Source organism: Somniosus microcephalus, chromosome 1 (assembly GCF_052327205.1).
Source record: "Somniosus microcephalus isolate GS21.2 chromosome 1, FLI_Smic_1.0, whole genome shotgun sequence".
Lineage (NCBI taxonomy): Eukaryota > Metazoa > Chordata > Chondrichthyes > Squaliformes > Somniosidae > Somniosus > Somniosus microcephalus.
In genome coordinates this window covers 381297288-381517907 of record NC_140987.1, presented here as the reverse complement: position 1 = coordinate 381517907, position 220620 = coordinate 381297288, and the positions used below count along the sequence as shown (strand labels likewise).

At 45.1% G+C, this 220620-nt stretch overlaps 4 protein-coding genes across 9 annotated transcripts; all 4 read left to right on the top strand.

Moving 5' to 3' along the window:
- The first annotated feature begins 9419 nt into the window (after positions 1-9419).
- Positions 9420-114590, top strand: hdac8 (histone deacetylase 8). Of its 6 annotated transcripts, none has more exons than XR_015079423.1 (12): positions 9420-9641; positions 30983-31035; positions 35398-35528; positions 47416-47557; positions 56853-56888; positions 60956-61068; positions 80330-80407; positions 80507-80615; positions 94295-94467; positions 96300-96394; positions 101662-106579; positions 111333-114590. XR_015079423.1 is itself a non-coding variant. In XM_085996192.1 (12 exons), exons 1-12 carry the CDS (start codon positions 9516-9518, stop codon positions 111353-111355), a joined length of 1179 nt encoding a protein of 392 aa, XP_085852318.1. In that variant the 5' UTR covers positions 9421-9515; the 3' UTR covers positions 111356-114590. The 6 variants fall into 6 exon arrangements, 4 of the variants coding, with proteins under 4 accessions (XP_085852318.1, XP_085852315.1, XP_085852322.1 ...); XR_015079424.1 differs by having other exon boundaries at positions 96296-96394; XM_085996192.1 differs by having other exon boundaries at positions 9421-9641; positions 80513-80615; positions 106474-106579.
- A 9433-nt stretch (positions 114591-124023) lies between these two features.
- On the top strand, positions 124024-131648 carry cited1 (Cbp/p300 interacting transactivator with ED-rich tail 1). Its single transcript, XM_085996184.1, has 2 exons — positions 124024-125838; positions 128522-131648. Exon 2 carries the CDS (start codon positions 128548-128550, stop codon positions 129022-129024), a length of 477 nt encoding a protein of 158 aa, XP_085852310.1. The 5' UTR covers positions 124024-125838; positions 128522-128547; the 3' UTR covers positions 129025-131648.
- A 6948-nt stretch (positions 131649-138596) lies between these two features.
- Positions 138597-148923, top strand: rps4x (ribosomal protein S4 X-linked). Its single transcript, XM_085996179.1, has 6 exons — positions 138597-138751; positions 140546-140726; positions 141378-141475; positions 143452-143623; positions 147056-147213; positions 148747-148923. The coding sequence occupies exons 1-6, from the start codon at positions 138725-138727 to the stop codon at positions 148846-148848; spliced, it is 738 nt and encodes a 245-aa protein (XP_085852305.1). The 5' UTR covers positions 138597-138724; the 3' UTR covers positions 148849-148923.
- A 56405-nt stretch (positions 148924-205328) lies between these two features.
- Positions 205329-214365, top strand: LOC147125027 (protein ripply2.1-like). The gene is made up of 3 exons (XM_086008412.1): positions 205329-205408; positions 212896-212966; positions 213983-214365. The coding sequence occupies exons 1-3, from the start codon at positions 205361-205363 to the stop codon at positions 214197-214199; spliced, it is 336 nt and encodes a 111-aa protein (XP_085864538.1). The 5' UTR covers positions 205329-205360; the 3' UTR covers positions 214200-214365.
- Positions 214366-220620: the final 6255 nt, after the last annotated feature.

Below are 220620 nucleotides of genomic sequence, written 5' to 3'. Positions count from 1 at the left end.
AGCACCCGGAGAAAACCCACGCAAACACGGGGAGAATGTGCAAACTCCAGACAGTCGCCCGAGGCCGGATTCGAACCCAGGTCCCTGGCGCTGTGAGGCAACAGTGCTAACTTGAGTTTGTAACAGGTAGACATTCGACTATGGTCGCATGGAATATCTCCACAGGGTCCACTGCAGGTGCTTCCTCTACCGTAGGCAACGGTAGGCGCGACAGCCCATCAGCGTTTCCATGCTGTTTCGTACCCTTGTACTCTATGTCGTACTGATGTGCCCCTAGAAAAAGTGACCATCTTTGCAGCCGTTGCGCCGTCATCACCAGAACGCCCTTCTTTGGGTTAAAAATGGAGACCAGGGGCTGATGATCAGTCAGTAGGGTGAATTTCTGCCCATGCAGATAGTGATTGAACTTCTTCACCCCCCACACCAGGCTGAGGGCCTCCCTGTCAATCTGGGCATAATTACGCTCGGCTGAGGCTAACGAGCGCGACGCAAAGGCTAACCGAATCGGTAGTGTTCGATTGTAGTGGGCCAATACTTCTTTTGAAATGATTAGTCATTTACATTTCTGAAAGGCACGCTTACACTCATCACTCCATTTCCATGTTACTCCAGTTTGCAGCAGGGCGTTCAGTGGGTGCAGAATTGTAGATAAATTCAGCAAGAACTTATGGTAGTAGTTCACCAACCCGAGGAACGACCTCAGTTGCGACACATTTTCCGGTGCTGGAGCCTTGACAACAGCCTCAATCTTGTCCGGCGACTTATGCAACCCTTCCTCATCAATCATGTGGCCACAATACGAGATTTCTCTCCTGAAGAACTCGCATTTGGGGCGGTTGGCTCGTAGCCCATATTCCTGTAATCTAGTGAGCACCTGCTCCAGGTGTTCACTGTCACTTTCGCCCGTAACCAGGATGTCGTCCAAATAACACTGGGTCCCCGGGATCCCTTGCAGGACTTGTTCCATCGCCCTCTGCCAAATAGCCGGGGCTGATGCTACCCCGAATACCAGTCGATTGTACTGGTAAAGTGTTTATCGTGAGGTATTTCCTAGATGCTTCTTCCACCTCCATTTGTAGATACGCTTGGGCCACATCAATCTTTGTAAAGCGTTTCCCTCCAGATAGTGAGGCGAAAATATCTTCTATCCGTGGAAGTGGATATTGTACTGTGTGCAGGACTGGGTTCACAGTTACCTTGAAGTCCCCACAGATGCGAACCTTCTTCGGCTCCCCAGGCGTGCTGCTCAATGATTTCTTCATTACAGGAATGATGGGTGTGGCCCACTCGCTCCAGTCCACCTTGGACAGCGCACCCAAACGCTCCAGACTCTCCAGCTCTGCTTCAACGGCTGGGCGGATCGCGTAAGGTACCGGTCTGGCCTTAAAAAATTTTGGGTTCACGTTATCTTCGATTTTTATCGTTGCGGTTACTCCTTTTAGAGTGCCAAGTCCTTGTTGGAACACCTCTTTCGCGTCAGTTAGAATTTTTGACAGTCGTCCAGGTGTGACGTCATCATCCTTTTTATCAGTCACAGTTAGCGCCTGAATGGAATGCCAATCCAATTGTATTTTTCGGATCCATTCACGTCCCAATAGTGGTGGTCCTCCATCCGGTAGTATATATAGATACAGTTTCTGTGTTTCCTTGCTGTTGTATTCAACTGGCACCCTTATTTTTCCTCTGGGGTAGACCTTTTGCCCCATGTATGTCTTCAATACAATGGACGTGTCCTTCAAGGGTATGTGTGAGAATAGCCGCTCATAGTCTCGTCGATTCATGACAGTTAGGGCTGATCCTGTGTCCAATTCCATCTTCACTGGGGACCCTGCTATCATGAGGGTGACCCAAATGGTTCGGTGATCCTCCTTTGCGATCACGTTGTGTAACTTTAGACAACTTAGTCTCCTGCTCCCGGAGTCCTTATCACTCTCCTGATCTTCCGAACTGCTGTCTGTCAATTTCTTTACTTTCTTGTACTTGTCCTTAGTATTTCTTGTAGTGTTGGTTTTCTTTCCCGACCTGCAGACTCTTGCTATGTGTCCCATTTTCCCACATTGCCTGCATACTTTGTCCTTAAACCAGCAGTCCTTCTGAACATAAGAACATAAGAAATAGGAGCAGGAGTAGGCCAATTGGCCCCTCGAGCCTGCTCCGCCATTCAATAAGATCATGGCTGATCTGATCCTAACCGCCAATCCACTATGACAGGACTATCTCCTGAATCTAACAGAATTAGACACACGAAACAGGAGCAGGATCAGGCTACACGGCCCCTGGGCCCGCTCCGCTACCCACAGGGCCATGACCGATCCGCACCTAAACTCATGTCCAATTTCCTGCCCGCTCCCCGTAACCCTCAATTCCCTTTTCTTCTAGGAAACTGTCTATTTCTGTTTTAAATTTATGTAATGATGTAGCTTCGACAGCTTTTTGGGGCAGCATATTCCATGGACCTACCACCCTCTGAGTGAAGTAGTTCCTCCTCATCTCAGTTTTGAAAGAGCAGCCCCTTATTCTAAGACTATGCCCCCTAGTTCTAGTTTCACCCATCATCTGGAACATCCTCCCCGCATCCACCCGATCCAACCCCTTCACAATCTTATATGTTTCAATAAGATCGCCTCTCATTCTTCTGAACTCCAATGAGTAGAGTCCCAATCTACTCAACCTCTCCTCATATGTCCATCCCCTCATCCCCGGGATTAACCGAGTGAACCTTCTTTGTACTGACTCGAGAGCAAGTATGTCTTTTCTTAAGTATGGACACCAAAACTGTATGCAGTATTCCAGGTGCGGTCTCACCAATACCTTGTACAACTGAAGCAATACCTCCCTATTTTTATATTCTATCCCCCTAGCAATGAAAGCCAACATTCCATTGGCCTTCTTAATCACTTGCTGCACCTGCATACTAACCTTTTGAGTTTTGTGCACCAGGACCCCCAGATCCCTTTGTACTTCAGTACTTTCCAGTTTCTTGCCATTAAGATAATAACTTGCTCTACGATTTTTCCTGCCAAAGTGCATAACCTCACACTTTCCAGTATTGTATTCCATCTGCCAAGTCTCTGCCCACTTACTTAGCCTGTCTATGTCCCCTTGCAGGTTTTTTATGTCCTCCTCTCTCACTACTTTCCCTCCCATCTTAGTATCATAGAAACATAGAAGATAGGAGCAGGAGTAGGCCATTCGGCCCTTCGAGCCTGCTCCGCCATTCAACGAGATCATGGCTGATCATCCAAACCCTAGAACCCGGTCCCTACACCGACAGCCATCCCACCCAAGCCCTATCCCCGTAACCCCACATATTTAATCCCCCCTAACACTAAGGGTCAATTTTTATCATGGCCAATCAACCTAACCCGCACATCTTTGGACTGTGGGAGGAAACCGGAGCACCCGGAGGAAACCCACGCAAACACGGGGAGAATGTGCAAACTCCACACAGACAGTCACCCGAGGCCGGATTTGAACCCGGGTCCCTGGCGCTGTGAGGCAACAGTGCTAACCACTATGCCACCGTGCTGCAAACTTTGATATGTTACACTCGGTCCCCTCCTCCAAATCGTTAATATAGATTGTAAAGAGTTGGGGACCCAGCACTGACCCCTGCGGAACACCACTGGTTACTGATTGCCAGTCTGAGAATGAACCATTTATCCCAACTCTCTGCCTTCTGTTAGATAGCCAATCCTCTATCCATGCCAGAATATTACCCCCAATCCCGTGATTTTTTATCTTAAGCAATAATCTTTTGTGTGGCACCTTGTCAAATGCCTTTTGGAAGTCTAAATACACTACGTCCACTGGTTCACCTTTATCCACCCTATATGTTACTTCCTCAAAGAACTCCAGCAAATTTGTCAAACATGACTTCCCCTTCATAAAACAATGCTGACTTTGTCTTATTAAACTATGATTATCCAAATGTCCTGTTACTGTCTCCTTAATAATGGACTCCAAAATTTTACCTACCACAGATGTTAGGCTAACCGGCCTATAGTTTCCAGCCTTCTGTCTACTGCCCTTTTTAAATAAGGGTGTTACATTAGCAGTTTTCCAGTCTGCTGGGACCTTTGCTGAGTCCAGGGAGTTTTGGAAGATTATTACCAATGCATCCACAATCCCTACCGCCACTTCCCTCAAGACCCTTGGATGTAAGCCATCAGGTCCAGGCGATTTATCCGCCTTGAGTCCCATTATTTTACCGAGTACCACTTCCTTAGTGATTTTGATCGTGTTTATCTCCTCCCCCCCCCTATAGCCCCCTGCTTGTCCAGTGTTGGGATATTCTTGGTGTCCTCTACTGTAAAGACTGATACAAAATATTCATTCAGTGTTTTTGCCATCTCCATATTTCCCACCATTAATTTCCCGGTCTCATCCTCTAAGGGACCAACATTTACTTTAGCCACCCTTTTTCTTTTTATATAACTATAAAAACTCTTACTATCTGTTTTTATATTTTTTGCTAATTTACTTTCATAATCTATCTTCCCTTTCCTAATCAATCTTTTTGTTATTTTTTGCTGTCTTTTAAAGTTTTCCCAATCCTCTATCCTCCCACGAGATTTGGCTACCTTATATGCCCTTGTTTTTAGTCGAATACTATCCTTAATTTCTTTACTTAGCCACGGATGGCTGTCTTTTCTTTTACACCCTTTTCTTCTCAGTGGAATATACTTTTTTTGGAAGTTGTAAAATAACTCCTTAAATGTACACCACTGATCATGTATCGTCTTACCCTTTAATCTATTTTCCCAATCCACTTTGCTCAATTCTGCTCTCATACCTTCATAGTCTCCTTTATTCAAGCTTAGCACGCTTGTTTGAGATACAACCTCCTCACCCTCTAATTGAACATGGAATTCAACCATGTTATGGTCACTCATTCCAAGGGGATCCTTTACTAGGACATTATTAATTAATCCTGTCTCGTTACACAGGACCAGATCTAAGGTTGCTTGCCCCATGGGTTGTTCTGCCGCAGCGATAGCACTTTTCTGCTCCATACGCCATTTCGTTAGCGCTGTATTCCTGTGGTTTCTGTTGTATTTCCGCAGCTCCCCGTGCTGCTGCTTCGTAGGATACTGCCACGCTGAAAGCCTATTCTAGCGTCAGGTCCTTTTCCGAAAGTAGTCGTTTCTGGGTTCCTTCACTCTGGAGCCCGCAGACAAACTTATCCCGTAAGGTGTCTGCCAGTCCTGCTCCGAACTGGCAGTGCTTCGATAACTTGCGTAGTTCCGTAAGATAGTCAGCATTGCTCTCATCTTTGTGCTGGTTTCTTTTATGGAACTTGAATCTTTCTGCTATCAGCAGCGGTGTAGGGTTTAGGTGTTCCTGTAAGATATTAACAATCTCTTCAAAACTTTTCTCCATTGGTTTAGCTGGGGTAATTAAATTCCGCAATAGGCCGTACGTTCTCGCGCCCATCAAATTTAATAATACCGACGCCTTCTTTCCATCGGCCACCTCATTTGCCGTGCAGTACACTTCAATTCTTTCCACGTACGTGGTCCAGTCTTCTACCTCGTTGTCGAAAGCAGTGATACTGCCACTTTTCGGCATCTTGGGTGATTTAAAATGGCGCCTCCCGTGCTTTTTCTTCTTCACCAATGGATTAAAATGGCGCCTCCCGCGCTTTTCCTTCTTCCCCTTGCTGCCACGCTGCTCCTAGCGTTCTGCAGGGTAATGGCGGCGACCCGCGGCTTCGGCGCGTCTCACTTTTCCTTCCCCTTGTTTTATTTTCGCTACGCTGCCCGGTTCTTGAGCACCGACCGCGCCCTGTGCGCCCCACCCTCTCTCTCTCTCTTTTCCTCCCGACGACGCTGCACGGCCCCTTTGCAGAGCCGCTCAATCGAGCTCGAGCCCGCCGCAGTCCGGAAGGGTCAGCGCACTACCTGCTACCAGCACGATTTGCTGGAACACCTTGACTGGGGAGCCAAGCCCAGCTCTCCACAGCCTCTCCTGCAACTCTCCGAACTCCGAGGGATCCTTGGGCGGTTGCCCGCGGTCGACGCCCGTTGCTCTGACTTCGACCTCCAAGAAGCTTCTTCTCAGGGAAAGATCCCCGTGAGGTGATGCAGTACTGCAGGTGAGTTCGAACCTGTTCGTCGCCACTGTAGTGTCCGCGCCTTAATAATACACGGACTGCAGGAGAACAATAAAACAGGTATTTACTGAACGGAGGGTAACTTAAGACTGAAGTACAGAAGCCTGCTATGGCTTTATATACAGGGGTGGTCACTGCCGGTACTGCAGTATAGAATCAGTTCTTCTCTTAAAAGTACATACACAACAGGCGCCATTGACAGGGAGGCCCTCAGCCTGGTGTGGGGGGTGAAGAAGTTCAATCACTATCTGCATGGGCAGAAATTCACCCTACTGACTGATCATCAGCCCCTGGTCTCCATTTTTAACCCAAAGAAGGGCGTTCTGGTGATGACGGCGCAACGGCTGCAAAGATGGTCACTTTTTCTAGGGGCACATCAGTACGACATAGAGTACAAGGGTACGAAACAGCATGGAAACGCTGATGGGCTGTCGCGCCTACCGTTGCCTACGGTAGAGGAAGCACCTGCAGTGGACCCTGTGGAGATATTCCATGCGACCATAGTCGAATGTCTACCTGTTACAAACTCAAGTTAGCACTGTTGCCTCACAGCACCAGGGACCCGGGTTCGAATCCGGCCTCAGGCGACTGTGTGGAGTTTGCACATTCTTCCCGTGTTTGCGTGGGTTTTCTCCGGGTGCTCCGGTTTCCTCCCACAGTCCAAAGATGTGCGGGTTAGGTTGATTGGCTATGATAAATTGACCCTTAGTGTTAGGGGATTAAATACGTGGGGTTACAGGGATAGGGTGGGATATGTGTTGGTGTAGGGGTTACGGGGATCGGGTGGGATATGTGTCGGTGCAGGCTCGATGGGCCGAAATGGCCTCTATCTGCACTGTGGGGTTTCTGTGTGTGTGTGTGTGTGTGTGTGTGTGTGTGTGTGTGTGTGTGTATAGAGAAGGAAACCCGAAATGACCCGACACTGTCTCGGGTCTATGATTTGACGGTGAAGGGATGGCCAGCACATGGCGACTCACTGTTGCCAGCATTCTCGCCAAGGAGAGAACAGCTGTCAGTGTGCCGGGGGACCTTGATGTGTGGATCCCGAGTGGTAATTCCACCCAAGTTGAGAGATAGAGTGCTCAATGAGCTTCATGAGGGTCATCTGGGAGGGGTAAAAATGAAGAGCCTAGCCAGGGCGTTTGTGTGGTGGCCGGGAATCGATAAAGAAATCGAGGATATGACCAAATGCACAGGATGCCAGAAGGTCCAAAACTCTCCACCACAGGCCCCGCTACATCCATGGGAGTGGCCCTCATCTCCATGGCAACGGGTACACATTGATTTTGCTGGTCCATTTATGGACTCAATGTTCCTAATCGCTGTGGACGCCCATTCGAAATGGCCAGAGGTCATCAAAATGTCCTCCACCACCACGGAGAAAACTATTGCAGTCCTACGGACCATCTTCACCAGGAATGGCTTGCCAGAACAGATTTGCTCCGACAATGGGCCACAGTTTGTGTCCGAGGCTTTCCGGAGGTTTCTGAGGAATAATGGGGTGAAACATTACACATCTGCCCCATATCATCCAGCCACAAATGGATTGGCTGAGAGGTTTGTTCAGACCTTTAAAAAGGCAATAAAGGCAATGCATAATGACGACATACCACTACAACACAAGGTGGATAATTTCTTGTTTGCTTACCGGAATGCGACACATGCAGTCACCAACCAAACTCCAGCCATAATGTTCTTCAACCGAAGGCTAAGATGTCGCCTGGATTTGCTCAAACCAAACGTAAGGCGAGATGTTGAGGATAAGCAATTCCAGCACATAAATGAGAAGCCAACCAGGAGCTTCAAGATAGGGCAACCAGTCTTGGCCCGCGACTACCGAACAGAAAAATGGCAGCCAGGAACGATATGCACACAGCAGGGACCACTAATGTACACAGTGGACGTTGGAGAGAGCATAGTGAGATGCCATGCTGACCAGATTCTAGAGTCACAGGAACAAGCCAAACCCATACCACGAGCAGGTGCACCTGGTAATCAACCCGAAGTACAGATTGCGTCTACCTCAGAAGCAGTGGTATTGGAAGCTGACGAACCAACCAATGACAATGAGCCAGAATCAACTCCGCCGCAAGAACAGGATACTCGAGAAAGGCACTATCCAGTCAGGATCAGGAAGCCTCCTCAAAGACTGAACTTATAAATGATTATTTCAGTTGATGTATATAGTACCGAGAAAATTGTAATTGTAATTAGTTATTATTTAGTTGTTTAATGAATGTTATGTACTGTTTATCTAAAAGGGGAGGAATTGTTGTGTATGTACCTTTAAGAGAAGAACTGATTCTATACTGCAGTACCGGCAGTGACCACTGTTGGATCCATGGTTCAGTGGATATGCTGTTATTAAATAATCACACGGATGCTGTACATTAACAATAAACAGGTCTTTACTGGAGGAGGGTAGTCTCAAGACTGGGGGTACAGAGGCATGCGCAAAGCTTATATACAGGTGTGGTCACTGCCGGTACTACAGTATACAGGAGCTGTAAAAGTAGTTCTGACTTAAAGGCACATACACTACAACCACCCCTGTATATAAAGCCATAGCAGGCTTCTGTACTTCAGTCTTAAGTTACCCTCTGTTCAGTAAATACCTGTTATTATTGTTCTCCTGCAGTCCGTGTATTATTGATACTCGGACACTACAATCTCCAGAGGAACCATCGCCCTCACCAGTACTCAGAACAGAATACTGGTTCATAATTTTTAATGTTAAAAAATCAGAATTTTCCACAGAAACATGCTCCTGCACTCTCATAGAAAGGTACTGCCAATTTTGTGCCTTTAACATTTGGATTTCATCCTCAGCCTTTCGTGTCATTTCCCCCCCCCCCACCAATAACATTGAAGGAATATTGTGTATACCTACTAAAGTTACAAAGCCTGTTAACTACTTGTTTCCGTGTCAGAGCTGTTACTGCGTTGCTGGCTTTTTGGAACCTGTCAGCTCTTGTTAGTTTTCTAGGTCACAATTTAGGGATTTTTAGCTCACCCATTCAAATTCTGGACAGGCCCTACTTAGGTCTGCAGTAGTGGAAGTCAGGGCGTAGGAAACTAGTGATGAAGAAAATTGAGAGAAGAGAATTAAATACCGAATATCCTTGAAAGAAAAATAAATAAATGACTGAAAAAGAGGCGAATATATAGTAATGACATTGAGGCTGCAGGATGCATAGACTCCATTTGTCTTTTTGTAACATCTTCCTGGCCCATTGATGCGTTAGTTCCCCTTACTCCTCCTTTCCTTGGTGAGGGTGACGGAACTCTGCTTTTTCAAGATAACCTGCGGCTGCGTCAGGCGGAGGCACCCGGACCCTTTTACAGATTGTGCGAGGGCGGACGGGTTTCTGGGTTGCACAGGACCGGCGGTCGGTTGGAGATGGAACCGGAGGCTGAGGCTGAGGCGGGTTTGGAGTCACCCGCCGCCGCTACTACCACCACCACCTACATTTACACTCCCGCCTACATCAAGAGATGCGACTCCCTTTCCAAGGTCACCAGCCGGGTAAGGCGAAAGGCCCACGGAGGAGACCATAGCGCTCATCTCTTTAGCCTCCCCCCCACCCCGCCCCCTCAAAAAAAAATTAGGGCGGTTAAAAAAACTGCAAATCCGAAATAAAAACAGGTCGTGCTAGAAATACACAGCAGGCCCATCAGTATCTGAAGACAGAGGCTGACAGACCCGTTACCAGAAATGTCAGAGACACGGAGTCATGACTCTGTTAATTCGCCTTCTCTGACGTTCAGCTAGATAGGGAAAGTTATAACCCGACCCATTTCATACCTTAGAACGGGGTGGTTTTCATCCCAGGGAATATCCATGCTCCCTGAATCGACCTTTTTAAAAAAAAGTTTGAAGCTCACTGACACTGAAGCAAATTCACGTTACAGCAATGATAATAATCAACTTTATTGTCATTGTTAGTGCACAAGTGCAGTACAACGAAATGTAGGCTTGCGGCTCCCAAGAGTGTACATTTTGATTAAGACATTTAACATTCAACATTAAGCTGCTGAAATACCAGATTATAAACCAATAAGTGGTCATCTTAAAAACAAGTTCTCCTTGGCCAATCTTATAGAATTACTTTGAAGGAATAAGAGAGCATAGATGAAGGAAATGCAGTGAATATGATTAATGTGGATTGCACCATAAAGTATGGGTCCAGCTGGTCTTTTCCTGTCCTTAATTTTTCTATTTGTATGATGCTCCTCCTGCACTATGTGGGAAATCAGGGACACTTCCTGTGTCCCTGACGACCATGTGTGCGGGAAGTGTATCCAGCTGCAGCTACAGGCAGATCGCATTGTGGCGCTGGAGCTGCGAATGGATACATACTGGAGCATTTGCGATGCTGAGGACGTCATGGATAGCACATTTCATGAGTTGGTCACACTGCAGGTAAAGGCTGCACAGGCAGGAAGGGAATGGGTGACCGCCAGTCAGAGTAGTAGGCGCAGGCAGGTAGTGCAGGGGTTCCCTGTGGCCATCCCCCTCTCAAACAGATATACCGCGTTGGATATTGTTGAGGGAGATGGCTTATCAGGGGAAGGCAGCAGCAGCCAACTTTCTGGCACCATAGTTGGTTCTGCTGCACAGGACAGGAGGGAAAAGAGCAGGAGAGCTATAGTGATAGGGGATTCTATTGTAAGGGGAATAGATAGGCGTTTCTGCGGCTGCAAACGAGACTCCAGGATGGTATGTTGCCTTCCTGGTGCAAGGGTCAAGGATGTCTCGGAGCGGCTGCAGGGCATTCTGGAAGGGGAGGGAGAACAGCCAGTTGTCGTGGTGCCTATAGGTACCAACAATATAGGTAAAAAATGGGATGATGTCCTAAAAGCTGAATATAGGGAGTTAGAAAGTAAATTAAAAAATAGGACCTCAAAGGTAGTAATCTCAGGATTGCTACCAGTGTCACTGCTAGTCAGAGTAGAAATAGAAGGATATCTCAGATGAATATGTGGCTAGAGGAATGGTGCAAGGGGGAGGGATTCAAATTCCTGGGACATTGGAACCGGTTCTGGGGGAGGTGGGACCAGTACAAACTGGACGGTTTGCACCTGGGCAGGACTGGGACCGATGTCCTAGGGGGAGGGTTTAAACTAAAATGGCAGGGGGTTGGGAACCTGTGTAGGGAGACAGAGGAAAGGGAAGCAAGGATAGAAGCAAAAGACAGGAAGGAGAAAAGCAAAAGTGGCAGTCAGAGAAATCAAGGTTGTAACTCCAACATGGCTACAGTAAATAATAATTCTAAAAGGTCTAAGAGTGTTAAAAAAACAAGCCTGAAGGCTTTGTGTCTTAATGCGAGGAGCATTTGTAATAAGGTGGATGAATTAGCTGCGCAAATAGATGTAAACGAATATGATATAATTGGGATTACGGAGACATGGCTCCAAGGTGACCAAGGCTGGGAATTCAACATCCAGGGGTATTCAATATTCAGGAAAGGCAGGCAAAAAGGAAAAGGAGGTGGGATATCATTGCTGGTTAAAGAGGAGATTAACACAATTGTAAGGAATGATATTAGCTCTGATGATGTGGAACCTGTATGGTTAGAGCTGAGAAATACCATGGGGCAGAAAACGTTAGTGGGAGTTGTATACAGACCCCCAAACAGTAATGCTGAGGTTGGGGATGGCATTAAACGGGAAATTAGAGATGCGTGCAATAAGGGCACAGCAGTTATCATGGGTGACTTTAATCTACATATAGATTGGGCTAACCAAATTAGTAACAATACTCTGGAGAAGGAATTCCTAGAATGTATACGGGATGGTTTCCTGGACCAATATGTCGAGGAACCAACTGGGTATTATGTAATGAGAAAGGATTAATTAGCAATCTTGTTGTGCGAGGCCCCTTGGGGAGGAGCGATCATAATATGATAGAATTCTTCATTAAGATGGAGAGTGATGTACAGGAAACTTTCGATTAACCAGCCCCTAAATAACCGGAACGCTCTATCCACTGGCAAAATTCAGGAGTCGGTTCAGGTAACTTTTTTTAGTTTTAGTTACTTTTTTTACTCTATTTGTTGCTTTGCAAGGGTGTAGCTGAAGCTGTTGCTAAGCTACAGAGACGCTTGCAACTTGTGCCGATGGTTTGTTGCTTTATACGGAACTCTGAACTCCGTATCTTTTACTATAGCGTTCGGTTATCCGGAATTGTTGATGAACCAGCAACACGTCGGTCCCGTCTGTGCCGGATACCAGAAAGTTTCCTGTATTTGACTCGGAGACTAGGGTCCTGAATTTAAATAAAGGAAACTACGATGGTATGAGGCGCGAGTTGGCTAGGATGGATTGGGGAACGTTACTTAAAGGGTTGATGGTGGATAGGCAATGGCAAACATTTAAATATTGCATGGATGAACTACAAAATTTGTTCACCCCTGTTTGGCATAAAAGTAAAACAAAAAAGGTGACTCAACCGTGGCTAACAAGGGAAATTAGGGATAGCATAAGATCCAAGGAGAGGACATATAAATTGGCTAGAAAAAGCAGCAAACCTGAGGATTGGGAGCAGTTTAGGAATCAGCAAAGGAAGACAAAGGGATTAATTAAGAGGGGGAAAATAGAGTATGAGAGTAAACTTGCAGGGAACATAAAAACTGGCTGTAAAAGCTTCTCTAGATATGTGAAGAGAAAAAGGTTGGTGAAGTCAAACGTAGGTCCCTTGCAGTCAGGATCAGGGGAATTTATAATGGGGAACAAAGAAATGGCAGACCAATTAAATACATACTTTGGTTCTGTCTTCACAAAGGAGGACACAAATAACCTCCCAGAGATGTTAGGGAACATAGGGTCTAATGAGAGGGAGGAACTGAATGAAATCAGTATTTGTAGGGAAATGGTGTTAGGAGAATTAACGGGATTGAAGGCCGATAAATCCCCAGGGCCTGATAATCTATATCCTAGGGTACTTAAGGAAGTGGCCCTAGAAATAGTAGATGCATTGCTGGTCATCTTCCAAAATTCTTTAAATTCTGGAACAGTTCCCATGGATTGGAGGGTAGCTAATCTAACCACACTATATTTAAAAAAGGTGGTAGAGAGAAAATGGGGAATTATAGACCGGTAAGCCTGACATCGGTAGTAGGGAAAATGCTAGAGTCCATTATAAAAGATGTAATAGCAGAGCACTTGGAAAACAGTGACAAGATCGGACAAAGTCAACATGGATTTACAAAAGATAAATCATGCTTGACTAATCTACTGGAATTTTTTGAGGATGTAACTGGTAGAATAGATAAGGGAGAACTAGTGGATGTGGTGTATTTGAACTTTCAGAAGGCTTTTGATAAAGTCCCGCATAAGAGATTAGCGTGCAAAGTTAAAGCACATGGGATTGGGGGTAAGGTACTGACTTGGATAGAGAACTGGTTGGCAGACAGGAAGCAAAGAGTTGGAATAAACAGGTCTTTTTCCAAGTGGCGGGCAGTGACTAGTGGGGTACCGCAGGGATCGGTGCTCGGACCCCAGTTATTCACAATATATATTAATGATGATCTGGACGAGGGACCGAGATGTGATATCTCCAAGTTTGCAGACAACACAAAGCTGGGTGGGCGTGTGTGCTGTGAGGACGATGCCAAGAAACTCCAGTATGATTTGGACAGGTTGGGTGATTGGGCCGGTGCATGGCAGATGCAGTATAATGTGGATAAATGCGAGGTTATCCACTTTAGTGGCAAAAACAGGAAGGCAGATTATTATCTGAACGGCAATAGATTGGGAAAAGGGGAAGTGCAACGAGACCTGGATGTCCTTGTGCACCAGTCGCTGAAGGTAAGCATGCAGGTGCAGCAGGCGGTTAAGGCAAATGGTATGTTGGCCTTCATAGCGAGAGGGTTTGAGTACAGGAGCAAGGATGTCTTGCTGCAGTTGTACAGGGCCTTGGTGAGACCACACCTTGAATATTGTGTGCAGTTTTGTTCACCTTATCTGAGGAAGGATGTTCTTGCCATGGAGGGAGTGCAGCGAAGATTCACCAGACTGATACCTGGGATGGCAGGAATGATGTATGAAGAGATATTGGGTCGATTGGGCTTGTATTCGCTAGAGTTTAGAAGAATGAGAGGGGATCTCATTGAAACTTAATAAAATTCTAACAGGACTAGACAGACTAGATGCAGGAAGGATGTTCCCGATGGCGGGGGAGTCTAGAACCAGGGGTCACAGTCTAAGGATAAGTGGTAAGCCATTTAGGACTGAGATGAGGAATTTCTTCACCCAGAGAGTAGTGAACCTGTGGAATTCTCTACCACACAAGGCAGTTGAGGCCAATTCATTAAATATATTCAAGAAGGAGTTAGATATATTTCTTAAGGCTAAAGGGATCAAGGGATATGGGGAGAAAGCAGGGACAGGGTACTGAATTTGGATGATCAGACATGATCTCATTAAATGGTGGAACAGGCACGAGGGGCCGAATGGCCTACTCCTGCTCCTATCTTCTATGTTTCCATGATATTGCTGCTCTTGTCCTTCTCCGTAGTAGAGGTAACCGGTTGGAGATGTCAAAAAAATCTTGGCGAGTTGCTGTTCTGCACCCTGTAGCTGCAGCCACAGTGATCTGGTGATGGAGAGGCTGGATATTGAGTTGAATGGCAGGGGTGCCGATCAAGCAACCTGCTCTATCCCAGATGGTGTTGAGCTTCTTGATTGTTGCTTTAGTTGCACCCATCTGGCTGAGTGTTCAGTATCCTATCGCACTCCTGCCCAGCCTTGCAACTGGTGGAAAGACTTTAAGGGGTCAGGAAGTGAGCCAGGTGTTGCAGAGTACACAGCTTCTGCTCTGCTTTGGTAGCCATGGCTGGTCCAGTTAATTACGTGGTGAACAATGATCCACAAGGTACTACTGATGAGGGACTCTGTGATGGTGCTGCTGCTGCAGGTTAATGGAGATGTCTTTGTTTTTCCATTGCTTGAGTTAATCATTACATTAACTGGCACTATCAACCCAGGCTTGAATGTTGTCCAAGTCCTGCTGTCGGCTGGTATTGGCTGCTTCGTTATCAGAGTAGTTGTGAATGGAGCTGAGCACTGAAATCATCAGCGGACACGCCTACTCCTGACCTTATGACGAGGGAATGTTACTGATGTAGCTACAGAAGATGCTTCCCTGAGGAAAACCTGGAATAATGTTCTGGAGCTGTGATAATCGGCATCCAACAAACACAAGTATCTTCCTTAGTGTCTTCCCTTTTAGCCTCATTGACCTCATTTTTGCAAGGACTCCTTTGTGCCATATTCACTTAAATTATGCTTCGTTGTTGAGGGCAGCTACTCTCTCCTCTCCTGGCATTCAGTTCTTCCATCCATGTCAAGATTAAGGCTGCATTGAGGTCTGGAGCCAAGTGCTTCTGGTGGAACCCAAACCGAGCGACAGTGAGGAAGTTAATTGGTGAGTAGGTGTCGCTCGATGGCACTCATATATGACATACAAAAATACGCAATTCTGAAACCACTAATTCAACTGGTATTACAACTAATTTGCCTGACACACAATCCTAAATAGCTTATCTGCCTCTGGGAGTTCACCTTTTGTGAATTGTATCTTCACTTCATAGGAACACCATAATATAAATGAAACCAAATTCCCTTCCAGGCTAAATAGGTAAAAATCTCAAATGTTATACCAGTGGCGACTTTACAGACTGTGGTCCGTTTTATATGCTATATATCATTCTATATAATCATGAATAGGTTTATTTTTATAATATATTGACCATACACAACTAAATCTAAAGGTTGTCTTCGTTGCATCGTGGGTACGACCAAGTCAATGTTTGAAGCAGTTTAAAATATAAAAACAGGAAGTTGCACAGGTAACTTGTCCAATTGCAAGAATTAGGAATTTTTGGGTATAAGCTTCAAGCATTGCAGAATCTGGGAGACTTGGTTCTCATGAAAAGTGTATCCCCAGAGGACAAGTAAAGTAACTGGCGCATTTATGAATCCCCCCCCCCCCTTTCCTTTTGTTTCTCTCTCACACCTGGCAGCTATCTTTTGCCCTGCCAGTACACTTTACACCTAATCACAGCCTATTACCATCTCGTCTAGCTTCTAATCTCTTTTACTTCTTTTGGTTCTTTTATTCTTTTGTCCGATCGCAGCCCTGCCTTCGATCTAGTTCCTTTTCTCTCCAGTTTTGAAGAAGGGTCAAACCCGAAACGTCAACTCAAATTTCTCTCCACGGATGTTGCCTGACTTGCTGAGTTTTTCCAGCATTTTCTGTTGTTATTTCGGATTTCCAACATCTGCAGTATTTTGCTATCCAACAGAGATTGTTGGTTTGACTTGGCGATTGCGATTCACTTCTGAAGAATCAGTTATACAAGGTTTCATTTCAACTCCACACCAATTAGTGCAGATTTGTAGTTGCGGGATTGGAATGATTTCTGGCCAAATATCTATCCAACCCATTTTCATTTTCTTGGTGTCATCCTTGGCTCAGTGGTAGCACTCTCACCACTGAGTTAGAAAGTTGTGAGTTTGAGCCCCACTTCACAGATACTTGAGCACATAAACCAGGCTGACACTTTAATACATTTTTGAGTAAGTGCTGTACTGTTGGAGGTGCTGTCTTACAGATAAGGTATTAAACCAACTCTGTCCTAACAGGTGGACATAACTGATCTCACTATTTGAAGAAGCGCAGGGAAGTTCTGGTGTGCTGGCCAACATTTATCCCTCAACCAACACCACCAAAAACAGATTATCTGGTCATTCATCTCTGCTGCTTTTAGGACCTTGCTACGTGCAGATTGACTGCTGCATTTCCCTACATTCCAACAGTGATATACTTCAAAAGATCTTCATTGGTTGTGAAGTGCTTTGGGACGACCTGAGAATGTGAAAGATATTATATAATACAAGTTTTTTTCTACTTTGTGAAGCAAGCAAATTCACAGAAAATTCGGTGCCAATTTTTAACAGTAACGCCATGCTCGGTAATCTTGCTGAGTCTATCGCGATTTCCTCCTTTCTTTCCCTCGGCTTGCTTCCCTCCACAAATTGTTTGGACCTCTTGGCTACTGGCACCATTTTAGAATGTGTAGGGGGTTTCTCTTGCTCTTTCTGGTCTCCTGCCAGGCTTCGTGCAATAATTACCCTTGAGTGGTTCGACCCACTCCCCCCTACGGTTCTAGACCTTGGACTTAGGTGCAGAGAACAGTAGTGCAGAGAAAGAACTCAATAGACCAGGTTGAATAGCACGAAATGGATGCTTTTATTTTTAAACAGTTTGAAGCATTACAAAATACATATCATAGGCACAGATTAAAGTTACTACAATCATGCACAAATTTATGAACTTGACTCTATGGAAATGGGGAACACACGGCACATCGAAAAAGGGGAAACACATTACGATTTCCCTTAACTCCCTCCCCTATACCTAAACTAAGTTTCGACCTGGGGAACTTGGGATCATGCTCACCACTCTCGAAATCGCGAGAAAGGGGGGTTCGCAGCCTTTTTGGCACCGCTTTCCGTCGTCACGTGGATTTGGAAACTTCTGGCGCAGTCGATATTCTCTCCTCCCTCGAGGCGGTGGGGTAGACCCAGCCTCGATGAGCGCTCGTTAAGGTTGAGATCCACCAAGTCAATTTGGGTTCATGGAGCAGACCCAGATGCAGGCTATGCACTTGGGAGAATCTTGTGGCATCGATCGCCGGTTCTCCAGAGGGTTTCTTCTCCGTCGGCCTGGGTCGTCGATGATCTCCCGACCCCAGTACCCGGGCCACCCTCGTCGTCTTCTCGTCGTGGCCGAGCCTTGTTTGGCTGAACACCGACCACGTTGTCCTTTTACCGAAACCGTCCGTCTTTAAAAAGACGAAAACGTTTTCATCGATCTGCCGAAGTGGAAGAGGCGCCGATCCGGGCACCGTCCGCCCTTCGTTCGTTCCTCGTAGAAGAAAGTTCTTGAAGAAAATGGAAGCCTGAAGTCGCCCAACAAGAAAGCCGTGGCAGTGAAGAAGAAGTTGTTCAAGTAACCCGGAGTCCGAAGTTTTTTAGATGGACTTTCAATCCATAGTTATACTCTTTTGGGACAGTCTTATCTCCCGCCAAATCATAGTCCTGTCTTTGTATTAATTTTGGCGGGCAGAAATCTCTGCAGGGGCGCTTTGTCTTGTAACGGAGCCGGTGATAACTTAAACTGGCCTTCCTGGCCGATAATGTCTTTCAATGTCTTTTGCATTGTCACCGTGGCTCGGTTCGCATATTGATCGGTCCGGACATTTTCCTTGATGGCTGCTAAACGGTTTTTCCTTTGTACGATAAATGGGTATAAGTGTTTTTACATTGTCCGCCCATATCTTGATGGGCCCCATCCTGTACTTATAATCCATTGAATATGTATGCTGTTGCTCTGAGTTTCGGTTCCCAGAGATTGGCTTTCGTGGGCTCACTGTCTTCAATCCACAAGCCTGTCTGGCTTGCAGTAACAGAAATAAAATGGTTCATAAACTGATCACGGGGCCTGGCGGCCATTTTGTATGCCCTTTTATCAAAGGTTTTTCTGTGCAAGCTTACTTTGGTCAATAAACAGTCTTAATTTTATCCAGTTTTCTTGCGTGATTTTTGCTGAAAATTGCGAATCTTACAGGCCCCCCTGTGATACTGATAGCTTGCTTAAAGTATCAATAATCCTTGATGAGCAAATTTTCCCTGATTCCCCACATCCAAACATTCCTGGCACTTAACTATCTATGCCCCTCACGACACATGCAGTTCCCATTTCCGGAGAAAAATGAAAATTACCTCATGCACATTTGGAATCATAGACAGCAAATCTTAAACTATAACACCTTCACCTGTCAGATGGGCAGGGGTTGATACCCTTTTGCGCCATCTGCATGCATCTTTTATTAATCCAAAAAAACTTAAGAACAACTAATAACATGACAATACTTATTTCCTTATAACCCAAAACAATCAAAAAAAAAAAAAAAAAATTTTTTTTTTTTTTTTTTAAATGGAGGGACGCTTAATCTTATACTAGCAGCTTAGAGTGGGGTATCTGCTTCCCCCATCTGCACATAGCGTTCTCTCCATTCTCCTGTGTTCTCGTGCCTCTGGAGGCGTTTGCCTCTTTTGCAATGCACGAAGAGCAAAAATATCACAATCAAAACCTGACATACTACTAGGATATGGGATGCTATTCTAATCCAGGCGGGGACCTCTATGTTGGTGAACAAGTCCCACCATGGTGGGATGGTTATATCTAATATGTCTTTTCCTATCTCTAAAGTCTTCTGCTCCAGTGTATAGAAATGTTTCTGCGAAACTATAACGGCTTTTAAAACCTTGGTGAGGTGTTCGGGAAGAGGGGGAATGACATAACCAAAATGCGCGACAAATCGTTGTAAGTCTGTGAAATTCTCTTTGATAGTGATGTGTACAGTGGAGGGCGCAGGAATGGGAACAATTCGTTGTTGTGCCACTTGAACCTCGGCCCTGGGTTTGAAACAGAAACTGCTATCACCGACCGAACACCACTCGTGTTGTCCATATCGGTACTGAGGCGCTGCAGTGGTGACGCAGTATGTCCCACCCCCGATATATGCGACCTGTGGGGGCACATGGTCCTCTGCCATTGCCTCCATGGTGCAATTCACCGGCTTCGCGCTAGCGGTTCTGAACCCGCACTGTGGTTTCAAAAAGGCATTCAAGTGCTGGGGACACAGGATGATGTGTGCTCCCCGGCTCCGACATCCCGAGAGGTCGGTGCCTGTCATCGTACGCTCCCATCTGATGACGTAAGGCGGGACCACTGCGTAACGAATGTGTGCGCCCCCCTGAATGACTCCAATGTTCTCTACTCTGTATACCGGGGCGGGCTTTGCTGCGGGACCCAACACCGGCATTCTTACTACTATTCCCATAATAGTGTGATTCGAATGTCCGCAGTCCACTGGAACTGGGTATGCTTCTGCGGCTAGTCTGAGCTGGCACGGGCTTAATGCATTCTCAAAAGGGTGGAGCGCTTGCAAGTGCTTGTTGCTGATCCAGGACGGGACCAAACCCTGTTTTAAATCCTCAAGATTACTGCGGCCCTCGCCCAATAACCACGCCCCGTACAGCACACAGGCCTCGTTTTGCGCAGCTTGATCGGACGCATTCCGATCCTCCTTAATGAGTGCATTTACCGTTCTCGCGTGTTTCTCCAGCTCAGCAATTATGTCCTTAAAGTGTAGTGTCATGGCCTGGTCCTCATGCAACTCAGAACCCACGACCTTGTTTTCGTCTGTCAATATGTTCCTTAACTGGGCTTTTAAACCGTTGATCTGTGTCTGCAGTTCCACGTTATCTAGAGCGTTGACAACAGATGTCCCGGTACTAAAAGCAGTGAATATGTCATTTACAGTACCCCTTCTTTGCCTCCCGACTCGATCCAAAACTTCTGGCGGTGTGGTGTATAATTTGTCTCTGTCGATGTCGGCAAAATCAAATTCGTAAAATTGTCTAAACATACTGGTTAACAGGACCTGGTATAATTGTTCCGTTTCTTTGGGACACCACTCCGGCAATCTTACCTCAGTGAGATTTAAAATCACTGAGGCCACCGCGTAGTGTACCCCTTGGTACAGCACCTGACCGGTGGGTACCAATACTAAACCGTTCCCGGGTCCCCTGGTGGTGGTTGGGCACCCTCCTTTCTGGGCTAGTGCTACCGGAAGCGTGGGCAGGGGCTTGCGTGGGCGGGTGATGAGTTCAGTGGCGTTCACCGGAATAGGGGAGTATGGGGCTCCGCACGCTCGAGTGCTAACATCCCATCTCATCCCCTTCCCTTCATCCTGCCACTGCCTCTGGAAGAAGATGGACACGCCCTTGGGGCAGACGCGTCTCGAACCCCACATACAGACATATATTCCCTCATCCGGTTCCCACCATTTGTCCCAACACACACGTAATTGTCCGTGAGTTCCCGTAATAGTCCGATGGGTATTATTACCCAGTCGCTCCCACTCGACCGTAGAGTTTCTCATGTCCTTTCCCAGCTTTCGTAGCCACCACCATCGCCTTGGTGGTACGTTCCCATTGCACACCAGACAAATCCTCTTTCCCACGGTGACGCTGACTCTGGGCGCTAGGATCCTCACTCGAGGGCACGTTAATGAAGTCTCTTGGTAGGCAAAACCGAAATTGCTGGAATATTCCGTAGAATTCGTTCCCAGCCAACCTGGCCATCTCCCTTGGTGGAAGTAGGTGGCGGTTTCCTCTACCTCTCGCTCCCCCGTCCCATCCGTTGCGATGGGGGCCGTGTCCCCGGAGCACCCGAAAATGATGACGTCCTTGGTGCGGCCTCGGTAGGCCCACCCGCACCCGATCGCCATGAACGCGACGACAATCCTTTCCATCGTATCCCAGGTTTCTGTAACCAACAAAATGATGTAGCCGGGCTCCCGATAGGTGCTGGCCTAAATTAATTGGACGCGCGGGTTCCTGGACCCCGCTCCCTAACAAACACACATACCGGGCAGACTTCAAAATTGTACTCTTAACACCATATACTTTACATTCCTTAAACTATGACCATAATTACCTATCTTAACTTATGTACAGCGCCGCCCTCCGTGGGGCGGCTTTCCGAATCCCTGTGAGGTCTGTCGTGTGCCACACCCTGCGGTGGGGCTGCATTGATCTTTGGCCTTGATCCCCCGCAGCCTGTCGCTGCTGAACGGGGATCATGTCTTCCTGGGGCTGCTTTAAACCGTGGTTGGGGAGGATGGGGAGAATCTGGCCAAAATTTTCTGGGCTGGGGCGCTCGAGCTGACCTACGAGGGGCTGCTTTGGGTTGGGCTCCCGGGGCCGATGGACCTGGGGTCGTGACTGTTACCGTCACAGCCTGTGGTTCCTCCACAGCTGCCGGCTCCAGCTCCCCTTCCTCAGGCTCCGCCCCCCCGGGGTCGGGATCTGTGGCTTCCGACTCCACCTCACCTGTCCCTACAGGTAACGAGTCTTCACCCCCACTCCCTACCTCCCCCAAGCTTGAGTCGAGGGCGGGACTGCCGTCCTCTGACTCTTCCTCCTCCGTGATTGGGTCTAAAGCGAGGTTGAGCTGTTCGGGCTCTCCCCTGCCTAAATCCCATTCAAAAGATGAGACCTCCCACTCCAATGGGATGGCCTCTCCCTTCACGCAGGCTACTGCTCCAGCCTGTGTGGTCTGTGACTCTGTTACAGGCTGAGGATCTTTGTTCTCAGACCTGGTCCCCTTTGGTGGCCCTGGTGTACCCGGTTTAAACAGTTTACACTGGTTGATGTGAAACCATTTGGTACGTCGGGGCGTCTTCACTGCATAAACCATGGGGCTGGCTTTGTCTACAATGCTGTATGGCCCCATGTACAGTGGTTCAAAACTCCCTACCCTGGCGTAGTTTCGGACCATGACCTGGTCCCCGACTACCCACTCTTGTTGTTTCCGAGGTTCCAACAACAGTTTATTTCCCTGGTGCTGTCTTCCCATGTTCCCAGCCGCCTGCCCATAAATCTGTCTCAGGCGCTCCAAGAGGGTTTGGGCGAATTTGTCCCGTTTCACCTCTCGGAGCTGGCCCTCAGTGAGCACCGGGGCTAGCACATGGGTGGGTGTTCGCATGATCCTTCCAGTCATTAACTCGTGCGGGGAATACCCCGTGCTTTTGGACTGGCTGGCTCGGATCCCCATGAGGACTAAAGGCAGGACCTCCGCCCATTTCTGGGGCGAGCCCATTGTCTCTTTCCTCAGCTTTTCCTTGAGGGTCCGATTCATACGCTCAACAATCCCGGATGACTGGGGATTGTATGCTACGTGCCACTTTCCCTCAATGCCCAAGAGCCTGAGGGCGTTCTGCATTACTTGACCGGTGAACTGACTCCCTTGGTCGGACTCTACAAAACGGGGGAGTCCCCACCGTGAGAACACTTCCCGAATCAAGATCTTAGCAGTACCCAGTGCCGTAGCTGTTCTGCACGGGAAGGCTTCTACCCATTTGGTGAACACATCTACCAGGACAAGGCAGTACTTATAGCCTCCCTGGGCGGCGGGCAGGGGCCCTATGTAGTCGACCTGAATCGACTGCCATGGTCCCTCTACCCTCCTGATGTGCCCCATGGGCACCTTCCTTTTGTGGGGGTCTGGGTTGTTAGCAGCACACACAAGACAGCTTGCGCAGAACTCGCGGACATCGTCCCGAAGTCCCGGCCACCATCCCGCCTGTTCCACCCGTTGCCAGGTGACCTCAGGTCCGGGGTGTCCCGCTCCTGGACCCTCGTGGGCCAATTGCAGGAATTCCCTTCGGTGCTGCTGCGGCACAACCCACTGCTCCTTTCGGAACAGCATACCTTCCTTGACTGTGAGGGCTGCCGTACTGTACGGACCTTCTACCTGTTTGCCCTCTGTGATGGCTTTTAGGACTGCTTTTAGGGCGGGATCCAGGGTTTGGACGGTCTTTAGGTCTGGGGGCGGTGTCACCCCTGTGTTCCCGGGAATTCCCTCCCTGCCTTGGATCGCCGCCACGGGTCCGGGTTCGTATGGGTCCCAGAGAATGCCGCTGCGGGCACCCTCCCTGGCTAGCGCATCCGCCTGCTGGTTGCCCTGACTGCGGGGTTCTGTAATGGAGTGAGCCTTCACCTTATGGATGAACACCTCTCCTTTCTCCCCCACAGCTGCTAGGATCTTCTCCAGCAAGGGCTTAACTGTTAAAGGCCGCCCGTCCGCGGAGGTGTACCCGCGTCGGGACCAGATGGCGAGGTACTCCGTACACGAATTGCACGTGAACATGCTGTCTGAGCAAATCGTGTATGGGGTTGGGAAAATCTCGGGGTGGGTAACCACGTACGCCACCGCGGACAGTTCAGCCTGCTGCGCGCTCATAGTGCTGGGGAGCTTAATTGCCAGGGCAATGTTTGCCGCAGGGTCATAAACTCCACACCCTGTGAGTCGCTTGCCGTCAGCTACAGTGCTAGAACCGTCTACGTAGATCTCGCGGCCCGTGGGATGTATCCCGGCCCGTAAACCTATGTTAACTTCCCATACCCCTTCTACGGAACATTGATGGGCTGTCCCGGGATATGCCATATTGGCTGCGAGCCTTGGCGCGCAGAGGCCTTTAACTTTGAGATCCATCTGGGAAAGGAGGAGGGTCCAGCGCGCAATCCGAGCGCTGCTTACGGTCCCATCCTTAATCCTCCCGTCCAGAAGCATCTTCGTGGGGGTGTGATGGGTGAGGAGCGTAATGGGAGAGGTCCCTGTGAAGATCACTGATCTGTTCACAGCCCAATGCGTGGCCAGGAGATGCCGTTCGCAATTGGAGAAACTCCTCTCCACATCCGTGAGCACCCTGGAGGAATAAACTACTGGTCTTAGCTTGCCGTGCCGCTCTTGGAGCAGTACTGCGCTCAGGCTGTCCCCACTAGCGGCTACCTCCAGAAAGAACTCCTCTCCCCCATCTATGGCCCCTAGGGCTGGCGCGGTCTGCAGATCTCTTTTCAACTTCTCGAATGCTGCCTGGCACCCCTCGTCCCAAGACCACTCGACTCCCTTGTGTAAGAGTCGAAGTAGCGGGGCCGCTGTGGCAGCATAGTCCTCGATGAAATCTCTGCAGTACCCGGTCAATCCCAAAAAGGACCTTACACCCGTTACTGTGTTGGGAATCGGCAGATCTTGTATAGATTCCCGTCTGGCCTTATCTATGGCTCTTTCCCCAGCGCGGATGGCCAGACCCAGGAATTTAACTTCCTGCTGGCCGATCTGCGCTTTCTTTGGGTTTACTTTGAAACCCTTCCTTTCTAACAGTTCCAACAATTCGGCTAACAGTGGGCCGTGCTGCTCCCTTGTATCTGTGAACAGGAGTAAGTCGTCCACATACTGCACTATCTGGTTGGGCTGGCTGAACTCTTTCAAACTCCCCGCCATACACTGATGGAAAATGCTGGGGCTGTTGTGAAAACCCTGTGGTAAGCAGTTCCAGGTGTACTGTTGCCCTTTGAAAGTAAAGGCAAACTTGTACTGGTCCTCCCGCCGCAGCGGAATGGACCAAAAACCGTTCGAGATGTCCAGCACCGTGAATGTGGTCGCCGATGCTGGAATACTCCCTATTAAGTCTGCAACTGCTGCTACCGTGGGCGCGCAGGCTGGGATATTACTATTGAGGACTCTATAGTCCACCGTGGCTCTCCACGAATTGTCCGGTTTCTTTACCGGCCATAATGGGGAGTTCACGTGGGTGGCTATCGTCCTCAATACGCCCTGCTGTACCAATGAAGATATTGCTGTCTCCATGTCGGGTTCTGCCTCCTTGGGGAAATTATACTGCTTTTGGGGTCGGATCATGGGGTCCCCGTCTACGCTGACTTCGAACCCAGTGACTCTCCCGCAGTCGTGCTTGTGGGTGGCGAACGCGGTCAGATTTTCTGACACACGCGCCTGCAAGTCCGTTGGGACGTTTGTTATCATGAGCTCGAGATCGTAACCTCCTGATGGCTTCATAGTGCACAGGGCCCCCTTTTCTTCCTTCCCCGGGATTACGACTACCTTACCTAAACCGCCCTCGGCTCCCCAGAGACAGTGATTTCTCAGGTCCACGAGGATCCCGTGTTCCACCAAGAAATCAGCCCCGAGGATGCCTTTCCCCCCCCCCCTCTTTCCACTTCAATAGGATGCACGTCCATGTGGTGTGGAGCGCTCCCAACTGAATGGAGAGCGGGAGGGAGTGCGCGCCAGCCTGTGCTCTACCCGTGAAACCCGCTACTAAATATGGAGCCTGGGCGGACAGAGGTGAGGCAAAAGGTTTGTCCGTGTGGATCAAGGTACACGAAGCTCCCGTATCCAACAGGTAACTACCCCTTTGTTTCTCCACCTCCATCTCCACCACAGGTCTTCTCCAAGCGTCATAGCGGAGCGGACACAAGTAGATGGGCTGCGCGGGCGTCAGTCATTTAGGTGTTTCGGCTGGGGTCTCGGGGGCGATAGGGCTGTTAGCAACCGCTACCTTCCCCTGCCAGGTCATCAGAGACCGCATAGTCTCCAAGACTGACTCGATCGCAGCGGGGTCCACAACCGCACCACCCCCTTCATTCGGGGCAAAAGCTACGGTTGGGTTCTGGACTGGTGTTGGGGCAGCGGCCTGCACTTGTGGTTGTGCTGGTGTTGGGGAAACTCTCGGGCCGTTGGCGACTCGGGCTTGGGCTCGATCTTGGGCTGCGGCGAACTCTCTCTCCCTCTTATCCTTCCAAGGATTCCTACAGTCCTTGCGCCAATGACCCTCCTTCCCACACCCGTAACAACTGCTATTTGCTTGGGGATGGCGATTTCCCTCCTGACGCCATTCCTTTTTAGCAGAGGCTGCGGGTCTCACCTCATGCACCTTTCCTTTCACAACAGGCGTTTTCTTGCCCTTGTTGTTTCTATAACTGATCGTGAGCTGATCTAGTACTACTTCCTCCGTGGAGCGGGCGTTAGTGGGGTCAAACCATGCTTTGGCCTGTTCCTTCACTACTGGCAGGCAACCTGCTACCAGGCACCGAAGCCAGTGAGCCCTTTGTTCGCCATCCAGCCCGGCCCGGGCCGGCCCGCCCGGGCAGCTGCGCCGATACACTGGCCACAACCTGTCGGCGAAAACCCGTGGGGGTTCTCCCTCTAGCTGCACTGTCTTTTCTAAACGGAGGAACGGAGTTCCGTCCCCCTCTCCCATGATCTCCAGAATCTCATCCCGTAGCAACTCATAGTCCCTGTGCCCTCTCTTGCTCTCGTCAGGGAGACACTGGAGGAGCGAACTGTCCAGGGAGAACAGCAGCATTTTAGACTGTTCAACCCCGTCGCAGTCATTGACTGCTGCGGTCTGCTCCACGTCCCTGAAATGCACGGAGGGATCTCCTGACTCGGAGAGTTTTGGGATGTGACTTATCATCTCTCTTAGCTGTCGTGCGCTATGAGGCATTATGATCTGACTCTCAAGGGGTCCGTCATCGCCATTTTCTTCATTTGGACCGATCCTCCGGTGTCTCGTTGGACACATTGGCGCCGACCCCGACTCTACTGTCTGGGGTTGCTCTACCTCAGGGCTCTTTTCCTCTACCGTCTCCGTCTCCTGTCCCGGAGTCCAAGACTCCTCATAGGCAGGAGGCGCAGAAGGTTCGGGGGTTGGTACCCCAACTGCCTCTTGTGGAATCGGTCTTTTGGATTCCTTGGCTAGCAACAGCTGACTCGCTGGTGGATTTATGAGACACACCAACCCGTTTGCCTTCGCTAGGGCCTTTCTCAGGTCCTCTAGCTCCCGGCGGCAAGTGCTGTGGTCGGTGTTCTCAGATCTATCCTCCATGGCCATTTTATATGCTGCCCTGGCTCCCAGGAGCTTTTCCTCTTGGGCATCTACTTGTTTGGCTAGACGGGAACACCTCTCTCTCATTCTACCTTCACTGGCCTTGGCCTCCACGACCTGACATTTTAAATATTCTACCCGGGTTTCGTGGCAGCGAATTACAGAGCGGCGTTCCTGGTTCAGCGCGTCAAGCGATTCAATCAGTTTTTGACCTCCCGCAACCTTTTCCTCCACGCCTTTAAGCAAGCCGTTGATCTGGACTGTCTGTGCTGCAACTACCTGGTCCAAAAGCTGGACTTGCTTCTTGTAGCACATCAGCCAGACCGCCTTTTCTACAGATTTCTTATGCTCTCTACCCGCTGTCCACTTGATGGCTGCGTCTAGCGGGCGCCTATCCCTTAGCAGATCAGATATCCATTGTTTTGTGAGGTTGACTTTTCCGAAAACATAATCTGCTATTCTTTCATCCATCACATTTCGTCTATTCAGATCTTGATCTAACACACTACTTTCCTGCTGCCAAGGTCCTGCCGCGGTCGCCATTTCTGTAGGGGGTTTCTCTTGCTCTTTCTGGTCTCCTGCCAGGCTTCGTGCAATAATTACCCTTGAGTGGTTCGACCCACTCCCCCCTACGGTTCTAGACCTTGGACTTAGGTGCAGAGAACAGTAGTGCAGAGAAAGAACTCAATAGACCAGGTTGAATAGCACGAAATGGATGCTTTTATTTTTAAACAGTTTGAAGCATTACAAAATACATATCATAGGCACAGATTAAAGTTACTACAATCATGCACAAATTTATGAACTTGACTCTATGGAAATGGGGAACACACGGCACATCGAAAAAGGGGAAACACATTACGATTTCCCTTAACTCCCTCCCCTATACCTAAACTAAGTTTCGACCTGGGGAACTTGGGATCATGCTCACCACTCTCGAAATCGCGAGAAAGGGGGGTTCGCAGCCTTTTTGGCACCGCTTTCCGTCGTCACGTGGATTTGGAAACTTCTGGCGCAGTCGATATTCTCTCCTCCCTCGAGGCGGTGGGGTAGACCCAGCCTCGATGAGCGCTCGTTAAGGTTGAGATCCACCAAGTCAATTTGGGTTCATGGAGCAGACCCAGATGCAGGCTATGCACTTGGGAGAATCTTGTGGCATCGATCGCCGGTTCTCCAGAGGGTTTCTTCTCCGTCGGCCTGGGTCGTCGATGATCTCCCGACCCCAGTACCCGGGCCACCCTCGTCGTCTTCTCGTCGTGGCCGAGCCTTGTTTGGCTGAACACCGACCACGTTGTCCTTTTACCGAAACCGTCCGTCTTTAAAAAGACGAAAACGTTTTCATCGATCTGCCGAAGTGGAAGAGGCGCCGATCCGGGCACCGTCCGCCCTTCGTTCGTTCCTCGTAGAAGAAAGTTCTTGAAGAAAATGGAAGCCTGAAGTCGCCCAACAAGAAAGCCGTGGCAGTGAAGAAGAAGTTGTTCAAGTAACCCGGAGTCCGAAGTTTTTTAGATGGACTTTCAATCCATAGTTATACTCTTTTGGGACAGTCTTATCTCCCGCCAAATCATAGTCCTGTCTTTGTATTAATTTTGGCGGGCAGAAATCTCTGCAGGGGCGCTTTGTCTTGTAACGGAGCCGGTGATAACTTAAACTGGCCTTCCTGGCCGATAATGTCTTTCAATGTCTTTTGCATTGTCACCGTGGCTCGGTTCGCATATTGATCGGTCCGGACATTTTCCTTGATGGCTGCTAAACGGTTTTTCCTTTGTACGATAAATGGGTATAAGTGTTTTTACATTGTCCGCCCATATCTTGATGGGCCCCATCCTGTACTTATAATCCATTGAATATGTATGCTGTTGCTCTGAGTTTCGGTTCCCAGAGATTGGCTTTCGTGGGCTCACTGTCTTCAATCCACAAGCCTGTCTGGCTTGCAGTAACAGAAATAAAATGGTTCATAAACTGATCACGGGGCCTGGCGGCCATTTTGTATGCCCTTTTATCAAAGGTTTTTCTGTGCAAGCTTACTTTGGTCAATAAACAGTCTTAATTTTATCCAGTTTTCTTGCGTGATTTTTGCTGAAAATTGCGAATCTTACAAATGTATAAATAGGGTAGGGTATAATATTTGCAGCACCAATTTCACTAAAAAAAACATTTGCCGTGCTTTTTTGACAAATGGCATTTTTTTGAGTGGAAATGTTGCTGCAGCATTGGTGCCATTGTGCTGCCCATGTAATACGGTGCTGAAATTTGGTTATCAGTCCCAATCCAAAAGGATGAGTAAATCTTGGGTAGCATTCTATGGCATTAATGGATTCCAGGTTGTAATATGAACTGATGATGTAATTCCACTGTTATACCACTGACTTATGTGCAGCAGGATTTTGTTAGGCATTTAAATTGGGATGAGAGATTTGAGAAAAGTAATGGGAGAGATGGTGAACAGTGCCACATGGAGAGAAGGGACACAAATGACTTTCTAATCTGCAGTTAGAATGTAACTGTGATATGGTAAGTTTAAGATTAACATTTTACTTTTTCTCGCCAATTACCCAACCTCCCCTCCCCCCACCAGCTCATATCCTGAGGACATTGGCTCCTCTGGAATATGGTTCCAAGGTATTGGGCACTCTCCAGTCCTTTGACCATGGGGGGAGGGGAAGCATTACAGTTGAGCCCAATCCTGCCCTTGCCCAAGGTTCATGTGCTTGCACTGTGCAGCAAGTTTATTGGATGGTGGGCAGGAGCAGGAACTGGAGCTGATTTTATTTTCAGTCCAGAGATGCTGAAGCCAATTGCAGTGCTGTCCTGACTAAGATCATCCAATTCAACATACCCATATTTTGAAAATAAAATATACTTTAGGTACTCGATTCATGCCATTCCTTTACCCAGAGTCAACACAAATTATCTGCCCTTTGTTCCATGGCGTTTCTGCTCCTGAACTGGCTGTATGGAAATGACTGCGTGTGACCATGGGGCACTTGCTGTTTAAAAATCTTTTCCCAGCCCTTCCCATGGCGAAATCCCTGGCATATACAGGAAACTTTGGTTTATCCGGAGGTTATATGCCCGGAATACTTGATCTAACGGCAAAAATCAGGAGCCGTTTTACATATGTTTTTTTAGTTCTCGTTGCTTTTTTTTTCCCAGTCAAGCACTGCAAGGTCTGTAGCTATAGCAACAGCTTCAGCTACAGACGCTTGCAGCTGCAGCCGATTGTTTGAAGCTGTTGCTAAGCAACAGGGTTTGTTGATTCACACGGAGCTTCTCAGTTTTGTATGTTTAAACATTAACTCTGGTATGTCTGGCACTTTTGATGTTACGGCACCAGCTCGGTCCCGTCAGTGCCGGATATCAGAAAGTTTCCTGTACTTGGTTCCCTGACAGAATGGACAGGATCTTGAATTTCTGTGTAAGGCATTGGAAGCACAAACCCGTGGTCAGCACACTCAATGTACTGCTTGGTTGCTGTTGGAAGCCTGTACATAGTGTTGTATATTGTTGATCTTCACTTCTTATCCCTTTTTTCTTCTAGGCCAGTATGGTCCATTCTCTGATTGCCTCTTATGGATTGCTGAAATACATGAGGTACAGCCATGTTATTTACCAGAAATATCTTTGCAGTCATCAAACGTCATGTTTACTATATTTCCATCCACCCGCCTTGGCTCCATATCCCTCAATATCCTCAATACCCTTGGCTAGCAAAAGTCTACCGATCTCAGATTTAAAATGATTAATTGAGCTAGTATCTACTGTTTTTGTGGGAGTGTGTCCCACATTTCTACCACCCTTTGCGTGTAGAAGTGTTTCCTAACTTCTGTATGAATGGCCTGGCTCTGATTTTAAGGTTATGCCCCCTTGTCCTAGACTCCCCATCAGCAGAAAAAGTTTCTCTCTATCCTATCAATTCCTTTCAAAATCCTATAAACTTCAATCAAGTGAGTCCTTAACCTTCTATATTCCAAGGATTACAAGCCTAGTTTATGTAATCTCTCCTCACAACCTAATCCTTGGCGCTCTGGTAACATTCTGGTGAATCTGCGCTGCACTCTTTCCAAGGCCAATATATCTTTTCTAAGGTGCAGTGCCCAGAACTGTACACAATACTCCAGATGTGGTCTAACCAGGGCTTTGTATAGTGGACATTTGGTTTAGAAATCCTAAATTACTGACATGGCAAACTTTTGCTCCAGTGGCATGAATATGGACTATCCCCATTTGAACTCTACTTTAAATGTCTGCTCCCAGGGTGGGTCCTCTGTCTTAAAATATGAAAATGAGAAAAGGAGAGTAAGAAGTTGGAGTGTGGGTGAAAAGAAGTGTACAGATCCCTTTGTTTGTATTTCATGAAGTTTGCTCATTCCATTTTAGTGAAAGTGCTGTTATGTGATTGAAGAGGAAACTTGCTGAAGTCAAAGCTTGCTTCTCATTTTACTCATGCAGGACAAAGCAGCCCGTTTGATTGGCACCCCATCCACCACCTTAAACATTCACTCCCTCCACCACTGGCGTACCGTGGCTGCCGTGTGTACCATCTACAAGATGCACTGCAGCAACTCGCCAAGGCTTCTTCGGCAGCACCTCCCAAACCTGCAACTTCCTCCACCTAGAAGGACAAGGGCAGCAGGCGCATGGGAACAACACCACCTCCAAATTCCCCTTCAATTCACACACCATCCTGACTTCGAAGTATATCGCCGATCCTTCATCGTCACTGCGTCAATATCCTGGAACTCCCTCCCTAACAGCATTGTGGGAGTACCTTCACCACACGGACTGTAGCGGTTCAAGAAGGCGGCTCACCGCCACCTTCTCAAGGGCAACTAGGGATGGGTAATAAATGCTGGCATTGCCAGCAACGCTCAGATCCCATTAGCAAATTTAAAAAAAACTCAGATTATCAGATCAGATTGGAATCAAACACCTAACTTTTTTTCCCAACTTCCCCGTTTCTTCTCAGTTCTCTAAAAGGTGCTGACTGAGGCTGTGATGGGTTTCATAGATGATGGTTGCGCTCTGTTTTACAAACAATGGCGGACAGGAAAAGACCCTCTGGTCCATCTAGCCTGTCCCACACAATTGTGATACTTTGTGTATCACAATAAATACACTCTCTACCCCACCCAAAAACTATGTGATCTCCTGGGAGTGGCAAAAAACAGGTAATACCCAGGCCAATTTGGGAGAAAAAAATCTGGGAAATTCCTCTCCAATGCGCCCCCAGCACCTACCCGGTGATTTAAAAAAAAATATTCCTTCCTGGGATGTGGGCGTCACTGGCAAGGCCAGCAATTATTGCTCATCCGTAATTGCCCTTGAGAAGGTGGTGGTGAACCGCTGCCTTGAACCGCTGCAGTCCATGTGGTGAAGGTACACCCACAGTGCTGTTACGGAGGGAGTTCCAGGATTTTGACCCAACGATGATGAAGGAATATTTCCAAGTCAGGATGGTGTGTAACTTGATGGGGAACTTGCAGGTAATGGTGTTCCCGTGCGCCTGCTACCCTTGTCTTTCTAGGTGGAAGAGGTCGCGGGTTTAGGAGGTGCTGCCAAAGAAGCCTTGGTGAGTTGCTGCAGTGCATCTTGTAGATGGTACACACTGCAGCCACTTTGCGCCGGTGGATGGAGTGAATATTTAAGGTGGTGGATGAGGTGCCAATCAAGCGGGCTGCTTTGTCCTGGATAGTGTTGAGCTTTTTGAGTGTTGTTGGAGCTGCACTCATCCAGGCAAGTGGAGAGTATTCCATCACACTCCTGACTTGTGCCTTGTAGATGGGGGAAAGGCTTTGGGGCGTCAGGAGGTGAGACACTCACTGCAGAATACCCAGCCTCTGACCCGCTCTTATTGCCACAGTATTTATGTGGCTGGTCCAGTTAAGTTTCTGGTCAACGGTAACCCCCCCCCCCCCCCAGGATTTTGATGGTGAGGGATTCGGAGATGTTAATGCCGTTGAATGTCAAGGGGCGGTGGTTAGACTCTCGCTTGTTGGAGATATTCATTGCCTGGCACTTGTGTGGCACAAATGTTACTTGCCACTTATCATCCCAAACCTGAATGTCGTCCAGGCCTTGCTGCATGTGAGCATGGACTGCTTCATTATCTGAGGAGTTACGAATGGAACTGAACACAATACAATCATCAGCGAACATCCCCAGTTTTGACCTGATGATGGAGGGAAGATCATTGATGAAGCAGCTGAAGATGGTTGGGGCTAGGATGCTGCCCTGAGGAACTCCTGCAGCAATATCCTGGGGCTGAGATGATTGACCTCCAACAACCATCTTCCTTTGTGCTGGGTATGACTCCAGCCAGTGGAGTTCCCCCCCCCCCCCCCCCCCCCCCCCCCAATTCCCATTGACTTCAATTTTACTAGGGCTCCTTGATGCCAGTCGGTCAAATGCTGACTTGATGTCAATGGCAGCCACTCTCACCTCACTTCTGGAATTGAGCACTTTTGCCCATGTTTGGACCAAGGCTGTAATGAGGTCTGGGGGCTACATTAGCCTCCTTCCAGTCTACGGGAATCATCCCTGAGCGCAGTGAGCTATTAAAAATACGGGCAAGGGTCTCGCACAGCAAGTGTCCTATCTTCCTGAGGACCCTCGGGTGGATATTATCCGGTCCGGCTACTCTATCTATTTTCAGGTTCTTAATTCTATCTAAAACAATATGTTCATCTATGATAATATCCCTAGTTTTATTATTATCATCATTAAATTCTAACAGTCGAGTATCGTCTTCAAGAGTGAAGACTGATGGGAAGTACTCATTTAATATTTCCGCCATACCCAGTGAGTCCTTAATAACCTGTCCTTGAGCATCCTTCAATGGCCCAATGCAGTCTTTGACAGTTCTCTAAACATAACTGAAAAATCTTCCCCCATTACTTCCACAATTGTCTACAATCCCCTTTTCTAATATCCTTTTAGCTGATCTAATAGCAGCCTTTGTTTTCTTTAGCTGTTCCTTGTACTTAACTCTGTTTTATTTGAGTATTAGATGCCTATAGTTTGTAGAAATATTTTTGTTTACACCTTACTTGTCTTTGTACATGACCAGTCAGCCACCTTGGCTTTTTCTTATCACACTCCCTTCTTTTGACTTTGGGTACATATTTGTCTTCCACATTTTTTATCTTAAAAACTTTCCAATTGTATTCTACATTGGTATCACCACCACCACCCAGTAGGGTTATCCAATTAACCCATTCCAAATCGTCTGCCATTTTAGCAAAGTTTGCACTTCTGCTATCTGGTACAAGTTGTAGACCTTCAGTATCTTTGGTTCTACCAGCCAATTGAAACCGTATATTGTTTCCTCACCTAACTGTCTATACTTCATGTGTGAACCTAGGCAGTGAGCATTGGCAGGCCCTCACCTGACACATATACATTTGTGCTTCCAGCAGGTCATTGAGGTAGGATCAGCAGTGAGAACCCTGGCTAACTATTTTGTTCCCCATCCCTGACTTGGGGGCACTGATGCCAATTGTAGCCCTTATTAAGAACAGCTAATTCAGCACAGACCAAACTGGGACCTTCCTGGTTTGCATAGCTCATTACCACACCGGTAATTGTGTTTACGCATTGAGCATTGAGTTCAGTCAGGCAGCTAACTTTAGTGTTTCCACCCTTTCCAAAAATATATAGGTTTTAATGGTATGTGCTGATTTAGTTGGAACGCATGTTTTATTCGGTATTTGGCTTTGTATTACCATCTACCCAGTTGACAGTACTTTCTATTATGCTGCAATTCTGTCACTGTACTTTGAAAATATTGAACACCTATTAAGGATGACACACAAGTGTCCTCCCATCCAGACAGTCATTGAGGCTGAGGGTCAAACCCCAGAAGCTAATTCATATTTTAGTGAAGAATTAGGTTCCTGTATAATTGTTCCAGAAGGTGTAAAATCATAAAGTTGATGTTTTTATCATTTCCAACAGGGTAGTCAAACCCCGAGTAGCTTCAATGGAGGAAATGGCAATGTTCCATACGGATGCTTACCTGGAACATTTACGGAAAATCAGCGAGGATGGCGACGACGATGACCCTGAGTCTGTAGAGTATGGATTAGGTGAGCAGTCTGTTGCCACTTTTTTTTTCCTTTTTGTTTGTGATTTTATCCTTGTGAAGGATTTTCACCATCAAGAACTTCTAGGTATAACAGGTCAGATGTAGAGAAAGTAATCTCCACTCTGCCCTAATCTCAATGGTTCACCGTTACTGCACTAATGTGACTTTTGCATTTCCCACCCTAGCCATCTAGTATCTCTGAGTGATACTGTCAACTTAATACAGAATAGTACTTTATGGTGATAATAAGTGAAAGTAAGGACAGCTTTGTGCTTTGAGTTTATGACCACAAAGGACCAGGTTGAGACTGCTGAAGTCCTTCACTTAGGAACCTTGACATTGAGGAGACATTTCACCCCAGTAGTTTGGGCTGGGTTAGGACAAAAGAGTAAAAGGACAGTTTTATAATCCACTGTGCCAAAATGAATGAGGTATTGCATTAGTGTACATTATGGTGCAGCGCTTCTTTCCAACTATTTTCCCATTTTTCCTGTAGTTTTCCTCGACTACTTATCAACTTCCACCAAGTGAAAAGAGTGACCTACTCCAAAGCTCCACCTAAGCTGTTCTGAAACTAATCTTTAGAATGTATGCCAGATTCTCTTAACCAGTGTTCCTTCTCTTGGTCTCTGCTTGGCAACTTCCTGCTCCACTGTATGACTGAGCTCAGGAACTTAGGGTTGTGGGGAGAGTGAGCACAGGGATGAACTCTGTGCCACAGTCTGTTGGTGTTCTTCTGCTATGCTTCTTGACATATTGGTGATTCTGTGACTTTAGTGCCACAACAAACTGAGGTAAAGCATTTCGATGTTATGAAAGTGGCAGTTCATCTTTTTCCATGAATTGGCCGTAGGTTTTTAAATCTTTTTTTGCCTCTCCCAAGAGATTATATGGTTACTGGTGGGTGGGGAATTGGGGATTGTGTTGCCTAGTTGCAACATGGCTAAATCGGACAGACTCAATGGATCAGCTGGTCTTATTTGACTGTCTTTTCAAAAATGTATTTCATGCTCTAGTTGCTCTGCAGGCTTTTTCTTTTGATTAAGTCCGTATGTTTTAAGAGTTGAATTCAGATAAATGCAAAGCTGCTTTGCCAGGAAATGTACTGCTTGGATCCAACTTTCTGGAAACTGTAGATACATTAAAGATAATTTCACTTTCTTTGTCCCACAGTGCACTACTCATTCAATAACTTGGTCTACAACCAAAGCTGAAAATGCTGAACGGAAATAATTCACACACAAGTAATGGGAGTGGTGTATGGAAAGGGGTTTAGTCCATTGGAATTTCGCATAAAGGAAGTGAATGGGAAGGGGTCTGATATGTTGAAATTGTATCCAGTGGGAATGAATAGATAGGACTTTGGTCCATTTATCAGGTTGCAGATGGAAACCTGCATGTACTGGTTCCAAATGCCTCCTGCTCCTTTCTGAAAGGGGAGTAAAGCTTTTGAATCATCTCTAGGTGCTAGGTCCACATAATCTAAAAACATTCTATTAGGTTATTGCTGTTTCCAAATAGCTGTGCCTGATCTGTGTACGAGTTGTACTTGGAAACAAATAGCTGATCAAGCATTCATCTCCTGAACCTCTTGAGTTTCAGAAAACCTTTTTGAACATTACTGCTCAGGTAGTTTATAGATAACATTGTTTCATTTTGCAGTGATCCAAGATATATGCTGCTTTTGTAAACTGTTAGTGTCTGAGTAATGGTCAGTTGGGCAAAGTATAATCCCAGCGGGTAATTGATTTAGGTTAGACATTTGACATTTAATAATCTATGCATTCGTCTGTTACATCAGAGCTGATTTGAATGAAGAATTTAAGAGCTGGAGAGAGGCCATTTGAAAGAATTTTTGAGAATACAGTTCCTTGCGCGCTATTGTAACCCTATTGTCAAACCATATAGAGTTTATCATCCTCCTGCAGCTGTTGTGCATTGCTTGTTCCAATACTAATTAGAAGTTACCATTATAAATGCTGATTTAGAAAACAAACCTTCCTTCAAATGCATTCACAGAACTGAAGAACATTCCTATTGGCTTGCCCAAATGCAAATATATTACTGTCACAAGCCACTAGATGGCATTAGGTGCCAGTCTTGGGAAAGAGCCACGTGTCGCCTGCCTCATTTTTGCTATATATATTTATTAAAGGATAATATTGAAGGAGACTGTAGCTTCTAAGGTTACCTCTTTTCATGTTAATTTCAGAGCATAGAATTTTTTTAAGTTACCAGTATAGAGAAATTAATATATTTGAGCTTTGTGCCACACCTGTTGAGATTCAAAGTTTGCATTGGGTGGAAGCACAAACTTGTGACTAAGCTAATGCTCGTGATTCCAAGGCCGGTTTTATGACTGATCCAGAGTAGCACAGATTCCTTAGCTCAGCGCTGGCTGATGTCTCTATAGAAGTGGTGTGAGAGTAGTTAAAGGGAGGTTACTTGCATCACCCAATAGTCTTAATATTTTATGTGTTTCTCTCCTTTCCTGTGGAGTGGCACCCGACCTTGCCTTGATGTCTCTGCGAAGTTCTAGGATCAAGATGCTGCTGGGCATGAAGTCATGATGTTGTATTGTGTAGTGCACTGTTGTGTCAAGACATTTTACTCCTGGTTCACCACCATGACTTTTTTTTGAATAAACTGTAGCAAAATTTACACACCGACTTTTGTGTGTCATCAAGGTTCGCAAACCAGCTGCATCACCAGATACAAAAGCAGAATCAGAATACCTTATTCCACAACCAAACGCAAAACTATACACTATTATGGTGTTAGGAGAAGCACTCTGTTTTAACCTTGGTTAGCACTATCTATTGTCCTGTGCCATGGAGAGGTTGGATGAGGCATTTGAGAAACTAGAGAAAGATGCGTGTTCAGGGCTAGGGCTGGGGGGAACCTTGGAGGAAGTTTGGTCCAGTGGGCATGTGGGGGAAGCGGCAGAGGCAGTTGAACGGGTGGTCTCAATCTTAGTGACAAAGAAGTCCATGAGCTTGTCGCACTTGTTGGAGGTGAGGGGGAGGAGGCAGGGGAGAGGGGTTTAAGAAGATGGTTTGCAGTAGAGAAAAGAAGCCGGGAGTTATCTTTGCATTCCAGGATGATCCTGGAATAGTGAGCAGTTTTGGCAGATGAGAGCAGGAGACCCGATAGTGCTTTATGTGGAATAGCCAGATCTGGCGATGAATGGCTAAACCAGTTGTCCGCCATATATGTTCAAGTCTGCGTCCCTTGGACTTAAGGGAGAGGAGATGAGGGCCATACTGGGGGAACAGCCAGGGTGAGAGAAAGTAATGGTTTTAATGGGGACTAGGGCATTAAAGGTGGAGGTGAGATGTGGTTGAGCAGATCGTTAGCTGCAGAAATGTCGTGGTGAATGGAGGGCCAAAGGTTGGACAGCTTGGATTTTGAAAATGCAGTGGTAAGTGAATAATTGGTAGAGGGTTTTATCCAGGGGCGGACACAGAAGGAAGTAGGGTTGGGAGGGAAATGTGGGTGATCAGAGGAAGTGATCAGAGATGGCCTTATCTGTGATTGACACAATGGGAGTAGCAAAGCCACACGATAATGACAACGTCAAGGGGGTGGCCGTGAATATGGGTTTGGGGCGTTTATAAGGAGGGAGAGATTAAGGGAGGATAGGAGAGCAGTGAACTCAGAGGAGAGAGAGCATGGTGAGTAGAGATGGAGGTCAAAATCACCGAGGATGTGAAGTCACTTGGTGCAGAGGCTGAGGGAGGAAAGCGGTGAAGATATCTCGGTGAGAAAATTGTCATGGTACTTAGGTGGGTGGTAAGATTGAGGCTTTTAAATGAGAGGCGAGAGGGGTGGAACAAGGTGAGATGCTCAAAGGAGGAGAAGCTGCCAGAGGAGTAGGGAGACAGACCAAGGTTTAATTTGGTGATAAGAGCCACACCACCACCACCACAGTCTGGACGGCACAAGTGGTGGAAGGTATAGCCAGGCAGGGAGACTTCATTTAGGGGGAAGGTGTCATCACCTCTCAGCCAGGTTTCTGTCAAGGCCATGATGTTGATACAATCATCCACAATAAGCTCATGGCTGGCAAGGACCTTGTTCACAAGTGAACGGACGTTCTGGCCGGAGGTGCGGAGAGGAGCAGTGATAGCTGATCCAGTGGCGGAGTTCACAGGGTCAGCATTGGGAGGGGTAAGTGGGACGGGAAGGAGGTAGGAAAGATTTTCCCTAACGGGCACGCTGGACAGGAAAGTCAGTGAGCAAGTAGGATGGGGCAGTTGGGATTGCTGCTCATAAGGAGGCAGCAATGAGTGCCTCGATGGGCCCTTCGGAGGATGCCAAGAGAGATACAGAATTACCTAAGAGGGAGTCAAGCCTGGGAGGGCAGCAGGCGAGTAGGAAGGTCAAGGAGTGCAGAGTATCCGATGGGGGGATAAATGAAAGGAAGCATGACAACAGGAGAGAGGGGTCTTGGAGGGGTAAAGAGAAAAGAAAAAAAAGGGAGTAAAAAGTGGAAATAGTGCTGGGCTCGGGTCCTGAGTGGCAGCCAAAACGCGCACGCAAATAGATACAGGGAAACTCAAGTTACGTAGACCTGGTTACAGAGTAAGATTGGGATACATATATCCTGGTAGTAAACAAGGAATAGAGAGGAGACAATGGCCCAGAAATTCGGGTCGGGGGCTTCCCGCGGGTGCAAGCCTCCGACCTGCACTTACCTTGCACGCCGGCCGTTGAGCTGTGAGCCCCCGTGGAATTGCGATCCTGGGCCTCCTCCAACTGCCGGCGCGCAGTGCTTGCGTATCCCAGGGGCGCAGTTAGTTCGATGTGGGCCATGGAGAGCCAATGGTAGCAGGGAATGCTTCATTCATAAGTTTGACAGGAAGGGCTGTCAAACCTATAAATACTATAAGCCCCAAAACATCACTAAAACCTCAAATAATTTTTTTTAAAACATCACATTTTTAAAATAAACTATAAATTACATGAAATAACTCTTTTAAACAATAATTTAAATTTTTGAAAAATTAATTACATTTTCTAACGGGGCTAAAAATAAACTTACCTTTCTTTAAAGTATTTAAAAATAATAAACCTGTGGAAAAAATGTTTTAATTTTAATTAATTCACCACTTACCTTGTTAAAAGCAGGCCTTGCGACTGCTTTTTACATGTCTAACTTCTGGAGACTTACCTTCCCGGAGAAACCTGGGAAAAAAACGTAAGTTCAATGTGCACGCGCTGCCTCTCCCGCGCACACGTTCCACCTTTTTACCCCTTCTTTCAGGGGAACGAAAGTGCTGGTTTCCCGCACATGCGCAGTGCATGCACGAAACCGGCACTTCCATTGGGCTTACGGGTGAGTACCCCATGTGTACTCACCCGTGGAGACCCGAATTTCTGGGCAAATAGGCGGGAGCCCAGAGTTAAAGTCAGAGGTCCCATAGTGGGATAAAGTTGACATAGGTAGGGTGGAGTCAGCATGGAGCATCGACGAACTTGTGTCCAGGTTCAGAGACAGGTGTGGCGAGCCAGTGAGTCCAGAAGCTATTTGAAGTATTTCCATGGGAATGAAGATCTAGGAGGTGTGCAGAATCAGTTGCAGGGTAGAAAAACGGTGGGGCAGTTGGAGGTTGCCATAAGATCCTGAAGCAGCGGAGAAATGTACTTCAGCCCAGGTGAGCGAATCTCTGGCCAGGAACCAGACTAGGTGAAGCTGAAAAACCAGTAGGACCAATGGAACAGTCACAGGCTCAGCAGGTAACAACAGTGGTGGGGGATAGGCTGTAAACTAGACAAAGTTACTTTAAAATTTAAGCAACTGAGCAGCAGATCAGAGACACAGCAGCTGGGTCTTACAGTGTAGTCCAGTGTAAAAGTGTAGCCTTGATGTCCAGAGAAGGCCAGGAATTTGAGAAAAGATCCAGTGCTCACTGAGAAAAACAGAGCAGATGTGGCTGGAGGATGGGCAGTGGGCACTTTAAACTCGCCATTAACTTGTAGTTAGGGTTAAATTGCAACCATTATTAGAGCCAGGGGAACTTAAACAGTGGAAGAGAGGAGACTGGGGAGAAAGGGCAAAGGCGGTGGGTGGCCAAGGATAGAGGTGCACAGTAAGGAGCTCCCTAGGGAGCTGACTGGCCAGGAGCCATCTTGAGGGACCCCGGACAAGTTGAATACTATCATATAGTGCAACATTATGTCACTGAGGGTTTTCAATTTCAACTATTCTGTTGTGGAATGACACTGAGAAGAGGCAAGGGATCGCCCCATAATTTGTGGGAGGAAGAGAGAACTGGAAACGGTTGTCCGTGAGCAGTTTTTGTGCCATCTAGTAGCTAGGACAGTGAAATGTTGACAGAGGCCTGTGAGCAGCTTTTTAAAAAATTCATTCATGGGATGTGGGCATCGCTGGCAAGGCCAGCATTTATTGCCCATCCCTAATTGCCCTTGAGAAGGCGGTGGTGAGCCGCCGCCTTGAACCGCTGCAGTCCATGTGATGAAGGTACTCCCACAGTGCTGTTAGGGACGGAGTTCCAGGATTTTGACCCAGTGACGATGAAGGAACGGCGATATACTTCCAAGTCAGGATGGTGTGTGACTTGGAGGGGAATTTGGAGGTGGTGGTGTTCCCATGCGCCTGCTGCCCTTGTCCTTCTAGGTGGAAGAGGTTACGGGTTTGGGAGATGCTGCCGAAGAAGCCTTGGTGAGTTGCTGCAGTGCATCTTGTAGATGGTACACACTGCAGCCACGGTACGCTGGTGCTGGAGGGAGTGAATGTTTAAGCTGGTGGCTGGGGTGCCAATCAAGTGGGCTGCTTTGTCCTGGATGGTGTCGAGCTTCTTGAGTGTTGTTGGAGCTGCACTCATACAGGCAAGTGGTGAGTATTCCATCACACTCCTTACTTGTGCCTTGTAGATGGTGGAAAGGCTTTGGGGAGTCAGGAGGTGAGACACTCGCCACAGAATACCTAGCCTCTGACCTGCTCTTGTTGCCACAGTATTTATGTGGCTGGTCCAGTTAAGTTTCTGGTCAATGGTGACCCCCCAGGATGTTGATGGTGAGGGATTCGGCGATGGTAATGCCGTGTTGGAGGTGGTTTGGAGAAACTAAGCTTCTTTCAATTGAACAGAAAAGGTTAAGAGGCAATCTGCTAGAAGTGTTCAGAATTCCTAAGGCTATTTCCACTGGTCAGTAAGTTGGTAACTGGAGGGTATAAATTTAAGATCGTCGCCAAAAGAACGCAGGGAATGATTAGGGCAAGTATTTTTATGCGGACAGTTAGTATATAGTATACCCTAGCAGAAACAGTAGTGGAAACTGAATATATAATGTCGCTTTTAAAAAGGCAATGGATAAATATTTGAAAAAAAAATTAAAAGGTGTGGGGATGGGTTAAGTGCATAGCTGTTTCAGAGTCACCACAAGTCCAATGGGCTAAATGGCTTTCTTCTATGCTGTAAAACTGATGATTCTATGATGGGAATATCAGTAAATAGTTCTCATGGCAGAATGTAGGTTGATTTCCTACTTGATTGGCAACAACCTCAAAATCAAAAATGACCCTTACTACGCGAGAGCGAGAACTTTACCTTGAAAGTAATGTTTATCTTGATAAAAAGGGAGAAAATAGAATGAGAGTAAACTAGCAAGAAATATAAAAACAGATTGTAAGAGCTTCTACAAGTATATAAAAAGGAAGAGAGTAGCAAAAGTAAGTGTTAGTCCCTTAGAGGCTGAGACAGGTGAAATTATAATGGGCAATAAGGAAATGGCAGAGATTTAAAACAAATATTTTGTATCTGTCTTCACAGTAGAAGACACAAAAAGCATACCAAAAATAGTGGGGAACCAAGGGGCTAATAAGACTGAGGAACTTAAAGTAATTAATATCAGTAGAGAAAAGGTACTTGAGAAGCTAATGGGACTAAAAGCCGACAAATCCCCTGGACCTGATGGCCTACATCCTAGGGTTCTAAAAGAGGTGGCTGCAGAGATAATGGATGCATTGGTTTTGATCTTCCAAAATTCCCGAGATTCTAGAACGGTCTCAGCGGCTTGGTAGGTAGCAAATGTAACCCCGCTATTCAAGAAAGGAAGGAGAGAGAAAACAGGGTACATACAGGCCAGTTAGCCTGACATCAGTCATCAGGAAAATGCTGGAATCCATTATTAAGGAAATGGTAACAGGACACTTAGAAAATCATATGATTTGGCAGAGTCATCATGGTTTTATGAAAGGGAAATCGTGTTTAACAAATTTATTAGAGTTTTTTGAGGATGTAACTAGCAGGGTAAATAAAGGGGAACCAGTGGATGTAGTATATTTGGATTTCCAAAAGACATTCGATGAGGTGCCACATAAAAGGTTGCTACGCAAGATAAGGGCTCATGGGGTTGGGTAATATATTAGCATGGATCGAGGATTGGTTAACGGACAGAAAACAGAGAGTAGGGACAAACGGGTCATTTTCCAGTTGGCAGACTGTAACTAGGGTGCTGCAAGGATCAGAGCTTGGGCCTCTGCTATTTACAATCTATATTAATGACTTAGATGAAGGGACTGAGTGCATGTATCCAAGTTTGCTGGCGATACAAAGCTAGGTGGGAAAGTAAGCTGTGAGGAGGACACAAAGAGCCTGCAAAGGGATATAGACAGGTTAAGTGAGTGGGCAATAAAGTGGCAGATGGAGTATAATGTGGGGAAATGTGAGGTTATTCACTTTGGTAGGAAGAACAGAAAAACAATATTTTTTAAATGGTGAGAAACTATAAAATGTTGGTGTTCATAGAGTTTTAGGCGTTCTCATACAGGAAACACAAAGTTAGCATGCTTACCTGCAAGCAATTAGGAAGGCAAATGGCATGTTGGCCTTTATTGCAAGGGGGTTGGAGTACAAGAGTAAGGAAGTCTTACGACAATTGTACAGGGCTTTGGTGAGACCACACCTGGAGTACTGTGCACAGTTTTGGTCTCCTTATCTGAGAAAGGACATGCATGCCTTGGAGGCGGTGCAACTAAGGTTCACTAGATTGATTCCTGGGATGAAAGGGCTGTCCTATGATGAGAGATTGTGTAGATTGGGCCTATACTCTCTGGAGTTTAGAAGAATGAGAGGTGATCTCATTGAAACATATAAGATTCTGAGGAGAATTAACAGGGTAGATGTTGAGAGATTGTTTCCCCTGGCTGGAGAGTATAGAACCAGGGGGCATAGTCTCAGGATAAGGGGTCGGCCATTTAAGACTGAGATGAGGAGGAATTTCCTCACTCAGAGGGTTGTGAATCTTTGGAATTCTCTGCCCCAAAGGGCTGTGGATGCTGAGTCTTTGAGTAGATTCAAGGCTGAGATAGATAGATGTTTGGACTCTAGGGAAATCAAGGGATATTGTGGGAAAGTGGAGTTGAAGTCGAAGATCATCCATGATCTTATTGAATGGCAGAGCAGGCTCAAAGGACCATATGGCCTACTCCTGCTCCTATTTCTTATGTTCTTATATCATAATGAGGCTGGAAGCCTCAGATTAACTGTGGCCAGCCAAGGATCCCGGGACTTGGGATTCCCGGCAGCTGCAGCAAGGCGGGGACAGTCTCTGGGAGCAATCATTGTGGGCCGAGAGCAGCAGGAGTGCTCTTCTCGGCCCCACCAGCAGCCCCCGCCCCTACCTGGTCCTGCGGCCTCCTGTCCAGCCTGTCAACCAGGCTAACTTCTCGGCGGGGAACCTGCAGATGACGTCACACTTCGGGTTTCCCACGTTCTACTAACTCCCCCGCTCCCGGCGGGCCTAAACTTCAAAATTCTGACCATAGTATTTTTTTTAATGATCATGATCAACAAGTGAGCAGACAACAGAAGAAAATAACTTGTTTATCTCTGCCATTGCATTGGTAATCAATGATACAAATCAACCTCTTCCACACTACCCAATATTTCCAGCTCCTATGGAATTTTGGTACTCAAGAAGTTAACCTCGTCTTACTGCACTACCTAGAAAAAGGCTGACTGTCACAAACACAGCCTCTCATGGTTTCCAAAAAGTAATGAGTTTGTGAAAAGCACTGTCTCCTGTCTGTCTGTGTCAGAAGAGGATCCTCAGCTTTGCTCGGGCTGCCAAGCCTTTCTCCTGTTGCTAGGTGTTACGCAGCCTTAGACTGTGCCTCGCAATAACTCTATAGATAAGGATTAGTGTCAGTCAGGTTGTCTGAAAGCTGGGACCATTCCAGCATAGAGGAATTTGAGCTCACAGAACTCTCATTATCTTTCACGTAAACCTGATCTAACAAAGGACCTTCTGTGGAACTGTTAGCAGCCAATATTAGGAAAGGACAAAGGCAACCAGACTGGTGTTTCCTACCCTGAAATCCCTACTCTCTGGCTCCCAATTGGCTTTGGAAGGGGGGAAAAAAGCATTTCTGTTGCTTTCTGTGGTAGAAACAAAGGCCTCGTGCTCTGGTGTTCAATGAACTAGAATGAAGTATGCAGGGGGTGATGCAGGGTATGCTGTCTGGATGTAAATCTGCAGTATTGTTCACATCCTTCCTATTTTAGGTTAAGCTGACATGCTGAAGTATAATACGCTCTTTATTTAAATTATAATTTTCCTCTGTTTTTCCATGTTTTTGTGAATCATTCTGTGCTGAAGTACGGCCAAGTGACCTGTTTCTAATCCTGTACTATTGTGCACCTGGTAATGAGGAGATACCCACACAACCTCGGGTAACTTGATCTTCCCCTCACTCACTCTCTCTTTCCTATGGACTGCCAAAGACCCATAAGGGATTTTAGAATAGTAAAGGACAACATTCAAATCCTTTTTAAACCTTTTTTAAAAATAATAACCTGTAAATGATTTTGGCCCACTGACAGTGTGTGGTGTGGGCTGACCCAAGAAAGGTCTTTAAAAAGAGGGAGACTCAGCCTTTGGCAAAAAAATTACAGTACATTGAAATTCAGGCTGATGTGAGGCATTAGCTGATGTTTTGAATCTGAAGAAAGACAATTATCTCAAGATGAGTTGCATTTGGAGCTCTTTAAAGCAGAGCAACTTCATGCACTCTGCATGATAATATAGTTACTGGGAGTTGTGCAAAAGTGATGTAGGTTTGACTTGCACTCTGATTTTTTTATTTCTTTCCCACGAACTTCCTCTCTGGAGGAGGGAATTGGAAGGATTAGTTGCTCTGGGGAAAATCAGTTACTCCAGGAGGCTTAAGTGTTCTAGTCTGATACAATGTATCTCCCAATGGTTAGTTGATGAGCAGCAGAGACCCAGGAGCAGATTGTATGAGGGTTTCTTTCAGCTCAGGAAATGGCATGTGGCATTGGAGAGGCTGAAAAAGGAAGAGGAAATGGCTTTCTTGACAGCTCGGTGAGTTTATACAGTGAATAGCAATATACAGAGTGTGATTCAATTATCCGTCTGTGCTGAATTAACTAATCTCTGCTCAAGCAATGGTAGAGGTGCTACAATTCGCTTCAACGCCTTTGGGTTATGAAAGGAAAAGTCTGTCAGGGTTCCTGCACCTGGTTGTTATCCAGATCTGAAACTGCGTGTGTCTGGATGTTGTTTGCGGACAGAATTGGACTCAGTTGTGATTTGTCCTGCAGTTGAATAGCTGGATGCCATGCATTTTCAAAGCTTGCATCTGAGTAATAGCCACTTGAGTGAGTGGCCATGGAATCATACCTAAGCAAGGACAACACACTCAGGAAAGCAGAGAAATGGTGGCTGAAGGTGAGAAAAAAAAATAAGAGAGAGAGGATAAACTGATGTTAGAAAAAACTGTCTATTCTGTGGCTAGGTCCTGTATGTCTGGGTTGCCCATAGTTCAGGTTTCCTGTCAGCCATTGACTTGGTTTAACTATTCTTTCTGTTTGATCACCTTTCCCCATTTCTATATTTTTCAGGTTATGATTGCCCTGCAACAGAAGGAGTGTTTGATTATGCTGCAGCGGTAGCTGGGGCCACTCTTACAGCAGCACAGTGCCTGATGGACAAAAAATATCAGGTGGCAATAAACTGGCCTGGGGGATGGCATCATGCAAAGAAGTAAGTGCCTGGAAAATAATTTCTTCACCCAGTAAAATAAGGGTTTAAACAAAAAATTTAAAAATTACATATTTCAAAATAACATGATTAAATTTGTTCATTGAATTGTCTTTTGTGTCTTTTAATGCCTTCACTGAAGTTTTTACTTGAAGGCCTTGACCTTTTCCAAAAGCCTGGGCATATACTTGATATTTTCTTCAGAGTTGTGATGCTATGTGCTGAATTTGGATTGTTCAGCCTGAACTCTGAACATGTTCAGTGTACCTCATTTCTCAGGATTCATCAGTACAGTTCAGTCAGCTGTATTGCTGAAATAATTTTTGTTACAGCCTAGCATTTTCTGCCCAATAGCTGTTCTTGAAAAAATTTTGAAATACACGAGGATGAATTTCAAAAGCTGTACTAAAATAAAATTTATAAGCTTTTAAAAAGATACTTTAAAAAATGTATTTAATTAAGGGTGGTGTAGCCCTTATATCTTTATCACACCTTGGTGTGTCTCCCTACTTCTCTGGCAACCTCTCCTTTGAGCATTTTACTTTGTTCCACCCCTCACATCTCTCTTTTAAAACCCTTATTCTGTACCACCCACCCATATGGCAATCTCTGACCACTTCCTTACATCGCTCTCTACCCATATTCCCCTTCCCCCTCCTTAACCCACTTTTCAGATCCGACCCTGGAAAAAACTTTTCCTCAAGTCCCTTACCACTGCACTTTATAATTTCCAACTACCTAGCCTTTGGCCTACAATTCTACATGACATCTCTGCAGCTACTGACTTACTAAATCACACCCTCTTCACCACCATTGATGCCCTTGTCCACACTAAAATCATTAGACTCTCTCACCATAGTCGTTCCCCCTGGCCTCATCCTTGAACATCTTTGGCAGATATTTGGTCTCGTCATCCATCACCCGATTTGGCTAGATCATATAAAGCACTACCAGGTCCTGCTTTCCATCATTAAAACCGCCCATTATTCTAAGTTCATCCAGGATGGCAAAAATAACACCAGGCTTCTCTTCACCACCACTAACAATCTTCTCAAACCACCCTCTCCTGTCTCCTCTTCCCTCACCTCCAAAGATAAATATGAGGAGCTCATGGACTTCTTTGTTAAAAAGATTGACAACATCTGTTCAACTGCTTCTGCTTTCAATTCCCCCTCTCCCCCAAGCCCACCGGACCTTACTTCTCTGTTTTCCCTCTGCCCTAACCCTAAATTTGCATATTTCTCTAATGTCTCCCCCTTGCCCTTTCAAAGCTCATCTTGTCAATGAGACCAATCTTCTGCTTTCTCGACCCTATTCCTACTAAATTGCTGCTAACCCAACTTTCCTTCTTGGCTCCCACGCTAGCGGATTAAGTTACCGGTTCTCTCTCCTCCGGTATTGTCCTCCTTTCCTTCAAATCTACCATCATCACCCCTCCCCACAAAAAAACCCTTGACCCCTCCGCCCTTGCAAACTATCACCCCATCTCCAAACTCCCTTTCCTCTCCAAAGTTCTTGAACGTGTGTTGTCGTCTCCCAAGTACGTGCCCATCTTTCCCAGAACTCCCTTGTTTGAATCCCTCCAATTGGGCTTCCGCCCCTGCCACGCTATTGAAACTGCCCTCGCCAAGGTCACAAATGACATCCTAATTGACTGCGACAAAGGTAATCTATCCCTTCTCATCCTTCTGGACCTGTCTGCAGCCTTTGACATGGTTGACCACAAAATTCTGCTCCAATGCCTCTCCACCGTCATCCCAGCTGGATGGGACTGCACTCTCCTGGTTTCATTCCTATCTTTCCAGCCATAACCATAGAATCACCTACAATGGCTTCTCTTCCTGATACCGCACTGTCGCCTCTGGTATCCCCCAAGGATCTATCCTTGGCCTCCTCCTATTTCTCATCTACATGCTGCCCCTTGGTGACATCATCCAGCAACACAACATGAGTTTTCACATGTACGCTGATGATACCCAGCTCTACCTCTTCCGAACCCTCCACTGTCTCTATACTATCAGACTGCTTGTCAGACATCCAGCACTGGATAAGTAGAAATTTTCACCAATTAAATATCAAGAAGACCGAAGCCATTGTCTTCAGTTCACACCACAAACTCCATTCCCTTTCCACTGATTCGATCTCTCTCCCCAGCAACTGCCTAAGGCTGACCATGTCTGTTCGCAACCTTGGTGTCATATTTGATCACATATTGAGCTTCCTACCTCCTATCCATTCTATCACTAAGACTGCCCATTTTCACCTTCGTAATATCGCCTGTCTCCGCCTTTGCCTTTACCTCAACTTATCTGCTGTTGAAACCCTCATCCATGCCTTTATCACCTCTAGACTTGACTATTCCAATACACTCCTGGCCGACTTCCCTAATTCTACCCTCCATAAACTCGAGGTCATCCAAAACTCTGCTGCCTGTGTGCTAACTCGCACCAAATCCCGCTCACCCATCTCCCCTGCGCTTGTTGACCTACATTGGCTCCCAGTTAAGCAACGCCTCGATTTTAAAATTCTCATCCTTGTTTTCAAATCCCTCTATGGCCTCACCCCTCATAATCTCTGTAATCTCCCTAGACCTCTGCACTCCTCCTATTCTGGCCTTTTGAACATCATCAATTTTAAATGCTCCACTATTGGTGGTCGTGCCTTCAGTTGCCTAGGTCCTAAGCTCTGGAATTCCCTCCCTAAATCTCTCCGCCTCTCCACTTCTCTTTCCTCCTTTAAGACGCTCCTTAAAACCTACCGCTTTGACCAAGCTTTTGGTCATCTGTCCTAACATCTCCTTATATGGCTCGGTGTAATTTTTTTTTTTTTGTTAACACTCCTGTGAAGCGCCATGGGACAAATTTGTTACGTTAAAGGCGCTATATAAATATATAAGTTGTTGATTCTTAATTGCCCTCTGAAGTGACCTAGCAAGCCACTCAGTTTCCGGGCAACTAGGGAAGGGCAACAAATGCTGGACTTGCCAGCAATGCCCACATACCAAGAATGAATTTTTAAAAAAGACACTGTTTGTTTGATTCTCCTATACACTGATATATACCATGTGTGTGACTCTCCTGTATACTCCATGTAATTCCCTCGTACACTGTTGTATACTGTGTGATTTCCCTGTACAGTAATGTATACTATGTGTGTGATTCCCTTGTACACAGATATGCACTGCATGCAATTTCCTGGTACGTTGATATACACTCCCATGTGTATGATTTGCCTATAAACTGATGTATGCTGTGTGTTTAATTCCCCTATATACTGTATGTCATTCCCAGTACACCGATGTCTGATTCCTATGTATGCTGAAATGCACTGTATATGTGATTTCCCCTTCGTCAGTACAATATCAATACTTAGTGTCTAAGATTTTTTTCAAGTCAGCCATTAACGGCTCATACCCACATCAGTTTCTTCCTGCATGAGACATCCAGATGGAAATACTAAGATTTACATATCAAAGAAAACAATCAACAGCAAAACACTAAAATATAATTGTAAGTCTCTGATGACACTAAATTCCTTCAAGCCATTCATTCCGATAGATACTTTTCTCATAAATCTTATCTCCAATTTATTTTGCAACGTTCCCCTGCTGAAAGGTGGACAAGCAAACTCCTTTTTGGACTCTGCCATTTCCAATCACTGGTGGGAAACAAAATTCAAAAGAATTACTGAACGATACATGCGTGCAAATATGGAGCAATGAAGTAAAAGGAACAAGAAACCTTTCCTTAGTTACAAGGATATTCACAAATTAGTTGAGTTTCACTGTTGTGATGTGAGACATTATTCTGCCTCGTTGACCTTGTTTGTAGATACAAATGAAGAGCTGCATTGTTACTGTTGAGCATCATGCAGTATTACTGCTTTTCACATGTTAGGAGAGCTTGGATATAGTTTGATAGTCTCCTATGGAAAATATACAGCATTCTGTTTTTTTTTGTTAAGGCTTGACTTAGTGTCCATTGTGCAGAGTGTGGGATAGACTCCTTTTCAAGCTCACCTGACTCCCAAACCCTTTCCACCATCTACAAGGCACAAGTAAGGAGTGTGGTGGAATACTCTTCACTTGCCTGGATGAGTGCAGCTCCAACAACACTCAAGAAGCTCGACACCATCCAAGACAAAGCAGCCCGCTTGATTGGCACCCCATCCACCACCTTAAACATTCAGTCCCTCCACCACTGGCGTACCATGGCTGCAGTGTGTACCATCTACAAGATGCACTGCAGCAACTCGCCAAGACTTCTTCGACAGCATCTCCCAAACCCACGACCTCTACAACCTAGAAGGACAAGGGCAGCAGGCGCATGGGTACACCACCACCTCCAGGTTCCCCTCCAAGTCTCACACCATCTTGACTTGGAAGTATATCGCCGATCCTTCATTGTCGCTGGGTCAAAATCCTGGAACTCCCTCCCTAACAGCAGTGTGGGAGTACCTTCACCACATGGACTGCAGCGGTTCAAGAAGGCGGCTCACCACCACCTGCTCAAGGGCATCTAGGGATGGGCAATAAATGCTGGCCTTGCCAGTGACGCCCACATCCCATGAACGAATTTTAAAAAATGCTGGTCAGTGCTCCATTGATTAGTTGCTTGGCAAATCAGCTGGACAAACTATAGTCAAGGTAAAATCTATTAAAAAAAATAAATAAATACAGACATAGCTGAGTGGGTAGTCTAAAGCAGTGGTTTGCAAACTTCTTTTGAGCCAGTTCCCAACTTTTTCAGCCCCACCAAACAATTTGTAACCTTTCATGCCATTCTAGCTAACAATACTAGTACCAGAAAGTATCCAAAAAGTTTCCTTTTTCCAACACCTTCACAAATTTATTTCTCGCTCCTAATTCTCTTCTGTTTTTCTCCTTCCTCCTTTGCTTCTCTTCTTCTGCCCCTCTTATTCAGTCCTCTTTTCCTCTCTCACCTTCACTTCTCTTGCCTTCTCTCTGCTTCTTTACTTTTACAACATTACACCATTTCCTTGTTCTTTTACTTTTCTTCTTTTCCTTCCTCTCTAGCTTGTCTTTGGAACATTTCATTCCCAGTTCCCGGCTGTGTTCACATTTCTGCATGGCAAAACTGGGAGGGGGGGGGGTGGCACAAAGATAAAGTACAAAAGCAGAGGATTGGGTAACTGAAAAAACAGAGTGGTCGGAAGGGAGTGCAGCACAGAAAATACAGAGAACAAGAGGCAGAATGTCATTGAAGAAGCATACAAGTTGGAGGATAACAGGCCTCTGAAGAACAGAGATTGGGGGTGAGTAGATTATTGAAAAAACTGAGGGAAGAGGTAGGAGTCAGCATTGATGAAGGAAGCAAAAAGAACAAACATCTACGTGGCTTTGCTGATGGCAGGAGCTTGAAAAGAACCAATTTAACACTATCACAGTACCAGACCATCTATCTTACTAACCTTATCTTACTACACACTTACTGTTTGTTATGCTTATTTCTTCTGTGACAATTTGGCCATACCTGGCATGATAATTTTCTCATGCTCTGGGTACCCTTCCAACAGTAGGTGGTGGTGGTGTGCCTCTTTCCATCTCTCAGCTGACCCAGTCCTCAATGCTGGCCCGCTTCTCCCTTGTCCCAGGCCACCTCCTTCCTGCTTCCTAATCCAAGACTCGTTTAACTCCGGCTTCCTTCCTCAGGCACTCCTGGACTTCCTGCTGTTGTTTATTTGGCCATGCTGGCCATTCACGCTCCCTGACCCAAAACCTCTCTCTTAATGTTACCTGGATCCTACTGCTAGCCCCAACCCTAACCTTGCCACTCTGTCTCGATACCAGGACCCACCTGCTTATTCATGGTCTTTTCACTCTGACTCCACCTCCACTCTGCTTTTCTTTGTTCACAGCTCTAAAGGACAAAGACACAGCAGGTGAGAGAGACATCATGGCAGGCAGACAGCTTGGCATATGGAAAGATATAGTTTGGGTAATAGAGGGCGATTGGAATAGATAGAGAGATCAGTAAAGAAACTGAGAGCAAGAAATCAGATGGGCAGAGATCATGGAGGACCAAAATCAGGGGTTGATGGAGAAAGATCTTGCAACAAAAAGCCAAGCATGGAGAAAGAGATTTGGGGGTGGGGTTGGAGGTTGAAGTGGATAGACAAAAATACAGCAGGAGTAAGACAGTGGATATAGAGAGTGCTGTCAGACAGAGGGAGAGAGAAAGATCTGGAAGATGAGACAGATCCAAGGGGCATAGATTACATTGAGGACGAGAGACAGATCGCATAAAGAATAAAGGGAGCTATCTGGAAAGGAGAGAAAAAGATAGACAGACCAGGGTGACGGAATGAGCCAGAAACAAAGATCAGAGATTAAGAGGACTTGCTACGAGCAATACCATGAGAGACCTATTAGTTCAATTTAAAAATATTGGGATAATTTCTGCATAACTCACCTGCCATAACTTTGGTGGAAGACCGAGCGGGATAGCGTAAATTGCTGTTTTTAGCTATTTATGCATTTTCTCTGGGGGTTCTACTGATGATCTGCTGGAGAAGTCCAGTGGTAATTCGAGGTGAGTGTTCATTCTGCCTTCACCAAGTGCCATTTGAACAGTAGATGTTTACAGCACAGAAAGAGGCTAATTGGCCCATCATGTCTGTGCCAGCTCTTTGCTAGAGCAATCTAAAACCATTCCCACTGCTCCACACACTCCCACAGCCCTGTATCTTCCTCGGTTTCAAATATTTACCCAATTTTCTTTTAAAAGATGTAATGGTCTCTGCCTCAGCCACTCCAGTGGCAAAGCATCGCATGCTCTAACAACCTGCTGGACAATCTGAGCAACATCCAAATTCAGACACATTTAGACCAGCATTTTGCAAACTACATTGCTTACCTGTGGAAGGGGCTCATCAGTGGGCTTCTCCTGGTGAGAAAAAAATTGTGATTGATGCAGGTAGATGTAATGTTCACATTGCTACTGTGCTGTTATATAGAGTCTACAGCACAGAAACAGGCCATTTGGTCCAACTGCTCTATGCTGGCATTTATGCTCCACATTAGCCTCCTCCCACCCCTCTTCATTTAACCCTATCAGCATATCCTTCTGTTCCTTTCTTCCTCGTGCTTATCTAGCTTGCTCTTAAATGTATCTGTGCTATTCGCCTCAACTTACTCCTTGTGGTAGTTCATTCCACATTCTTACCACTCTGGGTAAAGAAGTTTCTACTGAATTCACTTTTGGATTTATTAGTGACTATCTTACATTTAAAACCTCTAGTTCTGGTCTCCCCCATAAGTGGAAACATTTTCTCTGCATCTGTCCTAGTAAACCCTTTCATTATCCTATAGACCTCTATCAGGTCACCCCTCAGCCTTCTCTTTTCTAGAGAAAAGAGCCCCAGGCTGTTCAGCCTTTCCTGATAAGTATATCCTCTCAGTTCTGGTACCATCCTTGTGAATCTTTTTTGCAGTGTCGCAATACCCTTTTTGTAACATGGAGAACAGATGCTATTGCTCCCAGTGGCATCAAAAAAAACCAGCTCCTTTGTTGGGTCTTGGCAACTCCAAAGGCAGCACCTATCTTACAGTGTTCCTGCCGAGATCAGGGTTGCCATCTACAAGAGTATTATATGGTACATGTGCTATTGACTGTTGTCCTAGAGTTTTTCACTCCATTGCCTTTGGAGTTTAGGAGGCATTTGAGTTTTCTCTTGGAAGCTTTACTTGTAATAAGTTGGGTAGAATCCATAACGGTAACAGTTGTACGTGTTCTGGTGGAAGGAAATGGTTTAATTGGCTGAATGTGGTTGTAACATGAGTGATGCTAAGTTATGCACTAGAAAGGAAAGCTGTTGGAAAAGATAGAAAAACATTTGTGGGAAGAGAGTAAAGCACTAGCACGGGTTAGACAGAAAGGGTAGAGTGAGTGAAATGACATGCAGATTTTAAAAAGTGATAATTATATCGCACCTTATTATGTCTCGCAAACGTCCTAAAGTACTTCCCATAATTTAAACTACTTTGAAATTGTGTTTACTTGAAAATATAGTGACTGTTGTAACGTAAGCGAGTGAGGCAGGATTTTTACCAGTGTTTTGGGATCACGTTCTGTGATTCTGTCTCTTTCCGTGAAACCCATAAATCAGTAGTCTTAATGATTTGACTACAAAAGAGCAAAAGCTACTGACAGCACTAGTAATAGGAAGTGTCTCCAGCTGTCCAGGAGATTGGCTTGTTTAATGTCAACAAGTGCACCTTTTCCACTGCTTTACAAATAAAATGGAGGATTACAGAAATCTGCAGAGGAGCCCTGTACTTGTGATTATTCAAAGTAATTGTTTTTTTTTTTAAAGTTAGGTCACATCTAAAGACTCTATTACATTAGCAGAACATAACTGCGCAGATCTCGTTGACTGTATTTGTAAATGACATTGCCTTCATTCTAGGAGCAGTTTTCTGGTCAATAGCATCAAAAACTGATCAAGTAAAATGTCTTGATTGAAATGAAGACATGCAATATGATCATTACACTACATATACACATAAATGGATCTTTGTACTCCAATTACTGTTCTGTGTGCTTACAAAGGGTGGTGTGGAAGTTAAAATAGACAGGAGAGTGATGCACTCTCCCAAACCAGGTTTTTAATAGTACTTGGGTAAAAGCATCTTCAGAGTGAGTATTTACAATTTACGCAGCATTACTCCAAGTGACCTTCCCCTTTGACAGTAGAAGTTGTAGTTTTGAAAGTTTAATTTTGTCTGAGATGTTTATTGTCACTACTGCAAGGGTTGGAACCAGAATTGGCCTGCTGAGAGGAAGTGTCTCTGATGGCAATAATTCAGTCATCCAATCCTGCCTCATCGAGGGTAGTCACCAATGACAACATGTTCTTTATCAACACATCATAACTACTGGTTTAATCTTCAGGAAGGGTAAAAAAAAATCTTGCCCCTGCGTAATCAAGCAGTTACTGAAGTGACTTCCTATGATCTTCAGTAGAAATTCCTTAGTAGGAATAGTTCCTCGGGCTGTGTACTCCATATGGCTCCTTTTTTTCTTTAATGGGGGTAGGGTGCATAGCAATTAGCTTTTATTATACCCTGACATGGTCTGTTTCTCAGGCACGCTTTAACTATTTCAAGAAGATCCCACTTGTGTGTCAAAGCTATGTTTATTAAATTTTCAAGTGTAGCAGAGTAAGATACTAGACACACAGTTGGGGGTGGTTGTCAGAGGCAAAATCTATACCTTTTGCCGAAAATTTAAAAAAGGGTTTCACTTCAGTGGATAAAGTGTTTTTACATCTTTTTTAGGTTCGGAGGTGAATTTATGTGCTCGTCAAAGAGAGGGTTAGTCCTGGAAAACGCAACACTCTTCCTACCAACAGCAGTTTGCATTTTTTAAGCATTCCTCACACAAGGAAAATTATCTCTGAGCACCTGACAGGGCATGAGGAAGAGAGGGAGGGAAACAAACGTCTTTGAGGAGGGCAAAGCACAGTGGAAGAGGAGGCTTTTTTTAGGAAGTTTTTGAAAGCAGGAAGGAAGCTGGTAAGATGTAGAGATGTAGGTAAAACAATATAGCGGGCATGGGCATAGAAAGAACAGCCACCAATAGCGGAGCAGAGAAAGGTATGAGGAGTAAGATGGGGTCAACAACAACAACTTGTATTTATATAGCACCTTTAACATAGTCAAACGTCCTAAGGCGCTTTACAGGAGTGTTTTAAGACAAAAAATTTGGCAATGAGCCACAAAGAGAAATTAGGGCAGATGAGGTAGGTTTTAAGGAGTGTCTTAAAGGAGGAAAGAGAGGCAGAGAGGTTTAGGCAGGGAATTCCAGAACTTTGGGCCTAGGCAGCTGAAGGCACGGCCACCAATGGTTGAGTGATTATAATCAGGGATACTCAAGAGGGCAGAATTAGAGGAGCGCAGATATCTCAAGGGGGGTGGGGGGTGTTGTGGGGCTGGAGGAGATTACAGGGGCGAAGCCATGGAGGGACTTGAAAATAAGGAAGAGAATTTTAAAATCAAGACATTACTTAACCGGGAACCAATGTAGGTCAGCGAGCACAGGGGTGATGGGTGAATGGGACTTGGTGCGAGTTTTGGACGACCTCAAGTTTACGTAGGGTAGAACGTGGGAGGCCAGCCAGCATTGGAATAGTCAAGTCTAGAGGTAACAAAGGCATGGATGAGGGTTTCAGTAGCAGAAGAGTTTATCAAAATATTGGATTTTCACCCAGATTCTGACAGTGCAGCGCTCCTTCAGTCCTGCACTGAAGTGTTATCCTGGATTATGTGCTCAGGTCTTTGAAGTTGTGCTTGAGCCCACAATCTTCTAACTTGGGTGATGTAACCGTACTCCATCAAGGTGTCAATTCCTTTGAGAAGAGGGAAAGGGGTAAAAGCAGTAGGAAAAGAGGGGGAAATAAATTCACAGGACCCTGTGTTGTGTCAGCAGTGTTTCCAAGTTTGAAATCATTCATCATGGTGGGCCACACAGACATATGTTAGAAATAGAATTAGCAGCTTGAGAAACAGAAATACAGAAAATAATTTAACTTGTGACAAGAGGAAATCTTTTTGTGGATTATTTTTCATGTCCCATCACTTAGTAATTCTATTCAGATTGATTGTGGTTGTGAACTTAACATTCTGTAGACTTCAGTTGGTGTACTGTCAGCAAGATGGCAGAAACAGATCTGACCTTTTAGTTTGGACACTCACAGACCATCTTCTCATTTGAAGCAGTGGAAGGCGAGTGCTTCTTTCGTGATAACAATTGTGGCTTCTTAATATTCTTGAACTGCAGAAGTGTTTTAAACTGCTTTTTATGTTCTTTACATTGTTGAATTCTACTTTATAATAACAGTATTAATATACAATATGGGTATCCTGGCATAGTCATTTTCTCATTTACGAGAGGGAAAGTAGAGTAATTCATTTTGGGAGTTCCTTATCAACCTCCCAGCAGATGGCTAAAGAGTCACATTGGCAGGAACATGTGAACAGGTTGTTTCCCACTCTCATTGGGGGTTAGTGCGTGACACGGGGGGGGCTAAAGAGGGTGAGAAAATAAGAACTGGGATATGGGAAGAGAAGAAAATTAGATAAATACCACAGAACTATTTTCTGGGATTGAGGTTGGTAAGGTTTCCAGGAATCGTGCTGTGGTAACTCTTCAAGAGCATTGCGATTATTGATCCTTGGGATAACGAGTTTTTCAAATGTTAATCTTATCGTCAAGAATTACTATCCTTCACTAGGGCTAGACTATATAATGTAGAGTGGCAGTTAATTTGGGTTGTATCCAAAATCAGTCACATCAGAGGAGCATAAAATCAATAGAATTATGTGCCTAAGTTAGGCAGCTATAGGTGGTCATTTCAAGTCACATTTTTTTTCTTAAATTAAACTTCTGTAAAAGACACTAAGAGGTGTATGCACCAATGATTCTGAACATGCCACCAATGATTTATATATTTATTCCCACCCCTCTCCTGTGGGAGGATGTACTGTGACGAGGTCCATAGGCTGTATGAGGTTTGGTGTTAAGAACAAGGCATATTAAACATGACCACTAAAGTGAAGGAAACCATAAGTACGGGACTTCTAAACTTCAGTAAGCTAATTAGGCTTTTGGAGCCTGAGATAAACTGACTGGGGTGGACTTCCATATTTATTTGCCCCCAGAGACATGTGTAACGGGGTGTAAAGCAAATACTCGGTGTAAAAGATGGAGGAAACTCGGGCGTAAGTCTGTTACGCGTGTAATTGTGCTACGTCCGATTTCCTCTATCTGTTATGCCTCCAAAGGTAATGTCTCCGCTAAAGAGCTGTAAATGCAGATTAAATTTTATTGCTATTTTTTGAGAATTAAATTTTTTTTATCCTCACTGAGACCTGTAGAGTATTTTAGGTTTCTTAGAATGCATTTTTATGGCATCAGTATAAGTCACATTAAAAATTGAAAAGCTTCCACGATTGCATGTTCTTAAAGATGCACTGTGCCTAATATGCATGAATGATAGTTAGATAGCAAGAAGGAGGAATACATGGGCCTGAATTTTAATAGTTTGGCAGGTTGGGAGCGGCTGGTCGGGAAACCCGGGAAAACGGGTTTCCCACAGGCCCTGCTGAATTTAACGGCAGGGCCTGATTTGCATTGGAAACCTCTCTTTTCCACCCGCAGCCGGCCAGATTGAGAGGCTGGCTGGCTGCGGGCGGGTAGGCCTGTAGAACCAGGCTGCAGAGAGGAGGGAGGGAGGGATCGGGTGGGGGTCGGGGGGAGCACAGGGAAGGCCGTAGGAGTTGGGTGGGGTTGTGGGGGGGCCAATCAGGGGCCGGAGCAGCAGATCGGGGCAAGGGGTGGTGTTGGGACCGATCGGAGGAGCGGGATGGGGGTCGGGACCGATTGGAAGTTGGGGCGGGGGGGTGTGTCCGGAGCAGATCGGGTGCCGGATCGGGGGTGGGGTGGGGGATTGGGACCGATCGGATGACCGGGGTAAGGAGGGCCAGAGCAGATCAGAGGCCGGAGTGGCAGATCTGGGAGAGTGTTGGAACCGGTCAGAGAAGCGGGGAGGTGGGGCTCCGGAGTGTCGGCGGGGGGGGTGGGAGACAGACGACATCGGTGGGCTGGGGGGTGGAGGCTCGTGGGGGTAGGGTTAGGCAAGGACGCTGCATCCAGGAGCAGTCCTCACCTTCCATCAGCTAGTGGGTTTCACAAGGCTTGCAAAACCCAACCAGCTGCAGTTAAATTTAAAATGGAGGTTAAATCCGAGGCACGCAGCCTCATTATAATATTTAAATGGACGATCCGGCTCCTGGGAGCAGAGTGGCTGCCTACCTCCGTTAAAATTGGAAATGGGCGGGTTCTGGTCGGGATTTAGATTTTTAACACTTTAACTTCCCACACGACCCCAACCCACCCGTTTTTTGGCCTAAAATTTCCCCCATGGTGTGAGTTTAACGCTTTCCGCAGCTCCGATTGTTTCCACTGATTTCCGCTTGTTTACGTTCCGGCATATGTTAATGCGATTGGCAGGAAATTGGGATATAAATAGACACTGGAAAATTGGGTGCACGAATGGGTGTAGTTTCGGATGCAACTTCCCGATTATACCCCCACAGGAAATTCCAGCCCATTGTGTCAGTTCATGGGATGGTTCAGGATGCCAGTGCAGCCTCCTCTGGAAAAGTGATGAAACTTATCACTTTTGTCCTTGTTCCAGAAAACATTTGGAAGTCCAAAGTTGTTATCTAGGATTTACTCACTGTGGTTTACCAAGATTTTTTATTTTTTAAGACCACAAAAAATAGGCATATTCCATTCTGTAGATGCATAATCTGTTAATATCATTGTGAGAAAAGCCACCATGTTCTCATATCTACCTGTTTCTGTTTTTTTCCTGAAGAGATGAAGCATCTGGGTTTTGTTACTTGAATGATGCTGTGCTTGGCATTTTAAAACTGCGAAAGAAGTTTGATCGAGTTTTATACGTAGATCTGGATCTACATCACGGCGATGGTAAGATTGAATTTTCCAATTCATCTTAATTGCAACAGGGACGAGCGGATCTCCTGTGACATTGCTGATGGTAAATTGAAGGATATTCTGTTTTATAAGGACAGGAGCATTAATACACACGAATTGTACTTGTCTGCTGCCAAACTGAAGCTGTGTGTAATCCAGTGTGTTCTCTAGGACCACAAAGTTTTAATTGCTGTGCCTTCCTGGGGTCAGTTAGAGGTTAATTGCTTTTAGGAAGATATTGAGAATTAAAAGTCAGAAATGACTGACTTGCAAGGGTGACAAAGTGTGATACCTGACGCAAGACAGATACATCTCAAAACTTTTATCTATATCTGTAACAGTTTAAAGATCTTGCATGTGCACAAACTTCCTGCCTGCAAAGATTGACTTCCTCTTGTCACATTTTTATCACACATTCTGAATCAACTTTTTCCCACTATAAATTTCTATGTTAACATTTAGAATGGATTTTTGTATATGTAAACTTGTCACTCTGATTGCATCATCTGGTCACCGGGTTACCATAAAACACACAAACTGTTTTCAGAGCATTTTTTCATCTTCAAATTTTTTCCTCAGTAACTGAAATTTCTAATATCCAAAATAAAGGTTTAAACAAAATACATTTAAGGAATTGTATATTTCATAATAACATGACCCCAAACTTGGGGGTGTGGCAAACTGCTGTGATGATATCAATTGACTGCAACAGGACATAGAAAGGCTAGCAGAATGGGCAGACAAATGGCAGGTGGAATTTAATACAGAGAAGTGTGAGGTGATGCATTTTGGCAGAAGGAACAGGGAGAGGCAATATACACTTAATGGCACAGTTTTAAAGTGTGTGCAGAGACAGAGAGACCTGGGAGTTGATGTGCATAGGTCCCTGAAGGTGGCAGGACATATTGAGAGAGTGGTTAACAAAGCATATGGGATCTTGGGCTTCATAAATACAGGTATTGAGTACAAAAGTAGAGAAGTTATGCTGAACCTTTATAAAGCGCTGGTTAGGCCACAACTGGAGTATTGCATCCAGTTCTGGTCACCACACTTTAGGAAGGATGTGAAGGCCCTTGAGAGGGTGCAGAGGAGATTTACCAAATGGTTCTGGGGATGGGGGAATCTTAGCTACAAGGACAGGTTGGAGAAGTTGGATTTGTTTTCATTAGAGCAAAGGTGGTTTGATAGAGGTGTACAAGATTATGACGGGTTTGGATAGGCTAGACGGGGAAAGGCTGTTCTCACTAGTTGATGGTACAAGGACTAGGGGACACAGATTTAAGGTTTTGGGCAAGAGATACAGGGGGGACGTGAGGAAAAGCTTTTTTACGCAGCGAGTGGTGATGACCTGGAATTCGCTGCCAACGGAAGTGGTGGAAGCGGAGACACTCAATGTTTTCAAGGGGAGACTGGATAGGCACTTGAGGGAAATAAACTTGCAGGGCTACGGGGATAGAGTGGGGAAATGGGACTGGCTGGATTGCTCTACAGAGAGCTGGCGCAGACTCAATGGGCTGAATGGCCTCCTGTGCCATTATGACTCTATGATTACATTATTTAATGAATTGTCTTTTGATGCCTTCACTAAAGTTTTTACTTGAAGGTCTCAGCCTCTCCCAAAAGTCTGGGCTTAGACTTGATCTGTTTGCCCAGAGCTGTGACTGAGCTGAACTTGGATTATGTGGTACAAGTATGTGTAGTGTACATAACTTCCCAGGATTCATCAGTACCACTGTCAAATATATTAATGGAATATTTTCCTTTAGCTTCTAGCACTTCAATAATTTTGAAAATACAAGAGGACAAATTTCAACAACTTTATTGATAAAATATATATATTTTTTTTAAAGAGGCTATAAATGTCTCTGCATAACAGGATAGAAAAATGACTGTTTTAATTAAACACCTATTATAGTTACATTTGTTCTACAAACTTTAAAAAAGGTGTAAGCTGAGGGGGCGGGAGAGAGAGAGTAGGACTTTATTTAATGTTAATTCCATTTTCAAAAAATCTATAATTTTGAAACCAACTAATGATCTCACCTAGGTTTTGTTGACAGTTAGCAAAGGTCAGTGTTGATCGCTTGCACCTGTGAGACATGGGGGAGTAGAGATGGATGAGAGAGAGAGAGAGAAAAGTGGAGAGAAAGGCAGTTCAATACAAATTTAAATCTTGTAAACAAAGCTTCTTAAAAAAACATTGTCTGAAACTGCTGTGGTGTATGAATAGCACTATTCTGGGCATGCTCCATCTGGATCTAATCTGCATTCCTAGAAGCTTGTGTGTTGTTTAGATTTAACCCCTTGTGATCTGAATTTAATTTATCAGCATCATTTTAATCTAAATTAATCCAAAAAATCCCTCCTGGGCCAAAGAGTCAAAAATGTTGAAATGTGACAGTGATTATTACAAAGTATGAGGATGAAGGACGAGAACTTAAAAATGAGGATGATTTAAATCTTGGAGGGAAGGAGGTAGATTTACAAAATTAATTTATTCATTGGTTTGCATGTGCAAGCCAGACTATAGCCTTCAGGCAACTGGAGTGATGCATTAGTTCTGACAAATAAAAGCACGGCACATTTGGATTTTTGTGAAATAGAATAAACGATCAAAGATATAAAAGTACACATCATAAATAATTGGGGTTTTCTCAATAGACCCAAATTTATCGTCTTTCTTCCCAGTACCTGCCCCCCAACCCGAATCTCAACTTGATCTTTGAACACATCAGAAGAATTTTATTAGAAAAATGTGATATTCAGAGATTCATATTCCTGAAAGATAGCATGATGGCCTACCTAGGAATTGCTGTGTTTTTGTAAAGTACTTCCTGGAGTTCCTATTGAAAACCTTGCTGGGTGGTCATCTGTCAGTCTGAAAGAAATCAAAAGAGTTTTTACAAATAATTTAGCAGTAAATGCACTTTAAAAATGTAGTTCACCAGTGAGATCAGTGTCATGATTTATAGCAGTCGGATAGGTTTATCAAGACTATTCAAATGCGCCTGGCTTGAATTAGTAGAATTACTGCTTTATAATTTGGATGCACAGTGCAAACGATGGCACCTAAAGTATTATCAAAATTGAATACCTCACAAGAATAAAGAAATTTATGTCACTTTTTCAGTTTTCTCTTTTTTCTCAATGCAGTGTCTCATATTAGGATAAATTCCTTGGGTTTGGGGAGCCCTTTGTACCTCCTCACCCAATTGACTGTTCTTCATCTGTGGGTCTAGACAGCAAGCCTGAGATTTGCCATTGGCATGATTTTAATGCCATTGTTAACTTAGCATAAATAGGTTATTGCAGATGTAAAAATAACCAATAGGAAAATCTAGGCTTGAGTTTCTACTGGCTATTCTTCCATGGGAGCATCACAGCTGAGACCAGTTAACTCAATGTCACCGGAGGATTGAACCTGGGACCTTCCTAATATGTATGGCTCAAAACTATATTGGGTAATTCATTTACACACACAGCGGCCTAGAAATTCGGTATGGCCCCGCCAGGTCTTTTGCGCCCGAAATTTTGCGCTCGCCAGGATTCCCGTAGCGCCCGCCTAAAATTCAGTTGCGATGGGCCAAGACGGCGGCGGGCGCTATTGCAGGGTTTGGCCGCCTCGCTAGGGGCGATGAATGTCACTTTCAGGCGTCCAGCTGCCGCTGCGGCACCCGATGCGGTGCGGCAGGCTGGGGTACTGCAGGCCTCCTCCTTCTCTTAAGGAGGAGCTGCCTGCAGCCGTCAGATCGCCGGTGGATTCCCCCTGCAAATGAGCCCGGCACCACGGAGAAGTGCCGGGCTCGCGGGACTCAGACATCAATGCCGCGGGGGGGTGGTGCAGGAGTCCGGGGAGGGAGGTGCGGGCAGGCGGCCGCCGGGAAAGCGGCCGGCCGCCGCTCCACCTTTATGCGCTGGCCTTTCGGAGCTGCAAAACCCCGTTTCACAAACGCTGTTTGCGGCTGCCACGGGCGAGGCGGCCGCAACTGAATTTGGCCATCGGGCCGGAATAGCATTGCAACCGGGGCGCTGCGCACACCGATGACGTCATCGGTGCCGGCGCGGCACTACCGGCTAACGCCGATGTTAGGGTCCATCTGAATTTCGGGCGATAAAAAACTTCAGGCGCAAACCACTTTATAGCCAATAAGTGGGCGCAAACGCAACTGAATTTCTAGGCCAGCCATTGGTGGAACTGGTGCCGTATGCCACATTTATGCTGCATCATCTGAATGTCATCCAGGACTAGTGGCTACCCTGCTGGCTATTAACAAGACAGGCAGATTACTATTAGTTACCCACATCAAGGTATGTGCATTCACATACACAATTTATTTCTCATAAACTGTAGGCATCAAGGAGCAGATGCCACTATGGGACCATGGTGGTTTCAACAGTTTATATTGCTGGATTTGCTTGAAATTGGGAGGGATTCAGGATGCACTATTTACACTGGCTGTCAGATTTCAGAAGGCCTCAAGTTCAGTCCTAACTGATTGCCGGGAGCTTTAATCTGCTAAAAGCAATGTTGAATTAGGCACGAAGTTTTAATCACCCGCCTATTAGTTTTGGATTTATGCATAAAATGGGTTTATTTCGTAAATAGAGATAAACTGAAATAACCACAGTTTCACAGAGGGTGATCAGAACTGAGTAACTCACAAGGGATAGAGATAATCTAACAATAAATATAATCTACAATACAATATAGGTGAAGAAAAATTACCTTTTGTAGTTATATACCATTGAGTGGGAGGATGTCCTTGAATATGGTTACACCTGTTATAGATCTTGGAAACATTAATCACAGAGTCATACAGCACAGGAAGAGGCCCTTCGGCCCATCATGTCCGCGCCGGCCATCAAGCCCTATCTATTCTAATCCCATTTTCCAGCACTTGGTCCGTAACCTTGTATGCTATGGCATTTCAAGTGCTCATCTAAATGCTTCTTGAATGTTGAGGGTTCCTGCCTCTACCATCCTTTCAGGCAGAGAGTTCCAGACTCTAACCACCCTCTCGGTGAAATTTTTTTTCCTCAAATCCCCTCTAAACCTCCTACCCCTTACCTTGAAACTATGCCCCCTGGTTATTGACCCCTCTACTAAGGGGAAAAGTTCCTTTCTATCTACCCTAGCTATGCCCCTCATAATTTTGTACACCTCAATCAGGTCCCCCCTCAGCCTTCTCTGCTCTAAGGAAAACAACCCCAGCCTGTCCAGTCTCTCTTCATAGCTGAAGCGCTCCAGCCCAGGTAACATCCTGGTGAATCTCTCCAATGCAATCACATCCTTCCTATAGTGTGGCGACTAGAACTGCACACAGTATTCCAGCTGTGGCCTAACTAGCGTTTTGTACAGCTCCATCATAACCTCCCTGCTCTTATATTCTATGCCTCGGCTAATGAAGGCAAGTATCCCATATGCCTTCTTAACCACCTTATCTACCTGTCCTGCTGCCTTCAGGGATCTATGTACATGCACACCAAGGTCCCTCTGATCCTCTGTCCTTCCTAGGGTCCTACCATTCATTGTGTATTCCCTTGCTTTGTTAGTCCTCCCAAAATGCATCACCTCACACTTTTCAGGCTTAAATTCCATTTGCCACTGTTCTGTCCATCTGACCAACCCGTCTATATCGTCCTGTAGCCTAAGGCTTCCCTCCTCGCTATTTACCATTCCACCAATTTTCATGTCATCTCAAATCAAATCAAATCAAATCAACTTTTATTGTCATTGTTAGTGCACAAGTGCAGTACAACGAAATGTAGGCTTGCGGCTCCCGAGAGTGTACAATTTGGATTAGGACACTTAAACATTTCAACATACATTTGTACATATATATTAGCATAAATATGACCATAATAAAGTGCATCGGCAGATGTGCAGGCTTTAGTGTTTATTTGTGGAGTTCAGTAGGATGACAGCCCTGGGCAGCACGGTGGCATAGTGGTTAGCACTGTTGCCTCACAGCGCCAGGGACCCGGGTTCGAATCCGGCCTCGGGTGACTGTCTGTGTGGAGTTTGCACATTCTCCCCGTGTTTGCGTGGGTTTTCTCCGGGTGCTCCGGTTTCCTCCCACAGTCCAAAAATGTGCGGGTTAGGTTGATTGATTGGCTATGATAAAAATTGACCCATAGTGTTAGGAGGATAGGGTGGGATATGTGTTGGTGTAGGGGTTACGGGGATCGGGTGGGATATGTGTCGGTGCAGGCTCGATGGGCCGAAATGGCCTCTATCTGCACTGTGGGGTTTCTGTGATTTCTGTGAAAGAAGCTGTTCCTAAATCTGGTCGTACGGGTGCGAATGCATCTGTAGCGTCTTCCAGATGGTAGGAGGGCGAACAGACTGTGGCTGGGGTGGGTAGGGTCTTTGATGATGGACCGTGCCCTCCGTAGGCAGCGTTTCTGATATATATGTTCTATGGTCGGTAGCCGGGTGCCGGTAATGCGTTGGGCAGTTTTGACTAACCGCTGCAGGGCTTTCCGGTCATGGGAGCTACAGCTGCCGTACCATACCGTGATACAGTTTGTCAGGATGCTCTCTATAGTGCAGCGGTAGAAGTTAGAGAGGATCGGGGGTGACAGATTACATCCCTTCAGCCTCCTCAAGAAATATAGGCGCTGCTGGGCCTTCTTCACCAGAGAGGAGGTGTTGAGGGACCAGGAGAGGTCTTCCGTGATGTGGACTCCGAGGAACTTAAAGCTGGCCACCCTTTCCACCTCCGCCCCATTGATGTGGATGGGGGTGTGACTTCCGCCTTTGGACTTCCTGAAGTCCACGATTATTTCCTTTGTTTTCTTGGTGTTAAGGGCCAGGTTGTTGTCGGCGCACCACTTCACGAGATGCTGGACCTTCTCCCTGTAGGCTGACTCATCGTTGTTGGTGATCTGGCCTACTACCGTGGTGTCATCTGCAAACTTGATGATGGTGTTGGAACCATTAACAGCCACACAGTCGTGGGTGAAGAGGGAGTAGAGGAGGGGGCTCAGCACACATCCTTGTGGGGCCCCCGTGTTCAGGGTCGGGGGGGGCGGGGAGGTGTGGTTACCTAATTTGACAGACTGGGGTCTGTTTGTTAGGAAGTCCAGGGTCCAGTTGCAGAGGGAAGTGTTCAGGCCAAGAGTTTGGTGGCCAGCTTGTTGGGGACGATAGTGTTGAATGCTGAGCTGTAGTCTATAAACAACATTCTGATGTAGGTCTCCTTACCATCTAGGTACCATCTGCGAACTTACTGATCATACCTCCTTACTGATCATATCTAAATCATTAATGTATACTACAAACAGCAAAGGACCCAGCACCGATCCCTGCAGGACACAGGCTTCCAGTCACAAAAACAACCTTTGACCATCACCCTCTGCCTCCTGCCACTAAGCCAATTTTGGATCCAATGTGCCAAATTGCCCTGGATCCCATGGGCTCTTACCTTCTTGACCAGTCTCCCATGCGGGACTTTGTCAAAAGCCTTACTGAAGTCCATGTAGACTACATCAACTGCACTACCCTCATCCACACACCTAGTCACCCCCTCGAAAAATTCAATCAAATTGGTTAGACATGATCTCCCCTGGACAAAGCCATGCTGACTATCCTTGATTTATCCTTGGCTCTCCAAGTGGAGACTAATTCTGTCCCTCAGAATTTTTTCCAATAATTTCTCTACCACTGATGTTAGGCTCACTGGCCTGTAATTCCCTAGTTTATCCCTACTACCCTTCTTGAATAATGGTACTACGTTAGCTGTCCTCCAGTCCTCTGGCACCTCCCCTGTGGCCAGAGAGGTTCTGAAAATTTGTGTCAGAGCCCCTGCAATCTCCTCCCTTGCCTCACACAGCAGCCTGGGATACATCTCGTCTGGGCCTGGGGATTTATCCACTTTTAAGCCTGCTAAAACCGCTAGTACCTCCTCCCTCACAATACTAATTTGTTCAAGTATATCACAATCCCCCTGCCTGATTTCTATGCCTACATTGTCCTTCTCCATAGTGAACACAGATGCAAAATATTCATTTAAAACCTCACCCACATCCGGCTCTGCACACAGATTGCCACTTTGGTCCCTAATGGGCCCTACTCTTTCCCTGGTTATCCTCTTTCCCTTAATATACTTATAAAACACCTTGGGATTTTCCTTTATTTTGCCTGCCAGTGTTTTTTCATGCCCCTTCTTAGCTCTCCTAATTTATTTTTTAAGTACCCCCCTGCACTTTCTATTCTCCTCTAGGGCTTCCACTGATTTTAGTCCTTTGTATCTGCCAAAAGCCTCCCTTTTTTTCCTAATCCATTCTTGTATATCCCTTGACATCCAGGGTTCCCTGGGCCTGTTGGTCCCACCCTCGACTTTTACGGGAACATGTTGGCGTTGTACTCTCTCTATTTTTTTCTGAAAGACTCCCACTGCTCTGATGTGGATTTTCCTCAAATAGCTGATCCCAATCCACTTTGGCCAGATCCTGCCTTATCATATTAAAATCGGCCTTCCCCCAATTTAGAACCTTTATTTACGGTCCATCTTTGTCCTTTTCCATGACTACTTTAAATCTCACCGAATTATGGTCACCGTCACCAAAATGCTCTCCTACTGACACTTCTACCACTTGCCCGGCTACATTCCCTAGAATTAGGTCCAGTACCGCCCCCTCTTTTGTTGGACTTTCTACATGTTGGCTCAAAAAGCTCTCCTGGATGCACTTTAAGAATTCCGCACCCTCTAAGCCTTTCACACTCTGACTATCCCAGTTAATATTGGGGAAGTTGAAATCCCCTACTATTATTACCCTATTATTTCTACACTTCTGAGATTTGCCTATATATCTGTTCCTCTATCTCCCCCTGACTGTTTGGGGGCCGATAGTACACTCCCAGCAAAGTGTTTGCCCCCTTTTTGTTTTTAAGTTCTACCCCTATGGCCTCATTAGAGGAACCTGCTAAGATAGCATCCCTCCTTACAGCAGTAATTGACTCCTTAATTAATATTGCGACACCTCCTCCTATTTTACACCCCCCTCTGTCTCGCCTGAAGATTCCATACCCCGGAATATTGAGCTGCCAGTCCTGCCACTCCCTCAACCATGTCTCTGTGATAGCAACAATATCATACTCCCATGTGTTCATCAACACCTTCATTTCATCTGCTTTACTCGCAAGACTCCTTGCATTAAAATAAATGCCATCCAGCCTTGCCATACTCCCTTGTGCCGTTACATATTTACTCTGCCTTCCAGGCTGACTTGTTTTTTCCTCTATATTTGGCTGTGCATCACCCCCTACTATAGCTCCACTCTGTATCCCATCCCCCTGCCAAGTTAGTTTAAACCCCCCCCCCCCCTCCCAACAGTACTAGCAAACCTCCCTGCAAGGATGTTGGTCCCGTTCAGGTTCAGGTGCAACCCGTCCAACTTGTACAGGTCCCACCTTCCCCAGAAGCAGACCCAGTGATTGAGGAAACTAAAGCCCTCCCTCCTGCACCAACTCTTTAGCCACACATTCATCTGCTCTATCCTCCTATTCCTATACTCACTAGCACGTGGCACCGGGAGTAATCCAGAGATTACGACCTTTGAGGTCCTGCTTTTTAACCTGCTACCTAGCTCCCTAAATTCTTGTTGCAGGACCTCATCCCTCTTCCTACCTATGTCGTTGGTACCAATGTGAACCACGACCTCTGACTGTTCGCCCTCCCCCTTCAGAACGCCCTGCAGCCGTTCAGTGACATCCTTGACCCTGGCACCAGGGAGGCAACATACCATCCTGGAGTCACGTCTGCGGCCACAGAAACGTCTTATCTGTTCCCCTTACAATAGAATCCCCTATGACTATTGCTCTTCTACTCTTTTTCCTCCCCTCCTGTGCAGCTGAGCCACTCGTAGTGCCATGGACTTGGCTCTTGCTGCATTCCCCTGAGAAACCATCTCCCCCAGCAGTATCCTAAACGGAAAATCTGTTGGAGAGGGAGATGGACCCAGGGGACTCCTGCACTACCTTCCTAGTTCTTTTACTCTGTCTGGCGTTCACCCATTCCCTGTCTGCCTGTGCACTCTTTACCTACGGTGTGACCACCTCATTAAACGTGCTATCCACGAAGATCTCAGCTTCGCGGATGCTCCACAGGTACTCCAGCTGCAACTCCAGCTCCAAAACGCGGATTTCGAGCAGCTGCAGCTGGAGACACTTCCTGCACATGTTTTCGCCCTGGACACCAAAAGTGTCCCTGACTTCCCACATAGCACAGGAGGAGCACTCCACGCTGCTGAGCTGCCCTGCCATGTCCTACCCTTAACTTACTCCCTTTACTTCCTTTAAATTAAAGAATGTTAAATACACTAGGACATTGGAGGCGGAGGTGCTATAGTGTAAACACTATGGGCTGGATTTTCATTCAGAAGTCGGGAAGGAGGCGGGACTACAACTTTCGGGTTTTAGTCCCGCCTCCATCGAGATGCGGCCAATCCACGCAATTTTCCCTTGATTGACCTTGTTGAACCCGCTCAGCAGGCCAATTAAGGGCCACCCGGCAACAGGTGATGTCACAGACTGAAATTTCATCTGTCAAGACATGTTGACAGATGAAATATCAGTGTTTCACAGCTGTTTGAAGCTGTCAAACACTGACAGTCTTACTTCTAACCTGAGTCCTTCTACGCAGACTCAGTTAGCAATCTCGCCAGCGCTGAAGGCTGTCACTTTTGACAGCTCGCGGCCATTCTGCTTTCTGTGCTGGCTGAATGATGGACTCCCGAAGCCTAGAGGAAGGAAGGCTGTAAAAGTAAGTACAGGTAATTTAAACTTCTTTAGACACTCCAAACACACTTACCTTTGCACTCATGCACCCATCACTCACCTGAACACCGACATCTCGACCCCTCCAAGTCCTTCAACCCGACGGCCCGCCTCTTCTAACCTGGCGTGGTTTGGAGCCGTCGGGAATCCCACACGACACCCTTCAAAATAGGGATTAGGCTAAAAACTGCCTGTTAACTACCTGTTAACAGGCAGTTAATTGGCACTAATTCTTTCCCGCCTCGGGTCGGCGGGTCCCAGTGCGGGGCGGGTACCCGCCTTCTTTGAAACTTACGTGGAGGCGGGATAGTGTCGGGACCCCCGATTTCGGGATTTTTGCCCCCCCCCGCACGCCTAAAAGCCCGCCTCACAGCACACTGAAAATCGACCCCTATGTGACGTATGTTTGCACTATCTGAATTTCAGCCAAAAAGACTGCAGAGCCGAACAGGACATGACCTGCCTTCCTAGGCCCTAGAAATGTCGGGATTTAATTCATTTGAAGTTAAGGAGACGCTATCCCTCACTTTTGGCTGTACTAAATTTATCAAGAAATTATCCTGTTAAATTTACCCTTTAGAGCTTGGGATGCTCAGAAACTAAATTAGAAGTGTTTCTGGTGATGCTGTTAATGGATAGAAGCTCTAATGAACCATAAAGAAAATGTAGGGTATTGTGAGATGGTCCAAGACCCACAGAGTTATAGCACCCATTCTCAAACCCATGATTTCACCATCTATATAGTGAGTTTCTATCTTGGCATTGTCGTTGGGATACCAGATGAGAATTAGAGAGAGTCACCTGGTCTGGTTTTGCACATATCCTTGCTAGAATCACAAGAATGGCATTAGAAGTCTGGAAATAGATGTCTTGATCTGTTTTTCCTTTGGGGAATGCTGGAAAGCAAAGACAGCTAAAGAGGCTTGGAAATTAAAGTACCTTAAAGTGGTGTAAAATAACGCAATCACCGGTGAGATTAATACTGTTTTAGAAAATTACCTTATCTGATGGAATGTACTGAGAATATGGGACGGGGGAGTTAACTGGCATTGATTTATATTCTATACTGGACATAGAATTTCACTGCAAATTATTTCATGATAAACCTATTTTTGTGTTGTAATCTATGACTTTATAAGAATATCATCATGTATTAATGACAATCAGCACACTGATAATTATCATTAACAACAACCAGAACCAGTGCTAAAATTGACCAATCTGAATAAACACCACCACTCAACATATAGGCCTCGATTTTCCTGGAGCTGTCAGGCGGGGTTTCAGGTGTGGGGGGGGGGGGGGCGGTAAATCGCAAAATAGGGGGCCACAACTCCCCCACACCCCCCCCCCCCCCCCCCGCCTGATTCCCCGCCCCGTCCGACTTTCGCCCCAGCGTTTCAATGCGACCCGAATCAGACCCGCCCGCAGCAGGCGGGACTGGTCGTCGGGAGCCTAATCAGCAATAATTGGCATCTTTAATGCCATTTTAAGGGGCCCTTGCAATTTTCAGCCTTCCCCACGTAAACCACGCCTGGTGGGAACACCGCTGATGAAACCTGGCGTGAACAATGTCTGCTTGCTTACTTTCAGCTGCAGGTCAATCCGGGAAGACGAGATTTAATCATACAGCATTTGTAGTGTAAGGGGTTTTCCTGAGAGATGTCCCTGAGGTTTCTCTCTCTAGAGGCCTCTCTCTCTTGCACAGTAAAACCTTGAGTGGTTCGACCCACTCGCCCCTTAGATTCTATACTCTGGACTTTGGGGCAGGAACTACAATGTAGAGAAAACTCTTGTAGACCAAGTTTGATGAAACAAAATGAAATTTTATTGCATAAGGAAAAATATCAAATCAAATGCAAGCAGATAAGGGAGTACATGGGAGGGAAAAACACAAAACAAATCATAACGACACAGTACTAACTAAGGCAAATACAGGCATCTTATACTCTACAAAGATCACCATGAAATAAGGAAACACACGGAACATCGAGGGACAACAACTCATGTTAATTGTACCCTTAAATCCACCCCCTTATTAAACCTATCTAGATCTGATTGTGACGGGCCAGAAACATGCTCACCAATCCCACTCGGAAGTGCAAGGTTTTGAACTCAAGTCTGTGCTTTGGTCCCTTCAGGCGCTCCGTCTCCTCGTGGATCGTGGCACCCCTGCGAGCTGCGCCACACCTCTCTCCTGAGGTGGGGGTTGGGGCGGCTGGACACCGGCGGGCCTGGATGTCGGCGGGGTCGAGGATCGTCGGCTCGACCCTGGTCAGAGGAGCCTTGGGCTGGCTCCCATCGCTTCTTCAGTTTGTTTTTATCTCTTCTCCCGAGCCGGGGTGGCTGGAAGGTTTCTTCTCTTGGGGTTTTATTTTTTGTTTCTTCTCCCAAGTTGGGTCGATGGCCTCTCGTTCCGGCAACGGCCCAGGGATGGTCGATGATCTCCCGATGTGTTTCCCCGGGGCGGGACGCCGGCTTCGAGACGGCCTTCTTGATGTTGGCTTGGTTCTTCTTCCTCCTCCGATGGTGGAGAGGAGTTTGCTGATCTTCTCCCGAAGCGACTCCTCTTCACCCACCAGTTCTCTCTCCGAAGCTGTGTCTGTGCTCAAGCCCTCCTTTCTCCAAGTCAGTGCTTCTTCTTCTGAGTGTTCGTATTCAAGCTTGCCCCAACTGCCGAAAAGTCTTCCAGATATACCTTTCTTCCAGAAACTTCCGTCTCCCGCCCAAAATCAGGTTAGTCTTTGTTTAACTTTTGGCGGGCTGGGAGCACAGCGGGGTAGTTATTATATTTTAAAATGTTTTCGATGGCTGGTAAAGGCCCATCTCTGGTCTGGAATGACCTTCATTGTTTTTAATGTCCTGCTGATCTCGTTATCTAGTCCTGGGTGCTGTTCTCATGAATATGAAATTGTCCCCTTTTGTCTGGGTCAACATTTAGATGGCCTCTGTCTCCAGGCCGATCTTGACTGGATCTGCATCTAATCCATATGTATACGTGTAGGTCTGGTTTCGTTCTCTCAGAAACGGCTTCCAGAACTTGCTGTGGGTTGAATCCACAAAACTGTCTGAGGTTGCGCAGGAACCATTTTAAAGTGTCCCAATAAGCTGGTCACATGGTATGGCGGCCATTTTGTATGCCCCTTTTTCTGGGCTTCTTTTAAAACAGTCTTTAAAATCACGGCCTCTTCTGCCATTTGACCCTTATTAATATAAAGTCCAATTTTGCGAATCCTACAGTAGGTTGCAGGACCTTGTTGTTTGAGGCTTGGGGCAACTTGTTCAAGGCTTAGGCACAGCTGTGGAAGGTTGGAGGCTCACACACTTCTCCAGTGTGAGTTTCTGGGAAGCCCCTCTCACCACCCTCACTCAGCGCTTCCTCAACGGAGGCATCTGCCAGAAGCATGGGAGGCCTTTTGCTCCTTCCCTTCTTGGCATTAGAGGATCTCCAACAGCAGAGGCGGCAGCAGCAGATCCAGCAACAACAGCAGCAGCAGGAGCAACAGGCTGCGGCTCACCCACCTGAGGCAGCACAGGCCAGAAAGGGCCAGCGCATGGAAGGCCGTCAGTGCAGGAGATACTCCCCAAACAGGGTCTACAGACACAGGGTGAGCTACCTCAACATGACTGAGCAGCAGTGCCAAAGGCGGCTCCGACTTTCGCAAGAGGTAGTGACTGACATCTGCGCAATGCTGCAGCAAGTCCTGGAGCCCAGAGCACCAGGTAGACACTCCTTACCAGTGGCCATCAAAGTCACCACCGCACTCAACTTTTTTGCCTCAGGCTCCTTCCAGGGATCAGCAGCAGACATCAGCGGCATCTCCCAGGCGGCCGCACACACTTGCATCACTCAGGTAACCGATGCCCTCTTTGCTCTCACGCACAATCACATCCATTTCACCAGGGATCGCGCAAGTGTGAGGGCGCGAACGCTTGGATTTGCTCAGCTGGCAGACTTTCCAAGGGTGCAGGGCGTCGTTGACTGCATACATGTGGCCCTTAGGGCGCCCCATCGCAATCCAGGAGTTTTTGTCAACCGCAAGGGCTTCCACTCCCTTAACGTTCAGCTGGTGTGTGACCACAAGAAGGAGATTTTGCATGTTTGTGCCAGGTACCCTGGCAGCTGCCATGACTCCCTCATACTGCGCCAGTCTGCTGTGCCTCCGCTATTCAGTCCGCCAAACGAACTTCAGGGATGGCTACTTGGAGACAAGGGATATCCCCTGCGGACTTGGCTAATGACACCGTTGAGGAGACCAGCCAACGAAGCTGAGGAGCGCTACAACTCCAGCCACATTTCCACCAGATGCATTATCGAGCAAACCATCGGATTGCTGAAGATGCGCTTCAGGTGGAGCCCTACAGTACTCATCAGCCAGGGTCTCCAAAATCGTTGTGGTTTGCTGTGTGCTTCACAACATGGCACAGCGTCGTGGCTTGCAGATTCCGCAGGACCAAGAGGCTCCTCACAGAGCTGCCTCGGATGAGGATGATGATGCTGAGGAGGAGGAGGAGGAGGCCGGAAACGAGCATCCTGCAGAGGCCCATCAATTTGCGGCACCAGTACGCGAGAACATTGCTGGCCGGAATGTAAGGAACGCACTCATCTGGCCAAACACTGTAGCCTCGCTGCTTCTTACCTGGCCATGGACAGTGGCCCATCCCTGCGCAATTCTACCTATTTGACCAGCTTGCTGACATCTGCAAGTAATCCTAACGGCCTCAATGTAAAATCCCTATTCGCCAAATGACAGACGCCACAACTGCAGCAGTTGCCATCAGATTTTTTATGTACAAGAAACTGATGGCATTAAAAGTATATACAAAACCTTTCACCCAAGTGTCTACCCTTGTGATTAGTGGTGCTTTATTTTTCTCTTACGCGTGCTCCTAAATAGTGGTACCCCTGTGGCTTCAGCAGATGTGGAGGCCCCTTGCTCACTTTCCTGCTGCTCCTGTCTCGACACCTTTGGCGGGCGTCCTCTGGGGTGGCGAGCCTGTGAGGGCTCGCCAGCAGTCTGCTGCTCCTGCGACTGTGCAGGGGTTATCTCACTTGGGTGTGGACTCCGGTGGGGCTCTGACCGAGGGCTCAGAAGTGTCATGGAAGTGTGAGCGCGTGGAGAGGAGCCCCCACTTCCTTGAGGTGTGCCAACAACCTCCCTCTCGTGGGTCAGCTCCCCCTCAGTGCCTGCAAGTGGCTGGAGAGCACCTTGCTGCACATCAGGGGGGCCATGGGGACCCGTCTCTGCACTGGAAGTCCTGCTCAGAGGGACTTCCATGAAGGTCTGGTTTCAGTGCTCAATAGATGCCCATCGCTCCTCAAGAGATGTCATTCTATTCTGAGCACTCACCATGTTTTCCATACCCTGGCAACTAAGTTCCTCCTTGGCCGTAGCCCTCCTCTCCTTGGCCGCAGCTCTCCTCTCGGCGGTAGCTAACCTTACCACGGAGGAAGCCATCCTTTCCGTGGTGATGTGTTCATGCGTCAATGACTCCAATAACGCTCTGCTCATGTTCGCCATGGACTCCTCCATTCGCTCCACACTCGCAGCGACCCTGGAGACAAAACCTGCCAGAGACTCCTGCATCTGTGCATGGAGATCCATCACCTCTTCTCTTGCGGATGGACCCAGAGGCATAGGGTCGACATGCAGCTGAGCTGAGCTGGCAGAGTCCTGCGCCCTCCGACGAGGACTCTCCACTGCTGTCCCTGTCTCCACAATCTGCTGATGCTCACTTGTGAGCTGTGAAACACCAGGTGACAACACTACTCTATGTCCCGAAGGCCCCCCCGAGGTGTGAGTGTCTGCGCTGGTGCTGGGTGCGCTTACTTCTGCTGACGCTGCGCCCTCGGAGGTTGGAGCTTCCTCTGAGGAGTCTGGCTGCACAGCCTCTTCCTCCTCGACAGTAGGGACAGGGGCTCTGGATGGTCCTGTGGGGGAGTAAAGGAAAGAGTTAGAGATGTGATGCCAAGGCTACATGCACATTGGATTTTGCAGATGCTCATAAGTCCAAATGATAGCTTCAGAATCGTAACAGCGACTCATGCTATGTCAATGAGAGAGATGGAAAACTATTCTGTCACTAGCTTGCGGGCTTGCTCCTGCCTCTCCTTCCGCAGCCACGTCAGCCCCGACAATCTCCATCACTCCTTCCTCCCAGGGGGTCAGGTGGGCGATTGAGGGTGGGCCTACTCCAGTCCTGGCTCACTCTCTCCTGTTGTGAGCTCTCTTTTCCTGCAATGAGGGAGACAAGTGGAGTTTGAGTGAGAGTGCAGGAGTGAGTGTAGAGATTGCATAGCATAGATACTTAGAAGGAGACAAAGATGGTGTGAGGCTGCAAGACCAAGGGCCCTCCCTATGTGTTGTCAGTTGTGTTCCAAGCATCAGAGTGAGAGGCAGTGTGAGGGCTGCATGGTGGAATAGTTATATGAATGAGAGCATAGAGAGAGAGGGAATGGGTAAGGGTGCATGGATGTGACTGTGAAGTGGGATGTGGAGGAAGAGAGTGCTGAAGCTGAGTGCTGTTGGGGAAAGGCAATGGGGATCAGGTTGAGGGTGATGGAAACTTCAAACTTACTTTTCCTGTACGGTGAAGGTCATGGAATCTCTTCCTGCACTGCATCCAGGTTCTTCGCGTGACTCCCTGAGAGTTCACCTCTGCTGCCACCTCCATCCAAGCAGCCCTGGTCTCATTGGGAGGCCTCTTCCTCCCTGAGCTAGGGAAGAGGACCTCCCTGTGGGCCCTAACCCCATCCACTAATGTCTGCAGTGAGGTCTCGTCAAATTTGGCGACAGCTCAGGGTCTGCCACTGGCAACAGCTGCTGCAGGCTCCTCTGCCATTCTGGACGGCTCGCTGGGAAGCCCGCAGAGGTTGAAAAGCTTGCTGTAGACTTTAAAAGCAACACGAATGATGACATCATACTGTGGGGCTTTCTGACTGGAAATAGTCAATTAGCAAGGGTGCCCACACGCTGGAAATTAATTGGCCAATTGTGCGAAAATTGCATCCAGCTGGCAGACCCATTTAGATTCGTGTCGGAACCCGACATGCAGGGAACCCAACAATTCCCCGCACCTGCGGGAAAATCGGCCCCATAAAGTTAAAAACATGTTATAAAAGATATCAGGGAGTGATTTCAATTTTATAATTTAATCTTGGTGTTCAAATGATGGTTGTAAACTGTTTAACTTTCCTTTCATGTTTTGACATCTGACCCCTCAGTCTGTTACTCATTCCTATGAAATAAAGGGAGGAGAGAAAGATGGGATTAAGAGAGAGAGATAAAGGAGACAGAGAAAGAGTTTTTTAAAGTTATAATTTTTTTTTTTTTTTTTTTTTTTAACTCCAACAATAATTAAAATCTGAAGGAATGAGACTCCACACTTTTAAAAGTACGTTTTCATTGCCGGAGGGGTTTGGCAGTAATTAAGACTTAGCACGCCGTTAAAAATTCACTTACACTTGAATGGACAAGCCCCAACTTTTTCTGGCATGTTTAGTGCATATTTAGGGTAAGTACCACAACTTCATGCCCTTCCATGTGTTTGAATGCTGAGTCTCAGCGAGATACCGGTATAGCGAAACTTCTGGAGGAGCAGGACAACTTGGACACCAACTTCCTGATTTCCACATTTAACTGCGCATGTGCTGACACCAGAAGTTGTTGTCCGAGTTACTCCATAATAACGGCAAGTGCTGATTGCCTCACCGTTATTCTTATCACAAAATCTGGGCCATTGAATTGCCCTTTAATCTGCTGTTTAAAAATAACTTTGTTATTTCTGCAAGACTTGTCTCAAGCCATTATTCCTCTAGATACTGCGTCATAAGTTAATAGTACCCCTTGTCCTACATGATGATGTAGCATGATTTGCATCTTAAAGCATTATTAGAAAATATCCATATGGAAAAGGGGGTCTGCTGGGATACACCATGGTGGTTAAAAATTCTCCCTTTCACTGAACCTATTGCGATTATGTCCTTTATGGTCAAAAGGGATGTTTACCATCCTTTATTGTAACATTTGTTTTTGTTGGTTGAACTCCCTTTTTTATCTTGAAGTATTGTCTATTTTTCTCTTGGTCACATTACACTACGCAATATCCTTAATCAGGATAGTGAGTCAGTAACCTGTTCCCAGATCTTCAACAATACGAGTGTAAAACTGGTTTCTACGAGGTGCAGGCCAATGGCCTGAAGTCACTATTGTGCTGATTTTTCTTCTCTTCCCGTTGGAGAAAGATCTGGCTTCCCTCAGCACATCCCCACTACATTATGACTGAGAGGAGTATGTCACTGTGAACAAAAACTGGAAAGAAACCAGCATCCTGCTATTCAATGGTGTAACACATTGGAAGTCCAGTACTCTAACAATCATTTTTGAGACATTTTGAAAAGGTTAGCCTATGTACCAATAAAGCCAGTATGTCCTAATCAGTGCTATTCTTTCTCTTATTTTTCATTGTCTCCAGGTGTAGAAGATGCATTCAGTTTTACATCAAAAGTAATGACTGTATCTTTTCACAAGTATTCCCCTGGATTCTTCCCAGGTAGGTCTGCTGTCTCTTTAGTCCTTTCTTTGGATTGCAGCATTTCTACAAATTTATTTTTTCAGCCTTTTTTTTTACTTCTTGTGGTTATTTCTCAAGGGACAGGTGATGTGACAGATATTGGAATGGGGAAAGGAAGGTATTACACTGTGAATGTCCCATTGCAAGATGGCATTCAAGATAACCGATACTACCAAATATGTGAAAGGTAGGAACTGCTATAGAATTCAGTCAGACCCTGATCAATACTGAACTACATTCTTGTGAAATATTATGCTTGGATTGGGGTTTCCCTAAAAGTGGTGTATGCAAAGGCATTCTTGTGACGTCTGAGTGATCTTGCCGATTGATGTTGAATTCTGCGCATTTGTGTGCTGTGGGTTCACAATAGAAACATAGAAGATAGGAGCAGGAGCAGGCCATTCGGCCCCTCGAGCCTGTTCCGCCATTTAATGAGATCATGGCTGATCATCCAAATTCAGTACCCTGTCCCTGCTTTCTCCCCATATCCCTTGATCCCTTTAGCCTCAAGAAATATATCTAACTCCTTCTTGAATATATTTAATGAATTGGCCTCAACTGCCTTGTGTGGTAGAGAATTCCACAGGTTCACCACTCTCTGGGTGAAGAAATTCCTCCTCATCTCAGTCATAAATGGCTTACCTTATCCTTAGACTGTGACCCCTGGTTCTGGACTCCCCTGCCATCAGGAACATCCTGCATCTAGTCTGTCTAGTCCTGTTAGAATTTTATAAGTTTCAATGAGATCCCCTCTCATTCTTCTAAACTCTAGTGAATATAAGCCTAATCGACCCAATCTCTCCTCATGCGTCATTCCTGTGGTACCCCACTAGTCACTGCCTGCCACTTGGAAAAAGACCCGTTTATTCCAACTCTTTACTTCCTGTCTGCCAACCAGTTCTCTATCCAAGACCGTACCTTATCCCCAATCCCATGTGCTTTAACTTTGCACGCTAATCTCTTATGCGGGACCTTATCGAAAGCCTTCTGAAGGTCCAAATACACCACAGCCACTGGTTCTCCCTTATCTATTCTATACCAGTTACATCCTCAAAAAATTCCAGTAGATTAGTCAAGCATGATTTATCTTTTGTAAATCCATGTTGACTTTGTCCGATCCTGTCACTGTTTTCCAAGTGCTCTGTTATTACATCTTTTATAATGGACTCTAGCATGTCAGGCTTACCGGTCTATAATTCCCCGTTTTCTCTCTACCACCTTTTTTAAATAGTGGTGTTACATTAGCTATCCCCCAATCCATGGGAACTGTTCCAGAGTCTATAGAATTTTGGAAGATGACCAGCAATGCATCTACTATTTCTAGGGCCACTTCCTTAAGTACCCTAGAATGTAGATTATCAGGCCCTGGGGATTTATCGGCCTTCAATCCCGTTAATTTCCCTAACACCATTTCCTTACAAATACTGATTTCATTCAGTTCCCCCTTCTCATTAGACCTTATGTTCCCCGACATCTCTGGGAGGTTATTTGTGAAGACAGAACCAAAGTATGTATTTAATTGGTCTGCCATTTCTTTGTTCCCCATTATAAATTCCCCTGATCCTGACCGCAAGGGACCTATGTTTGACTTCACCAACCTTTTTCTCTTCACATATCTATAGAAGCTTTTACAGTCAGTTTTTACGTTCCCTGCAAGCTTACTCTCATAATCTATTTTCCCCCTCTTAATTAATCCCTTTGTCCTCCTTTGCTGAATCCTAAAATGCTCCCAATCCTCAGGTTTGCTGCTTTTACTGGCCAAATTATATGTCCTCTCCTTGGATCTTATGCTAGCCCTAATTTCCCTTGTTAGCCACGGTTGAGTCACCTTTTTTGTTTTATTTTTATGCCAAACAGGGATGAACAAATTCTGTAGTTCATCCATGCGATCTTTAAATGTTTGCCATTGTCTATCCACCATCAACCCTTTAAGTAACGTTCCCCAATCCATCCTAGCCAACTCGTGCCTCATACCATCGTAGTTTCCTTTATTTAAATTCAGGACCCTAGTCTCTGAGTCAACTACTTCACTCTCCATTTTAATGAAGAATTCTATCATATTATGATCGCTCCTCCCCAAGGGGCCTCGCATAACAAGATTGCTAATTAATCCTTTCTCATTACATAATACCCAGTCTAAGATGGCCTGATCTTTAGTTGGTTCCTTGACATATTGGTCCAGGAAACCATCCTGTATACACTCTAGGAATTCCTCCTCCACAGTATTGTTATTAATTTGGTTAGCCCAATCTACATGTAGATTAAAGTCACCCATGATAACTGCTGTGCCCTTACTGCACGTGTCTCTAATTTCCCATTTAATGCCATCCCCAACCTCAGCATTACTGTTTGGGGGCCTGTATACAACTCCCACTAACGTTTTCTGCCCCTTGGCATTTCTCAGCTCTGCCCATACAGATTCCACATCATCAGAGCTAATATCCTTCCTTACTATTGTGTTAATCTCTTTAACCAGCAATGCTACCCCACCTCCTCTTCCTTTTTTCCTGTCCTTCCTGAATATTGAATACCCCTGGATGTTGAATTCCCAGTCTTGGTCACCCTGGAGCCATGTCTCCGTAATCCCAATTATATCATATCCGTTTACAATCTCTTGGAACTGCATTGAGATTGCCTAGTCTCATTTTGCATGCCATCCTTATAGCCAGTAGACAGAGAAGACTTCAATTTTATTAATCTGGGCTGGATTTCAACCTTGATCTCAGAGGTGGAAAGACAGTATACTGAAACTGCACTCATTAGGTTTTTATGACTTCATCAGTGGAGTGATCAGGACCATTTCAAAGGTGGAGCAGTCAGATCATTTCCTCACCAATTTGAAATGAGTGGGTTTGTCATTATTGGGTTAGCAACACAAATCTTTTATAACATCAGGTAAAAGCCTAACTGCCTAGATTCATCAGTTCCCTAACTTAGAAAATATTCAGGCCTTGCTGTGGTTTGGCGCTAAATCAACTTTCTTTTATTCAAGTCCAGCTTTCTGTTGATACTGGCACCAGAAGTTGGCTTTGATAATATGTAATTGTGAAGACTTGGATATAGCATGATCAGTTTTTAACTTCTGATGTGGTGTCAGTGTAGGCAGGAAATTCCGATTGCAAGCACTCCATAGCATCAAAGATATTGAAGCTTGGTGAGGGTTGGGATCTAGAGCCCTGTTTACTTGTACCATATTGGGTTTACAAAGGCGTCTATCAGTCAGCACTGTTTCTTAATGGTCTCGACACAAGATGTGCATTGTGATTATTATGCACTACAAGGGTGGCTCCGTTAACTGATAGCTATTGCTCATTAATTTTCCTTTCACTGCTAGTCCTTCATTACAAATGCACTGATTTAGTCTCTGCTGCTTCTGTTTCCATTCCTGCTGTAAACTAAGACCTAATATCAAATCTACACATCATGCAATTCCATCAAAAGTCCACGAAAAGTTTAGATTTTTTTTAATTATTATTTTCCCCCTTCCTTTCCTTTAGGCCTTCCTCTGACACACACCATATCCCTAGTGGACAGGCAACTAGCTCCCAGGCCTCTCCCAATGTCACCAGCTGGCTACGAGACAGGGTATGAGAACAGCCCACTTTGACATTACTCTTTCCCTATGTAGAAACAGCCTGGCTTCTGCTTGGTGTCTATTATTGGCAAAGTTGAGATCAGCAACTTGCTAAGTAGGGAACAGCAAGCATGGAGTCCTACTGCTTCATGGCATGGTATGTTGATGCACCAGCAGTGACTGCTCATTCCTGGATTCAAGTTCCACAAGGCAATTGTTTTTCTCCATTGACAAGTCTTGCTGAGAGAATTGTTGTTTCCAAATTCCAGTCAACACTCTGCAAATGATGATCAAGATCTGACTGTGTCGCAAGCGGTGTCAAACTTTCAGCTAAAACTGTATATTGTTTGTAAAAGTTAATAAATGTACTAACACCCAAAACCCAATGAGAGCCACCCTGCCACAAGAAATCTGATAGAGCAGGCCATTGGCGTGCTGAAGCAACGATTCCGCTACCTGGACTGCTCTGGGGGTGGCCTGCAGTATTCGGCTGAGTGGTTCTCATGATTTGTGGTGGTATGCTGCACAACCTTGTTGTCCTGAGGGAACAGCCCTTGCCACCACCTATCAGGCAAGAAGCTGAGGAGCAGGAGCACAAGGAAGAGGAAAGGAGGCTGCAACCTAGACAGCCCTTTTCTTCCCAGGCTGTACGTGAAGAACTAATTCAAGTGCGATACCAGTAACCTCAACCCCAATTCCCCCATTCACCAACAGTCCCACACTCCTTACCTTCCCTCTGTAACCGACGATCACATCGTTCTCTTGGCCACAATGCAAAAATAAAATTTATAAATTAAATCATGCTCTATTGCATACAAAATTAAACCAATCACCCTTGTGCATTCCCTTAGTGCCTGTCTTTCGTGTGCCTTTGCCTGTCCTAGTGGTCCTACGATGTGCTACCCCAGTGGCTGCAGCATGGCTGGGGGAAGGCTGCTGACTTTCAGTGGAGGAGATTGGAGATGGCCATGGAGGATGACCTCAAGCAGCTCTGGGCCTAGAAGGCCTGGCTTCAAACTGCACCATCTCAGCATGGGCTGCAGAAGTCTGGGCTGGCTGTCTGACAGCAAGGGCACTGGTGGAGTGCCTGTGGTGAATTGATAAGTGGCTGAGGCTAGTAGTGCAGTTGGTAGATTATGGCATTTGAAGATGCATTCACTGACCTTGACCACTCTTGTGAGGTCATTAAATTTCTTGCGGCACTGCATCCAGGTCCTTGGGGCTAAACTCCTGGCATTGACCTCTGCGGCTATCTGTTCCCACTGCCTTCTCCTAATGTGTCTGGAGGACCTCCTGGCTCCCTGCGGATACAGGACATCTCTTCTCCTTTCCATCTCCTCCAACAAAACCTCCAGTGCAGCATCTGAAAACCTTGGTGCACACTCTCTCCCATGGTCAGCCATTGTTGATTGTTGCACAGCACTATTCTCAATGATCTCAGCACCTCCAGCAGCCATAATGCACCTTCCCTTTAAGCGGTGCAGGCTAGCTTTAAGTAGTGCTCGGAAGTAACGATATTGGGCCTCCTGCTGATGCGTGCAGCGAATTAACAGCGCAGTTAGCGCTGGCTGCATGCAGAAATTATAATAAGCAGGAACCACGAAGTTGGCGTGCTGCCTGTATTACACTGAACGGGCATCGCGATCCCCGTGCCCATTTTCAGGGGCTATCCAATTTAACCCCCAATATTTCTGCTGGATTTTTGTTCAAACATAAATAGTTATACAAGTGTTTATGTTTATTCCGCCACCAACCCCGACCCCAATCACTAAAGCGTCAGAGGATCGGACTGGCAGTTGATCTGCCGTGTGCCTCTGCCACTAAGAGAAATGAATGTGAGAATCCTTGGATGAACTGTCTACAGATTCATTTTTCCTTTTCCCCATTGTTTTGAAGTATCTTGCCTCTTTTCAATACCTTCCCCAATAGCCTGGATATAATTGTGAAGTTACGAAATGAAGAATTACTGGTATAAATAAATCTGCATCTCATACACTGTGCAATAATTTGCACTTATATAATGCAATTAAATGCCCCAAGGGTTTAAGCAGAAGTTAGAAAAATGTTTAGGGGAGATGATTGAAGGCTTCGTCAGGGGGGTTTTGAGGAGGCTTTTGAAGGGCAGGAGAAATGTGGTACTGAATGTAATGGTGTGATAGTTGAAGGCTCCTCCACCAGTGGCAAAGTGGAGGAGGAGCGAGGTTAGAGTCAGTAGAGTGGAGGATGTAAACTGGGAAAAGGGGCCGGAGTACCTTGGAGTGCCAATGTGCTGCACCACTTTAACAGACTATGCATTAGAATAACATTGCCAGCAGAAATAGATGAGATGCTAACAACAAAAACTTGCATTTATATAGTGCCTTTAACGTAGTAAAACATCCCAAGGCGTTTCACAGGAGCGTAATCAGGCAAAAATTGACACCAAGCTAAAGGAGATAATTAGGATGGGTGACTAAAAGCTTGATCAAAGAGGTAGGTTTTAAGGAGCATCTTAAAGGAGGAGAGAGGGGTGAAGTAGCTCAGAGAGAGAATTCCAGAGCATAGGGCCTTGAAGGCTGAATGCACGGCCGCCAATGGTGAGGCGAAGGCAATGGGAATGCACAAGATGCCAGATTTGGAGGCACATAGAATTCTCGGAGGGTTGTAGGGAGGAGATAGGGAAGGGATTGGAACACGAGATGAGAATTTTAAAATTGAGGACCAGGTGTCAATGTAGATTAGAGCATGGGTGATTATCTTCATTCGTTTCAGCAGCACCCTCAATCCCTTAAAAAAAAAAAATCTCCAGAAATAGAAAGAAAGCAAATGGATGCTAGTGAATATAAATATTTGTTCATGAGGTAGTAGCAGTGGTACAAGTCCCTTCCTGAGGAAATCTGCACTGCATGGCTGTTGCTCTTTCCCATTAATGGCTGGTGAGTAGAAATGTCATTGAACTGCAGACTCAATAAGATTTTTTTTCCCTTAAGGAAAACCCAAAAAAAATTCCCACCATTTTGACGAACCATGAAGAAGTTAATAGCACTGCTTGGAAATCTTGAACCTTTAATGTGGAGCTCACTCCAACAAAGAAACTGTTCATTTTTTTCCCCACGCTTTTTTTGTGACGGGTGATGAGGAATGAGACTATTAGTAACAAATAAACGAGCTGGGTTATCTAGTGTCTGCTGAATAGCTGCCTTGTAACAGCCAATGCACCAGTGACTGTTTGCAGGGATAATAGAGTGAAACAGCTGTGGAGATACCATGTTGTGCTTGAGTAGGCTTTTACAATGTGCCACTAGCTGCCTGGCCGTTTGTTCACTTCTGCCTCCAGCCCTACAGCCCTGTTACACAGCCCAATAAGTGGATGTTACTAAGCATTTCCTGCCCCTGCTGTACCTCATGAGTGTCTTAATTTTATTTTTGTAATTATTTATGTACTCGTGTTCATTTGCTGCTTCTGTGTCTTTGGCTGGCAATGCTGTTATTTTAGTTGAGAAGGAAAGCAAGCTTTTATTCAGATGTCTGCCGTATCATTTTCCTTTGTGCTAGTCTCCCTTTAAATAATCTCTGCTAGCAAATTGCCCTGGTAGAGTGCTTGGAATGAGCCTCTTCATGCAGAGTGCCAAACAGGTTTGCACAGCCGTCCACAATTGAAATGAGACCCCAAATTGTGGGGCTTTAAGGGAGATTGTTGCTCTAGTGCACCGTTGCAATTAGTATGGTCTATTTTTCCTCAGCTCTGGCCCTTCATTGTGGCACATTGTGCAGCCAGGATCAGGGACTATGCATTGAGTGATCAACAGAGAGACTGGGGCATTAGAAGCCTGAGCTGCTACATAAGAGCCATCAGAGGCACGGTGGATGCTAAAGAAGCATCAAAAACATGGAGTGGTGGGGAGATCGGGTGCAAGTTGAAAGCAGGAGGAGGAGCTTTCAGAGCCAGAAACATAAGGAATGAGGATCAAAGTTACTGGAAGAGGTGGGATAGGAATTTTTTTTTTTTAAACTTGCTCAATACCATTATTGGTTACTTTCCTCAGTGGATCAAACCTATCTTCTGGTACAAAAAGATGTATATACAGCCCAGTAACTAACAGAAGGACATGTTTGAACCCTAAACTTTAATTAAGAAAGCTAAAATTAAACAATGGGATTTATTCTTTGTTAATTCCACCTATAAAACTTGTTGAGCACTTGCCCAAAGGGCTGGGGAGAATAGTTTCAGAAAACAGTGGCACCTGGGTAAAATGAAGGGATTGTGAGTGCAGCTATTGAATAAGCTACATTGACAGTCAGTGGACACTCCTGAATCTCCTGGGGATAAATAGTGTGAATAATACTTGCCAAAGTTGCTAATGTGTAATTAATCATAGTCTTTTAAAATCTTCTTTTTAAAACTGCCACATTATATGACTCCTCCTCAGAGGTCTATGTTCATTCATTTTATGATATGAATGCCTGGGAGTACTTTACGATGAGGGGACCTCCTTGTAAGTGTCCCTGGATCTCATCATTACTGCTATGGCTGGGGTAGTGGTTGGAGATCTAGGGAAATTTAAATTATCTCAAAAACAGAGCATCTTGTCATTAACAAAGTCTAGAAATTACTATTGGCAGTATTGTATGGCAGTCTTCTGTTTTTTACTTTAATGGAAACATTGACCCATTAAAGTGTTTAAGTGATTATGCTAGTATCGCAAATCGTAATTTGTAGGCTAAATACTCAACAGATATTAGATGAAAAATAAAGTGCTTGCAATCACCCTTTGAACAGGTTGATCCTACTGACAGTAATGACGAATAGTGTATGAGCTGGAAAAGATTTCCTTTACTGTACATCACCCTAACAGAATGAATGGAGAGCTACATAGAGAAGCTCTGTAAATGGGGCCTTTCTTGAATGTATATTTTCAATTTAAAAAAAACTGTGAGTAGTCTAGTAATATTTAGTAGTTTCCATTTCTATTAGTGACCCCCTTGAGTTCCTATTTCTTCAATGCCTATTTTAAATCAGTCATTATATGTTAGAGATAACAACAGAAAACTCAGCAGGCCAGGGCAGCATCCATGGAGAGAGAAACAGAGTTTCGTCAGAACTCATACGTTAGAACTTATATGTTAGAGTGTCACTGTTGGATGAATTCAGCCACATAAATGCTTAGAATCTCGCACATGGATCGGACACAAAACCGTATCCGTTCAGGAACTACTTTCATCTCATAAGTTTGGAGGTGTTGCAATATTAACATCATGTATATAGTCAATGAGCATCACTATGAACAGGGTCAGTATGTCAATATTTCGCTTAATTCAGTAATTGTTTGTATTTAATTGCAATAATGTAGCCCTTTCTAAAGTGAGTGCCTTCAGTCAGATAAAACAGTCTCAGCAATTCAGTGTATGTTTTGAAATTTTAGGAATGTCACCATCCATACCCCGTTCTGCAGCCTCCTGTCGAAAATATCGAACAATTACAAAGAATCATGAGCTTCAATATCCTTTTTGTTTATTTTTGTCAATTTTATTTTAAATATTTTTATTTAACCAGTGAGTGATGATCATACTGGCCTGTTGGGAGTCACTGAGCCTAACAGTGAAGTGAGCTGAAATAATGAGCTGAACATCTGCCACATTGAGCAGAACTGAATCGGATTGGAGCTTCTGAGATTGGTATCAGAATCAGGAAGGATGGTGATCTGTGCTTGTACAAATAGAATCACTTGCCAACAGAGCCACCAATTCAGTTAAGCAGATGTGAGATCGAACCTTGCAGGGGTCGCACAAGCTGATGGCAGGAGTATTTTTAAATTGTTGTTATACTCCTGAGTGTGTATAAGGTAAATTAAGTAAACTCTTTTAATACACTGTCTGATCAGTGATGTCCATTGAATGCTCGACCCTGGTCTGAAGCCTTTATTCTAACAATCTCTGCCTTCACCTTTGCCAATAAGTGACTTCTGGGTGCTTAAATGTATTGAAAGGTGGGTGCTGGATGTGAACAATCTGGTTTAATCTGTGTTCCAGCCTGCAGTACATAGAACAACAGGTGGAGAATCTTGAGAAGATACTGTATAAATTAAGCCACTCTACTATGACAGGAGCCAGAATGTTGAATTCCTTCACTGGATTTCAGAGAACTATAAATATGATCAAATATCCCATTTTGACTGAGAATTAGATACTAGACTAAATGCAACTTTCTTCTGGAATCCATTTCCACAATTATATTGCAGTTTTGGTTTGAATCCCAGTGTGAGTGGACATCTTTTGCATTAAATTGCAGACAAAAGATAATTTTAATGAGGGTTGATTTTTTGCAAAATTAACCCCGTTGCTAAGAGCACCAACAACCCAGCGAATTTGTACTGGGATGTCAGCATGTGTGTGTGGAGCACTTGTACAAAAGAAAAGACTATTCAGAACAGAGGTGATGGCCTGCTGAGACAATAAGCAGGGCTACCCCATTGAAATTAAAGACTGCAGCACAAGCTGCAGTGATAAATCTCCACTTGGTGAAGAAAGAGAGTGGAAAAGTGCTTCTCGTTGCTGGGATGACACAGTGAGTAATGCAGTGTGTTGAACATTAACATGTTGTGCCACAGAATGTTAGGGCATGCATTTGTGGTGGGTGAGTTGTCAGGCTCGACTGTGATATAGTGAAGAAATGGGGAACAGAGGTTAGGGACTGCCACAGATGGAGCAACAATCAGAGTTGGACTCCTCTCGCTTGTCAGCCAATGATCAGTTTGAGTGGAATTAATGGAGACCTGGATGGTGTGTAGAATGTTGAGATCAAATTACAGAATTGGGGAAAATAATTTTAAAGTGGGAATGTTACCCTCACCAACAAATAAGCAGTAATTCTAGCTGATTACGGGTGTTTTTCCCAACCCTTCAACAGAGCTTTGGAATGTATGAAACCAAATCTCAATAGGGTACATTTCCCAATCAGTTCCACCCGATAAATGAGCCTCAACTGAGCATAATCGATTAGAAAATAGGGCAAAGATCCGTTGCACTAAATCTCTGACATTTATCGCCCAGTCAAATGTTGTGATAGGATTTTTCAATGGCACTGTTTGCAGGAGAATTCATGCATATGACCCAAAATGAAATAACAAATACAGTTACCAAAAATACAAAGTCTGAACTTGCACATTCTGTTACCCGACGACCACAGAACGTGTCTGTGTGGGGCATGTAGATTTGTGAGGGTAGGAATCATTGAATTGAGCTAAGAGAGTGCTGATTAGATTGGGAGATGGGTAAGGGTTAACATTTAAGAGTTTAAAAAGAGCACTTGGCCTTTGTACTAGGATGGCATTTGATGTTTTTCTTTTTTAATTAAAATTTTTAAAAAACAGAACATTTTCTAAGAACTTTTTTGGCATCTGTTAGGAGCTGTCTGTGCTTTGCGATGTAATCTGTGGGGTTCCTCATGCTGTAGAATGATGCACAAAACTGATTCTCCCCTATCTCCCAATCTAACCTGCTCTCAACATAACATGCATTGGTTTTCAACATTTTCTGTGTGGGGGATCCCTGCAAATGTTGACACACTCATGGGGACTCCCTGTGCTAACCTGAAAAACAATGTTAGCTATCCAAGTAAAATAGTCTTTGCAGAAGATGCATTCTTTTGGTCTATAGCAACAGAAATAACATTCTGGTAAATCCACAAATTATAGAAAAATCCGATGAGAGACAGAAGCCTGACCTCTGTTACCCTCTGGGATCATCTCTGAAATCCCAGTTTGAAAACATACGCTCTAATAAGTTAAAAGTTTTGATGCAACACTTAACTTAGATGCTTGTGGATAGTAAAATATTGCTAACCTCAAACGGCATTCAGTACTGTGAGGCTTGTGAGTATTGATTTTTTTTAAAAATCTATCTTTCCCCCCCCTTTCCTTTGGGTCTTCGTCCATTATACTGTGGCTGACAAGGCAGATGGACACCTTCCCCCAGACCTCTCTCAATATTGCTGTGTAACCAAATTCTAGGAGGTAAGTGAGAATGCCAAGGAGCAACTGGGCCCAGTCTCTGTATTATCCCCCCCTCCCCAACCTACGGTTGGCAAGCCATATCCTACAACCCCATCATACGATGCAGTGAGCACCAGGAGCATTCATACCATCACCAGTCAACAACAGGACACTACTCTAAAAATCAAACTTTACTGCAGCATCTAATTATATTTTTAAATGTTTGTTTGATGGGGTGATATTTTTGTTTAAATAGTCAATGTTAATGTTGTCATCAAGGTAACTGGGTTAGAGGAATTACTGAGCCGAATTAATATGTATTGTTGAAACAGTACAATTGATGATCTGTTTCACTGCTGTTAATCTCAGTCCCTCGCACAGTTAGGCTCAGTGACTCCAGGCAGCCAGCAGCTTATAATAATGAGTCTCACCATCAGGGATATTCACTGGGCTAGTGACTGGATCTCTGTTTATGTTAATCCAGCACTTTTGCACTGTAAAACTTCTCAGCCAGAACCCTGTGTTGATGACTGAATCTGTACAGATGTTATTACAGTTGCCTTGAGCTATTGGATCAGTAATTACTTGCAACCAGCACCCTATGTTAATAACTGTGTCTCTACTGATAATTTAGCTGTCACACACTGTCAGCACTGATAATTGCTTCCAGCCAGTTATTATATTGACATTCAAATACAACGATCACAGTCAACAGGATTTTAAAAATATTTTGCTTTGTTATTGGGATTTCCTATTGATGAGACTCATTCTTGCAGAATTTGAGTTAGTTGTTGGGAATATTGAGGGTTAAGCTTACAAAAGTTGAGCCTTTTTTGAATCCTAAGAAGAATTTGTTCCAACAAGAGAATTCATACAGTGATGTCTTTTGCTTATTTAATACTGCTTTAATTATGGTTTTGTAATATTAAACATTGAGATCCTTTACAAACAATATCTATGATGAAAAAGATATGTGGAAGCTGTAAACAATTAGTCCTCAAAGGAGGAATAGCTGCATTTTACATTGGTACTGAGAGGGACTGTGGTAACTCACTCCAGGTGCCAGCCTGGGGATGGTAGGTTTGCTCCAGTTAACCGTTTAAAGAAAAAAATCTGACCATAACTTTAACATTATTTTGTTTGATTTTATTGAATTTCTACGTATTTATTTATACCTGCCAATTTAGGAATACTGGTTTTATGCAAATATCTTTCTATATTGGGTAATTTAATTGTGCACCTGAAGACAACTGTAACAAGAACAGATGTTTTTGATGCTGATGGCTGGTGGGAGCGCAGAAAGACTAAGTGAAAGAAAGTCTTGCATTTATAGAGTCATAGTCATAGAGTCATAACGGCACAGAAGGAGGCCATTCAGCCCATCGAGTCCATGCCAGCTCTCTGTAGAGCAATCCAGTCAGTCCCATTCCTTCACTCTATCCCCGTAGCCCTGCAAGTTTATAGAGTAACAGCGCCTTTCACAGCCTCAGGATGTCACAAAGCGCTTTACAGCCAATGAAGTACTTTTGAAGTGTAATCACTGTTACAATGTAGGAGTGAACCAACAGGCAAGGCACAAAATGCATTCTAGCAACCATGGTTCGCTAAGTTATGTTTGATATTGTGTTCAAATGTTTGCAAAGAAGGTGTAGCATTCCACATGGTAACACAGTGTAAGAGGGGCTGGAGAAGTGGCATATGAAGCTGAGTTGTGACTCTGAATAGATCTTTTTGGATTGATATGCAATGTTGAGGTGTTCGTGCAGCTTGTGTGTTCAGGCAGTTGAACACTGGAGATTTTTATGGGGAATAGCTTGCATGAGAGTTATACAACTGAGATTCATTTGCCAAGATACAGCATCATGGAGCTGGAGGACATGGGATTGTCCCTACTATTCCCCTACTGGAGAGTTATCTGTCTTCATGCCATTAGAAGGTCATTTCCCTGAAGGAAATTGCATGAGGGGGAAAATCTTCTTGGGATGCTCTCATGAAGCTTCCTATCAGCGAATTCAAGAGTCAAATGGTGGATGACTGGAACAGGCTTGCATACCTCCCTCTTGATTGCATGGAAGATGGCATATGATGGATAAGTACTGAGTCAATAAGGAATAGCCTTGGTGTTAGACTAACCTTTTTTTAATGCATTCTCGGGAAGTGGGCGTCGCTGGCAAGGCCAGCATTTATTGCCCATCCCTATGCATCCTTGTGAAGTAGGACTGATGATGAGGAAATCACCGAATACGGTGATCCTGGGATGCCAACCGCAGTAAATATCTGTTGGCCAGTAATATCTATTTACTGATTTTGTTTCCTCCCTAGTGTGTTGAAAGAGGTGTATGCATCATTCAATCCTGAAGCAGTGGTCTGCCAGCTAGGAGCAGACACTATTGCTGGAGACCCGATGTGCTCCTTTAATATGACACCAGTGGGAATGGGAAAGTGCCTGCGTTACATTCTGAACTGGGAGCTCCCAACTCTGGTCTTGGGAGGAGGTGAGTCCATCTGTCTTTTGTTGCAACACGTTCTTTAATAAATACAGAGGTGATTGATAACTGCAAATAGAAAAGTAATGAGTGTATTGGCCAGTTGCAAATTGGCTGTAAAAAGTAGTCTATTGCTGTATGTTTTAAAAACAATTTAACATAGCTTTGCATTTAGGAGGTTTTTTTTAAAGCAAGAGCTCCTTCGTAATTGTGTAAGTAAATGCATCACGTGGTGTGGTACTGAAGCATACTGACCAGGGAGGCCCAGGATCCATTCCTGGTCTGTACTGAATTAACTGATTTTAGTTGGAGCAGTGGTGGGGGTCCAGCAATTTTGGTCACTATCCTTGAGTTAGGGAAGTAAGGGAGCTAGGGCTCCCACTCCTTATTCCTAGCAGTGATATCTCCTGGAAGTCTGCATATATGGGTGTCAGGTGAGGGGAGGATTTGAGTTCATCTATGATCCAATCACAGTTAAATTAAATAAATGGTTTTGAAAGGGAGGGATTGGAAAAAGACTGTCACAGTATGTAACCTACCATTTACTTCTGGAATCTGAGTTCAAAGCCATCCCAGACTGATGGAATGAAACCCTACCTTCTCTGTTTGCTGTAAGTATCCTCCATAAAATGAACCTGTGCAGTTTCAGCTCAGATTGTAATGGGCGTGTGCTACAGCACCAACTGCCCAGATTGGCACTAGATTGTTGATTTAGCTCAAGAAGTTGACATGGGAAATGGAAATATCACATTGTAGTAGGCCATGATCCGAGGCTGTGATGAGGCACTTCATAGCAGTTGGTTACAAAGCAGCACTGGTAGAGACCTTAGTTGCAGGGTGTCTGACCATCGCTTGGACTGATGTGTGATGTGTGTCATTAAAAAAAAATAGAGATGGGAATGGGAGAAATTCTTTTCAAACATAATTTTAAAAGCTGTTACTGAAACTTGACTTGGCTGTGTAAACTCTGAACTTCTCTGTTTATATTTACCAGTAGTATTATTCTGTGTTTTTGAATATAGTCCAATGTTGTATCATCTGTGTTTCTATATGTGGAGCAGTCCCAGTGATACTCACTGTGCAGTTTCCAGTTCTCTCCTTGTATATGGTAAATTCCTTTTTTTATGATATTTCATACTTTCCCTTCCTTTAGATCTTCTGTGCACTGCAAACCATACCTCCAGCTGAAAGGATGGGTAAGAGTGCCAATTGTAACTGGAGGTATGTAAAAGAGGTTGCCAGAGTGACCTTTTCCCTCCTCTAACAGTTAGCAGGAGAGTTTGGCGATGGATTCCACAATCCATACAGAAAATGAAAGCAGTCTATTAAAACTCAGACTTTTTTCTCCTTTTTGTAGGGAGTTGCTTGGTCTCAACTCAGCAGTTGCCCTCAGTGACATAATTGAAATCAGGAGCCCATTGTGTAAGGAACAGCAGACACAGACCCACATTCTAACCATGTACTGGACCATTATTGAGAGGCCCTCAAGCAATTTGCTGCTTGACATTGTGGTACTCCTCAATGTTAGTGAGTCACACTGGTGTTAAGGATCTAGAAAAGGACAGGTGCTACTGCATGGCCCACATACTGAGGATCAAATGCATTGTGCCAACTCGGGAAAAACTATGTTAAAGGGTAGAGGAAGAAGGAAAAGTGAAATAATTTATATTTTTCTCAAACCATCAATCGCCGTGACTTCAAAGGTCTCCTATTTGAAAATATAACAGTGCAGCACAATAGTATTAAAATGGGACATCAATAAATAATCTGGTCACTGTGCCTTCTGGCCTCCTTGTCTAATAAATTATTTCTGTGTGGTTTGCTTTTTCTGGTGGAGACAGGGGGCTATAACCATGCTAACACAGCCCGATGCTGGACATACTTGACTGGCATTATCCTTGGAAAAACACTGTCCTCAGAGATTCCTGATCACGAGGTAAGGCTGCAACAGGCTTCTTTTTCTTGCTATCTGCTGAGTCACTCCAACTAATCAAACCTGGGACTTTTACTCTGAATAAGGTTTTGTAGTCAAGTGGCAGCACAACAATAACGCACTGTCTCTCCATTTTCCCCAGAATGACAGGCTTGTTCTGAACTGAAATAAGCTGTAACTGTTTGATTCATAAACAAAGTGCATGGCCATTCTCTAATAATTACTGAGAGGCCCCTTTAGGCTTTCTACAACCTTTTAGACCTTCAATATTTCTTTTTACTTTATTTTGGATATCGGTGATATTGTGCAGATTGCATAATCCTTTTCAAACATTGCGTATTTGCTGTCATTGCTGGTACATTGATTCCGTGCAAGCACAATTTTATGCTTATATTACAATTTTCTGTTTTTTGCTAAAGAAAAAATGTCCTTGTTTCTTCGTGGACTGAGCAGGGCTGCTGCCCCTTCAGCGAGAATCTTCTCTTTTGGTACATAGTTTGCCTTAAGTGGAACATCTTGGTTTAGAGGGTGCATCTTTGCCACAACTGATTCTGTGGCAAGGAAATTCCCTACCTTAGCACCGACCATTTTTCTTGGAAAAAATGGCAGCTGCCTCGCTTCCGCCCGCTTCTGGCATGGGACACGCCATTTTGGAGAGATTGCCAACGCTCGCCTCTCCAATACAAATGTGTAGATCATGACGTCAATCAGCGTGCAACGTCCGATTTGAAGCACGACTGCGATTTTGGAGTCGCTGCACGCCATAACGCCCTCTCCTTTAGAAAATCATAATATAGTCAAGCAGAGTCAGCATGGTTTTATGAAAGGGAAATCATGTTTGACAAATTTGCTGGAGTTCTTTGAGTATGTAACGAGCAGGGTGGATAAAGGGGAACCAATAGATGTCGTGTACTTGGATTTTCAGAAGGCATTCGATAAGGTGCCACATTAAAGGATACTGCACAAGTTAAGAGCTCATGGGGTTGGGGGTAATATATTAGCATGGATAGAGGATTGGCTAACTAACAGAAAACAGAGAGTCGGGATAAATGGGTCATTTTCAGGTTGGCAAACTGTAACTAGTGAGGTGCCGCAGGGATCAGTGCTGGGGCCTCAACTATTTACAATCTATATTAATGACTTGGATGAAGGGACCGAGTGTAATGTGGCCAAATTTGCTGATGATACAAAAATAGGTGGGAAAGCAAATTGTGTGGCGGACACAAAGAATCTCCAAAGGGATATAGATAGGCTAAGCGAGTGGGCAAAAATCTGGCAGATGGAGTATAATGTGGGAAAACACGAGGTTATCCACTTTGGTAGGAAAAATAAAAAAGCAAATTACAGTATTATTTAAATGGGGAGAAATTACAAAATGCTGAGGTACAGAAGGATCTGGGGGTCCTTGTACACGAATCACAAAAAGTTAGCATGCAGGTACAGCAAGTAATTAGGAAGGCAAATAGAATGTTGGCCTTTATTGCAAAGGGAATGGAGTATAAAAGTAGGGAAGTCCTGTTACAACTGTACAGAGGGTCGTGAATCTTTGGAATTCTCTTTCCCAGAGAGCTGTGGAGGCTGGGTCATTGAATATATTTAAGGTGGAGATAGACAAATTTGTGAATGGTAAGGGAGTCGAGGGTTATGGGGAGCGGACAGGCAAGTGTAGTTGAGGCCAAGATCAGATCAGCCATGGTCTTATTGAATGGCGGAGCAGGCTCAAGTGGCCAAATGACCTACTCCTGCTCCTACGCCTTATGTCTAACCACGCACGGAAGAACGTGCGTACTGCAGAGACGCTTTCATCGCTTCTTAAAGGGACACACACATCTTTCAGCTAAGTTTCAATTTCAGCTTTTGGAGTGTTTTGATATTTTATTGAAGTAGTGGCTTGGTGCAATACATTAAAAAAATTGTTAAAGTGAGCAGGGAGTGCTGCTGGATGCTCGCAATGCTTTGGATGTTAAAAGAAGGCCTCTGAGAAGACCACTTGCTCACAGGAGGGCACATGGAGATGAAGCAGAGGCAGCAAAGGGGACAAGCTGCTTGCAGAGAGAAGAGGAAGGAGCAGCAGAGGAAGGAAGGATACGACTCAGACAACCCCTTTCTGGCCTGGATATCTGGGATTGAATCATCTCGTACCAGTGACCACAACTCCAATTCCCCTTTCAACATTTGTCCCACATCTTCCCTTCCCTCTTGTTACTGACCATCGCAGCGTCCTCTTGGCCACAATGTTAAAATAAAAGCCACCACAAAGCAAACTTTCCAATCCAACTTCATCCATATATGCATGCAATATTACATCAAAAAATCAATTAATCACACTTGTGCATTCCCTTAGTGACTGTACATCAGAAGATATTGTGGGATGGGTGGGATGTGAGAAGGAGGATAATGTATGAGGATACCAGAATCTTGTATCCTTTCAGCCCCGCCACTGGCCAAGGGCACAGCCATACCTCTGCCAAGAATGGCCAGCACTGTCTCCCACAAGGGGGTGAGGTGAAGCTAGGAATGTGAGGTGTGCCTCGTGTTTGGTAGAGATTGTTGGTAGGTGAGTGATGGGGGGAGCGGTGTCGTGCATTGAGGCTAGTGGTGCAGTTGGCAGGAGAGGATGGCTTTTGAAGATGCATTCACTGACCTTGACCACTTGTCTGAGGTCATGAAACTTCTTTGGCACTGGACCCAGGTGGGGGGGGGACGACACTGCTGGCAGTGACCGCCTCGCCGATCTGGTCCCACATCCTTCTTTCTGGAGGGCCTCCTGGCCCCCAGTGGGTAGAGGACCTCTTTCAGTGTTGACCCCCCTGCACAAAGTTGGAGCACTGCATTCGAGACCCTGGGTGCCCTTTCTCCGGCCTGTTGAGCCATTTGTGTTGGTGCTGAAGCACATTTACCATTTTTTATATGCAGAAGGCATTTCAGCTTTAAGAGCTGAAGACTGCCTAGTTTGAAATGATTTTTTTTTTCCAGAAGCAGTTGAGCTTTAAGGGGCTAGAGACTGCCTATTTTTGAATTGAATTTTTTTTCAGATGGCAGTTCCCCTTTAAGGGCTCGAGACTGCTTTCTATAATGATAGCCTTGCTTTAAGAAAAGGCAACCTCGCTATAAGGGACGTGACATTGGGCTTCCTGTCCGTCGCTCGGCTGTGCGCTGAAATCATTCAGATCAGCAGGCAGCACCAAAATAACGTGCTGCCTGCAATTTTTTTTTTTTACGGACGCGAGCAAATCTCGCCCTGCGGTGTCACCACCTGTTTCCAGGCCTTATCGAATTTCTAGGCCAAAGAATTTATCACTACATGTTATAGTTCTGCTACCTTAATAATTGAAACCGAGGTGACGGTGACAGGGATCAAATGACATCACAAGCCACAAGAGCAGAACTGGTTGATTTAAGAATGTCATCTGAACCTGTCAATAATATAACATCTTCAAACCATTTTACAGAATATGTACAAACGTTACCAGAGCATTTTAAAGCATTCTGATTGAAGTAGATGTGAAGTTGTGTGACAGATGCAAGACTGTTTTCAGAATTGTATTGTTCAGTTGGGTTGTAGTTTCTATAGCAGGGGTGTCCGAGTGTTTGCATGTGTGGGCCTTATAGGTGTGTGCCTTGGGGTCTTTGGGAGTGGGGGAAGAGACACATTTGCATTTATCTCAAGTTGCTGATATTAATAGATCTTGGTGCTCTGATTTAGGATTTATCCATCATTAAGATAGCAGTGCTTTCCAAATCTTAAAGCCCATAAAATTCAAGCAGGACAAACCAGTGAATAAGAAATATAAATGCAAAAAAGGACTTAGTTGCCTGGGCTTTAAGGGCCAGATTACCAGGGCCTGGGGCCACAGGTGACCCTAGTACCACAGTTGGACACCCCAACTTATGATCTTGTATTCCATTGATATTAGGGAAAACTTTACCTTCCATCAGTGTAGCAAATCTTTCCCAATTGCTTATTGTTTTTAATACAGTTCAATTGCCCCTGCAATAAATGGAACATTCCACCATTGCTGACATGATAATGACCACCGTTTAGTTGTGTATCCTAAGTGCTGTTGATCTTGATCTTTCATATTCATGAAAGAATGTTCTGTCAACAATCACCTATGTGTAAGACTGAAGGTCAAGTTTCAGCTTCCAAATACTGGGGTTAAATATTCAGAACGTGCAGTAAACAGTTCACAGCAACACAACTTCTGACGAGCAGCATGTTGTGTTTTCCCTATGAGGCAGGTTTTTATTCTGCATTTTTAGGTATCTTTCTTGTTTTTTTTAGGTTAATCGTCTTTCCAATTCCATGTAATATTCCTCAACTGGGAGGAAAAAGGAAGAAGTTGCTTTTGCATTCCTAACTATATCAGTTTTGAATGTTGACTTGTCCTAAATGTAATTTTTTTTGAATAGTTAGAACATTTACCCTTGTTTCCTTCTTTGCTGGCATAACTGCCTCTGTTCCATACTACTTTATTAATTGCTGTACATTTCATTGCCGATGGAAGTAATTAACTAAAACTTTTAACACATATGAAGCAGATCTCAGGTTAGCACTCCAGGTTGTTCTGCCTCACACATATGTGTGAACATTTTTAAGCAACTGGTGTGATTGATCCTGCAACCCCTCCAGCCTCAATTTAAAACAAATTCTGTATTTTTTTAGAATAATTTGTAGCTTCGCCCAGGCCATTGGTGGATAAAAAGAGAAGCCGTGGCTGTTGTATATTTTAAAAATAAAACGGTCCTCAGTCTTAGCTTGAGAGCTTATAGGCCAAATGACATGGGCACCTCTGTCTGGAATCTAGTTAAGTCAAATTGTATGTGCTCGGGTTTTGTATATTGAGATTGTTTACATCTGTGGGATCCTTTGTCTCCAGTCAGTCATGTAATTTGAAGTGAGTCAGCTTTGAAGGATATTTTCTTGTCTGTCATTGTGCCAACTTGGACCTCAAAGAGAAGGAAGACATATAACCAGGCATGCCCCCATGTTCTTAATTTTTCCTGCTTTGCTGTATTGCTATGTGTTGGGGCTAATTTCTCGTAAAACTTTTCATCTCAAACTCGTGTTCAAAAATTACTGGAGAACTGCCAAGCTTTCAGAACTTTTATTGTTTAAAGGAACAGATGGTGTAAAGCTAAGTGCTTTACTTGTTGATGTTTATCTGCTGATTTATTATTTTTGCTTCTGTATAATTTTACTTGCCATAAATTAAATTTAGCTGTTTAGCCTGAGCTACACAGTCTGCCCATATGGTGTTTTTCCACAGATTTGAAGAAATCAGAAGTGTGTGATGGCATCCTTTACTATTTCCATTGCTTATCCCAATGGTAGATGGGTTCATTCTTCACCCGGTGACCTGCGATCGCAGATATTCCATGCAGAAGATCAAGTTTGGGAGTGTGAACGTCTCTGTGGAAGCTGAGTTTTGCAAATAGCACAAAAAAAAGTATTGGGAAGTAGCCCAAATCTTGACAATTTTTATACAACCAATTTTTTGGGCAGCATGGTCCTGTAGTGGGTTAAACGTAAAGAAACATGTATGACACCAATTCCTCGCTCATTAAGTTCTGCATCTCTTTTTGGAGGGTAGAGAGAAGAGTGTCTAAGTACATCCAGGAGAGAGTGATTACCAAGGCCACTGTTGCGCATCACCCAGCTGCCTGACTACAAGATAGAGCTCAGACTTTTCCCATTCCCCAGCTGAAAGATTGAAAGTAGAGAAATATAAAGTAGGAATTGAAAACTGGTTCAGACAATCAGGCACACAAAACTAATTTAAGTTCACAGAATTCAGAAGATTTTAGAGGTGACAGTTTTGCTTCAAGCAAGGCTGTTTTTTATTGGATGCACATGGACATCAGTGTTCCTAGGAAGATGCAAGTGCAGGCAGAGATATCTGGAAATGCAGTTTTAAAATTATTCAAGCAGACTAAGTAGCCTTGGTATGTCTGGAGAGTGGGGAGTGGGGCAGAGGAGAAAGAGAATTGTAGGTCCTAATTGACATTCAGTATCCTGCAATACAGTGTTTTAACTACCAATCAGTATCCTACAGTACAGGGTACAGATTTCTACTGTGCTCTTTTAACACATTAATGTAAACATCATAGCAAATGCACTCTGAGTTAGTCCACTGGAAATGGATCGAGAGCGGTAGCGATGGGATATCAGTTGTCTCATTTGAGCTGATGGTGATCTTTTGTGAGTTACGCAGCGAGTATAAGATTTCTTTGAACTCTGTCAGCAGGGAGATGCTCTGTTTGTTCTATTGGAGAGAACAATTCCTGGAATCTCAAACAGCCTGGGTTGCTATGCCAACTGTCATATGGTGATTTAAACAATTTGAGTTTTTTATTTCTTCTTGGTGCAAGGTAGTTGTTCATTTGAAGTCGATGAATAGATTTTTGCCTGTGTAACATAACAACTGCAAAGGCGGGGAAGAATACAACAGTGTTGAGGCAGTGCAGCATGTTGGAGCGTCACTGTAGTCGCGAAGTTATGGGACTAGGGTTTGTTTCCTCCATGCTGTATTAATGATCTTCGACGTGTTACTATGGGAAGGTGTTAAGTGGTAGCCAAGGACTACCAACGATGAGGGAAGCAGTCATTTTTTTATATTCGCTCATGGGATGTGGGCGTCGCTGGCAAGGCCAGCATTTATTGCCCATCCCTAATTGTCCTTGAGAAGGTGGTGGTGAACCGCTGCAGTCCGTCTAGTGAAGGTACTCCCATAGTGCTGTTAGGGAGGGAGTTCCAGGATTTTGACTCAGTGACGATGAAGGATCGGCGATATACTTCTAAGTCAGGATGGTATGTGACTTGGAGGGGAACTTGGAGGCGGTGGTGTTCCCGTGCACCCGCTGCCCATGTCCTTCTAGGTGGAAGAGGTTGCGGGTTTGGGAGGTGCTGCCGAAGAAGCCTTGGCGAGTTGCTGCAGTGCATCTTGTAGGTGGTACACACTGCAGCCACGGTATGCCAGTGGTGGAGGGAGTGAATGTTTAAGGTGGTGGACGGGGTGCCAATCAAGTGGGCTGCTTTGTCCTGGATGGTATCGAGCTTCTTGAGTGTTGTTGGAGCTGCACTCATCCAGGCAAGTGGAGAGTATTCCATCACACTCCTTACTTGTGCCTTGTAGAGATGGTGGAAAGGCTTTGGGGAACTACTCATACCAGTATATTTCTGTGTCTTTCACCAACTGGTTTCAGAGCAGAATTTGGCAGATGCCTGAGAGCAGGTTGCTGACCCTCCTAGTCTGTGAGTAGTGTACGTGTCAAGAGACTCAATTGGGAGAGAAAATACATTTTTACAAAAGCAGCAGGGTTGGCAGAAAGAAATTCTTAACTGCCACAAATTATCCTTTTAAAGTTGGGGAAGAAAGATTGCGATTGTAGTCCGGAGGCTGAAAAGCAAGAGTGAGAAATGTGGAATGACCTGAAATGGAAATTTTGGAGCTGAATATTTGGTCTCTCAATCCCCATGGAAGAGAACGTCGATGGTCCGAGTTTCATTTCCAGCAGAAATAGTGGTCCAGCAGGGTTTGAGGCACATCAGAGTGACGAAATTGTTGCTGAAATCAAGTGGTTAATCATTTACATTTATTATGAATACACTTTAAGCTAAGAATACTTAACCATGGGCAAAGTTTATATTTTTAGTAACTAACTGCTGTTTGAGCTCTGAGAAGGAAATTGACTGCTCCATTCCCATGGATAATTTACGTCATTGCCTGCACTGAAGGAACTGACACTTCCTCTGGTAATTAAGTTTGTGTGTGCAGATTAGGGCTATCTGTTCACACAGCGCCAGTTTGAATTAAATTCTTTATTTGCAATCGTTCTTGCACGAAGTGTAGAGAAACACACAGATTTTTGCTACTTTCAGAATTTTTTTCTTAGTTATCTAAGGTGATTTCATAGATATGTGAACTGTAGTTCTTTTTTTTTTAATTTGCCCTTTTTTCCCTTCATATTCTATTCCTTGAGTACACCATTGGATGCCGGCTCTCTGGTCTCTGGTACTCCAGCTACTGGTAACTGAGATGAGGAGGTTTCATTGTGCCATGTTATTGCTTCGTGTCTCAATCCTTGCAGTTAACCTTTCTAATGGTTAGATAAGTTTTAAGGGGGAAAAAAAGGTTGAAAAGATGCAGTATCCTCCAGAAATTTCTTTTTTAAATCCTTGTGACACACTTGCAGAGAGATTACAGCTTTTTGTTAGACATCAGACCCCATCTCTGGAAAAAAGTAAGCAGTTTGGAAAAACTTTGTGATTTACCATTTGTTTACTTCTTTTGCCTTCATGTCTCTCAACTTGCCCTTTCAGGCAGGTAGATCAGATGGTCTGAGCTCTGGACTGCTTCACCACTGCTGTCAGGGCCAGTGATCATCTTGGCACAGGGGACTCTCTATCTAACAACTCGGCCAAAGCACAGACAGTTTTGAATGTCGGAGGCTGGGATTATAATCGAGTCACCAGTGTTGAGAGTTCATACTTTACATGGATCATTCTGTCAATTTAGACTGAGATTAGAACTCTTCTACCTAGGATGGGAATCTGGTGCTCTAACCACAGCGAGAATTACTGGCTTCCTTTGCAGATGCCTTTCTCGTTGAAAATGACTGAGAACAGTGACTGGGTGAGGCAGTGCAGCTTGAACTCTGCGCGACTAATCTCTGGTTGGGTTTACAGCTCCATTGTCCTGACTATAATTGGTTCCGCTTGTATGGAGCCTCGAGTTACTTAATTATTTATCAACACTCAGACAGTGTAACTGGGTTGGCACTTCCTGCAATTACTTCAGATGACATTGTACTGCAGAATTTACAGGCAATTGCCCTTGCAAATCCTGCTGCACAGAATAATGAGCTTGGATTGTTCCATGTAGACGGAAATAATTGATTTAGATGAGAGGTCGCTTTTCCACAGTAAAGCCTTGGTCAGAGTACCCAGTGTTGGGAAGTGCTGCAGAGGCTGTATGAACTATGGGCAATGTAAGCCCTAGGAAGTAGTATTCCAGAGCTTGTTTATATTGAAACTACTTCCACAAGTTCAGGTGTATCTCTAGTTAGGAACCTGCTCGTGTAAATATCATTGCACTTCCAAGTATTAGCAATTGGTGTTGTAACTTATAGCTGCTGCTGGGGCAGAAATAGACATACCTAGGTAAAGACTGTCCTTCCTCATACAAAATGTAAATCATATAAGGTACCAAGGAGTGAGCTCAAGATTGTACTGTGTGTTCAGGCAATAGTTATAAACTGCTTAACTTGATCCTTATAGCTGAATTAGATTCCATATATATATCCCTAGATTTAGATATACCCCTCGATTTAGATTCAAGCCTGCAACTCTCTTCCAGGTATCTATTATTCCATACAAAAACTAATTGTGATTTGATTAGATTACAATCTATAACTTATTCCTAGGTCTTTGTTGCTCTGTATATAAACCGTCTAAACCTGTTGATTTAGGTTGAAACGTGTGATCACTGAATATCTGGGGAGTTGAGAAAACTCAGCAACTTGACTTTTCCTGAGAGGAACAGAATCCTGGACACTAATTATAAGCAGTACTGGCTGAAGTCTTTTTTCCAGTTCCAGGCTGAACAGACTTCAAATAATGATATAATTTGATCATCTTTCCAACTGAGTCAATAACCAAGGCAACTGCTATATATATGCATCAGAGATCTTCAGCGGAGAGAGGGAGGGTAACAGAGAAGAAGGGATGAAGAGAGGGTTGGCCCGGGAGCATTGAGGTCCTTGTATCTTTTGTATTGTTGCAAAACTTGAGTTGGGGGATGGTTGGGGAAAGTTTCCAGCTGCAAGACTGTCTCTTGACGCTAATGTAAGAAAGCTTAAACACGTATGGCTTCTTAAATATAGCTAATTTTAAATGACAGTTATTTGCATCTCCTTTCATCCTCTCCCACCCCATTAACCAAAATAATATTGAGTTCAAAGAAGGAATTCTAATTGCAAAACCATTTTCCTTGGAAATGACATTTAAAAATAAAATCCAAGAGAAGCTTAACATAGCTGCAGACTTTTCAATGCCATTACTAACCCAATTGACTTCATAGTATTTTACAGAATATGGGCCTGATTATGTACTGGAAATCACCCGAAGCTGCAGGACTGATCAGAATGATCCCCAGCGGATTGAACAGATACTTAGCACGATCCGAGGTGAGAAGGGCATACTCTCATTAAATTGGGATAAGCAGACGAGCTCATGTTAGAAAGGTAGCGAATTCTTTGTGTGTTCAGGACAGTTTTCTGCAACAGTGTAGATGGAAGCATAAAATTACAAAGAGATATTAATAGATTAAGTGAATGGGCAAAACTGTGGCAAATGGATTTCAATATAGGCAAGTGTGAGGCCATCCACTTTGGACCTAAAAAGGATAGATCAGAGTACTTTCTACATGGCGAAAAGCTAGAAGCAGTGGAGGGCCAAAGAGACTTGGGGGTCCATGTACATAGATCATTAAAATGTCATAGACTGGTACAAAAAATAATCACAAAGCTAATGACATGCTGGCCTTAGAGGATTAGAATACAAGGGGTTAGAAGTCATGTTACAGCTATACAACGCCCGGTTAGACCACACCTGGAGTACTGTATTCAGTTCTTGGCACCACACCTTAGGAAGAATATATTGGCCTTGGAGGGAGTGCAGCGTAGATTTACTAGAATGATACCCAGACTCCATGGGTTAAATTACGAGGCGAGATTAAATAAACTAGGGTTGTATTCCCTGGAATTTAGAAGATTATGGGGTGATTTGATCAAACTGAAATTCGGGTCGGGGGCTTCCCGCGGGTGCAAGCCCCCGACCTGCACTTATCTAGCGCAGGAAATTCTCCATAGGACCATTAAGGAAAACCGGAAGTGCAGGTCGGGGGCTTGCACCCGCGGGAAGCCCCCGACCCGAATTTCTGGGCCATTAAGGGTTATGGGGGAAATGCGGGTATATGGAGTTAGGATCAGCCATGATCTCATTGAATGATGGAATAGGCTCGAGAAGCTAAATGGCCTACTCCTGTTCCTATATTCCTAAAGGTAGAAACCCCAAGTCAGCCCTGGTTAGACTCACTATTATTGATTTTAAAATCTAAGTTCTGGACATTGGCATCCAGGCTTCCTTAAGGAAGTGGGTTTTTCAAGTCTGGGTATGGTAATCTGAGGGAGGTAAAATTAAATCAGGATATCCATCTCCTGCATTTGAGAGAAAAGTTGTTCTCAAATGTTTAAAAGAGGCACTTGAGGATGACTGTACTTCCGGTTTTCCTTAATGGTCCTATGGAGAATTTCCTGGTCTGCCTTCAGTACTTCCCCATAATAACATGGCGAAGATCAAACTTTTTCCCCACCACACTCAGTGGCTAAGTTCATTGGTGTATTAATATGCTGATGCTGCATTTTTCCAGAGAAAACAACTACTTGAATTTATATAGCTCCTTTAATGTAGTAAAACGTCCAAGGCATGTCACAGGAGCGTTCTCAAACAAAATTTGACAAAAAAAACTTTAAAAGAGATTCAATTGTGTAGTCATGCTTTGGGACAGAGCTAGTCTGCTCTTGAAATTAGAGTTATCTTCTACCTGCCAAGATCCCATGATCTGATAACATCATTTTTCCAGAATTAGGAGAGTAGGCTGGATCATTCTGTGATTTTTAATAGAATGTCAAGTTTGTTCTAAAAAGAAGCAGTATGTTTTTACATCTAGAAACCAAATATATAATGATGAATAGTCAACATGGATTTCAAAAGTGGAAGTCTTGCTTGACCAACCTTATTGATTTTTTTGAAGAGGTAACAGAGAGAGCAGACAAGGGTAATGCAGTGGATGTCATTTATCTGGATTTTCAAAAGGCCTTCAATAAGGTACCCCATAATAGACTTGTGAACAAGGTCAGAGAAGGTGGAGTCAAGGGACAAGTAGCAGAATAGATTGCTGGCTGGCTTCAGGACAGAAAGCAGAGAGTAGGAGTAAAGGGTAGCTATTCACAGTGGCAGAAGGTGGGTAGTGGTGTTCCACAAGGATCAGTGCTGGGACCACTGCTGTTCACAATTTACATTAACGATTTAGACTTGGGAATCAAAAATACAATTTCTAAATTTGCAGATGACACCAAATTGGGGATAATCAATACTGAGGAGGACTGCAACAAGTTACAGGAGGACATTAATAAACTTGCAGAATGGGCATATAATTGGCAAATGAAGTTCAACACAGATGAATGAGATATTACATTTTGGTAGGAAGAATAGGGAGGTCACTTATCATTTGGAGGGTGCGAGTCTAGGTGGGGTAGAGGAACAAAGGGATCTAGGAGTACAAATACACAAATCATTAAAGGTTGCGACGCAAGGCCATAAAAAAAGCAAACCAAGCACTAGGGTTTATTTTTAGAGGGATAGAATTGAAAAGTAGGGAAGTTAGGCTAAACCTGTATCAAACCTTGGTTAGACCACACTTCAAGTTCTGTGTGCAGTTCTGGTCGCCATATTATAAAAAGGATATAGAGGCACTGGAGAGCATGCAGAGAAGATTTACAAAGATGATACCAGAAATGCGAAGGTATACCTATCAGGAAAGGATGAACAGGCTGGGTCTCTTTTTCTCTTGAAAAAAGAAGGCTGAGGGGTGACCTAATAGAGGTCTTTAAAATTATGAAAGGTTTTGATAGAGTGGATACAGAGAGAATGTTTCCACTTCCACTAGAGGCCATCAATATAAGATAGTCACCAAGAAATCCAATAGGGAATTCAGAAGAAACCTCTTTACCCAAAGACTGGTGAGAATGTGGAACTCGCTACCACAAGGAGTGGTTGAAGCGAATAGTATAGATACATTTAAGGGGAGGCTGGACAAACATGAGGAAGAAGGGAATAGAGGGTTATGCTGATAGATTTAGATGAGGAAAGACGGGAGGAGGCTCGAGTGGAGCATAAACGTCGGCATTGACTGGTTGGGCCGAATGGCCTGTTTCTGTGCCGTATATCCTATGTAATCCTATGTATGGAGCCCAGAAAATCTATACCAAGTAGCAAAACTGAAATTACTTTTGGTCTACAATCTCTACTTTTAAAGTGGAAGCATTATGTTTCCCATTTAAATGTACAGGACATGGGACATTGTGATTTGATATTAATGTAGTCACACTGTCATCATTTTGGGAGAGGGCTGCAATATAATAAATTCAATATAATCTGCACAAATCTAAACATTTAACCCTTCAGAGACTGCAGGGCATCACATTGTTTTGAAAAATTACCAAACACAGAATGCATTTCTACATATATATTCCATCTGTTAGCCTATTCTAAATCAAGGAAAATTAGAAGTTGTCGTTGCAGAAATCCAAATGAGATTGCACCTATCTTGACTTCTTTAAATCTATATACGGCAAAATCTTTTCATAAGACTATTGCTTAATATCAGCAAACAAGCAGCCCATGTGCATTACATTAGGGGGACAATAATCTGCTGCACTGAAACACATTGGGCACCTGTAATAGCGGGCATGGAAACCTGAGGCCTGCTGTGCGTCCAATGCACCTAGCGTCCCTAATGTGGACAATCAGCGTTAACGGTACTGAGAGCTTGCATACAGGCAGTCCATTAGGCTCATTCGACCCCCAAATAATCCATTTAGGAAGCTGCCTCACAATGTAAATGGTGCACCTGAGCATCTCTCCAGCTCCAGAGAGTCCATTTAAAGCTGGTGCTGATGGGGAAGCCCTATTTTTTTTAAAAGCTGGCCGTGGCACACTTGCCCATTGCTCCCTGTGCCTAGTGCCACTGCTCTCCTTGCTGGAAAATCACTGGGCACTTGGCAGGCTATTGACATCCAGAATTCCAGTTTCATGAGCACCAGAAAATTATTCAAATGGGCTGAGCATGTGTTGTGTGGCAACATCAGATTATTACTCCACAGGTAAATGGAGCACCTTAACAGTGCTGGCACTGGTGGCAAATGTGCAAGGGTTAGATTTTTGACTCCTAGATATAGGTAATCATACAAAAATATACCTCCTGTGGGCATGTTATACTGGGCACAGCCAAACATAAGGGTAATGTGTCTCTGAGGACACTATACAGGATACAGACTAAACACAGGAAATGTACTTGTCTAACATGTTGCTTTGGATATAACCAAATGCAGGAGAATACATTTCTGCAGACACCATATGCTCAATAGCTGAATCGTTCAAAGTGCAAAAGCAGCTGATAATGATATGTATGTGATGTAATAAAACAGTAATATTTTGTTCTTAATTGTGACACATGGATGCTGTTACCTTGGAAAGGATTACATAACTTAAATTATTAAGACTTTCAGAATCAAATCTTGTTCTTTATCACATTTTACTATATCAGAAGCTGGCTAATTGGACGTAACTGATGGTTCGATAAGTGGAAAATTCAAGTTCAGTTATAATTGACTGTCTTGGGATGTATTCAATCTATATCTTCATTAAAAATTTGCATTATATGACCTGAGTATTTCCTGGATCTAAACTGGAATGAATGTTTTTAAATAGTGCAGTTTAAAAGATTGAAGCAGTGCCTGCACACAGATACAGATGTGCTTCCTATCTTCCCCAGATAATTGGAAATGGGAACTTGCCATATAATGAACTATATTCTGACATTGCAGCAGTAAGACAATGTCTGTCTATTGGTTGTACAGAAGCAGCCTTTCTAAAGAAGACCCTGTTATGGTTGTATGGTTTAATGTTTATCAAGACAATCTATTTCTGCAGCTTAATGAGAATACAGCTAGATTTAATAAAATGAGGATCTGATTCCATTTGATTCCCACTTTTCTGAATATGATTTGAAGTTAATCTGCTAGTGGCACTGTGCTGTGAACCAATGAGGGCAAAAGTTTAAGTAAAAATATTGTGCTTTTTGTGTGTGTTTTCCAGGAAATCTGAAGAATGTAATTTAATATGTGGTGGGGAGCGAGCGGAAGGCTAGAGAAGCCTTTTAACCGAATGCAATCTGTAGCTGCAGGGGAGACTTGGACGAAATTACTTGCAAGTTCCAGGACAACAGATGTTCATTGAGACTTGAAGCTGCAGTTAACCCTTTCTTCAACTATATAGGACAGACCGTCAGACATTCTAGGACTGCAGTATCCTGTTGTATTTGCTTTTTTATTAACCTCATTATGTTGCAAAAATATTTTTTAAATTCATTTTTAGTCGCTGCAATGAAATGTGCCCCATAGTGGAGTTGCAGTTTAATTTGTGTTTGGCCAAAGAACCTGCCAATTCTATATGCTGGGAGTCAAATAACATTTTGCTTTCTATCCCTAGATATAGAGCTAATATCTTGACTTGGTTCAAAGTGAAAACACTGTTTTAATCAGTTTCATCTGCTGCAGAGAAATTGCAAAAAGAGATAATTAAACTTGTCTAAAATTAAGATATCCAGGTAGCAACTTAATGCTCCAGTGCACTTTTCCTATGGGAGCTCCTGGATTTTTGCTTTATGTTCTCCATCTGGCAATTTCCTTGGCTAAGTTTTCAGAGGGAAAGGGAGAAATGTCTCCGTGAAGGCCAAGGCCTCACTAAAGGTGGGAGAAAGGAAGCATGAGAGAGTGAATCTGCCTTACTCCAAGGCCATTCAAAGAGCATCTCTTAACCTCTGGTTACAAAATGTAGGATGAAACCTGCCCTTTTTGTAAGAATGGTGCATAACACATGGAGAAGGGGGATACAATCATTTAAAAATCCGAGTGGGGAAACCAGCAAAAGTTTCAAACAAAAGATTAAAGTTAGTCATTCACTGTGGACATAACTTCTTTAAGTTGATCTTTAATTCCTCACTGTTTGCTTCCTTTGGATTTTTTTCCAGGGGTTTCTCATTTTAATTCAAGCATATATGGATGTGTGGTTGTTTTCATCCTTTTCCCCTGGGGCCCCTTGGTGAGGCAGTCACTCAGTGATGGAGTAGAACCTGGCTCTCCTGCTGTGCTAAGCAAACCTCCAGTCTGCTGATGCATGGAGTGGCATTGCCTATAGGAAATTGCTCACAAATTTGCGGTGATTTCAATTCTCAACTCAGGAAAGAATCAGTGAAAATAAATAGTTCTGGTGGTGTTTGAGTTAAAAGCTAAAATTTGGAACAACAGCTGCATGTTGCAAAAAGAAGAATAACATTTTTTGTTGTTTTTGAAGCATGTTCACAGACTGAGAATGACAGCTGCCACCAATTAAAGCAATATTTTTAGTTGATAGATTTACTCGTCAAAATGAATACTTTTAACCTTAACTTTTTAACAAGGGTGTCCAACCTGCAGCCCTAGGGCCATATGTAGTCCCTGAAGTTAAGCAGTCTGGCTCTTGGTTTGTCCTATTTGAATTTTACTGGCTGGCGGTTTGGAAAGTAGTGTTCTAAGTGCTGTCACTTCATTGGTGCAGAAACCCTAAAGTAGAACTGCAAGAGCTATTAGTATTAGCAACTTGACATGTGTGCAAATTAATGGAAAAGTGGATATAAGCTTAATATGTGGCCCTTAAGGACAAGAGCTTGGAAATTCCTGTGGTATAGGATAAATGCCAGTCTCACTTAGATATCACTCTAAATGTCTCTTTAAAAAGCAAATATCAATATTGTAACCTTAATGATTTAATCATTAGAAGTTATGATTAATATCCTTTTTTTCCCCTTTTAAATGCATTTGTTTAAATGCTGAGTGCTGTTGGTGTCACGAGGGGACTGAAGTGGAGAAGTTACTGAGCCCAACACCATGAGGGAGCTGAATTAACACCGAAAACAATAGAGCGACTAACACAGGCTGCTGTCTCTAGGCCTAACAGAGCAAGGGAACTGAATTAACCAATAGAGATACAATTGTAACCACTGAATGCTGGTTGTAGGATGGTATTGAACCTAATAATGAGAGCTTTTACTCTGTGGTTGGCACACAGTTAAAATAACATGATTGCTTGCTATTGTCTCTACTTCTGTTGATGTAAATTCAACTCCCTCACACATCAAGCACGGTAAGTCCTCTAACCTCAAGTCGTCTAACCAGTTTCCCCATATTATGTCATCAGCACTCAGTTTGAACAAAAATATTCAGAAAAAAATAGTGGTTATAAAGAGGTTTTGCCGTTGTGTTGGAGTATGGATAATCTCCACTTCCAGCAGCATAAAACGCTCTATATAAATAGGCACAGATACTAAGAAAATACTAAATAAGCAAGTTTTTTTTTGTTGGGGCTTGCATTTAAAAGGTGCTTTACCAGTTTCAAATGTCTGTGCTTCACACAATGAATTACTTTTGGAGTGCAGTGACCGTTGATTTAGGCAAGCCTGGCAAGGTCCCACAAACAGCCATAAGATGATCAGTTAAGTTTGTGGTGGTATTGGTTGAGGGAGGAATGTTGGTTAGGATTCGATCAAGAGGGATCCGGGACAGAATTAAAACCGAAAGAACAAGGGATAAACTGAGCACAAGTAGAGAAAAATAAGAGTAAAGGAAAGGAGTGATGAGAACACAATAAATAAGCAAATAAATCAAATGTGAAAAATGGAAAGTAAAAGGGCAGCAAAGTGAGAACATTTAAAATCAATAAAGTTGAAAGTAAAGTGAAAATGAAGTAGAGGAAGAGACACAGTTCAATTCTCTAGTCCTTGCCTTCATAACATCATCAGCATCATGCAGGTATTAAGTCTGATGGGGGGTCCAATCTAGCTGGAACTGGCACTGTCAATTTCTGAACCCACCATTCCTGAGTGTCCCCAATTCCACAGACTCTCTCTGGTTGAGAAGTCTGCCACATCCTTTACACTCACCAAAGCATTTCTGTGAAAAATTTTCTTTATTATAATGAAAAACAATGCCTTTTGAGAGCATTGTCACAGTTCATCTGTGGAGGTTAATAAAAAAGGGATATTTCAGCTTTAACCAATCCACTCAGTCACCAGCATCTTCTTGTCATTGCTTGTTTTTTTAACATTTTTTAAACCAAGTCCTATTTAAGTGTATTTTAAACATCGGGTTTTAGCTATACCCCAGCCTTATTGAAGAGTTTGGTGGCATTTTTACCAATGTTAAAGAGCCAAACTCTAATAGTATTTTGTATATTGTTACTGTTTCTTATTTTTGCAGTTTTTGTGGTGACCAGAAACTACAATAAGTGGTTATTAATAAATAGAATTACAAATGCCAACTATTTCTTTTTATTTTCAGACAGTGCTCCTTTAACAGGGTTTCTACAGGCTAGTCCAATAAAGTCATGACTGTGGTTTAGTTTTGCTATTTTTCTTTAGTCTCCTGAACTTCCATTATTCAACTGTGCTGCATTATTCTTCCTTTTTTCCTTTGTGGATGCAAGTTTAGGAGAGCACCCAAGAGGATAATAATGAGACAACCATCCCTTGAAAAGGTGCTCTCAGCTTCATGATGACCATATGATCTGCTCCTGTTCCTGTGCTGTATGCCACCTAACCATTGGCAACAATGTATTTCTTCTTATTACTTCTCTCTTCCCCACACCCCCCTCCCCAGAATTTCTTTTTTTTTCATCTCCAATTTTCTTTGCACCCCTCTCGCATGAAGGCATTGTCTCCTTGCTGTGGGGTATTATTTCCATGGGCCCCTCACCCTCTGGTGCATCACCCAAGTCACCATTAATGATGTGCAGGCCCTGACAATGAGAGGTTATTAAATCATGGAGGCATCGCAGTCAAGCCAGATCCTCTTCAATATGAATTTCCAGCAAGAGTAACTGGAGAGCGACCAGAGCAAGAACCTTGGCTGATTTTCCCATCTGTTACCCATGGCGCTAACATCCATTATAGCACCCCATAGGTACAATGCTCTGGTTGAGATCAGCTAACTCAGTAGACCAGAGATCCAACGGTGAGCATTTCTGGTCTGTATGGCTCAGCTACTGATGACATAACCTATCTCGTGACAATCTCTGGTCTATGTTGAATAAGATAACGTCCATTGGAGTGGTGGTAGGAACACCACAACTGGCCACTGTGCTGATAGGTTACAGTGGATAAAGCAACATTTCCTGATTGTTGTCCAGCGACTTCAGGTGTTGTGAGTGTGTGAACATTGGGTGAAGGTGAGAATTGGGCTCAATTGTAATTCTTCTGTGTTTTAGCAGCCTGTCAACACTTTGTTTAGGCTCATACACAAATAATGGACACTCTCAAGTGCGGTACCAAAAGACAATCAACGTCCCTGGAACCATATCCCAGCAAACCCAAATACAAAAAGAAAATACTACAGATGCTGGAAATCTGAAATAAAAACAGAAAGTGCTGGAGAAACTCGGCAGGTCAGGCAGCATCCCAGCAAACCCTAATGGCTTCAGGAGTGGAATACAGAAGATTGGCAACAAACAAAATCCATATTCTTGATGGTCTGTAATTTGCACCCATCTGCTTTCATGGCTAGAGTCTGATCACAAGCAGCTGCTGTGTTAATGGCACTGGATCCCAACTTACAAGCTTTGCAGTCAGCGGCAACACCAAAGTAAACTTGCTGAGACCAGGGCCCAGGAAGACGCAGTTGTAAAGAAGGAGCTTTCCTGGCCATAGACCTTAGGAGCTAGCAGCACTAGTATAGTATTTACTTACTCCAATATAAAAGCAGAATCACAGATAGGAACCATCCAAAACAGAAAAGATTTAGAAGGGTATGTAAAAATGTTCATGTTGAATAGGAACTACTTAATTGCAAACATTCCCACCCTATGCATTTCCTCGGCCAGGGCTCTCATTTCAAGCATCAATATTGCTCATAAGCCAGCGCCTAAGGGGTGTACAACAATGGTCTGCTGTTCGTATGCCTTCTGTGTGGATGAGTGCCTTGTCTCCTCTCAATCCATCCCTTAATACCATGGCTCAGTTCAGAAGTTTATGTAGAGAATCATGGGAAATGATCTGCATTAATTCTAGGGCAGAACAGTGCACCAAGACATGCATTTCATCTTTTGAAGACATTCTTTTAGAAACTAGTCAGTGCAATATTGTGTTTTAACGTGAGGGTGTATTTGGTCCTGATTAACGATATATTTTAACATTGTGGCTAATTAATAGACCTTACACGTAAGGCATGATTCGTTGGAATAGGTTATTGAACTATATCGCGGATTTTATTCCCATATTCTCCCCCTTCTCTTTTATACACATACCAGTAATTGTCAGAGACCTCACTTCTGTAATCATGTGTGAGCCTCAAAAATGAGTGTTGTTGAGGAGGGTATGTTACTCGCTGAGCCCAATTTGGACCTCACTAAACATCCACACTTTCCAGCAGATATTACAGGACTGCAATTGAAAAGAGAAGGCTGAGGGGGTGACCTAATAGAGGTCTTTAAAATTATGAAAGGTTTTGATAAGAGTAGACACAGAGAATAGAGGGTTATGCTGATAGGGTTAGATGAGAGAGGAGGCTTGATTGGAGTATAAACACCGGCATGGACTGGCTGGGCTGAATGGCCTGTTTGTGTGCTGTATATTCTATATACAGGAAACGCTCTGGTATCCGGCACCAACGGGACCGGGATGGTGCCGGTTGATTAAAAATTCCGGATGACAGAGAGGGTTATCTACCGAGGCTATTTTTAATAAACAAAGAGTCAGACTCCTGTTATTGAGCTGTTCGGACTTCTGACAGTGCCAAGAAGCCGAGTAGTGGCAGTTTGGAGAACTACCCACACTGACTAACTCAGCCACCGCGGGAGACTCGGACTCGGCAACATTTCCGGTTGTTGAGGTGTTTTCGGAGTATGAGTTTTGCCGGTTAATAGAGAATTCCGGATAGGTGCCGTTTAAACGAGAGTTTCCTGTAATTGAAAGCAAGAACACTGGTTAGTTATTTTCTCGCCCTTTCCCTAGTCTAGGAACCTGAGACTAATTGTAGCACCCCAAAACTACTCCAGTTGAGAACAGCTAACTCAGCAGGAATTGAACCTGGCGCCTTTCTAACCTATGTGGCTCACCATCTTCCCATGCAGTGATTTCACCCACTGAGCCATTGTATCATGCTTCCCACCTCCAGCATTTGCAGTGAACGTTTAATGAATACTAATATTTTTCTTCTCTGCCATTGAATAGAAAATAAAATATTTTGCAAAAATGATAAAGCACAGAAAGAGTAGGGTTTGCCAGACTTTCATAAGCCTAAGAAATGTAATCAAGCAGCAAAGTGCAGTGCTAGAGTTACTTTGGGAAAGGATCTGAAGGAATCTCCCCTTGTTAAGGAAAAGGAGGCAGTGATGTGAATAATTGTCTCCACTGGTGAAGTATTGGAATGAGACTAGTTCTGTCAGCAGCTGTCACCTCGGCTGTCTCCTGCTTTACTGAGTTAATTCCATCCCCAGCAGCTCCTGCCAGATGGATGAATTGTGTATTAAGATTTAAATTGTGCTGATTTACTACATGTAAAGAACAAACACAATATTTCCATTATGCAGACAATAATATGCTGACCTATCAAAAGGTGGGCATGGGGCACGCCTAAAAGTCAACCAATTATTTTACTTCTTGGCATTACTTGTCTGTGTTAATATTTTACAGTGAAGCTAAATTGTTGTTACTGCCTTTTCTTCTGAAGGTTGTTATTTCTCTTAAGTATTCCTCCAGCAAATTGCCCAAGTGCTCATTCTGCACATGGAAGCCTAAACCAGTGAGCGTCATCAAGGCTATTTAAGCATGGGAAGCATTACAGCCACGTCAGATCTTGTCCATATGTACATTTTCTAGCAGGTTCTTACAAATATAGTGTCCAATATTGCTGGAGGCAGTTACCTTGAAACTAAGTTGCATCCAAATGACTATAGCACTGGCCCAGAAGTACAAAGCCAAGGTATCAACTAAGGACCCTCATTACAATGTGGGCTTTTCTCCCCCAACGCTGCTTCTTGTGTTCGTGGTTAGGTGGCAGTTTCCATAATCAGACCTAATTCCTTTTGAATCAAAACCTGAGTCTTTGTTCTCCATTGTGTGCTTGTCAGCATGTCCTGGTTTCACAATTAACCTCTAATCACGATAAATAGATTACTGGAAATATATGGGGTGCCCACCATGTTGTTACTTCACCTTCAAAATCAGAAAATAACCCATACCAATTTATACAGGCCAAAACTACTTGCTCAAATGTATTTACAGGTGAAACAATATACAGAAGCATAAAGACACAGCAATATACTAAAACAGCACAGTACTTAAAAAATAGGAGTTAATGTACCCTTTTTAGAAAGATGTTTCTTACAGTCTCTGATTAAGCATCTGATCATTTAGATTGAATCACTCTTTGTCTCTTTTTTAGACCTTCAAGATGAGATGTGTATGGACATAGTTCCAGTTCACCCACATAGTTTGGTGTTCTTAAGCTGGGACTGACAACTGGCAGTTTTCTGCCATGGAGATTCTTCCATGTAAGAGGGATTTTATTTTGAATAAACGAGCCAGGAGTGATGTTAACAGCCTTTACACGTAGGAGAGGTGGTAACGGCTTGAAAGCCTGCAATTTCCCACCCACGGTAGTCTTCAAATCTGAACACAACTGCAAATCACATAGCCATCTGTCAGTCTCAATGTTTCAAGTAAGCTGGAGGAATTATCAAGGAAAGTTGTTTGTCAGGCTGTTAGCTCACAGACGGTTTGCCATTTGGTAGCTTACTGACAGTCTCCATTTTAGAAGTAGCTATTTTAAAAAGCACATAAGAAATAGGAGCAGGAGTAGGCCATATGGCCCCTCGAGCCTGCTCCGCCATTCAATAAGATCATGGCTGATCATTGATCTCAACTCTACTTTCCCGCCCGATCTCCATATCCCTTGATTCCCCTAGAGTCCAAAAATCTATCTCAGCCTTGAATATACTCAAAGACTCAGCATTCACAGTCCTCCGGGGCAGAGAATTCCAAAGATTCATAACCCTCTGAGTGAAGAAATTCCTCCTCATCTCGGCCTTAAGTGTTCTACCCCTTATCCTGAGACTATGCCCTCTATTTCTAGACACTCCAGCCAGGGGAAACAACCTCTCAGCATCTACCCTGTCAATCCCCTTCAGAATCTCGTATGTTTCAATGAGATCACCTCTCATTCTTCTAAACTGAGAGTGTAGGCCCATTCTACTCAATCTCTCCTCATAGGACAGCCCTCTCATCCCAGGAATCAATCTAGTGAACCTTCTTTGCACCGCCTCTAAGGCAAGTATATCCTTCCTTAGATAAGGAGACCAAAACTGTGCCCAGTACTCCAGGTGTGTACTCACCAAGGCCCTGTACAATTGTAGCAAGACGTCCTTACTTTTATACTCCAACTCCCTTGCCATAAAGGCCAACATGCCATTTGCCTTCCTTATTGCTTGCTGTACCTGCATGCTGGCTTTCTGAATTAGACATGTTTTTCCATGACATCTCTTCCCCACTAGCACCACTGTTCTAGAATTCCAACAACACTACCTCTTACAACCTCGTCTCTGTTACCAGTGTGGGTATTGTTGACAGCTGGGTAGCTTTGGGGATGCTCGATGCCAGGAGTGGTCGAGTTTCTACCAAATCATTCCTAGTTTTTTTGCTAAAAGGGTATGCTGGCTTTCCTTTCTTCTCAATGTGGAAGGGGAGGAGATCAAAAAATGGTCCACTTAAAAAAAAATTCCCCCTTAGGCCTCAATAGCCGGCTATGGCAAAATGCTGAATCGGCACCAATCTCTTAATGTATAATGACCATACTGCTTGCTAACTCCATAGGTTGTCTCAGGCCGAAGCAAGGAAAAATGCTATACTGGATGTAGTACATATATCTGCCGACAATGCTTTGAGTAGTTCCATTATCACCTCCCACATGGGCTGCAATAAAGGTAGTCTGGGAAAATTTGCTGTAGATAGTTGGAATAAGCAGCATCCAATCCAAGTAGGCTCTACTGGGTGTTCCAGGCTTGCAAAGGGGTCTTGTTTAAATAGATACCCACCACCTCACTAGCAATCTTCCAGGTACAGATAAAATACAACGTCCCTTGTAGAGAGCAAAGCACAGAAAATGATTCTAAACAGCTGAATGCATAGCTATTAAGATCCTGATCTGCACAAGAGGCTGATGTAGCTATTCCTCCCAGACAAGGACATATTGGGGATCAGATTGAGGCAACCCTAGAATGCTTCAACAGTCCATAAGAATTACACGAATTCCTATGGGCACTTCAAGCGGGGGCATCACCAGATTGGGCCCTCCAAAACCAAAAAGTTTCAGACCAGAGACGTTTTAATCGGAGGACAAAACATCCTGCTAGAGGCAGGAAGGGAGCCAGATGGTGTTCTTTCATGAGATGGTGTCAATTCCTATTCATATGTGGAAGCTGAACTTCTTCAAAAGAATGAAGACGCCACCTATGGTAAGTAATTTACCATATTAATAAGTATTTCAAAGCCAAGGCAAATCAGTTGAAATTACTTTGTGAGCTCACATTGTCACTGGAGCCTGTAGAAATATATTTTGCTCACCCTCTGATACTTCCTTGCTTGAATGTTATAAATGTGGGTATTGATCAGCAGACATACAGTAAGCTAGATGCACAGATGTGAATTTGGTAGATTAAAATTGAGAGAGAACTGCAGGCAGATCTATAGCTGTACTACTGAAAACAATGTAAGGCACAAAAGCAAAGAATTAATCTGTGCAGCTCATATGGAAATGGTAGAGCTAAAAGGAACTTTCCCACTGGAAGGAAATGCAGTTTGGAATATAAAGCACTGGATGGGATGGCATTGAAAAGTAAGTGTGTTTAACGGGTGGTCTTCAAATTGTCCTGAATACTGAGATATACTGTTATTGAAGTGCCGATTAGGCAGCTACTTTTGTGCAAAAACCCTGAACATCTGCCCTTTCTGATGAATGGAAGTGGGTAGTTGCAAAATATGGAGCAATGAGTGTGACATACAACATGGACTGATCGCAGTCTTAGACTGTTTCAGAGCAGCACTCAATTTGTGATATTTTGTACGCTGTGCCCTGTGGTAATCCAAATGAAACATCACAGGAACTAAAGGAAAATATTGCAGATGCTGGAAATCTGAAATAAAAACAGAAAATGCTGTAAAACACTCAGCAGTCAGGCAGCATCTATGGAAAGAGAAACAGAGGTTACGTTTCAGGTCGATGACCTTTCATCAGAATTGGTGATTTTGACTTTACTAGCCAATAAAAGTTAGTTTGTTTCTTTCTTTCTCTCTTTTTCTTTCTACCCAGCTCTACTTCACCACCACCTCTCTCGACCCCTCCGCTGTCTCTAAATTGTTAGACTGCTAGTCCGACAGCCAGTACTGGATGAGCAGAAATTTTCTTCAACTAAATATTGAGAAGGCCAAAGCCATTGTCTTCGGTCCCCACCACAAACTTTGTTCCCTAGCCATGACTCCATCCCTCCCTGGCAACTGTCTGAAGCTGAACCAGACTGTTCGCAGCCTTGGTGTCATATTTGACCCCAAGATGAGCTTCCACATATCCATGCCATCACTAAGACTGCCTATTTCCACCTCCAGAACATTGCCTGACTCTGCCCCTGCCTCAGCGCACTCCTGGCTGGCCTCCCACATTCTACCCTTGAGGTCATCCAAAACTCTACTGCCCATGTCCTAACACGCACAAATCCCATTTATCCATCACCCCTGTGCTTGCTGGCCTACTTTGGCTCCTGGTTAAGCAATGCCTCAATTTTAAAATTCACATCCTTGTTTTCAAATCCCTCCATGGCCTCGCCCCTCCCTATCTCTGTAATCTCCTCCAGCCACACAACCCTCCCAAGATATCTGCGCTCCTCTAATTCTGCCCTCTTGAGCATCCCCAATGTTAATTGCTCCACCATTGGTGGCTGTGCCTTCAGCTGCCAAGGCCCTGAGCTCTGGAATTCCCTCCCTAAACCTCTCCGCCTCTCTATCTCTTTCCTCCTTTAAGACGCTCCTTAAAACCTACCCCTTTGACCAAGCTTTTGATCATCTGCCTTAATATCTCCTCATGGTGTCAAATTTTGTTAACACTCCTGTAAAGCAGCTTGGGATGTTTTACTACATTAAAGGTGCTATATAAATACAAGTTGTTGTTGTTCTCTCTTTTTCTTTCTCTCTTTCTCTGTCAATCACATATATCCTTGTCCCCTCCTTATTCCTCATTTATATGCTACACCTATTAGCCTCAAATTCATTAATCTCCTAGGTGCCAATTCAGGCTAAGTCCTGAAGTACATAACCTTCGTGTCCTGCTCAATCCACGCTCAACTGATTTAGCTGAACCAATCTGTCAGAAAGAGAGGGAAATGTTTTGGACACAAGGAGACTGTGCAATAAAAATAGTTTTCAGGTAAAGGTGAATGGGGATGAACAAGATAAATGTGGGCTTACTTGGTATTTCCTGAATGTTGTGCAGGAATAATAAGAAACAACAATGCTGATTTCTAAGTACAGAAGGATTTCCCCTTTTTTAAATAGGTGACCTTTCATTTCACCTTTCCTCTTTCTGTCTGATATCCAGGTTCCCCTGAGGCTATAACAAAAGCACAATTGCTAATGAAAACTATTTTTAATGCTACAAAAATGCTGTCTGTACCTGTGATAATTGCACACATGCTGTGTTCACTTGAACACAATGGATGAAGGAACTGTGCATGTGTTGCAAGGTTAAATGAAAACAAAACACACAATTCCCATTTATTTCCTAATGATTTTCTTATTGCATGCAATGCCCATCTTGTATAGCCTGATCGAAAATCGGTGTCCCTGCTGAGTATGCTGCTCTTTAAAAACACTATCAGGGAAGACAGTTTAAACAGCTATCATTTTCTTTCAAAATATTTCTTCCCTCTTGAAGGTGCTAATTCATTCTCAGTATGGTTCCACGGGCACCGGCAGCCCTCTGATGCCTTGGCCTAATGGCCCAAACATTGAGTGTTGGCAAGTTATTTGATGGAGGAGGCATCACAGTTGAGCCCTATTAAGCTAATTACGGAGAGCTAACATGGATTTGTAAAAGGCAGATCATGTTTGACTAATCTAATTAATTTTTTGATGAAGTAACAGGGAGGATTGATGAAGGGAATGCAATGGATGTAGTCTACATGGATTTTCAGAAGGCTTTTGACAAAGTACCACATAGAAGGCTGGTTAACAAAATTGAGGCTCATGGAATAGGTGGGTCAGTGGCAGCTTGGATAAGGAATTGGCTTAAGGACAGAAAACAATGAGTTGTGGTAAATGGCTGTTTTTCAGACTGGAGGATGGTAGACAGTGGTGTTCCCCAAGGGTCAGTGCTGTGGTCAGTGCTTTTTTTGATATATATAAATGACTTGGATATTGGAATACAGAGTAGAATTTCTAAATTTGCCAATGACACCAAACTTGGGTGTGTGGCAAACAGTGAAGATGATATCAATCGACTGCAACAGGACATAGATAGGCTAGCAGAATGGGCAGACAAGTGGCAGATGGAATTTAATATAGAGAAGTGTGAGGTGATGCATTTTGGTAGAAGGAACAGGGAGAGGCAATATACACTTAATGGCACAGTTTTAAAGAGTGTGCAGGGACAGAGGGACCTGGGAGTTAATGTGCATAGGTCCCTGAAGGTGGTAGGACATATTGAGAGAGTGGTTAGCAAAGCATATGGGATCTTGGGCTTCCTAAATAGAGGTATTGAGTACAAAAGTAGAGAAGTTATGCTGAACCTTTATAAAGCGCTGGTTAGGCCACAACTGGAGTATTGCATCCAGTTCTGGTCACCACACTTTAGGGAGAATGTGAAGGCACTTGAGAGGGTGCAGAGGAGTTTTACCAGAATGGTTCTGGGGATGGGGGAATCTTACCTACAAGGACAGGTTGGAGAAGCTGGATTTGTTTTCATTAGAGCCAAGGAGGTTGAGGGGTGATTTGATTGAGGTGTACAAGATTATGACGGGTTTGGATAGGCTAGACAGAGAAAGGCTGTTCCCACTAGTTGATGGCACAAGGACCAGGGGACACAAATTTAAGGTTTTGGGCAAGAGATACAGGGGGGATGTGAGGAAAAGCTTTTTTACACAGCGAGTGGTGAGGACCTGGAACTTGCTGCTGATGGAAGTGGTGGAAGCGGAGACAATGTTTTCAAGGGGAGACTGGATAGGCACTTGAGGGAAATAAACTTGCAGGGCTACGGGGATAGAGCGGTGGAGTGGGACTGGCTGGATTGCTCTGCAGTGAGCCGGCGCAGACTCGATAGGCCGAATGACCTCCTTCTGTGCCATTATGACTTTATGACTATGACTATTCTGTCTTTACTTGACACCTATACATGTGCACTTTCCAGCATAGCTCACTGGATAGCAATCAGGGACGCTGATGTCATGTATGGTACTCTAACATCACATTGATTGAGACTGACTAATTGTGACAAGGGATTGATTTGGGTCCTTCCTCATCTGCGTGGCTCAGTATCGCATTGGGCAGTGCGTCTGCCAACTGAGCCATTAGGGGAGCTGTAATATCATTTTCCGCTTAGATTTATAATAATTAGGATCATTCTTGAGTTTGCTGCCCCTCCTTGTGTTCTCTCTGTGGATATTCATCAGTAATCTCTCTACCAGGGTTTTATCAGTATTAGTATCCTGTTATTGTAAATGTAAAATATTTTCCTATATAGCATCTGGTCCGACACCCAACATCCAGCCATTAGAGACCAGAACTGCTTAGTATGCAACTTGAATCAATAAAGTGGAATTTTGCTTTTTGTTCTTTCCAAGCGGTACACCATCAGCAGCTGTTAGCAATATTTGTTATTTCCCCTCTAGTGATGGCTTGAATTTGGCTTTATTCGAGGAATCAGTGGAAAACCTGCACACGAGTAAAGTGGACGATCCAGACCAGGTTTTGCAGTCGCTCCTCTCGGTTAAATCGGCACTTTGTGTCAGTGAATGCTGATGGGACTGGGACAGAATAAAGTCCGGAGACCAGAGAAAAGCTCTTTCATTGCAAGTGGGGATTCACAGAGGGAGCGGTGCATAGATCTGCTCGGCAGAGAGAATCGGATCAAGCGTGGATCATTCAGATTGAGATATTCTTTGGGACCGGTGTCCAACTCCTGGCAACTCTACCTTCCCCTGGACATTGACCAGGAGAAAATCTGCACAGAGATCGCTGTCGCTGCAATCGATTCACTTCTTCAAATTTAACTGTGGGACGAACAACTCTGTACTCGGACCCGATTCAGAACAGTGCTGTTCATCGTCTCTGAGCTGAACCCTCGCCTCCGAGGATTTAACCAGATCGGATCACCGTGTGGACAGCGGAGGGCAGGATCGCCTCGCACAGAAGCTGACATTTGGGGGTCACTTTCTGGGGGGGAGGGGGGGTCTGCACCCTAACTCAGATCAATAGAGTCACGTTTGCAAAAGAAATCTGAGACACTGGCTCGGGAAACCAGCCTTGGAGAAGGTAAGGCTGAGCACTGAACACATGTGGGTCACAGATCTCTCCTTCCGCTTTGGCTAATACCCAGCACATATTCACAATAATTTGAATTAAGGGCAAATTGGATTATAAATAATACTAGGTTATAAAGAATATATCAATGACTGTTCAACTTTAAGGCGCTTCCGGCTTGCCCGTTTAGCAGAGGCTGGCTGCTCCTCTCCAGAAGCCGCTTCCATCGATCATTCGCTGTATCCAGAGTCTGACCCTACCACCAACAGCTGGAGCCAGTCCGATCGGACTCTCTCAGACCAATTGGATATTTATAGAAACCCTGTTTATGGAAACACGTCTTTCAGATAAAACCAAAATGAGTCCAGCCTCCTGGGAGTGAGTGGGTCCTGTCAAGTTTATCCTACATAGCATTTTTGTGACATTTTCTTACCGTGGATGAGGATGAAATGCACTCGATGTTGAAATACATTCATTGTGTCCCTCGACTGCACGGTATTAAAACACATGGGTCTCCGGCGGATTATTTCCACCTAACGGCCGATGCATCGTTAAGCAAGCCAAACAGAACATCCCGGGCGGTACGACCAATAAATAAAATATAAGCATGTATATAGACAAATATCCATATCTTTAACCCTTGTAAATTTATTGTCCTGCATTTGTGTATACACTTACACCAGACAAGACCCGTTATATCGATATTACTAAAATATGATCAATTTAGGACATCTTAAAAGATTTTATATGTTTATTACATATGTGTTTTATACTTTGAAAAGTTCAGTAATTTCACAGAATGTACAGCATAGTGCTTGGAATGGGAGAGAACTTCAAGAGTACCGTGGGAATGTGTTAAAGCAGATTAACGGGGATAATAGAGACACAAACAGGGCCCAAGAGATGAGAATAGCAAACGGTGTTAAACATAATGCGAAAACATGCTTCCGGTATCACAGCAGCAAAAGGTCATTAGAGAAGTTTGACTTCTGAAAGATGAAAGTTAAAATGTTACTACATGAATGTATTTTGAAATAGCCACCAAAGAGGATGGCACTAATTTCCTTTCCATTGTTTGGTTGCACGCCCAGTATACAATTTTAATGTCAGTGTGGCAGATATATTTGACAGGTTAAAGGGACTTGACACTAGCAAATTCCCTGGGCAGATCGGTATCCGACCTACCCAAGGAGGCCAGGGAAGATATTTGGTGAAATTGGTTATCATCGTGAAGGAATCATTGGGCACTGCTGAGGTCTCACCTTGGGATTACAACTCTGACTTAGGCAATTAATTACAGGGCCATTGAGCTATGAACAGGGCCAATGGTTTATGGTGACTGAATAAGCAAATTTAATTTTTATCACAGGATTTAGGGGGGTTTTGCAGGATGTTGTAACCAATGTTTTGAAGATCCCAGCGAGTTAATCCATTTTCCTGTGAAAACTGCAAACGAGTGTCCTTGGTTGTGAAGAAAGCTTAGGAAAGCTCAAACTTTACAGTCCAGAAAGAGGCAGTTAAGGGGGCAGGTTAACCTTCACCACACGGACTGCAGTGGTTCAAGGCGGCGGCTCACCACCGCCTTCTCCAGGGCAATTAGGGTTGGGCAATAAATGCTGGCCTTGCCAGCGACACCCACATCCTAAAATGCAGTTGGTTGGTAAAATTAAAGAGCTGGGGTGCGAGAGCGATGCGGGCCAGCGACCTTTTCTGACCCTGCACCTTTCTTATGAAAGAGGGGGGCTAACTCTTTTCAATATTCTATAGTTGGGATAGTTACGGTTAATTACACTATTTCTACTTTAATTCTGGTTTCAGTGACAGTATTCTGAATAATCTTCAGCCTGCAGAGACTGGTGATGTCAGTTTCACATGAAATACATCTTTCAAAATGTCTGACAACCCCAGGCCCTCACATGGAGCCAACAGTGAAACAAACCTGAAATAACAACAGAAAATGCTGGAAAAACTCAGCAAGTCAGGCAACATCCGTGGAGAGAAATTTGAGTTGACGTTTCGGGTTTGACCCTTCTTCAAAACTGGAGAGAAAAGGAACTAGATCGAAGGCAGGGCTGCGATCGGACAAAAGAATAAAAGAACCAAAAGAAGTAAAAGAGATTAGAAGCTAGACGAGATGGTAATAGGCTGTGATTAGGTGTAAAGTGTACTGGCAGGGCAAAAGATAGCTGCCAGGTGTGAGAGAGAAACAAAAGGAAAGGGGGGGGGGGAAAGGAAAGGAGTGGAAAAATATAAGTGAAAATGAAATAGGGGCCGAGGTTATGATCTGAAATTGTTGAACTCGATATTGAGACCGGAAGGCTGCAGAGTGCCTAATCGGAAGATGAGGTGCTGTTCCTCGAGTTTACGTTGAACTTCCGTGGAACAATACAAGAGGCCAAGGACGGTTATTTGTCAATGAGAAATCGATCTTTAAGATGCACTTTACGGAGCTAATGTGTAGAACACTGGTAAGGAGTGTGAAACACGTTGATCCCAATTCTGAATACTGACATGCAGCAATATAGTGTCACTGCGACTAGAATAGTAACCAGTATAACAAATATAAATGTATAAAAAATTTTAAAGTCCCAGAGTGAACACGTTTATGGTGTCTGCTCTTTACTGAAGGTGCAATGTTTGAGATTCGCCCCCTGGCGGTGCTGCTAACTTAAAGTTGTTGTTTGTTCCCCCTCAGGTCCCTGGCTGATCTCTGGAGGGTCGATGAGTTCTCTGGTGTACCCCGGACTGAAGGAACATGAAGCGGTCACCATGCTGCACCGTGGAGGCTCGGTGGCTCGGAGCAGGGTTCCCAGCGGCAGCAATGGACAGTTTAACTCGGGGCTGATCGCCTCTTCGTGCGGGGTCCAGCAGCAGCACTTCAGCCTGCACAGCCCGCAGCTGCTGGCCAGCTTCCAGCTGCAAAAGCTCAACAGCCAGTACCACAGCTCGGCTCTGCACCCTGCTCCAGCCCCCGGGGATAGCCAGGCACCGGCTGCTCCTCAGCCCCCAGACCAGGCGATCCCGGCCCCACACCCACCGGGCATCATTGACACGGACCTCATCGATGAGGACGTGCTGATGACGCTGGTGCTGGAGTTGGGCTTGGACCGAGTGGACGAGCTGCCTGAACTCTGGCTGGGACACAACGAGTTTGATTTCACCTCCGATGTGGCTCCCAGCAATGCGGTCACCTGCTGACAGCGAGCGAGCCTAGCCAGATGTGTGGGGTGGTCCGATCCCAACTGATTGAACCAGATCTGAACTGACCCCGAGTGAACTGATCTGAGAATGATTGCAGCCGGTTCCCTATTTACAAACTGTTACTAATATACTCAGATAGTGGACTGGCTTTTATTTTGTTGCGAAGTCTTATGTCTTTATTCAACGTGATTGTCATCTTTCCAGGAAAGGCTTCCACACTGTCCGAGAAGCAGAGCCGATTAAGGAGCTGTTATAGCACTGCCGCAGGGCATTGGTGAGATCTATTGACGCAGGCTGAGATGGCACTTTCAAATACTATATAAGAAATACAAAATCGGAGGATCAATGATCTTGTTTGGTGTGCCTTAAAAAAGTTGATGCCTGGACGTCGTTCTTGCTATTTTCTTTCACCTGAGACCTGGAGGTGTTTAATCAGGTCCTCAGACATTCCCTTAAAGCTACACCAGCCACATCCCACTCTCCTGTTCTTCGTTTTTTAAGGCCGATTTGGGACAGTCAGCTCTGCAGGAGGACACCTTAGACCTCTTGTGGACAAGTATGGAAAATGCCAGATCGCTTTGTTGGACTTCTGAAGTTGCTGTATTTAATTGGCCAGGACTGGGAGGGGCAATGGCCTGGGACTTTGTCGCACCGATCCACTCTGCCATACATCAATGCTCTGGGCCACATGGTTCATTTAATTTGAACACCGAAGTTGACATAAACTTGATGTAGTTCCTTTTGGCTTGTGAAACCACCTCAATGATATGAAATCATGTCCTGGCAGATAGGGGGAAATCAGCCGTTGCCGCTCCTTCCGGCTGTTTCCATTCTCCCAAGGCCGGTTCACCTTCTTTCCCCTCACCACCTTGTCAATTGTACAGAAACTGGTTAAAGAAACAATAAATAGAAAATTAGCAAATGCAGGAGAAAGCTGGCTGTTCAGGGTGAAAGCAGAGGGGCAGCAGTGGCCATACCCCATGACGTACAGTATTGGGCACTCTATCTACCGGTTTTCTCCTCAAGCCCCTGGTTTGGTTTGTGCCCCATACCTATGGCTGAAGTGGGGTAAACCCACCTCAGAGTTACAGTGTTTACATAGCTTATTATATATATTGCATAATAGTGGCACGGGCACCAGTATATTTGTGCTATAGAATGACATGACACACGGTGGTACTGAGAGTCCTCCACATGCTAGGTTCCTGATCTTAGCCATGTTTGCAAGGGGAGGCACACAGTGACACTTCTCCCCAATGAGGGAGGGGGAATCTGAGTGCCTGTCACTCACTGTGGGAAACTCTTGTGCAGCTCCTTGTGGCCAGTTTCAGAATGATATTGACAGAATCCCTCTGTTGCGTGATACACAAGGTCCCAATGAGAGAAAACATCTTAAATTAGAAAAGATGTTTAGATCTACGCTGTTAGACATTCAAGTTCCACAAGGTAATAAAGTAAACAAAGTAATGGAGAAGTAGGGCATGGATTTACACCGCAATTCAATGCACAGTAAGTTCTATCACTCAGTCGGTCGTTGGAGGAAGGGACCGGGAGTATTAGATGCTTTCCTTCAGGGAGAGGGGAGGCAAAATCAGCCATGCTGCACCTGCACCCCCCTCACTGGGACTGGTCATAGAGCAGCATTGGCAAAGAGAACCAGGAGCAGGTTGCTTGCCAGCCCTCTTGTTCTGGAAATGGAGTTGGGATTGTCATCAGGTGAACTCAATAGAAAGAAAAATCAAAACAAAATATAATTATCCGGGTGGATGGGAAAGTGAGGGTGAAAAGAATTTAATCGTATAAAATAATTTGTGAAAAGAATTTAATTGTATAAAATAATTTGAGCACTGAAGCTGAGTAATGGAATAAATTCAGTGTTAACTCACCAGCGGACAGATGGGGGCAGGGAATTTAAAATACCTTATAATTCTTATAACCGATTAAGTGCAAACACTACATTTAAAGGGGAAGAGTTTTCTAGAAATATTCAGCAAACGCACAGATGTGATGAGTCAATTCAGATGGAAATTCACCAAAGTGTCATTGAGTCAATTGAGCATGGTGTTATTGTGATGGAAATAACATTCAGCTCTTCTCTTCCCCAAGGCTTAAGGGCAGTTCCTCCTGAACAAAAATATAAAATCTCTTTCCCACCTCAGTTTTTGATTGTGCAATGTTCACACAGTGTTCACACTAGTTTGGGCTTTGAATGGCTGCACACACAACTCCCACCCACTTCCCTGCCTTTGTTATTCTGCAGGTATTTAAAGTAGGGATAAAGTGAGAGCAATGCAGGAAATGTGTTCTTACTGTCCTACATCACAGTTTTGAAACATTTCCAGAAGATTGTTGGAGAAAATTCTGCAAATTCTTAAGATGTGTTTGCAACATAAAATACATTTGTAACGAAAAGGTGGAACATTATTTTATACAATATAACATTTTCTTAAGGTAATTTGCTGGTGCACCGTTGATAAATGCACATGCTAAAAAAAATAGATGGCCTAAAACTGTGGCACTTTTGTCTCATTCTGGGTGACATGTTGTAGAACTGTTTAAAATGCACCAAAATTATTTTACCAGCATGGTTACTTAATAAACATACAATTTGTCATATAGAAGTGAAGAGTGCGAGGCATCTCATTTCATAGAGTTAACTATATGATGTGAATTTTTCAAGACAATAGTTCATGATTCTGACTGACTTTTGGAACATATATATTTTGTCGTGGGGGTATGTGTAGTTCTATGAGAAAAGTTACAAAAAATGAATAGATCTCAGTTTATCTTTCAGTCTGCTATTTCTCTTTTTTACATCTCTGTGTTTTATCTTTAATCTATCTTTCTCTTTACCCCGTCACTCTCATCATCCTTATCTGTGTCCTGTTCTTTGTCTTCTCCACCTCTGTCTTGGCTCTCTTTGCCGCCTCATCTTGGTCTCACTTAGTTGGTAAGTGCTTTGATGTGTATTAGCCAGGCTTTTCTCACTCTTAATATGCAACTCCAATTAGAACTTTTATGACAATTCCAGTGGCGCAATACTTTTAAAATGCCAATTCACATGGAAAAGATTTAGAAAAAGTTGGCACAGCATATTGGCACCCCAAAGCATTCTGCCACAGAATGGTAGGGCGATGGTTGATATCCATGAAGCCTCATCCTGCAAATTGTCAAACTTATTAGATGGAGCTGTCCATAGAGAACACTGGAGGGTAAGTCACACTCGTACATCTCCCATATTCTAACTCAAAAATGATGTACATTGTAGATTGGGAGCAGGCTGCTTGCCCTGCTGGGGATTGGCTTGGAAAGACATATGAAACTATGCCCCCTAGTTCTAGATTCCCCCATGAGGGGAAACATTCTTCCTGCATCTATCCTGTCAAGCCCCCTTAGAATCTTATGGGGGAAAAATTGGGTTGCTTTGCGCCTCCTGTTAGCGCCCTAAGAGGGCGCTAATGGGATGCAAAAGCAAATAGCGCCCGGGCGCAGCACCGCCCACATCTCCCGTGAAATTCAGCAGGAGGTTAGCAGCAGCACTAACCGGTAGCACCCTGTAGCGCTGCGCCACCAGCGATGATGTCATCAGCGTGCGCAGCAGCCGCTTGTGCCACGGCCGTGATCTTCAGGAGTGCCCCCTGACCTACCGCCGGACGCTATGTCCGACGGGGTCAGGGGGCATACCTGCAGCCGGGGAGGCGCGATTTAAAGGTGAGGTGTGGGGTGGCCATTTTTGTTGCTGGCCGCCTGCCAGCACCTGCCTGCGCTCCCATTCACGTCCTCCTGAACACCCCCCCGCAGAGTACTGGCTGCGCTCCAAGAGCTGGGCTCCCAGCTGGGCCCTGGGTCATGCTGCGCAAGGCCCCTCCCCTCTAAGAAGGGGAGGAAGGCCTACAACACTGCGGCGCGACATGCCGCAGCGCCATAGCCGTGATATTGACTCGCAGCGCCCCAAGAGGTGCAACCACTCAAGTTCCGGTGCGGGGGCGCTAATTTTTCTGGGACGCCAAATTGTTAGCCCTATATGTTTCAATAAGATCCCCTCTCATTCTTCAAAACTCCAATGAATATAGGCCCAACCTGCTAAACCTTTTCTCATAAGACAACCCCTTCAACTCAGGAATCTCTGAACTGCCTCCAATGCAAGCATATCCTTCCTTAAATAAGGAGACCAAAACTGTGCACAGTACTCCAGGTGTGGTCTCACCAATGCCCTGTACAGTTGTAGCAAGACTTCCCTACTTTTATACTCCATCCCCCTTGCAATAAAAGCCAATATTCCATTTGCCTTCCTAATTACTTGCTGTACCTGCATGCTAACCTTTTGTGTTTCATGTACGAGGACACCCAGATCCCTCTGTACCGCAGCATTCTGTAGTCTCTCTCCATTTAAATAATATTTTGCTTTTTTATTTTTCCTACCAAAGTGGATAACCTCACATTTTCTCACATTATACTCTATCTGCCAAATTTTTGCCCACTCACTTAGCCTATCGATATCCCTTTACAGACTCTTTGTGTACGCCTCACAACTTGCTTTCCCACCTATCTTTGTATCGTCAGCAAATTTGGCAACAGTACACTCGGTCCCTTCATCCAAGTCATTAATATAGATTGTAAATAGTTGAGGCCCCAGCACTGATCCCTGTGGCATCCCACTAGTTACAGTTTGCCAACCTGAAAATGACCCATTTATTCTGACTCTCTGTTTTCTGTCAGTTAACCAATCCTCTATCCAGTCTAATATATTACTCCTAACCCCGTGAGCTCTTATCTTGTGCAGTAACCTTTTATGCGGCACCTTATCGAATGCCTTCTGGAAATCCAAATTCACTACATCTACTGGTTCCCCTTTATCCACCCTGCTCATTACATCCTCAAAGAACTCTAGTAAATTTGTCAAACACAATTTCCCTTTCATGTTGACTCTGCTTGATTGTACTGTATTATGATTTTCTAAATGTCCTGCTATTACTTCCTTAATAATGGATTCCAGCATTTTCCCAATGACAGATGTTAGGCTAACTGGCCTATAGTTTCCTGCTTTCTGTCTCCCTCCTTTCTTGAACAGGGGAGTTCCACAAGAGTGTCATTCAATCTGTGGAAGTGGTGCAGTGAACAGCTGCAAGACAGATCACCAGCATCAGAAAAGTTAGTTATGAGGAAAACATGGAGAAAATTTGGCTTTTCAGACTTGAAAGGTGGCAATAAGGTAACCTTATAGAGATATAGCAAAGGTAAATTCCAAACAGTACTTCAAATTAAGTCATGGAAATAGTACGTACAAGCATACAGAAGGGGCAAGAAAAGACCAAAAGACCCCCATTGTTCAACCTATCTGTGACAACCTTTTGCACCACCCTCCACTAATAGTGCTAACTCTTTGGAGAGGGGGTGGGGGGGGGGGGAAAGGGAAAAAAAAACTATGGCCAATTTCAGGAAAAATTGTGGAGAATTTCTTCCAGACTTCTTAAGATAATCAAGCACGCTCCAGAAGACTACAGTTACTCATGATTCACCACTAATGTATTTAATTAAACCCCCCATCCAAAGATTATACAGGACTGGAAAAGACAATTTCTGCCCTTTAGGATGGTGCCAAAGATCATATATGTGCTACTCCACTTCATGTCTCAAGCCCTTCAATAGTTTTGACTGACAAAAATATATCCATCACTTTCTCAAAATTTATAACATTGACCATTCGCACTACCTCCATGGATAGGCTATTCCATATACTCACCACCCTTTGTGTGGGAAAGTTATATCTTAACCTTATATTTGCCTATTCTCAAGTGAATGCTGGATTAAGGAAACCCGATGGACGAACACCTCGAGTCTCTTCGCCGGGAGCAAGTGGAAGCCAAGTGCAGGTAGCGCAAGGAGTGCACGTCAACCCAAGCACGCCACCCACCCGCCCCTTCAACCACCGTCTGCCCCACCTGTGACAGAGACTGTAGGTCCCGCATTGGACTAATCAGTCACCTGCGAACTCATTTTTAATGTGGAAGCAAGTCATCCTCGGTTCCGAGGGACTGCCTAAGAAGGAAGAAGGAGACTTGTTAGACAGCATCTACTTGGATTTCCAAAAGGCTTTTGATAAAATGTTACATGAGCGATTATGCAAAAAATAAATCTCATGGTGTGGGGAGCAATGGAAAGATGCATTAAAATTAATAGGACTGTAAACAAATGGAGTACCCTCCCAAAGGGCTCCAGTCATGAGTGGGGTTTCCCAAGGGTCAGTGATTGGCCACTTCTGATCATTACATTCATTAATGATCTGGAGGAGGACATAGACAGCTCATTAATTACATTTGTATATGATTTCCTGTTAGGAATGGGGATATATGGCTATTAGTTCCAGAATCATAATAAACTGATTTGGATGGATAGGCTAGATGGACCAATGTTCGCCTCGTCCTCAAAACATTACTATGTTATTATCGGGTAAAAATTCAATTTCCATACTACCGACAGTGCAAATTGCAAAGTTGCCCATCTCAAGCCCATTATTTTCTATCCATTAAAATGAATCGGCATAAATTCACGTGTTGGGAGTGTGCAATTTTCCAAGCAGAATTTTAAGCCACAGTGTGCCTTCCTCCAAATCATTAAGACAGATGGAAAACAACAAAGGGACACAAGTTCAAACTAGTAAAAGGCAAATTTTGAATTGAAGTCAGGAAGTTCTTCACAAGAAGAGCAGAGAAGTCTAAGAGGAGATTTGATAGAGGTGTTTAAAATCATGAATGGTTTAGATAGAGTAAATAAAGAGAAACTGTTTCCAATGGCTGAAGGGTTGTTAACCAGAGGACACAGATTTAAGGTAATTGACAAAAGAACCAGAGGCGACATGAGGAAAATGTTTTTTATGCAACGAGTGTTTAGGATTTGGAATCCACTGCCAGATAGGGATTTGAATAAATACTTGAAGGAGAAAAATTTGCAGGGATATGGGGAAAGAGCAGGGGAGTGGGACTAACTGGATTGAGCTTCGAAAGAGCCGTCCATGAGCCGAATGGCCTCCTCCTAAGCTGTACAATTCTATGATTCTAAGATCTCAAATCTGCCATCATCACCCCCTCCTCAAAAAAACAACACTTGATCCCTCCGTCCTTGCAAACTACCGCCTAATCTCCAACCTCCCTTTCCTCTCCAAAGTCCTTGAACCGGTTGTCGCCTCCCAAATCCGTGCCCATCTTTCCCGCAATTCCATGTTTGAATCCCTCCAATCAGGTTTCAGCCCCTGCCACAGTACCGTACACAAATGACATCCTTTGTGACTGTGACAAAGGTAAACTATCCCTCGTCGTCCTTCTTGACCTGTCTGCAGCCTTTGACACGGTTGACCACTCCATCCTTCTCCAACACGCCTCTACCGTCGTCCAGCTGGGTGGGAGTGCACTCGCCTGCTTCCATTCTTATCTATCTAATTGTAACCAGGGAATCACCTGCAATAGCTTCTTTTCCCACTCCTGCAACGCTACCTCTGGTGTCCCCCAAGGATCTACCCTTGGCCCCCTCCTATTTCTCATCTACATGTTGCCCTTTGATGACATCGTCCGAAAACATTGCGTCAGTTTTCACATGTAAGCTGACGACACCCAGCTCTACCTCACTACCTCTTCTCTCGACCCCTCCACGGTGTCTAAATTGCCAAACTGCTTGTCTGACATACAGTTCTGGATGAGCAAAAATTTTCTCCAATTAAATATTGGAAAGACCGAAGCCATTGTTTTCAGTCCCCGCCACAAACTCCGTTCCCTAGCCACTGACTCCATCCCTTTCCCTAACATCTGTCTGAGGCTGAACCACACTGTTCGCAACCTTGGTGTTATATTTGACCCTGAAATTAGCTTCCGACCACATAGCCGCAGCATAACAAAGACTGCCTACTTCCACCTACATAACATCGCCCATCTCCGCTCTTGCCTCAGCTCTTCCGCTGCTGAAACCCTCATCCATGCTTTTGTTACCTCTAGACTTGACTATTCCAACGCACTCCTGGTTGGCCACCCACATTCCACCCTACTTAAACTTGAGGTCATCTAAAATTCGGCTGCCCGTGTCCTAACTCACACTAAGTCCCGTTCGCTCATCTCCCCTGTGCTCGCTGATCTACATTGGCTCCCGGTTAAGCAGTGCCTCGATTTCAAAATTATCATCCTTGTTTTCAAATCCCTCCATGGCCTCGCCCCTTCCTATCTCTGTAATCTCCTTCAGCCCCACATCCCCCCCAAGATATTTGCGCTGCTCCAATTCTGCCCTCTTGAACATCCCTGATTATAATTGCTCAACCATTGGTGGTTGTGCCTTCTGTTGCCTAGGCCCTAAGCTCTGGAATTCCCTCCCTAAACCTCTCTGCCTTGCTACTTCTCTTTCCTCCTTTAAGATGCTCCTTAAAACCTACTTCTTTGACCAACCTGCCCTAATTTATCCTTATCCAGCTCAGTGTAAAAAATGTTGTCTTAAAATACTCCTGTGCAGTGCCTTGGGACGTTTTACTCCGTTAAAGGTGCTATATAAATACAAGTTGTTGTTGTGTGATCAACAGAGAATGGACTGCTATATAAAGTAGGGTGGCCAATTCTGGTTATTCCTGGAAATTTCATCATATGACCTCCTTACACATTAAAACAGCCTCCACCCACCCACTCCTCCCATCTCCAATATTTTCATAACTAATAAATGAAAGTAAATGGAAAAAATACACCATTTTAAAAATGCCCCTATAATTTTTCTCCCTAGCCGTTCACAACAATGTCCAGATTAATCTTTTATTCCTTAAGGGTTGCCAACCCTAGTACAAGGTAGTGTAAGTGAAAACCCTAGAACTGTTAAAAGAAAACAGTTGCTACTACGAGGGGACCACAATCTTTCTCAGTGTCCAATGAGTTCCTCACTTGTAGCTGCCCAGGGCTTGCAGTTCCACATTGGCGGACGAGGGGGCGCTGTGGCGTGACCTCTGACCCGCAGCGGCGGAGCCTCCTTGAGCGCTGCATTGTGGGAAGCGGTCCTTTTCCTGCAGATACAGAAATGGTGAGGGTTTGAGGCCGAGGGGTGCGCAGGCCAAATCAGACAACATCCACCTTAGAAAGCGGAGAAATCAAATCAGTATCATTGCAATCGGTTTACAAACGGCCGGGGGATCGGGTTCGAGGCGATTTTGTGCGAAGCGTACTGAACATTGTTGGATATTTGAGCAATAAGCGGGACGCTGAGCGAGTGTTGTGGAAAGCGGGCAGCCATTACTGTCCGGGCCAGAGTGCGCTCTCCTCACTCGGCCCTGGGGCGGCTGTGCGTTAACTTTACCCGATTATAATCCGACGGTGTCGGATTGGCGCTGATTTCAGTGTTTGGTGAAGTTACCCGAACTTTCCGTTCGTTAACCTGTAGGTCCAGGGATGACCCGTGCCATCAGGGGGTTGGAGCCTCAGCTTAACCTTCGCCCTTGGGTTTCGGGGATTTTATCTTCCTCCTCCCCCGAGTTAGGCGTGCGAGTCTGGCTCGGCGCAGGGGGAGGTTGCCGCTGCTGGTGTCGGCCCGGGATGGCAGAGCTAATATCGGGTCAAGTATCTGGACACAGGAGGATCGAGACTTTTAGCTCCAGCCACAGACTAAACAGCTTTTTCTATTCATACAGGCCCGAGGTCCAAAGAAGCACCTGAAGCGCCTGGCGGCTCCCCGGCACTGGATGCTGGACAAACTGACGGGGGTTTTTGTAAGTATCTCCCCATCATCGAATGGAATATTAATATTTGGTAGTCTCTGTGATAGTGCAGATGCAATTAGATGTGGTGGGGTTTTGTAGCCCTTGGTTTACCCATTTTATTTTAAAGGACCATTGTGATTACAAAAACTTTAGACCTGTTGAATGGTGAGCCGGGGTTAAATGCATGCAGAGTTCTGCAGACCGAGCTGTACATTCACAGTAAGCTGTCTTGCAATCTGTTATCGATGCCCTAGTATATTTTATGTCAGTGTTCTTGCTCAGGCCAACATCCCCAGCATCGAAGCTTTGACCACGCTCGATCAGCTCCGATGGACGGGTCACATTGTCCGCACGCCCGATACGAGACTCCCAAAACAAGCGCTCTACTCGGAGCTCCGGCACGGCAAGAGAGCCCCAGGTGGGCAGAGGAAACGCTTCAAGGAGACCCTCAAAGCCTCCTTGAAAAAGTGTAACATCCCCACCGACACCTGGTAATCCCTGGCCCAAGACCGCACGAAGTGGAGGAGAAGCATCCGGGAAGGCGCTGAACACCTCCAGTCTCTTCGCCGGGAGCAAGCGAAAGCCATGCACAGGCAGCGGAAGGAGCGCACATCAACCCAAGCACCCCACCCACCTGCCCCTACAACCACCGTCTGCCCCACCTGTGACAGAGACTGTAGGTCCCGCATTGGACTCATCAGTCACCTGAGAACTCATTTTTAATGTGGAAGCAAGTCATCTTCGGTTCCGAGGGACTGCTTAAGAAGAATATTTTATGTCTAAGGAACCGTTGTGTTGGTTAACAGGTAAGGTTAATGCCTTGTCAGTGTCTGCTGTGGCTCAGTTGGTAGCACGCTTGCCTGAGTCCGAAGGTTGTGGGTTCAAGTCCCAGTCCAGCGACTTGAGCACATAAAGCTGGGCTTGACACTTGGGAGTGCTGCACTGTCTGATGAGATGCTAAACCGAGGCCCCATCTGCTCACTCAGGTGGATGTAAAAGATCCTGTGGCACTATTTTGAAGAAGCCCAGGTGTCCTGGCCAATATTTATCCCCTCAACCGACATAACAAAAACAGATTATCTGGTCATTATCACATTGCTGTTTGTGGGACCTTGCTGTGCTGAAATTGGCTGCCGCATTTCCCACATTGCAACAGTGACTCCACTTCAAAAATACTCCACTAGCTGTACAGGTAGAGTGTGATGAATTACAAGGACAATGTTTTACCCCATTGAATTTGGTGGTATTTTTTTAAATATAAAGTACATTTAAAATTTGAGGAATTTTGTGTTTGAGTGCCCCATCTACCCTGAGGGCGAGGGTCAGAAAATGGTATAGACTGTGATGCAATTGATATGATTTGCTGTGTAATCCTACTGTTGCTGGGATTTACTTTACGTGCAAGTGAAATTTTTAAAGGCTGTGTCATAGTTTGTTATCTGCTGTTCCCTGCATGCCAAGTTTTTGGGATTTACTGTTGATGCCCAGAGTGAAGATTTAGGTAGGCCTTTTCCAAATGGGCTGTATTTTGACAGCTAGAGATTGGCAGAAATATTAAACAAATTTGTGGACCTGCCTTGTAGGCAGAGAAGGAAGGAAAATCATAAAACAAAATGCCATGTGACAAATGTGGCTGTAAGTAAAACTGAAGTAGATAATGTAGCTTGTTGGCATAAGTAGTATTAATGAGAATAGTCCACACTTGGAAAACTTTTTTAAATTAGGAATGATACTGTCCATATGAGTATTTGGGAATTCTGTTGGTACATCGTGTGCTGAGTGTAAACTATTTTGCTTTGTTAGGCTCCACGTCCATCTACTGGTCCCCACAAGCTCCGGGAGTGCCTCCCCCTCATCATTTTCCTGAGAAATCGCCTGAAGTATGCTCTGACTGGTGATGAGGTGAAAAAGATCTGTATGCAGAGATTCATCAAGATTGATGGCAAAGTCCGCACAGACATCACCTACCCAGCTGGATTCATGGGTAAGTGCGGAGAGTTTCCTCACCTGGAATCTTGGTGGTTGCAGCTCAATATTGCTTGCATGCATTGTCTGAATTGAATTGAATATTGGTTTCAGCATATTGATTTCAGTTTCTAAGTAGAATATCCGAGACATCGCTGTGCTATTTCTCAGTAAACTACATAGGCATATTTCCTGATGTCAAACTAGGTACGTTTAGAAAGGTGCTTGGTTGAGATCGTCCACATTCAAACCAGACAGATGGAGAGGAGGACCTCTGAAGTAGATGGAATCAATGTTCCCTTTAATTTTGGGAGGGTGGGTGGGTGCGGGGCCCATTCAAAACACCATGCATGCGCAGTTTTTTCTATTTAAAAGCCGGCTGCGCAGGAGCTCCAGAGTGTAGCCGTGCAGCTTAATGGGAACATTATTAGATGGAATGTGTGGGCTTACACTGTTGAGTTTTCCCAGTGAACTAAATTCTATAGTTCAGATGCTGCCTTCTGTTAGTAAGCTGCCAGATGATGTAGCTACTGCAGCCCTGCAAAAAACGACAGTTTGTTTGGTTGGTAGCTTTTTGGATTCAGGAAGGGTGGATGTTTGTGTGTGTCTGCACACTATGGCTTGTGCCTTGATTTATGAATTTGTGTCCAATGTGTTTGCTTATTTGCAGATGTCATCAGCATTGATAAGACAAGTGAACACTTCCGTCTGATCTATGACACCAAGGGTCGCTTTGCTGTGCACCGAATTACTGCTGAGGAGGCCAAGGTAACTGCCCCATCATGGATTCTTGGTGCATCTTTGTTGATGGGTCAGGTCTCTGTTGTTTCTGCTTCAGCTGGCCCCTTGGGGTGCTGTGCCCAAGAGAACCATGAATATTTTTGCTGCTCTTGCTCTTAAACAACCTGCTTCCCCGCCTCCATCTGTGGGACCCACCTGGCCTCTGCCTGCACTATTTGGTTGTGACGGGGATAATGGACGTGAGCCTGTGTCCTGCTATGCAATAGAAGATAAATTATTTGGACAAGGCTTTGCATGACCAGCTGTAGCTTAGCTTTCTGGGGTCTTGAGAGTCTAGATCAGTGCTCATGGATGTCAGTGAGTAGCTAGTAGCATTATTCTTGACTGGTTAGCATCAAAGGTATAGGCTTGGCAGTACTTGGAATGAAGTTTATGATGAAAGCTCTTGTATAAATTAATAATTCTACAGAAAGTCTTGTATGTTTTGAGTTTAACTATACTTTCAGTATCTTGCAGCACTTCTGATGAGTTGTACTGACTGATTAGAAGTGGCTAGAAACCATTTTTTAATTTCCTTTGTAGTGCACCAAATGCGGTCTGCAAACAAATTGTCATTAAATCACAAACATTCAGCTGGTCAGGCAGCATCTGCTGGTGTTTCCAGCTTTTTCTGTTTGATTTCCAGCATCTGCAGTATTTTGCTTTGTTTTAATGTAATTAAATCCTGTTTAGTTGTGGTTATTGTAAACCACGGTGTTATCCTCTCGCACTTCCTCTTCACAGACCATACATTTTCATGTGCATCTGTTGTCGAGATGACAGGCAGTCCAGCCTGTTTCTACGCCATGACATCTGTTCAGAGGAGTCAGTCACATCCCTTCCCCCCCCAATACTGTGTTATAACCCTAATTATCATTCATGGGGTTGATGTAAAAAGTGGCAGAATAATGCAATTCCTCTCCCTTAAGTGATATTCATTAATTTCATTTTACTGCAGTTAGATGGAGGGGTGATCGCTGACCTGTTGTTCCTTATGAGAAGAGATGCTGTTTGTGTCTGTTGCTGCTGAAATTATACAGCTTTAAAGATGGCTTTCTAAGCATTGAAGTTACTTATTGTCCAGTCCACTGGGATCTGCAGATGGTATTGTTGTAATGTTGGAACAAATGCAGTAATATGTAATGCATTTTTCAACCTGATTATCTAGTGATAAATTATTTGAGTGAAGAAGCTCAATGTAAATAAACTGTGAACTCAGTAATACATGAATGTGTAAAACATAGAATCTTTGGTAAATCTGGATGTACCATATAATCTTTTTGTTTCGTTCTCCTTGTTTATACCCTGGAGGGCAGGTTGATTTGGTGCTAGAGGCCCCTGTCATTGTGAATCTGTAACCAGAAATTGGTGTTCAAGTGTGTCCCAGGATCATGCCCAAATCCCATTTCCTGCCAGGTTAGAAGGATCTGGCTTTTGCCCTGTGTTGCCCTAATAAGAGTGCCGAAGCTGGCCATTTGCTATGGAAAGTTGCATGTGCAGGTTTTTGCTTTGCCACTTAACCACAGGTTCTACTGTACACTGTGTTGTCAGTTCCATCTTCTAAATTGGAAGGATTGTTTAAAGTACATTGTTGGGGCTAGTAGTTAAATAGCGTCTGAACCAATTCACTCCTGTCCACACAAGGGTGAATCTTTATTGCAGGGGCAGCCATCACTTTCTCCTTCCCCCCCCCCCCCACAAAATATGTTCTGCAAGAGAACACTTTTCGAAGGAGTGCTGCAGGATAAGGTTGTGATAATCTCATATTTTTGTACCTGAAAGATACTTAATTGCGGTTACGTTCCTGTTTGGAAGTGGCAACATTTTATGAGATGACGTGGCATAGTAGTCAGATGCCACAAGTAGGGGCTTTTTTTAAGTTGTAAAATTTAAAGTTTTAAAAGATTTGTTTTTCCTTTAGACAGTGTCCACGAAGTGTGAATTTGCTTTCATTTGTTTTCCAGTATAAGCTGTGCAAAGTGAGGAAGATCCGAGTGGGCACCAAGGGAATCCCTCACCTGGTTACACATGATGCACGAACCATTCGCTACCCGGATCCTCTGATCAAGGTCAATGACACTGTACAGATTGATCTGGATACTGGCAAGATCACAGACTTCATCAAGTTTGATACAGGTATCTGATTTTGGTTATCGTCGCAAATTGGACAATACCCTTACTGAGTTATGAGACATTTATAATCAAAATGCTTCCAGGCCTTTGCCTCTGCTCATTTAGGGATGGTGGAAATTGGATCCAAATGTCTGTATGACAGGACACAAACTCACCATAAGATTCTTTGGGAAAGGGAGAAATAGAGAGGAGACTCCCCCCTGGCAATATGCAATGCTAGAGAATTTCATTAGGTAAAATCTAAATTTTCTGGTAAATTACGATCAGTGTGATTTTTCTGGGCTGAAGCTGGGTGGAATTCAATGTTCCAGATAAATTCAGTGAATATTTGCCTTTAAATGACAAATTAAAGACATTGCAAGGAGTGAGAAAATGCAGAGTGAAATTAGACTTAAATTTAATTCTAAATACTCATCACTTATAAAATGTATATGTTAAGTATCCCTTATTAAGGATCCATTTAAATAGTGTTCTATTTCTTACCGTACCTCGAACGTGGAATAGGTGCAATTTATATACCTGACTCTGGGGGTTTGCACAAATACAGTAAGTTATTCTACACTTGGCAGCTGTTTAATCAGGACATCAATGAAAACGTATTTATGGTGATTGCTCGATCATTCCTTCCCACCACCAGCCACAGCTAACTTTTGTTTATATGGTACACGCATTTATGGGGAAGCTGGATAAACAAATGAGGGTGAAAGGAATAGAAGTTTATGCTGATGGGGTAGGAGGAGGCTCGTGTGGAGCAACCGAATGGCCTGTTTGAGTGCTGTACATTCTATGAAAGTGTGGCTTTGTTTTAGTAGCTTTCTTTGTTACGAGAGTGTCTGTTTGAACATTGAGGACTATGAGGTCAGCGTTCACATGTATGCCAGGTATGGACAGCAGTAACTTTCTGCTGTTATCTGATGCCATAATCACCGCTGGGCTGTCTAGCTCTTGCTCTGTAATCACCGCTGGGCTGTCTAGCTCTTGCTCCGTAATCACCGCTGGGCTGTCTAGCTCTTGCTCTGTAATCACCGCTGGGCTGTCTAGCTCTTGTTCTGTAATCACCGCTGGGCTGTCTAGCTCTTGCTCTGTAATCACCGCTGGGCTGTCTAGCTCTTGCTCTGTAATCACCGCTGGGCTGTCTAGCTCTGGTTCATTCACAATTTGGTGCTGGGTAAGAACTTTAAAGTTTAGTATCAGCAACACTCAGACTATCCTTATAGCTGTTTCCAAAAAGAAATGCTGTACCGTAGCCCAATTACATTCCTTCCCTTCAACTCTGCATCCCAGCCACAACTCAAGACCGCCTAATTCCCCCTCCACAACATTCCCCACTCCGGCTCAACCACTACTGCAACCCTTTATCCATGATTCTGTCACCTCCTGGTTCAGTTACTCCAAAGATCCCTTTACTGGCCTTTCTAGTTTTGCCCCTCATAAACTGCAACTTGTCCAACGCTCCATATTTTTAGTATCCAGTCCCACTACTCCTCTATTACACTCCATTGGTTTTCCATCTCCAGAGCATGATATTCAAAACCCTAGTCCTAATCCATGAGTCTGTTCATGGATTTATCTTCCAACCTTCTTCAACCCTGTTATGCACCCTGCACAAATTTGTCATTTGCATTTCTTGCGATCTACAACACTCCCTAAATCCTTGCTGCCTCTACATTCCTTCAAAACCTACCTTTCACCATACTGTTGGTCACCAATCCTTTCTGCTGTGTGTCTAGCTCTTCCCTTTTATTATTATATTTAAGGAGCTAGAACAATTGTTGGAATGGCTTGCCGTTTGCATACTACAACATTCGCTTGTCCTCAAAGTTTATCTTGTAAATTTCTCATTGTGGGAACGCGATATGGGTTTAACATTATAATCGGGGTCAATGTTTTATGTGAAATCAAATTCTGCTTTTCGGGGTTTTGAGATTTTTACTGCCATTTTTGAGTATTGTATTCCATACATTCTGTGAAATCTGCAAATTGGTGGCTGAATAGCTGAGCGTATTCTGGTATTGCCACGCTTCTACCTGCTTGGAGTACCGCTGCATTCCTCCTTGTGGTCCAAGTACTTCCGCCATCTTGTAACTCAGCTGCTCCACCCACAGGAACTTCCTGGTTAACGACGTAGAGTAAAATTTGAAGAATTTAGTTTTATAGTTTTTCATCCTTTGCTTTGTGCCTCTGGCTAAGACCGTCCAGGGAGATTATGTCAGATGTCTTATTTTTATTTTTTCCCACTTCACTTCAAGTTTTTCAGAATTTTGTTCTGTACATCCCTTTCAACTGCAAATGGTGATGGTGTCTGGTGGAGACAATTGTTATCTCTCCCTTCCAGCACACCACCAAAGGATGTAAGCATTTTTATGTTAGGTATTTCTTTGGGTTCATCATCACTAAGTGGACCTATGGTACAATGTGTGCCTTTACCTGCCCACTATCTAGGTCTATGTAGTGAGATCCAGGGATTGAACGGATAACCTTTGTCACTGCGCTTCTGCTAACTAGTTATATTGTGGGCTGTCCTGTAATCTTCTCTGTGGTGGTGGAATAACACTATCGGAGCGCTGCTTGAACGTAACCCCCAGACAAATCTATTGAACATCATAGCTGGTAAATTATTGGTATTGAACATTGAAAGGTGGTTACTTCTTATGTGGCTATCTGTTACCATTGAACCGTCTCAGTAGCCCTAACTTGCTGGTTTCAGACTGGTAAGCAAAGTACAGACGGGCACGTAAGGCCCCACAATCAGAAACTACAGTTAGTTTAAGGGACCACAAGTAACCATGTCCCTGCCCCTCAAGGACCTGACTTAAGTTTCACTTCAGACATAGATTTTTAATCAATTCTCAATAATCTGTGCCAAGCACTTTTGAATGACCTATTGAAGACAGTCTCCATCCAAATACAGTGGCAGCAATCAAAACATGTGTATAGAGGACTTCCTGACCTAAGCATGTTACTGGCTTGCTTTTGAGGTGTATCTGTTAACCAGGCTGCAATGTATATTTCCTTAAAAATACAGCCTCCACCCCATTACAGGCGAGTGCAATCTTGTCCTCGCCTGATGTTCCCACACATGGATTTTCTAATGGGGGCATTGAATAGGGACTAGGAGAACACACACTCTGCCTGGTTTCCTCTCCCTACCCTGGGGAACATCTCATTCTTGAGCATGTATATCTCCTGCTCTCTTTAGCTGAAGATTAGCAAATGAATCCCCACTTAAATATGTAATGAGGCCATGATGGTAGTCGGGGGGCTTTTTATGGTACAGACATTTGAGGAATGTTAATTTCCACAGAGTGTTTATACTGTGCATGTAGTAAGTTGTTTGTGATGTGACTGGGCTATATATATATATTTGTCCATAGAGTTATTCCTAAATGCCTGTAGTCTCTTGATCTGTTATCACTTATTTCTTTGCCCTTGCAGGCAACCTGTGCATGGTGATAGGAGGTGCTAACTTGGGTCGTATTGGAGTGATCACTAATCGGGAGAGGCACCCTGGCTCTTTTGATGTTGTTCACGTAAAGGATGCCAATGGTAACAGCTTCGCTACCAGGCTTTCCAACATTTTTGTTATTGGAAAGGTGAGTATGAATCCTGGTGCCATTGGAAGGCAGATGTGTTTTTTTACCTAGTTGGCCATGGATGGATTAGGCAATTGTGGCTTTAGTTAGTCAGAGGTAGTCTGGATTGAAAGACTGTACGGCCATTTCCAGTATTTGCAGTAAACCGCAGCATGGTTATAAGCCTGTTAATTCTCTGAGTAGGTACACAGACGTGCAATATTGATGCGACATTTTGCTGTTATACACTGGTATAGAATCCACTCTTCAATGCTGAAGTTTGTGTGGCTGGTGAAACAGAGCTTCGGTTGTGTGTCAGCTGTGGCTTGGTGGTAGCAGTCATGTCTGAGTCAGAAGGTTGTGTGTTCAAGCCCTACTGCAGAAACTTGAGCACATGATACTTTAATGCAGTACTGAGGGGGTGTGCCGTCTTTAGGACGAGAAGTTAAACTGATGCCCCGTTTGCCTCCTCAGGTGAATGGAAAAGATCCTATGGTACTATTCGAAGAGGAGCTTCTGGTTCTCCCGGTGTCCTGGCCAACATTTATCCCCGGCCAGTACCACTAAAACAAATTAACTGGTCTGCTGCCATTTGTGGAACCTTCCTGTGCACAATGTTTCTCTACATTACAACAGTGACTGCACTTAAGTATGTCACTGGTGGTGAAGTGCTTTGGGGTGTCCCGTGGATGTGAAAGGCACTATAGAAATGCACGTCCTTCTATTTGAAAGCTTGATTGGTAGATTGCATTTCATTCAGGCAGTTATGTTCTGGTTGTTTTCTGCATTCTGGTTCATCCCCTTTTGAGAAATTCTGTACAAGTGGACTTGAGCAAGATAGTGATTTAATTGTGAAGTAAAAGTGGCCTTTTTGAAGAGTGAATCTGTTCCCACTCATTGTAGAATATATTCTGAATTCTGCATTACTCTGTATAATTAATCAAAACCTCCTAATACAGGAAACTTTGGTTTATCCGGAGGTTGTATGTCTGGAAACCTCGATCTAACGGCAGAAATCAGCAGCCGTTTTGTTAGGTTTTTTTTCTTCTAGCATTTTTTTAAACAGTCAGTCTCTGGAAAGCCTCTCTGAAGCTGTTGCTAAGCTACGGAGACGCTTCCAAGGTACAGGCCAACTGTTTACAAGCTGTTGCTAAGCAACAGTGTTTGTTGTCAGATACGGAGATGAAAACCTCCGTATCCTTCAACATTAGCGCTGGTCTGTCCGGAAGTTTTCATAGATCGGCGTCACGCCGGTCCCGCCGGTGCCGGATATCACGAAGTTTCCTGTACACACTTTTGGTTGTAGCAACTTGTCAGCGATTTTGTATTTTGTGAAATGCACCAATAAAAGTTTCCATGGCTGACTGGTGACAATGTAACTGAGTCACGTGGCTTTCCAGGCAAAGCGGGGAGGGATAGGAGAGGAAATGGTGAAAACTTACAAAGGTGCCTGGAAACAAGTGATCATCGGGGTCATGCTGTTAATGGAGCCAAAGGCTGCAGAAAAACATGGTTGTTTTATGTATTGACTTTTTCCCCACTTTTTGTTCCCAGGGTAACAAGCCATGGGTTTCCCTGCCTCGTGGGAAGGGTATCCGCCTCACCATTGCTGAAGAGAGAGACAAGAGGCTGGCTGCAAAGCAGAGCAGCAGCTAAATATCTGATAGAACTGTACAGTGATAGCACCACCCCGCAAGCAGACCTAAGAAATTAAAAAAAGCTTTCTTTATATACACTGCTGTTGGTAGTTTTTGTTTAGTTTTCTTTGCTGTCCTTGTATAAAAAATGCACCGTCATTAACTTGCCCTGGGTGTATGTCCAAGACACGCCTTGACTTTGCAGAATAGGAGCTGCACTGCTGCTGCAACAGTGTAGAATATTGTTTTTATTAAAAGGTGTTTTGGTACGAGTACCCCATTACAAAATATACATTGGTAAATGGAAGGAATAAAATTGCTGGGGAGATCTGGCAGAATTACGATGGGCCGAAATGGCCTCTATCTGCACTGTGGGGTTTCTGTGATTCTGTGAATTGTGCAAGGTGCTTTATTTGCATCAATTCTGGAGCCTTAATGAGGCTAAGACACAAGATGGATGCAAGTACCGTAGCACACAAAATACAGTAGACCACATAATTGTAAACCAGCAAGAAATGGGCACAGGGTTGACTACCAATTCTGCAATCCCTCTGCATGCCTGTGCCAGCTCTTTCAGCTCTAGAGCTATCCAATTAGTCCTTCCCCTCATAATTTTGAACACCTCTGTTAAATATCCCCTTAACCTGTTCTAAGGAGAACATTCCCAGTTTTTCTCAGCTGCCCAAAAAACTTGATTGATGGCTGCACTAATCACTGCATCTTCCTTGTTTCAAATGTTTTGTGTTGCCATCTTGTGTTTTGAAATATTTGAGTTATTTTCCTACTGAGCACAGAATAGAATGAAATTGTATTCCTTAGCAGAAACATTATTGTAATAACTAATAAAGTTTTTGCTCTCGCCACATTTAATTGTAGCTGATTTGCTGCGTGAATTTGAGAAGTGAGGCAGGGATACTCAACACAGGGTGATGCTCTTTGATTTTTGCCTTCCTGCCATCCTCATAGGAAGCATCTACTCTGCCTAGGATCTCAATAGCCTAGCTTGATGCTCACAATGCAAAGTGCCTCAGTTGACCTGGTTGTCATGGAGATGCATTGTGGGAAGCAAACGACTTTCCAAAGGGGAAAGATAGAAAATTGGTTGGGAAGGAGAACAAGCTGAATCGACTGCTCTTGCACCTAATAGAGTGACTGGCAGGGGGGAAAACAGCCTGCCTGTCCTGTTGATTGGTGGGGCACGGTGTGTGATATGAGGAGTCCAAAAAGGGGGCTGGAATTTTTTTTAATAATGGGGAAGGATCTGTAATGGTAGCCTGGGTATAATTACAGTTGGTAATTAAATTGACGACTTTTCCAACAGTAATACAAAGATTTGATAGCCATTGATAACAAATTGATGCTGGGTAATAATTTGCACACAGTAATTTAATACAAAATTGGAAACACAGTATGACAAATGTTTGGGTTTCATAATTTCAGTGGTGCCATGTACATGGAACCATCCTGATCATATGACAGGATTTCATTAGCTGTTTGTGTATCTGTTTTCCCCCTCAATTTGTGTAATGGTCTGTCATTGTGTTTATTGCTCATCCATTGGTGCCCTAAGTAGCTGGTAATGAGCTGCCTTCTTGAAGCAATTGTTTGTACAACTAAGTAGCTTTCAAGGCTACTTCAGAGGGCATTAAGAGCCAACAAGTTAGGGTTATTAATTTCCTTGTGCCTCCTCTTCCTCTACCTGAAGTTTCTCTTTAAAGCAGATACACTGGTGGTGATTTTCAAATAGTGCCCAAAACAAGCGCAGTTGGTGAAGTGACTGTTCCGTTCATGGTAGGGTGTGGCCCGAGCCATTTTGAGGCATGTAGCCAGCGAGCCAGTTCTGAGAGAGCAGAAAATTGCCAGGCTCCCACGCTGAGCTGGTTGGCAGGCTGTGGTGGGGGGGGGGGGGGGGCGATCTCAGTAGGGGACATCAAACGGTCCAGCAATGGGCTGGCTGGGTTTTTTTGGGGGGGAGGGGAGTGCCCAGGACTACTGCTGGGACTACCCAAAAAAATTGAAAGCCTCCTAGGTTGTTATTTGAGTGGCCTCCAGCAATCCCTTTTAAGGACTGCTGGCCAGGCTACTCAGTGCCTAGTCCAACTGGGTGGAGCATGCTCGGTGTATAACCCTCCCATTTGTAGCTGAAAATTGCAATTGGGGTCCCACAACCAGTGTAGGATGATCTGCATAGTTAAAACAATCTGTTACAGGTGGGCAGGGTGCTTGCTCATTTACAGGTCCACCTTAATACTGCTTCAGACAGGCATTGGGAAAACAACCTGTTATAGGGGGGGTACAGGCCCACCTTAATACTGCTTCAGTTGGGAGTTAATGGGGTGGCCAAGGTACCCCTCCTCACCACTGATTTTTCAGTTGCTGGTTGTGTGATTTTCAGGTCTTTTGTTACATAATTCAGAATGTTTGAATAGGAGAGCATCTTGGGCACAGTTCGAGAGCTGCCTGCAACTTTTGAGATTCTGTGTTCTGCGAGAAGGGAGGGGAGGTCCAGAGATGAGTGGTATGATCGTGTCTGGCTTGATTGCAGCAATGTTATGTAAATCCTCAACCACGATGGTTCAACCCTGCTGAGTTGGGGCACAGCTGCAGTCTTTCATTTAAAACAGGAGGGTATATTTTCCTTTTCCCTAATGTTAGCAAAAAAAAGTTGTTCAATAACAAGAGCAAATGAAAGAAGATACCCCAAGAATTCTCTATCCAAACATTTGTCTATCACAGCACATCTATTGTCTATCTCTACATTTATAACAAAGAAACTGCTCCCTGATGTTCATAGAATCAGAGATTTACAGCACAGAAGGAGGCCATTCGACCCATTGTCTGCCAGCCAAAAAGGCTCTCCAGCCTAATCCTACTTTCCAGCTCTTGGTATTTAGCCTTGTAGGTTATGATACTTCAAGGGCATATCCAAGTAATTTTTGAATGCGGTGAGGCTTTTTGCCTCTACCACCCTTTCAGGCAGAGTTTCAGACCCCCACCACTCTGGGTGAAAATGTATCTGCTCAACTCCCCTCTAATCCTACCAATTACTTTAAATCTATGCTCCCAACTAATGACCTCTCTGCTAAGGGAAATAGGTCCTTCCTTTCCACTCTATCTAGGCCCCTCATAATTTTATACACCAATTAAATATCCCCTCGGCCTCTATTCCAAAGAAAACAACCCCAGCCTATCCATTTTTCCTCATGGCTAAAATTCTTCAGTCCTGGCAATGTCCTTGTAAATCTCATCTGTCCTGTAATGTGACCAGAACTGTACACAGTACTCTCGGTATGGCCTAACTAGTGTTTTATATAGTTCTAGCATAACTTCCTTGCTCTTCTATGCCTTTGGCTAATAAAGGAATGTATGCTGCCTTAACCACCTTATCTATCTGTCCTACCTTCAGGGATCTGTGAACATGCATGCCAAGGTCCCTCTGTACTTCAGTATCTTACCGTTTATTGTGTAATCCCTTGTTAAACCTCCCCAAATGCATTACCTCGCACCTCTCCGGATTGAATTCCATTTGCCACTTTTCTGTCCACCTGACCAGTCCATTGATATCTTTCTGCAGTCAACAGCGTTCTTCCTCACTATCAAACACACAACCAATTTTTGTATCTTCTGCAAACTTCTTAATCATGCCCCCACATTGAAGTCTAAATCATTGATGTATACTACGAAAAGCAAGGGACCTAGTCAATGTTCCCTTTTTTTTGGATGCATAGCCCTTTTTAAGGGGTTGTGTGGCCCTATCACAGTTTCACGCATGCGCGAAACTTAGCATTAAAAAAGCTGGTCCTGAGCTTAAAGGGAACGTTGGACCTAGTACTGAGCCCTGCAGAACTCCACTAGAAACAGTCTTCCAGTCACAAAAACACCTGTTGACCATTACCCTTTGCTTCCTGCCACTGAGACAATTTTGGATCCAACTGGTCACTTTCCCTTGGATCCCATGGGTTTTTACTTTTCTGACCAGTCTGCTGTGTGGGACCTTGCCAAAAGCCTTGCTAAAATCCATGTAGACTACATCAAATGCACTACCCTCATCGACCCTCCTTGTTGCCTCAAAATTCAATCAAATTAGTCAGACATGACCTTCCCTTAACAAATCCATGTTGACTGTCCTTGATTAATCCGTGCCCATCTAAATGACGATTAATGCTGTCCCTCAGAATTTTTTCCAATAATTTGCCCACCAACAAGGTCTGACTGGCCTGTAATTATCTATCCCTTGATCCCTTTTTAAACAACAGTACAACGTTAGCAGTCCTCAAGTAATCCAGCACCATGCCTGTAGCCAGAAAGGATTGGAAAATGATGGTCAGAGCATCTGCTATTTCCTCCCTTGCTTATCTTAACAGCCTGGGATACATGTCATCCGGGTCTGGTGGTTTATCTACTTTCAAAGATGCTAAACCCCTTAATATTTCCCCTCACTATGTTTATCCCATCCAATATTTTATAGTCCTCCTTCTTAACTACAATGTCTGCATCGTCCCCCTCGTTTGTGAAGACAGACGCAAAGTGTTAATTCAGAACCATACCCATGTCTTTTGCCTACACACAGGTTACCTTTTTGGTCTCCAATAGGCCCTCCTACTTTTTCCTTAGTTATCCTCTTGCTCTTTATGTTTTTATAAAACACCTTAGGGTTTTCCTTGATTTTACTTGCCAATATTTTTTCATGTCCTCTCTGCTTTCCTAATTTCCTTTTTACTTTCACCCCTACACTTTCTATACTTCTCTAGGCTTTCTGCAGTATTGAGTGCTCGGTATCTGACATAAGCTTCCCTTTATTGTCTTATCCTATCCTGTATGCTTCTTGACATCCACGGGCTCTAGATTTGGGAGTCCCACCCTTTTTCATTGTGCTCTGAACCCTCACTATCTCCTCCTTGAATGCCTCCCACTGCTCTGACACTGATTTACCTTCAAGTAGCTTTTTCCAATCCACTTTCGCTAAATCACATCTCAGCTTAGTAAAATTGGTCATTCCCCAATTGAGAACTTTTACTCTTGGTCTAACTTTGTCCTTTTCCATAACTATGCTAAATCTAACTGAATTATGATCACTACTAGGGTTGCAAAGGGGTGGAAAGTTTCCGGTAAATTTCCGGAAATTTTCTACGGGAAGTTTAGCTTGGGAATTTTGCCCAAAAAAGCACATGCTAGCATAATATTGTTTTTTTTTGTATTTCTTTCTTTTTTTTCCACAGGTCCTCTCTTAAAATTACTAACAGAGATGGAATCTTAATTATTAAGGAATTTCTTAATCAATATATGTTTATCTTCTTACTTGGCTTGTTTTAATAATTACAAGTTTTGTGTGTGACTGAACAAATGTGTCCTGATTGGTTGGATGAGTGGATGAGCGATTAGCTCCCTCTATTTGTAATATTTGCATATCGAATTGTGATTGGCCTGCAGGCATCTGTAAGACTGCTATAGTTTTTTTAAGATCCAGGTTAGGGGTCCTGAGGGAAGTCATTTTGTTTTCTGCTGATGTTGTGATGATGCAGTAAGTAAATCAGACTTTATACCAAATAAACCAGTTACTTGTTGAACTCTGTTGTCCTTCAATTTAAAATATACAAAATAATACACTATTGGTGATATAGCATCGTGTGTGTACAGGTCATGCTTCCATCACATGGAGCATCAGCAAAAATGTAATCACCCTGTTGCAATCGTGCTGATCGACCGCAGTTCGACACAGAGATGAATGCCCTTTATTTCTCTGCATAGAACAATGCCACGTTTACCGTCGGATGTGTGGAAGCATTTTACCCCAGGCATTAAAGATGGAAAGACTGTGTACATGTGCAAACACTGTAGAAAGCCATATGTAAAGAATGCCACAAAGATGCAGCAGCATTTATCCAAATGCAACAACTTCACTCAAAGCTCACAGCAGTCAGCCCAGAGTTCCTCTGCTTCCATTCAAGAAGATGATGGTTCTCATTCAGCATCAGGCTCCTTATCATCAGCAACTCCTGGCCCACTTGGAAGGTTCTTTGATACAATGGATAACCATAGCCAGAAGAATGCAGATGAGTGCCTTGCTTGAGCTGTATATGCAACAGGCTCACCCCTCATGCTCACAGCCAATGTGTACTGGAAGAGATTTTTCAATGTTATTCGTCCTGCATACTGTCCTCCCACCAGACATGCTTTGTCTACTTATTTGCTGGAGGCTGAGTATAACAGAGTCCAAGGAAAGCTCAAAGAAACGATAGCGATGGCAGACTGTGTTGCAGTTATCTCAGATGGGTGGTCAAATGTACGAGGGGAGGGCATCATAAACGACATCGTCTCCACTCCTCTCCCAGTGTTCTTCAAGAGCACAGACACGAAGGCACATACATTGCTGATGAGCTGAAAGCGGTCATCAACGATCTTGGATCACAAAAGGTCTTTGCAGTAGTTACTGACAATGCTGCAAATATGAAGGCTGCTTGGGCTCAAGTGGAGGAGGCCTACCCTCATATTACGTCTATTGGGTGCGCAGCTCATGGGCTTAACCTGCTCCTCAAGGACATCATGGGTTTGAGAACCATGGAAGCACTGTACAAGAGAGCCAAGCAAGTTGTTAAGTATGTCAGGGGAAAACAGGTAGTTGCAGCAACCTACAACTCCAAGCAAATGACAAAGAACAAGAACACCACACTGAAGCTGCCCAACAACACTAGATGGGGTGGTGTTGTCATAATGTACAACAGCCTTCCGGGGGGTAAGAAGTCGCTGCAAGAAATGGCAATATCCCAGTCTGGGGATATGGAAACCACCATCAAGAAAATACTGCTGGATGATGTGTTTTGGGAGAGAGTGGTTAGCAGCCTTAAACTACTCTCACCAGTAGCATTTGCAATTGCTCAGATTGAAGGAGATGACGCTGTCTTGTCAGATGTTCTCAGGCTTTTTACTGATTTAAAAGAACAAATCAGCATTGCCCTACCCACATCCCTGCTGCTCAAAGCAGAGGAGAAGGCAATTGTTCAATTCATACAGACGCGTCAAGAATTTTGTGTCAAGCCGATTCATGCTGCAGCATACATGCTGGACCCAAAGCATGTTGGGAGACCAATACTTTCTGGAGAACAGATCAACAGCGCTTACAGTGTGATTTCTACCCTCTCACACCATCTCAATCTGGATGTGGGCAAAGTTCTGGGAAGTCTGGCAAAGTTCTCTACCAAGCAAGGTCTTTGGAATGGGGATGGGATATGGGAATCATGCAAGCATATCAGTGCACATACCTGGTGGAAGGGACTTTGTGCATCTGAGGCCCTGTCACCTATTGCATCGGTGATACTCCAAATCCCACCTTCATCAGCGGCCTCTGAACGAAACTGGTCACTTTTTGGGAATACGCATACAAAGGTGCGCAACAGGCTGACTAACAAGAGAGTGGAGAAACTGGTGGCTATCCGGGCGAACCTACAACTTATTGAGCCAGATACAGAAGTGTTCACCACACAGCTAGACACTGACACAGAGGAAGAAATGGACACGTCAGAGCCAGAGTCAGAGAATCAGGAGGAGCAATGAGGAGTAGAAGACTCATGAGTAGAAGACTCAAAGGGACAAAATAAGGACAAATTACAGGCTAAATAAGCTGACGCTCTTTTTATTTTATTTTAGATGGGTCTTTTTTGTGGGGGTTCAATAAAGTTCAAAATTATAACCTAAATAAAGTTTTGAAAGCCTGTTTTTATTTGTATGGAACAGTATGTCTATTTTGACGACAAAGATAATATAAGGGTCAGAGACAAAAACCATCAGTGTGCAAAAAAACTCAAAATTCCCATAAATTCCCAAAATTCCCATAAATTCCCAAAAATTCCCATGGAAAGTTTCCTCTTTTAAAAATTCCCAGAATTTTGCAACCCTAATCACTACCACCAAAATGCTCTCCCACTGATACCGCCCCCTCTCTTGTTGGGCTTGCTATGTACTGGCTAAAAGAGTTCTCCTGAATGCATTTTTAAGAATTCTGCTCCCTCGATACCTTTTACACTGATTTTATCCCAGTTAATATTTGGGTAGTTGAAATCCCCAACTATTACTACCCTATTGTTTTTGTACTTCTCAGAAATTTGCCTACATATTTGCTTTTCTATCTCCTTCTGACTGTTTGTGGGTCTATAGTACACTCCCAGCAGTGTGATTGCCCCTTTTTTGTTCTTCAGTTCAATTCATGTGGCCTCATTTGATGATCCTTTTTAGCATATTTTCTCTCCCGACAGCTGTAATTGTTTCTTTAACCAATATTGCAATCCCCTCCTTTTTTATCCCCCTCTCTATCTCGTCCGAAAACCCTGTATCCTGGAATGTAGAGCTGCCATTCCTGCCCTCCTTTAAGCCATGCCTCAGTAATAACTATGATATCATACTTCCACTTGTCTATCTGTGCCCTCAGCTCATCTGCCTTATTCACTAGACTCCTTGCATTGAAGTATATAACATTTAGCACGGCCAAACGCCCTTGATGTCTATTTTCTAGCCTTTGTTTCCTCTGCCTTCCAAACAAACCTACTAATTTTCTGCCTTCTATTTCCAGCTTTACTTCTCTCCCTTCTGAATCTACGCTCAGCTTCCCATCCCCCTAATAAGTTAGTTTAAAACCTCTCCAACAGCACGAGCAAATCTCCCCGCGATGGTATTGGTCCCGGCCCTGTTGAGGTGCAACCCGTCTGGCCTGCACAGGTCCCATCTCTTCCAATGTCCGAGGAATCTAAAGCCCTCCCTCCTGCACCATCTCTCCAGCCACACATTCATCTGTATTATCCTCCTAGTTCTGTACTCACTAGCGCATGGCACTAGGAGTAATCTGGAGATTGTGACTTTTGAGGTCTTGCTTATTAATCTCTTTCCTAGCTCCCTAAAATCTGCCTGCAGGACCTCATCCCTCTTTCTACCTATGTCGTTGGTACCGATATGGACCACGACCTCTGGCTGTTCACCCTCCCCCCTCAGAATATTCTGCAGCCGCTCAGTGACATCCTTGACCCTGGCACCAGGGAGGCAACATACCATCCTGGAATCATGTCTGCAGCCACAGAAATGCCTGTCTGTTCCCCTAAATATTGAATCGCCTATCCCTATTGCTTTCCTGACCTTCCTCCTCATCCCCACCGCCCCCCACCTCCACCCGCCCCAGTACAGCTGAGCCACTCATGGTGCCGTGGCCTTGGCTCTGGCTGTACTCCCCAGTGGAACCATCGCCCTCAGCAGTATTTGTGGAAATGGAAGCTATGTAAGAAAATTGAAATAAAGTGAAGGAATCACCATGTGTAAGGGATAATGGATAAATAATGCAGAGGTTCAGGAATGTTCTAAAGAGAGGACTCATAGGTAACCTCATCAGACACGAGTGTGAGGTCACTATAGACGCCAGTTAAATGAAGTAAGATGTAAACTAATCAAGGAGATGAGACAGGATGTGGAATAGGGTAAACTAATCATCAGGATGCAGGGACAGTAACAAATGTGTAACCAAAGAGATGGGACAGATTATAGGACAGTATAAGCCAGGAGGAAAAACCCCAGATAGGAAGCGAGGACCTAGGAGCAACACTCAACAGCAGGGACCTGGGGACAGAAACCCTATGTAGATGTTGGGACAGAGACTGATCACCTCGGACCAAATCGGGTAATATCAATATGAGTTGTGAGTCTTATATATTAGAATTGTACTTCAAATAACGAACGGTGTTTGTTAAGCATTTATTAAAGATAAATCTTTGTATGCAAAATTTGTTGCCTGTGTGTTTGTTCTCAAAGGAAAATTGCGAACCTATTTGTTCGATCTTTCGAACATCTAGCGAAATCTGAGCAACAATTGGCGAACCCAGATGGGACTTTAGAACTTTGTTTTGCACAAAATATACCACAGTAAGGGGCTGAACAAGTGACAGACAATATCTGTTAGAGTCGGATAAGGAATATCTGTTAAAGTCGGATAAGGAATATCTGTTAGAGTCGGATAAGGTTTTAAAGCAGTAACTATGGTGGAACATGACAGGACTGATTAGGAGAAAGGGACTACGGCCCCCCTGACCCGTCATGGTATGATTCCCCGCCACCCTATAGAAATAATAAAGGTCCTACTGCCCCAGAGGAGCCGCCACCACCACTACCCATGAACCCTATGGTCACTGTTCGAACACAGGAAAGGACCGACGGTCAAGCGGTAGGCGATGTGCCCAACAGTCCCATCAATTATGCCACCCCTTTTACTCTCTCCCAATTGAATGATATTGCCAAAAACGTACCCAAATTCGATGGCAAGATTAATTTTGAATTATGGAGGGCCGTGGTTCTCCAGGGCTCTGAGACTCAGGGACTAGATGAGGGAGAGCTGAGGAAACTAGTGACTTTGTGTTTGGGACCTGTTATATTCGGGGCCATGCCCCAAACCCAGAGAACAGGGCAGGGCACCATAGTTGAAATGTGGATTGCCATTAAGGAGGCGGCAGGAGTTAACAACAAGGATCCCGTTATGGAACTAGCTAACTTTAAACAGGGTGATGAAGAACACCCCTGTGCTTATGCGGAACGCTTGTGGGTGGTTTTCTTTAACCTGATGGTAACATTGAACTGCAACAATCTGGATGATGGTCCTCGTGCCACCTAGTTTAAGTCCCTCATTTCCCATGCCTCTGATTCCGGTAAAAGGGCATGTAAGCTCTTCGACCCTACCGACGACACTCATAATGAGGCCTGGATCTTAAGGCGTATGACCAGGGCTTGGCAGGATGATCAAAATCAATCCTCTCCCCAACCAAAAGATAAAATCCACGCTTTCCGCTCAGGCCCAGATAGAAATGACTCGCCAGCATGGAGGACTGAGGGATCTCCAAGGTATCCGGTAGCAAACCAGGGAGATAGGGGATATGGGCCACTAAGGGGACCCTGTTATAACTGCGGAAAGATGGGACATTGGCAAAGGGAGTATCAGGCACCAAAAAGAAGTAACCGGTCCAGCGCTGTGGGATGCTCCGGGCGAATGGCACCCTTCCATGAGCAACCGACACTCGAGCCCGGGGGCCAACAATGACTGGGTCCGACCTCGGAGGTCGTGTGCAAGGCAGGATATAACAATCATGGACGGCTGATAGTCTCAGGTGTCGTAGGAGGTTGCGATACCACATTTTTATGGGACACAGGCGGATCCAGAACATGTCTGGGAAACCAGCATCCTCTCTCGCACAACGACTTAACTAATCAAGAAATTCTCCTTAGCGGCTTTACCGGTCATGGGCAGACCGCTACAATCACTAAGCCATTGGAGATTCAATTGGGAAGTTTCAAATTTAAGCATGCCTGCCTATCAGTGCCACAGATGCAGGGGGAATCGGCAATTATTGGTATTGACTTCATGAGAATATATAATTTGGTTATGACCCAGCAAACCGATGTATTTGGAGAATGTGCGAAATTTGTGTTGACGGGTTAATACCCACGGGGACGTATGACGCGCGCATATGCTGCATGAAAACTTTTTCTTTTGTTCCTTCTACCATAACAGACGACCCGGAAATACAGGATATTTTAACCTAAAACTCAAATGGTTTTGCCACCCACAAACACGAGTGTGGCCGGATGGCAGGACCGGTCTCAATCATGGGACCCGATCCCCCGCCCCAGAAGCAGTATAAAATTCCCGTAGAGGCAGAAAAGGACTTAGACAATATTATTCACAGTCTCTTGAATCAAGGCGTGCTCCAACCCATTGCTTCTACAAATAACTCACCCATTTGGCCCGTTCAAAAACCCGATAAGTCCTGGAGAATGACTATAGATTACCAAGCCTTGAATAAGGTTACGCCTTCCATGGCACCCACTGTTGCTACTGCCCCAGAGACCGCTTCAAAACTTTCCCCAACTGCGAAAATCTTTACTGTCCTGGACATCAGTAATGGATTTTGGTCCATACCCTTAACAAAAGAATGCCAGTACAAATTTGCTTTTAATCACAAGGGACAGCAGTACACTTGGACCCGGTTGCCTCAAGGTTTCCACAACAGCCCTTCAATATTCTCAAACATACTGGCAAATAGTTTGAAGGGATTTTCCCAGCCCTCAGCACTCATTCAGTACGTAGATGATATCCTCCTCCAAACTGACACCATGGAGGAACATAAGGTCCTGTTACAGGAACTATTTAAAACCCTCCACAAGATTGGGGTAAAGGTAAACCCTAAAAAGGTGCAGATTGCAAAACGGTCAGTGCATTACCTGGGAATGCAAGTCACAGAGGGACTAAGGGAGGTAACGGAAGAGCAAAAAAGGTCCGCCTCCAAGTTGCCTACCCCCACAGATGTAAAATCCCTCTGGTCCCTTTTAGGGATCACCAGATATTGCCGGCACCACATTGAGGACTACTCTTTACTGGCAAAACCCTTATATAACTTACTAAAGAAGGGAGTGGCATGGGAATGGTCCCAACAACATACGGATTCCTTTAACCAGCTAAAATTAGCCTTGACCCAAGCCCCTTCACTATGCAGCCCCGACACGTCTCTGAGTTTTTATCTGGAGACTGCCGCTTGTGAGGCCGGCCTATCAGCGGTATTATTACAGGAACACTCTGGGAAGCTCCAGCCTATTGGTTACGCTTCTAGAGTTCTGACCCCTGTTGAGTTAGCGTTCTCACCCTGTGAGAAAAATTTACTCAGTGTGTTTTGGGCTGTGCACAAATTCTCTCCAATTGTCGGACTTAACCCTTTGATTATCCTAACCACACACACGCCTATTAAAATGCTTAGGGATGGTAGCCTTAAAGATGGCTCGGTCAGTTCACAACATATAGCCAGATGGACACTACTCCTACAAGGGAGGGATATCAATGTTAAATATCAGCCTAAATTGACAAACTTAGCGCAGAACATGCTGTACCCAGGAGACCCACACAAATGTAAAATTTTGTCATCAAGTATCCTTGATGGCCCCTTTCAGACAAAATTTAGGGAGGGAGACGGTGACCAGAAATCAAAACCCACGTATCTGTGGATGGCCTCTCGAACCAAGCCTTTAATCCGACCCGTCAACTGGACTAGAAACCATCCTCTACCCCCGCCCAGTCCAGGACGACTCAAACGGTTGCGTCGGGTATCAGAAAAGATAGAACTGTAAATAAGAGCAGTTGCTACCTTGATCTTTCTTTTTCTTTCTAGGTAACTGATTATTGCACATGGAAATCCCAGTACCCACCCTTCTGGGGTACTGTGGTCTGGTGTTTGGCTGTATCCTCCTCGCTGAGAACTCGGATGTAACTATTACCGCAGACGGACGGAACAGTCAGAACTGTGCCCAAGACAACAATGCAGGTTTTCACGCACCTACCAATGGCAACAACGAGTGCAGGTGTAGCAGCCAAGGAAAAAGCTGCTATGAGACGGCAACGGAAACTCAACTGAACTTTGTGTGTATTGCGTGTACGGGAAAAGATGTTAAGGCTATAGTATGGATGGCTATGCAGAACACAGGGGGTACCCATAGGGTTCTATCGGGGGCAAATCCTGTTGGTTCAGAGTATGAGATGAATTGTACTAAGATAGATAAACAACTGTGTTGCAACATAAGCAAGACAAGCACCTCCTTACAGATTATGGTGGGATGTAGCAGCAATTCAACTGTAAGAAACCTAATCAGTAATCCACAGAAGAGCTTAAAACCAATGTGCTCGTGTAAACACCAAGGAAAGCTAGTGGTTCAGGTATTACAGACACCTACTACCCCTGAGCCAACTAGCCCACTCATTGTTCAGACCACCACCCCGATCCCTACGACCCCGGTTCCAGTTTGGGACTGCCCCGAACATGAGCTGGGACCCAAGGGAGGAGTAATATTAAGAAACACGACCAAAATTGTTTATGATAATATATAATATGAATTAATACCTATAGTACTGAATATAATCGATGTACAATTGCCCGATTGGTGCCCGGAGGGAACCAAAAGATTGTATCAGGACTTGACTTCGATATTGCTGAAGGGAGAGATAGGAGGGAAGCAGAGAAATGGAACAAAGACAGCTAGGAAAAGGAGGAAGAGACGGTTACTGAATGATGCAGGGACAGTCTATGGAGCAGGAATGGCCACTGTAAATACTCTAGATATAACCAATTTGAACTCCAAGGTTAAAACCTTAACCCAGCAAGTCAAAACGTTATTGGAAGAACTGAATAATAATCAAAGACAAGAGTCACAGGCAGGACAGGAAAGTATAGGGATCCAAACACAACAGGTGAAGGTCTTAGAAGGACATGCACGGGCTATTAATCAACTTATTAACACAGCCAAAAAGGCAGTGAATGGAACCCAACAACAAATACTGTGCATGACATATGGCAATTGGATGCTGGACCAGTTGAGAGAAAACTTAATGCTGGCAAAGCGTGAAGAAGTACCCACTTGGATCAACAATACTCAAATCCGGGGTCTGATAAAGCAGGATGTTGCTGCTACTATCAGTGACTGTGAACTACGGAAACTCAGCAGGGTATGGTTCAACGAGGAATGTACGGGCCCCCGTGGAAGTACTGCTGTAGGGATGGTGATAGGAGTCCCCATGATAGGACACCAGGAAGGAATGCCATTATTTGAGGTCCAAACCATAGGCAGTATACAAAAAGGAGTATGGGTGGCCGTGGCAGGAATGAGGCCATATGCTGTGAAGCAGAAGGGCACTCTAGTGGGAACTGCATTGGGACAATGTGCCACTACGGAAAGAACAGTAATATGCCCATACAAAATTTACCCGACCCGCACCGCGCGATGTGGATTTAAGGGAAATACGGCCATAAATTGCTCCTTGATCATGGAGAACGCAATTCACAAACCTATCACTCAAAGCGCTTATATGGGTGACGGAACATATTGTTTTACCACCACTGAAGCTAGTTACCATTATGTGAATAAGGACTGCCCTTTCCAAAACCCAACCTTCTGCACGCACCCCCTGATACCGATGAGAATAGGAAATGAGGAAATTATCAACATCCAGAGGCACGCAACTGTTAATCTTAATGTGTCAATAGACCTGAAGAATCGCTTGACAAAATATTTCACAAAAATCGACATCAACATCCAGCTAGAGGAAGAACATATAACGAAAATTAGACATAAGCTTGATCTTGTTCACGAAATCTACGAAAGGGTGGAAATGAATACCCAGGACATTGACCAAAAGATTAAACAAATCAAAATCAATACTTGGTGGGATGACCTTTGGAATTGGGGTGAAAATGTGAACATACACCCCTGGGTGAGACTCGTGTCCCACCTGATTGTAATTATGATCATGCTGGTGTTTATATGCCTATGCTTCACCTGAGTAAGCATGAAAAGACCAGAGAAAAGGCTGAAGGTTCGAGTGGAATCAATGGAAGCATATCAGGCTTTACAAAGGACAAAGGACACACCCCGATGATGGTAAACAACCTTATGGTGATCAAATCATTTGGTCTGTAGGGGGTGGCGTGTGGCGCGTGCGCCCAGTCAGTTATGCCCCTGGCTGCCCGTGAGTGGTTTGAATCGCTCCCACACCCCTGGGTTCTAGACACCGGACTTAGGTACAGGCAGCGATACAGAAAACTCGAGTAGACAAGTGGTTTGGTGTAAGAAAACCAAGATTTTATTAAAACAGAAAATAGAACACAGTCTTATGAGAAATTACTGATACAAAATTACAGGCATAAACAATAACTATACTTATACATGGAATGGGGAACACACGGCACATCGAGGGCAAAACAACTACTTTAACAATCCACTTATCCTTATCCCACCCCTATACCTAACTAGATTAAGCTATGAGGGGCCAGGAATTCATGCTCACCAATCCAAGCCTGTTGCTTTGACAATTGCGAGTTTTGAGGTTTGGGCATCTGTCCTCTGGGGTACTCCATCGCCACGTGGTCTCAGGGTGCGGTGCTGGAGCTGTTGCTGCGACACACCTTTCCTCTCCTCAGCTACCGTCGTCGTCTCGTCATGATGGGTTCTCTTCTTCATCTCCCTCGGGCGGTCGTTGGCGGTAACGTTGCGTTAGCGGGACGGTTGGCGGTTTTATTGCTGGTTTGATTTTACTACACAAGCGTCAAACGCCAGCATATTCGTTATGGCGTGTACACCTGCATTTAACGCCAGCTTAATCGCTGTGATTAACTAGCTAACTTAGTCTCACTGTCCATATATTTTCTTCCCCCAAGTGCCAGCTTATAACTAGGTGCTTGGTCTTAATTAATGCGTCTTCTGCTGCCCTTCTCTGCTCTTGTCGGGTCTTTACCTTTTTCTTCGTCTCGCCTTATCTTGTCTCGTTTTCTTCTGCCCCTTTTCTTGGCCCGTGTGTCCTGTATAACTTTGGACTCAGGTCTCGTTCCCCTCTCCGCGATTGGTATGGATGTCCTTGGTTGCTTGCACAATGCGGGGAGCGAGAAGAGAACCTGCCACGAGGCCAGGGCACGAGTACGGGTGGCAGCAGCCCAAGACCAGACAAGAGGTCAGAGTCCAGAGAAGAGAGCGATTGCTACTAAGTGCTTACAGTTATACTCCTTTCGATGGCCCTTATCTGCGCGCCAAATCAGGTCAGTCCATTGTTTCACTTTTGGCGGGCTGTTTTAAATGATTATACCAATCTAAACTAACTGGCTTTAGATGGCCATTTATCGCACCTGATGGCCCGATGTCCGGGCTGTATTGTCATTAATGCATTTTAATCAGCCTGTGCAGCTTTGATGGCTTCCATAAGCTGTTTCCGATTGTTTATGCAGACAAACTAATGGCCTTGCGCTTAGGCCCGACTGGGTTGATCTGTTTTTGATCTGACGTAATGCATATTCAATGTTTGCCTAGCTGTCTGGCCCTTTAAACACAAAAGTCCTTTTCACAGAAATGCATTTTAAGTTTCGATTTCCCAAAGCAGCCTGTTTTGTGCTGCAGAGTCCAAGCTTGTAAAATCTTACAGGCTTTTGGTCACGAGGTGCAGACGCCATCTTTTGGGTACCCTTTTTAAATTGTCCATCCAGGGTCCCTTTTATTAATAACCTTGGGGGAATGTGGAAATTTTGAGAACCTTACAGGTCAAATGATAATGATCAAAGGGAGGAATGTGGAAATGGAAGCTATGTAAGAAAACTGAAATAAAGTGAAGGAATCACCATGTGTAAGGGATAATGGATAAATAATGTAGAGCTTCAGGAATGTTCTAAACAGAGGACTCATAGGTAACCTCGTCAGACATGAGTGAGGTCATTACAGATGCCAGTTAAATGAAGTAAGACGTAAACTAATCAAGGAGATGAGACAGGATGTGGAATAGGGTAAACTAATCATCAGGATGCAGGGACAGTAACAAATGTGTAACCAAAGAGATGGGACAGATTATGGGATAGTATAAGCCAGGAGGAAAAACCCCAGATAGGAAGCGAGGACCTAGGAGCAACACTCGACAGCAGGGATCTGGGGACAGAAACCCTAAGTAGAGGTTGGGACAGAGACTGATCACCTCGGATCAAACCGGGTAATGTCAATATGAGTTGTGAGTCTTATATATTAGAATTGTACTTCAAATAATGAACGGTGTTTGTTAAGCATTTATTAAAGATAAATCTTTGTACGCGAAATCTGTTGCCTGTGTGCTTGTTCAGACCAAACTTACATTTGAACCCTCAAAGGAAAATTGCGAACCTATTTGTTCGATCTTTCGAACATCTAGCGAAATCTGAGCAACAATTCAATACCGGTTAGAGAGCAAGATGCACTGAGGGGATTCCTGTATTACCTGCCTGATATCCTGCAATGCTGTCAGTATGTGCCACTGCTGAAGACACTACCCAATTTTGATTGTAGGGTGGTGTCTACAGCAGCTGGATGCACCTTTAAACAATCATTTTAAAGCTGCACTCAGTGACCATATCTGGGAGACTACTGGTTTCTCCTCTGGCTGAGAACAGTTTAGAAAGGCCAGCAACAACAAAACTTTCCCTGCTCCATCTAGGGCTAAATATGGCTGCAGCTGCCTCCAATGGAGAGCTCCTTTGGATTTATGTCATCGTCAAAGACGTGGACTGAAACAAACTTTTTTGGCGGTGTACAAAACCTTGAATGGCTGCAGCTCATTGATATCAGCATCCCCCTTCTCATCACCCCATCAGAGCCTTTAGCTACCTGGGTCCTAATCTTTGGACTTCCTTCCCTAAACTCCATCACTCTCTCCTCCTTTAAAAACCATCTTGAAACCTATCTTTTTGATGAAGCTTTTGGTCAACCTCTTTCCTGACTCTTGCAGGTGCTTTCTGTGAAGTGCTGTGAGATTTTTTTTACATTAAAAGCGCTATATAAATATAATAAATTGTATTGCAATAATTTAGTGTGACGCTTGTCGTAAAATTGTTTTCTAGATGTTGAAAGATTAATTGTCAACACTTGTGCTTTTGGACTGGAGATGGTATACGTAAAAGCTACTCTTATGAAAATATAATTACACACAGCCCTTATTGTACTTCTGTGCCTGTGTAAATGTACTTGGTATTGGCCACTCCCTGAGGGAGACTGGTTTTATTACAGATCTGTGCTGCCACCCTGTGGCCTTATTTCACTCACCAATGTCTTTAGCCGCGATTTTAAATTAGGGCGCAAATTTTGTGGAAGAAATTCAAGGCGAGTGACAAACTGTCCCGACCGTGGCAGCGTGAGTCCTGGGAGATTTCAATAGCCCCAGTCAGTCTCCCGGCCAGAAAGGACAATGTAAAAATTGTGGGCCTCTTCTGCTCCGACGCCTCTTCCCACGAGATCGGCCTGGGGCAGGGCTCTGCTTAAAATAGCAGTTGGGCCCTGATGATGTCATCAGAGCCTGATCTGCATATTTAAAGAAGGAAATCGTGACTTGCAGGAAAAGAGCGGGACCTCAGCGGGTAAGTCCCATGAACGATTTTAAAATCTCCCCTTTTGTTTTTTCCTCTAATTGGCCTCAATATTCCTTTGCCATGACCCTGGGGAATGCTCAATTCACAGGTGCAAAGCCGAGGGAAAGAAGCTGGAGACCTGTGAAGCCAAAGGTTTTGCTGCTGGCTGGAGGTTAAAATAGTAAATGCAGCCTTAAAGGGTAGGTTCTTGTCATTATGATCCATTTTAACAAGGGACTCGGAACCCCTTTCAAAGAGCCTGTCGTGTCATCAATGTCTTTCAAAGAGGAGGACAACGACAGCTTGCATTTATATGGTGCCTTTAATATAGATAAATGTACCAAGGTGCTTCACAGAAACATAAGGAATAACAGGGTGTAAAATCTGGAATGTAACTCAGTAATACCTGGGAGGAGGGAGCTCCTCTTGTTAGAAGGAAGACCTAAGCACCGATTTTAATCTAACCCACCCCACGGGGACGGAGCAGGTTCAGGTTAGACGCCTATGTTACATTCCGCCAAATTTATGCTCCATCGACTTCTCTGGAGTGAGGTCTGAAGCCACAACCTTCTGGGTCGGAGGCAAGAATGCCCCCACTGAGCCAAGACTGCCCCCACTGAGCCAAGACTGCCCCCACTGAGCCAAGACTGCCCCCACTGAGCCAAGACTGCCCCCACTGAGCCAAGACTGCCCCCACTGAGCCAAGACTGCCCCCACTGAGCCAAGACTGCCACCCATAGCTCCTTTTGTTTTGATTGTTCATTTGTTCAATTTATGTAGGAAAGCGAGTGGTCATTATAAACGTAAATTCCCCAGATACAATAGAGGCATTCTATAATCTGTAAATAGTCATCATTGTGTTGGGCTCACACTTATCAGGAGGCCTTACTATGGCTCCAGGCTTTAACAGTTGTGAAATTGTTGAGGCCCTTTTGAAAACTCGAGTGCAGAGTAAGTTACAGATTAGTTCTATTGTGTCGAGATGTACAACTGACAAGCTGACAATGTTATGTTTGTACAGTGATAGAACAGGGGGCTCCTGATCTCGGACTGTGCTGTCTGGTTCTGTGAGGGAGCAGGTGTCATGTGGAGGTAAGATGTTTCTGCAAACAAAGAAGACTTGCAAAAGCTGATGAACAGCCCTGCAATAACTGACAACTCATGTGCTGATCAGCTGGCTGATGTCTTCACCGCCATCTTCAATCTGTCATTGGCCCAGGCAGTAGTCCCTACATGCTTCAAGACCGCTACCATTATTCCTGTGCCACAGCAAATGGCTGTGACGTGCCTGAACGACTATCGACCTGTCGCACTCACACCCATCATAATGAAGTGTTTCGAGAGACTGGTCCTGGCTCACATCAAAGCCAGTGTTCCCGCTTCTCTTGACCAACACCAGTTTGCCTATCGTGCAAACAGATCAACGGAGGATGCAATCACAACTGCTCTACACTCTGCACTGAATCACTTAGATGGTAAAGAGACCTACATCAGAATGCTGTTCATAGACTACAGCTCAGCATTCAACACTATCGTCCCCAACAAGCTGGCCACCAAACTCCACACTCTTGGCCTGAACACTTCCCTCTGCAACTGGACCCTGGACTTCCTAACAAACAGACCCCAGTCTGTCAAATTAGGTAACCACACCTCCCCCCCTCCCTGACCCTGAACACGGGGGCCCCACAAGGATGTGTGCTGAGCCCCCTCCTCTACTCCCTCTTCACCCACGACTGTGTGGCTGTTCATGGTTCCAACACCATCATCAAGTTTGCGGATGATACCACGGTAGTAGGCCAGATCACCAACAACGATGAGTCAGCCTACAGGGAGGAGGTCCAGCATCTCGTGAAGTGGTGCACCGATAACAACCTGGCCCTTAACATCAAGAAAACCAAAGAAATCATTGTGGACTTCAGGAAGTCTAAAGGCGGAAGTCACACCCCCATCCATGGGGCTGTGGTGGAAAGGGTGGACAGCTTTAAGTTCCTCGGAGTCCACATCACGGAAGACCTCTCCTGGTCCCTCAATACCTCCTTTCTGGTGAAGAAGGCCCAGCAGCGCCTATATTTCCTAAGGAGGCTGAAGGGATGTAACCTGTCACCCCTGATCCTCTCTAACTTTTACCGCTGCACAATAGAGAGCATCCTGACAAACTGTATCACAGTATGGTATGGCAGCTGTAGCTACTATGACCGGAAAGCCCTGCAGCGGGTAGTCAAAACTGCCCAACGCATTACTGGCACCCGGCTACCGACCATAGAGCACATATACCAGAAACGCTGTTTACGGAGGTCACAGACCATCATCAAAGACCCTAACCACCCCAGCCACAGTCTGTTTGCCCTCCTGCCATCTGGGAGACGCTACAGATGCATTCGCACCCGAACGACCAGATTTAGGAACAGCTTCTTTCCCAGGGCTGTCATCCTACTGAACTCCACAAATAAACTCTAAAGCCTGCACATCTGCCAATGCACTTTATTATGGTTATGTTTATGTTAATGTATTACAAGCCAAATGTATGTTGAATGTTTAAATGTCTTAATCCAAATGTACACTCTTGGGAGCCGCAAGCCTACATTTCGTTGTACTGCACTTGTGCACTAACAATGACAATAAAGTTGATTATTATGATTATTACAACTGACAACTCAAAAACAGCCCTCAATATAGGTCCATGACAAAGGCCTTTGCTTACTTACAAGGGATTTTTATCAATGTTTTGGGGAATGCATTTTGCAATTCAGCTTCTTTTTCTGTGAAAACTGAAGACCAAAGGGGGGAAGCTTCGGTTGCTTTGCACCTCCCGTCCCTAAGAGGGCGCTAACAGGGCGCAAAGCAACTAGCGCCCGGGCGTGGCGCCGCCAACACCTCCCGCGAAATTCAGCGAGAGGTTAGCAGCGGTGGTAACCGTTAGCGCCCCGCTAGCGATGACGTCATCACCGTGCGCAGTGCCCCGCTCGTGCCCCGGCCGTGATCTTCGTTAGCGCCCCTGACTTACCTCCAGATGCTATGTCTGACGGGGTAAGGGGGGATTACCTGCGGCTGGGGCATCGCTATTTAAAGGCGAGGTGCTGGGCGGCCATTTTTGTTGCTGGCCTCATGCCAGCACCTGCCTCCGCTGCCGTCCCCGGCCTTCTGACTCACACCCCAGCCGAGTTTTGCCGGCTCTCTGATCCCGATGGCCGAGCTGGGCCCCTGGTTGCGCTGCACAAGGCCCCTCCCCTTTAAGAAGGGGAGGAAGGCCTGCAATACCGCGGCATGTAGCGCCGTGATATTCCCTTGCAGTGCCCCAAGAGGGAGGCGTGGTGCTTCCAGTAGCGCCCCGCTTCCCTTTTGAGGCGCTACCACTCAATTTCGGCCGCAGGTGCTAAAAGTAGTGGCCCGGTGAAGTTAGCGTCCCAAAGGGGGTGCGACTCAATTTCCCCCCGTGAGCCTTACCAATGACATGTGAAAATAAATAGTTACAATACGAGGATGTGAACTTTTAGGGGGAAAAATTTGGTGGCGCCCCTACTTTTAGTGCCCTGTGTTGTAAATTCAGTGGCAGTGCCCCAAGCAGGAGGCAGGGTGCTACTGGAAGTGCTCCCCCTCCTTCCTGGGGCGCTACAAGTGAATATCGTGGCGCTACGTGCAACAGCGACATGCGCGTCGGCACGTTGCGCTGCAGTATTGCAGGCCTCCCTCCCATGATTAAAGAGGAGTGTCGGGCTGACCGATTGCGGCCCCGCATGGAGAAGTGAAAGGGGGCAGGTGCTGGCAGGCGTCCCAAAAAAATGGCCGCCCTTTAATTTGCGCCGTGGCTGCAAAAACGCCACCCTGACCCTGCCGGACATATTGGCCTAGAAATTCAGTATAGCCACGTTTGGGGCGCTACAGCCGGGTGGCCGCTAAAGTTTGCGCCCGGCGCAACTTCGCGCCACATTCGCCGATATTCAGTGGCATCGCCCCAAGAGGTTGCTGCTGCGCTAAAACAGGTGATGCACGACTATCATTAGGCGCTAAGCCGGCGGCCCGGGGTGAAACCCCCGAGGGCGGGCGCAGCGCAGGTGCGGCGAGTTGCTGATTGACGGCAGACACTCTGGCGCCGGTGAGCTCTTAAAGGGGGAGGGTGGATTTGTTTTTTTGAAAGGCCGAGACTGGTGTATTTGTGTTTTTTGAAAGGCCGAGACTGCTCGATTTGTGTTTTTGTGGGGGGCTTCTCTCCATTAGTTTGTTATGTGGGAAGGGCACAGAGGTATCAAAGTAATAAATGTTCTTAAATCGCACTGTCCATGCTTTCTTTTGGAAGTCCTGGTTGCCCTGCTCGGCTGAGGGCTTGTGGAGCGGCTACATTCATCTTGTGCCATTGGCACAAGCCATTCCCTGAGAGGGGGCCTAGAACCGACGTTCAATAAGCCGCCGACGGGCGGCCCTTGCACTTTCTGCCTCCCTCCTGTGCTGGTCCTCCTCCTCCTCCTCCTCCTCCTCCTCCTCCTCCTCCTCCTCTGGTGGTCCTCCAATGTCTGGTGGCAGTGGCTGAGTCCTGCGGATAGCCAGGTTGTGCAGCATGCAGCACACGACCACGAAATGGGAGACTCGCTCAGGCGAGTACTGTAGGGCTCCTCCGGAACGATCCAGACAGTGGAACCGTTGCTTCAGGACGCCGATTGTTTGCTCAATGAGGTTCCTGGTTGCTTGATGGCTGTCATTGTATCCCTCTTCAGCAGGGGTGCGGGGCGCACGGAGCGGGGTCATCAGCCAGGTGCACAAAGGATAGCCTTTGTCCCCAAGAAGCCATCCTCGTGGGTGAGGCTGGGCCTGGAACATGTCTGCCACAGAAGTCTGGTGCAGGATGAAGGCATCGTGGCTGCTGCCTGGAAAGCGGGCATTGACAGCTAGGATGATCTGCTTGTGGTCACACACCAACTGCACGTTGAGCGAATGGTAGCCCTTCCGGTTGCGGTAATCCTCGGCATGCTCTAGAGGTGCCCGCAAAGCCACATGCGTGCAGTCAATGGCGCCCTGCACCATGGGGAAGCCCGCTAATGCTGCAAAGCCCATTGCACGCTGTTGCTGCTTGACAAGGGCCATGGAGAAGGAGATGAACTGACGTCTCCTTCTTGGTCACCTGGCGGATGCAGCAATGTACGGCAAACTGGGAGATGTTGGAAATGTCCCCAGCAGCGTATTGGAAGGAGCCGGTGGCATAGAAGTTGAGAGACACCATCACCTTCACTGCCACCGACAGAGACGTCCTGCTCCTCAGCTGTGGCTGCAGATCTCCGCGAAGCAGGTGGCAGATCTCAGTGACCACCGCCCTTCGGAATCGCAGCCTCCGAACACACTGCTCGTCAGACATGTTCAGATATGAGAACTGCTGGCGGTATACCCTGGGTGGGTAAGGCCTCCTTAGCCGACGCCTGTTGCCCCTTCTCCCTCTGGCCATGACTGCCACTCTCTCACAGCGTCTCTGAGCCCTTTGAATGCAATGGAGAAGGCCAACGTTTGCACCCATTGCAGCCCCCATTATATGTTTCCAATCAATGCTATGGCTCTGAAGTTAAAGACAAGTGCAAAGCTGTGGCCTGAAGCCACAAGTACCTGTGCGAGTGTTGAGCCAAACCAGAAAGCTCTCTACCTTTGTCTCTCTGCAAAGATCCGTCTCTCACAAAGAAGGAGTGTTGCAAAATGGTTGCCATTTCTACTGCAGGAGGAGTGCCCTTTAATTAGCGCTCCCCGCGCCCCGCAGTGACTGGGAACCGTTCCCCTCTACCAGTCGCTAGGGGCGCCAGGCGCGCAATAGGCCGGCGCCACTGAATTTCCGGTTTGGGGCGCACAAAGGGCGTTGCACGATGAAATGACGTCAGGATCTGCGCGCGCAACTGAGCGCGCGCAAAGGCTTTGCGCCGCCGCTAAATCTTTACTGAAGTTGGGGAGAGGCGCAGATCGCGCAGCGCTCGGCCGCTAGCCGCCTAGTGCCCCACATCTCCTCCTCCTAAGGCGCTAGCGGCTGGCGCAAACAACTGAATTTCTAGGCCATTGTCCGGCGATAGGTCAGGGGCACAACTGAGATTTGTGGCCTGGGCGCGAGTGGGGCGCTGCGCACGGCAATGATGTCATCACCGGACCATGGGGTCACAGCCTAAGGATAAGGGGTAGGCCATTTAGGACTGAGATGAGGAGGAATTTCTTCACCCAGAGAGTGGTGAACCTGTGGAATTCTCTACCACAGAAGGCAGTTGAGGCCAATTCGTTAAATATATTCAAGAAGGAGTTAGATATATTTCTTAAGGCTAAAGGGATCAAGGGATATGGGGAGAAAGCAGGGACAGGGTACTGAATTTGGATGATCAGCCATGATCTCATTAAATGGTGGAACAGGCTCGAGGGGCCGAATGGCCTACTCCTGCTCCTATCTTCTATGTTTCTATGTGGGACACTACCGGCTACTGTCGCCGCTAACCACCTGCTGAATTTCGTGGGAGGCTTTAGTGGTGCCGCGCCCGGGCACTAGGGGCTTAGCGCCCCCCGGGGGCACTAATGGGAGGCGCAAAGCAACCCAATTTTTCCCCCTTAACTTATTAAAGGGAAAAAATAAAGTATAAAGAAGTGCAATTTTTGCAGTACCATAGAACCATGCAGCACAAAAGGAGATATTAGGAAGGGTGACCACAAGCTTGATCAAATAGCTGAGTTTTAAGCAGGGTCTTAAATGACCATTGTGAGGTGGAGAACCAAAGGGATTCAAGGCTGGAATTTCAGAGTTTGGTCCTAGACTATAGGGGGTTGCACAAGAGGCCAAAGTCAATGGAACAGAGTTCAGAGTGGGGGTTGTTAGCCTGGAAGAGGTTAGAAGAGAGTTACAAGAGCCTGGAAGAAGGAGGTATTTAAACATGAGGTGGAGGATTTTAAAGTTGAGGAGATGGAGGACCGGGTTCTAAAGTAGGTCAACGAGCACAGGGGTGAAAATGGGTGAGTGGGACTTGGATCAGTGGGTGATTGGGGCTTGGATCAGCGGGTGATTGGGACTTGGATCAGTGGGTGAGTGGGACTTGGATCAGTGGGTGATTGGGACTTGGATCAGTGGGTGATTGGGACTTGGATCAGCGGGTGATTGGGACTTGGATCAGCGGGTGATTGGGATTTGGATCAGCGGATGAGTGGGACTTGGATCAGCGGGTGATTGGGACTTGGATCAGCGGGTGATTGGGACTTGGATCAGCAGGTGAGTGGGACTTGGATCAGCAGGTGATTGGGACTTGGATCAGCGGGTGATTGGGACTTGGATCAGCGGATGAGTGGGACTTGGATCAGCGGGTGATTGGGACTTAGATCAGCGGGTGATTGGGGCTTGGATCAGCGGGTGATTGGGACTTGGATCAACGAATGATTGGGACTTGGATCAGCAGGTGAGTGGGACTTGGATCAGTGGGTGAGTGGGACTTGGATCAGCGGGTGATTGGGACTTGGATCAGCGGGTGAGTGGGACTTGGATCAGCGGGTGATTGGGATTTGGATCAGCGGGTGAGTGGGACTTGGATCAGTGGGTGATTGGGACTTGGATCAGCGGGTGATTGGGATTTGGATCAGTGGGTGATTGGGACTTGGATCAGCGGGTGAGTGGGACTTGGATCAGCGGGTGATTGGGACTTGGATCAGTGGGTGAGTGGGACTTGGATCAGTGGGTGATTGGGACTTGGATCAGCGGGTGATTGGGATTTGGATCAGTGGGTGATTGGGACTTGAATCAGCGGGTGAGTGGGACTTGGATCAGCGGGTGATTGGGACTTGGATCAGCGGGTGAGTGGGACTTGGATCAGCGGGTGAGTGGGACTTGGATCAGTGGGTGATTGGGACTTGGATCAGCGGGTGATTGGGATTTGGATCAGTGGGTGATTGGGACTTGGATCAGCGGGTGAGTGGGACTTGGATCAGTGGGTGATTGGGACTTGGATCAGCGGGTGATTGGGACTTGGATCAGTGGGTGATTGGGACTTGGATCAGCGGGTGAGTGGGACTTGGATCAGTGGGTGAGTGGGACTTGGATCAGCGGGCGAGTGGGACTTGGATCAGCGGGTGAGTGGGACTTGGATCAGCGGGTGATTGGGACTTGGATCAGCGTGTGAGTGGGACTTGGATCAGCGGGTGATTGGGACTTGGATCAGCGGGTGAGTGGGACTTGGATCAGCAGGTGATTGGGACTTGGATGAGCGGGTGAGTGGGACTTGGATCAGCGGGTGATTGGGACTTGGATCAGCGGGTGATTGGGACTTGGATCAGCGGGTGAGTGGGACTTGGATCAGCAGGTGATTGGGACTTGGATCAGCGGGTGAGTGGGACTTGGATCAGCAGGTGATTGGGACTTGGATCAGCGGGTGATTGGGACTTGGATCAGCGGGTGATTGGGACTTGGATCAGCGGATGAGTGGGACTTGGATCACCAGATGAGCTGATGTTTACGGAGGGTGGAGAATGGATGGCAGGCCAGGAGAGCTTTGGAATAGTCAAGTCTGGAGTTGCCAAAGGCGTGGATGAGGGTTTCAGCAACAGATAGACTGGGGTAGGAGCAGAAATGGGCAATGTTTTGGAGGTGGAAGTAGACAGTCTTTGTGATGGAGCGGATATGGGGTCAAAAGTTCAGCTTGTGTTTGAATGGGATGCCAAGGTTGCAAACAGTCTACAGCCTGGTTCAGTTTGAGACCGTGACCGGGGAGTGGGATGGAATTGGTTGCAAGAGTATGGAGTTTGTGGTGGGGACTGAAGACGATGGTTTAGTCTTCCCAATGTTTACATAAGAACATAAGAACATAAGAAATAGGAGCAGGAGTAGGCCAATCCGCCCCTCGAGCCTGCTCCGCCATTCAATAAGTTCATGGCTGATCTGATCCTAACCGCCAATCTACTATCACAGAACCATCTCCTGAATCTAACAGAATTAGACACACGAAATAGGAGCAGGATCAGGCTACACGGCCCCTGGGCCCGCTCCGCTACCCACAGGGCCATGACCTATCCGAACCTAGACTCATGTCCAAATTCCTGCCCGCTCCCCGTAACCCTTAATTCCCTTTACTTCTAGGAAACTGTCTATTTCTGTTTTAAATTTATGTAATGATGTAGCTTCTACAGCTTTTTGGGGCAGCATATTCCATGGACCTACCACCCTCTGAGTGAAGTAGTTCCTCCTCATCTCAGTTTTGAAAGAGCAGCCCCTTATTCTAAGACTATGCCCCCTAGTTCTAGTTTCACCCATCATCGGGAACATCCTCCCCGCATCCACCCGATCCAACCCCTTCACAATCTTATATGTTTCAATAAGATCGCCTCTCATTCTTCTGAACTCCAATGAGTAGAGTCCCAATCTACTCAACCTCTCCTCATATGTCCATCCCCTCATCCCTGGGATTAACCGAGTGAACCTTCTTTGTACTGACTCGAGAGCAAGTATGTCCTTTCTTAAGTATGGACACCAAAACTGTACGCAGTATTCCAGGTGCGGTCTCACCAATACCTTGTACAACTGAAGCAATACCTCCCTATTTTTATATTCTATCCCCCTAGCAATGAAAGCCAACATTCCATTGGCCTTCTTAATCACTTGCTGCACCTGCATACTAACCTTTTGAGTTTCGTGCACCAGGACCCCCAGATCCCTTTGTACTTCAGTACTTTCCAGTTTCTTGCCATTAAGATAATAACTTGCTCTATGATTTTTCCTTCCAAAGTGCATAACCTCACACTTTCCAGTATTGTATTCCATCTGCCAAATCTCTGCCCACTTACTTAGCCTGTCTATGTCCCCTTGCAGGTTTTTTATGTCCTCCTCACTCACTACTTTCCCTCCCATCTTAGTATCATCTGCAAACTTTGATATGTTACACTCGGTCCCCTCCTCCAAATCATTAATATAGATTGTAAAGAGTTGGGGACCCAGCACTTATCCCTGCGGAACACCACTAGTTACTGATTGCCAGTCTGAGAATGAACCATTTATCCCAACTCTCCGCCTTCTGTTAGATAGACAATCCTCTATCCATGCCAGAATATTACCCCCAATCCTGTGATTTTTTATCTTAAGCAATAATCTTTTGTGTGGCACCTTGTCAAATGCCTTTTGGAAGTCTAAATACACTACATCCACTGGTTCCCCTTTATCCACCCTATATGTTACTTCCTCAAAGAACTCCAGCAAATTTGTCAAACATGACTTCCCCTTCATAAAACCATGCTGACTTTGTCCTATTAAATTATGATTATCCAAATGTCCTGTTACTGTCTCATTAATAATGGACTCCAAAATTTTACCTACCACAGATGTTAGGCTAACCGGTCTATAGTTTCCAGCCTTCTGTCTACTGCCCTTTTTAAATAAGGGTGTTACATTAGCAGTTCTCCAGTCTGCCGGGACCTTTGCTGAGTCCAGGGAGTTTTGGAAAATTATTACCAATGCATCCAAAATCCCTACCGCCACTTCCCTCAAGACCCTAGGATGTAAGCCATCAGGTCCAGGTGATTTATCCGCCTTGAGTCCCATTATTTTACCGAGTACCACTTCCTTAGTGATTTTGATCGTGTTTAGCTCCTCCCCCCCTTTAGCCCCCTGTTTGTCCAGTGTTGGGATATTCTTAGTGTCTTCTACTATAAAGACTGATATAAAATATTCATTCAGTGTTTTTGCCATCTCCATATTGTAGTGTATGTACCTTTAAGAGCCCCTGTGTACTGTAATACCGGTAGTGACCACTCGGGTATATAAGCCTGTATAGCGTCTTGTATCTTTTAGTTCACCTCCAGACTTTGTTCAGTAAACACCTGTTAAACCAACTCCTGCATTCCGTGTCTCCATTAACACACGGATACAACAGTGGCGACGAATTGGAAACGGACTTACCTGCAATTCGGCAGCACCTCAAGGAGATCGATTCCTCAGACGAAGGTCGAAGAAAAAAAAAAACTGTGGTATCACCAGCTAGCCGGGCTGGTGGCCGGTACTGCACTAATCCTTCCTGGGCGGCGGGCTGGGGCTCGATCGGGTGGCTCTGCAGTGGGGCTGAGCAGCGAGTCGGAAGGCGGAGGCAAACAGAGACGGAGGGTGGAGCACTCGGGAGACAGCCGGCGCTGCAAAGCAGGTCGGCGTTCGGACCAAGCAGAGGGAGGGAAAAGTCCCAGAGAGTCCGGCGGGAACGAGTCTCCAACTATTAAAAATATCTGTGTCAATAAAAACCGCGGAGAACAGCGTTGTCAGCAGCGGCAGCGGCTGGAAAGTGCGGGAGGTGCCATTTTTTTCTCGGTAGGGAAGAAAGGAAAGCGCGGGAGGCGCCATTTTTGATTTTCAGGATGCCGAAGACTGGCAATATTACTGCTTTCGATAGTAATATAGAGGATTGGACCACATATGTGGAAAGAGTGGAGGTATATTGCACAGCGAATGAAGTAGAGGATGATAAAAAGGCATCGGTACTTCTAAATCTGATGGGCGCAAGGACATACGGGCTGTTACAAAACTTAATCACTCCAGCCAAACCGATGGACAAGAATTTTAAGGAGATTGTTGATACCCTACAGGAGCACTTAAACCCAACACCGCTGCTGATAGCGGAACGATTCAAATTCTTCAGGAGGAATCAGCACAAGAATGAAAGTAACGCTGATTACCTCACCGAATTAAGAAAGCTGTCAAAGCACTGCCAATTCGGGGCAGGACTGGTAGATTCTCTATGAGACAAATTCATCTGCGGTCTCCTAAGTGAAGGAACACAGAAAAGGCTACTTTCTGAGAAAGATTTGACACTGGACAAGGCTTTCAGTGTGGCTGTATCATACGAAGCAGCAGCAAAAGGAGCTGCAGAGATACAGCAAAAGCCACAGGACTTCGGCACCCATGAAATGACACGGGGTTTCAAGAGATGTTATCGCTGCGGCAGATCCACCCATGACCAGAGGGACTGCTGGTTCAAGGACAAAGCATGCAGGCAATGCGGAAAGATGGGACACATTGCACGTGTATGCCGATCTGGAAACAAAAAATCCACTGACAGAAAAAAAATCAATAAGGAAAAGTACAGAAAGGTACAAATGATGACGGACAGTAGCTCCGAAGACTAGAAGAGCGATAGCGACTCCGGAAACAAGAGGCTAAGCTGTCTCAAATTACATAATGTAATTGCCAAAGAAGATTACCAGACCATTTGGGTTATGATGCGCTATTAATTACTCATAAAAGACAGAGAGTTAGGAGAGTAACTAAAAGGCTTTTTATTAACAAAGAACAGAGCATGCCTCTCATGGTTGACTGGTTTCCAAGAAGGCAGGGGGCTGCAGAGCAGTTACCTTTATACCTGGGCATGTGGGTGGAGCCAGGGGCGGAGCCAGCTGAGGCATGCATAGATACAACAGTGTGCAACAACAACAACAACGGTGACCAACAATAACAATGGTTTACCACATTCACCCCTTGTTTAAAATTGAGTCCGGCGGGGTGAAGTGTACTAAAGGTTCGTGTAAGTGAGTCTATCAGGTGGCCTTGTATGCCGTCCTGATCGTTGTGGTGGCAGCGGTGATGGTGCAGCATCCGGCGTTGAATCTGGCGTCTCATTGAGTGGTTGGGTGGTCAATGACGGGTCCTGGGGCTGCGGCATGCCGTCTACAGGGGTTGGGTTGTGGGTAGTGGTGGATGGCAATGGTAGTGTTTCAGGGGCACCCGAAGGTGCGAGGTCTCGTATGGAGACTGTGTCCTCCCGCCCGTCCGGGTACGCCACGTAAGCATACTGGGGGTTGGCGTGGAGGAGGCTCACCCTCTCGACCAGGGGGTCCGTTTTATGGGACCTCACGTGCTTCCGCAGTAGGACGGGTCCTGGAGACGTCAGCCATGTCGGTAGCGAGGTCCCCGATGTGGACTTCCTGGGGAAAGTGAACATTTTTTCATGGGGGGTGGCATTGGTGGCCGTACAAAGCAGTGACCGAATGGAGTGGAGCGCCGCAGGGAGGACCTCCTGCCAGCGAGAGGTCGGAAGGCCCTTAGATTTTAAGTTTAAGAGGACGGCCTTCCAAACCGTCGCGTTCTCTCTTTCCACCTGGCCGTTCCCCCGGGGGTTGTAGCTGATGGTTCTGCTTGTAGCAATACCTCTCGTGAGCAGGTACTGACGGAGTTCGTCGCTCATAAAGGATGAGCCCCGGTCGCTATGGATATAGCTAGGGAAGCCGAACAAGGTGAAAAGGTCATTCAGACATTTAATGACCGTGGTACTGGTCATGTCTGGGCAAGGGATGGCAAACGGGAAACGGGAGTACTCATCAATTATGTTGAGGAAGTACACGTTGCGGTCAGAGGAGGGGAGGGGCCCTTTAAAATCGACGCTCAGGCGCTCGAAGGGGCGAGTGGCCTTGATCAGGCTTGCTCTGTCTGGCCTATAAAAATGCGGTTTGCACTCGGCACAGATTTGGCAGTTCCTGGTCATGGTCCTGACCTCCTCGATGGCGTAGGGCAGGTTACGGGATTTGATGAACTGGAAGAACCTGGTGACCCCTGTCGAAGTCTCGACTCCCGAGTAAGACTCTTAAACACAAAGTATCGTTAAAGACAGGCTTTATTTGCTTGCAAGGGAAGAGTTGTGTAGACAAGGGCTACATCAGACCTCTTCAAAGTAATACAGGAGTTGTAATATATTTATACAGTATAGAAGCAAAACAGGCTTTCTATGCCACATGACATAGTATTGAATCATAACTGATTACAAAGGCATAGACCGTGCGAATTATTGAAACAACGTATTCCGGGCTGCGTTAGAATAACGAACGGAAATACCTTGGGATAAGATTAACTAATCCTTTATTATGGGATCTCTCTGTTCCCTCTGTTCTCTCACTGTACCAACTAGGCCTGTGGGCCAATGTTTACCTTATCATGTCCTTGGCTGTTTGTTTGGTATAATGAGGCTCCTTGTTAAGCTTATCACAAACAAGGAGTACGTATATAGCATTCCTAAATTATCTCATTCCCTTGAAACATGATTAGTGAATCATGCTGTTGGCCATTTTAAAGTTTAAATGGATTTCATTCTATGCCCAGGAAGCCATTTTAATGTCTAACTAAAAACTGTACTTCCACATTCTTCCCTTTTGTCCTTACTAGGACAACATAACTGAAATTAACCTCTTCCTATCGGTCCTCGTACTAAATTTAGATTTTAGCCAAGGATACCGACTTCTTTTCCGTTTGGAACCATCCCCGGGATTTACCTGTATTGATGGTTGACCTTGTTTAAGATCGTCTTTCTTCTTTGTCTAGTCTTAGTGTTTGGGCGTGTGTTCTTGTAGGGTTTAATTATGTTTGATTTGATTTCAGGTTTATGTCTTTGTATAGTTCTGCAGCTTATATTAGCCTGCAGTGTTCTAATTTCCCTGCAGCTTATATTAGCCTGCAGTTCTAGTGCCACTATGCACTTTCTAAAAGACAGGGAACAGCAGCTTATAGAGGAGGACTAATTCATGGCCCACACTGTTTATAACTAACCTGTGGGGTTCTCCTAAGCACAAGTGCTTCTATGTAAGCCCCCAAAGTGCGGACCAAGTGATATACAAAGTCGACGACACTGGCTTGTTGTTGAAGGGAGTCCTCTCTCTTTTTCCTAGCCTGCAGTTGCCATTTGAAATGGAAAATGTGTTTTGCAGAAAGAGGAGAGCATGTGGAGTATATATATGTATATATTTTGCTTATCACCCATTCTGCTGTTTCAGATGTATTAAAGGGAACCGATCTTAGGGGAATTCCCCCCGTGGTGTGAATAGGCACATGGGCACAGACCCAACAACTGGATTTACCAACAGCTTTAGCATATTCGTAAGACATGTACAGAAAAGTATTTACGTGTAATTCTCGTTTCTTTCGGGATCTTTCCCCTTCTCCTTAGTATACAAAATATAAGTAACGCCTTCATTGTTAGAGTCTTTCAAAAAATTCAATTGTCTCTATTCGGTGCCTTCTTGCAGTGGGATGCGTGAATCCAGGAAGATTTTTCCTTGACCTTTACGGCTGTGTTTGTTGTTAGGAGCACTTGATATGGTCCTTCGAAGCGTGGTTGCAGACCGTTCTTTCTTTTAAAAACCTTCACGTAGACGTCGCCTCCTGGTTCCAAGTCGTGGCACTTTCCCTCTGCTGGACTCGTTTGAGCTTCCTTTACCTGTTGGTGAAAGCTGGAAATACATTTAGTTAATGCAATGCAATAGTTCAGCATAGCCTCGTCCATTTTATGAATGTCCATTTGTTTCACCGTAAATGGTGCTGAGAATGGCAGTCTTAGGGGTCGTCCCATAACAATCTCATGTGGAGACAGTCCATTTGTCCTGTTAGTTGCTGCTCGCATTATCATCAATGCTAAGGGTAATAGTTCGACCCATTTAAATCCAGTTTCATTGCAAAGTTTAGAAAGTTTATTCTTCAGCACTCCATTATGTCTTTCCACCAGTCCTGCGGATTGTGGATGATAACTGCAGTGAAGATACTGGTTAATCTGCAAAGCTTTACATAGTTCTTTTATAATTGCTCCAGTGAAATGCGATCCTCTGTCGCTTGAAAGCTGCATAGGTATTCCAAACCTTGGTATGATTTCTTTTAACAAGCACTTTGCTACTGTTACAGCATCATTCTTTTTACATGGGAAAGCTTCAACCCATCTTGAAAACATATCTATAATTACTAACACATACTTAAATCCTAAACATGGAGGTAATTCAATAAAATCCATTTGTAAATATACGAAAGAGCCTGATGGATTTGGGTGGGAGGCAGCCTGTACCTTCTCTGTCTTGCCTGGATTCATTTCCTGGCAAATGGTGCACCTTTGACTAATTTGTTTTGCAATTGCCGAAATACCTGGTGCATACCATGTTTGATTAATATAGTCTGCCATCCCCCCTTTGCCCGCATGCGTGAAAACATGAACGCATCGGGCAATCCATGGAAGTAAAGACTTTGGAGCCACAATGCGGCCGTCATGGTGAACCCATACCCCTTCAGGCATTTTAAAGCAAAAATCCCTTGCCCAACTTAACACTTTGTCCGAGTTAGCCTGTGACTGAAAGGCTAAAACATCATTAATAGAAGGTGGGTCATTATCTGATTTCTGTTGACGCAAAACAAAGGCTGAGACCATTGGCCCTGTGTCCGACAGAGCAGCTGATTTAGCAGCTCTATCTGACCGCTCGTTACCCAGGGATATCTGATCCTGACTACCTGTATGAGCCTGACATTTAATAACTGAAATCTTAGTGGGACACACTAGAGCCTTCAAAAGATTATTGATTTGCTCAGCATTCTTAATAGTTGATCCTGAGGAAGTTAGAAATCCCCTTAATTTCCAGATCTGTCCATAATCGTGAGCAACTCCAAAAGCATACCTGGAATCGGTATAAATGTTAACAGTTTGATCAGTAGCCAATATACAAGCTCTGGTAAGAGCGAAGAGTTCTGCTTGTTGCGCTGAAAATGATTGAGGTAGTGAGAGCGCTTCCACAACTGAATGATCATCTGAAACGGCATACCCAGCCCTAGGTGATCCTTTATCATCCCTAAGGGCCGATCCATCTACGTAGAATACCAAGTCACTATTAGGAACAGGAGTTTCAGATAAATCTGTTCGGGGCTTAGTAGCTAACTGGGTAACCGTGTCACAGCAGTGTGGGATTCCGTCCTCTTCTGTTGGTAGCAGCGTGGCTGGATTCAAAACTGAACATCTTTGAATTATGAGATTGGAGTTGGATAACAGCTCAACCTCATATTTGCTGCTACGGGCTGACGTTAGATGCTGAGTGGCGTATTTTGATAACAGTACTTCCACTGAATGTGGTACAAACAAAACGGTTCGGCGATTAAGCGTGATGCCTTGAGCCTGTTGTACAGCGTAATAGGCAGCAGCTAGAATTGGCAGGCATCCAGGTAACCCACGTGCAACGGGATCTAATTGAGTACTGAAATCCTGTTCTGACCCTGGTAGTAAATAGTAGTCTGGGCGGTCGGGGCTGGAGAAGCTGCTTGCTCCATTAACAAAGAAACTTTATTCTTTTGATCTTTATTCCTTTCCTGTATTCCTTTCAAGATTTGTGTCAATTCAGGAATGGTTTTATGTCTCCAGTCAAGGCAAACTAAAGTCAACGGTTCCTTAAGTTCTGTTCTGAGGCCGTTTACAAGGGCATTAATTAAAGGGATTTGATAATTTTCTTTTGTCATACCCGAATGCTGTCCCATAACTGCTTCCATTCTTTCCATATAATCCTCAACGTCTTCATCCCTTTTCTGAGTTGTCTCAATTATCTTTGTCCAATTAATCTTTTTAGGGAATTTGACATGCATTACTCTATATAATTCAGTCCAGAATGCATCATCAGGTAAGGTTTCTGGATTCCAGCCTTGATTTGTTCTATGGTTTTCGAAAAGCTGAAACCTATCCAGGCCTGCGCCTTCTGTCAAAAGGCGGTATTTGGTATCTTTTAACCAGGCTCTAAATAGCTGGTCAACATCCACAATGGTGGGCTGGTGGCAGATAATGATACTTTTGAGCTCATTAATTGCTTTTTCTAAGCTCTCTGTGGGATCGGGTAATTCATGAATTATTGTCCTAAGCTCACCAGCTGTCCATGAGCGGTGGACAGCGACTGGAGCTCCGTCAACATTGTGGACATTGGGGAAACATCTGAGTGGAAAAGCACCAATTCGTTCAGCTCCTCCTTGGTTTGATTGACTGGCAGTCACAGACCTAGTGTTGGGTCTGTTCTCCTGCCTTGCAGCACCGGGGTCAGGTGGTTCAGCAGCTGCTGCGGCTGGTTGTTGTGCTTCGTAGTCAGGAGGCGGGGCTGGTCTTCTGAACCATCCCTTATCCTCGTCATTACTGGAATGAGTCGTGGGAATGGGAGGATATTCACAAGGAGGGGCGGTGGGCTTCGGGATTTGTCTTAAAGGCATTAGTGTAATCTCTTCTTGTTTAATCAATTTATTCATTAGATCTCTTTTCTTATTTTTGTTCTCAATTTTGCTAGTTAATATGCTGCGCTCTTTACGTTTTTCTGCTTCCCTTTTCCAGTCTGAGAAGGCAGACCAATTTACTGATTTTGCACCCCTTCTACGTGGGTCTCTGCCTGCTAGGCAGTTTTCTAGACACGTGATTCTATCTAGATTGAATGTACCATCCAAGGGGAAAGGGTGTCTGTCTTTCTTTGTCCATTTAGCCCACTTAGATAAATCATTTGTGGATATCTGACCATAGTAGGTAAAGACATAAGAAGCGGGAGTTCCCTTTTCTGGGATCTTGCTCTGTGCAGCTCCCATCTTAGTTTGTTTGGTGTTTTTTTTAAACTAGGCTCTCTTCTTCTAGATCGCAAGTTTCACCCCTTACCCCCTTACGATTATTACTGACTGTCCAAAGGACCACAAGTGATGAAAAATAACAAGTAATAACAACAGTCAAAGAAATGATAAGCAATGCAGCTGCCCAAACAGGAAAACAGACCAAATATTCAGACATTTATCTTATACTTTAAACTAAACAAATAGTCAATTCTCAGTTTGCATTGTACGCCACTACAAGCTGAGTCCTTAACGTTTAACTTATACTTTATGTGAGAGTTTTCTGTCTTAATGTTGTCAATAGTCAACAAAAAATGGAAAACAATATAGAATCCTTATGCTTTAATGCGAAGGGCTTGAACCCTCGTAGAAGGTATCTCAACGGAGAAAAATCCTGAGCCTGATAATACAGATCTTAAAAAATTACAGTGACAATTCCCAAACGATACTTTCTGTCGCGGGACTCAGCCCCGGCTCAAGGGACCCACCCTTGATCAAGGGACCCACTCTTGATACTGCAGTTTTAACTTGGTACCTTATCTGTTTGGGACTCAGCCCTGTCGACTTTCCTCTTGCCTTCTTTGCCCGATACTTTTTCTTTAAAGACTTGAGTTGTCAGTATTCTCCTCCTTTCAGTGGTCAACAATAAAAGAAGCAAAGGTTACAGGATTCAACTCAAGTCTAAAACATGAGTCTTAACTAGATCGCAGTACTCCCGTCGGAAGAAACAGACCACACCAACTTAATATCTAATGAGAAATCCTTTTATGTGATAAAACATCACTGTGGCCATTCAGGATCTGTCATTAGAGATTCACGATGTCCTTGTCCGTGACTTACCGAAAGGCAGCAAGCGATCTCGGTGGAACCTCCAAGTAATACTGTCGAAGTCTCGACTCCCAAGTAAGACTCTTAAACACAAAGTATCGTTAAAGACAGGCTTTATTTGCTTGCAAGGGAAGAGTTGGGTAGACAAGGGCTACATCAGACATCTTCAAAGTAATACAGGAGCTGTAGTATATTTATACAGTATAGAAGCAAAACAGGCTTTCTATGCCACATGACATAGTATTGAATCATAACTGATTACAAAGGCACAGACCTTGCGAATTATTGAAACAACGTATTCCGGGCTGCGTTAGAATAACGAATGGAAATACCTTGGGATAAGATTAACTAATCCTTTATTATGGGATCTCTCTGTTCCCTCTGTTCTCTCACTGTACCAACTAGGCCTGTGGGCCGATGTTTACCTTATCATGTCCTTGGCTGTTTGTTTGGTATAATGAGGCTGCTTGTTAAGCTTATCACAAACAAGGAGTACGTATATAGCATTCCTAAATTATCTCATTTCCTTGAAACATGATTAATGAATCATGCTGTTGGCCATTTTAAAGTTTAAATGGATATCATTCTATGCCCAGGAAGCCATTTTAATGTCTAACTAAAAACTGTACTTCCACACCCCCGGGTGGCAGAGGTCATTGTGGAGGGTCTGCAGTCTATCAACCTGTGCGTTGGCGCATGTACCACGTGATAGGGTATCTGGGGGCTCATTGAGTTTCCCGGGCCGGTACAAGATATCGTAATTGTAGGTGGAGAGTTCAATTCTCCACCTCAAGATCTTGTCGTTCTTGATTTTGCCCCTCTGCTTATTGTTAAACATGAAAGCTACTGAACGCTGGTCAGTGAGCAGGGTAAATCGTTTTCCGGCCAGGTAATGCCTCCAATGTCGCACCGCTTCCACAATGGCCTGGGCCTCCTTTTCGACAGAGGAGTGTCGAATCTCGGGGCCCTGGAGGGTCCTTGAGAAAAAGGTCACGGGTCTCTCTGCCTGGTTAAGGGTTGCAGCTAGGGCGAAGTCGGATGCGTCGCTCTCCACTTGGAAAGGGATGGACTCATCCACTGCATGCATTGTGGCCTTCGCAATATCTCTTTTTATGAGAGTGAAGGCTGCACATGCCTCTGCTGTCAGGGGGAAGGAGGTGGACTTGATGAGGGGTCTGGCTTTGTCCGCATAGTTGGGCACCCACTGAGCATAGTAAGAGAAAAACCCTAGGCATCTCTTCAGTGCTTTTTGGCAGTGGGGGAGGGGGAGCTCCATAAGGGGGCGCATTCTGTCGGGGTCGGGGCCGATGACTCCGTTCTCCACTACGCAGCCAAGAATGGCGAGGCGCGTGGTGTGAAACATACATTTGTCCTTGTTGTATGTTAGATTCAGCCGCTGGGCCGTACGGAGGAATTTCTCTAGGTTAACGTCATGGTCCTGCTGGTCGTGGCCGCAGATGGTGATGTTGTCTAGAAAGGGGAAGGTGGCCTGCAGCGCGTTCTGGTCAACCATTCGGTCCATCTCCCTTTGGAAGACCGAAACCCCATTGGTGACGCCGAAGGGGACTTGGAGGAAATGGTAGAGATGACCGTCAGCTTCAAAAGCTGTGCACTGGCGGTCCTCAGCCCTGATGGGGAGCTGGTGGTATGCCGACTTCAGATCAATCGTCGAGAACACCCGGTATTGTGCTATCTGATTGACCATGTCAGATATGCGGGGGAGTGGGTATGCATCTAACTGGGTGTAGCGATTGATCGTCTGGCTGTAGTCAATAACTAGGCGCTGTTTTTCGCCAGTCTTCACTACCACCACTTGTGCTCGCCATGGGCTAGTGCTACCCTCAATAATCCCTTCCTTCAGGAGTCTTGCTACTTCGGATTTAATGAAGCTCCTATCCCCGGCACTGTACCGCCTGCTTTTGGTAGCGATGGGCTTACAGTCGCGGGTGAGGTTAGCGAACAAGGGGGGGGGGAGAGACTTTAAGCGTGGAGAGGCTGCAAATGGTGCGTGGCGGGCGATTTAAAAGCTGCTGGCTGCAGACTGTGAGTGGGGGGAGGGGTCCGCCGTACGCTAATGTGACACTTTTACGGTGGCACTGAAAATCCAACACCAGTAGAACGGCAGCGCAGAGATGGGGCAGGACAAGAAGTTTAAAATTTTTGTATTCTGTGCCCCTTACTGAAAGGGTCACTACACAGTAGCCACCGACGTCTGCTGAATGGGATTTGGAAGCCATAGAGATCCGATGGCGCGTTGGCAGGACCGGGAGAGAGTAACTGCGCACCATGTCGGGGTGGATAAAGCTCTCTGTGCTCCCACTGTCGAAAAGGCAGGTAGTGGCGCGGCCGTTTACCGTAATGTCCATCATGGACCTGGACAGTTGGTGAGGGAGAGATTGGTCCAGCATCACGGAGGCCAGCGTATGGTCGAGCGAGTCGCTGTGGTCGTCAGACGAGGCGGTGGTTGAGTCCGGGTCACCCGCGATTGGAGTTGGAGGCGTCCAAGATGGCGGACAAAATTGTTGCGCCCATGATCCCGATCCCCACGCGGCTGGAGGTGTCCAAGATGGTGGACAAGATGGCTGCCCCCACGGTTCACACGCGGCGCTGCTGGCGTTAGCGGTTTTACCTTTGCAGGCGCTGACGTAGTGTCCTTTCTTCCCGCAGCCAGAGCAGGTAGCGTTTTTCGCCGGGCAGCGTGCTCTGGGGTGTTTTGCCTGGCCACAAAAGTAACATTTCGGGCCCTTGGACATCGCTGCAGCAGTTGGTGCCGGGGGTGGCGGTCCCATGACCCAAGGTTGCGGCGTCCACGGTGCGGAGCGGTTAGGGGAGAATGCGTCCATATTCCGGTGGGCCGCGTCTAGCGAGAGCGCGAGGGACACTGCCTTCTTCAGGTCGATTTTGCCCTTCTCCAGCAGTCTCTGCCGGGAGTAGTCGGACTTGAGGCCCGCAACGAAAGCATCTCGGATAAGTCCCTCCGTGTGTGTCGCGGCCGATACCTCTTTACAATCGCAGGCTCGGCCGAGTATCTGTAGTGCCCGTAGGAATGCCTCCACCGATTCCCCGGACTGCTGTTTGCGGGATCTCAGGAGGTGTCTGGCATAAACCGTATTTACCGGGCGTGTGTATTGTCCTTTTAGCAGATTGATAGCCGCCGCGTAGGTAGTTGCGTCCTGGATGAGCGTGTAGACTTGGTGGCCCACCTTGGAGGCCAGGATTTTTAGTTTGTTTCCATCTAGTGTCACGGTTGAGGCTTCCAGGTAAGCTTCGAAGCAACGCAGCCATTGTGCGAACTTGGTAGGCGAACCCGCCTCTTGAGGGTCTAGATCCAGGCATGTTGGTCTGAGGGCATGCAGCAGCGCCTGCTGCTCAGCGTTTGGTGCCGTCATTTGCTGCAGCGCCTGCTGCTCAGCGTTTGGTGCCGACATTTTGTTTTTTGTTAATAAAATTGATGCGCTATTAATTACTCATAAAAGACGGAGAGTTAGGAGAGTAACTAAAAGGCTTTTATTAACAAAGAACAGAGCATGCCTCTCGTGGTTGACAGGTTTCCAAGAAGGCAGGGGGCTGCAGAGCAGTCACCTTTATACCTGGGCATGTGGGTGGAGCCAGGGGCGGAGCCAGCTGAGGCATGCATAGATACAACAGTGTGCAACAACAACAACAGCGGTGAACAACAATAACAGTGGTTTACCACAGGTTAACCTCATGATAGCTGGGTCCCCAGTTAAAATGGAGCTAGATACAGGATCAGCTCTGACCATCATAAGTCGACGGGATTATGAGTGGCTATTTCCACATATACCTTTGAAAGACACATCCATTATCTTGAAGACATATACGGGGCAGAAAGTATACCCCAGAGGGAAAATAAGGGTGCCTGTTGTATACAACGGCAAGGAAATACAGAAGTTGTATTTATACGTTCTGCAAGATGGTGGTCCACCGCTGTTGGGACGTGAATGGATCAGGAAGATACGTTTAGACTGGCACTCCATTCAGGCACTGACGGTGACCAGTAAGAAAAAAAATGATGATGACGTCATACCTGAACGATTAAAAGACATCTTGGCCAACGCCAAAGAAGTGTTTCAACAGGAACTAGGAACCTTGAAAGACGTCACCGCCTCAATAAAAGTGGAAGATGCGGCAATTCCCAAGTTTTTTAAGGCAAGGCCGGTGCCATATGCAATTCGTCCAGCAGTCGAGGCAGAGCTAGAGAATTTGGAAAAGGCAGGCGTGTTATCCAAGGTAGATTGGAGCGAGTGGGCAACACCCATCGTCCCGGTCATGAAGAAAACGTTGAATAATGATAAATCTGAAGAACAGAGAAAAATTCGCATCTGTGGGGACTTCAAGGTGACTGTAAACCCGGTCCTTCACACGGTACAGTATCCTCTTCCGAGGATAGAAGATATTTTCGCCTCACTATCCGGAGGGAAACGTTTCACCAAAATTGACTTGGCACAGGCATATCTACAGATGGAGGTTGAGGAGGCCTCTAAAAAGTATCTCACGATAAACACACACAAAGGCCTGTACCAGTACAATCGACTGGTTTTCGGAGTAGCATCAGCTCCAGCTATCTGGCAAAGAGCTATGGAGCAAGTCCTGCAAGGGATTCCGGGGACTCAATGCTACCTAGACAACATCCTTATAACAGGAGAAAACGACAACGAGCACCTTGCCAATTTGGAGCAGGTGCTCACTAGGCTGAGAGAATGGGCCTACGAGCAAATCGCCCCAAGTGCGAATTTTTCCAGAAACAAATATCATATTGTGGCCATATAATTAACGAAGAAGGGTTGCATAAGTCACCTGAAAAAATTGAAGTGGTCATAAAAGCCCCAGCACCTGAAAATGTCTCACAATTAAGGTCGTTCCTGGGATTGATAAATTACTATCATAAATTTTTACCGAACTTGTCCACTGTTCTGCACCCTCTTAACGCACTGCTACAAAGGGGAGTAATTTGGAAATGGAGCGAAGACTGTAAACGTGCCTTCCATAAATGCAAAGGCTTGATCACGTCCAAGGAAGTGTTGGCTCATTACAACCCATCACTGCCAATCAGACTGGCATGTGATGCATCCCCTTACGGCGTAGGAGCAGTATTATCGCATAGATTCCCTGATGGCTCGGAGCGGCCGATAGCTTTTGCGTCACGCTCATTGAACTCAGCTGAGCGTAACTATGCCCAGATCGACAGGGAAGCACTCAGCCTGGTGTGGGGAGTGAAGAAATTCAACCATTACCTACACGGACAAAAATTTACCTTGTTGACTGACCATCAACCCCTCGTCTCCATATTCAACCCTAAAAAGGGCGTTCCCATTATGACAGCGCAAAGGCTACAGAGGTGGTCCCTTTTCCTAGGGGCACACCAATATGACAGAATACAAAGGATCAAAACAGCATGGGAATGCTGACGGTTTATCGTGCCTACCGTTGCCAACGGTAGAAGAGGCACCTACAGTGGACCCAGTGGAGATGTTCCACTCAACCATAGTAGAATGTCTACCAGTAACAAATTCTACCATTGAAAAGGAAACGAGAAATGACCCGACTCTCTCACGAGTCTACGATTTAACGGTGAAGGGATGGCCAGCACATGGCGAACCACTGTTGCCAGCATTCTCGCAAAGAAGAGAACAGCTGTCAGTGTGCCGAGGAACCTTGATGTGTGGATCCAGAGTGGTGATTCCACCCAAACTCCAGGATAAAGTGCTAAAGGAGCTTCACGAGGGGCATCTGGGTGGAGTGAAAATGAAGAACCTAGCCAGAGCGTTTGTGTGGTGGCCAGGTATTGATGGAGACATCGAAGAAATGACCAAGAGCTGTCTAGGATGCCAGAAGGTCCGAAACGCCCCACCACAAGCCCCTCTACATCCATGGGAGTGACCCTCATCTCCATGGCAAAGGGTACATATCGACTTTGTTGGTCCATTTATGGACTCAATGTTCTTAATCGCGGTTGATGCACACTCCAAGTGGCCGGAGGTAATAAAGATGTCTTCCACCACCACGGAAAAAACCATCACAGTATTAAGGACCATATTTGCCAGGAATGGGCTGCCTGAACAGATCTGTTCTGATAATGGACCACAATTTGTGTCCGAAGAATTCAGGAAGTTCTTAACAAACAATGGGGTTAAGCACTACACGTCCACCCCATACCATCCCGCCACCAATGGATTAGCTGAAAGGTTTGTCCAGACCTTCAAGAAGGCCATAAAGGCCATGGGTAATGAAGACATAAATCTACAACATAAGGTAGATAACTTCTTGTTTGCGTACAGGAATGCAACACAAACCAAACTCCCGCCATGATGTTTTTCAATAGAAGACTAAGATGCCGGCTGGATTTGATCAAGCCAAACATCAGAAGGGACGTAGAGAACCGGCAATTTCAAGGCATGAATGAAAGGCCAACTAGAACCTTCCAGATAGGTCAACAAGTTTTGGCCCGGGACTACCGTACCGAGAAATGGCAGCCTGGAACTATTTGCACATGACTAGGACCGCTGATGTATACCGTGGACATTGGAGAAAGCATAATAAGGCGCCATGCTGACCAGATCATAGAGTCATCCGAAAAGGGACAACCTACACCACAACTCTATGCGCCTAATGATGAAGCAGAGATACCCATAGTATCTACCTCCAATCCGGTGATACTGGAACCAGATGAACCCGACACTAGCATTCAAGCCGAATCGACCTTGCCAAAAGAACCTACTACACCACCGAAAACGACTACACCACCGAGGCATTATCCGGACCGAGTCAGGAAGCCTCCAGAGAGACTGACTTATAATTGATTAACTGCAGCAAATGTGTAGATTATTGTTCTTGTAAACATGTTAATTAATGATTACTTAAAATGTTATGTACTAATTATCTAAAAGGGGAGGAATTGTAGTGTATGTACCTTTAAGAGCCCCTGTGTACTGTAATACCGGTAGTGACCACTCGGGTATATAAGCCTGTATAGCATCTTGTATCTTTTAGTTCACCTCCAGACTTTGTTCAGTAAACACCTGTTAAACCAACTCCTGCATTCCGTGTCTCCATTAACACACGGATACAACACATATCTCCCACCATTAATTTCCCAGTCTCATCCTCTAAGGGACCAACATTTACTTTAGCCACCCTTTTTCTTTTTATATAACTATAAAAACTCTTACTATCTGTTTGATTGGATGAAATTGTGGCTCATCCAAGACAGGATGTCAGAGGTAGGGAGGGGTCGAGAGAGGTGGTGGAGAGGTAGAGCTGAGTGTCGTCAGCATACATATGGAAGCTGACCCCAAGTCAAAGCAGCAGCATTATGTAGGAATCGGAAGCAGTGCTGATTTTTATCCGCAAATGTGGACAAATGCATCCTGACCTCAAAAAGATATCTGTCCATGTGAGATGCACATATACCCTAGCATGCTGCCCCATGGAGTGGTAGTTAATCGCTTCTTGGTACCAGTCACTGTACGGAAATGGGGAGGATGGTGCGAGTCTCCAGCAAGCTGTCCCGAAACTGATAGGCTGTAGCTGTTTGATCCCAGCCCTTGTGCGGGGGAGCTGTGCAAGGTGAGTCCCCAAGATGTTGCTCCACAGAATTATAGGCTTTGGTTTTTGGCTTTGGTCATTGTTTGGGACGAGTTGATTGGGGGTGGGAATGCATTATAAAATCCAGGTAATTCCCTTGGGGAGAGAAGAAAAATTGATTTGAGATTCACCCTGGAGCCTTGGCGTACCTCCTAACTGCTGGATTCAAAGTACTATTAGCAGAGGCCGGGGTCACATTGTCCACCCTTCGCAACGGGCATGGAGATAAGAAAGAAGGGAAGAAATTATCTTATATAAAGGAGTCTCAACCTCAGGGGGGGGGGGTGAAAAAACTCTATTCAGCAATGTTAATCCAGGCACTAATCCTGAACCAACTGACTAAACACTAATTGGATTGGGAAGTGGTGGCGCTATTTACTGTGGTAAAATGAGATAATTGATGGAGTTCAGCAAATTGTATTTAAATGAAACAAAAAGCCAATTCCAGAAGCAAAACCTTATTATCAGAGCTTGTATTTTTGGATGGAAGCCGGGTTTGGCTGCTGCTGTTTGTTTTGTCTCTGTGCTGGTTATTCTTACATCTGTTGGCTGTTTTTTCAGGAGCGTTTCCCACAGACATCCTGAGGTGATTAAAATATGATGCCAGCTCAGGCAAAGACTCCCTTCTCCTCTTGTAGCCTCTGACAATTCTTCTCTAGTGAAAAGAATGTTCATTGCCCAGGATTGTTTTTGATTTTAGACATTGTTCCAATAAATTGACTGTGCATGTGTATTAACAGTAAATCTGTAATACACGCTATATTACTCACTTCTATCAATGCTTTGCAGAAATTTAGAAATCCAGCTCAGCTGGTCTAAAAAAAACTCACCGGTCTCACTGTCAATTGCCTTCATTTTCATTTTTATCCTGTCTATCATAGAATCTTACAGCACCAAAGGAGGCCATTTGGTCCACCGTGCCTGTGCTGGCTCTTTGAAAGAGCTATCCAATTAGTCCCATTCCCCTGCTCTTTCCCCAGAGCCCTGCAATTTTTTCCTTTTTAAGTATTTATCCAATTCCCTTTTGAAAGTTGCTGTTGAATCTGCTTCCACCACCCTTTCAGGCAGTGCATTCCAGATTATAATAACTCGCTGCGTAAAGATAATTTTCGTCATCTCCCCCCGGTTCTTTTGCCAACTATCTTAAATCTGTGTCCTCTGGTTATCAACCCTCATGCCAGTGAAAACAGTTTCTCCATATCTACTCTATCAAAACCCTTCATAATTTTTGAACACCTCTATTAAATCTCCCCTTAACCTACTCTGCTCTAAGGAGAACAATCCCAGCTTCTCTAGTCTCTCCACATCCCTGGTACCATCCTGTGATTCTGTCGAGTTTCTTCTGACTGGCCTATAATAAGGCTTTAGTAGTCAACAAAGAGACAACAATATTTGGGGCTAGTTTTCATAAACAATTTTTAGATTGTGATTTAGAATCAGAGTGGTGGCAAAACAGAACAAGAGGTCTGTTGGTGTTTTCTACCAAGCTTCCTTTCCTGTTTCCCCACATCTATTTTGTGAAAATGAACCTAGAGGTAAAATATGATTTCAAGATTCAATATGCGGATGGTTTATAAAGCACGGGAATAGAGGACACGAATACACTGCTAACAAATTTGAAGCAAGATTTGAGATTAGAAGGATATTTTTTCTCTTGCATTTATTTGTGGAATAAATATGCTCTGCTGATTAGCACTATTAGAAAAGAGCTAGAGGAAAATGTATTTAGGAATGGGAGTTCTAAGGATATGTACAGATATGCTGTGTGGAACATAATAGTCTGAGTTGCTGGAATCATAGAACGACCATGCCAGGGAAGGCAGCTGGGCTTTGAAGAATAATATAGGATTAAGGTCGGGAAGATATTCGACAGGTTTTCCATTTTCATGAATGGAATTGTGGACTACCATCTCCAAAACACTATTAAAGGCCCTGGAATCCCATGTACAAAAAATGGAATTTGACTTATTCTGTTGCCACAAACCAGTCGTCCTATATTCTGGAGTATTGTTCTATTTATCTTTGGCACAGGGACAAACTTTGGCAGAAGCTTTCTTCAGTAATTGAATGGGTGGGGCAGAGTCCATGATTAAGTAGATTGTACGTGGCCGAATGCCTTATTTCTCATTCTATGCTTTCCTATATGTTCCTTTAATGAAAGCATTCTCACCTCTTCTTCACTCCTTTCAAATACTGATCTATATGCAGATCATTATTCTTCATTCCTCAACTGCTTCAAGATATGCAGATTTTGCATTATTTGAAACAGGGGATGATGCAGAATGATAGTGCCAATGCAATTCTCAACAGAATGGATTTGCCTTGCATCCTTTGATCCCTATAGAGCAAGCTCCAGATCATAGCTATCCTCATGTAAGGAGTGGGAGGTACAAAGTAGATGTCAAATACATCATCAGAGAGAGACTTGCTGTGAGACAAGGAGTTTTCATACTTGCCTACCATCAGCGTTTTAAGCTGACAGTCAACATTTTTTAACTCATTTATCAAGTTGTTTGCATCTAATAAGAAAAATCAGTGTTTGCCAGTGGGATTGGAGGCTTTCAGTAGTAAATAATCAAGTCAGTTGGAAGACAGGCCTGGAAGCTGTCAGCACCAATCAGGCGCTTACAATATTTATTTGTTTCAGTTCTACCACTGCTAGTCATGAACACTTTTCAGACTGATGGCTTTTGAGACTTCCAGTTACTTGAGATTTACAGTTACAGGTAGCTTTATTTAGTATTTGCTCTCCAAAGAAATTATATTTAACAAATAAACTGCTAAAATGCAGCTTTCAAAAGCTTTTCATTTCTTCAATATAATTTTCTGGGGCATGCCCAGCTGTTGTCCGATATTAAAGCTTTTTTTCTCATCTAGTTTCAGCTGCTTTTTTGAGAATAGGAGAATATTGCCGAGTATTAACATATTAACTGCCTGCATATGGAGAACTGCCAGGGTTTGGGAATAAAATAAGGAGTATGGTTGAGGGACCGATGAGATTTACTTAATTTTAAACATTACACTGAGATTCCCAAATTAGAATTCCACTACAAAGTAATACTGTGATGTATGATTTGGCCCATTGACTAATTAGTGTAGAAGTGCAGCACATGACTGTTCCGTAACTTTGAAAGCTGTTTTCTTTTAGCTTATTGTTGTACAGGAATCAGGGAGGGAGCATACACAGAGCATGTCAGGGCCATCAACATCCACAAGGAAATATAAAGAGTTACATTAACAATCAATAAGAATATAACAGATTGCAAACACCAGACTGGAGGCAGTCATGTTCACTTGGAAGAACAAATTTAACTTCCAATGCATATTCTTGAAAATCACATTTTTGTGAACTTTGTTTTTTTTAATGATGATGATTGTGGTTGCAATGGTTTTATTTCTAGTTCAAGAAAATATACCATTCTGACAGGATCAAAAGAGGAATATGTGTTTTGAGGTTCTACAAACAGAAAATCCTTGAAATGCATGGAAGGTTCATCAACATCTAAACTGGGAAACGACAAATTGTAATTTCAGGATGGCTCTTTATTACAACTTTGTTTTATTTTTTTGGGATGATATGAACTCACTTATTCCTCCTGGATGTATTTAAAGATCAAACATTTCGTTCAGCATACCTCAATCCAGGTCATCTGCAACTTGTCATGGGATCCACTGCAGGGATGGCAAGAGTGAGCTAGCTTTGTCTTGTGATTATTGAATGCACTGCTAGTTGGGATTATTGCAGGTTTGTGTTGTAAAAAGTTTCAATTCTCAAATTAAAATTATGTGTCTGGAGTTAAATTCCCAATGAAAGAAACTGGACCTTGTAAAGTTGAATTGAAGTCCCAATGACTACTTAATTAATTTTTACATATTTATAACGCTTTCAGGATAAACCATTTTTGGCTTTAAAGCTAGAATTACAGTAAGCTCCAAAACGCTAGAAAATGCACCAAACAAAGTGTCAAGAATGAAAGCCAAGCCCTCAGCCTCTCTAAAAAAGAAATCTTGTGATGTCAGCGCTCACATCCCCCACTGAATGACTTTTAAATCCATCACTGCTGCTATACTCTACAGTACTTGGTGTACTTCAGTTTTCCCCCCAAGCAATACAAGTGATCGAATATTGAGTATACCCTCAGCTTAAGTTGTGCTGCGCCACATAGTATTACACTTTTAATGTAAATTTTCAACTTCATTGGTCTTAAGATCTTTATTCAGGTTTTTTTGGGGGGGTGCTATTGGCTTGCTTTTTTGTTTTCAATTAGGCATGTAACAGTTTTACAAATTAATTCTCACACAGATTTGGGAGACTCTCCCTTTTACTTCCCAGGCAAGGATTGAAATTACATATTTGAACATCAGGCTCGACTGTAGTTATCTGGTTACCACCCACATTAATGGTCTTTCTCCCTCTGTGAAGATATATTTTACAGTGAGAATTGACAGATAATCTGCTCTGGCTCTGGTAGGTTGTTCCTCAGTGAGGGTTCCAGAAAGATTCAGATTAGGGGATGATTAATGTTTAGACTCTTGAGGCTGCTTTGATGCTGGATTTGAAGGAATGAAATGTTTAAACACTCTTCAGCCATCCAGTGTAAACAGCCCAGGGATCCAGCTGAGATTCTGAAATGACATCAAGGGAGCATATCATGAGAAGAGGCTCATTCCTGCTTAATGATCAAGTGTTAGAGATCTATCTCACAGACTGTCTGATCCCTTGAGATGCTTGAGGATCATTGCATTTTCACCCAGACAGGGCAAGAAACAAAGCCTATTGCAAGCTCCACTCACGCTATTATAAGACATGGAGACGGAAGAAGGAATGGAATCAATGGTTGGTTTGGCCTTTGTGTGTCAGCCTTGGCTCAGTAGTAGCACTGTTGCCTCTGAGGCAGAAGGTGCTGGGTTCAGGCCCCACTCCAGACACTTGAGCTATAATCTAGGCTGAGGCAGTGCTGCATTACTGGAGGGCCCTCTTATGTGGATGTAAAAGAACACATGGCTCTATTTGAAGAAGAGCAGTGGTGTTTGTGGGACCTTGCTGTGTACAAATTGACTGTTGTGTTTCCCTACATTACAACAGCAATTACACATCAAAAGGACTTAATTGGTTGTGAAGCACTTTAGGATGTTCTGAGGTCATGAAAGTCACTATATCAATGCAAGTTCTTTCACTTTATATTGTACAATGTGCAGGGGCTCATACTGCTCTGGCATTTATCCTGCCTCCTTTTTTGTGGAGGGTGGGGGGAGGAAGAACAATTTACAATTTTAATTATCTGGCAGTGGATCACCCCCGATGCTGGCCCCTAGCCAGAGACGCCATTTATGTTTGATGCCGGTGGTACATCACCAGAAGCACAATTTATACCAAAGTCAATGCTGCCACCTGCGGGCAGCGTGGTAATATTCGGCTCAAATTTGGCTGCACTCAAAAGTTTGTCACCATCCTCCGCCTGCTTCACGCCGACATGCAAGCCGTGATCCTGACCAACGGTTCCACCACAGACCCAATTCAGGTACGAACTGGGGTCAAACAAGGCTGTGTCATCGCACCAACGCTCTTCTCGATCTTCCTTGCTGCAATGCTCCATCTCACCCTCAGTAAGCTCCCCACTGGAGTGGAGCTAATTTACAGAACAAACGGGAAACTGTTCAACCTCCATCGCCTCCAGTCCAGATCCAAGGTCGTCCCATTCTCTGTCGTCGAATTACAGTATGCAGACGAAGCTTGCGCCTGTGCTCACTCGGAGGTCGAACTCCAAACCATTGTCAACACCTTCACCGAAGCGTACGAGAGCATGGGCCTTACACTAAACATCCGTAAGACAAAGGTCCTCTACCAACCTGCCCCCGCCACACAGTACTGCCCCCCCGATTATCAAAATCCACTACAAGGCCTTGGACAATGTGGACCACTTTCCATACCTCAGGAGCCTATTGTCAACAAGGGCAGACGTCGATGACGAAGTCCAACACCACCTTCAGTGTGCCAGTGCAGCCTTTGGTCGCCTGAGGAAGAGAGTGTTTGAAGACCAGGACCTCAAAAAGGCACTAAGCGCATGGTCTACAGAGCAGCAGTGATACGCACCCTGCTGTATGCCTCAGAGACATGGACCATGTACAGCAGGCATCTCAAAGCACTGGAGAGGTACCACCAACGCTGCCTCCGCAAGATCCTGCAAATCCATTGGCAGGATAGGCGCACCAACGTCAGTGTTCTCGCTCAGGCCAACATCCCCAGCATTGAAGCTTTGACCGCGCTCAATCAGCTCCGATGGACGGGTCACATTGTCCGCATGCCCGATACGAGACTCCCAAAACAAGTGCTCTACTAGGAGCTCCAGCACGGCAAGAGATCCCCAGGTGGGCAGAAGAAATGCTTCAAGGACGCCCTCAAAGCCTCCTTGAAAAAGTGTAACATCCCCACTGACGCTTGGGAATCCCTGGCCCCAGACCGCACAAAGTGGAGAAGAAGCATCCGGGAAGGCGCCGAACACCTCGAGTCTCTTTGCCAGGAGCAAGCGAAAGCCAAGCGCAGGCAGCGCAAGGAGCGCACGTCAACCCAAGCACCCCACCCACCCGCCCCTTCAACCACCGTCTGCTCCACCTGTGACAGAGACTGTAGGTCCCGCATTGGGCTCATCAGTCACCTGAGAACTCATTTTTAATGTGGAAGCAAGTCATCCTCGGTTCCGAGGGACTGCCTAAGAAGAAGAATATAATGTACCATAAATTCATCTCTCTGTTTTTTTATCCTTGTATCAGAAACGTTAAAAATTGACTAGTAATCGTAAGCAAATCATGTCGAGGTATACAGAGAACATTGGATATGCACAGGCTGGAATCTAAACAAGGGGGTTGAATGGTTTATAGAAAAGGATAATGGATCCCTGGGAATGTGTTATTATAAACTCATTAAGGAGTTCAGGTGGACTAGATGGCTGAACAGGTTAGCATTTCATTCGAAACTCACCCAGAAACATGGTATGAAAGTATTTTCTCTGCTAGCTGTATAAAGTGCAAAGTGAAGTAGGTTTGGACAGACTCGACATAATTCTTAGTAGTTAAAGGTCAACAGCACAATATGGCAATCTCGGAGAAATGGAAATATCATATTGGCACATTTGTAATTCAAAGTATATGATGGGGTTGAGCAAAGTATCTACCTGTTGCTGGGCTGCAGGTTCTTGTTTGTTTTTATTTGTGGGTGGAGTGTGGTTAAATTACCGCTTGTGTCACATTACAGTTTAAATGTACTTGTCAGAATTGTGAAGTGCGCTAACTTAGTGTCTCTTGTCATGGTAATGCTGGATTTGAGAGCTCAGGGCAGAACTAAAATCTGCCCTCTAAAGTTTTAGCCTGTTTTTCTACTTATAATGTGCTGCATTAGTTATTAGCAAAGCAACGATTAGATCTCAACCCCAGTTCTGCCCTATCCTGTTTGCCTTGTGACTCAGCAAGAGATGAGAGCACTACTCTAACCTAGAGTTTGTCACCAGGTTTTATCAGTATGTGCCAAATTAGTGTTGCGGTGAAACCCGCCCTTAATGCAACTATGGTAAAAGTGTGGACCAGCAATGCACCTCAAGGTCATTCATTGCACTTCGAAAGAGGGAAAGATCCAAGAAGGCCTCAGCGTCATTGTGAATTTCAGTGCAACACAGTTATCATAGAGTCATAGGGGGGGAATTTTGCCAGCCCTGGGGAGGCGGGTAAGGAGGCGGGACTGCTGGGAAAATGGCAGAAACTGGGAGCGGGTACCGAACCCGCTCCCAACCCGCCTTCATAAATTTTTCCCGGGAGGCGGGTCCCCGCAGGGTGGGCTTGACAAAGTCAATCAAGGGAAAATAGCGTGGGGTGGCCAGATGTCATTGGGGGCGGGACTGAAACCTGACAACCAGCAGTCCCGCCCCCAACGCGCCCCCATTGATAAAATCCAGCCCATAGAGTCACAACGGCACAGAAGGAGGCCATTTGGCCCATCGAGTCCGTGCCGGCTCTCTGCAGAGCAATCCAGTCAGTCCCATTCCCCCGCTCTACCCCCGTAGCCCTGCAAGTTTATTTCCCTCAAGTGCCTATCCAGTCTCCCCTTGAAAACATCGAGTGTCTCCGCTTCCACCACTTCCGTCGGCAGCAAGTTCCAGGTCCTCACCACTCACTGTGTTAAAAACTATTTTCTCACATCCTCCCTGTATCTCTTGCCCAAAACCTTAAATCTGTGTCTCCTAGTCCTTGTACCATCAACAGTTGTGACATACATGATGCTTTTGCAATACGGATCACAATAAATGCTTTTAAAAGGAAGGCGGGGGGTGGGGGAATGCATCCCGACAACTATATTGCATAATGCTGATGTTTGCTGAACAATATATGGGCCCTGAACAGGAGAGACCTGCATGTGCTTCATTGAACATCAGTCCTGGAGATGCTTGCAGTAACAAGAGATTATTTGAATTCCCACCTCCCCCCCACCCCTCCCTTTAAACAGCAAATAGGCCCCTAATGCCCTCATTAATTGTATTTAACAGCTCTGCCCTAAGGCCTGGGGTTTTGTCACAGATGGTGCCTAAACTTTTCTCTTCACATTTTCTTTATCACCTCCTCTTCTAAAAATCTCTCTCTTTCCACTGGGCTCCTGTTTATTCAACTGTGCTAAATTTCACACTGAACCCCCAGGGATGCAGAAAGGCAGCAGGAATTATTCATGAACTCCTTTCTCAAAGAAGTTATAAAATTCTGGTTCTGTAACTCACAGAGCTCCGAGCTAGCCAAAGATTAGCCTGCAGAGAGAAAGGGCTCAGAAAGGTTTGCAATAAACTTTTTTTTGTTGTTGTTGAAAAGTTTGAGAAGTTGTACAGTTTTTAGTCAAGATCTGCTGCCAGTTATGGAAGTGGCTTTGTTGTCAGTTCAGAACCTCTGCTACAATCCAGTACGGGACATCAGGCTCACACAAACCCAACAGATTTGTGAAAACCCAGCCAGGTAAGGTGCACTTTTACTCTCTAGAAAGGAAGGCCTTTGGGGCAAGTTTCAGAGTCACTTTTCATTTTCATATATTAAAATTCTTTCCTGTTAAATGCCAGCTAAGAACGAAACTCTTGTAAAGCAGATTACAATGAAAACTAAATGTTTAAATGTCATTATATGTAAGTATTTAACTTTTTTGATTTGATCATTCAGCAGTGACAGACTGTTTTTAGATTTAAAAAAAATATTTTGTTGCTCCTCTTAACTCCAACAATGTTCTTTAACCCACACTTTGTGTGTAAGTTATATTACTGAAAGGCTACTGATGTTTTTTGTCCAATTTTGTCCCCTTCTTTCTTGAATTCAGTGATTCCTTACTGGGGTATGGTTCATGAGTGCTGGCTGCTCTCCGGTATCTAGTTCCAACTCATTTAATGTGTGAGCCTAAATAGTGATTGGCAGCAGACTATTTGACCATGGTGGGAATCACAGCGCTGCCTGATCCGGCCCTCACTCGACCTCCAGCAGAGGGGTCACTGGATAACGATCAAGAGCGCAAATCCTGCCTGATATTTTTTCCCAGATAAATTGTATTGGCCAAAGCATTGTTTTTACTGCTGAGTGTTTGTGAATCTGGGACTTTCCTGGCCTGTAGAATCCGTACCAGATCAGCAGCAAATGAACCATCAGGGGAGGTCTATGCAGTTTTTTGATTACATCTATTTAGCATGAAATTGAAACTTACTTCAAAGGATGTGTATTAAAGAAAGAAAGACTTGCATTTATATAGCACCTTTCACGACCACCAGACATCTCAAAGCACTTTACAGCCAATGAGTACTTTTGAAGTCACTGTTGTCATGTGGGAAACACAGCAACCAATTTGTGCACAGCAAGCTCCCACAAACAGCAATGTGAAAATGACCAGATAATCTGTTTTTATTATGTTGGTTGAGGGAGAAATATTGGCCAGGACACCGGGGATAACTCCCCTAACTCTTCGTTGAAATAGTGCCATGGGATCTTTTACGTCCACCTGAGAGAGCAGATGGGGCCTCGGTTTAATGTCTCATCCGAAAGACGGCACCTCCGACAATGCAGCACTCCCGCAGCACTGCACTGGAGTGTCAGCCTAGCTTTATCTGCACAAGTCCCTGGAGTAGGACTCGAACCCACAACTTTCTGACTCAGAGGCGAGTGTGCTACATTTGATTGTAGTATCATGAATTCTGTGAATTTACTAGGAGCTAAATGAACAGAGTTTAAAATATATTGGGAGTAGATCTTTGCGCAATAGTGTAAAATGGGTGATATTGAGTTGGCAGCCCGTTTTACAGCTCTTCCGATTTTTATTTCCATTCACTTTAATTGACTTCAATGGAAATAAACATTGGGAAAGATATAAAATGTCTGCTGACTTGCTATTGCCTGTTTTACACTATCGCACTAAGTCAAGATCTACCCCATTGAATTTAAATGTGAATCTGGAGCTCACATTACCATGACTAAGCCCAGGCTACTAATTTCCCAGTGATCCATGGAGTTTGTGATATGATAACAGTGACCTCGGTAACGACAAGGCAAGAGGATGGGGGAGATTTATTTTTTAGCCAAACTACATTCTTAGTTCAAATATTCTTTAAATTGTATGCTCACAAGAATGCAGCTCTTCCCATATTGTGTCCCTGTATTTTTCCTCGGGAAATGCCACTTACAACATAAAGAATATTTCTGTGCTGTGGGAAGGCAAGAATTCCTCACTCTGCTGCTTTGATCCTGTGATACTGGAGACACAGAACTGAACCATCTGTTTCTGCTCTTCCATTTGCTTTTAACACCAGTTCTTTCTCTATCCTTCTTACAGTTATTCACCTCTCTGGAGACCCTGGATAATGACAGCCAGAGACATGGACAGGCAGAGATGGAGAGGGCAAAACTCAGTAAGTGATTATTTAGCCCTCTGGTAGAAATAAGGATTTGTTTTGATTCCAAGCAAGAAAATAGATGATAGTAAACACAGCAGTGCATTAGGTCTTAACAGCTGTAATAGCTACATACCAAGCCCTGGCAGGAGTGGTAATTGTAATAACTGTGTGTTGTTTGATATACGCCCATCGTAAAATGCCCAAAACTGGTCCTTGACCTCTCCAGATCTCTTTTCCCGACTTATCGAATGTTTACTGCCAATTTATTACCTTCTGTTGCTTGTATGTACACATAGCATGCAACCATGGCCATTAGCCTTTAAGAACTGAAACATCCGTGAAAAAAATTAATATTGTTACAGTTTTGAGTGTGGATATGTAAGAAGTCATCAGGTACATTCCTCCCAACCCCTCCCCCACCAGAGTGGCTAGCTGTCCCTCCCATGTATGACTCTAAGGCAACATATTTAAGTCCCAGTGTGCTTATCCATAGAGCATGATATCCAGTCTGTCCATTATTTGCACCCAATCTTTCCATTATCAGTCTTCAAGATTCAAGATTCAAGATCATTTTATTGCCATATGTAACTAGTACAATGGAATGCTTACTCCCCACTCCCACAATACAAGCATATAAATATAAAAGCAAAAAATAAAAACAAGTATAAATAAAAACAATAAGCAAATAAGCAGAAAGTACAGCAATAACAGTCCAAGTTGCAGGATATGATGAATAGTGCAAAAAAGCCTCAATTACCACTGGAAATAATAGTAATGTAATATGATAAATATATGGTAATACAGGTAGACTATCCTTTATCCGAAAACCTCGGGACCAGCCGTGTTTCGGTTTTTGGAAAATTTCGGATTTCAGAAGGTATTTTATAAGACTGGGAAATTTGTCGGGGGTGGGGGTCGGCAGGGGGTCGGGGGTTGGCGGGGGGGTCGGGGGTCGGCGGGGGGTCGGGGGGCGGGGTCAGCGGGGGGTCGGGGTGGGGGTCGGCGGGGGTCGGGGTCGTGCGCACGACTTACGCTGAACGAAAACACTTTCGGTTTTCAGAGGATTTCGGTTTTCGGAAGTGCGGATAAAGGATACACTATCCCTTATCCGAAAGGGTGGGGGTTGGCGGGGGGTCGGGGGGTCGTGGGGGGGGAGAAAAGAATATCGGACAGGCCGCTGTATTGTTGGGTTCACTCTCCCGGTATACCTCCTTCACAACTGCCCGGCTCGGCCTGCAATCTCCTACCCAGGAGGGAACTCAGTGACCCTCTGCCCTGCTCAGCGTAAGTCGTGCGCCACTCTGGTCATGTCGTGCGCACGACTTACGCTGAACGAAAAAACCTTCGGTTTTTAGAGGGTTTCGGTTTTCGGAAGTTCGGATAAAGGATAGTCTACCTGTATAAGTATAATATATATATTTACATAAACATATAACTATAATATGTGGGGCAGTGCGGTTAGCAGTTCAGTAGACGCACTGCCTGTGGATAGAAACTGTTCTTAAACCTGCTGGTCCTGGTTCGGATGCTGCGGTACCGACGTCCGGACCGCAGGAGGGAGAACAGTTTGAGCCCAGGGTGATTGGGATCCTGGATGATGGAGCGGGCCTTGTTCCGGCACCTGGTCTGGAAGATCTCCTCGATGGACGGAAGTGCACACCCGATGATCTTTTCTGCCGTATTCACAACTCTCTGGATGGCTTTCTTGTTCTGTGCAGTGGTGTTACCATACCACACATTGACACCACTCGTCAAGACACTCTCTATGGTGCCGCGGTAAAAGTTCACAAGCCACTGTGTGCTTATGCTGCATTTCCTCAGGCACCGTAGAGGGTAGAGGCGCTGGTGTGCCTTCTTCAGCATAGCCTCAGTATTATGGTTCCAGGCCAGGTCATCAGAGATCTGCAGTCTGTCCATTATTCTGTGTGTAACACACCCAGCCTGTCCATTATCCTGTGTGTAACACACCCAATCTTTCCATTATCAGTCTGTCCATTATCCTGTGCGTAACACACTCAGCCTGTGCACAGTGCACTATTCTGTCTGTAACACCCACTGGACAATGCAAATAATGCACTTAAGCCTGTAATTATCCTATGTAAGCTCACGGCAGTCTTTCCATTATCATGTGTATAACACACCCAGTCTTTGCATTATCCTGTGTAAGACAGTCTAGCCAGTGCAATATATATATAATCTATATATATAAAGGAGTCGATCTGTCTGTCCTTCTGTCTGTCCTTCTGTCTGTCCTCGGGTGTGTGTCTGTCCGGCTATGCGCTCGAAAGTTACAGAGCGTACCTACGCGTGCGTTACGTCGAAAGAAAGCTCACCGTTCCAAAACGATGGTAAGCGTATTTACGTTTCGGCCAGACAAAAATCGCGCCCGCGGTATCCGAAAAACCTTCAACATTCCGCTCATTAGCATCTCATTATCCGCTCATTAGCGACAGAGTGACCTCGAGGTCGACCAATCGTACGCCGGGTTGCTGGCGCGTGCGGCCGGGCCCTCCTACGGTCGAGTGACGGGATGATTGACCAATCCTATGCTTTGGTGACCTGACGGTCGACCAATCGGTGCGTGTGTGGGTGGGCCTTATCGTTCTGAACCGAGGTGAGTAGCCGCCATCTTGCTTCCATTCTTTTTCCTGCTTTCTGCGTCTTTCTTTTCAAATATACATTTCCAGCAAAATAAAATTGCTTTTATTACATTGTTTTAAAAAAAACTTCATTCATTTGTAAATATTTTCTCTAACCTGAAGATTCTTTTTCCTACCTTTCCCCGTTTTTGTTAGGCCTCAAAGCCTGGGCCTTTCTTGCCCAGCCAGGCCTGAGCTAGGTAATTGTCCCACGGCTTCTGCAAAGCTCCTCACCCACCCCCCCCGGTGTCACGTTACCCGGGGCAACGGCGTCAGCCACGAGGGTCACGGTGCGCGCGCAGCAGGAGCATCTGAGACGCGGCATCTCTCTCTGTTCCCCGCTCGGCTCGGGCGGGGCGGGGCTCGAGCGGGGCTTGGTGAGCGGGAAGGGCTACCCCGGCAACCGGGCCCGCCGGCCGTCTCTCACAGCCGCAATCGGCGGACTTCAAGCCGGCTCGGCCGGGGGGGCGGGGCTCGGAGACTCTCGGGAGTGCGGGGCGGCCGGGGCTCGGAGAGCGGGGCTCTCGGGAGTGCGGGGCGGGCGGGGCTCGGAGAGCGGGGCTCTCGGGAGTGCTGGGCGGGGCGGCTGGGGCTCGGAGAGTGGGGCTCTCGGGAGTGCGGGGCGGCCGGGGCTCGGACAGCGGGGCTCTCGGGATTGCGGGGCGGCGTGGCCGGTGCTCGGGAGGACGGGGGCTCGGAAGGGGGGGAAGGGTTACCCCGGCAACCGGGCGTGGCCGTCTCTCAGCCTCAAGCCGGCTCACGCCTGTTCTCGGGGCTTGGCTCCATTTGCGGCCGCAGGCCACTCGCCCTCTCTCTCTCCTTCCCTCTGTCTCTCTCCCTCCCCCCTTCTCTCCCTCCCCCCCTTCTCTCCCCCCTTCTCTTCCCCCCCTTCTCTCCCTCCTTCTCTCCCCCTTCTCTCCACCCCCCACCCCCCTTCTCTCCCCTTCTCACTCCCCTTCTCTCCCCCGCTCCCCCTTCTCTCCCCCACTCCCTCCCCCCTCCTCGCCCCCCTTCTCTCCCCCCTCCTTCCCCCCCTGCCCTCCCTCCCCCTCCCTCCCCCCTCCCTCCCCCCTCCCCGCCCTCCCCCCTCCCCGCCGCCCTCCCTGCCACCCTCCCCGCCCTCTCTTCCCCCCAGTCGCTCTCTCTCTTCCCCCCAGTCGCTCTCTCTCTTCCCCCCAGTCGTGCTCTCTCTTCCCCCCAGTCGCTCTCTCTCTTCCCCCCAGTCGCTCTCTCTCTTCCCCCCAGTCGCTCTCTCTCTTCCCCCCAGTCGCTCTCTCTCTTCCCCCCAGTCGCTCTCTCTCTTCCCCCCAGTTGCTCTCTCTCTTCCCCCCAGTCGCTCTCTCTCTTCCCCCCAGTCACTCTCTCTCTCTCTTCCAACAACAACATGCCCTCGAAAAAGCCTCGGCACCGCCGGGCACTTCAGCTAGTAGTATATATAACACCAGCCTGTGCACTACTATACATGTTTAAACTTGTCTTTGGAGAAGCAGGAAAGGGCTATGGGGAATTTTTTCATTTATATTAAATAAAGCATACCTCATGTTCTGATATTGCTGAGGTGGACAGTTGTGAGGAGTTGCTATGTGTGTAGTGACTGGGGGGAGGTACGGGGTAGATTTTCCACTTGCTGGCCTGGGTATAAAGCTGGTGTTGCAGATTGACCACCCATTGAAATCAATGGTAATGAAAATTAGACGGTTTCTATAATGCGGTTGATCCACAACGCCAGCTTTACGCTCGAGCAATAAGTTGACAATCTACCCCTGGCTATCCACTGTTCCAACCAATATATCTTTGGACCAGATAGACTGTTATACTGACAGTGCAAAGCAACAAAGCAGAGATCCCTTGGAGTGCTGATTCCGCTCCTTTGCTGCTAATTGTTTATTAGATAAAATATGAATCATATCAAAACCATATTTTTAGTGACTACATTTATTTCTGGAATACTCCAGTCCTGATCTTTGCTGAAATGTTTCAGACTATACCCAATGGAGACCATGAAGTGCTGGGATTAACACTGGGGAACAGATGGCTAAAGGGGCATAATGCCACATCCAGGGAATGGTGTGGAATTCACACTCCAAGCTGCAGCCAGATTTGTGATGTCTGAGGCTGAGGAATCTCTTCAGTTGTGTCGAACCTTTCGTGGTCCAGGAAGGCTGGGTCGCCGGAGGACAACACACTTGTGCCGTTCTCTTGTATTTACACCTAAAGTGTACAGCAGGGCTCCATGTAGGCACATTGCGAACTTTATCCAGCCAGTTTGCCTGTGCGCACACCAGCAATGACTATTTGTCCAGTGCACATCGGTGTCATGATTTCAGCAACAAGTGACGTTGCGATGCCCAAAACATTGCGGGACTCTTTCTGCAGCCATTGTGTCACAACATTCTGGAATATAAAATAGCTGAAGCAAGATCATTGCTTTTACTGGAACGCTGAAGGTGGGTGGCAGCCAGGACCCAATGGCATTCGATCAGTCTAAAAGTAATTATGGACACGACTCAAAGAAAGAATTGTTTTTAAATACCCTCAGTCCTGGGAACTCAATTCTGTTCTTTCCTTTTGTTTTAATGAATATATTTTGAAAGTTTTAAAGAGCCCTCTTCCCTCCTCCCTATTGCATTCATATAGCGCCTTTCACGACCTCAGGACATCCCAAAGCACTTTACAACCTATGAAGTACTTTTGAAGTGTAGTCACTGTTGTAATGTAGGAAACGTGGCAGCCAATTTGCGCACAGCAAGGTCCTACAAACAGTAATGAGATAATGACCAGATAATCTATTTTAGTGGTGTTGATTGAGGGATAAATATTGGCCAGGACACTAGGGAAAACTCCCCTGCTCTTTTTCGAAATAGTGCCATGAGATCATTCACGTCCACCTGAGAGAGCAGACGGGGCCTCGGTTTAACGTCTCATCCGAAAGACGCCACCTCCGACAGTGCTGCACTCCCTCAGCACTGCACTGGAGTGTCAGCCTAGATTATGTGCTCAACTCTCTGGAGTGGGATAATAGATCTCACAAAACCTAAAGTGTCGTGAGTGATAATTCACCTTTAATTTGTTTCACTTTCTAATACTGTACGGTTGCTAATTGTCCAATGTTATATGCAGTAACCACCAGTGAGGGTTTGCTCAGATGGCAACAGAATTGCCTATGATAATGATTCAGTCTTGACTGAGATGCATGTCAAGGTTTGTAGGTTCACCGAGAGAGAAATTCAACTCTCAGCCACCTGTTTTGCGTCTGAAAAATGGGTGGCCAGCAGTTGACAATGGGGGGTGGGGCGTGGGGCCCCCTTCATCTCGGTCACCTCTTCAAGGCCCAGGGCCCTCCTGCTGCAATATTCAGCTGGGTATGTGAATGGGCGAGCAGCCCTTCCACCTGAAACGGGCATAAGACTACTTAAATATGTAAATCGAGCTCCTGTGCCAGTCGTAAGACCTTGATTGCAAAATTCAGGTACAAATGTGCACCTTAAAGGCACCCACTAGAGGCCGATCAAAATGTAGTCCAGGAAATTTTAAGTTTTGATTTTTGTGGGCTCAGGCTAAGTAGGAGTGCTTCTCAAGGGGCGACAAAAGGACCCCAGCTCGTTGCTGGCCTTTTTGAAGCCCCCTCCCCACCCATACCCCACACAGATCACCTCCACCTCCAGACTTGACCTGCCGGTCAGTCATCATGAAAGCCGGCCGATTTCCTATCATCTGACAACCAGTGAGCTGCACCGGGGCACCCGTGTGGCGCTCGCAGCTTGCTGGCAGCATTTAAATGAGGCCCAAACCCCAATTTGGCTCAGGCCTCATGCTGGCATGAACTGGCAGGCGGAGCAGTCACTCCACCGACTTCCTGCCTGTTTCGGTTGGAGGTCAAATTTCTCAGCCACTGTTTTTCTGCGTTTGTCAAAAATGATCAGATGCTCCATAGGATAGTCAGTTTGTTAGATTGGTTTTGTATAGGGATACCAGCATTGGGGGACTGGAGCTGTCAGATATGTGTGTGTGTCTGTGGGGAGTTGGGATGGGGTAATACAGCAAAAGATAGGACCCTAATTGTTGCCAATGGTAGAATGTGGAAGAAGATGGTACAGTCTGGGCCAAGTAACATCAGAAAATCTCTTTGATATTTATTCCTCCTGTAAAGGGCTCCTTCCTGTATCTGTGCTCCCTTGTTAACATTGTGCAACTGTATCTACCAGTCATTCTTTAAAAAGGGTTCAGATGGCAAGACCCTCCAAAAGGGTCCTTTTATGAAGAGACCCCACTGTATTAAGAAATATTGTCATGACCAGTAATGCATCATTGTCCCTGGGTTTTAATTTCTCATCCTTGTTTTAAAATCCTTCCATGGCCTCACCCCTCCCTATCTCTGTAATCTCCTCCAGCCCTACAGCCCTCTGAAATATTTGCGCTCCTCTAATTCTGGCCTCTTGCGCATCCCCAATTTTAATCGCTCCACCATTGGCGGCCGTGCCTTCAGCTGCCGAGGCCCTAAGCTCTGGAATTCCCTCCCTAAACCTCTCTGCCTCTCTAACCCTCTTTCCTCCTTTAAGACATTTCTTAAAACCTACCTCTTTGACCAAGCTTCTGCCCTCTTATGTGGGTTGGTGTCAAATTTTTTTGATAATGCTCCTGTGAAGCAGCTTGGGACATTTTAATATGTTAAAGGCGTTATATAAGTACAAGTTGCTGTTGTTGGGTGTAATTACACTGTGAAAAACTCACATTATTCAGTTGTAAAATAATTGAATTGGCATTTTTTTATTTTCTAAAATAGAAACAAAAGTAGAATAAAATGTTAGGTAGGTTTTTGTCTCTGCTGATTTGACATATATCTGTATTATCTTTTTTCAACAGCCTCACATGGGACTAGCCAATGATGAGACTGCAGGAGAGACTATACCTTCTTTATTTACTCACCCAGTCAGGTAAAGGCAAGCTCAATGTTGCAAGTTTAGGGTCTGCCTTAGATATTCTCTTGGATAGAGCAATGCTAGTCAATCCTATAAGTGGTTCAAGCATCTTACATTTAGGGGTGTGTCTGCACTACCCTATATGTAACTATACAGTAGCATAACCCAAGGGTGGAAGAATGGTAACCACTTGTGATCTGAACTGCATAATGTGTCTTTTGCATGTGCCCTCATATGAGCTTCTCCACTTCATTTCCAAAAGCAGCCTGAGACACTTGGTGAAATCGAGGCCGTATACGAATCATTAAGCTGTTTTATTTCACAGATAGCAAATGAACGTAAAGAGTAACAGGCAAAGCAAATTCCACTTAGGCAGAATCAACACGGTTTTATGAAAGGGAAATCGTGTTCGACAAATCTATTCGAGTTTTTTGAGGATGTAACTGGCACGGTAGATAAGGGAGAACCAGTGGATGTAATGTATTTGGATATTTGGGTGTTAAAAACACTGGACAGGCAGGTGTGAATCCTGTGCTTGATGACAACACAACAGAGTTGAGGCATTTTTATACAGGGAAAAAGGAAGTATAAATTTCTGGGAAGTGCATAGTTGGAGGGACCAGGTGAGAATCGGCATGGGGTGAAGGAATAAGAATCTTAAATTGAGGTAAACATTGATTAAAAGTTGTGGGGCATAGCAGTTCTAACTATTATCTCTTTCTCGTCCTTCTAATTGTGATAATGGAAAAACAGGAAATTGTCAACAAAATTGATTGTGTTGACAATACTGTGCGTGGTAACATTGTGTCATTTTAGGGGTAGTAAAAGTCTAAGGGATTTGCTTGTCATTTGTTTCATGTGATGGACTCAGTAATGTTCTTTAATATAAATGTTATTTTGTTACGTGTATAGAAACGGAGGAAAAATCCTTTCCTTTTAACCCATTTATAGATATTGCACAGACTCTAATTATTAACTAAGGTGTGTTTTGGAGAGGAGATAAATTTGAGCTTTTCTTGATTTTCCTACAGGCTGATGTGGCCCAGGAGCAAATGCTTTGACTACCTGTACAGTGAAGGGCAGGAACTTTTGGCAGCATTCCCTGTGCAAGCCACAATCAGCTTCTACATAGAATCAGACAGCGAGGATGAAGATGAGGAATTCGATGAGGAAGATGAATTAGAAGAAGAATCAGCCATAGAGAGTGTGTTGGGGAAAAAAACAGAGCAGAAAAGTCAAGAGCTGTAACAGATGATGGACTAAGACAGATCGACCTATTATGCTAAATCTCAACGACACTCAGCCGTTCAATTGTGCAATTTTGTCTTTAATTTATAAGCATCTCAAGATGCCGAGGTGGATATTTTTGCAATGTCTGTACATACTGTAGAGATTTTTTATTATTAAAAGGATTTTTTTTTACATTAGAAAGGTGCTTCTGTGTCTGAATAGGTCATGTTGAAGATGAAAAAGAGAAAAATCATCAAAAATGATACTAAGCCTGGGTCAGGGAGGAGGAGAGAAAATTGGGTCAGGGCCAGGGAAGGGTAGGCACAGATCGCAAAACCATAGAGGGAACTGACTCCAGATTAGGGAAGAACAAAGCTAAGTAACCCAGGACCAGGTTTAGGCAGAATGGGCAGTCTCTTAGCTTTAGGTACGGAAGGCACATGTGGTAGACTCAATGTGACAGATGGCTGCAGGAAGCTGTTGACTAACATGTCCAAGCTGGATGCAGACGTTGGGGGTGTTCACTCCGGCTGCCTGCCTCTCTTCTGCGGCTACGTTCGTGCCTGGGTTTCCCTGGAGAAGGAGCACGCAGTGACCACTGGTACGCTTGAGGCCTTTCGTGACCAGTGGGCACCGCAGGGACTGGAGTGCATAATTGATACAGAAAATAATATTAAGATTTGATAAGTTTTCTTTTGTTTTTTTAATTATAATTTGATATTTTGTTGCTTGTGCCCTTTTAAAAAGGGGGCACTTTTGTTAATTTGATTTTGATTAATGACAATGTCATCCTAATTGGCAGTTAGAAGAGTAGGAAGCTGTTGGCATAGTGATACAGTTTTGGGAACAATAGCAGAGTTTTACAAGGATGCAAAGTCTCATCCATTTTATATTCTGCGGTGTTATGAGAAATGCTAGCACTTATCGTATGGTGATTCTTCTGTTCACTTCATCAGAAGTTTTATTGATAAAACTAATCTCTAAATGTGGTGGAATCAGCCAAGCATTTTCCCAAGGTACATTGTGAGTGTTGAAGTCATCAAACCGAGCTGATTTGGATAATTGGTACATTGCTTCTGAAAACAATCTTTTGTCCTGCAAGGATCAAAGGTCATTAAACAGACAAAAATGTGAACTTCCCCTAATGGCTTAGAGTTAGATTTTTGGGTGACCAATTGCAATGGGCAGGAGGTGGATGGTGCAAACTTCCCAACCAACCTGATGGAATCAGTCTGAGGCCTAACCAATTAAATAGTCAGAACTCTTTTCCATACAGTCAGTGAGCGCATTTCCAGCATTTCACTCAGAGGGTGGTGAGCCTGTGGAATTCTCTACCACAGAAGGCCGTGGAGGCCAAGTCACTGAATATATTTAAGAAGGAGATAGATAGATTTCGAGACACAAAAGGCGTCAAGGGGTATGGGGAGAGAGCGGGAATATGGTAATGAGATAGAGGATCAGCCATGATCATATTGAATGGTGGCGCAGGCTTGAAGGGCCAAATGGCCTGCTCCTGCTCCTATTTTTCTATGTTTCTTGTCAATCAGAGAGGGTGAAAATTCAGTGGCCCCAGTGTGGAGTCCAGACACGCAGACAGGTTAAAGGGGTAAGGTTGGGGGGGTGGGGGGGGCAATGCCAGGAGCGGGACACAGCTAGGTTTCCATGCTGTATTAAATTAATTATTTGGGTTTTCATCCAATGAGTCACCTAAGCCACAATTCTTTGGAAAATCTATGCCGTAGCAATGGCGTATGCCGTAGATACACCATTACTATGCCGCAAGTTTTCAGCAAATTCTGGCCCTATGTTTTGTAGTTTTATACCACTGTATTCAGAATATTTGATTTAGCAATTTAACTATGCATTGATTTTATTTATGTTTGTAAATAGGACCATATAGGTTTACAGCACAGAAGGAGGCCATTCCTCCCATTGTGCCTGTGCCGGTTCTTTGCTAGACCAATCCAAAAGTAATCCTACCACCGTGCTCTGTCCCGATAGCCCTGTATCTTCCTCTGCCTTAAACATTTATCCAATTTTCCCTTAAAAAGATGCATGGTCTCTGCTTCAACCATTCCCTGTAGTAAAGCATCCGCGCTTCAACGACGTAGTGAATAAAGAAATTTCATCTAACCTCTCTCCTCATTCTCTTAGTGTGAATTTAAATTATGATCAGTTGTTACTGACTCCTCAACCAGAGAAAATAGTCTTTCCCTATTCACTCTATCAAAACCCTTCATGATTAAAAAAAAGCTGTATCAAGTCCCTTCTCCACTCCAATGGAAATAGTTCTACTCTCTTTCACATCAATTATTTGCCCCACTTTCTCGGAACTAAATGAAGCAATGCTTTTAATGCTAAGAAACTTAAAAAAAACACTACCCCAGGTGAATAAATATCCTCACCGTCCTTGGCCTCTTGCATTGTTCCACGGAAGCTCAACGTAAAGTCGAGGAACAGCACCTCATCTTCCGATTAGGCACTTTGCAGTCTTCCGGACTCAATATCAAGTTCAACAATTTCAGATCATAACCTCGGCCCCTATTACATTTTTACTTATATATTTTTTCCACCCCTTTGTTTTGGGTTTTCCCTCCCCCCCTTTCCTTTTTTTCTCTCTCCCACATGGCAGCTGTCTCTCTTTCTGCCAGTACACTTCACACCTAATCTGAGCCATCTTTTGTCTCCACTAGTCCTATCACCATCTCGTCTCGTTTTGAATACCTCTTAATGTCTCTTTACTTCTTTTGTTCTATCGCAGCCCTGCCTTCGATCTATTTCATTTCCTTTCCAGTTTTGAAAAAGGGTTAGACCCGAAACGTCGACTCTAATTTCTCTCCACGGATGTTGCCTGGCCTGCTGAGTTTTTCCAGCATTTTCTGTTGTTATTTTGAATAAATATCCAAAATTGATTTGACTCGCTGAAAGCTTTATATTTTGCAACTGATACATGTGGAATGTTGATTCTGAAACGACCTTCCAATGATGTTTTGCATATTACATTACATAGAATAGTTTGTAAAGCTTTTGTCTTCTGCAAAGACATCAAAAGTAGCCTTTGTTATATATTGTAAATGTTAGTGTTAACAGAGTACTGTATAGGCTAAGTCTCAGGCCAGGATGAACTTTACTGCCTGAGTGCCATTATTCCCAACCAATCCTATAACTGTGTGAGAATCTCTTATTGGATGCTGTGCAGATGCCTCTAAATTACACAAAGCAAACAATTCCACAGTAACTATGGCAATAATGCTGCCTTCTTTCCAGGAAGAATCCATTCATGTGGGGGGAAGAGGACTGTATGAAAAGTAAACATTCAAGCTCATAATGCTTTGGAATAAAAGATTTATTTATATAATGATTTTTTAAAAGCTGTACATTGATTTGATTAATTAAAAAAAAAAGTAATAATAAAAAAAGACAGTTTCCTTAACTTAGAGCGCTCCCTTCTCCCACATTTTCCCCATATACACGCAAAGGCCCCAAATGGCCACAGAGGCAGGCAAAGGCCATTAGGACTAAATGCAAATAAGGCATGTTCATTTTTATTAATGTTAATTTTTGACCAGCACAAGCACCAGCAGATGATAAATGGCATTTTTGCCAAGCCCCAGTTCAGACAAGGGACAGGACGGAGGTGGGTCAGGGGTGGAATCATGGCTTGAGTTCTGATGGTTGCGCGTTGTTAATGAAAATTAATTGAACATCCTATTAGCCTTAATAACTAATGTCCCCATGGCATAATACATAGAACTAAGTTTAAAAAAAAGACTTTGGGGGAGAAATTCCCCTAGAGGGCCATTTGGGGCACTAAGTCTCATGTTTGAAAAGGTTAGCGCCTGGCGTTTGAGAAATTCCCATTTTTTTGCTCCAAGAGGGAAGTGGAGCGCTAAATCAAGCAAGAGGAAGGGAATGACCCGATCCAGGGCGCTGCCACGTTGCAGAGGCTCTTCCCTCAATTAAAGGGAAGGGCTCCCCGCTGCAAGATCTGCATTTTTTTGGCATCTGCTGGAGCACTGGGGTGCGGGAGTCAGCCCGGGCTGACCGATCGCGGCACTCAGCCTGCGTCCGGTGCTCAAAAAAAAATCAGCGATTTTTTTCATGTCGGCCGGCCACTTCGCCTTTCAATGACGCCTGGCGAGCAGCCTCCCTCAGTGTTTGTGACCCCTGCAGCAGTCGGTAACATTGCCCGGTGCTGCTGCGGGGCACGAGGGGGAATTTTTCTCCCCAGTGGCCCTACTGGGGCCCTGCGCCCGGCGATGACGTCGTGATCTCCGGGCGCAGAAGATCGGGGTGATACCCGGTAGCGCTGCCGCTAACCTCCCGTGGAATTTCACGGAGGCACAGTTAGCGCTGGGGGGGGGGGGGGCGGAGGCAAAAATGCCATTTGCGCCCCGTTAGCATCTCCCTAATGATGGGAATTTCACCCCCTTTGTTTAAAAAAAATGAATTTTGTCCAATTTATATTTTAGAAAATTTCAGAACAGCCCATTCAACAAACAGACTGTTGATCCAAAATTGGATGAATGTTAACCCTAGAGGAAGGTTGAGAGAGGGAAAAAAAATCAGAAAGGAATCATAGGCAAGTACAACCTAGCAAGAAAATGGATAGACAGCATGGCTGGTTTGTGCCTGTAGCAGTAACTGCAGACATGAGCCCTTGTATTGGTTGGTAAGAGCCTTTGATGGTACCAGTATTAAACCTATACCAGCAGGAAATGAACAAAACATATTTGCCAGGAATTTCGCCAACCTTCTGCCGAATTTACAGTGGCCAATTGGGAGAGCCCCCGAGGAAATTCAGAGCAATAGTGCCCAAATAGATCACTGAATTCTGGCATTAGATTCTAAAGTAATTAAGCTCAAGGGACCGAACATGAAGGATAGAATAGGCAACAAAAATAGAAAGAGATTTTATGCAGTGATATTCACTGTCAGAGGGAACTGGGGCCTGGACTTGGGTTTGCATGATTTGATTGGTTTTATCTCCACATCAAGGCTGAAATAAAATGCTTGTCCAACATATGCAAAGTTTCAGATGGCTGAGACCAAAACCCTGCAGCCCTCTCGGTGCACTCCAACTGTAACTCCAGTGGGAGTGTGGAGGAGGGACTGCAAATTAGGGTGGGGCCTGAATTCTCTGGATCCTAGCCTTGTGGAGACAGGGCCTCCTGGTACTTATTCTGAGATGCACCCCTCACAGATTTTCAGCCCCAGTGAGTGCCTGATGTTGCTGAGTAAGATACAATTTATTTTGCAACTAATGCCTACAGAGAAAAAAATAGATTATTTTGAGGATCATAGTCATTATTGTAAATCTATTGGGTAAATCTTCTGCTTGTGCACTCCCAGTGCAGAACCTCAATCACTGAGTGCAGAGCAGGAAACTGCTTGTGCCCAGCCCACGATTCTCTGTCTGCTCAACGAGTTGCGTGCACACATGTTCCCAATATGCACTACCAGCAGGTGATGCTCCAAGCTGGGAGTGCACAAGCAGAAAATCATTGTCAATCATTAGTGAATAGGTTATTACAAGTGAGGGATTTGAATGATTACTAGAGTAGACATTAATAGGCAGTAGAAGCAAATACTCCTGGAACGATTTCAAGCCAATTAAAATGTTACTGTTCAGGTCCAAAATCTTTTTGCTTTTGTGCCACTTCCTAATTGCTCTATTGAAAGTTCAGTGCATCCGTCTTTTTCAATTCTGGAATAAGGGACTGAACTTAATAGCTGAGGCACAGTGAAGTGTTTTAAATTAGTTTAACATCCCCCACCTCATTTGTGGATAAATTAATCATTATAACCAAAATGCCATCATCAAAGAGTTGAAATGACAATTTTTGGGGCATTTGTTTAGCTCTTGGGTGGCACTGTGCCATATCTCGCGCAGTGCTGGAAGGTTGCCATGATTCTCTTGGAATCCTTGACAACCTAAAGTTGAGTTCCTTGGTCTCAACCGCCTGGGCAAACTTTCCTTAACTGGCTGAGCTTTGAGTTGTTAGCCGACTGTAGTGTTGGAATTATTGCCACCGATGTTTATGATTATTATCACATAGTAATTTGGCTTTATTAAGGTGAGGGGAAATAAATGTTGGGGAATGGAACACCTTTGTGCTTTTAACAGCCAGTCAGTATCAAGCTCAAGTATAGATAGCACAGATTAGATGAACATTAAAATTCCCTCTACACGGTACTAGCAAACACTCCTGACTCAGATATAACAAGAATTAGATGCAATATGTAGTTCTCTCTAAGATGCCCTATGAAGTACTTCCAGGTCAAGTGTAACAAACTGAGATAAAAAAGTTCCCTCTACACTGCCACATCAAGTACTCCCAGGACAGATATACAGTAGCATGAAATGGAGGCAGAGTTAAGCTCTGTCCACTTAGCCACAACAATCAGTTTTAATGTAATCTTGAGATTGTGGCTCTTT

Bases quoted from the DNA above. Each gene is read 5' to 3' on its own strand.
- hdac8 (XM_085996189.1), top strand. From the start codon at position 9,516: ATGGAACCGGAGGCTGAGGCTGAGGCGGGTTTGGAGTCACCCGCCGCC. The intron at 80,408-80,506 runs GTAGGTCTGCTG...TTATTTCTCAAG, and splicing joins TTCCCCTGGATTCTTCCCAG to GGACAGGTGATGTGACAGAT. The intron at 80,616-94,294 runs GTAGGAACTGCT...TTTCCTCCCTAG, and splicing joins TACTACCAAATATGTGAAAG to TGTGTTGAAAGAGGTGTATG.
- cited1 (XM_085996184.1), top strand. From the start codon at position 128,548: ATGAGTTCTCTGGTGTACCCCGGACTGAAGGAACATGAAGCGGTCACC.
- rps4x (XM_085996179.1), top strand. From the start codon at position 138,725: ATGCTGGACAAACTGACGGGGGTTTTT. The intron at 140,727-141,377 runs GTAAGTGCGGAG...GCTTATTTGCAG, and splicing joins CTACCCAGCTGGATTCATGG to ATGTCATCAGCATTGATAAG. The intron at 141,476-143,451 runs GTAACTGCCCCA...TTTGTTTTCCAG, and splicing joins TTACTGCTGAGGAGGCCAAG to TATAAGCTGTGCAAAGTGAG.
- LOC147125027 (XM_086008412.1), top strand. From the start codon at position 205,361: ATGACAGCCAGAGACATGGACAGGCAGAGATGGAGAGGGCAAAACTCA. The intron at 205,409-212,895 runs GTAAGTGATTAT...TTTTTTCAACAG, and splicing joins GATGGAGAGGGCAAAACTCA to CCTCACATGGGACTAGCCAA. The intron at 212,967-213,982 runs GTAAAGGCAAGC...ATTTTCCTACAG, and splicing joins TTATTTACTCACCCAGTCAG to GCTGATGTGGCCCAGGAGCA.